General features: G+C 44.1%; 4 protein-coding genes, 1 non-coding gene and 1 pseudogene across 9 annotated transcripts; 4 read left to right on the plus strand and 2 right to left on the minus strand.

The window, feature by feature from the left end:
- Positions 1–11,379: 11,379 nt before the first annotated feature.
- On the plus strand, positions 11,380–11,537 carry LOC136650616 (U1 spliceosomal RNA). Its single transcript, XR_010794446.1, has one exon. It is a non-coding gene; the product is annotated as a U1 spliceosomal RNA (small nuclear RNA).
- A 924-nt stretch (positions 11,538–12,461) lies between these two features.
- HSD17B7 (hydroxysteroid 17-beta dehydrogenase 7) lies at positions 12,462–53,857 on the plus strand. 4 transcript variants are annotated; one of them, XM_066625971.1, is made up of 11 exons: positions 12,462–12,542; positions 14,568–14,771; positions 16,578–16,670; positions 21,513–21,644; positions 23,164–23,278; positions 28,065–28,259; positions 29,350–29,454; positions 29,762–29,818; positions 30,775–30,873; positions 43,373–43,448; positions 53,781–53,857. In XM_066625971.1, exons 1-10 carry the CDS (start codon positions 12,508–12,510, stop codon positions 43,445–43,447), a joined length of 1,110 nt encoding a protein of 369 aa, XP_066482068.1. In that variant the 5' UTR covers positions 12,462–12,507; the 3' UTR covers position 43,448; positions 53,781–53,857. The 4 variants fall into 4 exon arrangements, with proteins under 4 accessions (XP_066482068.1, XP_066482066.1, XP_066482065.1 ...); XM_066625969.1 differs by lacking the exon at positions 53,781–53,857 and adding an exon at positions 43,550–43,851; XM_066625968.1 differs by lacking the exons at positions 43,373–43,448; positions 53,781–53,857 and adding an exon at positions 35,146–37,447.
- LOC136650330 (5S ribosomal RNA) lies at positions 31,132–31,251 on the plus strand (annotated as a pseudogene).
- A 17,123-nt stretch (positions 53,858–70,980) lies between the features above and the next one.
- On the plus strand, positions 70,981–101,958 carry OLFML2B (olfactomedin like 2B). Its single transcript, XM_066622906.1, has 8 exons — positions 70,981–71,163; positions 77,575–77,838; positions 88,265–88,372; positions 90,748–90,921; positions 92,617–92,842; positions 96,428–97,051; positions 99,968–100,144; positions 101,006–101,958. The coding sequence occupies exons 1-8, from the start codon at positions 71,023–71,025 to the stop codon at positions 101,605–101,607; spliced, it is 2,316 nt and encodes a 771-aa protein (XP_066479003.1). The 5' UTR covers positions 70,981–71,022; the 3' UTR covers positions 101,608–101,958.
- A 4,717-nt stretch (positions 101,959–106,675) lies between these two features.
- On the minus strand, positions 106,676–216,546 carry ATF6 (activating transcription factor 6). Its single transcript, XM_066622907.1, has 16 exons — positions 216,462–216,546; positions 213,848–213,924; positions 210,100–210,187; positions 207,624–207,718; positions 206,758–206,887; positions 202,406–202,603; positions 201,045–201,265; positions 199,577–199,762; positions 197,175–197,266; positions 188,483–188,602; positions 184,197–184,310; positions 181,263–181,365; positions 179,901–179,965; positions 174,508–174,622; positions 143,778–143,862; positions 106,676–107,926 (listed from the first exon to the last, which is right to left on the minus strand). The coding sequence occupies exons 1-16, from the start codon at positions 216,517–216,519 to the stop codon at positions 107,718–107,720; spliced, it is 1,956 nt and encodes a 651-aa protein (XP_066479004.1). The 5' UTR covers positions 216,520–216,546; the 3' UTR covers positions 106,676–107,717.
- A 6,001-nt stretch (positions 216,547–222,547) lies between these two features.
- SELP (selectin P) lies at positions 222,548–260,850 on the minus strand. 2 transcript variants are annotated; one of them, XR_010794316.1, is made up of 21 exons: positions 260,782–260,850; positions 255,027–255,099; positions 251,027–251,410; positions 246,848–246,955; positions 243,812–244,000; positions 241,794–241,979; positions 241,071–241,256; positions 240,687–240,872; positions 239,971–240,156; positions 239,587–239,772; positions 238,332–238,517; positions 237,948–238,133; positions 237,089–237,274; positions 236,431–236,616; positions 235,626–235,811; positions 232,032–232,217; positions 230,670–230,792; positions 229,026–229,056; positions 226,815–226,870; positions 226,049–226,126; positions 222,548–223,857 (listed from the first exon to the last, which is right to left on the minus strand). XR_010794316.1 is itself a non-coding variant. In XM_066624148.1 (20 exons), coding segments are annotated over exons 1-20 (3,015 nt in total). In that variant the 5' UTR covers positions 260,785–260,850; the 3' UTR covers positions 222,548–223,855. The 2 variants fall into 2 exon arrangements, 1 of the variants encoding a protein (XP_066480245.1); XM_066624148.1 differs by lacking the exon at positions 226,049–226,126.
- Between the last annotated feature and the right edge of the window lie 14,807 nt (positions 260,851–275,657).

A 275,657-nucleotide genomic window follows, 5' to 3' on the forward strand; every position in this document is an offset into this window, starting at 1 on the left:
GTGTTCAAAGCATAGAACTGAGATGAGTTTCCACATGCACAACAGGAATGGAGGTACCTAGCAGGTATTTTGTGCACAAGACTGTGTGTATGCTGTGATTCTTTGGATGTGTGGAATGAGTGCAGAATGTGGGACTGGATGCAGAATGTAGCTTCTTGAGAATTTTAATTTTTGTTTCGTTTTTTGGTAAAAAGAACAAGTTTCCAGTCCTTACTGTTGCACTGCTGATACACATAATAGACAAGCACTTGATAGACAATTTACAGACAAGCAGTGTATATATAGACAATGCTTGCTGAAAACTCACGTCAGAAGAGTGGCTAAAATAGGTCTGTAATGGTTGGGGTAGGTCTTCAGTTCCCTGCAGAACTCCACATGACTAGCAAGCCCAGAATAAACTATATAAAATAAGAAAAGTACAAATTTGTTCAATCTGAAATTCTCTACAGGTCACAGAATTTACTTAGTATAAAATTTGGATTGCTTCTGTGCAGCATAAGAGTGGTGTGTGTGTGTGTGTGTGTGTGTGTGTGTGTGTGTGTGTGTTAGTGTAGAGTACATCCATCCCTGTTTGTGACTTTTAGGCCGCAATCCTAACCAATTTTCCAGCACTGACGTAAAGGAACAAACATTACCTTACCTTGAGGAAGCCTCCATGACTGCCCCCCAACTGCAGGATGCAGCACATGCCCCACTGGCACAGCTATGCCAGTGCTGGAAAGTTGGTTAGGATTGCGCCCATGGAGCCCAAACATATCCAACTTTCCAGTACCTGTGTAGCCACAATGCAGCCCACAATGCAGGGTACGGGAACAAATGTTCCCATACTTTGAGGAAGCTTCTGTGACTGACTTCCCACCACAGGATGCAGCGCATGCTCCATTGGCACAGCTGCACTGACACTGGAAAATTGGATAGGATTGGGCCCTTAGTCCCCTACATGAAATATCAAGATGTTCTCCCTGTCTAATAATGCACAATCTGGACCTCCTGGTCCTTGATCTGGAGCTCCTGAGCATGATGCTTTCTCCAGTCCATTCCACCTACAGCCCATGCTTGTCTACTCTAGTCAATAGGGCTTACTTCTAGGTAAGTGTGGATAGGATTGCAGCCTGTGTCACCTCCCAGTATGCCTGGAAATTTGGAATGCTGTATATAGTTCTGGTCACCCATCTTTAAAAGGATGTTATAGGAGATGGGAAGAGTGCAAAAAAGAGAAATTAAAATGATCAAGAGATTGAATCATCTTCCCTGTGAGGAAGAGCTAATGCATTTGAGGCTTTTTAGTGTGGAAAGAAAGGTTACTGGGGGATATGATAGAAGTTTAAAAATGATGCTTGGCGTGGAGAGTGAGAAATTTTTTATCCTTGTTTCATAATTCTACAACCTGGAGCGGGGGGGGGGTGACATCAGAGTTTGTGGTCACTGGCCACAAAGTGGGGCACTGGCCAAGGATCCACACCAATCAGAGAGCAGAACTGGCCAGCCCAGCTCCTGAACCCTCAGTACCAGTAGTTGTGGTAATGCCAGTGAAGAGATTTGCCCCAGTGCTTTCAGCAATATGCACTGCCATCCCAGCACTGACTGAGGAGTTACCCAATAAAACTGCAGTAGTTACCTCAGGCAGTTGGTTGTGGGCACCATTAAAGGAAACCAAATGAGAGGCAGATTTTTACTGCTAATGCTCTTGTATAGCTCTTGATTGTTTTGGTGAGGCCTCTAGAGAAGAAGTGATCAGAACTAGCATGCTGGAGGCAGTCCCTTGCCAACCAGGCAGTTAGACAGGCAGGTCGCCAAGCTAGAAAACCGAAACGCAGTCTAAAGTGAGGGCCAAAGTAGATGTGACAGGACAGCCATGCTAATTTCTTCACATGTTATGCCTAAATCTGTCCCACTCACCTAACAGGTGGAAAATGGAGAGAGTGGATTTTGCAGGTGTGCCAATGAGGGAAGTGGAACTCACCTATGCCTTACCTTTGCATGTTCTATCATCCCAAGCACTTTAGTTACTCCAAGCACTTTTTTCCCCAGTCTAACTCAATTGAGAAAAAAGAGCCTGGAATGAAACCTCCTCACGTGCATGCAGCTTTCATTGTAAAAATTAGGTGACCCCCACATATTTTACATGTTAAAAAGGGAGACATGAATCCATCTTGTCTCATTTTGCTCTCATGTCTACTGAGTTATTCAGACTGGAATCAGACCATATGTTGAAGCTGTATTGGATAAGGTTGAACTGTGTTGGTGCTCTGTGTCACTTGTTACCAGTTCAACAAGGATCAGCAGTACCTCCCTTTGACCACCTATTGTGGTGGTGCTGAAGAGAGCAGGGCAAAAACATCCTTCTTTGGCAAGCTGCAAAAATGGCTCAGACAGCAAGGAGCCTGGATTCTGCTACTGTAGTTCTAGGCTTGAGACCCCCCAAGTATAGTCTGTGTTACCTTGCAGGATGGGGACTGCCATTTTGAATTTTTCCTCAGGCACCCAAATATCTTGTGCTGGTCCTGTGTGAATGGTGAGCACGCTTTTTTTTTTTTTCAAATCTAGTTGAGCACGTATGTGGGACCCTGTAGTTTTATACTTAGAAGTCATTGACGAAGTTCTGGTTGTGAAGAGTGGCATGGAATTGTGACTGCCATCCCAATTCCCTAATGGGGCAATTCACAGGGATGGCTTTGAGCCATCAAAGCATTGCAAAGAAAAAAAAAGTAGAGACAAATGAAGGAGCAGCTTCTACAGCAGAGCTTAGGATGAACAGATGGGTCTTGAACAAAGACCCAACTATTTTGAAACCACATCTCTGAAAGCATAGTTTTGAGAGTGTAGGATGTGCTCTTTTGGAAAGTGCAGGCAGTAGATAAGAGAGAAAGACAGATTGTTCTCAGACACACCAAGGCCAAATGCATGCATGTTTTGACGGGACTGAGAGATGGAATGCCATTCCTCTACTTCCTAATCATGGGTCATGGGGCTCAGTGCCCAGCTAATTTTTCAACTGACTGATTTTGGATTACAAAGCTACTCCACTGACAGATTTTTTTTAAAAACTGTTGAAGCAACTCTTTGCTATTTGGCACATCTTTAGATTCCCTTCCACAGAGAACTTTAAATCATGCTTTGTGGGTCTTCATGGCCTGCCTGTCTGTCTGTCTCCCCTTCCCGTTGATTTCTGGCCAAGGTCAAGAACACTATCAGCTATTTTGTTCTAAAACTTTAGGGAGAGGGGAGTTGTCTTAGGCATTTTTTTATAGCTGCTTACTTACTCAGATTTAGGTGTCTTTCTTAGATTTATATAGCTTACTTACTCAGATTTAGGTGTCTTTCTTAGATTTAAATAGCTAAAATTTTAAATGTAGTTTTGAATGGATGGCTTGCTGCATTTGGTTCAACAGCATTCAGTTCATTTGTGACTTATCAGCTGTTTCTTTAAGGAACATCTGTATGTTGTAGGTATTTTTCAGCAGTCGAATGTCCTCGGTCTGTGTCCACCAACCACATGGGCCTGGTTCACTGCTTATATGAGAGGGGGAAAAAACTGGATGATGGAGTGGGGGGAAGGGGCTCAGATCCCCTTACTGGTACATTCCTTTTATGATAAAAACAGACACAACCTGCTCATATTTCATATAGTACTATACACATGAACAACAAATATGGCTTGTACTATCCTCTCTAGTCTGACTCTAAAAGGGGCTACCATGGTGATAAGTCACTGGTGAAAACAAGTCACTATGTTTAATAGTTTTCCAACTCAATGTTTCAGCAACGTTAACTAGGAGGTATCCATGACTGTATCATGTTTGCAATAGGTACCTTAGGGCGCAATCCTAACCCCTTATGTCAGTGCTTTCCAGCACTGGCATAGCAGTGTGGTGGGACATGTGCTGCATCCTGCAGTTGGGTGTCACTCACGGAGTCCTCCTCAAAGTAAGGGAATGTTTGTTCCCTGACCTCAGAGCTGCATTGCCCTTATGTCAGTGCTGGAAATGCCCTTATGTCAGTGCTGGAAAGCGCTGACATAAGGGTTAGGATTGCGCTCTTAATGTCCTGCTCATTTCAAACAACTGATGCAGTGATGGGCTGTACTGGCCATAATTTGTCATTTGAAGATGGCAGTCTCAACTGCCTCTCTCTCAGTATGCAGTTAGGAGGGGGTGACTATGCCATGCCTAAAGATGGCTCTCAGTTTCCTTCCTCTTCCTATGTTTTCCTTACCTTTTAAGTATCTGGGAGTCATTGCTAAACTTCATATTTGTGAGAAGCTATTGCACATGTTTATTTCATATATACACATGCCTCACAAAGTCTTGGCACTAAATTTATGGTATATAAAGTTGCAAACTGTAGGACAAAAAAAAAAAAAGAATGAACACACTCTGTAAACCTCATGTCATAACAAGGGCAGCATCCACTCACATTTTAATAAAGACAGATGCTGAGAGATAGGATAAGCACATATAAAATCAAACAAGAGTTTGCCAGTGGCCACACAATCCTCTCCAGCCTTCTCTGCTATTTTCAGCATGTGTCTATGTGTGTATGTGTTAAGCATTCCCAAAAGTCAGAACCTGTTTGTAACAACAGCAAGCAAAGATATCCTTGGGAAGCTCATAGGTAGGGCGTGAAGGTAATGGTCCATCTCTTGTCATTTATACCCAGTAGGGCCAGCCCATCCATGAAACCAACTGAAGCAGTTGCCTCAGACAGCAGATGTTATGGGGGTACCCATCACCTCTACTGCACCAATTCTTCTTCCCTGGATTAGAAAAGAGGAAGTTGGAACAGAAGAGATTGTGGAAGCAGAGGCATAGCTAGGTTATTTGACACCTGGGGCCCATAAATTTTTGTCACTCCATATGACTTAATAATTATTAATTATTAATTATATTGTTTAATTAATTCACTTTTTATACCACCCTTCCTCTAAGCAGCTCAGGGTGGTGTATATGGTTCCTTCCCTTATTTTGTCCTCATGACAACCCTGTGAGGTAGGTGAGACAGAGATAGTAATAGTCATGCCATGGAATGAATAATAATAATGACCAGAAAAATAAATGCAGTGAATATTTCCCCACAAGCAATGGATGAAATTCTGCATCAAATGGTATATAACATGATGGTATTATTCCTAAAAGCCACAATTTCCAGAATTTTGGTCACTAGGGTGTCACCCCCCCCCCCCGATGTCTCATTGACCTGTTTTGAGTTAAGGCAGTGGTTCTCAAACTTTTAATACTGGGACCCACTTTTTAGAATGACAGTCTGTCCAGGACCCACCAGAAGTGATGTCATGGCTAGAAGTGACACCATCAAGCAAAATAAAATAATTATAAATAATTAAATTCAAGAAAAACATATAAATAAGGGGAAGCCAGCCGTTTCACCAAGTGAATTTTCTCTGTAGCCTGCCTGCAATAACACCCCCCCCCCCGATAAATCAGTGAGATTTTCAACCCTCCTCAGTGCCCACCTTACCAGCTCAAGCCTCTGTTTTATTCTTGGGGGGAAGGCTGCCTTCTGGAGCGTTTGTTGAGCTCCACTTTGATCGGATTAGGACCATGCAGCTAGCCTTGCATTCCCCTTTGCCTGACTTGACCAGGAGCCAAGACACATTTGCTTACTTGCGAGTAAATGTGACCTTGTGCCTTACTTTTGCTTACCATAGGGCTCAATACATTCATCTGCTTGGAGGGAGGGACTTCCTTCTTGGGTGTTTTTGGGGGGCTGCTTTCATTGGATAGGAACCATTGTGGTATCATTGGATTCCTCTCATCCTGCCCTTTCCAACGAACTATGGCAAGTTCGCCTATTCACGAGTAAACGTGCAATATGGCTCAGTTCCATTTTCCATAGGGTTCAATGCATTTTTTGGTTTCCGGTTTTTTAGCCATAACTTTTGATGGAAAGGAGATATTTCAATCCAGTTTTTTGCATTGCATTCCACTGGAAATTCCACATCCAACGGTATATAGCATGATGGGGTTACCCCTAACCTTCATGATGTTAGCGATGTTGGGCCATTTGTGGTATTACATGCCCCCCAAGGGTGGTACCCGGGGTGGACCCCCCACCCCTCGCTAGCTACGCCACTGTGTGGAAGAGATTGGTGGACTGAAACATTATCCCCTCTTCCTTTTCTAGTCGGCTGTCAGACAGGGTAGGACAATGGATCTCCATTTATAGTAGCATTAAACTACTGAAAACTTATGAAAATCATGCTGGCAATGAACGAACAGGAGGCAGTGTCCCATTACCTTCAGGCTCTCCTTGTGAACTTTGCCAAGTAACTTGGCTTGCTGCTGTTAGAATGAATGCTGGACTAGATGGCCTGATCTGAGTTTTTACAGTTTTTCCTATATTGAGTTCTTACATTCTTACCTGTTTTTATTCATCCAAACATTACCCATGGAAACATTTTTATGTACATATAATAGTAACACCAACCATCCCATCCCCACTCAAGTTGGAATCTCTCACTCACAATGCAGTCCTATGCATGTTTACTCAGAAGTAAGTCCAACTGAGTTCAGTAAATAGAATTTTATTTAAGCCATTAAAAAAAAATTGGATCTCAGTTGACATAATGTGCTAGGACAGTGGTTCTTAAATTGGTGTGTTGTGACCCACCAGCTTGAGAATGAGTGCCTCTGGCACTTTAAGAAGGGGGGAAGGTAGCAACGCCACCTGCAGGATTGTGCTGCTGCTGGACTCTCAGGGGCTTTTTAAAAACTTAACCCTGCACACAGCAGCCTCCTTGGGGTGCAGGGAGCCCTACAGAGCCTTCTGCAAGACTCCCCACACCTCCAAATAATTAAAAAAAGTGATCACAAACCACTTCCAGTTCATGATTGTAAAACCAGAAGTCAGTTGCAATCACTTTTTTTAATTATTTTGAGTGTGGGGGGCCTTGTAGAAGGCTCCGCAGGGCTCCCTGCTGCAGGCAGGGGTAAGTTTTTCAAAAGCCCCTGTGAGTCTGGCAGCCACAGAATCCTGTGGATCACATCACTGCCTTCCCCCTACCCCCCCCCCCCCCGTCAAGACTTACCTGTGGTCTTGAACTCACTGTGAGTTTGAGAACTGCTGTGTTAGGACCACTCATGCATGAGGCCCACTGAAATAAATGGGAAAGATGCAACTTCTGCTCACCTGGCCTGTGCATGTAAAAGTTCTGATGGACATATTACATAACAGCAGGACTAACCACATTAAAATCAATGCATCTCCTGGTGGAAGAGGAGGAAAATTGCTGTGTGCCTGAAGACTATGCAATGCACAACCCATCTTCCTGTATTATGTTTCCATATCCAGTTGAATGTCACCCAGTCTGTTGCATAGTTTCAGGCTGGACCGGTTTTTCAGAATATTAAAGGTAGCATCATAGAGTGGCATTTGCGGGTGATGTGCACACCTATTTCTTTCATCTGATTGCACTTTTTGTATAATTACTTATGTTAATTTATTTTGCCTGGTGAACAGATTTTTGAAGCCATATAAATTACTACAACTCCTTCAAAATCGGTTTTTGCAGAGACAAGGTAGGAATGTGCATGCAGCAGACATCAATGATTTGGATAAGCTACCTTCAATACTCTGGAAAAGCAAACCATCATCGTCTTCAGCTGTAGGTCAAAATCTGTTCTTTTCCATACCAAAGCTCTCTGTAATCCAAAGATGTACAGGTGGAGCCTATTTATCCACGTTAGTTCCGTTCCGTGACTCAGCGCGATTAACCAAAAACATGTTGTGCTAAATTCCATAGAGTTATGCAAATATACTGCAGCCTGACACTTCTGGATGGAAGGAAACTAAGGTAGCTGTTATCAATCCCCTCCCCTCCACTCTGTACTCAGCCCTCCCAGCTGCCAGCTGCCCAGCTTCTTTCACATGGGATGCTGATCTTTTAAGAGTCCAGCCCTATGCGTTTCTACTCAGAAGTAAGCCCCATTGTAGTCAGTGGGGCTTCCTCCCAGGAAAGTGTGGAGAGGATTGTAGGCTAAATCTCATGCTTTGCTTGTTGCGAAGGCTTGCTTATGCCTGTGATTGCCTGCACCATGGGGGGGGGGGGGTGGTGGTGCTTGTGTCTGTGATTGCCTGCACCATCTCAATGGGGGAAGGGAATTTGGCAAACACTCCCTGGGTTTTTTTAAGCAATTCCCTCTGTTGCTACCACATCTGCCACTATGTGTCAGTGAGTGCTCCACCTTGCTGCATTGTTCTGGCTACAGAGATTTTTGCCCCCCCCCTTCCCCTCTTCAGCTCTTTGCTGACTCAGGGGCTCCAGGAGTGTTACTGTTCCTTTGCAAGGGGAACCTCTTCCAGGGCTATTTCCCTGCCTGTGCGAGGCAGAGCCTTTTTGCAGTATTTTGGGCTCCCTGGAAATGGATCGAGATGCCAGTGCAGGGCAAAGGAGGCAAAGGTGTGTGTGACTTTGGGTTTCCCCCCATCCCATTCTCATTGAGACAAATCTGCAGATAAAAATCTGTGGATAAATAGGCTGCACCTGTACATAGAATTTTTTTAAATAAAGATAAAAAAATAGACCTATATACATATCATACAGAAAGTGGAACTGTTAACATTACTCATACATAGATGCATACTATCTTCTTGCATAAAATGTATACTGTATTTTTACCAGCCATAATTTGACTTTGCATCACTGTACAACTGGCATTATATAACTGCCTGTGAATATTTATCTTAGGAGGGACTGAAAGAGAAGGGAAAAGTTGAGTGTATTCCCTGCATGAGTTGTTACTTGTGTCTACATTTTAATCAGAACTGAACCAACACTAATTTGGGGGCAAAAGAAAGTTTGTTCAGACTTTTGTAGAGATAATTCGCATATCAAAATTTATATTTTGAATATTCAATCAGTCAGAGTACAACACGATGCTGTATTCATTGTTCCTTCTCACTGTCCCCTCTGTGAGCTTACTAAACATCCTTCCTGTTCCACCAAAACAGCATTGAGGTGGACATAGTAACATATTTTATTATTCTAAAGCAGCTGGTAAACTAGGTGGGGACTGGTTTTCGTAAATGTACATAACTACACCATACAGCTGAGGTATTCAGTCTGTGCGTCCCGCCTCCAGGGGTGTCACCAGGCATCTCGGAGAGAGAGTCTGCTCTGTGTGCTGCCTGCTGACTTGTTGCTTTTCTGCAGCTGTGAACCTGGTGGGTGGGGCTGGGAGGGCATGTGAAACATGGTGGGGGGAGGCAGGAGAGAAGGCTGGCTGGGCAGGCGGGCAGGCAGAGGTGCCACATCTCATTATGGAGCTCTCTCCATGTGCAACCTCGCCCCAAGGACTACATTTCCCAGTGTGCCCCTTGCCCTGGGCATCCTGGGATTGGTCAAAGCTGGAGGAGAGAAGAGTGCAGAGGTGCTGCATCTCGTCAGCACAGTGGTGCTCCTGGCAGGCTATAAAGTAGGTACAGGCAGTGCAGCGCTTTCCTCTGCTTGGGAAGAAAGGAGCCAGGCTGCTCTTAGTGGAGGAGTGTCCAAATGCCCCAGCCTGCATCCCTCTGTCTTGCCTGGGGAGAACAGGGGTGGCATCTGCATATAGGGTGTATGTGTGTGAGCAGCCCCCATCTACTTTGGGGTGAGTTGTAATCTTGCTGGGTGTGGCTGCAATCCTTTCCACACTTTCCTGGGAGTAAGCCCCATTGACTCAAATGGGGCTTACTTCTGAGTAGACCTTCATAGGCTTGGGGTCTGTGTCAGCTTAACCCAGGATCTTCACCTTTCTCTTCCCCCCCTTCAAAAAAGAAAAAAAGCCACTCTTGATGGCTTTGTCTCCAAAAATTGATTAAATTTTTTTTAATCATTCCTTTTTAGCCATTCCCCCTTTTCCTCCTGCCTCCTTTTGGGGGGGGGGGGTTTCTGCTGGTTTTCGTAAATGTACATAACTATACCATACAGCTGAGGTATTCAGTCTGTGCGTCCCGCCTCCAGGGGTGTCACCAGGCATCTCGGAGAGAGAGTCTGCTCTGTGTGCTGCCTGCTGACTTGTTGCTTTTCTGCAGCTGTGAACCTGGTGGGTGGGGCTGGGAGGGCATGTGAAACATGGTGGGGGGAGGCAGGAGAGAAGGCTGGCTGGGCAGGCAGGCAGGCAGGCAGAGGTGCCACATCTCATTATGGAGCTTACAGCCAAAAACCAAACGGAGGCAGGGCACTGATACATCACATGCTGACCTCCCTAATCGGGTGATGCAAATCTGTGATGCCACAGATAGTTGGTATGTTCCCCAGGGAGCCCTGCATTTGTGAGACAGGCTTGGAATCTCTAATACAGAAACATTGCCACTTTTACAAAACTAAGATTCCCAGAATCTTTGGGGGGAAGCTATATGTTTGCAGTTTAGATATTCCCTCAGAAAAAAAGTCCACAATGCATTTTTTTTCATAACTATTTGCTATAAGACATGCATGTTTTTCCTTAAATCTCCAGCATAAACTTCTGGGAGCCTGTTCTGCAGAAAGCTAAAATGCAGTGCAAATTTCAAGCTCTCTAAAAGTTTAACATTGGAGCTGCCAATCTTGATGGCAAAACTTGGGAATGCAGAAATAATGCCCTGCACAAAACTAAGTTTCTTCCCCCCCCCCATTTTCTGCCTATATTGTAAATAACTAGGCTAGGACCCAAACAGTTAGCTTAAGTGTAATGCAAAGATTTTGACTTGTAAGTGGGTTATATTTAAAAAAAATTTTAATTGCAGATCCCCCCCTTTCCCTGATGCCATGTCACAAAACCCTTTTTGAAAATAACTTCGGGTTCAAAAGTGGTTTATCATGTTGGGGATGGGGCTGTGGCTATTCAAGAAACACAAGGTTGAAAGTTCTCAAGGGAACTAGTTGTTCAGTTTTTAGATCTTGCCCTAAGTTTGGAATATGCTGTATGTTGGTCTTGCTTCTTGTAATGATAGTATTTGTCTTCTGGTTGTACTCTGTTCCCCTGAATGCAAAGTGCATTTCTCTGAGATGTTCTGAGTTACTGTAGCAGCTAATTGGTCACTTTGCTACAGCAGAACCCTGGGAGTCATGTACTTTCCATCCTTAGTAAATATACATTACAGGCTGCTTGACCTTATTGTATAGCTGTAGTACTTCTTCAAAAACAGCTCTGTATGTTGAGATGGGGGGTTACATACCAATGTATAGTTTATTTATTCTCTGTATGGCCACAAAGAACTGTATTCTTGTAAAATGATCACTTTGTAAATAAGGATCTTTTAAAATAAAAACCCAAAATCCACCCTTGCTGCCTGTGCGCTGAGAGTGTTGGTGCTTCAGTTCTGTCGCTGGACAATCTATCTTGGGAAAGTGACCTGTCAGGCACCGGTTTGGTTTCTTCCACCATACAGGTATAAGAAGAGATGCTGCAGGGGAGACACCATGATCATGAAGTTGATTTTCCCAGGGTGAGGCTCATCCGTTGCACTTCGGGTGTGCTGACCCCTGTGATTTCCCCAAATGCGGGAAACTCGACTGCATAATTTGTGGTAGTGGGGGACTGCGTTCGCGCTTAATATTTTATTAATAAAAAAAAAAAAAAGGAAGAGATGCTGCTTACGTGGAGACAAGCAGGATCAGGGTGCATAGCCTGGGCAACCATGATAGGGGTTGGAATGAAGAACTCCTCCTGCCTCACCATATCAATCTTATTCAAGGAACATGGAAGCAGACCCTCCCTAATATTTGCCAAACATACTGAAGGGCCAGCAACATCTGAGTAATGGATAAACAGAGTAAACGGCTGCCGCTTCAGCGCTCTGAGAGGGGTGTTTTCTTACTCCTGCGCATCTGCGTGGCTCAGGTGGGTGGGAAGGTAGGTGAGGCAGGGGAGGGCAGAGCCTCCCCGCCGGAGTCCTTCCAGAAGCAGCGCCGCCCCCGGAGGCAGCCAGGCACCCACCACCACGCGCAGAGGAGCAGCCAGGCAGAGCGCGTGGCTGGTGGGTGCCTGGCTGCCTCCCGGGGCGGCGCTGCTTCTCGAAGGACTCCGGCGGGGAGGCTCTGCCTCACCTGCCTCGCCCCCCCCGCTCCGCTCCGCTAGGGCTGGCCTTTCAGCACTAGATCCGCATTCGGCACAGGGAACTCCCCACAGCCGCTCCCTCGAGCTCGCTGCAGCAGCTGTTACGCTGCCACTGCCGGCTCGTGCGACGAGGAACTCCCCCCCCCCGCCCGCTCCCGAACGGATGCTGCAATCTGATTGGCTGCGCGTCCCCGCCGGAGCCAGCCATCATCGGACTACTATCACGCCACATTCCCCGCTTCCGAGCCGACCTCTCCGATTGGAGGAGGTCCCGTCGATCAAAAGGGGCGTGGCTTGCGTTCTGTTGAGGGTTCTGTGAATGGGGCCGACCCTCTGCCGCCATCTGGTGAGGGAGCTGCGCCCTCGCGGACGGGGTTCCCGCCTCAGGGGCGGGGCCTCGCCGGGCTCTTATACTCCAGGCGGCGCGTGGCGTCGCTTTCAGTCACTCTTGTCACTCGCTCGGGGATGCGCCATGCGAAGGGTGGCTGTGATCACGGGCGCTAGCAGGTGAGGGTGGAGGGAGCCGTCCTCGGCTGCGGGCGATGCCTCGTGCTGCGGCGTGTGCCTGGCTGACAGGGGGCCGTCCAGCCAGGTCTGGGCGGGAGCGTGGAGTCGGTGCCCCCCTTTCAAGTCAGCGGGGCTCGGAGAAGTCCAGCGTGCAGGCGAGCTCCTGTCTGAGGCAGCTGCTGAGCAGGTCTCAGCCTCTATGGGCGTCTTCCAGGCACATGAGGTGGTAGGTGAGGCAGAGCCTCCCCACTGCCCTTCTAAAAGCACTGCAGCCGTGTGAGGCGCCCACACGCCCTGCACTCCCTCCCTCCTTGCTCTGCGCGTGGGCTGTGGGTGCCCCACACGGTGAGCACGGCGTGCTTTTCAAAGGACTCCAGCGGGGAAGCTCTGCCTCACCACCTGTCGCGCATCCCTAGAGATGCGCCAGAGAGAGCCTGGGGCTGTGATGGTGAACACCCTGAAATGGCGCTATTAAAGGGTCCTGCAGTGTGTTAGTTGTGGGGGTGGGGATGGAAGCGGAAGCAGAGCCAGTACTTGTGTTTAGGGGGGGGGAGGTGCCATGAGTGTTGTACTGCAGAGCCCAGGTCAACCAGGTGGTTAGATCTGGGCTCCAGGTTGAACTTAAATGGCCTCCTGTGGCTGAGGTTCACTGGGCAGGTAGACCTGGGCTCCCGTCTGGACTTGGAGCCCCAGGTAGACCTTAGCTCCCAGTTGAACTTCTGGCCGCTGTGACCACGGTTTGCTGGGTGGGTAGACCTGGGCTCCTGCCTGGACTAGGAGCCCAGATCTATCTGCCAGGTAGACCTGGGTTCCTGGTTGAATTTGCTTCTGTGTCCAGTTTGCTGGGTAGGTAGATCTGGGCTCCCACCCTGACTTGGAGCCCAAATCTACCTGCGTGGTAGACCTGGGCTCCCATTCTGTCTCTTCTAGGCAGGCTCTGTGCTTGAGCTGTTTCCCGTCCCAGTAGGTGCCCTTCTCCTCTGGCATCAGTTTGGGATCAGATCCCCCTTGGATCTGCCCTGGGTGGAAATAAGGACTCAGTGCAGAACAGGCAGAACCCCCCAAAAGTAGTACATGTACCATAGTTAAAGTGACTTAGCAATCCTGTGCATATTGACGCAGAAGTTGACCCTATTGAGTTCAATGGGACTTGCTCCCAGCTCAGTGTGTGTATCTTAGTTTTATTTTACACAACTTGAAATGACAAATGCTCTACTGTTGTCTTGGTGCTTTTGCAACCAAAGCACAGGATCAAGAGCAACTTTGCTTCTTGTTGAGCAACTTGAGTGTCAAACTACCTGAAGGCTTTTTCCTTGTACTTTCACAAGTATTATATACACAAGTACATAGTACAAGAAAAACCACTTCTCAGATTTTGTACTGACAAGCTTATGCTGGGCATTGATAGGGATCCTTGTAGTTGGGTGCTGGCTCAAGCTGTTTTACTGGCTTAGATACAATTTATTTTTGCTGCCTCCCAGATGTTGTTTTATGTTGGTGAGTTGGGGGGGGGGGGCAGATTGCATTTACCTTCCCTGTTTCATACAAGTAAATGGTGAGAAGGGAAGAAACTTTGACTCCATTCTCTTATATCAAGAGCAGGAAAAGCGGCTGTAATTGGGTCTCATTTCCATGACTGTTGCTTTTGTTTTAGCTACTATTTTATAAAATGTTACATGAAACCTCAACTACCATGCTAATCCTTATCTCAGAATGAGATCAGGTTACTGATTGTGTGTGGGTGTATCGCAGTTGACTTTTTTTTTTGAGGGCGAAGACCTTTGGTCTGATTAAAAGACAAAACAGTGAATGTTTTTATTTGTGTTTTTTTGATATGAGTATTCTTCTCAGGCTATATGGGTCAACTGTAGGTTAGAAATATAAATGTAAGTAGTCTGGAAGCTGTTGCTCTGTGGATTGCCAGAGTGCCTTTTTTAATGGCTTAATTGCTTAATGGCTCATCTGGTGAGCTGTGGTAATTTCATGGTGTGCCTTGATGGTGGGTCTCATCCCTTGCTGTTGCAGTGGAATTGGTGCGGCGCTGTGTGAACGTCTCCTCCACGAAGATGTTGGCCTCCACGTGTGTTTAGCCTGCAGGAATACAGAGAAAGCCAACGCCACACGAAACAGACTGTTATCCATCTTCCCTAATGCAGACATCAGTATCGTTCAGGTAGATGTTGGCAACCTGAAATCTGTCCTACATGCAGCTACAGAAATCAAGAAGAGGTATGTGGGCGGGGGGGGGGGGGAGAAATGCCTGTGGCTTTCTATGAGGTGTTGTCCACCCCATGCACACAGTTCTACGGAGTATTTTTCCAAGCCATGACTGTTTCATGGGGTTTGCTTTAGATTATAAACTTAGATAAATTACTAAAGAATAGTCATGTTGAGTATGTTTATTATGCAAACGTACCCAAAAGACCTCTAGAGGCAGTCAGTCATTGTCCAGTATTTCCTAGATTGTACTTCTTCAGAATACACACTGAATATTTGAATGTCCTACTATGAGTAGATAGATACTTTATTTACAGTCATCTGACAGCTAGTCACAAACAACAAAACAAAATACACAGGATTAAAACCAACACCCCGTTACACATATGTAAAACCATAAAATCAGAGATTTACACTCTCAATTTTCTTCCTTACCAACTTCCTTACCAACCGCATAACAGAAGCGGGCAACCCTGAGTGATATATCCGAGTATACATCAGAAAGCAGAAAAGCAAGCTGCTCCTCCACCTGCATCCCTGTTTCAATACCGAAGATCGGGGAGATAAATTTAGATCTCAAATCGTCATAGTATGGACATTGCAAAACAATGTGGGCAGTTGTCTCCACCACATTTTGAGGGCAGGGGCACAGTCTCTCTGAATAGGGACGCCTCGCATAACGTCCCAAAAGAACTGCTGATATACTATGAGTAGAAACTAGCTTACTATTGTTATTAGTAGTAGCAGTACATAAGAACAGCCCCACTGGATCAGGCCATAGGCCCATCTAGTCCAGCTTCCTGTGTCTCACAGTGGCCCACCAAATGCCCCAGGGAGCACACCAGATAACAAGAGACCTCATCCAGGTGCCCTTCCTTGCATCTGGCATTCTGACATAGCCCATTTCTAAAATCAGGAGGTTGCACATACACATCATGGCTTGTAACCCGTAATGCATTTTTCCTCCAGAAACTTGTCCAATCCCCTTTTAAAGGCATCCAGGCCAGACGCCATCACCACATCCTGTGGCAAGGAGTTCCACAGACCAACCACACGCTGAGTAAAGAAATATTTTCTTTTGTCTGTTCTAACTCTCCCAACACTCAATTTTAGTGGATGTTCTTGGTTCTGGTGTTATGTGAGAGTGTAAAGAGCATCTCTCTATCCACTCTGTCCATCCCCTGCATAACTGTTTTTGAACAAAATGTTCACAAAGTGGTTTACAGACAAAGTCAAATAACATATCTGGGACAATATCTTGGGCTAACTGCCTCCTAACGTGCCAGACTTTTATATGTGGGAGGACTTTTTTTCCTTTCTCATGGCAGCACATTCAGATCTGTAGCCTTCTGCCTGCAATCTGAAGCAGTTCAGGATGCAGTAGTGTTCCCAGAGGGTGGGGCACAGTTCTAAGTTTTGCAGGCACCTCAACATGCCATGTAAGCTGCCCCTCCCTCTCATCTTCAGAACCATTCTGGGCAGTGAGAACAACATGGAGGTATCTCCTCCACATTGCGTTCAACGCCCAGAATGGCTTCGAAAACAATGGGAAGGGCTGCTTAAGTGGCACGGTTGAGGCACCTGCCAAACTTAATGCTGTGCCCTGCCTCCAGAATGCTACTGCCTGTACAGGTAGAGTGACATAACTGCTTGATTCTGATGATAGTGGAAATCGGCTCTGAACTTGTTGCCACTGCAAAGTGTAATGGCACTAATAAAGTGTTGGACTTGAACAGATTGTATTCCCAATTCTGCTTAATAAATGATTTGAGATGGTTTTTCTCCTTACAATAACCAACTGTTACTTTGGTTGTGTAGGTTTAACCATTTGGATTATCTCTTCTTAAATGCTGGGATCATGGTAAATCCACGTGTCAGCTTGGGAGCATTTGTACGTGGCCTCTTCTCCAGGTACAGTTTATCTGAGTGGACAGTTGGTCTTGAGTCTTTGCCTGGCTTTCTGACCAATAGGGAAGGTTCATTGGATGTTCCAGTGTGTAGAAGAGTACATGGGTAGGGTCACCAAGTTAGCATTGAAGTCTTACTGTTTGTGGCCACTATTTCCTATGCTACAAACATTACCCCATGGAATTCTCATGAACCTCCCTCCTCTGAGAAAGAATACTGTTATTTGATACCTTTTCTGTTGCACTGAGAGCAAAATGTGACTAGGGGCTGCCATTCAGTTTCTCTGCTGCCTTTTCTGCATGTAGCCCAACTAGAACATACAACCAGTAGGCTCATGTGAGAATGTAAGGGTTTTCCTATGTGGGGAAGTTTATATTTGAGTTACTTTCTAGGCTTCACTGTTGCAGAGCTACACAATGGTATGTTGGTGATCAGAAACAAGCTGTTAAAATCCTGTTTCACTGTTGGTTTATCTCTTCTTTCTCCCTCTATATCTGCTCTTTTCCTTCTAATTTAGTCTATCAGGATGGCTCTTTGCCCCATTCCCTAGACTGGCTCAGATATTTCATGTTAGAGCAGAGGTCTCTAAACTTTTCGGCAAGAGGGCCGCTTCAAATATCTGGCACAGTGTTGAGGGCTGGAAAAAAAATTAAATATAAAATTTAAATAAATACACTAGAGATGTAACTTAGATGAATGAATGGGCTCAAATGTCCAGGATTTCTCCAAACACAACACAGCCCAAGAAATAAAGCACACACTTAAATGAACCCCCATTCCCTCACCCCACAAGCATAACTCCAGTTGTGTTTGGTCAACTGGGCCAGAGGCTCTCAGGGGATTAGAGGCTGGTCATGGGCCAGATAGAAGCTCTCCACGTGCCACATCTGGCCCCCGGGCCGGGGTTTGGAGACCCCTGTGTTAGAGCAAAACCAGTTTCAGCAAGAATACTGTAACATGACTTCATCTCCACCAGCTGTATCTTGGTATCTGCATTCATTTAAAAACAATGTGTTCCATGCATATGCAATTTAATTCTACAGGGCAGCTGACTTGTAAATATGGTTTGAAGAAAAAGTAAACCCTGCTAGCTACAGTGATAAAAAAAAATACAGGGACTGTATTGTGGATTGAGCAAGGAATTGAGAGCCAATTACACTGGCTCATTCCAGATAGGATGTTAGATGCAGAATAAGATGCACCCCACTTCTCGCCCCCATTCAGTGTGAACACCAAGCTTTGTAGCTTTCACTTCACCATATGCAGCTATTTATACCCATATCCTTGAATGTTGGGTGACACATAGACTTCTAAAGGTGAGAACTCTTTAGCACTGGAAGCTTCCTGTGACTTCTCCTGCGTGGGCAGGGGGCACAGCCCTTTATCAGTTTCTCAAATTCACCAAGGTGGTTGTGAAACATAATAAAGAGGTGGATATCCTTGAGAACAGAGGTCCTGCTCAATTGAACTTGTGAATGCTGGCTGCCAATTGCTTAACCTTAGAGTATGAGTTGAGTAGTATCCTACTTCTCTGTTTCCCTGGCATGGTTTCCATTATACCTCTTGGGAAACCTATTCAGAGCTGCCAGTGAATTCATCATTTCAACACTGGATCTTACCTGTATCTCTAATCAAATAAGCAGGGCTTTTTTTTCTAATGGAACGTGGGGGGACGGAGTTCCGGCACCTTTTTGCAGGGGCCCCTCCCCTTTGGAGGCATTCCAGGAGGTGGGGAGCAAAATAGAGGCATTCACTGAGTGGGTGCTGGGGGGTGCAGGGTGGGAGGGCGCCTGGCCTCTGCCTGACCACACAATGACCCCCTCCTGCCCCCATCTCCAAGCTCTCGCCTGAGCCCAACCTGCCTCCCCTCCCCCTGCGCTCTGCTTCCCAGCGCAGCTTCCAAGCCATTGGAGGATGCGGGGGACATGCACCGACGCCGAGGAGGACGAACAGACAGCCAGCCAGCCAGGGAGACGGGCTGCAGCACCCACGGAATGCCCAGGTACTGGCTTGGCAGAGGAAGAGGGGAAGGAAGCTGGCTGGTGCAGCCCCGTGCCAATCTGCAGCACGAGCCTAGGCATATCTACTCAGAAGTATGTCTCATTGTGTTCAATGGGGCTTACTCCCGGGAAAGTGTCATAGCCTTGCAGCCTGAGTAGACAGGCAGAGGAAGGGCTCTGTGGCTGCAGTCCTCTCCACACTTTCCTGGGAGGAAGCCCCCCTGCCTCTAGTGGGACTGACTTCTCAGTAGATAGGCAGAGGAGGGGCTCTGAGGCTGCAGTCCTCTCCACACTTTCCTGGGATGAAGCCCCACTGCCTCTAGTGGGACTGACTTCTGAGTAGACAGGCACAGGAGGGGCTCTGTGGCTGCAGTCCTGTCCACACTTTCCTGGGAGGAAGCCCCACTGCCTCTAATGGGACTGACTTCTGAGGAGACAGGCACAGGATTGGGCCCTGAGGCTGCCATCCTATCCATAGTAAGCCCCATTCACTAAAGTGGATTTCTGAGTAGACATGCATAGGATTGGGCTCTTAGGCTACAATCCTAGGCACTTTCCTGGGAGTAAGCTCCATTGACTAGAACGAGACTTACTTCAGAGTAGACATACCTAGGATTGGACTCTTAATCCTGGCAGAGATATATCTACACCTGTTTTCACATGCTAAGGGCAGGTGAAAAGGGATTCTACGTGTGTACAACATGCTGTCCAGCCTTGCCAGAGATCCTCCTCATCCTTCCCCCACAAGCATGCCCTCTGTCAGCCAGCATTTGCAGCTCCTCTCCAGCAATGCACAGCAGCTGTTCAGGGCAGCAGAGAACATACAATTGCATGCCAAGCACCTTCCCAAAGTCACAGAGTATTCTGATACCTGAATTAAACCATATTTAATAGCTTGTTTGCAAACGTAGCTGTTTCTTTGTGCACCTAAGGACCCCTCTCGTGTAAGAATTCCTTTTTTGTTCTTACTCCCACAGTTGCTTAGAGTAATTTTACTACATGGAACTCATGTAAGCCATTTTTCAGAATCCATTCACTGCTTCCTCTCCTCGAAGTAGTGCCACACTACATACTACATGCTACAAGTGCACCTGTACAGTATTTTTCCCCATGTGTAGAAAAAATAGCTAGGTGGAAGGGGATGTGGAGATTGACAGCCCAATCCTATGCATGTCTACTCAGAAGTAAGTTCTTCTTTAGGGGGGAAGCACATAAAAAATATTTTATTTCTCCAATAAAAAATGGCTTATAAATAAATAAAAGATTAACAAGTGAGTTCCTGCACCTTTTTATTTACAAAAAAGCACTGCAAATAAGTATACCCACCCTTCAGCAGTTTGCATGGTTCCCTGCCCTTCAACCAAGGGTCACAGCCCAAGCAGCTTAAATGAAAAGGTTCACATAGTATATTTTTAGTTCTAATCTCCTGAGTGTGCTGGAAAAGGAACATTTTGATGCTTGCCATACTTCTAGACATTTAGCTGGTCAAAGATGTAACCATTTGCCTGTTTTAGAAGCTGGGTTAGTTTTGCAATGTACCAGTTCCTGTCACTGCAGTTGGAAACAAGGGATGATCTGGAAATGCACAACTTCATTTGCTGGACAGGTGACACTCCTGTTGCAATATCTATATTAACTGAAGATAAGATTTCCTCTCTCCTTTCTCCTCTTTGCTAACTCCTGTTTCCATATCATGTTCGTTGTAAACTCTTGCTCCCTGCTTTGCAAAGACCTTCTCTCACCCCTCATTAATCTTGGTTCCCTCCTCTCAGGAAACTTTGTGTTCTTTCATGTTTGTGCCATTCTGTGGGATTTCCCCTGCTTGCCAGTCTAAGATGTCTTCTTCTGTGCTCCATCCCTTTGTTGTACATTGTTCTTTGTAATGCTGTACCGCCCAAGAAACAGATAGCTCCTGCTTTAACATAAGTTTTGTTTAGAACCTTTTCCCTTCAGATTCTTTTTTCCCCTTTGTTCTTCAATCATTTTATGCTGCATTCTTTGGTTCTTTAAATTTAATCTTTGTAGATTGCGAACCTACAAGGAGGGCCAGTCATTCCATCTTACTTAAGGTGTTTTGTGTTATTTTTCTGAAGCATTGCTTAAACTTTAATCAATGTTAATATCAAAAATCTTGAACTAGACCTTGACATATTGATATATGTAAAAATGGATGACCTTTCAATGACAGCTCAAAATGTTTTCATTTGGGTACCAATCATTACTTGTCTCCTTGTTTATGATCCCCTCCTTCTCATGTGGTCCTCTCTAATTCTGTAAACTAGAACCTTTGTTTCAGTCTTGGGATTCTAGTGTGTTCCTATGGACTATAGCAGAGAGTACCTTGGTAGGTTTCATGTGAGATGATGGAATGCAAAAGATGAAAGCAGGGATTCTGTCTCTTTTAATAGTTGTGTAGAGAGGGAATTTTGACAGGTGCAGGTTTTTTCACCCTGTAACACAGCAAGCTGCCCTTGCTAAAACACCCTCTTATGCCCAGCTGTTTGAAGTACAGGAACCCTAAGAGTTTGAATCATTCTAGTTGCATATTATGTTGTGTGTCTTCTCAGTTGTTTGAGATGAAAACTCTTAATACTTTCTTTTATGAAATCCATTCATTCATACCTGCACTGTTTTCTTTTTGTTTTCCAAGTTATTCTTTTCTTAAAATTGGGAAGACACACAAATTCTAAATTTGGGAACACTGTGATGTTATTGTTTTCTAATTTATCTTGTTCTTGTAGACCAATGCAGTGCATTGAGCTGGTGTTCCCAGGGAAGCATCTTAAAATCTGTAATTTAACAACTGGTTATTTTATTTACACTTGTATCCTGCTCTTCCTCAAAGGGGTTCAAAGAAACATACATGGGGTTCCCAGGTGGTCTCCCATCCAAATACTGACCAGGCTCAAACCTGTCTAGCTTCAGTGATGGAACATCATCAAGTGGAACAAAATGAAGCAAAGTCCTCCTTTGCCCAGTATGTGCTACTTCATGTATGACATGGGAACTACATGTTGTCTTGATTTTATAAAGCAACCTGTATATGCATAAAGTGGTTTGCAATCTTCATCTTGTATGTCCAGATGATGAGCCTGCAAGGTAGGTTCCCCGATCCCTGACCCATTTTATCCCTGAAGAACCAATGACAAGATATTGTTACTTTGCAAGATAGCTTGTAGCCACTGCATTGCTCTGACAACAATTTGGATACCTGCTCCCACACCCAACCATGCATTCTGTCTACCCAACTTAATATCAAATCAACCTTCCATTTTAGGATTTCTGGTTATTAATTGCTGCTTAATTTGTGTCTAAGAGAAGCTGGTAACTCCACTCTCCTCTGGTATCTTTTTGCCTCCTTATATGCACAGTCTAAGTTATACACCATAATATTCCTATAGTACTGGGCAGCTCACTATTTTGGTAATTCTTGGTCAAGAACAGTGGCTCAAATTTGTTTGAAACAATTCAGGTTTGTTGAATTGAATTAGCTGCAGTATAGATCAGGAGTGCTCACACTTTTTTGGCTCGAGAGCTACTTTGAAACCCAGCAAGGCCCGGAGATCTACCAGAGTTTTTTTACAATGTTCGCGCCATCATAACATATAACATTTATGTGTACAATGTATGTTGGTGTACCTTGAGCCCCACTGAGTATAACAGGACTTACTCCTGAGTAGACATGCCTAGGATTAGGCTATGAGGCTGCAATCCTAGCCACACTTACCTGGGAGTAAGCCCCATTGAGTACAATGGGCCTTACTCCCGGGGTTTCCTCGCAGAGGCACCTGAAGGGGGGGGTTGGCACTCCGCGATCTACTCATTTTGCCTCGCGATCTACCGGTAGATCGCAATCCACCTATTGAGCACCCCTGGTATAGATGATCACTTGAAAGTCTTCCAAATGTAAATACAACTGTTTAAGATTTATTGGCTGCTTTTTGTCAGCATGGTGGCTTAAAGCCTTCAATGGCTATGGTCCAGAAGAGAAGCCTGCGCGTGGTCAAGAGGTCCATAGAAGTTTTCTCTGCAGGTGCTTGTATTGCTGAAAAGAACATTAGAAAAACTCTACTGGATCAGGCTAGCCCATCTGCAGTGTCTGGCAAGAAACCTTTGGGAAGCTCTCAAGGAGAGCATGAAACCAGTTAAATCTGTAGAAAGCAGATTGCCTCTTCAGCCTGTAATGGAAATGCTGGAAGACCTTCTGTCTCTGTTATATTTTCCTTGGGGACCATTAGAAAGGCCACCAGGCCACAAATGGTGGTCCTTGGATCATAGATTAAGAACCACTGCTTTGGACTTTTCAAAATAAAAACCAGTTAAAAGCCCTGGCACATCCCACAGCCCAAAAAATCCTTTTCCATCAAATCATTCTCACCACCCACACAAATATTCAAGAGCAAGGAACAGAGCAATAATTTTTGTTGATGGTTTCTCTGAAGGGGAATAGCCCTCCCTTCTGCAGAATGAACTGCAACTTCTTGTTCTGATTTCAGGAGAGCAATCCAGATGCTGACCACAGCAGATGGACTGATGACCCAGGGGGACAGGGTCACTCCAGATGGACTGCAGGAGGTCTTTGAAACCAATCTTTTTGGACATTTTATACTGGTAGGCTGTTTTGACCTTGTATTGCCTCATTCATCTGGGTATTGATCAGGCACCAGGGTCTGCATATTCAAAGCAGCCAGACATGTCTTTTCGTACTAGTGGAACACAATATCCTAGGGGCTTGCTTTGTGCATGATTAACAGTGCATATTTTTTCTTAGAACTAAACCCCAGTCTTTTCAATGGGGCTTACTCTCAGGGTATATATCCTGTATCTAAAGGGGGGGGTGCACATCTGTCTGAGCAGCAGCATGGCAGCAACACTGAAAAACCACAAAGATGTTTTTAGACTGCAGTTCTATATACTGGGACATGTGTCCACATGCATGCGTATAAGAGTATCTTGTAGTTTCTCAGTGTTGTCACCCTGCTGCTGCTCAGAGAGATGTGCACCTCCTGTTTAGATACAGGATATATATTTAGATTTAGGATATATAAGAATATCTTGTGGTTTCTCAATGTTGTCACTATGCTGCTGTCTCCTGTCAATTATTGCAATTAAATCTTAGTTGTGGGTCAGATACCATGTTAAAAAGTAGGGCAAGGGACATGTTGAAAAGCTTGGAGCCAAAGAAGACTAGAGTGACGTGTAGCACTATGTTTACCTTTCACTCGGTTGGTGAAATTTCAGTTAAACAGTATAATGAGTCTATATTTTGGTGGCTATTGTTGGCCTCAGAGTACTGAGTGCAATGTTTTACACAAGGGTTTCAGTCAATGGGTCATTCCTCTTTTTTACTTGTTGCATTGGGCCACCACAGTATTTTTGTCTTTAATGTGTACGTTGGTGTAATACCAGTGCGAACAAGATACCTGAATTCTGTACTTGTGATCATTTGATAACATTATCCTGTTGTATAACAGCAGCGTCAGTAACAGGCTTCTGACCCCAGTTCGCTGCTTTCAGGTTTGCTGGAGCCAGCCATTTGAAATATTGTACGCTTGCAAGAATCGGTTTCATCCCTTCCATCTTCATTGTTCTGGGCCCGTGTCACTGATTTTGGTCTCTGCCATCTTCTATTTATTTCTGACATCAAAGAAGGAACAATATAACACAACTTATGGTTATGAAATTACATTCCTCATTTTGCAATGAATATGCAATATGTTTTGTACAGGCCAAAGGCTTTCATTTGTCACTAAAACATTCACCTATATCAAAATGTGAAAATACTGGAACTTGGGTATTGAAGCAGAAGTATATACTTTGTGAGTGATGTAGTTATTGGCTACATGTTCAAGAAGCCCCCCAAATGTGCAACCTTTGCCCTGGAGGCCATCTAGAACTTTTCTTGGAATGCATACAGGACAGCCCCATGCTTACTATGAAAGGCAAACCATTATAATCAAAAAAACATTCTTCTTTTGGACTGAAAGACCTGTCATGATCCCCCTTTGCCTTAGAATTTTGGCTGTTTTCTTGGAATGACATGGGAAGGCAGCACCTCATCCTTGCAGTGGGAAAACACTACAGCAATACTGCTTACTATAAATTAGACTGGATAATTTGAAGAGCTACTTGCTGTAGCTTCGTCCTTTGAGAATGCCTATAACAGCAGTAGGCAAAATGTTAGGTGAGAACAACTTTATTCAACCTTGGCCTGTCAACCCAAACACTGCTAATTTCAGTGTCAATTCTACTTGCTGTCCTTGGACAAGAAACGTTAGCCACTGTTTTGGCTTTTTCTGACAGCAGAGGTTCTTTCTGTTATGCTGGTCCAATCGATTGCTGTTCCTGTTTCTCAGAAAAACAAAAGCAAAAAAAAGATTCTATGGAATTCTGCAGTTTGACTCTGAGAAGTTGATTGAATGGAAAAGAACTGATAAATCAAGCAGATTTAAGTTGGACCAATTCTTATAGTAGCCTGGGAGCAAAGAAAGCATTTTCCATATTTTAGTTAGTATGCTATCTCCATTAAAAAAAAAATACACCTATATAAATACAGTAGAACCTCCAGAGTTGACCACCTCTCTATAATGACCACCCCCTTAAGTTGATCTAATTTTCTAGAGCCTTGGGTTTTTCTATACCTAAATTTCTAGAGCCTTTTTTCCCCGTATGTTGAACACCTCCCTATGTTGACCAATTCCTCCACTCCATTGGGTGGTCAACTTTAAGAGGTTCTACTGTATTTGAAAGTATGGGTGCTTTATTTATTTGAGTTCTGCTCTTCCTCCAAGATCACCCCCCAGGATCACCCCAGCCTCTTTATCATCACAATTCTGTGAGATAGGTTAGGCTGAGAGCATATGACTGGCCCAAAGTCACCCAATGATCTTCATGGCTAAGCATTTGCGCCAGGGTTAGTTCATTATCTTCTCATTGTGCAGGTTTCCAGTTATCTACCCAAGTCTTTTTTTTTTTTTTTACCCCCCCAAACCCTTCCTCTTAAAGAGTCAACAGACATAAAAGTTTCTGGACATAAAATTGCACACAGGAGAGTGACCAGTACTATGGATGAAAACATGGAACAAACATTTTGCAAATAGAATTTACAAGCAAAAGAGATTAGATTTAATTTGGCTTGTTCTGACCTTGGAGCAGGGATCTTCTTGCCATAAACACTGGGCACTAGATCAAGGCTCTCCAGACTCCTGCCCACAGGCCGGATCTAGTACTCTTGCTAATCCCATGTGAACAGAGCTTACCATTCCATGTGGGATGCTTCTGTTGTTGCCACCGATCACTCCCCATGTTCTCTCCATCCTGCTGTTATGCTGCCCCAGCAGGCTGTGCTCCAGGATTTCCTGGCAGATGTGGGGTAGAGTGAAGATGGGGGGGGTGATCTGCGGCAACAGTGGAAGCCTCCCCAGCAGAATGGTAAGCTCCGGTCATGCTGGGAGGCAGTTTGCAGCGCAAAGTAGTCTCCAGTTTGGAGACTGCTGTATTAGATGAATAATGTTTCTCTCATTCAGGATCTTTTCCTGTAAAATCTACCTTATTTCTTTTATGATAAATCATGTTCTTCAGGTTTAGTCCTCTGGATTTAGAAAATTTACATTGGAATTATCCTACAAAGAGAAATATTTGTCAGGGCCATAGTCAATGAGAACATTGCTATGGAACCTTGATTACATGTTTTAGATGTTATCTTGGTCAGTCTATCAGAGGAGTGCACCACCTATGACCCATCATGCTAAATGTAGGCTACTATATGGGAGCAATAGGCCAGTATTTAATAAATGTCCTGGATATTTTGACGCTTGTCTGGGACTGTTAAGAGTTACCAGGGATAGTGTCAATGCAGTTGTATGGACTGGAACAAAGTTCATACTTGAAGCATCACTGTCTGTCGTATGTATCTGCCTGTATATGTTGTTCTACATCTGAAGCCATGTGTCAGGTCCTACCTTTCAGTGAAGTTTAAGTGGTGGGAATCGGGATCAGGGCTTTTTTGGTAGGACCACCTAATTGTAATTTCCAGGGGATGAAGTTGCATAAATTGCCCTTTTTCTGGTAGCTTTTAAACAGAGGATGAAGTCCTTTTGACTTGCCTTCTGCTTTTGAGGTTTTTCAGTTGTATTTTATGTCATTTATCATAAATAAAATACCCTACCTCCACAGTATTGGGGGGGATCAAAATATTGTTGTACCTTGCAAAGGTCATGTAAGAATGTTTGAGATGATGGACACAAACTTCTCTTGCTAAGTGCATGAGCTGCCATAGAAGAGGCTGTGTTATGTAAAGAGGGACAATGGATGGTTCTAACACCATGTCAGTTTGAAATCTGGCAAGTAATGATTCTATTTTTCACATTTCTATAAGGAAAACATTAGAAATATGGCCCTCACAAGCCTTTAGCTTCATCCAAAGTATCCTTATATGTAACTTCACAAAGCAGAAAAAAATGTATTTCTAATTGCCATACAGTACAAGTGATTATTTTTTGAAAAATTTATATCCCACCTTTCTCATGAATAAGCAAATGCCCAAATTCCTCCTTATCCCCCTCCCTATATTCATGAATCCTGTCATAAACTAGAAAAGAAGGAACAGTATTTTTTTAAAGAAAAACGCCCCTCCTTTGCAGAATCAGTGACAGCATCCCCCCCATTTCTTCCATTGTAGCCCTTAGAGTTCATTCAAATTGCATTTCTTAGGGAACATGACAAGAAAATGTCCTTCAAGTGCCACCTCCATCCCAAATTAGAGGGATGGTGACTCGGAGGAGCAAGTATTCTCAGTAGTGGTACCATAACTATGGATTTTCCTTCTAGGGGAATTAAGAACTACTCCCTCCCAGCTTTTCTGTGAGGTCTCAGAACATACCTGTTTTGTCTGGCATTTGGCTGATGGGCCTCTATGCCTCGAAATAGTGCTGTGGCTTGACTGCTTCCCTAGACTAATTTGTCCGTTCTCTCTCCCCCCCCCCCCATGGCTCAACAATGTGTGTTGGATTTTGCTTTGTTCTCCTTTGTTTTAATGTTTTTGTTTTAGTGTTTAGTGTTAAAATTAATGTTTTAATTCTGTAATTTTTTTTACTAATTGTTGTGATACATTGTTCTTTAATTATGGAGCTTTGTAAGCTGCCTTGGGCATTTACTTCAGCATGGGAAAGGCAGGAGGATATAGATTTTTTCAAATAAAATAAAATAAATATGATGTATTTTGTAAGTCCTGTCTAAATATTATTTTAGACTTTAGTTGTATTGTCTGATTTGTTGTTAGCCACCTTGATGGTCTCTGTGAGGATGGAAGAATGGGATAGACATTTTTTAAAAAATACCAAGTAAGAGCCCAAGTTGTACAGGCATTTTATGATAGCTTGTCTTTTGGTCTTTGCAGATCCGGCAGCTGGAGCCTCTGCTTTGCTCTCTTGAAAAACCTTCTCAGCTCATCTGGACCTCCTCAGTCAATGCCTGCAAGTCTAATTTCAGTTTAGATGATTATCAGCACAGCCAAGGCCAGGAGGCGTACAGCTCTTCTAAGTATGCCACTGACCTTGCCAGTGTGGCTTTGAACAACCACTTCAATAAGCAGGTGAGGGCGTGAGTGGGCTGCTCAGTCTACCTCTGCATGAACGTCTTTCTATAGAAATGGGAGGCAGCTGGAGCTACTGCAGAAGAAATTGGTGAGGCATGGTGAGATGCAGGATGCACCTTTGGGGGACTTCTTGGACTCTGGCTTGATGTGGCTGCACACAAGGCTGTATGTGTCTTGCAGTTCCACCCAAGCTCAGTCTTGGATCTTGACTGTAGAATTCAGCATCCTGAGAATGTCTTGCCTATTTTTTTTGTTGTTTTAACATGAACTTTTCTTTAATGAGCTTTTTTTCTGAAAGCAAGTCAGAATACCTGGAATGTAACAACTTTTTCTACTGCATTATAATAGGAGAGGTAGCCATAACTTCTCCCATCTGTTCTTCCACCCCCTACTTGGGCCCTTTTCCCTAGCATGAATCATACTGTCAATTCACCCTGTTGATTGAGGGAGTGAAAAGCAAGTGGCAGGACCAAGGCAGGAGTTAAAGGAACAGCAACCAGGAGAAGCCTCAACTGTCTTGTCTGTTGCACCTCTGAAGAGCTGAAAGCTACAGAGATTCTCTCCATAATGACCTTGAAGCCAAAGGATAGGATGACTTCTTTTGTAGGTCAAAGACGCTGATTATTTGTAGAAGCCAAGGTATTGGGGATGACGTTTGTTTGAAAGGTTCTTATTTGATGAGCACTCTTCTCTGCCACTGCTGTTGGGGTCCAGATTGCAACTTCTAGTTGCTCATAGTAATTCATTTGAAAATGCTTGATCAAAAGATCTGCTAGTGTGGAGAGTGGCTTCAGCCCTTTTTTTCAAATACCTCTGTTTTGCAAGCCTGCTCTCTGCCTCCCTCATCCCACCCTCCTCTCTTGCCAGCAGATGCACTCTCCGAAAAGCACTGCAGTCCTTCTCTCACAAGTGGCCTTCCCCCTTGGAGCACTTCTTCAGAAGTAATGCCCATGCTGGTTTGTGTAGCTCTTGCCCTCTCTTCCAGGGTGAACTTGATTAGTTGGCACAAGCCCTCTGCACGTGATTGTTCATGGAGCGGTAACGTATTCTGTTGGGTTCACTTTCTTTCACCCCATCCTCCCCACAGGGCCTCTATTCCAGTGTTGTATGTCCAGGTGTTGTGATGACCAACATGACATTTGAAATTCTGCCAGCTTTTATGTGGAAGCTGCTGCTCCCAATCATGTTGCTGGTGAGTTTGACTGCCCTCTGAAGCTGTAACATCCCCTCTAAGTGAGGTTGGGGAAGCTGGGGTGAGATATGGATTCAAAGATAAACCTAGGAAAGAAGTTACATTTATAGGCAAAGGTCTGAGTTCATTGTGAATAGCAATGGTATGGCTGCATTTCATTGTATAGGGGCACAAACATACAGAGCAATGTATGTACATTAGCTACTTGTTTCGGGTGTGACTATTGTAGACATGTGGACAAGATGGTGGTAGTATGGAATGAGGGGAAAAAAAACACAACTATCTTCTTGTGTTCCTTCCCCACCAGCTCCGTATCTTTACCAAAACATATACGCTGACACCATACAATGGAGCAGAAGCACAGGTAAGGTCCTTTGGCATGGGCACATGGCATCTCTTTAACTCACAATTTTCTGTCCTGAAGTAGTCCTTGCATTAAATGGTTCCACTTTATTCCCGCTTTGGGGCTCTTTGCTGGCTGTTGTCCTTCTCTGGTGTAAATCAGATCTTTTGCAGATACTGTCTTGCAGCCAGGCTCATTTAGCAAGTTAGCAACACACCATTTTTCAAGAAATGTACATGAATTAGTATTATACCTGACATGTATGAGCATGTACAGAATGCCTTTGCTTCACCTCTGAGCAGCTGCAGCCTGTCCCTGCAAACTTTGAGTTAAAGAATCCAACTTCTTTCCAGGTTAGCTAGCATAGCTCCTTGTGGCACCCTCTACCCTCTCATAATCATCCCAAGGGGAGCAGGACCACATTGTAGGATGAGAGGCAGGATACACCGCACCTTAGAAATGTGCTAAGTAAAAGAACCAACTGGGACAAAATAAATGCTCCACAAGTGGTTTATTAGAGGGGTCTTCAAGAGAGTATACCCATCTCATTGGAGGGGGAAGGAAACAGTCTAGTACCCTTTATGAACCTAGAGGTCTGGCACTTCCAGAACTGTCTTGAAGTTGTTGCCCTGTAGGGTGTTTCTGCAGTCGAACCAGGACTGCAATCCTTCTCCCCCCACTTCCCATTGCCTGAGGTTACATTTCCATTCTACTGGGGGAGGGGCTCTGGGGCTCAGGAATCTCTTGCCTGGTGGTTGGCCCCAGTTCCTCCAACTGACTTGGACTAAAGGGCTTTTCCTTCAGAAGCCATTTCTTCCTCTCAGGGGCCAATTCCTTCCCCTTTTCTTTGGGAACTGTTTTTGACTGTTTAATTTGAATTAATTTAAGCCCTATGGCAGGTTCCTGGCCCAGGCAGAGTTTGTCTTGTATGAAGTGCACTTGGGGTGAGAGCTGCTTTCTGTTTGTATCCCTTCTAGTTTTGGCTATTCAAGCAAAAGCCAGAGTCACTGAACCCACTGGTGAAATTTCACAGCTGTACCACATTCTTTGGGAAGAACTACACTGAGATGCGCAAGGTAAAAATATCCTGTTCTGTGACTTGCATAGTAGCCACTGTTTTCATTTGCACTGAGCTGTATTATATAACAGGTGGTGGTGCTGTCATGAGGCAAAGCCGCCTTAAATGGCAGACTTTGATAGCCAGGCTCAAAAAATGCAATTTTCTTCACCTCTCAGTTTTTTGGTGGTGCAGGCCTTGCTGTGTGTTGTGCAGAGCTGGGTACAAATAATAATCTTGTAATAAAAAACATTCCTATGTTATATATGGTATAAGCTTCTGTAGCAACTGTTACCCTGCACATGCCCAATCTTGTCTGATCTCAGAAGCTAAGCAGGGTCAGGCCTGGTTAGTACTTGGATGGGAGACCACCTGGGAATTCCGGGTGCTGTAGGCTTATACCATAGGCTTTCGAGACTGAAGGTTGCCAACCATATGTTATACATTCTAACATGAGTTAATTTGATTTTGGACGGGGTGAACTTCATGAAAATACCATAAGACATTCATTGTATTGCAAAAGAACTTTTAATAGAAGTATTAAAAGGAATAATCTTTTTATTTATTTATTTTTAATTAACACACACAGACATACAAACACATAACATACATTTAGGAGTGCTAAATACCATATACCATTACTCATTAATCATACTATATCTCCTAATCATCTCTTCTGCCTCTTCTGCCTCTTATTAGTTCATCCATTTATTTATATAATATATACTAAATTTTCCCTAATGCCCTGCACTGTATCTTCTAAATTTTCACTTTCTATCAAACATAAGCTTACTTCAATTACTCATTAATGTTAAAACAAAATAATCTAATTACCAAAGTATAACAACATATGAAACAATTCTTCCATCTACTTCTAACTCTTCTACTCATTTATATATTTCTTATATCAAATATAATAGATTTTTCCTAATTCCCTATATCTTTTCTAAATATTCACTTTTTATCATCTCAACTAGTTCAGTTACTCATTAATATCTAATAATAATAATCTAATTTCCAAATTATAATCAAACCAACAATCTCTTATAATATGTTCTTTACCATTCTCCAATCTAATTCTCCAATCTGATTACATTTTTTTCTTTAACATAACTACCTATAAAAGAATTCATCCAGACGCTAACACTTCCAGCTATTTTTTCTAATTTATTCTAATTCATATATATCAATTTCATATAAATTTATTTTTTAAGTAAATTGAAACCATTTATTAATGAAATAAAATCCTCCAATTTTCTTTAACCCTCAGGTTTCTTTTTCTTTCTTTCCATTTTTTTCTCCTGTAATATCTTTAATAATTTATCTCCATAACAGAATCTGTTAAGCCCACATTTTCTTGTATAAGGTATGTTCATTTTTCCAATTAACTGGGATACGTTTTCCTCTTCTTGTTCCAACAAATTCTGTATTTTGTGCACCCATGTTATTCTGTCCATCTTTTCTATTTCAGTCTCCATCAGTGTCCCCTCTAGATCCTAAGAACATAAGAACAGCCCCACTGGATCAGGCCATAGGTCCATCTAGTACAGCTTCCTGTATCTCACAGCGGCCCACCAAATGCCCCAGGGAGCACACCAGATAACAAGAGACCTCATCCTGGTGCCCTCCCTTGCATCTGGCATTCTGACATAGCCCATTTCTAAAATCAGGAGGTTGCACATACACATCATGGCTTGTAACCCATAATGGATTTTTCTTCCAGAAACTTGTCCAATCCCCTTTTAAAGGCATCCAGGCCAGATGCCATCACCACATCCTGTGGCAAGGAGTTTCACAGACCAACCACATGCTGAGTAAAGAAATATTTTCTTTTGTCCTAACTCTCCCAACACTCAATTTTAGTGGATGTCCCCTGTTTCTGGTGTTATGTGAGAGTGTAAAGAGCATCTCTCTATCCACTTTATCCTTCCCATGCATAATTTTGTATGTCTCAATCATGTCCCCTCTCAGGCGTCTCTTTTCTAGGCTGAAGAGACCCAAACGTCGTAGCCTTTCCTCATAAGGAAGGTGCCCCAGCCCAGTAATCATCTTAGTCACTCTCTTTTGCACCTTTTCCATTTCCAAATCAAATCCTATTGTTGCCACTCTTCTAATTTTTGTATCCACTCTTCTGATGATGATTTCATCCCTCATCATCATCTTTTCCTTTTTCTCCTTCTGTTTATCTTCTGTTTTCTTCACATCTTCCAATTGCTCCTTGCACACATCTACCTGTTGAGAGAGAGTCTTTAAACTGGCTTGAACCTGCAAGGATCAACTCATCTTCTCACTGTGAGCAATTTTTCCAAATTTTTGAGGATCATTTGAGTCCAGGCATTTTTTGAATTTTTCTTACAGATAACCAGTGCTTTTTTTGTGAAAAAAAAGGTGCAGACGTAAAGATGAACTTACTTCTGAGAGATGCATAGGATTGGGCTGTCAATCTCCACATCACCCTAGCTACTTTTTCTACACATGAGGAAAAATACTGTACAGGTGCACTTGTAGCGTGTAGTATGTAGTGTGGCACTACTTCGAGGAGAGGAAGCAGTGAATGGATTCTGAAAAATGGCTTACATGAGTTCCATGTAGTAAAATTACTCTAAGCAACTGTGGGAGTAAGAACAAAAAAGGACTTCTTACACAAGAGGGGTCCTTAGGTGCACATAGAAACAGCTATGTTTGCAAACAAGCTATTAAATATGGTCTAATTCAGGTATCAGAATACTCTGTGTCTTTGGGAAGGTGCTTGGCATGCAATTGTATGTTCTCTGCTGCCCTGAGCAGCTGCTGTGCATTGCTGGAGAGGGGCTGCAAATGCTGGCTGGCAGAGGGCATGCTTGTGGGGGAAGGATGAGGAGGATCTCTGGCAAAGCTGGACAGCACGTTGTACACACATAGAATCCCTTTTTACCTGCCCTTAGCATGTGCAAACGGGTGCAGATATATATCTCTGCCAGGATTAAGAGCCCAATCCTAGGTATGTCTACTCTGAAGTAAGTCTCGTTCTAGTCAATGGAGCTTACTCCCAGGAAAGTGCCTAGGATTGTAGCCTAAGAGCCCAATCCTATGCATGTCTACTCAGAAGTCCACTTTAGTGAATGGGGCTTACTGTGGATAGGATGGCAGCCTTAGAGTCCAATCCTGTGCCTGTCTGTTCTGCCTCTGTTTTGCTCCCCGCCTCCTGGAATGCCTCCGAAGGGGAGGGGCCCCTGCAAAAAGGTGCCGGAACTCCGTCCCCCTGCGTTCCATTACAAAAAAAGCCCTACAGATAACAGTGTGATTAATGGAGAGAAACAAAACAGTCTCAAGGAGACAAAACTCTTTCAAGTCTAATAAAAATTATGTCCATAAGTAATTCTGGATTTTAGTCCACACACCAAATTATATTTATAATTATAATCCACAACCAATTTATTCCACTACAAAGATGAAGAGCACTTTCAACGTCCTTAAAAAGTTTCTCATTAATGCCTTCAGTGTATCCAGGGCTTTTAGCCAAATCAGTCAATCAAAGCCGGGGACAACATTAACACATACTTATCTTAAATTTCCAACTTAAACTTTACGCTTCATGCTTTTTCTTCCATGTGGTATCTTAGCACGGAGCCAGCAGCTTGATTGCAGACACTGCACCTCCCCCAATACTGTCCCTGACAATTAGGTTTCCGAGAAGAAAGCCGAGGTCCAAGGTCAGGCTTTCAAAATCTCTGGTACCTGCACTGTGGAAAGATCTTATCTCTCCTGATAAAGATCTTCAGATCCTCTTCAGACCTGCAATTTTTGGGGGGAAAACAGACTGTATCTCAGGAGCCCTTGGAAACATGTCTGTTCATCCACTGTTGGCTCCTCCTCCTCCTAAAAGGAATCATCTTGATCCATCTGGAGAAGACTCATGTGGAAGTGGACTTCTGCATCTGGATCAAGAAGGCTGCTCACAAATGGGATCTGTGCATGTGACTCTTACAATCTCACAATCTAGTGCTATGTTTAGCCCCAAGCAGAAACTCAGTGCTAGCACCAGTCTGCTTGTTGAGTACTTGTTGCTTGTTGTTAGTTTCCTGCTGCTTCTTCCTGTCAGCTTTTGCTAATTATTGGGCCTATTTGGCACATGTGTGTTGGATCAAGGCTAACAATGATGGTATACAGTTCCTAAATTCTATTAAATCATGACAGGGTGCAATCAGAACATTGTCCTGGGGGGCGGCTGAGTCTTCTGTAGGAGAGCTGAGGCCCAATTGGTCCTATTAATTTTTTTTCCAATTAGTACTGGGTTCTGTGTGTCTTTCAGATGGATCTCAATGAAAACTTGGCTGAGAAGTTTTACCAGAAGCTGTTGGAACTGGAGAAGGAGGTTCTAATGAGGATTGGCGAGCCACAACATAAAAAATAGCAAAATCTAGTCCAATTTCCTTAGCTGTCTATCTTTGTAGCAATAGAATAAAGGTGTTTTTTTTTGTTTGTTTCATTTCATGTTTGCCTTTGCAAAGCAGACAGCTCTGGAAATGTGTTATGTTTTCATGAGGCTAGACCCCTGTAAGGAATAAAAAAGGCCTTATTATTTAATCTCTCTCCCCTAACATAAAGCTTATCCCTCTGTTTGCAAACTGCCATATTTAATAAACTGCGGTCACTTGGAATCCCTGGAAAATTGCATGGAGCCTTTGATCCAGATCAGGGGTGTCCAAACATTTTGGCAGGAGGGCCACATCATCTCTCTGACACTGTGTGAAAAAGAACTAATTTACATTTAAAATTTGAATAAATTTACATTAATGAATATAATCAAGATGGAACTTATCTGAATGAATGAAGGTCTTGCAGTAGCTCAAGGCCTAAGCCTTGCACAAAGCAAGGCTGGTCTTTCCTTTGCTGCTGCATCACAGACATGAAACAGCACATAGTAGAGGGAGCCCTCGTCCCGCAGCTCAGATTGAACAGTTGTCCTTACATTGAGAGCAGTTGCATCGGGCCAGCACGGGCTCCAGCAAGTCTCTGGGGGGCCAGAGGCTCATTGGAGACTGGGGGCTCTCCATGGGCCAGATTGGGAGCCCATGAGGGCTGCAAGTGGCCCCTAGGCTGGGGTTTGGGTACCCCTGATCCAGATAATCTAAAATTGGCTTCTTGCTATAGCTCAGGAAATATCCATTGTAGGGAAAAGATAAGGTTTAAACATTCCTATACTGTGCCCAGACATTTCTATTTAACTACTATATTCCATATTCAGACATTCTGGCTGCCTTCTCCCTTGCTGTACAAAAGAGATAATGGTCCCTTTCTATCCAGCCTGAGCCAGAGGATCATAGGCCTGAAGGTAGGCTTCGCCTAGGATGAACCCTTGCCTTAAGTGGAGATTAAGAGCCAATCCTATCCTATCCAGCGCTGGTGCAGCTGCAATGCAGCCTCAAGGGAACAAAAATTCTCTTATCCTCTGTGATAAGGCCTCTATGACTGCCCCTCCCATCACCATCTCAGGATGCAGCTAACACCTTGTTGGCACAGCTGCACCAGTGCTGGAAAGTTGGATAGGATTGGGCCCTAGATCCTCTGGTGAGAGCCACTTTCTCTTATGGACAGCTTCCTCAAGGTTATGGTACTCCATCAGAGGCATTTGTGTTTCTTTCACCATCTATTTTAAGCTCAGTTTTCAGAATATTATTATTATTATTATTATTAACAGTATTTAAATACTGCTTTTCAACTAAAAGTTCACAAAGCGGTTTACAGAGAAAAATCAAATAACTAAATGGCTCCCTGTCCCAAAAGGGCTCACAATCTAAAAAGATGCAAATATGGATGCCTAGAGCCACTAAAGAGGGCATAGTCTTGTAGAAGTGACTTCCAAGTGTATAGTCTAGACTATAGTCTATAGTATAGTCTATAGTATAGACTTCCAAGTGTACAGTTAAGTACAAAGGACCACATGCCCCTGTAGATGTTGGTGCCTGCAGATTCTTCCTTGATTCAGCTGCTGGGGTTCTGTGAGAGTATCCCTTCACTGATAGCTGTATTAAGGAAGGGAGTAGGTATCTGAATTTAGTTCTTGCTCTCTCCACGCCAAGCCAATTGCTGATTTTTACAAAAAGGCTGCCATGTGTGCACAATTGAATGAAGGACCACTGATACAGTGCAAGAGTTCTACCTATAGCAATTATACTAATAGTTTGGAGCTGACATGCTGGATTGTATATATTCTGTATAGATGTTTTCTGGGCCAGTACCTGCTAGCTCACAGATTCAGTATCCTGCATATGAATAATGTGTTAACTTTCCAAGTACAGAAAGTTTAATTTTGGAGTAATCTTTCTTCCCTTTATCTTTCAAATTCCTCTATCACCATTTTTAAGAGTCTAGCCCCAGATGATCCAATAACCTGAACAACAGCTGCTGACTAAACCAGGCAAATTTTCTTGTGTAATCAGACTTGCAATTTAGAATTCTGCTGTTCATATTGCAGATCTTTTTAACCACACAGCACACACAGCCCTGGTTCTTACAATGTTTTTATTTATTCTGTTTCTCCTCCTGTTTTCTGTAGTCCATGAGCAATTATGAGAAGTACATTTATCTCAATAAACAAAATGGAGGGCAGATGTGTCCTTGCTTCAGCGAGTTGTCTTTAGGGGAAGTGGGTAAAGGAGTTGGAAAATTGACTACCCAACCCAGACAGAGAGAAGAGAAAGAGACAGAAGTTCTTGCCTTTGGTCTCTGTGCAATCCCTACCCTGATCATGTTGTAACAATCTTGTAGCAGCAACAAGAAAGCAGGTATACCTGCTCCTTAGGGCGCGATGGCGCTCTGCACATGTATTAAGGGAGAGTACCTTCCCACACCATCATTTTTCTGAATATTGTGAAAGAAGCTCCAAGAAACTTATCTGAGATAATTTGCTAAAAACTGCTAGACTTGAAAGAAAGGAAATGTGGATAATGTCCCTTTGGGGGGGGGGGGGGATATTTTAGTCTTTCAGCCAACTGAAATGCAATTAGCACAGTCTAGATTCAACCCTTACTCTCAGTAGAAGCATCAAAAGAGTGCTGCAGGAAAGATAGGTCACTTCCTTGGTAAACCGTTTGAAGCTGAGTGCTGTTCAGAACAGACTACCTCCAATATTTCTTTCCCAAACTTGCTGTATATTCTCCCCTTTGGGGTAGGGGAATCCTTTTTTTCTAACTTTTATATTCCCAGTGTTCCATATTATTTTTTTTTGCCTTCCTCATATACACACTTCCTTGTCTCACAATTAGAAGAGCTTTGAAGTGGATTTAAAGAATGGAAAGCAATTCAAACATGCAGATTACATACCTAAGCCATGTACTGCCTAGGGTCACAGAAAATTTTAGCGTCCCCCATACAATGAAATTTAATTAAGAAATAAGGGTGCAATCCTATCCTGCGCTGGAACAGGCAAGCCAGGAGGCTTGCGCTGTATCCAGCTTAGGATAGTGTCTATAAGCAGTTCAGCCAGAGGCAAGGGGAAACATTTCCCCTTACCTCCGGGCAAGGGCTGCTGGCCCCTATGGCGGTGTATATACCTATACCTATACCTCTTGCAGTGGCACAAGTCTGATGAGAGCAGAGCGACTTGAAGCTACTCCGCTCTCCCCGGGAATGGCATAAGTGCCGGATCCCAGCCACGCCTCCCACTCCTTGTTCGCCCCCAGGGTTGCCCACTATGTCCCTCCCAGGAACGCCACCCCCGCCTACCTCACAGTGCCGACACAAGGCACTTGGAGGAAGCCACCAAGGAGGCTGGATTCAGCCTCCATGCATTGGCGCATCTCCATGTGCTGACGCAGCTTCCTCCTGAGGAGGCATGTTTGCGACCCTCCTGGGTCTTGCATCAGCCCTTGGGCGCCTTTGGATTGCGCCCTAAGAGAATTTAAAAAACATAATACAGATGCATTTAAATGGATGAGACTTTGCTAATCAAGGGCACAACTGCAGCTTCTGCAATGAGTATTCTTGCCTCTGGTTCAGGAACACAACAGTCTGTGTTGCCTCACACAGCCTCACACAGGGATCCTCCTGTTGCTATCTGGGAGCATCACAATTCCCTAAGCATTGCAGAGAACCCTTATTTTCTCCTTCTGCCTATCCTGTTACATGGAGCTAGGCAATGTGTTTAAATCCAGTTGATTTAAATGGGATACCACAGCCCCTACGAATCTATAGATTTGGGTATGTTTTGCTTGACATTTGGATCAGATAGCTCCATTTGGTATTGTATAGTGTCTATTTGTTTAAAAAACAGCAAAAGGGAAAATAATAATAATACAGGTATTTATATACTGCCTTTCTCGGTTGTCAGATTTCTCCTCAGACTTTAATTCAAGGCAGTTTACATAGGCAGGCTGTTCTAAATCCCCGTAGGGATTTTTACAATTGAAGAAAGATTCGATCTTTCAAGAACCGCACAACATTTCAGGTGGATCTTTTCTGGTCTGGTATCACATTCTGGACTCGGTTTCCTCCCACTCAGGCTGACAAGCAGCTCCTTCATCTCTCACTTGAAGGGCACAAACCTGTTGAGTGGCACAAACTATTTAGCAGTCATGTTTGAAGCACAGAGATGGGTGCTCTGATTTGTGATAGGAAAGCTGTCCATATTGATTTTAAGCAGAGCAGAGTACAGTCCTATTCAGAAGTTATTCTCCCCCTCTCTACCTGTTGTAGCTCAGGGTTCCAAATCCCACAAAAGAACCCTTTCCACATTCAGGGCTGCCCTTTGAATGGAGAGAGGGGAGGGAAGCTAGCTAGTACTCTCCTATTTTCCCTTCACTCATTTGTTGTATAAATATGGGAAGGAATAACTAGCGTTATTGGTCTAGCAGTCTTGCTACTCATGACTGCTGTATAAATGCTTATGGTCTTCAAGAGCATGCATTTGTGGGCTTTATAGGCACATAAATGTGCACATTGTCATGCCTAGAAATGTTTTTGTAAGTTAATGGGATTTGTCTCTTGGGTTTCCAAATTTCAGTGTCCAAGCCTGTGGCATGCAGAGCAAATTGACAGTGTGCTGGGTAAACATAAGTAGGGCTCAGACACACCATTGCTTCAACTTGCAGAAGGATTGGGACATTTATAGAAGGCCAAGGCTTCATCGCCATTTCCTTGCTGCTCCCTTCCCAACCCTGAACAGAATCCTTCCTTTCTTTTATCTGACCCCACAGGCAGTACTCTGGTTTGCATTAGCATTGTGTGGATCTAGCGCCTGTTCCTTCATACCCTTTCCTTCTGAGGAGCCAGTCCAATTTGGTTGGAAAGTCTGCAATACTGGCAGCTCCCCTGGCTTCTCTCCCCTTCCTGGTGCCTCATTCTCTAGCCATGGCTCAGCTTCACCAGACCCTCCCTGCTGCTGAAGGAGATCAAGGAGGCTTTGAAAGGCACTGGGAAAAGCATCCTTGCCCCCTGCTCTGGCCATATCTTGGCTCCCACAGACCCTGCCTGTTGCTGAAGGAGGACAAGGAGGCTTGTCAAAGAGAAGCAGGAGAAGCATCCTTACCCCTACTGGGCTGCCCGGGTCTTGCAGCAGAGAGAGGGTGGGAGAGCATGTTATGGGCAAGGAAGGTCACTGCAGAGGCAGTGGATGGTGGTACCATCCCACATTGTGTGTCATCTGGGGGCACTGGCCTCCTGACCCCCTCAGTTACACTAGTGTGCACGTAGACAGTTGTTTACCCATTGAGAGACATTTAATTATATCTTGCAAAAATCTTAGAGGGGGAAAATTTAATATCTATATGTGTTACCTCACATAAAGATTGTGGAGTAGGTAGGAAGTGGATGAAAATTAAAAATAAGCTGTATGTACTTGTGATGGTGGACATGTATGCAGCTAGATGGAGGGGGAAGAGACCTCTTGCCCTTAGAACTTGTATCATTTATTCTGAGCTACTTCACAAGAAGAGTTCCTTTCTCAAAGTATATCAGCATGGTAGGATTCAATAACATTCACTTGTTACATTTCCAAATTCAGTGCACACTAACAAAACTTGCCAAATGGAGTTAAGAAACAAGGTACAGTACTGGGATAATAACATGAAATGGGTTGTATGTTAGTGGTATGCACCCAAAATGTTCCCACCTAGCTTGCTGCTCTGCCATTGAGTGTGATCCTGCCTCCTCCCATGATCATCTACCCCAGTGAGGGCATTATCCTATCCAGTCCTGATGAAGGCATGCCAGCAGGGTGAGTGCTGCATCCTGCACTGGGGAGAGTCATTGAGGCCCCCTCAAGGTAAGGAAACATTTGTTCCCTTATCTCAGAGCTGCGTTGTGGTTGCATTGGTGCTGGAAAGTTGGATAGGATTAGTCCTCATGCCCTGCTTCCTGGTGGCCATTTCTCCCCCCCCCCCCCCAACACACACACTGTTCAGTGAAGTGTCAGCTGGACACCCCTAATGAAAGAGGAGTTTCCAGGGGTGAGGGGGGAAAAGCCTGTTTAACCATTTTTAAAGATGTAAAGTTGATGTTAGCCTTTGTCCTGGAGAACTAAACATGAACCAGCACATGAATACAAACAGAGCAGTTAAAAATCCTGATAAATATTTTAAATGGCAAGGTAGTACTAAGTACAGGGAACCAGGCTGACTTTTATTATTTCTCTTAAAATACGGGTGCAGCCATCCTTCACTACAAAATAATTGAAACACACTTTTAAAACCTGTTGAAAAAATTTGGTGGAGGCAAAGCATGTTTTTGGCACCAGCAATGCCATTGGGACAACTATCAGATAAGGAACATGCAGCAGTTGGGCATACAATTTTTTTTCCCTGTTCGGTTTTGCCACTAAATGTTATAAGAGGCAGGGCTGTTCCCCACTCTGTGCTTCTTTGCTGTTTTTCATGTAGCGGTGAATGCAGTACATGCTGCAGCATCATTGTGCTGGGCATCTATGTCTCCATGCCAGCTGAGCCTGTTATTCGTGGGTATTGGGGTGAGAGCAGAAAGATACACAATTTTATAATGTCAGGGACCGTGTTGTATTAGACATAACAAGGAAAGTGATTAAAGCTGCTCAGCTAATTCAGGCTGATGGTGATCTTAGGTCCTACAGAAAAGTTCCATGTTTTTCTCTCAACATTTTGTAACCTTTGTCTAGTCCAAAAGTCCTTCCACTTAGTATTTTGGCATAGGAGACTGCTGTATGACCTTTTTGTGTCCAAATATCTCCTGGATACTGAGTTCCTTTTCCCAGGTGGGAATATTCTTATGCCGAATGTAACGGGCTTTCTTAGCCTCCGCATAGGACTTAAGGAAATCTGGTCTGTTGTACATGGTTCTGAGGCGACCATCCACACCATAGGCCTCTGGATCCATGATCAGCCTATCAGGACCAAGGGAAGGTTTTCGCTTCCCTGGGAGATTCATGAGCTTGCTGTTGGTGCCTTTGGCTTCGACAACTCTAGCTTCTTCCTGTGCAGGCCTTTTCCCTTGGTCCTCCCTGTCATCTGCTTCCTCTTGTTCCACAGACTCTGCTGAGATGCTCAGCTGTTTGGTAATTGAGTTTTCAAGGGTGGTCACATCACTGTCAGCAATAGTATTTTGATCTGTGACCTTCAAAGATGGCAGGTGCCCTTTTCTTTCCTCTTCATATCCTGAGACATCACTGGTGAGTAGATACAGGGGAGACTGCTGTGTGCCTGAAGACTCACCAGGTTTGGGCAGTGGTTTCCTCATGGATCTAGAAGAGAATTAGGAAAGCAGAATTCTTTTGCTTCATGTCCTCATACCAAAGAGCTTAGGGCCCAAACCTATCTAACTTTCCAGCACTGATGCAGTTGTGCAAATGGGGCATGCATTGCATCATGCAGTGGGGGGGGGGCATTCACAGAGGCCTCCTCAAGGCAGGGGAAAGTTTGTTCCCTTACTTCAGGAATGCATTGTGACTGCATTGGTCCTAGAAAGTTGGATAAGATTGGGCCCTTAATGAGCTGAGTTCCTCCACAGATGAGGAACATTACCATTAGAACTTAACATGTCACTGACTGCAGAACGCTGCATCAGTTGGAACCTCTTCATTCATTTCTTTTTAAGCAAAAAGAGTGAGTATGACATTTTTACAAGCACTGCATTGAATAGGTATGCTAAGTAGAGGGCCAAATGTGATTGCAGTTCTTTGTAACATACACTCAGAGGGCTCTGAAAAGGTAAGATTCTTGCATTGACTTTTTTAAAGAGTAAGGAAAAAATGTGCAGGGAATGTTCTTCAGTTGCATAGTAAGAAGATTGCTCCTGCCTTCTGCCCAATCAGTGCAAGAGCACTCCCAACTTCCCAATATCTGACCACAGGCTCATAGCTAACATGAAAGCAAGTGAGACTTGACAGGATAATCTTGCAGTCAAATCTAGCACTGAAAATGGTTGACGCAAAACCTCCTGGCACCTGAGGCAGTGTGCCAAATGCTGCCCCCTTTAGCCTGGTGATGTGCTAGTCTCTGCTCCTCCTACTCCCTGCCAGCCCATCACAATTCTTCACATTTCTGCTCCATTCCCCTCTTTTTCCAATCCAGGGAGCAGGAGAAGGGGGAGCTGCAGAGGAGACTGGGTGGACAGAGGTAGACTCCACCTGCCGATTTGCTGCCTAATGTAAGTGCTTCAGTTGGCCTCATGAATGGACCTGCCCTGAATGGAGAAAGCATCTCCCATTCCTAGTAGCCCTCGGAGCCTGTGTCATTTTTTTTTTTTAGGAGTGCGTATAACAAGTCCATCTGATGGTCATCCTTGCCACAGTTTTGCACTACAGGAATCACTAGAAGTTTGCCTTGCTTGCGAAGAAAGTAGAGGGAGTGTCAACTTCATGCTAATAGGTCCTGGGCCCACTGAGAGCTTCTGCTTGGAGTGACCTGGAAAAAAACAACACTTTATCAGGATGCTGCTGAATTAGATGTTCAATGATAGGTGCTTCAAGGGTCAACAAGGCAATACACTGGAGACAAACAATTTGTTGACTGTTTTGTTTTTACTTAAAAGGCTGTGGGGGAAAGCTGAAACACTTGCAGGAATTATTCTTGTTTGAATTTGTTTTGAGGTTCCGCAACCTACAGTTTCAGATTTAGGAAGAAGTCACCTGTATAAATTTCCCTTAGTAAAGGTTCCCACTAATTGTGTTGGGAAACTCAGTCCTTGAAGCTGTCTTTGTTATGTGTGCCAAGGCACCTCTTGCTAGCCTTCTTTTGTCTGCATGACTTTCTTCCACAGGGCTGTGCTTGAATGGAAGAAATGCAAAGAGAGTCTCTTAACCTTTGAATAATTTTTCAACTCAAATTTGCCCTTGTGAGCAGCTTTTTCACTTGTGATAAGAAAGTGGATTGAGAGGTGATTTTGAGCAGAAACATTGCAAGAAGGGAAAGCATTCGTGGGCTACTTCCCCCCCCTTCCACTTGCGGTCTGTAAGATTAAGAACATAAGAACAGCCCCACTGGATCAGGCCATAGGCCCATCTAGTCCAGCTTCCTGTATCTCACAGCGGCCCACCAAATGCCCCAGGGAGCACACCAGATAACAAGAGACCTCATCCTGGTGCCCTCCCTTGCATCTGGCCTTCTGACATAGCCCATTTCTAAAATCAGGAAGTTGCACATACACATCATGGCTTGTACCGCGTAATGGATTTTTCCTCCAGAAACTTGTCCAATCCCCCTTTAAAGGCGTCCAGGCCAGATGCCGTCACCACATCCTGTGGCAAGGAGTTTCACAGACCAACCACATGCTGAGTAAAGAAATATTTTCTCTTGTCTGTTCTAACTCTCCCAACACTCAATTTTAGTGAATGTCCCCTGGTTCTGGTGTTGTGTGAGAGGGAAAAAAGAATCTCTCTATCTACTCCATCCAGGTGTGGCCTTACCATCAATTTGTACAATGTACAAATCTCACAATTTTCAAAGAAGATGAAAATTATTATATATAACGAAATAATGTTTTCACAAAATAATGAGGCGGTGAGATAGCCTTGCTGTGTCAATTTTTTTAAAAGAGGGAGGGTTACTCTGTCCTGGAATGGTACAAGGGCGTGCTTAGGCTCATAAAAAGTTTTAAGAAGTGGTCAGACAGAAAAAGGTGGAGCTATATCAGCAGTAATACTACAGGCTTAGTTTTCACAACTGAGGTAGTTAACCTTTGTCTGGGCTGTGCTTCAGCCTGCAGTTGTTTGCATGATAGAATGCTCTTCTATATCTTGGCAACTAAATTCTGCAAATGAAATTCATTCTAACTGTCAAACCTTCACTAAGGAGTCTTTCTCATTGCACTGGGTAAAAGCAGAGGCAAATGAACCCTCACTTTTCTGTAACATCAGGAGTTCCTGCTGGAGTCGTCTCTGTTCCTTAGTCATTGAGCTCAAATAGGTGAGCCGGGCTTCTTCTAAATTCTGTAGTCCATGGCGGAGCCTTGCCTCTGCCCTCTTGACATCCCGTCTTTCTGCCTCCCAGCGCCTTGAGGCCTCTCCCTCTGCCATGTGTTCCTTTAGTTATCAGATGTGATCTCTGAATGTTTTTCCAAGAAAGAAAGAAAAGGTGGCTATCAGGCAAAGTCTACAGCTTCCTTCCTCCCAGTCAGGTTTTGAGAGTTGATGGTACTCCTGCAGGAATCTGAAAGATTTGGCTCCCATTCTCTTCGCTTTGTGAGATAATCTCCCAGGCTGTGCAAGGAGCACCTCAGCCAGCATTTAACACTTTGCATCACTTGCAACACTTGCATCACTTAAGGTAACACTTGCAACACTTAAGCTATTAATCACTTGCTTCACCTGACTGAGAGGCTGTAGCACATGGATGTATCAGAGTGAGCACCAGTAGTGTAGCTACAGAGGGGCACAGCACTAGGTTTTGCAGAGTGCCTCAGGCCCATTTGCAACTGTGAGAGCAAAGCAGAGGAGATTCCTCCACTTTGCTCTTGCTGCCAGGAGCGTGCTGTGCCCCCGTCTCCAGAGTTACATGCCTGGGAGCACTGCATGGGCCAACCTTTGGGCTGGCATACGACACACAGCACCTACTGCAGCAGTCCCCAGCTAGCTACACCCACACATATCCTATGCCCTTTGCCTTTTTGCTGGCACTTGACAGCATGTCTGTCAGTATGCTGACATACTGACACCCCCCCTGACTTCCATATGATGAGAGCCAGAATGGTATAATAGCTTGGGAGTTAAGACTGCGATCCAAGTTCAAATCCCCTGCTCAGCCAGAAAGCTTCCTGGGTGACCTTGGGTCAGTCACTAGCTCTCAAACTGACCAGGTTGTTGTGAGGACAAAAGGGGGGGGCCATGTACGCCACCCTGAACTCCTTTGAGTTCCTAAATAAATCCTAAATGAGAAAGTAAACAGCTCAAGGCCAGAACATTACACAAAGACACAGCCTGGAGTGGGATATTAATGCATTAACATAGTAACTTGCTACTCTAGAAGGGTAATTTCCAAGGCACTCCTGTCACTGGGGACTGTGATAATCTCTTGATAATCCAGCCTAGGTACAGTAGGTTGGGATTCGCTGATCAGTATGAAATCCTCATACCACTTGTTGCCTTTCTCAGTGTGTGCTCCCCCCTCTGATCCCTTTATTAACAGCTCTATCCTGTATACAGTCACTCATGCACGTCTAGCCTTGATTGCAATATGATGTACACCTCTTGGAAATAAACCCCTCTGAACAGAATAGGACTTACTTCTGAAGAAATATGCATAGGATCAAGGCGAAAACCTGCTAGAAGGCAACTGAAAGAGAATGAAAGGGCACAATCCCAGGCTAGCTGAGTTGTGATTAGGGGATGTATCCCTGTTGTGTTCTCTGGATGAGGTTGCCATGAGAAGGCTGTTACCTAACCCACAGTTAACACACTATGTTAACAGTGTTGTGTAATATGAAAAAGTAAATCTGTTTGTTGACATATCCCTTTGAACATGCAGCTAAGCAGTGCTGAATCTGCCATGCCTACGCTTACTTCCTTACATCATTGGCTGCAGTGTGAACTGTAAGAAGCAGCATAGGTTTTGGTAATCTTCACAGGATTGCTGCTACAGGAGGAGTCCTCAGTGAATGTTACAACAGGACACTGCCCTTGACAGTTTCTTCAGATGTGTAAATAGGTACACTGTTGTTATGCAGAACCCAGACAGGTTTCATCCCAGAAAAGGTGTACTCAGTATTAGGTAGGCAAAAGCAAGATGGTGTAGGTCTGTAGGATAAGAGGAAGAACTCTGGAATTGGCAGCAAGGAGTGGGATAAAGTAGGAAAGACTCAAGTGGCACCACAAAGTGGAGCAAGTCAGATTTGATCCAGAAAAGTTTTGTTAAATAAAGCAAATGGTACAGATTGGTCCATGATAGAATTAAAGGTGCATTTCTTAAAGACAGTGCAGGTTTATAGATATTATAGAGGTAGGTAGAAAAGTTTTCAGACATATTACATTCAAGGAAGCCTTTCCTTCTCAACATGTCTGAAGAGAAACCCAACCCATCGTAGATCTCCTGCGCATCAGCTTCTAGATCAGGGACCCCAGTCTTGTGGGGTCCGTGGGTGCCACAGGAATTCTGAGGTGACAAGTGGCTGCTGAGGGGCCAGGACCAGGCACACAATTTTTCCCATCCATCCATATGCATGCACTTCCTCCTGCCTATGAGATACACAGATACATCCACCTATGTACACAAAGCAACAGCAGCAAATAGGCAGGTGGCCTCCACCAAGCACATCTGCAGGCACTGCAGTGACCCCTGTTCTAGGTTATAGTGACCCCTGTTCTAGGTTATAGTGGCTGTTCATCCAGGATGGTGACCAAACCTTTTGGATTTTGTCAGGAGAACCTGAAGGCGCCTTAAACTTCCTTGCAGCTACTCAATGCAAAGGAAAATCAGTAGTGTTGAGCAAAGTAGGTTCATACTGATCTCACTGAGGGGCCTCTATAAGTTTCTGAGAACAAGGTTTCTCAGAACAGTGTCAGCACCAGGTTGCTGGAGGCAAAGCTCTCCCTCCCCCCTGACACATTGGTACTGAGGGTTCAAGATATGACCTGGCTGGAAGAACCCTCTTATGAGCATGCACCCTAGGGCCAGTGCCCCACCTGACCAACCTCTGGTGCCTGGCTAGGTGGAACCCCTGAAGGGTGTGGGCCCTTGGCAACTGCTCGACTGTGCCAACCCCTGATGTCGCCTCTGGCTTTAACTCTCCTCCTGCCGCAGCCACAGTCTATCGCCTGTCTCAATCCACTAGCTATTTATTCAACAACAGAAATCCCAAAGTCCTCCTTTGCATCTGGTCATGCTAGGCACCTTTGTGCTTACACACCACATAAGGGCAGTGCACATAAGAAAGATACCTTAGCAGCACTTACTGTTGCAGGATTCTTGTTGTGGTGGAGAGGGATGTTTCTCACAGAAAAATGAACCTGAAGCTGGCAAAGCGTTCATGCTCCAAAGAGCAAATAAAGGCTGATTATGTCAAGGGAGCCCAAATGATGGAGGGCAAATCCAGAAAGTGCCAGAAATTATGCAGACATGTGCCAAATTGCTAGTGTTCAGACTGCCTGCAGCAGGACAAGTGAAATCAGTGCATGCCCAGCACAATCTACTGTGGCAGTTGCTGGATCTGTTATGTAGATTTTTGGCTTGTTGTCTGGAAGGTAGAGTCTAAGGGAGAGTAGCTAATTGGCTCAAGGGAACAGTCCCACAACAAATTGCTCAGCAAATAGGAAACAAAGGTATAAGTGTGAGGTGTGAGGTAGAATCAACAAGAAGGACCCTTGCAGACGACAAAGGGCTGAATCCTATCCAACTTTCCAGCACTGGCGCAGCTACAATGCAGCCCCGAGGTAAGGAAACAAATGTTCCCATACTTTGAGGAAGCCTCTGTGACTGCCACCCCAGCACAGCATGCAGTGCAAGCCTCATTGGCACAGCTGCACCGGCAATGGAAAATTGGATAGGACTGGGCCCAAAAATGTTAGACCATCCAGAACTACCCTGATGGATTCTTTTCTTTGTATTTATGCATGCCAAAGCCCTAGACAAGAATTAAACTTTTAAAAGCAGGGAAGATTCACAAAATAGCAGAGCAAATGCTTGCTACTGTTTTGTCAATTTTTCAACACAGTAAAGCAATGCTTCCCAAACTCTTTTGTACCAGGACCCACTTTTAAAAATGACACTCTGTCAGGACCCACCTAGCTTCAGCCTGATTTTTGAATGGCAGGGGGCTTGGCTAGAATGGTGATCAGGCAGCAGTGCTCCCCCCAAGTAGTAGCTTGTTTAACCTTTGTGCACATAGACTAATCTGCCCTGTCAGTTTCTTGGGCCATGACCCACTGGTGGGTCCTGACCCACAGTTTGGGAACCGCTGCTATAAAGAGTTATAGGAGCTTTCTCATTTGAGTGATACAGCAGTGAGCTCTTTGTTTTTTGTTCACAAACTCCCTCCTATATGCCATTATTAGAGCTTAAGACTTAAAATGTCTATTTAAGTCCTAATAATGGCATATAGGAGGGGGTATGTGTGTCACCAATATCCAGTGAAATCACAGTACCATACACTACTGAAAGTAAGGTACAGACAGGACTTTAAGCAGCAAAGTAATCTTTTGCTGAGGGTAAGGGTTGATTGCAACAACTGGATAGCTATTCCTCTGCAACAATTCCTTCCCATCTATTGCGTGGAAATAGAACATTATGCCCCTGGCACGTGTTTGGGAAGAAATCTTCCATAAACATTCAAATAAATGTTCAGTAAGTGAATTTTTTCACCCTGATTTTTCACTAGACTTGAAAAATTAAGCCCATGTCTGCAAAAATAATCACATTTTCCAAAAACATATCTAGGGAATCCAAAAGGGAGGGTTCAAAGGGATCCTTGGGAACAATTTTCTCGGTGGGCTTCATCTGCAGCATAAGTAGCCCTTCAGTCTAAGCACACAATCAAGCCAAAAGTTATCATGAATCTTGGCCCAGAGACTGCAACTGTGTTAGAAAAATCCTAGCAACTAGGAACTAGGAAACTTGTTGGCTCCCAAGTTGTTTTTCCCTCGCTTCCTCCTGAGATTTAGACAAACCTCAGAGTGCTACTGGAAGAAGGTCCAAGTCAGTATGCGATAGAAAAGGTAGCAGCCTCTGGTTCATTATTGCTGGTTTACTGTTAACATGCCAGATGTCTTGTCAGTTCAGCAAAAACCATGCAATGAAATGATAGGGAGAGCAGAAAGGGAGACACAGTTCTCCACAGTGTTACAGGAGTGTTATACAGTGTTATCCAACCAAAATGAAGTCTCTGACACCCCAAGAGCAGTGACCCAACCTGGAGCAGACCAGAAATACAACAACCAGAACAGAGCACATGCACTATTGCCCAAGGCAAGGGCAATGGTCTTCTATTTATATTATACCTGGTCAGTCCAGAGACTTCATATCAGTGATGGTGCCAGGTTACTGGGGTTATGGGGACAAAGTCTTGCACTGGGCTCCCCATGGCCTGCTTCCTCATGGCCTCGCCCACCTGCCTCCTGGTGGAATATGGCACTGCAGACTGGCTGCAGAGAACCCAGCCAGTAGGTTCTCTGATGTGCATAGGCCTCCAGCCAGAGCCTGACCTGTGATGCCAACCCTGTTGATGTTGTAACTCCTGTTCTTTTCTGGACATGAACTTGACTCTAAGGACACGCAGTCCACACAGTGCTGATCTGAAACTGTGTGGAGCCTTTGAGCTTTGCAACTGGAGTGGTTAGGAGTGGAGTGGAATGTTAGGGAGGCTGAAACTGGGAGGCAATTTGGGGAAATTCTGGGGGAAAAAATGGGGGCTTACATCTTACTGGAAGCAGCAGTCGCTGTCCTTTCCATTTACGTTGTTCTTCCCCACTGCTTCTTTAGCAGTAGCAGCAGTGGTGGAGCTCTTATCAGTGCCCAGTTTCACCAGGACTTCTTCCCCACCTGAGAATTGACCAATGTCAAGTTGCCATTGCAAGATAAGGCCACCCCAAAAAGATGTCCTGAAAATTGCTGAAATACTCTCCCCTCCCCCCACCTATCATCTTGCAAATGGAGCAGCAAAAATGTTTGGGGAGGTGTTATGGTTTATCTCTTAAGTCCAGAGTGACTTGTGATACTAATCTCTATATCAGACCCTGAGGCTCCAGCATTAGCTTTCTGTCTATGTAGTTAGTTAGTTAACCTTTATTGGCATTATAAATATTACAGCAAACTACTGACAACAAAGTGGAACAATACAACCGTTATCCACTAGACTAGTTCAGGAAAACTAAATAGAGAAAAAAGAAATAGGATCTAGAAAGAAAAGGAGCCAGAAGGGACAACCTTATCCTTTCAGTAAAACAGGTGTTAGATGGAAAGAGGTGACTACAAAAATTTTAAAGAAGATTTTATAGAACTAAAGTCCGGCGTTTTTTGTAATGTATAGGCCAGGAAACTAGCCACTGAATACGTCAAGGGAGCAATAGAGTCTTCCAACAACTGGGGAAGGGGTGATACCTGAGGGGAAAAATTAGAAATCCAGGATTCTAGATAAATCCTACGATGAAAATCATGAGAGGGACAAAAAAGCAAAATGTGTAAAAGAGTATCCGGGGTCTCCCCACAGAATAAACATAATCGTTTCTCGCGAGGAACTCGCATGAAACGACCATAATGAACAGCTGAGGGAAATATGTTGAGTCTAGCGAGCATGAAGGCTCTCTTCAGTCTAGGATTAGTGAGGTGAAAAAAATAGTTTGAAGTGGCAACAACATGTTGCGGAAAAAGACCATTCTGTCTATGTATTTGCAAATAATCCTCCATGGATAGGAGAGCAAAAACTTTAATAAGAGAAAAAGTTGAGATGCTTATGAAGTTTGTACTGGAGATGCCATGTGTTGTGCAGATAGACAAACACTGACTTGACTAGCTTTCCATGTCATTTCTTCTCTAATTTTAACTATTTTTGACGGTCTTAGTAAATACATTTGTGAGCAAAGTGTAAGCAACACCAGCAGAACAAAAGAACACCACTGAATACTGCTACCAGGACAATTCCTGAGGAGCAGAGAAACAGACTCCTGCTCACACAACCAGGGCCCATGGGAGGGTGTGTGTGCAGGGGTAATTTGTATCCCAGGGTCAAAAAGGGGGCCCAGGAGCCAAAGGAGGGGGCCCAGAAATTTCCTGGGATCTTATATTTTCCTATCTCACTCAGAGTCTCTGCCTATATGAGATACTGGAGGTGCTACCACGGGCATATGCCTGCGGCTGCTGCTGCAAGCCGTATGCGCTGAACTGAGGAATGCATACATGACTTCCTTGACACAATGTCATATCTGGGAGGAAATTGACCTGCTACAGTAGCTCTTTGGCTATTTACCATGAAGAAGTGTATAGAAGCTCAGGGTCACAGTTGCTGGACTACAGCTGCTAAAGAAGTAAGTTTTGGTGCACGAGACACTTTTCATTCTAGCCTAAATACAATGATGCTAATTTTCTGCAATGATTTTCTATATTCAAAAGATTTTAGAGAGACTGAGGGCACAATCCTATGCATGTCTACTCAGAAGTAAGTTCTATTGTGTTCAATGGGGCTTACACTCAGGAAAGTGTGGATAGGATTGCAGCCTTAGGAGTGCGTTTGGTTTTCCGTATTACAGGGGGACTGCATTATCCGAGGGTTTGCATCTGCAAATCTCTGGTATCTGTGGGTGCCAAACGCCCGCCCCCCACCTCCAGGTCCACCAGAGCACAGAATACCTGAAAATACAAAAAGAAAAAAAAAGTGACTTCCAGTTTTACAATAAAACTGGAACTGATTTTTTCATGCTCAGCTAGAATTAAAAGTGTCCCATGTGTAACGAAGTTTCTATGCAGTCCTTCATGATCCTCAAGCCCAGCTCCAGTCAAGTTCAGAGGTGGGGGGGAGTGAAAACCATAGGTTTTCCATATTTGCAGGGGTTCTGGGGACAGAACCCGCATGGATAATTAGGGCGCCCTATACTGTATCTAGCTGCTGACACTGCACGGGCGGGGGGGGGGGTAGACCTGGGCTCCACATTGGGAAGCCCAGTAGACCTGGGCTGCAAAGACTGTTCTGGTTGATGCCACCCTCCTCCACCCTGTTTCACCTCTCCACACCCCTTTCTGCCCAACCCTATTGCCACTCTCCCCTGCTTTGTTTCACCCGCTCCCTCTTAGGGAAGGGGCCCAAAAGAAACATTGTATCCCATAATAAAATTCTCTCAGAGTCCCTGCACACAACATAGTACAAGTTTTGAGAGGCTGAAATGGGGAGGCAATTAGAGGAGAGGACTGGAAATTCTGAAAAAAATGGGGGAGGGGTTGCCTCTTACTAGAAGCAGTAACACATGAGTTACAAACTGTATAGACAGAAAAGAACTGGAAAAGCAGACTGCCTGAACTTCTGGGAAAGACTGAAAGGTGATGCTTGGCCATGATTCTCAGAGACAGAGTGGTGTCACATTGCCCTCTTGACAGATTTATGACTGGTCTGCCATCAAGACTGCCAGTTTCATTTTAGACCAGTAGGGGGAATAAAGACTGTCATTTGTCCTTTTCTCTTTCTATGGGGCGTGATTTGTCTTTTTCTGTGGGGCAAGCATGATACAAGAGTAGAAGTAAAACAGTGCTATATATCTACCACAAGGTGTCACTGTAATCTCACCAGATCTTTAAAGAGCAAAGGATGCTAATGTGCAAAGGGGCCATGTGGAGGTGCCCTGACTTTATAGATAATGCACAGTGGAAGTCCCTGCTTGGAACTTCTATCCCTGTTCATGTCTTCTGTTCCTGCTTGGGTCATCTGTCGCATGTGCATGTGCATGTGCATGTGTGTTTAATCTAGTTCATGTTTCCTTAATAGTTGAACATAGCTAGAAAATATCAGTATGGAAAATAAAAGTTCTTTAATAATTTTGTTCTGGATCATTTTCTATCTTTATACTAGTGTTCTAAATACTCTGCCAAAGATCTCCAGCAGCTCATGGATCGTTTTAGCAAGGCCTGCCAAGATTTTGGACTGACGATCAGCCTGAAGAAAACACAGGTCATGGTTCAGGATGTGGACTCACCTCCTTGCATTACAATCTCTGCGCATGAACTGGAGGTTGTCCATGACTTTGTGTACCTTGGCTCAACGATCTCTGGCACTCTTTCTCTCGATACCGAACTAAACAAACGTATCGGTAAAGCAGCTACCACGTTTTCCAGGCTCACAAAGAGAGTCTGGTCCAACAAGAAGCTGACGGAACATACCAAGATCCAGGTCTACAGAGCTTGCGTCCTGAGTACACTTCTGTACTGCAGCGAGTCATGGACTCTTTGCTCACAACAGGAGAGGAAACTGAACGCTTTCCACATGCGCTGCCTCTGACGCATTCTCGGCATCACCTGGCAGGACAAAGTTCCAAACAACACAGTCCTGGAACGTGCTGGAATCCCTAGCATGTATGCACTGCTGAAACAGAGACACCTGCGTTGGCTCGGTCATGTCGTGAGAATGGATGATGGCCGGATCCCAAAGGATCTCCTCTATGGAGAACTCGTGCAAGGAAAGCGCCCTACAGGTAGACCACAGCTGCGATACAAGGACATCTGCAAGAGGGATCTGAAGGCCTTAGGAGTGGACCTCAACAAGTGGGAAACCTTGGCCTCTGAGCATCCCGCTTGGAGGCAGGCTGTGCAGCGTGGCCTTTCCCAGTTTGAAGAGACACTTGGCCAACAGTCTGAGGCTAAGAGGCAAAGAAGGAAGGCCCATAGCCAGGGAGACAGGCCAGGGACAGACTGCACTTGCTCCCAGTGTGGAAGGGATTGTCACTCCTGAATAGGCCTTTTCAGCCACACTAGACGATGTTCCAAAACCACCTTTCAGAGCGTGATACCATAGTCTCTTGAGGCTGAAGGTTGCCAACAACAATGATATATACAATGCTTTCTGGATTCAGCAGGCTTCATTAGTGGCAAGTGTGCAAGAGAATGTGTTTTACAATGGCGAAAGACAGACTCCTGAAATTTACATTTTTGTTGTAAATTTGTGGATTTGTGTAAACAGTCAGACTCATGGACTTCCATTAGTTCTGAGTTGGAATTCTCTCACACCTCTCTTTTTTCTTTCTCTCTCTGCTCGTATTTACTTGTCCTTTTTTTCTTAGATATTTATCATGAGCTCTTGGAGAAAGTTGTGTTCATATGTTGCCCACTTGTAGAAAAATTAAAAATAATTCACCAATTACAAAAAAATAAATAAGTAAAAGAATTCTTTACTGGACTTTCTATTGTGGAATGTGAAGCTTTTAGGTAATGCGGATGGAAACAATATCAAATTGAAAAATGGCTAAATCTCAGATTGAGAAATCCAGGATCAGGATATCCTACATTGTTTTTTTGTTTTTTTTAAATTAATGTCAGCCAGGAAAGGTCCTTGAATTAAACCAGGACTGTGCTACTGGAGGAGAGGGTAGCTACCATTTTCCCCTTACAGTATCCTCTATTTAATGTATCTCCTTCAGCTGCTGTTTGCCCTAACAGAGTGGAATATCCAAATACCTGTATGGTAACCTGCTACATTCCACCCCATAGGTAAAAAAACATATAAATTGAAAACCTTGCTACCCCCTGAGATTGCCACTCTTTTGTACTGTCCTTACTCTTTCTATACTTTCTACACTACTAGTAAAAGTAGAAGTCTCTTGTCTTCTTTGCCTTCAATCACCCTAATGACAGATGGCGAAAATAAAAATAATTGCTTTCTACTTTTTTCCCTGTGAAAACTATTCTTTACTCCTGTGCCAGCAACAGCAATAAACATGTGGCAGGTGAGGCTCATCCTCACATTTTTATTTCCATGACAGGAAATCTCTATGGCAGGGGTGCTCACACTTTTTTGGCTCGAGAGCTACTTTGAAACCCAGCAAGGCCCGGAGATCTACCAGAGTTTTTTTTACAATGTTCGCGCCATCATAACATATAACATTTATGTGTACAATGTATGTTGGTGTACCTTGAGCCCCACTGAGTATAACAGGACTTACTCCTGAGTAGACATGCCTAGGATTAGGCTGTGAGGCTGCAATCCTAGCCACACTTACCTGGGAGTAAGCCCCATTGAGTACAATGGGCCTTACTCCCGGCGTTTCCTCCCAGAGGCACCTGCAGGGGGGGTCGGCACTCCGCAATCTACTCATTTTGCCTCGCGATCTACCGGTAGATCACGATCCACCTATTGAGCACCCCTGCTCTATGGCATGCTATTAAAGGCATAGAGCCAGGAAGAAAGGTTGGAATGTTCAAAATGTAGGAAATATGGGGGGAGGGGGGTTAAAAGCCACTGCAGGTATTTATCAAGTCTGAAGGGGGACTTCCCCCCCCCCCCGAAATCCTTTCTTTTGTGGACATCACTGAACGGACTGTGCAGGCTGATTAGCATATGTATGTGGAGCAGTGACATCACTAGGGTTTGCCCACACCACCTGGTGCGGGAAGGTAGCTTGTTACCCCTATGATGAACCTCCTCTCCTGCAGTGGGCAGAGTAATGCGTCATCACCCTGCCCCCACATCACTGCCTGGAGGCTCCTAGCAGTGTTGCATGCTTGCGCGAACAGAAAAACACTTGCACAACCACACAACGCTGCCAGGAACCTCTGGCCCTAATTTGGAGGGGCCTGCCTTTCCAAACAAAGGGATGGAGGTAACCGACAGTGTTGCACACATGCATGAGCCCTTGTCTGTTCACGCAACCCGCTGGGAGCATCCATTCCTTTGTTTGAAGAGGCAGGCCCAGCTGAACTGGAGGCTCCTGGTGGTGTCGCACACTTGTGCGGTGGAAGGCTTGTGCAAACATGTGATGCCACTGGGAACTTCCGACCCAAGTTTGAAGGGGCCTTCCTTTCCAAACAGAGGGGCAGAGGAACTTTCCTCAGTTTGTGCAAGTGCATGGCACCACTGAGAACCTCCGACCCTTTGGTGTGGCCCTCAGTGCCAAAGAGGCACCAGGCAGTGTGTGGGTGGAGCACCACCCCCTCCCAGTGCACCACATGAAGTGCCCCCCCCCACACTTCCGTAGTAACACCACTGGTTTGGAGATCTTATTTTTAGAACTGGTTTGACTCTAAATAAACTAGAAGTGGAATATCCAACAAAACAAGGGCACTATATGAGGTATGGATTGTGCAAAGTACCTGAATAGATGACACAAAGCCAGCTGATGCAGGCATATACAGACTTAGAAGTAAATGCAGGCATTATTATTATTAAATGCATCATATTTGTATCAGGGAATTCAAGGTGGCATCCATGGGGATTATTTTATTTTATCCTGGCAGTAGTCTTGTTAGGGAGGTTGTGCTAAAAGAGAGGAGCTTGCTCAAGGCTAACCAGTGAACATCAGGGTTGGCCTTAGGAGCTGTGGGGCTCAATTGGAAATATTTTTGCAGGCCTCCCTTCTAATTTTGCAGGGCTTCCTCTGCTAATTTTTTTTAGTTGTTAGCTTGAATGGAGCCAGACCAAGAAAAAAATTATGCCTTGTCTTCAGTGATTTTTGAACATTGACTAGTTTCCCATCACTCAAAATTTCAAGTTCATGTGTCACATTGAGAATTTAAAATTGAAAGTTACATAAGAACATAAGAACAGCCTCGCTGGATCAGGCCATAGGCCCATCTAGTCCAGCTTCCTGTAACTCACAGTGGCCCACCAAATGCCCCAGGGAGCACACAAGGCAACAAGAGTCCTGCATCCTAGTGCCCTCTCCTTCATCTGGCATTCTGACATAGCCCATTTCTAAAATCAGGAAGTTGCACATACACATCATGGCTTGTAACCCATGATGGATTTTTCCTCCAGAAATTTGTCCAATCCCCTTTTAAAAGCATCTAGGCCAGATGCCATCACCATATCCTGTGGCAAGGAGTTCCACAGACCAACTACACGCTGAGCAAAGAAATATTTTCTTTTGCCTGTTCTAACTCTCCCAACACTCAATTTTAGTGAATGTCCCCCGGTTCTGGTGTGTGAGAGGGAAAAAAGCATCTCTCTATCTACTCCATCCAGGTGTGGCCTTACCATCAATTTGTACAATGGCAATATAATATTAGCTGTTCCACCGCTGCACACTGGGTCAACACTTTCATTGAGCTGTCCACCACCACCGCAAGATCTCTCTCCTGTCACAGACAGCTCAGAACCCATTAGCTTATATGTGAAATTTTTATTTTTTGTCCCAATGTGCATTACTTTACACTTACCTATACTGAAACACATCTGCCTTTTTGATGCCCATTCTTCCAGTTTGGAAAGATCCTTCTGGAGCTCCTCACAATCACTTCTGGTCTTCACCACTCGTGTGAAGACCAGTTTGGTGTTGTCTGCAAACTTAGCCACTTTGCTGCTCAACCCTGTCTCCAGGTCATTGATGGGTTGGGTTTTAATATGCTGGGTTTTTAAAAGTTGGGTTTTAATATGTGGGTACTTTCCACAGATTAAGAAGCAGATTAAAAAAATCATCTCTGATTTGTAAAGGGTTAGAGCGCTCTCCTCAGTCTTGGAATTGGGCTCAGAAAATTGAACTGTTTTCCTCCAAAGGCCAAACTAGACTTTAGCCTAAACCTGGGAGCAACAGATGTCATGTGGAAGTATTTTCATGCTGTTTTCATGCAAAAAGTGAAGCAGTGGTTTGTCACCAGTGTGGCTTTCTGAAAAGGATAGGATAAAAGAGTTAAAATCCAAGCCAGAGAAGAGCTTACAGTGCTTGCGTTCACTGTTCCATCTAAGGTGCAGGGCTGTTCACCTCCAAACTGAGTTTCAAGCATCATGGAGTTTGGCAATGCAGAAATTCAGCAATGATGTCATCACAATGCAACACAGTTGTAATGCCGTGCAACTAGGGAACATTGGCTGTGATATTTGCTTTGTATTTGAGGTGAGTATTACAAGTCACCAAAACTTTTATTTCTAAGCTGGAAATATAAATTTTGGTGGCATCATTAAAACTAATGAAAATGAACAGATTAAAAACAAATCTCATCTAGTTTAGAAAATAATTTAGGGCCCAATCCTATCCAATTTTCCAGTACCAGTGCTGCTGTGCCAATGGGGTGCGCACTGCAATCTGTGGTGGGGAGGCAGTCAGAGGCCTCTTCAAGGTATGGGAACATTTGTTCCCTTACCTCGGGGCTGCACTGCTGCTACACTGGTGCTGAAAAGTTGGATAGGATTGGGCCCTGAATCTCTTTTCTTCTCTCAGTTTCTTCATGAAATGTTTTGTATCTATTTCCACTCCAAACCACTGAGCGGAAAAAAGTTTCCTTCAGAAAAGTTGTTAAATATCTGTTTGCATCACATTTGAGCAAATGTAGTTTAATTTTAACTTTTAAATGTAGATTGGTTTTGAAACCAGTTTTCATTAAAAGGACAGGTATGTCAAGATGCACTCAAATTTGGTAGGAAGCACTCATTTTAATTGGCCAAGTAAGAAATGCTTATTTTTTACATGTTCAGTAGTTTATATACAGGTTGAGTATCCCTGGACTGCTTGGAACAGGAAGGTGTCTGGATTTCAGATTTGTCTGGGTTTTGGAATAATTGCATAAATTTAATAAGAAATGCTTCCTCTTTCACTTACCCATATGGTGTCTGCTAGCCTCTTTGACATTTCCTGACAATATCTGTACAGGTAAAAACCACAGAGCAGAGAAGAGAACTTACAGCCTGTACCTGCACCTTGCATGGGAATGAGCACAAGAGCTTCCAGTGTTCACACTATAGAAAATACTGCACAAGTGCTCCTTGTTGTCACACTAAGTTCACGCTTCCTGTGTAGACACTTCACAAGTGCTCCTTCTGCAGTTCTCAATGTGATGCCTGCTTGGCTCTGCACTTTGTCACTTTCTGCATGCTTTCTGCACTTAAAAAAAAAAATCTTGGATGAAAATGTCTGGATTTCAGAATAGTTCAGATTTCAGATGTCTGGATAAGGGATAACAGTGGGACTTATTTTTCATGTTCATCTCCAGTAGGGGGTCATCCTAATCAGATTTAAGCATACCAGGAAATCCATTAATGATCTGAGTAGCCACACGTGGCTTTTGTGGTTGGATGAATGATCAGAGAAGCAAGCTACATCTTGAGACTTGCCAATGCAACAGCCCTCTGTCAGCAACAGTTTGTTGTTGCAGCTCCGAACTCTGTTGGAGATTCTGGCTGAGAGCCTCTTTCTTTCTGGTACACAGCCAAAGAACAGGGTATTTTAAGGTCACAGACTTAGCACCTCTAACACCAGATGTGCCCAAGAAAAGATCTAGAGTTTTGAGTGATCTCTAGGTTGATGGTTCTAGCTGACTGGGCCTCTGCCAGCACCATAAGGCATTTTTCTACCCCCCCCCCCCAATATCCAGCAATACATGTTCTTGTTTTGCTTGTATGTATTTCAGCTATTTTCTGATCTCCTGGTGTTATCTAGGGCTGTACATTTTCTCCTGCAGTTCCACATGAAATCTGGTGTCTGGCTCAGAATCCTGACGGTTTCATCTTCCAGTCTTCTTGAACATCTTACACACTGGGAATCATTTCCACAACATTTTGAATAATCTTTTCCCCAGAGCCACTGAGAGAAATTTTATCAGAGAGTACAGCTTCTTTTCCCTTCCCTTCTCTCTTCAACTGTGTTTTTGGTTTCCTGGCTCTCTTTTTTGGTTCTCTTTGGCTCCTGGGCCCCCCTTTTGACCCCAGGCCCAGGTACAATGTGCCTCCTGTACCTCCCTCTCAGAGGCCCTTCTTTTCCCCAACAGATGCTATTTCATGTCTTCTCCTGCATTAAGATGGTCAATATCTCTGTATTGTTTCAACCTGCTTTGGGTTTTGGTTTTTCTCTGGAGAGTTCACTGAATGGACATGGGGGAGAATTAAATACTGCTGTCATGGGCACAGCACTGGATCCTGTGTTATCTGCTACAGTGTTTTATTGTGTTTCCTTGCCTCTTGTATTAACCATGTTTTTATGTGCTACTGTAAGCTACTTTGAGTTTCCCTAAGGGAGAAAAGTGAGGTAGAAATGTTTTAAATAAAAATGGTTTTGGGGTCTAAATGCCCCCCAAGTTGGTGACTACTCTCATTTGCCTGCACCAGTGGTTCTCAAACTGGTGGGTCATGACCCACCAGCTCGTGTAACACTTCCCCCATCCCTTTAAGGGGCAGGAGAAGGGGCAGGAGGTCGCGTCACTAAGGATGTCGAGGGGAGTGCTTGTGACTTACTTTGTACAATGTAGGGCTGCAGCATTCTGCAGGAGGTGTGGGGAGCCCTGCGCAGCCCTGCGCAGTGCTCCCCGAGGCTTGGAACCTGCAATAGAAGCAGGCGCAAAGCACCTCCTGCAAGGCAGGCAGCAACAGCAGCATCTTTAGCCCTGTGCAGGTGGAACCTTCAAACATGTGAATAGTGGTCAGCGAGAGTGTGCCAGCAAGTCACACCCTTCCACCAGTGTGCTCCAAAGCCATGCCCTACATATAGCATTTACCTGCAGTGACAAAGATCCTCCCCGCGATCCCCAATGTAGGATAAATAATAATAATAATAACAACTTTATTTTTACCCCGCCTTTCTCCCCGAAGGGACTCAAGGCAGCTTACAACAGATTAAAAACATAATTTAAAAACAAATAAAAACATATTAACACATCATAAAAAAAACAACAGCAGTCAGAATAAAAAATAGGTAAAAAGAGCATAGAGCAGCAGCAAGTCATAAAAGAATCAGGCCTGTAAAAAATATTAAAAGATGATAAAAAGATGTTAAAAAGGCCGAGAACTCAGAAGTCTTGTTTAAACAGAAGGGTCTTCAGGCCTCGCCGAAAGGTCTCAAGAGAGGGAGCCATTCTTAAGTCAAGAGGAAGGGAGTTCCATAGCGTTGGTGCCACTACTGAGAAGGCCCAGCATGCTCTTGCTGCCCCTCAGCATGCTTTTCTCCCCATGTGGGTGGTCACATTTGTCTCCTAACCCGCTCCCCCCATTAAATGTCTTACTTCTGGTGTAACTGAACCTGAGCAGGCCCTAGAAGGAGGAACTGTTGGTGCCACCACCCCTGGAAATTGGCTGCTTGCACCTTCCATGAACAATGCTGCACTTCCCCCTCCCTAAAAAAGTGCACACTGTAGCCAGTGGTGGGGGCAGAGCAGAAGACTTTGGAAGGCAAAGGGGATTTGCCTTCCTTACCCCTCCATAAGCCTCCAGCACTGCAATGGGTGTCCTTGGACCTATGTCAGCCATTTCTCTGAGGAAAGGGGGTGTGGAAGCTGCTGCGAGAGGGGATAGGATCTTGCACATACTATCACTGCCATATCCACCCCCTTTCACAGCCTTCCCACCCCCGTTTCTCCCTCCCCCGCCCCACTTTTGCCCTCTGCCCATCTCCATTCCACCCCCCACCACCCTCCTGCCACTCCCTCTGGCTTACTTTCACCAGTGGGTGGCCAATGGTCCAGTGATGCGCATAGGAAGGCTCTGGCCTTCCTGCCAGTGCTGGGCATGCTTTATTGCTACTTTTCAGCAGCCAGCACTGGCAGAACACGCATTCTGCCAGCAGGACAACCCAATAGGATTGGCCCTGCATGGATTGGCATGACACCAGCCATACCCCTGCTCTCTTGGCTCTGCACTTCTGGTGGAGTGAGCAGATCTGTGCAGACCAGATGGGTGGAGTTTCGAGCACTACTGTACTTGTAGGGGAAGTGCCATCTTCCCCAGGCTGGGTGTGTGGGGGCGGGGGGGGGGCGCGCACACATACTGCAGTTGTTTCAATCATGAAAACTTGTTCTTTTAAATCAAGGCTTTAGAGACAGTTCAAAATGGGTCAGTGGTGCTCCTCTCTTCTGAAGAGAGTGGTGCTCACACAGTACCCCCAAATGGTTATATAGTATTTTCAGGCCACTCTTAATGCTGCACTTGCTCCCTGTGTGGAAGGGATTGTCACTCCCGGATTGGCCTTTTCAGCCACACTAGACGCTGTGCCAGAACCACCTTTCAGAGCGCGATACCATAGTCTTTCGAGACTGAAGGTTGCCAATACAATACTTAATGCTGGAATTTGCTATATGCAAAACTAACCAAATGATTACAAATGTCTGGGGGGAGAAGTATTTTGTACCTATCCACCTTTCTAGAAACTGAGGGGCTCAATATGTATCTCCACCAATGGAAAATAAACTACTACCACTAAAGCTTGCCACATACTCCAAGCCTACCACACAATTCTAAAAGGGAGACTTGAACATTTCTCTGTAGACATGTACCTAAGAATGGTTGAAATATTTCTAGGCCACCCAGAAAACTGAAATTTGGTACACATGTTACCCAGTGTTACACATGTTACACTGATTCTTAGGTAAGCCTGAAAATGGAACATCTTTACATTTAGCCATTCAAACATGGAGCATTAAGTGTATCTCATAATAAAGGCCACAATTCCACAGAGAGCAAGCCAAGCCACTCACCAGATGAACTGTTGATCTGTGGGAGGGCCACTGCCTCCTGACATGCTTAAACCAGACAGATTTATAGGAAGCGGCACTTCCAGTAGCAACCAGGGACTTATTTGCATACTTTAGGTCATCTTAGTGAAGGCATAGCTTTCTGGAACTTAAAGGCTTTGTACATCTTAACATTGTGTTAAACTATAAAGAATCTGTTTAAATCCAAAATGCTTCCACTTAACTGGGCTGTAGAGTAAGTTGCCTCAAAAGACATTTGAAGATAATCTGAGCTACAGACAAATGCAGATTCTGAACGGATGGCTCTTGTGACTGGATGGCAGCATTTAGTATCCAGCCAAGACCGTATAGAAGTTCTGGCTCCTGGACTGCAGCCTTGCACACAGTGCCAAACAGTTGACCACCACTGTGGCGTTCAAGTGTTTGGGATAGTGATGGTGGAGGGCCTGAATTCAGACCTTGGTGGTGTTGAAGCTAGGGAGAGCTCAACTTATGTTCTGCCCTACATTTAAAAAAAAAAATGCAGGATCTTTTTTGCAGCATCTTCCCCTCAAGGTTTCTTCTTCTTCTTTGTAGTCATTTTTTCTTCATGCCATACAAGTGCATGGAGCAAAGTGTCTATTGACTCGTGTGAAAAGTGGTTGCAATGAACTCTTTGTTCAATTCATTTTTGTGGAAGGAGGGAAAACAGGCAGTAATTGGGAAACCCTGGAGAGATGCACAACCAATCCCTTTTGTCCTAAGGGTCTAGGATGGAGAGAGTGTGTTTCCCATTGAGCAAGACAAGGCCAAATTTAGCTCAGACGCAGATCTGGGCTACACTAAAGCTCCTGTTCAAGCCCACCCCTCCCTCCAAAACTGAACATGAACACCCTGGAACTGTGCAGGTCCCAGGTTTGGATATTATTATTATTATTATTATTATTATTATTATTATTATTATTATTATTATTATTATTATTATTATTATTATTAACAGTATTTATATACCGCTTTTCAACTAAAAGTTCACAAAGCGGTTTACAGAGAAAAATCAAATAACTAAATGGCTCCCTGTCCCAAGGGCTCACAATCTAAAAAAATGCAAATGAATACCAGCAGACAGCCACTAGAACAGACAGGGTATTAGTCTTTTCCAATCAGAATTCTGGTACAAATTCTGGATAGGATGGAATTTGGATATTTTGTGGGGCTTTGCAAGAGACACTACATTTTCACTTAGACTTTCACCATCTGGTCTTATTTAATTCAAAGCTCATAAAACACAACCTTGTTTTTTAACCCTTTTATCTATTCTCCCTCTCTTTATTTAGTTTTTCACATTACTACTTTTTTTTTGGTTGTTTTTTCCCATCCTTGCTGATATTTTTATTGGCTCAATGGTACTTTTCTTTGGAATATTTTGCAAAGGATAGTGAATGCCTAAGGAACAAACCCCTGGGGCTTTGTTCAGACTGATCCTGTTGAGTGAAAAATTAATTTAAAATGTCTGCCTGCTTGGGTGAAAAGGTTTATCTAAAAGTTAAATTAAGACAGTGGTCTGTGGTGAGGGAGTGGAATGATTAATAATATTTAAAGCTGCTAAGAAGGAATTTGCTGTTTTACAGCTGATGGGAAGTAAAACTTGCAGTTTTGAAATACATTGAAAAGGCTGTATTTACCCAGCAGGCAAAATATCTGATGGAATTTCCACAATCTCAGCAAATTTCCACCTACCTCAAATCTATCAGTGATCTCAAAATTTAGTAACTGCAATCAAAATTGAATGTAAAAGGAAATTTATTTTCACATTTTTGTACCACTCTTCCTCCAAAGAGTTCAGGGTGGCGTACACAGCTACTGCCCTCCTTTTGTCCTTACAAGAACCCTGTGAGGTACGTGAGGCTGAGAGAAAGTGATTGGCCCAAGGTCACCCAGAAAGCTTCATGGCTGAGGGGGAATTTGAACTTGGATCTTTCAGGTCTACCTCCCAAACCACTACGCCACTAACAAATGAAGTTACAAAGGGACTGCCAGTTTGGAGTTTAGACAAGCCATCAAAGAAACACTAAGAAAATTTAGCTGCAAAATAGAGTATTCAGCTGTTGCTGGCCTACACACTGGAAATCTGTCTATTGAGAGAAATGTTTGTGAGCTGCAATGAATTTGAGATCACCATCTGCTTTTTAAAAATTCTTTCTGCACAAGTGTTACTGTCTCCTGGCTATATGAGCAACTGCGGGGTCACTTCTTCAACAGAGCAAAGATTTTCCTCCACATCAGGATAAGAAATTTGCTGACACCTGGCCTCAGGAATCTGGCTAGGCTGTCCCCCCAGACCCCCAGCACCAATGGCAAACTGGCCAGTGCACAACTGGAGGATGGACAAGACCCCAGGACCCGCCAAACCTAGATTCTGCCATAAGATACAAAACAAGTACAGTACATGTTTTGCAAGGACAAATCAAATTATGCAAATTGGACAGTTTGTCAAAATTTACACTGAGGAAACAATTTCACTCTTATATTTTTGCAGACATCATTTCATAGTCACTTGATTAGTCCATGGCTTTTTTTGGAATACAGGTTGCAAGAAGTGCTCAAGGAAGGAAATTGATATGTGCAGTGGCTCCCAAACTTTTTCAATTGGTGGTTCCCTTGACCAACTGGGTCATTGGACATGGCTCCCCATTAGGGCTACAATGGGTTTTTTGCTAGGATTCTGCATTTCCCCTGGCTGGTTTCCATGGCTCCATGGGGAGCCAATGGCTCACAGTTTGAAAACCATTGGGTTAGTGAGACGGATGGACTTACAGTAGATATCACAGATAGTAGGTGGTAAATGTGTGTATGGAGTCCAGACACTATCACTTCAGACTGCAGTGTGACTCACTTAACCAGTTTTCACCTGCATAACCTCCACACCTGCTGACATTCCAGGCTTTTTCTCATTGCCTTCATGCATCTGATAACATGGGCTGTCACTTACAAAATCTCATGCTGAAATAAATATTTTAGGCAATTTGCAGACAGTGGCCATTTCCAGGCCCAGTAAATGAGCAATTGTTACTCCTTTGTTTTGGGGCTTTAGGGGTCAGCATAGCATTTTTCAGTAGGGGATATCGCATTTCCCCAACACTCAACAGCTAGCACTCCAAAGTAAATTCAGATCCCATCAGCGTATAGGTGAGGCTGAGCTGTTTTGTCCCTTTGTTTTATTTAATCCCATTTGCCATTTTGTTAACCACCTACCCAGTTGGAAAAAATCCTTTTCAAGTTCTTCATAGTCTGCTTCCCATCCAAAGACATGGCTTACCACTCATACCTTGACTCCAGATCATTTCTGAACAAGTTAAACTGCATTATTTTTTAACATAGATCTTTGAGAAATTCAGTCCTTGCTTCTCTCCAATGTGGAAACCATTTACAGTGGTGCCTCGTAAGACAAATGCCTCGCACACCGAAAAACTCCCAAGACGAAAGCATTTTTGCGATTTTTTCTGGTGACTCGCAAGACAAATTTTTCTATGCCGTGCTTCGCAAGACGAATTTTTTCTATGGCCATGCTTCGCAAGATGAATTTTTAAAATTAAAAAGTTGAAGTTTTGTGCTTGGAATTTTTGAAATCCTCTGTACAGTATGTATGCCTTTAAAGAGCACTTAATAAACACTTTGTAAACCAAATTTGACTTTGTTCTGACTTTTTTTGCCCATAGGAACACATTAATTAAATTTCAATGCATTCCTATGGGAAACCGCGCTTCGCAAGACGAAATTTTCGCAAGACGAAATGACTTGCGGAACGAATTAATTTCGTCTTGTGAGGCACCACTGTATTCTTATTTAGGGCCCCATCATAAAGGTGGCACTGCTGCCAGGTGCAGCAGTGCTAAAGTGGCTACCACTGCATCCTGCGGCACCACAGCAGCCACAGAGGTCTCCTTGGAGGAAGGGAACTTTTGTCCCTTTCCCCCAGAGACTCAAGGCCTGCAATGGGGCTTCTCAAGTCTGCGCTGGCTATTTTGCTGGTGCAGACTTGAGAGACTCCATATCAGGCCTTCTGGCTCGACATGGAATTATGGATCCAGTGGAGCAGAGCTCTGCTGGTCCCGCCCCCTCCTGCACCACTTCCTTCCCCTGCCTCGCTCTCCCCCCAACCTGGAATGCCTCCCACAAACCTGACTGCTGCCTGGAGCTCTTCCCTTGCTCTAGGCAGCATGTGGCCAGTGCAGAGCTCAGCACCAACTGATGCTAGGCCAGCACCAGCACTGACAGGGTATCATGGGTGTGCCTTACGGCACATTTGCAACACCCAGTGCCTACAGTATGCTCGAACTACTGGTGCTGATGAGCTTGGGATTGGCTCTTAATCCCTTGTAACTCTCCTCAGACTGCAATCCTATACTGTACACAGTTACCTGGGAGTAAGTCCCACTGAACTCAAAGCAACTTATTTCTGGGTAGGTATGCCTAGAATTGCATTGCTAATCTTCTTCCACTGTAGTAGATATGTGACAAAGCTTGGAAATTTTGTAAGCTACCTTGATCCTTTAAGGAAAGGATGAAATAAAAAAAAAAACCAAACACACACCACCTTCTTTTGCTTTTAAGGAATATCCAATGTATAAGTCATGCTTCTGTAATGGAAATGTGCAAGATAGGGTGTGGTGTCAGCAGTGGCCCCTTGCTCTGGCAGGCAAGCATGGGGTTAACACCAGGTCCTTAGATGGCAATAAGTGTGCAACCACTTGGAGGCAAAAAGGCACTCAGGAATAAAAGCAGCACCTACAGGAAGGAAAGGAGTATGGGTAGTAGAAGGAGGGAGGGAGGGAGGGTGGCTGGCTGGCTGGCTGGCTGGCTGGCTGGCTGGCTGGCTGGCAGGCAGGTTTGAGGCTGATGGACTGACTAAAGGACAGATGGATGAATAGATGGACTTTGGAGACACTGGAGATTGGTGTGTGGCTGCCATGCCCAAGACCTACTGAGCACCAAGGTGCTGCTGTAGGAGGACCTGCTGGCAGGAGAGGGGAGGAAGGAGGACCTCAGCAGGTTGGACAGGTGAGCTACCCTGGTGGTGGAGTCCAGCAGTGCAGAACTAGGGTCATTGTTGGGGAACACAGGGGAACTAATTAGCTCAAAGTGGGCATAGGTTCTCTAGGCTGAGTCAGGAATCTGGCAAAATGGCCTCTTAGCCCACAATTGCTAAGCTTGTGCGTAGTCCAATGTTTGCATGACATAAGCAAGTTCCCCAGTGTTCAGTGTGGCTTCCTTCTCAGAAAGTGCATGAAGGACTGCAGCCCTAGTGAAAAGTTCTTTAAAAGTTCAAGAATATTAAAATCTTCCAGATTCCTTGTCCTAGGTTTGCTCTCAAAAGTTGATGGGCACAGCTTTCTAGCAGAAACCCTGCAGATTCTTCCTCAGCAAGGCTTGTCCTTCTAAATGTTTGATAACTATAACTTGAATAATGCTTTCTGTCAATTTACCTGGGAAAAGTTAGACTGACATGTCTGTAATTTCCTGGATTCTCCACGAATCCTTCTTGGAAATTGATATTGGCTACAGTTCAGTTCTCCAGCAAGAAGAATAATTTGAGCAATAACTTACATTTTTTAGTTAGAAGATCAACACATTTCCCATTTAAGTTCTTAAGATCTCAGGTGAATGCCCTCTGGCCCTGATGACTTGCCAGCTGGTTCTATAATGTCATCATTTCCCACCTCTAGTTCACACAGTTTTTTATGAACTTGCTTTAAAGAAAATGGTTCAGCTTTGAGTATGTCTCCAACATCTGCAGATGCAATTAATTTACTTGGCTTCCTAAGAACATATGAAGAACCTTGCTGGATCAAACAACTGCAGTATCCTGTTTCCAGCAGTGGCCAGCCCAGTGATTAAATTATGAAGGGGAGAAGGGGCCCTGTGATGGCCCCTCAGCTACTGTTTTAGAAGTATAAAGGAGAGGCACAACTTGGCTAAGATTGGGGCAACAAGGGATTGGGGTTTACATAGACTTGGCTGCAGCTTGGATGCTGCATGAGGCCCCCCACAACACATCACTTGTGTGCACTTGGTGCTACCACTGGATGGACAAAGAAAGGAAGAGGATGGCAGCCGAGACCCCACCCCCTTGCTTCTGTTCTGGATTGCCACTTCCTTCCTCTGTATGGTTCTGTCTAAAATAAACAGAATTCAGAGCACTCAGGGAGTGCTTGTAAGGCAAGGGGCTGGAGGGCAGCCTCCAGTTTGCCTTGCCACTTTTCCTTGCCACTTGGCTGCTTTCCCAAGCAGCCAGGTGGGGGGGGAGAGGAAGGAGGAGGCAGTGGCAGCAGCAAAGAAGGTGCTCTTGGCAGCAGCACTAGAGTAAGAGGTGGGCTGCTGCTGGCCTGATCTTCTTGTCAGTTTGCCACTGGAGAAATGGAGGAAAATCATGAAGGCAGGCCACAGACTGACAAACAATTTAAAAATGCATTAAGCAAAGCCACGTTTCCGTTAGGGCCAGGGTGACCAGGTGCAATGGAGGACAGAGTGCCTATATCTTTAACCATTGTATAGCAGAGGGAATTTGGGCAGGCTTTCAGGTTGAGCTGCACCTGCCCAAATTTCCTCTGCTATACAATGGTTAAAGGTATAGGCACTCTGTCCTCCGTTGTATCTAGTCACCCTGGTTAGGACTGGTGGTAACTGCTTTGCAATATGGGTCCCCAACTGGAGCTAGAGCACTTAAAAATGACAGTGACTACATCAAGCAGGCTGGCAACATCACAGGGCCTAGTCGTGGTGTTCCTGTCTCCTTCCTCAGTCCCAGTGGCTCTAGGTGGCCAGCAAGCAGCTCAGACATGTGCAGCACAGCCGGGGAGGAGCTGCTGGACAGCTCTGGGCACACCAGTGTACAGTACTCCCAAGCATGCCCAGCACTTTATGGCAGTGCCAGGTCCTGGCTGAGCAGGTGACAGGCAACCCACTTCAAGGGATGTGGGGGGGGGGTGCAGTTGTACTGCCTCCCTGGCCTGTCCCCAACTTCTGTACGTCTGACAGCTTCTTGGTGCTGGTGTGTGCGCGCTTGTTGCTTCTTTGATCAAGGCCTGATGTCCCCAGAGCTTCAGCCCGACCCTCCCCCCCCCCGCTTCTGTGCTGGGAGCAAACTCAGCTTGGACCCCCCCTTCCAGCAAGGGTGTTTTGGACCTGTGGCGTAGCTGGAGGGGGTGCAAAGCAGGCAGGCAGGGAGCCTGCAAAACCGCGGCGAGGCTCCCTGCCAAACTTGGTGCTTTCCACCCCCTCTAGCTACGCCACCGTCCGGGGCTGCACTGCAGCTCTCCGCTTGGTCTCAAGCGCAGCGCTGAAATCCCCCTGAGCTCCGCAGGGCGACAGAGCGGGAAGGCTGCAGCCCCGCTCACGGCTGGGGCTCGGGCACCGGAGCCCTCCGGGGTGCAGACCCTCCCTCCAGTCCCGAGCAGGTGGCACCGGCTTCCCTTCCTTGCCCCCCAACAGGGGCCCGCGGATCGGAGGACACAATGGCCGAGGCGCGGAGGAGGAGACGGAGGGCGGGGACTCCGCCTCCAGGCGGCAGCAGAGCAGGCTCCGGCGCAGCCCCCCCCCCCGTGGCGGTCCCGCTTCGCTTGCCAGACGCGGGCAGAAGAGAAGACCGGTCGCTGCTGCCGCCGCCGCCGCCGCCCCCCCGCCGTGCCCGCCCCATGCCCGGCTCGCCCGCCGACGCCCGCTAGCCGCTGCGCTCGTCCATGGCGCGCCCCGTGGTGCTGCTCTGGGGCTGCTCCGCGGCGCTGCTGGCGGCGTGGTGGGGCTCCGCCAGCGCCAGCCCTCCCCCCGCCAGCCCTCAGCTGCAGGACGAGGCGGACAACCAGGAGAACATCCTCTCGCAGGTACGGCCCGCTGGCTGGGCACACGTGAAGGCACAGGCAAGGGGGACCATCCCTCTGCCCATGTGCAGAGTGCCTCTCCTTGTCCGCCAGTGACCAGCCTCCTGCACATCTGCGCTGTTAAGGCTGTAGTCTCTGTTAAGGCATTCCACTGGGGTGTAAGCCTCGTTGATTTAAGGGACAGTCCAATCCTACGCATGTCTACTCAGAAGTAAGTTCCATTATAGTCAATGGGACTTACTCCCAGGTAAGTGTGGATTCAGGCTACAATCCTAACCACGCTTTCCTGGAAGTCAGCCCCATTTGCTATAATGGGACTTACTTTTGGGTAGACATGCAGAGGATTGGGCTCTTACTTCTGAATAAAGATGCTTAGGATCGAATTGTCAAGGTTGTCGGGGCAGATGGCACAGGGTACAGACGGGCATGAGACCACCTCTCATTTTGGACATTCAGGCTGCAGTCCTGTGCACACTTGCTCCCGTAGGGCTTTCTTCTCAATAAATATGGTTATGGATATGATTGTGCTGCTTGACTGACTGAGTGCCAGCTGCAAACGGGGCTAAAGCCACAAGTGGGTGGCTTGTTAAAGGCATTGGGGACTCCCCAGGATTTGTTTAGAACTCCACAAAGTTTATTTTGGCTAAGGATTCCAACGTTGAAACTCATGGGGTTTACTTCCAGATAAATTGGTGCAGAATTCAGGTGCCTGTTCCATGGGAGTGGGGGCATGTGTGTGGAGCAGTTTAGCAACTCCTATAGCTTTAGCAAGCTTTTTTAACTTGGCCAACAGTCTGAGGCTAAGAGGCAAAGAAGGAAGGCCCATAGCCAGGGAGACAGACCAGGGACAGACTGCACTTGCTCCCGGTGTGGAAGGGATTGTCACTCCCGAATTGGCCTTTTCAGCCACACTAGACGCTGTTCCAGAACCACCTTTCAGAGCTGATACCAGAGTCTTTCGAGACTGAAGTTGCCAATATAGCTTTATCTGCAGTCCCATTAAATCATATTGTTCAAGTTAGAGCTGATTAGCATGTGTCCATCAGTCCTTTTGACATCACAGCAGATTATTTCCAGAGGATGCTGTGTGTTGATTTATGAGTTAGTTGTCCTTGAAGACTGAAGTGAAACCTGGTTATGCAAAAGTCCTTGGATTTGCAGCTTGATCAAATGCATGTTCAACTCAGAAGTAAGTCTCAATAGGACTTATTTCAAAGTAAATGTGCCTGGTTGACTTACTCTCTGACCTGAAACAAATTAAGCAAAAGAAGCTCTCATTAAGTTTCATTCCTTATATTTCTCTGCAATGAATACTGAGAATGTGGCTGGACTTTCTCTTTGTCAGCTAAGGAAAACTTTATGATTATGAATTCTAGCACTTCATAGCTAATGGGCTCTGACTGCACAAGTAGGTCAGTGTGTTTAATGTTGCAATGCTTGGCTTTGACTGCATCCTTTGAACATTTACTTGAGAAAAAGCTCCTTTGGGACTTATTTCTGAATGCATGTAAAGGCATGTGCTGTAAGTGGGGAGATCTCATCTTGTATCTATTGTACCAGCATCTTGGTTAAAAGTTTGCTTTTAAACAGATCCCCTTTCGCTTGCAAGAAAGTATGGTAGATCTTATTCCGTTCATCTTGGTTGCTTCCTAGTAAGGTACCCGTAGGTGTAGGATTGTTGCTGTAGACTGAAAGGACTCTACACAGGGAGTGTGTCACGCATCTGTGCTTTGTCACTTCACACACTTTTGGACCTTAGTAACTGCTCTTCATAGCATGATTTCTAACTGTGTTAAACTCAAGCAGTTGGGTTGAAGTTGATCATATGTGAGATGGTGGGTGTTTTAGTACTCTTGTATCTCAAAATGCTGCATCTACAAGCTGATACACTTGGATTTAAATTGATCTAATCCCCAAGGTCTATGTGTCCAGTCATATGATAGGAGCAGTTTTCAGCTGTGACTAAAGAAAAAAGCCAACAGCTGCCATGGGCTCTATGAATGAACCATGCATTGGTTTATATGCTGAATCTGAGCCTGTTTTTAAGTGAGTAATTCCTTGGCTTGATGGTAACGTCAGCTCTTCATTGTTAATATACCAGTTATTGTTATTGAGATGGAACTTCTAAAATGATTTACTCTGTGGCTGAATAAATTCAGACTGTGGATATTGCTTCATTTCCTTTTGCCAAAAAAAGTTGTTGCATTTAATAATCTCTGCTGCAAATCCCATCAAATGTAATACGAAGATACATGTTCTGAGATACAGAGTGGGTATATCACTTTCTGTTGCGAAAGGAGCAAGCAAATTGTAGGGGAAGGTAGAAATTACTCAACTGCAGAGAGAGTATATTTGGGTTAAAGTAATACAATTGGGTTGCTTCAGAAAGGTGGAGTTCGAATTGCAAGTAGAGCTACAGGTTTGCATTTTAATGTACAGCTCTAGCAGCTCCATACAGGCACATTACTGTATGGAGATACATACAGATACATTACTGAGGAAGAAAAATTAAAGTGTGCTGGGCTGCTATAGACATGCACTTTTCAGATAAGCTGTTCCACATCATCTTTTAGAAGTCCTCTACCTTGCATTGCTTCCCTTTTTAAAAACGGAGTAGTGAGAGTAGCAACCCTCCCTTTTGCCCACAACATACTGGGAATATAGGTTGTGAATAGGATTGTGCTGTAAGTAGCGTTTTGGGGTCAATTCTGAACTGACAGACCCAGTGCCGTCACTAGGATTCATGTCACCAGGTGCGGGAGGCCTGCGCATCACCCCTTGCGGTGGGCGGGGCAACACCGCAGGTGGTAGGTGTGGTGATGTACCATTGCTCCGCCCCCACTGGTTTTTTGGGTGTACCTTTTGTTAGAACACAGATATTTCAATGTGGTTTGTTTCACTGCATTCTGCAAGAAATTACACATTGATTGATATGTACATGATGGTATTATTCCTCCAAATTTTGATTTTAGTGATTTTGAAAACTTGTAGAGTCTCACACACACACCCTGTGTCAACTTACTAACACCTTATTGCAGCAGTTCTCAAACTTTTAGCACTGGGACCCACTTTTTAGAATGACAATCTGTCCAGGACCCATTGGAAGTGATGTCATGGCCAGAAGTGACATCAGCAAGGAAATTAAAATATTTAATTATAAATAATTAAATTAGAATAAAAGAAGTAATTAAATATGGGGGGAGCCAGTCCTGTTCCACCAAGTGAATCTACTCTGAAGTAAGTCCTATTGTGGTCAATGGGGCTTACTCTCAGGAAAGTATGGACAGGGTTGCAGCCTGTGAGCCCAGTCCTATGCATGTCTACTCTGAAGTAAGTTCCATAGTGGTCAATGGGGTTTACTCTCAGGAAAGTGTGGGTAGAATTGCAGCCTGTGAGCTCAAGCCTATGCATGTCTACTCAGAAGTAAGTCCTATAGTGGTCAATGGAACTTACTCTGTAGTCTGCCTGCAATAACAACCCTCCAAAAAGAATCAGTGAGATTTCCAGCCCTCCCCAGTGTCCAGTTTAATGTTCTTCTATTTCAGGCATATCAATACAAAGACCCACCTGGCTTTACAAGTGCAAAATAGAAAACATTCCCCTTACTAGTTCAAGCCTCTTTTTTTGGTCCTTTTTAGTAGGGGGGGGGGGGGAGGATGCCTTCTGGAGCATTTGTGCTCCAGTTCCATTGGATCGGGACCATTCTGGTGTCCTCACATTCCCCTTTGCCTGGCCTGACCACCAGCCAAGGCACGTCTGCCTACTTGCAAGTAAACGTGACGTGAGGCTGCTTAGCTTTCCATAGGGCTCAATAGACCCGCCGCTGGGAGGGGGGACCTCCTTCTTGGGTGTTTTTGGGGGCTGCATTCGTTGGATCAGGACCATTCTCACCTTGTTGGAGTCCTCTCAGCCTGCCCTTTGTGAAGGACTAAGGCAAGTTCGCCTACTTGTGAGTAAATGCGGCCATGTGGCTTAGTTTTGGGCTCAATAGACTCGTAGCTGGGAGGAAGGGACCTTCTCGGGTGTTTTTGGGGTTCATTGGATTGGGACCATTCTGGTGTTGCTGGATTCCACTCAGCCTGCCCTTTCCAACACACTAAGGCAAGTACGCCTGCTCGCGAGTAAGCGCGTGATACGGCTCACTTTCACTTTCCATAGGGATCCATTCATTTTTCTTTCCGTTTTGGCTGTATGTTTTGAAGGAAAGGAGCAATTTCACTCTGGTTTTTTGCATTGCATTCCACTGGGAATTCCACATCCAACAGTGTATGGCATGACGTGGTAGCTCCTAAAGCTCGTCACCCCCCAGGGCACATCCCCCCAGCGTGTCACCCAGTGCAGCCCACACACCCCCGCACCCCCCTAGCGATGCCACTGGACAGACCATAGCCAACACTGGTGCTATGTGTTTGGAGAGTGCACTTAGAGAGTATTGAGCAGGCAGAAAAGAAAAGCAGACAAACTTTTCTTTTCAGGGCTTGCCTATAAGTTTGGAAGCTCAAAACCTAGCTTGAGTTTTCAGTTATGGTTAGCAAAAATCTTGAAGGTGAAATGATGACCCTGAACTTGTGCCACCTGAATATACACCTGAGGGGTGCACCACCTATGGGCCTCTCTGTAGGTTGTTATACATTAATCTACACCAGGGATGTCAAAGTGGTTTCATACAGAGGGCTGAAGTTAGCATTTATGGTGCTGCTGAGGCCTGGAAGTGACATCATTGAGTAGAAAGTGACATTGTTAAGCAGATGATGGCTTGAAATAAGAACTTTATTTTCGCCTAGAAACTTATTACCTGCAAATGACAGGAGAGAAAATGTGCAAATCTTGTCATATTTTCAAGATACGAGAGAGCTCAATTATTGAGCTAGGAGAGCCCCATTGTAAATGGGGGTGGGGGTGGATAAATCGCTTCTGGGGGCAGCATTCAGCCCGTGGCCTTATGTCTGTCACCCCGGTTTACACCTTAAAATGTAAAGTGTGAATGCTGCAGACGCATGTGTCATACAGTTATGGTTACCAGGGAGCTGTGTCTCCTCATCAGGGTAAGTGGTAAAGTCTGGTTTGTTGCTGAGTAGTGTGTGAAACAGCTGTGAGACCCTCCTCTCAGCAGGGGTTTTCTGTCTGGGATTATCCATCCCAGGAAAAACTCAGCACCGACTGCACAATAAGAAAAACATGCATGCTGATTATTTTTAGCCTTCAGTTTTGTGCTGGATCCCTGCACATCCTTCTAAAGGAAGTTGGTTGGCTGCATTTACAGTTGTTGGAACTTTGCTTTGGCCAACTGGGATGCCCTGAACCCAAATGAGGCTCTTGGTGTTACAGAGCTACACGTACATGCCTTGAATCCTGCCAGGGGGAATTGCTTTGCTCTTCTGAATATGAGACAAGCAGAGGAATCTGACAGGATGCCTTTCTTTTAAAACAAACCTTCTCTGGAGTGGGATCATGAGGCATAATCCATAGGCAAGCTCCTCTGAAAAGTAGCCCAATCCTATGTTTTCCCCTCCCCTGCAAATACAGCCACACCAAAAGGTGCTGCATCCTGGGGGGCAGTCCTGGTGGTCCCCAAGGGGAGTAAAACTCTGAGGCCTGTAGGGGTCTACTCAGATGTGTGCTAGTGAAATCGTTTATGCAGGTCTGTGTGGATCCAGGAAGTGGAATCTGCTCTGGAAAGGGGGTTAAGATTTAGTGGCCACTGAATCCACCCCTTTCCTGGACTCAATCTGCCTTGCACCATCACTTCCTTATACCACCCTCTCCCTGCCCCTGTTCTGCCCTATGTCCTGCCTCCCCCACCAACTTACCTTCATCGGATCTCCTGCACCCTGCCACCATGCATACACTCCTGCCTCATCACCGGTGTTCCAGAAGCGCTTCCAGAAGGCTATTTGTGACAGCCAGAATGTGTGCCCTGCCGCCAGAACACTAGTTCCAGTGGTGGTGGTGGGGGGGCAGATAGGATTGGGCCTTAGGAGTCACAAGAGCACACAGTGTTCCTGCATACTTCTCATTCATTTCAATGAGTCAGTCAGTCATTTCAGTGAGGTTTGCTCAGGAGAGCTTTATGGTGGGTTTTGCTGATGGCATTTAAATAAGAGTATTCTGGAGTCTGAGAACAATCTTTAAACATCCTAAAACACTTCAAAGAGAGACTAATGTTGTTTGGGGGCAGTTTATGGTTTTTTGTTTGTTTTTCTTGGTGGTGAAAGAAAATTATTTTCCAAAATAACTAGAGAAATGTTAGGAGTCGGCAGTTTTTTTAAAAAAAGACCGGTGACCAATTTCTTCAGGGTTTCGGGATGTCTGAGCCTTTCCCAAATACTCCACAAAAGCAAGCACTAAGGGCAAAAACTGTCCTACTTCCAGAACAAACTGACCAGCTTGTTTTTTTCTTCCTCCTCCGGCTAGTTACTAGGTGACTATGACAAGGTGAAGGCCGTGTCCGAAGGTGCAGACTGTCAGTGCAAGTGTGTGGTGAGGCCCCTCGGCAGAGACGCTTGTCAAAGGATTAATGAGGGGACTTCCAAGCCAGAGGATTTTTACACGGTGGAAACCATTACTTCTGGACCAAAGTGCAAATGTTCGTGTGTGGCTCCCCCGTCTGCCTTGAACCCCTGTGAGGGAGACTTCAGGCTAAAGAAACTGCAAGAAGCAGACAGCAAGGACTTCAAGGTATTTGCCTGTGACTGATTTTTAGGGTAACTGGTTTCATGCTCCCCACTTCCTACCTCTTCATAATCATTTGAGAGAGTCTCCCTACCAATCTCTTTTCTTTTTCAAGATATTATGTAAAGCTTGGAACCTTCATATTTAGAGGCCCTCATGATGTGAGGCCCTAGCTGCAGCTTATTTAGTTTGTGCCATGTTTTGAAACTGATTTAGAGCACAATTCTGAAGACATGCTTGGCCGATGCAGGCTGAAAAGCATGTTTGCAACTACTTTTGAGCTGGCTATTGTGAGGACATGCACCGGCCTGCTGGCACTGTACCCAGATCCAGAGGGGGTAAGTTTGCATCTGCCCAGGCAGGCCAGTGCAGTGGGAAAGAGTGGTGGGAGGGCAGAACTGGATTGGGGAGGGGGCACTTTTGGGCCGGGGGTGGGCAGACCAGTTGGCGGATCAGGCCCAGGAGGAAGGGCAGTAGCAGCACAGGCCGAATCCTAACCTCCACTCCATCAGCCTTACATGGGCTGCTCAGATCTGTGTTGACGAATTAACTGGTGCAGATCTGAGTAGCTCCAAAGGGGTGGCTGGTGGGCGACACTGGGTAAGGAGAAAAGTATCTCCTCACCCTGAGTTGCGCTCAGCCTGTTTGTTGCAGTGCAAGTTAGGATTGGGCTGCCTGGTGTTTACTGAATGTGTATAGTGGAAGGATGGTAGTTAGCCCCCTTCCTTGTATGTGTATTCATTGTATGCATGATCTGAATGCCTGAAAGATTCTACTACCATTTCCAGAATATCATATTGGTTTTACAAAGGATTATATTTGGGAAGAACAAGATTACAACCCTGTCCCTCTACCCATCAGGTAGACCAGCCAAAGAGAGGGGGCGGGACAACATCAGTTGCTGATACTCCCTTTTTGTATCTCCCCAACAAGTAGGAAGTAAACTTGGGGAGCTTCTTTCTGTGCATTCCCCTTAAGAGGACTGTGTCCCCTAAATCAAGTCCCAAGCTCACATTCTCACTGACAATTCACCACTGTGCTTACATGCTGTAGTTGTGTTCTGGCCTTCCGAGGCAAAGGAATATGAAGATGCTTCATATGGAATTGGGCCATTGATCTGTCTAGTCCAGCATTGTCAGCTTTTCCCAAACTTGCTGCCTGAGAGACTTTCCAAATGGAGAAGCTGGGAGTTGACCTCAGAACCTTCAATGCTGAGCTGTGGGCATGCTGGGAGGTTCTTAAACATATTCTGTAGAGATGTGGGAGAGTGGAGGCAGGATGCTCTAGTCTCCATTTCTGCCCTGGCTGCCTGAATGCTGATGCAATCTGGCCATTCTGGCCTGAGGCAAGTCATTCTCTCTCAACTTCAGCCCTTTATCTGCAAAGTGGAGATAACACTGAGGGGGTGGGGGGGTTTTGTAAGGATTGCAAGATAATGAATGTGGAGCATTTTCATTACTCAGAAAGCACAAAGGAAATGTTTAGTGTGATTATTATTATTAAATTCTGCCCTGATTAGTTCTTCATAAAGCCAGAGAAGTTCTACTTCTCTGCTTTTCCAACATTTTCCTTTCACCAGATGGGAAAAGGTTCATCTTTTGGCATTTCTGTTTTTTTTTTTTTTCACAGCAGAGCTCTACTGCACTTTTTACACTTATTCCCTGTGGAAAGTGATACTGCCGAGGGAAGTTGTGTACGTGGCAGCATGTGGTAGCTGTGGTAGATCTGTGAGAAACTGCAGGGGATGGGGGAAGAGAAGAATGTTCATGAGAAAATAAGTTTCATAGTATACATTGCCTTTCCCAGCTGGAAATAAAATCTGCTGGGGGAAAAAGGAAACAATCTGGCTTTGGATGTAGCCAATTTGCATTGCACTGAGGAGTGTCACAAAACTCTTGTTTCTAATCTTGCCTTGCAAATTAGTCTCCAGTTTAGCTCTTATACAATCATTCCAACATCTGTAATTTTGGGGATACTGTGGGTTAAAAAGCACTTACTGGATCAGACCACAGGCGTCCATCTTTTCCAGTGTCTTTTCAACAGTAACTAACCAGATGCCTCTGGGAAAACTTTCTCGCCCAGAATGAGAGTAATACTTATCCCATGGGGTTTATCCCCAGTATCTAATCATTTGAGGTAGACAGCCATTCAATAAGAAAGGGTCTTTTGAATTTCTTGCTGTCTTTCCCTTCAGTCTAGTTGCAGCCACCAGGTTGGCTGGTCCTTAGGGTGACTTCCCAGGCTTACTTTAAGGTTGTCCTGGGGGAAAGGGAGCCCAGTGGGGAGCCAGGCATGTAGGAAGCTGCCAACTTTATGAAGCTTACATTGGTAATTGTTGTCGTGCCTTATTTTCTGCTTTACAAGGCTTTTGGCAGACCCAAATGTAACTGGAGACATTTGTTATATATTTCTTTGTAACATTGCTCCTGAAAGATTTGAAACTCGAGCCTTCAACTATCCCACTGCCTGGGCAAGCTCAAATAAACTGTAAATTGCTTAACAGTTTAACCAGAACACATCCTTTGTTCTCAGAACACCCAGGTGTCAAAGTTTCCTCCTGGAGTTGAAGGAAGAATCACCTTTGTTCTGTGGATAATATATTGTTGAAACTGTACTACTGCTTTTTTTGTTTGTCAAGAGAGAGTGAGGTTTGTGAATGACACTATCCATTTTTCTATCTACATATTATGCCCAAAGATACAAGTTAGCTGTACTTGTCAGGAGGCTGCTTTACTGCTTGGATGCACCAGTGTCTCACTGATATTTGCCATGGTAAAATAACAAAGGCCAGAGCCAGGCACACGGTAGAAGTGTGCTAGGGAGCCCAGGTTCATTTAGCTCATGTCCTCAAGCATTTTTCTCTTTCACACCTGACACATTTACCACAAGAAACACCAGGATGGCATCTAAAGCATGAAACAGACCCAGAAGAGAAGTTGCATGGTCTTAGCTCCTAATAGTGACGTTTTGCCCTTGGCAAAATGTTGCTCCCCATACTACTGTGTGGATTGCACTGTGTAGATTGTTACTACTGTCTGGGATGCAGTTGTGCAAGCATCATGGCACTGATAAGCAGTGATCCCCTTGAGGTGTGCAGCTTGGTTGATTCAGAAGTTAGTGAGGGTGTGATGACCTCATCACCAACCACCAGAAGATGCTGCTGTGCTGCACAGAAGAGCTCTGTGCAGCAGTGCTGAATCTTAGAGGGAATAAGAAAGAGCCCTTAACAAATAGTGTCATGAGAGAGCAGCAGTTACGACTCTTTTTGGAAACAGGAGTCATTTCTGTAGGACTGGATGTCACACTGTACAGTTTTTGCAGTGGTGGGTCTGGTCAAGTTATCTTAAACCAAGTTAGCTTTGTAGCCTGACAATATATCATTTAGTCCTGACTCGCATTGCATTGCATTTGCTACTATTGTTCCTATAGGCAGCCTTCCTGTAAGCTGTGCAGCCACATGGCTGGAATTTAAGTCCCGCGCAGCTTCTCTCTCTGTACTCCAGAGCTTGATGAGAACAGCATCCCCTCTGCAGCCACTTAAGGCTCTGCAAGCTCCCCTTAAAAATTAGAGGGACTCATTGCATTTGGGCTTTTGGGTGTTCAAAGTGCTTCACATACAATTGCATTGCTCCTTGCTGTAAACCTGAAACCAGCCCTGTAAGGTATTCTTGCTACAATGTGCAATACTGAACCAGAAATTGGTTTGGATCCAGTAATGTGGAAAGTTAGTATTATTGCTTCAATTTGTGGAAGAATTTCCAATCGTGTAAATGGGAGTGGCAATCACCCATTTCCCTGTTCCCCTGAATTTGTTCCTGCATGTGGCATATTTTAATGCTCGTATAGCCTTGGGTTCCTTGATAGACAAAATGCAGAAGATAATGTTATAAATTTAGCTATGTATGCATAATATGTTTGATGTTAAAAGTTTCTCTTAGACCAGTGTTCCGCAAACCATGGGCCAGGACCCACCAGTGGGTCATGACCAGGTTATTGATGTGTCATGTAATTGATAAGCTGATATCTGACAAGGAAAACTGAGCCCTGTGGAAAGCGAAACTGAGCTACATGTGTGTGTTTATTCATGACTCGACAAACCTTGCCTTGGCTCCTATAGGCAAGGGGAACACAAAGCCACCAGAATGGTCCCAATCCAGTGAACATGGAGTTCAACAAGTGATCCAGAAGGCAGCCCCCCAACCTTAGTAAAAAGCATAAAAAAACAGAGGCTGATAAGGGGAACTTTTTTCTAGTGTTGTGGAGTTAGGTGGGTCCCATTTTAAAGAGTAGGTCCCAGTGCTAAAAAGTTTAGGAACCACTGCCCTAGACCATTGGGCTTTATGGGGAGCTACAGTGTGGCTGGAGAGCTGCAACTGATTTACCTAATTTTTAGAATTCTCACTCATGAATAGTTCACTTCCACGGGCAGAGCAAGGTCATGAAAGATCACATAAAGCTGCCTTGGTCCACCTGGGTAAAGACTATGTTGACTGGCAGTGCTTCAGCAGGGTTCCAGATGAGTATCTTTCCCACCTCACCTGGAGCCAGAAAACCTGGGTTCAAATTCATCTTCATTTATGAAGCTAAGTAGGTCAGTCATGACCTCTTGGCCTAACCTGCTTCACATTTATTAGTAGGGCCATTGGGGGATGTGAGCCCTTTGGGCCATTGGGGGAATCCCCTCTGAATTGTGGTTGTGAGAATAAGAGGAAGGGGAATACTCCATGCTGAGCTCCTTGGAGGAAGGAAAGGATGTAAATGTGATAGGTAAATAAATTAATGCTGGGGATTGAAACTAGGGCCTTCAGTAAACATAAGCAACATTGCTATACCTAAATGTTTGTCATATGAAAATAGGAAAAATGAGCTGACAAATTTTTACTGCAGATTTTGTGAAAAATGCCAACAAGAAAAAAAATTCTCCATCACTTGGTGGGGCAAAGCAACAGCTAGTCACGCTGATGTGTTGTGCCTGGTGAATGCTCAGGAAGAAGTAAATGCAAAGATAATATTGCACACAGTTTACCTGGTTGATTGAAGAACTAAGAAAAGATATACACGTACTCACTGGACACTGATATGGGCCTTGCATGACTATCTGTCACCCAGTTCAGGACTTGTCATTGGGCTTGGAATAAGCAGGTACCTTTATCCCATGTACTGCACATTTGGCCCACTCAAGAACTCTGTGTTGCCAGAGAGAGTCATCTGACAGTCATCTGACAGTGGGGAGGGTGGAAACTACAATCCATCGAAAAGGCATGTGTTGCAATTTGGTATCCAATTTGGTATCCTTTATACATAGCATAAAATAGAAACTTTGACATCTCAAACAAATCAATAGTACTATCACGTTTATTTCATTAAGGATCCAATGAACTTATATTCTTGAGCTGGAGATGCCAGTGGCTGGGCTGGATCAAACAAAAATGCATTGAGTTCAGCATCCTGGTTTCAAAAGGGGCTGCCAGCTGCCTCCAGACACCTACCAGTAGGAAATGAAGGCAATGACTTTCCAGAATTGAGTTTTCAGGGTTTTCCTGCCTTTGAACATGGAGATTCCATGTATGTATAATGACTAAATGGATGACAGACCTTTCCTCTCATGGATGTGTCCAGTCCTATTTTTTTTAAATCCAAATGTGTTTGTGGAATGACTTCATAAGTTAGTGATGTGTTGTGTGAAGTGCTTTCTTTGGTCTGGTCTGAATCAAATGTAAATCATCTTCCTTCACTGACCCTGAGTTCTGGTGTTATGAGAGAGGGGGGGAAAATGCTGTCCATCCCTTCTTTTCATACTAGTCATAATTTTATAAGCTTTGACCATTTCTTCCCAGTCTTAATTGTGCAATTAAGTACAATATGCTACTAGGAAAGAATTCAGGCCGATGGAACTGAGCATTGAGCTCCCCTTCTCTTCTTAGGAGGGCATATTTAAGCAGAATGTCACTCTCATGTTTATATTTTTGGGTGGGATTAGCTGAGAGGCAGAAAAAGAGCTCTGTATGCAAAAGATCCTGGGTTCTAAATTAGCTAGCGAAAACCATCCTCACTAGCAGTTTTAGGAAAGACTTATCTCCCCTGAGACCCTGCAGGAGTCTCTGGGAGCCTGTGCCAGTTAAAGAAGACTGTACTGGGCCAGGTGGATTAACGGTCTGATTCAAGCAACTTCTCATGCTCCAATGTATCTTAGTCTTTTGCCAGTTGTGGTGTTTGCAATTGTTGTGTGCTGGAGATGCATTCCTCTCTCCTACGGCCGTGTGTCTCAAGCTTGCCCCTAGAGGGTGTTGCATCTCCATTGTTCCCTGGGCCCTTGTAGGAGGCTTCCCGCAAAGGAGCCGATTGCTGCCAGTTTCAGCAGATATCCTTGTAGTCTAGGAATGGCCTTGTGTTCCAGAGGGCTAATTCACAAGGTTCCCTGAAGAGGGTTATGCAAACATGTTTGGCTCTAGAACTCAAGCTGGGAAAGCTCTGAACTAGGCCATCCAGGACCTTCTCATGCCAAGCATAATTCCAAGCAATTTATCATCAACAGTTTTGAGATTCATTTAGCACTTTTTTTGATCGGAAATTCAAGATTGTTTTTAAGGAAAGCAAAGTATATGAAAAGTGTAACTAACCAGGTCAATTCTAGTATAAATTTTTCCAGCTGCAGAGTAGATTTCCCCTCACTGCAAAAGAGAGAAAGAGGAATGGGGGAGCCATCCCTGCATACCAATATTGATTTAAAAAAATAGTGTGATAAATTGGGAAGACTTGTTGCCATTTGTTGACGGAAACACTTTCAATAGCCTATGCTGCTGATAGAAAAACATTACTAGGTTGTGAAAGTTGAGTTCTTTTTGCACCTCAGTGGATAAGCTGAAGCAGTAGAAAAGATCATAGACTCCAAATTGTAATCAAAATAATAAGTGTAAATCAAGCTACATGGTACCGTAGAACCAAGTAATACTATTTTGCAAAAGCCCACCCAAACTCCTCCTGCCCTGTACTTAAGCCAAAAGTCTGCTAGATTAGTTTCAGGCTGCAATCCCAAATGTATCCTCCAGAAATGTCATTGAATACAATGAGATTTGTGTGTCAGCAATCCTGTTCAGGATTGCATTGGAAGTTACCAATTTTGACAGAAAAGATATAGGAAAATAATCATATTCATAGCTACCAAACATGATTGAATTGGTGAAGATAAAGATTCTTTAGAAAAATGATGATTAGTCCACAAAAATAACCCCAAAATGAAAGTCCACAAACTAGATGAAAAAAATGGTTCTTATAGGAAAAGAAATATCAGTTGGGGCAAAAGTGAGAAAAAGAAAAATCTACCCTCAAATAAATGCACACGTGTGGCTCAGTTTCACTTTCCATAGGGCTCAATACATTTCCCTTGTTAAATTTCTACCCAATGTTGCATATATACAACAGGGATCAAATGTGTACACCTGTGGGCTGGGCAGAAATGTGTTAAGCTATCAGTTTGTCAGTTTAAGAACCCACCAACTGTCCCAACCTACAGTTTGGGAAACACTGCTATGAGAGATTTATTTTGAGATCAAATGAAAAGGTGTCCATGGTCTTAGAGCACTGGTTCCTAACCCATGGTTCACAGATCACAAGTGGTCTGTGCAACCCTGAGAAGTGGTCTGTGGGTGCCAGGAAAACATCCCCTTCTATCACTTCCTGTGTCTTGCTGAGTGAACTCTCCACCACAGACCCTCAGAGAGAGCAGAGAACAGACCAGCCGCAGCCGGCAACAAAAGCAGCAATCCATGAATCCTCTCTATAAATAGTAAATCTAATAAATCTCAAATAAAGCTTCTATTATTGCAAGTTTAATTGTACTTTTTGTGCGCAAGGGTGGGGGCGATGGTTGGATGTGGTCCATGATGATTCCAGTTTTTGCCTCAGTGGTCCATGGGCTTTTAAAGGTTGGGAACCACTGTCTTAGAGTTTAAAAGCAAGAATTAGCGAAGAATGGAGGAGGAAAAAGCACCCCTTTTCCTTCTGCAGCTTTGCCATTCTTGTACTCCTTTTCACTCAACTTCATGCTCTATTTTATGTGTGTCTTTTAGTCTATACATTCTATATTGTGTGTTTGTTGACCAGTGACAGCATATGGCCTATTATGGACACCATTTGCCCTTAATGCAGTCTCTTTGTTTTCAGTATCATTTCAAAATTATCAATTATGTCCATTTTTCTCCATGTGCCTAATCTGCAATGCCCAGCAATTCTTCACTGCCTGGTCTCATGATACAAAAAGGTTACTCTCTTATAGCCCGGCTCTAATGAAAGTCCTGATCCAGTGGGGCTGGTGTAGCCTCAGTTGCAACAGGCATGGGAATAGAGCAATACAAAAGTTCCCATACTTTTCAGAGGCCCTAGAGGCTGCTGTCTGATTTATAAATGCCAAGGGGTGTGGCTATAATGGTGATTGGGCAGCAGTGCTCCCACCCCAAGTAGCTTGTTTAATCCTTGATGCACATAGCCTTATCTGCCCTGTCAGTTTCGTGAATCACCAAAAATTGGAACATGACGCACTGATGGGTCCCAGAACCACTGGAATAAGGGTTGCTGAAGGTCTCCTTGGGGGAAGGGAAGAGGTCAAGGAGCCTCTGTGATGTACTTGGATTTGTGCCAGCAAAATCGCTGACTCAAATCCAGACCGCCCTGCATTGGCTTTTCAGACCCAGAAGGAGGAATAGGATGTAGTGGTAGTTAAGGAAGCCATATTTGCCCCCTCCCAGGCCTGAATTGCCCCCTCCCCACTCTCTCCCAACCCCACAACATCTCCCCTGCCCCCATTCTGGCATCCCCTGCTACCCAGTGGTGAGCCTACTTGCTTTGGTAGGCACAGGCATTTGAGTGGGTGTGGCAGGCCAGCGCAGGCCTTGCAGCTGGTGGTGCAGACCTCCATGCTGCCACAATATGCCTTATGGCATGTTTGTGACAGGGCACATTCCCGTTTCTCCGGCACGAGCTGGCATAGGATTGGGCCATTAGTGACCTTGTTGAAGAAGAAACCATTATCTTTGTTTTTCCATTCAGGCAGTCTCATTTGTAATTTCAGATTACTTAGGGCCCAATCCTATCCAACTTTTCAGCACTGGTGCAGCCATAATGCAACCCCGAGATAAGAGAACAAATGTTCCCATACCTTGAGGATGCTTCTGTGACTGCCTTCCCACCACAGGATACAGTGCATGCCCCACTAGCACGGCTGCACCGGCACTGGAAAATTGGATAGGATTGGGCCCTTAGCTCAGAAAATTCTAAACCATCCAGTCTGAGTAGGTTTTTGGTTCATACATCTGCTCAGGAAACGAGCTTGCTTTTAAGGCATCAAGTGACACACCCAGGGTCTTTCCAGAACCAGACTAACACACTGCAGAGAAGAGGAATAGATTCTGAGGTCAGAAGAATTAAGTGTAAGTTATTCAAAACTCAGGGAGATTTGCTCGGAGTAGCTTCACAATTACTTTTGCCAGTCCACAGTGGCTTGTCCTGAATTTGCATTCAAAGGCAAACAAATTGCCACAAATGAGGCCTTTAAAAAGATGGGAGGACAATGTAGAAAACCCTGGAATGCAGTGGTTTGGCAGGAACAGTCTTGGATTCTTTGTAAAGACTGAATGAACAAAGCAGGACTAGTGCAAGGTTTTGCCTTGACTAGGGCTCATTGTTTGTGCAGACCCACTGCTTGGTGCAATATCACACGCTCCTATCCCCAGTTTCTTGGGGGGTAGGAACACTGGCAGGCAGGGCAGCTCTGGAAAGTGGAAGAGGAGGATCTGCTGCAGCTAGTGCTGAAGCGTTTGTACAGCTTTGGCAACAACCCCCCTGCCCCCCATCCACTAGCCAGTTGGCAAGGTGAGAGGAGGAGGCAGTGCTATGCAAGACTCATATTCCTCCTCATCTTGCCCTCTGCTCACCAGCAGGTGGGCTTTCATGAGTGATAACAGAGAGGCTAGGAGAAAGCCCATTTCCTGCCATGCATGTCTCAGTAGCAGATATATTTTCCTAGAATAGACAAGATCTAGAGTTGCAAGGCATTGTACATAAAGATAAGTATAGTGTCAGCACATGACGATATTCTCTTAGATCAGACTAGGTCTTTATCACCAGGCCAGATCCTGCTCTAGAACAAATGATGTCAATTCCAGAGAAGACAGCTAGTGTAGACACAACCATGTTGGCAGAAGAATTTGCATGAAGTGTCTCTTTCCGCTGTGCAAGAAACTGTATTTCTCAAAGAAGGCAATAAACAGTATTATTTTTTTTAGTATTTTAATCTTGTCCTGTGTTGGAGCTTTAAGTTGACTGATGGAAATTTGCCCAGGTCTGTCCAGATCATCAAAAAGATATGCAAATTGTGCTAAGTACAGGCAAGCAAATGTGCTGATTGAAATCCCTGTCCCATCATCATCTGTTGCAGCTGGCAGCTGTCATTGAGATGCTGGAAGGTGCTTTCTACGGCTTAGACTTGCTAAAGCTGCACTCCGTCACAACGAAGCTGCTGGGTCGAGTGGAGAAGTTGGAAGGGGTAAGACAGATTGGGGTTCTGCTGGGGGTGGTTCTATTCGGGGCAGCAGTGATTTGTGTGACATTCACAACAGTGGACCAACTCTGTGGCAGAAGCTGCTGGTTGCATTATACTGTCCTGCTGCGAGCAACCAGATACACAACCAGGAATATTAATGTTCAAGTCTGGAGGCGCTTTAGGAAAAGCAAACACTTCTGTTATAACATGGTAGCAAGAACCTTCCTGTAGCACAATGTCTCAAAGTGTGCTCCTAGGAGTCCCGGTGAAGACTCTGTCAGAGGCTTCACCATCAATGTCTGCCACCTACTCTGTGCTGCACCACTCTGTGAATGCACCATTGGAGCTCCTGAAGACTCCGTTTAGGAGCTTTTTTTCCTTGTGAAACAGGAGCTTCAGAGCATGTGTGTGATTCAAATTGGGACTGTGGAGGGTAGATCCACATTAGTCCTGATTTACAAGGACCCAATTCAGCAACTGTTTTTGAAAAAAGAAAAGGTACTAATGACTGCTTAATAACATCCAGTTTGGCCCTTTGTTATTTGGGCAGGCTGTAGCTCAGTGCAGAGCAGATATCTCTGCACATAGAAGATGGGTGCAGCAAGCAGTGGCATGTGAATCATAAGATCAATTCATCTATTTTGTTTCTAATAAAACACGGCTCTGTGAAACTGATGTTCAGAAAAACTTTTTTCAAAATTGAAGGTGGTTTTATATGCATTTGGAGTGCTGATTTTGAAGAATAGCAAACCACTCATTTAAAAATGAGTGGAGGCTATTGCAGAGGAAATGAATACAAGATGGAGAAGTCCCTTCAGCAGCGGGTAAGGGAGGGGCACAGGCAGTTATTCTTGATGTGCAAGGAGAGGTGTAAATAATATGTAGGAGTGCTTCTGTTCTCATCTGTGACGTGCTGGAGGAGGCAGAGCAAGTAGGTGGCGAGCTGCTGGAAAGAGGAGGTGAGTTTCCCCCCCCCCCCCCCGATTTCCACTTTTCTAAAAGCCCGGGTGTTGTATTGCTTTCAGTTGTGACATCACTTTGTGGGCATCATTTTGAGCTCATACCGCTCCACATGATCATTAGCTACACCACTACCTAGAGCCCTCCTGGAAATTGGATGTAGCTGCTTGATTGAGGCTTTGGGGCTCAATCAAGGTATAAGTTTCACAGGTCCTCTGGGGTAAGTTGGGTTACCAGTTCTTGACCTTCCTCCTTGAAAGGTGCCAAACATATTTTGCTGTTCACCTAAAGCAGGGGTGCCCAAACCCCAGCCCGGGGGCCACTTGCGGCCCTCTGGGACTGCCAGTCAGGCCCACGGGGAGCCTCCAGTCTCCAATGAGCCTCTGGCCCTCTGGAGACTTGCTGAAGCCCATGCTGGCCCGATGCAACTGCTCTCAGTGTGAGGGAGACAGTTGGACTCTTGCGTAAGCTGTGGGATGAAGGCTCCCTCCACTGCATGCTGTTTCATGTCTGTGATGCAGCAGTGGCAGCGAAGAAAAGGTTAGCCTAGCTTTGTGCAAGGCCTTTTATGGGCCTTGAGCTATTGCAAGACCTTAATTCATTCATATAAGTTCCACCTCTAATATATTTATTTATGTAAATTTATTCAGATTTGAAATGTAAATTACTTTTTTTTGCCACGCAGTGTCAGAGAGATGATGTGGCCCTCCTGCCAAAAAGTTTGGACACCTGTGACCTAAAGCAATTATAATTTAAGCACAAGATGATGATGATGATGATGATGATGATTAACAGTATTTATATACCGCTTTTCAACTAAAAGTTCACAAAGCGGTTTACAGAGAAAAATCAAATAACTAAATGGCTCCCTGTCCCAAAAGGGCTCACAATCTAAAAAGATGCAAAGGAATACCAGCAGGCAGCCACTAGAACAGACACAGCGGTGGGCCAGTTACTCTCCCCCTGCTAAAAAAAAAGAGCACCCACTTGAAAAAGTCCCTCTTACCCAATTAGCAGGGGTTACCAGCCATTCTATTTATTCATTTATTTGATTTCTATGCCACAGGCTCTGAGCAGCTGACTAGCCCATTTTATGTCTACATTAAAAGAAAGGGGAAAAAGGGGTGAAAAAGTTTCTTGCTGGTGGGTATGTGTGGTCATGTAATCTCTTCTTCCTCTGGCTGGTGACTGGGGCCTGGCTGTCCTTCCTATTGCCTCTGCACTTCTTTGCACCTGATGGTTGTAGTATCAAGTGCCTCTGTTCTTTTTGGAACAGAGGGCAAAGCAGTTTCCCAGCAGCCACTGGTCCTTTGTCTTTTCTCCAATAACCTGAAGACTTTAGATAAACAGTTATCAAATCCTTAGTGTTTTCTGTGCATAAACTCTGCCATCTCTCTCTTTTCCTTTGCGTAACCTAGGAAATATCTAGAAACCACACCAAGAACAACGAACGGAAGCCACCGAATGCAGATAACATTTTGCAGGAGTTGGATATCACAGGCGAGAAGAATTCTTCGGGTATTTCCAACAACCTTGCTGACATTCAGAGTTCATTACAGAGGGATGCTGCTGCAGCCTACACACTCCCAGAGGTGACACTTGCACTGAATGAAATGTGACCATTTTTTTTGCAAATGAAGCCTGGAATTCTGGGGATAATAAAGCAGGTGGGATGAGATAATAAAGCAGGTGGGATAGGTTATTGAACCCCTCCAAGGCTTGTTAGTCCTCCCAGCAAATACCCGCCCCCATCTCCTGGGGTCAGTTTTCTGTCTGCTCAACTTACTTCTAGTTTTTGAATCTTTCCAAAGAAATAAACATCAAAGGAAGGCAGGGGTGGCGACAGCCTTTGCAGCCAGAGGACAATTAGAGGGTAGGAGAGGGAATGAGCACTCCTCTCTCCCACCCCAGATCCCCCCTGGCAACTTCCCCTTTAGCCCACATGCTGGCGTTGAGGGCAATGCAGACGTCCAAGCCTCATGTTTCCCTCTTAGCTTCTAATTTCACCCAGAGTGGCTAAAGGAAGGAGCCCAGAGGTCATGGTGGCAACCCAAATTGGTCTTGAGGGCTTTTCCTTCTTGCTTAACAATTCCAGACATCTCTTTCCTCAACCTTATGTGAGTTTTCTCGCTGCAGTCAGCATAATTCATACAGGAGGAGAGGACATAGAGGGAGGGCTCAAGACTCCGCAAAATTGAGGTTTGTTGTCGGAGAAATCATGTCATTTTGAAACAGTGAGCTTCAATTAGGGGCTCATTTAAGGATTCCCTGGGGATGGATGTTTGGACTGGGAGAGGAAAATGCAGCTTTCATCCAGGATTGAAGCAGAACATCAATCCACAGAGTACTTCTGCCACCCCTGCAAATAGCACCGTCTGCAACTCTAGTTGTGCTGAGAGCCTCCTGTCCCTGGAGTCTGGCAGTCACATAACTGAGAGACTGTTGAAATGAGCAGGTTCAGTCAGGTACAGAATGTAGGCATAAGGGTGGTAGTAGATTTTATTTACAGAATTTGCAATGTGTTTCACTAAAAATCTTAGCCTTTTAGAAAGAACTAGCAAGGCAGATGGCTTCCAAGCTGGAAAGAAGCTGCAGTACAGTACTTCAGTGAAGAAGGCACTAGATTCTCTGGGACTCTGTACAGTGTGCCCTCGGTATCCACAGGGGATCAATTCAATTCTATGACTGGAAGATCAATTCAGTTCTATGACTGGAAGTCATATTCTCAGAATTCTCAGCATCCATGGATGCTCAAATCTACAGATAAGGAGGGCCCACTGTACATCCTTTCCTTTCATGGGGGAAGCATCATCTACATTAACTCCATGAGTCCCTTATGATTTGTGTGTTGTACATGGGGCATGCCCTGTGGTGTGTAGTGATCTGCAATGTCATTGTGCCTGAGCTTACCTTTTCTCACTAAATATGTGCAGACCAAAAAAAGTGCTTCTTCAAGCAACCCATAATTAACATCTGGGAATGTGCTGTCACAGGGAATGGCCACTGGCTTAGATGACTTTAAAAGGGGATTGGAAAAATCATCTATGAAAGCTAAGAGGAGCCTTTAAGTTCAAAGACCGTTTACCTCTAAATGACAGTTTCTGGGGAACAACAGTTGTTGGGGAGGGTTGCTGCCTTCATGCCTTGCTTGTGGGCTTCCCACAGGCATTTGGTTACTGGAGAGAGGGTGTTGAGGATGTTGGAAAGAGGATCCAGTGCAGCTCTTCTTCCAGCCATAAACTGCAGCCAGGGGACATGCTTGCAAGCCTGCACTTTTGTTTCTTAAGGTGCAATATGAAGAAGACTTCCTGCATGATGAAATGGCTTCCCAGCAGCTTACCTCCAAGGAGTCCTTGCATCATGAGCCTCCAGCTTCAGAAGCAATGAAGCCACAGTCCACAATGACAAGAAAACTCCATGTGAGAAGCCGGCCTCCATCCCAGCCCACCATCATCCGAGGAGTCACTTATTATAAGGCCAAAGATGCTGAAACTGAAAATGACCTTGATGAGCGTGAGTTGAGGCCTTGGGACTTCCAAAACTGGGGTGACAAAGTAGCGCTTTCAGAATTTTAGGTTCTGTCCTCTCAATTTTGAACTAGCATTTTTCCAGTTAGGCATCTTACAAAATTTCATTGTGTTGATATCAATTTGGATTTTTAAAAATGCTGTAATACTTGAAGTTTTACTGTTTTGCTAAGGTAGGAGTTTTTAGGACTTATGGGCAAACGGGGGCTGAAAGACATACAAAGGGAGCGAAATGGATGAGGCTGGAAGTTGGCCAGCAATGACAGAACATTCCAAATGGCTTTAAAACTGGGAAGCAGAAGCAGTTAGACATGACATAACATGTGGAAATAGACAGATGGGGTTCAGCTGCGGCCCTTTGAGGTCAAGAAGGAGGCCTGTTCCCTATACCAGCATAAGGTCTTGGTTTTCTTTTCTCATTTCTGCTATGACAGGAACAACGTAATATAATATGATGAAGATGCTCCCAAGTTTCTGGAAATGAGCTGTGGGATTATTATTTTTTATCACAGTTGGAGTCTGGGATTTGGGAGCAAGCAAAAAATTTCCTCCCAGTTGACTAGTGACCAAGGCTATGAGAGTGTGTGCCTGTGTGTATTCCTCTACAGCAGGGGTGTCAAACATAAGAACCGTGTGCTGAACATGGCTCCCAGAAGCAATTTATCCAGTCCCCATGATAATTGGGGTCTGTCATATCTTGAAAATATGAACAAGATTTGCACATTTTCTCTTCTGATTTGAGAAAATGAGCTAATGAGTTTCTATTCTGGCCATCAACTGTTTAATGATGCCACTTTCTGCTTAATAATGTCAGTTCTGGCCCTCAGCAGGCACCATGAATGCTAACTTCAGCCCTCTGTATGAAATGAGTTTGATGCTCCTGCTCTAAAGGGTGTGGTTCAGTTTGCTATCAAGAGTCCATTGGAGCTCTTTGCTCTGTGAACTACTTACTGCAGGGTACCCAGTCCCTGCCACTGACACTTTAGACACTGGCTTGCACGGGGGCACAATGATGTGTCACATCAGGGGGTTGGACTAGAAATGAGATGTGATTCAAGTTTCATCTTAAATCATATTTTTTAATTTATGTGATCAATTCACTGATTTGAATGTCCTTGCAGAAAATTTGTATTTTTTTAAGCACACACACACACACATGGACAGAGATGCCCTAATCCAGTTACCTGGATGCATATCATTAACTGGATCGAAGACCATGAATGGAAATGAGTGACTTGCTACAATTCCTTATGCAGCGGTTCCCAAACTTACTGGTGTCACGCATCCCTTCTTCCACGGTGACCTCTTTCCACTTGCTGCCAACTTGGACTGAGTGCTGTTCTTGCAAGAATAGCGCATGATCTCATGCAATCCAAGATGGCTGCATCTGGGAAGAGGACACTGGGGATTTCCCGCGAAGCCCTTATGAGAACTGCACGGCTCTCGTTGGCCACTCGTAACAGTTTGGGAACCACTGCCTTACGGCTGAATTCAGCAGCTGTGGTCACAGTTTGGGAACCACTGCCTTACGGCTGAATTAGCAGCTAACTAATTCAGTTTGTTAGTTCAACAAACAAAGCTGGCATTCTGCCAATTGTCTGTGCAGGAAGCCTTCTGCAGTCTGGCTCCCTTGCTGTCCCTGCCCTTCCCCTCCAAACAGCTAATACAGTCGTGTCCTGCTAAGCATGAACTTGCTACCCTCAGATTCACTAATCTGCAGGGAGCAGAACTGCCACCCACCTCTCATGATTTGTGGACTGTTCTAGGCTATCCGCAGTCTCCCCGGCACTTGCTAGCATTTTGAAGCTTCCTATGGCCATTTTAAAGGGCTCCGTGGTAGTTGCAGGTGCCCTTTGAATATGTCCATTGCACTCAGCAAATTAGCAGAGACCTTCAAAATGGTTCCCGCCTTTTAAAATGGCTGCTGTGAAGCTCCCTGTGGCCATTTTAAAGGGCTCCACATGTGTCGTGGGTGCCATTTTGAAGGTCTCTGCTGAGGATCTTATCTCCCATAGGATTAATGGTTACCCATCCACAGACTCAGCATCTGCCGGGGTTTCCAGAAACCTAACCTCCGTGGATACTGAGAACTGACTGTAAGTGGGATTCTAGCTTCTTATTCATGGACCAGGGCAAAAATCTGCTCAATTTTAAACACTGTATATACACACTCTCAACTCAGGGAAACTTTACGCCCTTCAGAACTGTTTCACTGATTACTTTCTTGAAACTTAGGTTGTTCAAGTCTACAGCTAGGATGGGAATGGCCTGTGGATGCTTCTGAGAACAGGAATCAAGAATGAGCATTACATTTTGACTTGCTGTCTAGATGGGTCCTACTGAGAGAAGTGGGAATGACCCCCTCCCCCATCATTGGTCTGAAGATTTTATTTAATTTAAAACCTTAAAAAGGCATAAGATACAGAAGCACACATAAAGCATACAAAAAAATATAGGAGACTGTGAGACTGGGTGGATCAGGAACTGCAGTCCTATGCAATAAAACAGCACTGCCATGTCTAGGGTCCCATTAGATAGCTTCCCATAAACACTGTTAGTGATATCCTAATCAGTTATTATTGGCTCCACTAGAGGCAGCAAATTTAACTTTACGTCTATGAATGTTAGCATGGAAATAATCATGCTTGTATAATATTAGACTTGTCAGTAGAGGAAAAAAGGAAACGCAAACTTCCATCATCATAAGTTCCTAGATGGTAAGTCAGTAATGGATACAGAAAAACAATATGCAAATCCTCATAGCATGGGCAATGTAATACAATGATTCAGTATCCCCCTGGTTGCAATCCCAACATCTATCAGCCTCTGAACATTGACTGAATCTAGCATTCAGTTCCTTTGACAGAAATAGGTTGCATCTGGCTAGTGCAGCCATTTTCAACCACTGTGCCATGGCACATTGGTGTGCCATGAATGGTCCACAGGTGTGCCACAGGAATTTGGGGGAAGGTCATTTATTAGTAGGGCCAATGGGAGATGTGAGCCTCCCACTGGTAGCAGGGTGTGCCTTGTCATTTGTCAAAAACCTGATGGTGTGCCTTGTCAGTGTGCCATGAGATGAAAAAGGTTTGACAATCACTGGGCTAGTGTGTAGGCACAGCGGACCTGGGGATCTTCAATCAAATAAAGATGTCTGGAGCTGCGTCCAAAATTAATAGATAACTGTAAATGAAGAGGTGAACATGTCTTAGCTGCAGCTGTGAGTGTTTCCTGTCTCTCTTTACTGTCTAAGTAGGAGAACCACAAGAATAGTGTTTCAGTTGCCAGGTGATCAACTGAAAGTCCGATTGAGCGGAGTTTTGCCATGAAAAGGGTTAGACCTGTCAATACAGGTAGGGTCAGAAATAAATGCTTTAAAGAAAGGAACCTGCTCAGCTTTGTAACAAACATTGAGCCAGAACATAAGACATCTGGTCCATGCTAAATATTAAAGTTGGACTTGATTGACCTAAAGATGCCTATTTAGACCAGTTTACCACATGTTCCTGGTATTGTTTGCATCCATACTGTTCAGGTGGGAAAGGTGAAACTTTCTCTGTGTCTTTGGCAGAGGATGAACTTTTCAGTGGTGAGAATGCCATCGATTTGCTGATCGAAGACCAACTTTTGCAGCACAACTATCTGCCGAATATCCCCACAAGGAAGCCATCATCCATGGAAGGATCACTTATTCTCCAGAGTATATTACAGAAAATTGCTCACAAGGCGGGACAAGTTGCACGCAGCACCCCTACTAGAGCTATCCCCACAACTGCTACCATTGCAGCCTTGAACCCATTGCCATTTACCCTCATGTCTCCTACTGTTGAGCCGACACCAGTGTCTACCTCATCAGTTCTCCCGACGGCCAGTGACAATAGTTCATCTACTGTGGAGCCCACTGCAGCTGATGTCTCTTCAGTAACGGTGTTGGTAAATGGGCAAACCATGCAGCCAATGCAAACAGTGCCTCAGGCTGCCACAGAAATTCCTGCAACCACAGCAACCCAGAACGTAGCTCCCACATGGCTGCCCACAGCCAGGGTGGCCACAACCAATTTCCAAATACAGACGACAGCAGAGGCTAGTTCAGCAGTCACAACCAAAACAGTGACCTCTCCAGCCCCCGCCAGACCCAGCCTCACGGTTACTCCAAAAGAGGGTCTTGACGAGGAAGATATCAGAAACAGCATTGGTGAGCTGCCTTCCTTCCTGTTTGATAGTTTTGAACTGTAACTTGTGTGGGAAAACTTGTGACAGAAGTGCAACTAGAATGGGGCAAGAGGGGCAATTGCCTCAGGCCTAGCCTAGATGGGGAATGCAAAATATTTTGGCAGTTACTGAAATAGAATTAACGTTTTCTTTTCAGTGTGGAAAATGTTAACAGGTGTGCATGCAATGTCTCTGAACCCAGAAGTAACTGGTAACAACATCATCACTAATCACCTCTGGAAGCCATGTGATGCTGTTAGAGCACCAGGGTCATCACAAAGCCAGTAAGTTCAGGAAGTGCTGCCCTAACGTGTTGAAAAATAGCCTAAGTGTCCTAGACTCACTCAGGGCCCAATCCTATCCAACTTTGCAGCACCAGTGCAAGCATGCCAATGGGGCATGCACTGCATTCTGTGGTGGGGAGGCAGACACAGAGGCCTCTTCAAGATTAGGAAACATTTGATCCCTTACCTCGGGGCTGCATTGTTGCTGGAAAGTTGGATAGGGTTGGGCCCTTGCTCACTCACACATACATGTACCAAAGGAGGAAAAGATGGAATACTAAATGTGCCATCAATTTGGCAGCACACAAGCTAAGTTAGAGGGGCTGGTTTGTGGGGAAGACTATCCATATCTTAGCTTTGCAGGGACCTGGGCTGGCTGAGAGTGCCAAGACATAGCAATCTCCTGGTTCAGAGGTGGGGAGAAAAGGAGAAAAGTGCTTGAAAAGCAAACCCAGGTAAGCTAGTAAGAGGCTAGTAGCCTTTTCGGGTTCCAGGGAGGGAAGCAAGGCAATTGAGCCAAGATGGCTTTTGGGAGGAGGGATAGTTGCAAATTAGTGAAGCAGGCACTGGTGTGACCAATTGTGTTAGAGGAGGAGAAAAGGCTATAAATACAGTAAATAAACCAAAAACCCAGCAGCCCTTGATTAAATCGTACAATGAGATTGGTGAGGGAAGCTGAGGCTAAAGGTACCTCTTTTCTGTCTCTAGCAACTTTGAAATAAATAAATTTAAGAAGCTCCCAGTATATGGTTACGTTTAGGGCAGCAGCTGCCAAACTTGTGACCATTGTGTTGTGCTAAATTGGTCCCCATTTAGACCAGTGCTTAGTGGTCTGCTATGTGGCTCAGAAGAAGTCACTCCATCTTTGTCACACAGCGCTCTGGACAGTCGCAGCTGTAGCCCACTTTCCCAGCAGGCATTGCACCTGGATTGCTGGGCAGATGCGACTGCCCAGATGGTTGCACGACAAAGATGGAGTGACTTCTTGTGTGTGGCCGAACAATAAGCACTCTGTTCACGGTGGGGAGGGATTCGGTATCATGCCAGATCCGGCCTGCAGGCCATGGTTTTGCATAAAGGCTTAGAGCCAGAGAAGGCTTACCTAAGCCAGGAGAACTTGGAATTTCACACCAAGTTACAAACACTTCTTAGCTTAACTAGATGCTGGTTCAGATGCTAGTTGTTGGGAACTTGTGCTAAAGGGAGAAATGAACAGCATTAGATAGACTGATAGGCATTAGCCAAGCCTACAATGTTTCATTTCTCTTCCTCACTGTGGTATTGCACGGGTGGTGGTTGGTGTGTCTGGAGAGATAAAGTAGGTTTGCCAGCTATCATTTTAAAGAATACTGTCCCATCCTTTCCTGGGTGAGAAAAGAGGCCAAGACCAAAGCAGAATGTGGTGGGTCAGGACTGGAACCACAATACATCATAAAATGCAATACATAAAAATGCATCAGAATGACAGTGGCACCCATCAAGTTGCGTGATAATTGCTTCGGGGGTCCTGAGCAGCCTGGCATACTTGGGGGTTGCCTGGCATGTGAGACCGCAGTGCTGCTCATCTGATAGAATGTGTTGAACCAGTGACGCATTAGTTGGGATGGTCTTCCAGTTCTTCGCCTTATGCTGCAATCTGTTGTTATTTGGGGAACTAGCCTGTGTAGGCCACAGATAGCTCCCCCCTGCCATTGTTCCCTAAATCTACTCTGGGAGGAATCAGCTGGCAGTTGTGAATTAACCTTTATGAATTGTCAGGTGCTATTAAGGGGTGCTACGTTTGCTCCACGGGTCAAACCCTAAATTGCATGAGGAAAGATTCTGTGAGCTGACCCAAAGCAGAACAAGTAGTGGAAAAGATTCTTGCCAATCTGTACACGAACTATTTGAAGGTTTTCCCCAGCATTTGACATGATTTGGAGGTGAGAGATGCGATATCACTTACTCCTGGGATTTCAAAGAACTCAAAGCAGGGTTCATGAGGCACTATAAGGTTGAATGGACCACAGGGACAGAGTTCCTTCTCTCATTGGTTTTGTGAGCTTCAATGATGATAACATCTCATCCCACCTGCTGCTCTCCTTTATTGTTGGCTGACTTGTTCACATCTGGGGCACCTTTGCCCTGTGCTTGCCCATGGCAGTCCACCCCACATCTGTAGCAACAGATGCTATGCTCCTCCATCCACCTCCTGCATGTGCAATATTAAAAAGAGTGTTTCTCATTCATGAGGGCTATTCTCCTGGCAAGGCTCCTAATTTCTAATTCAGAACTCTAGTGGTAACTTATAGTACAGGCTTTTCTGGTGTAGTACTAAAGGCTCTGGTTTGGTTCTCACCTTCGCTCTGAACTCGGCCTTGGGTTCAGTGGCACCCAGGGTTCGGTTCAGTGGTACCCAGGGTTCGGTTCAGTGGCAAGTGCAAGCCTGGGTACCATCTGATAATTGCAAAATGGCAGAGAGGAGAGTGTAATTTTGCAATGAAACAGCAGCAGAGGGTGAGGAGGGTGTTCAACCCTTTTCCTGTTTACTGACTTTCCCATGCAACTGTCCCCCCCCCCCCACAGACGATTCCCATATTGCTGTATTGTTATCATTCTGATTCTCTCTTTATCAGGTCAGTGCAAGGACACCCTGTCTACCATCTCCGGGCCCATCATCCAGAACACTTACGGACGGAATGAAGGTGCTTGGATGAAGGATCCACTTGCCAAGGATGAACGAATTTATGTCACCAACTATTATTATGGCAATACGCTGGTGGAGTTCCGGAATCTGGACAGCTTCAAACAAGGTGTGCTTTGTGCTCTGGAACAGAACACTATAGGGTCTGCCACCAGTTGGTAGCCCAGTAGGAGAAAGGACAGAGTGGGTAGGTTCAGGTCCCCAGTGACTACAAAGCACATTTGGAGTTTAATGGAGCCAAGAATGAGATGGAAAGGGGGGGGACATGAGCAGCCTCACACCAAGATGGGTTTCTAGGTGCCTTGGCCTATGGCATCTGCCTCCTGCTGGCAGATTAGGTGCTGCTGTGCCCAGCCAGGCAAATCTCTGACTACCCCTGCTCGGGAGCAGAGGTCTTAGAAGTTGGTAAAGGGGAGCTCAGAGGCCCAGAATGGTTCATATGGGGCACACAGTTCAGATTGTCTACATGTGCCCTGAAAAGCAACCTTTCCCCCATCCCAGTGTTGTTCACAGAAAATAGGTCAAGCAGCATCATTAAATGGCCTTCCTAGGGCTGCCAGAATTTCAAGTTTAAAATGAAAACTCTGAACGTGAAATTTTATTTAAATGTTGAACACTTTGAATGTATTGGCAGCACCTGATTTTTTGTTTTATCTTAACAGGGATCAATAAGAAATTTGTCTCATAATTTGTCAAATGTCAGATATTAAGTTCGATTGCATGGCACCTGGCAGATACTCCAAATGTCAATAAAAACCACTGTAAAATCAAATATAGACACCAAGTACTATATAGCTGGCAAATATCTGACTATTCAGAGAGTATTAGATACTTAACATTAAGGTTTACAGCGTTTGCCGGAGTAAATTAGTTTCAGATCCGTTTAGAACATTCAGATTTGAGCCTCCATAACAAACAGGTTTAGAATCAAGTGTGCTTGTCAGTTGATTGTATCATTTCTGTTGTTCAGGCCGATGGAGTAATTCATACAAACTGCCCTACAGTTGGATGGGGACAGGCCATGCAGTTTACAATGGTTCCCTCTACTACAATCGGGCCTTCACTCGCAATCTCATCAAGTATGATCTGAAGAATCGCTACGTAGCTGCCTGGGCCATGTTGCATGATGTCGCCTATGATGAGGAGACGCCATGGCGGTGGCGTGGCCACTCAGATGTGGATTTTGCAGTTGATGAGAATGGCCTATGGATCATTTACCCAGCCATTAATTATGAAGGCTTCAGCCAGGAGGTGATTGTCCTCAGTAAGCTCAATGCCATCGACCTGAGCACACGGAAGGAGACCACTTGGCGGACAGGCCTACGCAAGAACTACTATGGCAATTCCTTTGTCATCTGTGGCGTCCTCTATGCTGTTGACAGCTATAATAAGAAGAATGCCAATATCTCGTATGCGTTTGACACGCACACCAACACCCAGATCATCCCACGCCTACTCTTTGAGACTGAGTACTCCTACACCACGCAGATAGACTATAACCCCAAGGACCGACTCCTTTATGCTTGGGACAATGGGCACCAGGTTACTTACAACGTCATCTTTGCTTACTGAAGACACAACAGGGATAATTTTAATAGGCCACTTGCACCTTTTTATAAATATTTTTTTATTGTACAAATCAGAGTAAATGTGGGTTTTTCCATTTTAAAAATAAAGTGGATTGTAGATCAGTCCACATGCCAAAGCCAACTCTTAATTTTGGGTATAACTTTGCTTCTGTTTTTATACTGAATATGCTGCCGCCTGTGAGACAATGGAAAATATTTCTTCACTAGCACTTGCCAAGTGCAGACTCCCAATGGAAGTAAACCATCTCTACCTTTTTATTGTAACACAAGACTTACACGCTGGCTGATAAAAAAGTTAACTTTTATAATAAAATATCAGTGTTAAAATAGAATCAAAAGTTCTTTTACTATTTCCATCCTTCCCCTCAAGTGCTCACATCTCCTTCTGTCATTACGTCACTATTATATCTGCCTAACAGGGGCAACAGACTGTGGCATCTCTAAACTGTAAAAGGCCTAACTCAGACTGCTCTCACTTTACATACTGCTAAGAAAACAATCTAGTTCCTCCAGATTACAGACGAAATCTAAGAGTAGAAGAGTGCCAACCATCTCGTGTCTGTCTGCAATATGTTTAGAGATGTACTTTGCATCTTAGTAATTCTCAGTACAAAAGATATATGTTTACGCAGATGTAAACCCAAACGTGGGCTGCAATCCTTACCGGAGACTGTCCTATTGAACCCAATGGGACTTGCTTCTGGATATGCATAGGATTGCACTGTTAGGGACTTCATTCAGCTGCTATATCCATAAAAAGTGTTCTCTTAGTCCATGGAACTTCTTAGTTGGGGACTTTGCCAAACTTTTTTGAAAGTCCAGGTATTTAATGTCTACTAGATTCCTCCTGTATGTGCATTTTTTATACTGTAAGAATTTTTCAAAAAATGGTGAAGCAGGACTGGTCTTTGCACAAACCATGCTGATTTTGCCCCAAACCTTCCTTATCTGAAAGTCTAATAATTCCAGCTTTCCACCAGTTTACCTGGGCAGAAGTTAGGCTGACAGGTCTAGCATTCAACTTTACATTGGTTACTTTCCACTCCTCTTGTTTTAATGATACATTTTTAGTTTAGAAATCACTGTTTTCACATTGAGTTCTTTTAAGAATTCTTGCGTTAATGTTCTCCAGTCTGAATGATTTCTTAATTTGTCAATCAGTTCTACAGCATCATCCTTGATCACCTTTAATTGATACAATTCTTCAGATGCAATTCCTGAGAATAGTGGTACTAGTGTGCATCTGTTTGCAGCATCTTCTGCAGGGAAGTCTAATAAAAGTAGTTTCTTAACAAAACAGTTCTATTGTGTCTGTGGTTAGTTAGGAAACTATATGTTTCAAATGCATTTTTTGAAACATTTGTTACATCTTGTTGGATTTGCACCTCCAAATCCTTCTTAGGTTGCCTTGGAGGGAGAATAGCTCAGTGATTGAAACTGGGACCTTCTGGATGCTGTATTTCTGATCTCTCCCAATAGCACTGGAAAAGACTCATCTTGTGATGTGATCTACCTCTAAAGGAAATCTTTTTGCCTTGACTTTCTATTTAACCATGCTGGCAACCTTTTCCCTTTTCCCAATTTTTGGCAACATTTTATCTGAATGTTTTATAGTGGTTTAAAAAGACTCTAATGGGATTTGGTCCTAGAAAGTGTATCTTACTAGCTTCCTCTTTTTTTTTTCTTTTTTTTTAAACTTCCCCATTCTGAAATTAAACATGGATGCTGGACTTCCTGGGCAAACTTTGATTCGTATGTATTGAATTGGCTAACGTTTCCAAGGGGTTTAGCCACACTCACCTTTTTGCACCATTCCTAGACACATTTAGAATTAAATTGTTCGTTCATTCATTCAACACCACAATGGATTACAGTTCCATAAGCAAAAATTTAACAGGCCCCATCTAATTTGCATACGATCTAGATTCTAAATTAGGGCACACTACTCACATTGCTTCTAAAACAACAACTCCACACATAGTGATTGCTACAGAACCAATCGTGTGACACTGGTGCTGAGAGTTGATTTCGGTCAGAAAGACTGAAAGACCTTATGATTTCAAACAAAGACCAATATTTCTCCCAACAAACATGCAGAGTGTGGGTGCCAATACATATGCCTGGGAACCCCAATAGATATATCCTGCAGAAATTATAATAGGTAGAAGTGTTAAGGGGTCTACTGAATCCATCCTATATACAGTATACATGCACTAAGGACAAAAAAAAAAAAAAGCAGGCTGACTAATATCTCTGACTATAAAAATGATTGGGCCAGTGAACCAGTTTCAGCACTACCCAGCCAAGGTTAAGCACTTTAAAATCCCAGTATGTTACATCCAGTATGCAGCCTTTGCAGAAGCAACAATGCTGGAAGACCACCTTCCTTACCCCCTCTTCCCTACAGAAGCCCTCATAACCCCTGAAAACTCACTGCTTTGGACTGAGAAATCCTCAACATTGACAGAGTATGCTGCAGAGAAAGGGGGAATACCCTGACACCAGGAGGCACATCCCTTGCAGTTCCAAGAGTGGAGGAACATTTGAAGAAGGAAGTCTTACTGATGAAACACAAGATTTGAACCAGATGCGGAAATATTTAAAAAGCCACTCATCTATGTTAAAATAGTTTTTAATTTATTCTTTAGGAGAACAGACACAGAAGCTATCCCTGATTCTGACTTCATGGTTGTAGGATGCCTTTAGTCCCAGACGAAATCTAAGCAAACAGCTGCAGGTACAAAACATGTTCCCACCTCCGCAAAAAAACAGTGCAACAAAAGACAGCAGAAATCATTGTCTTGTTCAGACTTTGCAAAGAAACCAAAACACAACTTCAGAACAAGGAAATGAATAAACTTGCAAGATGCTACTTTAATCTGGTATGGAAAATATTAACATGCTCTCCTGCCTGAAAAATAAATGGCCAGAAAAGCAAAAAACAAATGTAATAGTACTCTACGGACTTGGCTAGATCAGCTTCTCAGAAGATATCCACTTAGTTCCCTCCAAAAGAGAAGGGGTTTCTGTTTTTTTAATAAAGTGTGAAAGTTGTTTCTGTGAGAGTTGTGTGTTACCAGCACAGCAAAGGGAAAGTCACTTTGATAATGTCTGCTATGTGTAAAGGGCAACTGGCCAATTCTAGATGAGGCTGAGGAGGATTGCTGAAATCAGAACTTTCACTAATGGCTAATTGATGGGCTTGATTGGGGCAAAACATTCAACAGAGCTGCCACTATGCCAGAAAATGCACAGTAAGACCTCATAAATGCTTGCTAACTCAGCTCACTGCACCCTTGGATCATACAGAACTGAGAAAAGCACCCTAAACAAGCTCATTTCCAAACTATGCAAGGGAACTTGTGTGATGAACTTCCCTTGGATTTTTAAACTTTTTAAAAACGGTTTGCTTATTTTTCCAAAAACACCCTTCCAAAAAATGTTTCTGTGTTTATTTCCACCAATATTGAATTGCGCATAACATGGCTGTCTACTGGGAACAGCTAATGATGGGATAACACTCTCTCCCCCCATCATGGCACAAAAGAGTTTCAACATCCAAATGAACAACGCCTTCCCTAATAAAAGAATGTTTATGAAACATGACTCAACTCCCACCAGGAGACAAAGCCAATTTCCTCTATCAGAAAAAACAACAATAGGATTGTGGTAGGATGTCAAGGCAGACTGACCTCTTTTCCCAGTATTATAGCCAATGAAGAGCTGGTTCAGACAGTGTCATAAGTGCATGGTCCATCTATGACCATACTGGATGCACATACTGGATGACAAAGACCCAACCCAACACTTAATACAGAAGAGGGTAACAAAGAAAGAATATGCATCCAAGCTCAGCGCCATGCATAGTTTTACAGTCCAATCCTGTGCGTGTCTACCAAGAAGGAAGTCCATGGAATATAATGAAACTGAGTCCCAGCTAAATAATATAGGATTGCTACTTCAGTGATATTTATTCACTAACTCATTTGAGCAAATTTCACACACGAGTGGTGTAATCTTCTGAGCTCTGTAGTACCAGATAAGCCTAGAGCTGGTTTGCCCATGAACACAGATAAAAACCAGGTGAAGTGTTAAATGGGCCATCAAATGTCACACCACCACTGCCAGAACTTTCACATATCCTCAAACACAGTGGAATCAGTTCACACAATCTCCTGCTAGTTGTCGAGGGGGCAGGAATTGCATGGTATACATGCAACTATGAAACAACCCCTACAGCACAGAACCCCTATAGCTTCCTTAAGCAGGGATTTCTCATTCTCAAAAGATGGCAGGTCCTTGGCAGGTTCTACAGCTACTTCTCAAATACACTTATGTGAAATTGCACTACTCAAGTGAGCAGATCACTCACAGGAGTAACACTGGAACCAGTGCTTTGCTTCCAAGTGGGAAGCTGTCTCTTTTGAATTCCAAAACTGCACATTCTGGAGACTATTTATTAACACAATCAGCAGAAAGAGATGAAGAAGAGCAATTGCTGGTTGTAAAGAGGATCCACCAAGTGCATGGCCACAGGGCTTCAGTGCAGAGCAAACAAAAGCAGTGCTGCTTGTGGCTTATTCTTTCTCCTCCCAACTAGAAGCTGCTCTTCTCCATGAAGGTAGAACTTCCATTCATAGTCATGTCCTATCCAACCTCTTCCTTGCATATGCACAGCAAGCCACGCTTGCCTCTTTGCAAGGCTTTACTTTGGCCTGTGATTTATTGAGTCGTTTGCCTTTGTTTCTGAGGATGGATAGACCTTTGGAGGGCCTTCGGAGTTTCTCTTCTCCTCCAGCCAACAGTCAAAAGTGTTTGCCCCCTCCTCTAGGCACTGCACCAACCAAGTACTCACAGTAGAAAGGGGCGTGAAAAGAGAGGACCTGGTATCTGACTCTGAACATAGCTTTCATAGCCCTTTATTGATCACTCTCAGTTGCACAACCATCCTCCAGAAAGGCAAACGTGATTATTTTCACAAGGGTAGCGGGCAAATCACAAGACCAGACATACACAACAGGGGAATCTTTTTGCTTGAATTCCCCTTTGCAGACGCCTGAACAATTACACACACAGTTCTATGTGCTTATGCAGACAGTCAATTCAAAGAGTGCGGCTACCACAGTCAACTCTTTGCAAAATATTCCTCTACCTCCAGCTCAAACACCATAGCACAATGCTATCACATCTTATTAAAAAACTGGTGGACGACATTGGGAGTGTCTAGCATGCACAGAAGGAACTCATGAAAGACATGAAACTACTCAGGCTCAAGTAAGCTCTAGAGAAGCCCCATATCCATTCAGGCCAGGTATGTGTGCAGCTAAAGTTGAAGATTAGCTGCTGGGTCTATTTGCATGCAGTTACAAGGAGCGTTTCCAAAGCAGTCAGTTCAGCTTCCTCTTTGCAGTCAAAACTTAGCTCCTCATCTGTGATGTCCCAAGCCCTATTGAACAGGTACCCAAGATGCATGTCTAATCATATTCTAAATAGTACTCCAAACTCCTACAATTCTTCCAGCTGGTGAAACAATAGCATTTCCTGAGCAACAAGGCATCACGAATTTGAGTGATGGACAAAGATGGCATCTCCTATGCAACAAATGTGCAACAACTGGGCACTCACTATACAATAGACTGATTGCCTGGAAAGGCATACGATGACACAACAGTTGTTCCAGGGTTTGATAAAATAATGAAGCAGGCAACATAAGCAGGTGTTCCAGCAGAGAGTGCTTTGGGAGACGCCTAGCCTTTAATCCACTATGAATTTAAGAGACCAAACTAGAGCTGCACTTATCTCTGTCTTCTTTTCAGGCTTATTTTTGGATCAAGTTTTAAAGCAAAATGGGACACAAATAATTAAAATAAATAAACAACAATAATGGTGCAAGGCAGCTTGAAGGATCAGAGTCAGGAGTAGTTTTAAAGCTGGGACTGTAGGCTGACAGAATTCTCTTCCATCACTGAGATGAATTCAGTATCATAAGGTTGACTGTGGCCAGCTCTTGTCTCAGGCTGAAGGCAATCCAGGAAGCTGCCACAGTAAAACCATGAAGGCTGGCAGGGGCAGTGTCACTCTGGGGTAGTAAGTCTACTGTGGTGACTCTCTGATTGCTCTCATAGCAGGGGCTGCTTCTGGAACAGTTGGAGGAGAGCTATAGAAGGATGTTGTCCTGTTCCTCTGCTGCTCTCGAAGGTTAGGAGGGATGGAGGAGCTTTTGATGTGCAAAATCCTGGTGTCCACCACTTCGCAGTCTATCTGCATCATGACTTCATAGTTTTGACCATTGATTATTTTCTCTGCACAAGGGGAGAAAAAGGCAAGAGTTAGAACATTTTCTTCTAGACCCTGGGTTGCATGCAATAAACTAGTTGGTTATTTATTGAAATATACACAGAACTTTCATAAGTACAAAGCAGTTAACAACAAGAAATAAAACAATTCTAAAACCCCTTGATGCAATAAATAAAAACTAAGCAATATCCACCAAACACACCAAATCATCCAAGTGCCCACTGAAATACAGTTTTACAGTCTTTTCAGAATCCCAATGAAGATGCCTTTAGGCAGAATGTTAGGACTGTTTGCTTGTAAACGCCTGGCTTCTTATATTCCCAGAGATGGAACCATCTCACAAGCTCAACTGGCTTGTCAACTCAGAAAGACAAGAGAGGGTCCTTAAGTGTGTTCCAGAATGTGCTGCATAGGGTCCCTAGAATCCTATGACTCTCCCAGGTGAACATTGAACCAAAAATCCATCATCAGGATAAGCAATGGCTCTATAACCTTTGAAAGGAGATCATATCCTTTCTGTGACAGGGGAAATTAGTGAGAGAGGGAAGCAAAGGACTTCACTGGTTTCTAAAAAGATACACTGCAATTTTTACTCCAATCTTCTGCTGTGATTAGCTGGGGTCTAAATAGTTCATTTAATCCTCTCCTGTTTTGGACTCCATCCACCATGGCATTCATTCCTCTGCACGTGTCTCACTTACATAAATGGGAGCTGTGCAAAAAAGCTGCTTCTTAGAAGACTGTCTTGTATCCCCCACCCCTTCCTCTGGGACTGCTTGATGTAATGCACAACAGAATGATTTGTGCAGGAGGAACAAGAAAACATTTTGCAGGGACTTTCGGAATCTAACTACCGCAGACACTCGACCATAAGTCGATCCCACAGATAAGTCGAGGGCAGGTTTTGAGTCAACAATCATGGAATTTTCTATGACCCTCGGATAAGTTGAGGGTTAAACTTAGGCGGGTGTCTGACTATAGTTCTGTATTATTTTACTCGAGGCCAGATCCTGAAAAATAACCCACCACTAATTGTTACCTAAGAACTGTAGTCTCTAATTTATTAAAAACATAGTAAAAGATCATAAGATACATTTTTATTCTTTTAAAATTATGGTCTTCACCTTTTTGTAAGCACTATCAGAGTAAGTGCCCTGTAAACAACATACAAGTAAAACAGTGGTTCCCAACCTGGTATTCATGTACTCCCAGGGACACTCAACAGGACCTTTAGGGGTACTTGAAAAAGAATGGAATAATGGTAGAAAAAGGCAGGTCATGCTCCAGAATGCCTTGCAAGACAGAAATGCCATGCAAGAACCAGCAAGGCAGGAAGGGAGGTAGCTAGCTGGCTGTGAAAGCCCCACCAATAGCTAGTTTTTGGTCATCAATTCATGTATGAACAAGTGATTGAAAACCAGAGCAGTAAAAAAAGCTGAAACATAATATGGAAAGTGACCAATCACCCAGAATTTCTCAGCACACTTCTGGTGCAAAACAGTGCAAAGGCAGAGTCTTCTGTTCTTCAAACAGATAAAAAGAGAAAACACTGTGATAAATACATGAAGTCTGGGCTTTCATATGGAGGAGACGAGGGCTTGTATTACTAATTACAAACATTTTGCTAATATGAAGGGTACAATTTATGGAAATGGGCTGCCAAGTGAAAAAGGTTGGGGACCACTGCAGGAGAACCATGAATCAAATCCACCTTTAAGGTGTCTGGTACGTTAAGCCAGAAGCTCTACATACAGCATATAACACATAACTGGGAGTGTGCAATTCAATTCACAGCAGAGAGATGCAGCAGTATATATTTGCAACCCTTTTTACTCAGAAGTAGACCCAGTGCTTTTCATGGGTGTTATTCTTAAGTAAGGGTGCATTGAATTGTAGCTTCAGATGGAAAGGAGGATTCCCATCCTGGTGTTTCAAAAAACAGACCTGCTTTGCAAGCATTTGCAAAAGGGAAAGAAGGAAGGAGAATAAAACGTTAATAAATTGCTTCTAAGGAGCTGTGCAGGCCTGCTGCTTGAGAAACAAAACTTTTCAGACTTGAAAGGCTCTGCCCTCTGATTGACCCGGAGATAAGGCAAAGTGATAATTTGAGCTTGATTACTTGGCAAAAATTTCACATACTATAGGCGAGTAACTATGGTATGCCAGTAATCTCTAGAAAGCAAGAACAGTGGTGAAGCAAGGAGTGACCCTGAGGTAGCTGTATTTGGGAGACTAGAAGGTAAGCCAAGGCTGGATTGGCTTTTAGCCTTCCTTGGTCGCATGTGACTTGGCTCATTTGAGCCATCTGAATTGGTTTCCTGAGCAGAAGAGGCACCTCTGATACAAGGAATTTCTTTTTGCTTGTGGCACATCAGAATCCAGGCACAGAGAGTTAAAAACAGATTTGCAGGAGTGCCACGTGATGTATTTATTCTTTGTTGGACTGCCACATGATGTATTATTTTATATTTCAAGTGGGGGGATCCAATGTTTGAATGATGCCCACATGAAGTGCTCCCAAGGCATAAGCAAATGGCATGTCAAACAAAGTTCTAGGTTATCCTTTGCTGCACTTTCTGTAAATACAAGACCTTTATTAGTTCTGTTAATCTGCAAGGGAGACAAATTAGTTTCTATTCAGGCCCTACCCTGAGTTATGATTTTGAATTGGTCTAAGGGCCAGGCTTAATTCAGGCAATGAAAATCAAAAGAAATATCATTTAGGTAAACAGCGCCGCAAGTAAAGGAAATCTTCAATACCAGTGAAATCACTATCTGCATTTACAGATATTTACATCCATTTGTAAAATCCACGGAACCAATAAGGGGGAAAAAGAATACAGAGGGGGGAAATTATCTGGTTAACTAGGACATCAAAGCCTTCCAGGGATATCCAGAACAAGTCACTTACTTAAATTGAGACCACCGCAGGCACTCGCCCATAAGCAGGTGTCACAGATGGCAGGTTTTGAGCCGAAAATCATGGAATTTTATATGATCCTCAGATAGGTCAGGGGTTAAACTTAAGTTGGGTGCCTGATTATAATTTTGTCTGATTTTACCAAGGCCAGATCCTGAAAAATAACCTTCCAGTAATTGCTACCTAAGAACTGTACAGTCTCTAATTTATTTTGTAAAAGATCATAAGATACATTTTTATTCATTAACGTCTTAAAGTCTGATCTAAACAACTCTTTTGTAAACATTATCAGAGTAAGTGCACTGAAAAAAGTAGAACCATTAATCAAATCCTTCCTTAAGGTACCTGGTGTGTTAAGCCAGAGGCTCCACATATTATAACTGATAACACCACAACTTATAACACATAACTAGGAGTGTGCAATTCAATTCACAGCACAAAGGAAAGCAACAAGGACTGAGCATGAACAAGCACAGCTACATATAATTGCAACCCGATTGACTCAGAAGTAGACCCATTGCTTTCCATGGGTGTTCTTCTTAAGTAATAGTGTACTCAATTGTAGCCTTGGACTGTTTCAGTTGGAAATGAGAATTACATCCTGCTGTTTAAAAAACCAGATCTCTGCCAGACATTTGCAAAGTGGCGCAAAATGCTTGCAAAATGGTGCAGAAGGATTGTGTGATCCTGACAAAGAAAACGAGGCTTGCTTGATTTAAATGGAAGCCTTAAACCCTGGCTTACATTTTTCTCAGGAGGAAGGAGTGAAAGGGTTAACTTTGGCTGCAGCTTGCAGAGACTAATACTCTGGCTGCCCTGGAAACTAATAGCCCTTAATTATCTCTGCCTTGTTATCTTGCTCTCCTCCTTCTAGGTAGGCTACTCCTACCTGCCTGAATAGCCCTGACCTTTAGGGACCCACAGATAAGGTGAGGAGATGATTTACACTTCATTTATTGGCAGAAATTTCTTGTTTTATAGGCAAGCATCTATGGTATTTTCAGTGCCATCTATCAGCCTGAAACACATGAAGAGACCATACAAAAGAGTGTGTCTCTGAGAGTATGCAAAATACTTATCCTTTTCTACTTCGTGACTGCATCCTGCAGAGTTCGCACAGTATGTACTTGGGTGGATTTCACAAGATGAAAAACAAATCCTAGTTCAGGTACAGGCATGCCCCCCTTATCTGCGGCGGTCCCGTTGTGGAACCCCTCATGGATAGCTGAAACCATGGATACGGGCAAATTCCTGTCTCTGCCGTCTGTCTCCCCACGCCGGAGGCAAGGGGAGCTCTGCTTCCCTTGCCTCCAGAGGGTCTTCTGAGCTCATCAGAAGTGAGCTGCCGGGCTCAGACTGAGCTATAGCGCTGAAAACATATGACTTTTGGTTTCGCAGAGAAACTGGAAGTGACATGTTTTCAGCTCTATAGCTCAGTCTGAGCCCAACAGAGGCTGAGGACAGATATCCACAGCCTCTGCTGAGCTCAGAAGCCCCTCCAGAGGTGAGGGAATGCGTGCAGGTGGCCTTGGATCTGATCTGCAGGTATGGTGGCCCCTTGCTTATTGCCACTTTTTATTTTAACTGTGTTATGGGTTCAGATCACATTGTTCTGGGGAACAGTGTGGGCTGGGAGGACCACAGCACAGTGGCAGAGCAAACTCTGGCAGCCTGACCGTAGCACCTGGGCTTGGGAGATGAGGGAAGGCACCTATTTAGCCTAAAGTTTATATGCAGATTGTTAGTCCAATATTGGGCTCTCTAAGCAGCTCACTTACAAGTCTATAAAACAACCAGTAAAATCACAAAACTGTAAGAGCTTGAGCTCCTGTTCTTCTTCTGTTTAGAACCTATACAATGAGAAGGAATCAGAGGAGAAGACAAGGGATCAGCTTTTGCAGCATAGAATAATCTGGCCCCTTTTAAAGCTGCTTTGACAACATTGTACACAATCTACCAAGCTTTTGTTTTATCACACACAGGCTCTATCTCAGTAACAGTCTTTTTACATCCATGCCAAACTGCCCTGACGCTTGCCCTATCCCCACACCTCTCAGTGGGTGGTCAGTTTCCCACACTGAGCATCACACTTATCCAATAGGTCAGGGATGAAAGCTGCTTGCTCCAGAGGCTTCCACACAGCCAGGGTGTGAGTGGATATTAACAGGACTCTGCTGGCCTTGCTTCCTACCCCCTGCCCTGCAAGTCCAGGTGGCTGAGCTGGCTAAATGCCTGTTGTACAACTGCCTTGGAGCTCCCTCATCCTAAATGGTGCTCTTCATCATCAGACCCATTCAAAAACCAGGCACTGGGTGGCACATTTTCCGTTCTTTTCTTGGCATTTTGGTAACATCACAAACAGGGTTGGGGAAAGGTCCTCTGAGGTCTTTCCCGGTTATGCTACCTGAAAGCCTTTTTAACTGTAGATGGCAGGAACAGAACCTGGGACCCCTTCTGCAAGCAGAGTATGTGCTCTACCACAGAGGATACAGAAATAGAAAGACGTAGCTTTTCCTCACATGGACCACTTGGCAAACAAGTGATCATTTAATGCCTCTTGACATGCAAGAAACACATGATTCCTCCTTGGCAGACATACTGAAAGACTGAGCCCTGGGGGTGAGAAAAACAACTCTTTGCAATGAGTCAGCCCTGGGTACAACCAACACAGATCTTGTTCTTTTCACAAACATCTGGAATAAACAGGCTTGCACCAGAACTTTGCATTGCCCCTTACAATGCAAAAACCTATAACTGGTTAGGAAATTTAAGGACTGACGAGTATGCAGAGCATCAAAAACGTTGACCCAACAAGAGACAAAAAGGACAGATTCACAAATAAATGCTCATCACTCCTTCAGTGGCCTCTGCTTAATCACTCACATAGTACTGGAGCAAAATCAGTGATTTTAAAAATGAAAAGCAGGGTATAAATACGGGAAATAAAAACCACGTTGTCTCCATTGTTATCGCTTTCTCTTCTTCCCCAAGAACACAGGGAGGGTTGCTTGTACTTCTCAGATCTCTCATCCACGCAGCCTACGGAGGCAGTTGCTAAAGTCAGCTTCAGCAGCTGCTTTTATCTTCAGACCATTCCTTCTTTGTTTCAGATCACAAACACCTTGGGACAGGGACGTGTCTTCCTCATTCTGTGTAAAGAGCTATTCACTTGAATGGTGTTACAGAAAGAAAGATCTCCTAAGAAGTATAAGCAACCCTCCCTGAGCTCTTGGGGAAGAAAAATGCAGTATTAACAAGTGAGCCACAGATTTGAATGCCCAGAGCTGTCTTGGACCACTGGCCCAGCATTTTCTACTCTACTTCAGATGGTAGAAAGCAGCAGTCTGGCACAGCCCTGCTGTCTGAGATCTTGCTGCAACTAAAGATACCAGAAAATGAAACAGGGACTTTCTACGTGCCAGGCATATTTGTTCTCCTAATGTACTAGACTAGAGTCTTTCCCCTAAAACATATACATTACGACTGCGCTGTGACCCTTCACTTCAGTTCAGGTACCAAGCTCAAAAAGAGAGGTAGTTTATATATTCAGGAGAGAGTTATGAAATCCACGTATGAAGCAGTCCACAATTTCATCCATTCTGTGTCTGCTCTTTTTAGAATCTCTTATCCAAAACAATGACATTTCATATTTATAAATATTCCAGTGCCCTGGGCATTAGAACTAAATGTACTGGCCAGCAGTTATCTGCACAACATGACTGTCTTCCCCCCCTTAGTTTCCCTGTACCAGGACACTTTTTCCTGCCTGATGCTTGCAGAGACAAGGACTGAATACTATACTTAACTTGGCTGCTGAATGCAAATGCATTCAGTATCTCTTTCGCCTCCTACCTACTACACGGTAGTACTATAAGGTGTCAGAAACCTCACTCTGTGGCATCCATGATGCCCATCAGGGTCCTTGTGGACATCTGGCCTGGAAAAAGAACCAGGCTTGGATTCCAAGTAGCAGCCAGCCAATGATATTTCAGCCAGAACTCTCATCAGCCAGTGTCTGTACAATATGTTTTCTAAGCCTAAGGTTGTCTAATGGAAACATATGACTCATAAGGTATGGGATATACATTATACTGAGTTTACTGCTTCCCTGGATTAACTTGGACTTCAACTGACAACCCACAATTAAAGACTTTGCTGTCCCAAAGCCCAAGCCACCTGCACAAACTATCAGAGGCCATGCGTACATCTGAGGCAGGAGCAAAAACAAAACAGCCCAGTCTCAGGCACCAGAAGTCTGAGAGGAAACCAGGGCCTTCATCATATACAGAAACAAAGCTAATAGAGCATAGAGTCTCTCATGATCTGAAATGCACTTAAGACAAAGCAGGGCAAGCAAGTAGTTATTGCTCCCTGGCAGGATTAGGACGGTAGAGCCGCATGGACCTGCCTGCTTACTGAGGTCTTTGCTGGAGGCCCTTCTCCAGAGTCTCCACTATCAGAGACTAAATGGATAGTAGAAACAGGGACTTCTCACTGGTAGATCCTAAGCAGTGGAATTCCCTTCCTATAGGTACAGAATAATCATGCCTTGGCATTCGTTGGGTTTCTATTCCCAGAACCCCTGTGGATGCCGAAACCCGTAGATAATAAAAATCCATGGGTTTTGGCACTTCAGACCCCCCAGACACGACTGTAGCTGTGCTCCAGTTGCATCCCGAAAGCCTTCTGAGGCCTCCAGAAGGCTGAAAATTGTTTTACTGTGGGTTCTGAACAATTTTCTCCAACATCACAATTCTAAAGTGTCATTTCTTCTTTCATCAGCCATTCTTATTGTCCAACTCTCACACCATCATGGGTATGGTTAAGAGAGGTTAAGAGACTACATGATAATCTATAAGTATTGGAGGGGTGTCATGTGAAGGTGGAGCAGATTTGCTCTCAGTTGCTCCAGACCGTAGGACCAGGACAAAGGGTTAAAGTTATGAGCGAGATTGCAAGTGAATGTTAGGAAGAACTTTCTGTTGGAACAAGCTGTCCAGCAGTGGATCAGAAATCCTTGGTGGTAGGAACAGAAAGATGGTAGACTTGCCATTGTTGGCAGTCTTTAAGCAGAAGTTGGATAGTCACCTTCCAGGGATGTTGTAGCTTTGAACTGCCTGCATTGGCAGGGAGCTGGACCCATTGTGGACCTTTCCAACCCTATAATTCTATGAAAAGGAGGTAATGCAAATCACGAGCAGCTATGTAAGTGCTACTTCCTGAAGGAATACCGGGATACGAGGAGTGCACTGATACAGGGAGCTGCTTCTTTGGGTTTCTTTCAGACAACCTGAGTAACCTGTTCCTAATTCTTCTGACACAAGGAACATGCACTGGGGTGTAATTGTGTTGCCTCCCTTACCCTTCCAATGATGCTTTCATCAAGTAGCAGAAAGGACAAGGCCAAGACTGCAGAGCAACTTCCTGCAGGGGCTCTGTTGAGACTCTTTTCCCTGCCACTCCTTGAAGCAGTCAAGCAAGAGTGACAGGGTAAAAGTGGGTGTTTACTGCAGGGGCAGAAATGGCTTCTTATTATTATTATCAGTATTTATATACCGCTTTTCAACAACGCTTGAACAACGCTTTTCTTAGTGCCTCCCACCACAGCAGCCACAGATGGAAAAAGTAATATAGGGGATTTGAGAAGAAATTGGGTATCCCTCAACTAAGCAGGACTCCATGGGTCTGCCACCTCAAGAGGGCTACATTCTTTAAAATGCTGGGAGAAAGAAGGAGTCAATGCAAGGATTAAAAAAACTGTTTGTCTCATTAGAGAGATGGGGGAGGGAGCCCACTGTTAAGGATGCAGGGCCGTGCTTCTCAGCTACAAGGCAGGGCCAGCCTGGAAAACTCTGGGGAACTGCTCCCAAAGGGGAGCTAATTCCAATTCCATCATTATCCAGTTTTTCAATATGATGGGAGGGAATATTTGAATACCCTCACTCCTACCCTGGAGAGAAGTGCGTGAGGTAGCAAGAGAATGGGGGGAGGGGGGGAGCAAGAGGTCTCTTCCCCTCATCCAGACCATTTTGATGTTAATTTTAGCACACACACTGTAACCAGACTTGATTGATCCCGTTGCATTTAGTTCAGCTCACTGACTCCCTTCTATGTTTCCTACCCATCACTGGTTTTATAGAATTAGCCCCAACCTTCCTCTGCTTCTGTCCTGGTTCTCCTGAAACCTCAGGCCTGAAGCAGAAGTGTGCGAAGTTGCCCGGCTACACTGAACTTGGCTGCTGCTTTGTTATGTAAAAGTTCAGCAAAAGCCCCGCCACAGTGACATGAAGAAGATTCTGATGTTTTACTGCTGTGAGTTACCTATAAACAAGTGAAGACAAGGAAATGAGTTCCCATCCCTGGCCCAGATGTCTGAATTTATAAGCAGTTCAACAGTAAAAGATCTGAAGCAGGCAGCAAATCTTCAATTAAAAAAAACAACATAAATATAAACCTTATGAACCATAGTATCACCCTGAGGATTACAGAGCAGGGTATGAGCTGCACTTTCCTGCATGGAAATGTCAATTTAGAAGCTATATTAATGGGATTTAATGCATGTAACTCAACACAGAACTAAAGTCTTATTCGGTACAATATTCTGCTTTGGAAATCACCCCAAATTACTGGGAAACGTGGCATTTTCAAACAGATGTATAGATACAAAAACATGTACATACAACCTCACCCCAGTCAACTTTTTTCTTTGCCTCCCAAGAGTTAAATAAAAAAATCTTACATTGTGGTTGAAAAATAATAATACTTATGCAACCATGTAAGGCAGCCATTTTCAACCACTGCCGTGGCACACTGGTGTGCCACAGATGGTCTGCAGGTGTGCTGCGAGAGTTTGCTGGAGGGTCATTTGTTAGTAGGGCCACAGGGGGATGCAAACCCCTGCTGTCAATGGGTGTGCCCTGTCAATTGTCAAAAAACCGACTGTGTGTCTTGACAATTTTAGTGCCTTGACAGTGTGCCGTGAGATGAAAAAGGTTGAACATCGCTGATCTAGGGCTTTCACAAAAACTATCTTATTACAATCCTTACAATAACTATGCAAGTTAGGTCTAGTAAACTTATCCTCATATTGCAGATAGGTAGCTAAGGCTTCCCACGGAACTGGAAAAGCAGTATGCAACATTCAGACTGAGTGATGTACCACACTCTTTTATGTTGGTGTCCCTTGCCCCAACAAATGAAGTCAAAATCCTTCCGATTCCTGGTCAACAGGAAACCAAACCATGTGGAAACTATTCCCATGGTGGTAGTCCCTGGGAATATTGCGTCTGCTGAGGTATTCCACACACACACAAAAAGCCCAAGCACAATGTTTTGTGAACTTCTGCCTACAGCATCTGATGAGGGGCTCCCTATTCCACCCAAGTTTTTGTTACAATAATTCTGTTAGTGATTAAGGTGACACAAGATACTGTGTTGTTTTTGCCTAAAGTGGGACAATCTCATAATACAAGTACTGGTTACAGGGATCATTATCCTGGGTTCAAGGCTTGAACACTCTGTATTTCTGTTACTTCTCCATGATAGAAGAGAAGGATATATTATGAAAAACAAGCACAGCCTTATAGAAACTGGAGTCTGTGCGTAAGCCCAGTTCTCATTCCTGTTTCACTTGGTGGCTTGAAGAAGTTCATTGCATAATAGGACAACTTCCCTTCTTACAAACCATATTGTACTGATCAGACTGACCAGGCACTACCCATACCAAACTTTTACATAAAATCTGATCCAATGCAGTGTGCATTTGGTTCATGTAGAAAACACTCACTCAAGCAGAGCAATGTGAGCTCTCTTGCCAAATTCAGCAGCTCAAACATGGCAGGAGCAGCCACTGTAGGAGGCAGGCATGAAACCAAACCCAGAGAATGACATCCTGGCATGATATTATCATACTCTGAAGCTGGCTAAGAGTTAAAAAGTTGTCCTGGTAGTCTTTCCAGAGCATGGGAGCATCTCTTTGTACAGGAAAAACTTGTTTTCTCTAGTGTACCAAGTATGAGATACACTGCCTGGAGTTTTGGGAGCCCGTGGCCCAGTTGATCAACAGAGCCATGAGCCTGGAGGCAGGGTCAGAGTTGCATACATCCTCTCCTGGTTGTGGGAGAAAATCAGGAAGTTGTTCAAAGAAAGGGACATGCTTATCCTTGAAAGGTGCAGATGAGCCACCAGGGTAACAAGAATTTTCATGAAATCTCTGAAGGTGGAGGACAGATAGAACTACAGTGCCCAATACTAGAAGCAATTGTCTGTGTACTCAAAGCACAAGAACCTCCTTTTCTGCGGCATCACCTGATGGGGATATGCAGACAGACCTCCAAAAAGTTTACTGAGGTCTGAAAGTCATTGGGTCTCAGAGCTACCAGTGGTTTCAACTTGAAATAGAGCTTCCACATCTGGTAGATTCAGCCACCTGAGATCCAAGATTATCAGGACATCACTATTCTTTTCTGAAAGAGGAAAAATATTGACTAGACACAAGAGCCAGTCTGATCCTGGTGAAACGGGCTCTGTGGCTCCTATCTTCACCAGGTGGTCTAAGATGAAGATAGTTATCTAAGACGATTCTTCCTTGTGGCTCTTCTTTTCCTCCTCCTCACACGTCTGTTGGAATTTCTCTGTGAGGGGCACGTTCAGCACAGCACCATAAACATCAGTTTTAAGATGTTTATCACTCATATTGGAAGCAGCAAAAGTCCCCTTGGACAGCCAGTATACCTCAGATGAGAGTCTTGCACTTCCTTGGAAACTTGCTTTGGACTCAACACAATAATTCTGTGTTGATTTTGTTGCACAACAGTGATAACAGATTTGGAAAGGCATTAATGTTTAACTGGAACTGCCTGTGCCCAGGGATTTGGGGGGGGGGGGGGAGAAGAATGGAGAAAGAACTCTATGGGAAAGGGAAAATAGCCCTGATGCACTCTTCAGCATCACTGGCCTCAGAAAGAGAAATGATAGTTCCTCTTGACTGGAGCTTTTGGGGGGGAGGACTTACCACTCAGTGTTGTCCTGGATAGAGGCTGAGAAGTCACTTGCCCTTGCCTACCAAACAGGAAGAGAAGAGGTAAACATCTCTCCCGAACAAGGGAAAAGGGAAAGGCTGATACAGTAGCTGGTGCTGCTGAAGGAAGGAGAAGACACACAAAGTATCCTAATCATTCACAAGCCTGCAGCGGTTTGATTTCCACCACAAGTGGCATCCCAAGCACCCCTTCTGCTGCTGCTAGTGGAGTGATGTGCTCCAAATCTTCCCAACTGTAGGAAGGGGGGGGGCGCTGGTATGAAGCAGGCCAATGCCCATGTGTGGCCTGCTCTCTTTGCCTCTTCTAGGGGTAGGTGTCTAAGGAAGGATATGTGAGTTGCACAAAAAGCAAATCCATGAAAGCTCCCTTTTCACCATTCATATCTAAAATGAAGGAAGGGAGGGAAAGAGAAAAAGATGTTCTTATGACTACGTTGTAAGCTCAGGGAAGAGCCAAGTAGAGACCCTCTTACTAGCAGCCAGGCAAGGTCAGTCGAAGAATCAGAGGGGGGCAACTCCTCCTAGATGCTATTCTGCACATGACCCTGCCTCAGCAGATGAAATCAGCTCATCCTGGAACCAGAGGAGAAAATAAAGCATCATCTCACAGTCTGATGTGTTCACCTGAAGACTGATATCCCACAACAACACTCAGTTTGTATGTTTATGACGTAATTCTTCATTTGAACATCAGCTTGACTCCCCACTCCTGCTTTCATGGCTGGGAGGAAAGATGAGCAACAAAACTGAAATGCAATATCTGATTTGGAGTCTCTCAAACTTTGTGATTTACTCTGATCACAGAACTGAATTTTCTTGACACAGAATTTGAAAGGAGAGCAAAGTAAACACGGCTTTGAGTTTACCTATCAAGACTGGACTGTTTGCAGGAAAGTGTGGCAGCTGTAACTCATCCCACAGCTCAGTTCCTGCAAATGCCGTGACTCAGACTAAACGGAGCTGTTCTATCTCTACCAGCCTGTCTGGACAACATTTCCATCAAGAGAGTTGCTAAGCGTTACCAAATATGACTATAAACACCAATGGGACTGTTATAGCAGAGGAGGCTAAAAATACACCCCGCTCCAAGCACACACCAGCATATTCTTTCAGATCTCCCTTCAGCGCTGTATTCATTGACCTAATGCAAAAAGTATCTTCTCTCTTATGAATCCAAGAACTTCATTTCAATGCAAGAATTCACTTTGAAGCCTTTCCCATCTAACAAGCCAAGATTTTTTTTTAAAAGGTTTGGCTTTTCCTGCAATTCGATTTGATTATCCTCATTAAGAGATGCATGGACCCCGCCTATTGCTCTCCTTATATTCCAACCTCCCTAGAGGGCAAAATGCACCACAATGTTCTAGTGTTCTGAAAGTGCAGTACCACCACCTTCGCTGTGAAAGAGCCAGTCCAGAGCATTCAGTCAGCACAATGGGCCCGTATCCAAACGCACTCAGGATACTCCTCGGCGGCAGGGGCGTCGGGGGCTTCTTGTAGTGGGGGATTCGATTATTAGAAAGATAGAGAGGGGGGTTTGAGACGGATGTGAGGACTGCATACCAAATACTAGAGAAAATTGAAAAATGTGACATTTAATTTGGGGGGTATGAAAATTACCTCATACCAGCTAACTGTTTTCTTCTGCAAACTGGTCAAGGGTAGTTGTAAGGTTTTTTTTAAATTCAAAAAATTTCTCCTTTCCAGAAACCACATACACTTTTCTCTCCATCTTGTGAATTTCTTTAATTGTCATGTAATGATCTAAATCGGTGTTTCTCAAACTGTGGGTTGGGACCCACTAGGTGGGTCGCAAACCATTTCAGGTGGGTCCCCATTCATTTCAATATTTTATTTTTAATATATGAGATTTTCTCCAAATGCAATCACATACCATGCAGTCATGGTATGTGACTGCATTTGGGGAAATGTTACAGACCTGTACTTTTAACCAGCTACAAAGTATATGCTTCTAAAAATGATAGTAAATACTCCTGGGTAAGCATGGATAAGATTGCAGCCTAAGATTGTGAAAATTTTTCTGCTTGATGATGTCACTTCTGGTCATGACATCACTTCCGGTGGGTCCCAACAGATTCTCATTCTAAAAAGTGGGTCCTGGTGCTAAATGTGTGAGAACCACTAATCTAAATTGTATTAGTTATGCCAATTAAAAATTACCGCACTCGCCTATAAGTCAATCTCACAAATAAGTTGAGGGCAGGTTTTGAGCCACAAATCATGGCATTTTCGATGACCCTTGGATAAGTCGGGGGTTAAACTTAGGGGGGTCTGACTATAATTTTGTCTGATTTTACCTGAAGCTAGATCCTGAAAAATAACCTTCCAGTAATTGTTACCTAAAAACGGTACAGTTTCTAATTTATTAAAAATACAATAAAAGATCATAAGATGCATTTTTGACATTAACTTTTAAAATTCTGGTCTTCACAACCTTTGTGTAAACACTGTCAGAGTAAGTGCCTGTAAACCACATACCAGTAGAACCATTAATCAAATCCTTCTTGAAGGTGCCTGGTGTGTGAAACCAGAGGCTCTGCATATTACATGCAACATAAAATGTAATTGGGAGTGTGCAGTTCAGTTCACAGCAGGGAGACGAGCAACAAGAACTGAGCTGCACACAGTTGCAACCCTCTTTACTCAGAAGCAGACCTAGTGCTTTCCATGGGTGCTACTCTCAAGTAACAGTGCATTGTAGCCTGGGACTTTGTTTCAGATGGAAATGGGGATCACATCCTGGGGTTTTAAAAACCAGAACCATAAACTTGGGGTGTGTGTGTGAAATTCTTTGCAAATGACTTGCCAGGAATGTTCAGAGGCAGCAGCAAAAGAAGAAAAGGAATTTCCCTTCTCCAAACTGGAAGGGAGAGAAAGGGGCTTCTGGGAATTGTGGGGAGGCTTTGTGGGAATATGTGCTGCATTCCATAGCAGCAGCCCCTTAGAGACTACAATTCCCAGAAGTGCCTTCACTTTTCTTCCTGTCTGGAGAAGAGGTTAAAACGGCTGCCTCTGAATCCCATAATTACTGGTAAAAATTCTTTTCTCCACGTGCTTCCTGCTTCTCAGCCCATTTCCACGCGCCCCCCTTCACCAGACAGCTACTGAGCCTCCATAAGCTTCCCAGAAGCTCCCAGAGGATTCTGCCCCACCCACTGCATCGACCTGGGTATAAGTTGACCCAGGATCTCAGGCTCTATTTTTAAGCATATTTTTTTGACCTATAGGCAAGTATATGTGGTGATTGTGGCATGATTTAATGTAATTAAAAACTAGTACTGTGCCTTGACAACTTTAGTGCCTTTTCAGTGTGCCATGAGCTGAAAAAGGTTGAAAATGTCTGCGCTAGAGACATGGCAGAAAATACATGCTACAGTGACCTCCTTGACCAGTAGCACCAACCTGAGGCATTGGGAAGATGTGGTCCTTATCCTTCTGTATGTGTTCTTAACTGTTGATTTTCAGTCACTCTGAATCTACAGAATGGAGATTTGAGATCATACTCCCGAAAGGTGGACTTGTACAGATGGGGGAATACTATAGGAAAGCAGAAGTGACAAGCACAGCATTTGAATTATCTCTAGAAAGATCTCGGAAGGGTAAGAACATAAGAACAGCCCCACTGGATCAGGCCATAGGCCCATCTAGTCCAGCTTCCTGTATCTCACAGCGGCCCACCAAATGCCCCAGGGAGCACACCAGATAACAAGAGACCTCATCCTGGTGCCCTCCCTTGCATCTGGCATTCTGACATAACCCATTTCTAAAATCAGGAGGTTGCGCATACACATCATGGCTTGTACCCCATAATGGATTTTTCCTCCAGAAACTTGTCCAATCCCCTTTTAAAGGCATCTAGGCTAGATGCCAGCACCACATCCTGTGGCAAGGAGTTCCACAGACCGACCACACGCTGAGTAAAGAAATATTTTCTTTTGTCTGTCCTAACCCGCCCAACACTCAATTTTAGTGGATGTCCCCTGGTTCTGGTGTTATGTGAGAGTGTAAAGAGTATCATCCTATCCACTCTGTCCATCCCCTGCATAATTTTGTATGTCTCAATCATGTCCCCCCTCAGGCGTCTCTTTTCTAGGCTGAAGAGGCCCAAACGCCGTAGCCTTTCCTCATAAGGAAGGTGCCCCAGCCCCGTAATCATCTTAGTCGCTCTCTTTTGCACCTTTTCCATTTCCACTATGTCTTTTTTGAGATGCGGCGACCAGATTTCTAGCACCCCTCATTACATCATGTTATCAGCTGCAGAAGTGTTCTTGCTAGCAAAAGTGTCTTTATACTCAGAGTGACCTGAGGCAGATAGTGCAGTTTTGTTGCCAACTCTAAAAGAGTTGAGTCTTTGAATGAGCCAAGTCTGGCTTCTGCTGAAGAGGCTTCCCCAAAGATTGCTCCAGAAGGCCAAGAGAGAGGGAGAAGCAAATGCAGGAGTTACTTCTGCCCAATTCTCAGCTCCCAAAATTATAACACATCCTTTGGAAACCTGAGAGAAGGAGTTCCAGATACATTCAATGCCCTGATTGGTCTGCTGGCCAATCAGTTCCTTCTATCCAATACATACTGAAAGCATGTTTTCTTTTGACAAATTAATTTCCCAGATTTCTCACAACTTTACTTATTACTCAATTGTTCCCCAATTCTTTATCCCTCCAATACATTTTCTCCCCAATCCCTCCAAATAATTTCCTAATCAATTTTTCCCCAAAATATTGATTCTCTACTACAGTGGTTCTCAAATGTTTAGCACCAGGACCCACTTTTTAGAATGAGAATCTGTCAGATATACAATCACTCACCAAAAGTAATGTCAGCCTACACTGCAATCCTACCCACACTTACCCAGGAGTAAGCCCCATTGACTGTCATTGTTAAAAGCATATACATAGTAGCCTGTTAAAAGTACAGATCTGTAACATTTCCCCAAATGCAGTCACATGCCATGGGAGCATCATGTCTAATATATTAAAAATAAAATATTGAAATGAATGGGGACTCAACTGAAACTAGCTCGCGACCCACCTAGTGGGACCCGACCCACAGTTTGAGAAACACTGCTCTGCCATATTCCTTTTTTCAAAAATTAATTCTTCCAAAATGATTTTCCTTTTCAAAATCCATTTCCTTCTTTTCCTGTACAAATTAATTTTTCCTGTACAAACCCCAAAACCTTTTTCAAAATCCATTCCCCCTTCCATCTCTAATGTAATTATTATTGAAATGTATTAATTTTCTGGCTCTCAGCACCGTATCAGATAAACAATGTGACCCTTGTGCTGAAAAGTTTGGAGACTCCTGGCTCGAACCACCCACAATTCCATAATCAAGAGCACATTGTCAAGTGACTAGCTTATGTACGGGGGCAAGTGGGAGTATAATGGTTAGTGTGTCAGACTGGACCTAGGTGACCTGACCTGGTTCAGTTCCTCCCTCATGAAGTGGATTTCCAAGTTACTGCTTACAGGGTTTCTGAGGAGGGGAGCATTGTGTGCCGCCTTGAGCTCCTTAGAGGGAGGGTGGAATATAAATGCAAAAAACTAAGAAAAATGTTCATGGGCTAGTAGTCTTTTCTGGATTTGTAGGCTAGATGGGCTTAAGATGTCAACACTGGTGTATGTCATTAAAGAGGAACAAACTGAATCTTTTTGTAACTAGGAAAACAGATTTAGCATCTCACATGAACCATACAATAGCTCAAACTTCAAAAGAAGCATGTAGCTAGGATCATTTAAAAATATATATAGCATTTGTCTTGGTTGTCCATCCTTGCTATAATATATATACCGTTTGCAAGAACTCTGCTCCAAACCACATGCTCCCTTAAGCTTTGTTTTATCCTTAACTCATGCTTTACAGTGAAATTATACAAATACTTCTTCAGCCAGCCCAGCTACAGATGGTATCTTCTTTTCACAGCCATTCCAGTGCTGTTACAGAGTGAGAGTTGACAGCCCATATATTTAGGAGCATGGGAAGAGGGCATGTTTGGTGCCTCTAGTTCACAAGGGACAGATTGTGGTTAAAATAGTCTTTTTACAAGAAAATACCAATCCTAGCATGTAAATAAATTACGTCACTTTTATGTAACTGAGTTAAACAGGTGGAAAATGTGTGTAATTCTTGGGTGCTGCTCAGGGCTGTAAAGGCATCTTGGCTGCATATGATCAGACAGCAGTCCTGGCAGTGGGAACTGTCTTGTTTGCAGACCCTTCAATCTAGCTATAGTCTTAAACCAGTCAAAATATATATAGTTGCATTTAACGGGCTGGGGTCTGGCAGAAGTTTTTTTTTTTCTTATCATTTCTTGATATTTGGGCTGAAGTCATTGTGCAAAAGACAAAATGAAGAGTGATCTGAAGGAATCCATTGTAGTTCCATCTCCAAAGCAAATTATATACATCTGGACTTAGCCTCTCTGTGGCTGAAACATTTGACACTGCTCAGACCTCCTTTGGAGAAGTGCAAAGAGCGGTTACAAATGTTCCTTGGGATTTATGGCATACTTGGTTCTCCAGGCAGGCAGCATTCGTTCCTTTTCTCACAATGTACAAATGAGCTAGAGCAGTGTTTCTCAAATTGAGGGTCGGAACCCACTAGGTGGATCTCAAGCCAAATTTCAGGTGGGTCCCCAATCATTTTAATATTTTATTTTTAATATGTTAGTCTTGATGTTACCATGCTACGTGACTGAAAACTGAGACTGAATGAGAGTGGCCTGCAGCCTGGTGCCTCCTAGCTTACACTCTTCATAGGTACACTACACCAAGTCTATGTCCAGTACTGCATACAGTGGATCTTCAGTGGTCCTGCCATTTGCGAAAGGCAAAATGCAGGTTGAGCAGGCAAATCCTCAGGGCGATTTGAGAAATTCATACTGTGTCACTGTAATCCATCACTTGGAGCAGACTGCATGTAGCAGATCTTCACCAGTAATGGCAGAAAACCTAACGTGCCGCCAAGCCCACTAACAGTCAGATTCCTAAAGTCTTAGGTAGGTAGGACAGAATGACTTTATGCAGTGAAATAGCTTGTAAATAGACCAGCTTCCAAATTGTGTACCCTGCCTCCGGAGATTGAGGCAAGGCCGATACCTTCTTTAGCGGACTCTGCAATTAATGCTCTTAGCAGTGCATCTATAATTTTGTCACATAGTTACAGTCTTCCCAGAGATTTATGTAATAAAAACTTAAAGGGGCTCCCAGGAAGGTGCTTCGATTTTGAAGCTTTTTCAGAAATACTGTAGACCCTGATAGCAAATGTCCTCTTTGCCATAGGTTATCAAACTTGTAGCACTGGGGCCCACTTTTTAGAATGAGAATCTGCCAGGACCCACCAGAAGTGATGTCATGACCAGAAGTGACACCATCAAGCCGGAAAATTTTTAACAATCCTAGTTTGCAATCCTATCAACACTTACCCAGGAGCAAGCCCAATTGACTATCATTTTTCAAAGCATATACATAGTAGCTTGTTAAAAGTTTAGATCTGTAACATTTCCCCAAATGCAACCACACATCATGGTAGCATCAAGTCTAATATATTAAAAATATTGAAATAAATGGGGACCCACCTGAAATTGGCTTGTGACCCACCTAGTGGTTCCTGCCCTGCAGTTTGAGAAACACTGTTCTACAGTATTTGAATTCCATATCAGTCTCAAAGAAATGAGGTAACACACTGATAATGCATTGCTGTTCTCTTCTCTGTTGTCACCTGTGATACTATTCTGTTTCAGGGACATCTTCCTCTGTTTTTCCAGGGAGGAAAGTATTCTTGAGAGCAAAGATTTTAATCCTTCCTAGGGTTGTGTTGAGGACCTTTCTCCCTGAAAAATACCACCCTTCTAGCATTAATCTACCCATGATGTCCATGGAATTGAGGTACTAGAGAGGAGGAGAACTTTGGCAGGTACTACTAAATAGCAATTCTTAATCATTAAATTCTGTAACCTTTGGAACAAAAATGTTTTCCACAGGGGCAACTGTAAAAAAATCCATGTGATTCAATAGTCCCACAAAAATGCTGTATTATACAAATATTAAATATTTGTACAATATTTGTGTGGATAACCTTTCAAATATTATCGATTGAACCATTCAGACTACTACAATGAACTACTGCTCGTAAAATTTAAAATTGTTCGTACATTTATTACAATAGAGGTCTGACATATTGACTAAGAAGGTGATATGGGAGGCCAAGCGAGACTATGAGGAACGCATGGCCAGCAACATTAAGGGGAATAATAAAAGCTTCTTCAAATATGCTAGAAGCAGGAAACCCGCCAGAGAAGCTGTTGGCCCTCTGGATGGTGAGGGAGGGAAAGGAGAGATAAAAGGAGACTTAGAGATGGCAGAGAAATTAAATGAGTTCTTTGCATCTGTCTTCACGGCAGAAGACCTCGGGCAGATACCACTGCCCGAACGGCCCGTCCTGACCAAGGAGTTAAGTCAGATAGAGGTTAAAAGACCTCATTGATAAATTAAAGATCAATAAGTCACCGGGCCCTGATGGCATCCACCCAAGAGTTATTAAGGAATTGAAGAATGAAGTTGCTGATCTCTTGACTAAAATATGCAACTTGTCCTTCAAAACGGCCACGGTGCCAGAGGATTGGAGGATAGCAAATGTCACGCCGATCTTTAAAAAGGGAAAGAGGGGGGACCCGGGAAACTATAGGCCGGTCAGCCTAACATCCATACCGGGTAAGATGGTGGAATGCCTCATCAAAGATAGGATCTCAAAACACATAGATGAACAGGCCTTGCTGAGGGACAGTCAGCATGGCTTCTGTAAGGGTAAGTCTTGCCTCAGGAACCTTATAGAATTCTTTGAAAAGGTCAACAGGCATGTGGATGTGGGAGAACCCGTGGACATTATATATCTGGACTTTCAGAAGGTGTTTGACATGGTCCCTCACCAAAGGCTACTGAAAAAACTCCACAGACAGGGAATTAGAGGACAGGTCCTCTCATGAATTGAGAACTGGTTGGAGGCCAGGAAACAGAGAGTGGGTGTCAATGGGCAATTTTCACAATGGAGAGAGGTGAAAAGCGGTGTGCCCCAAGGATCTGTCCTGGGACCGGTGCTTTTCAACCTCTTCATAAATGACCTGGAGACAGGGTTGAGCAGTGAAGTGGCAAAGTTTGCAGACGACACCAAACTTTTCCGAGTGGTGAAGACCAGAAGTGATTGTGAGGAGCTCCAGAAGGATCTCTCCAGACTGGCAGAATGGGCAGCAAAATGGCAGATGCGCTTCAATGTCAGTAAGTGTAAAGTCATGCACATTGGGGCAAAAAATCAAAACTTTAGATCTAGGCTGATGGGTTCTGAGCTGTCTGTGACAGATCAGGAGAGAGATCTTGGGGTGGTGGTGGACAGGTCGATGAAAGTGTCGACCCAATGTGCGGTGGCAGTGAAGAAGGCCAATTCTATGCTTGGGATCATTAGGAAGGGTATTGAGAACAAAACGGCTAGTATTATAACGCCGTTGTACAAATCTATGGTAAGGCCACACCTGGAGTATTGTGTCTAGTTCTGGTTGCCGCATCTCAAAAAAGACATAGTGGAAATGGAAAAGGTGCAAAAGAGAGCGACTAAGATGATTGCGGGGCTGGGGCACCTTCCTTATGAGGAAAGGCTACGGCGTTTGGGCCTCTTCAGCCTAGAAAAGAGACGCCTGAGAGGGGACATGATTGAGACATACAAAATTATGCAGGGGATGGACAGAGTGGATAGAGAGATGCTCTTTACACATAATACCAGAACCAGGGGACATCCACTAAAATTGAGTGTTGGGCGGGTTAGGACAGACAAAAGAAAATATTTCTTTACTCAGTGTGTGGTCGGTCTGTGGAACTCCTTGCCACAGGATGTGGTGCTGGCGTCTAGCCTAGATGCCTTTAAAAGGGGATTGGACAAGTTTCTGGAGGAAAAATTCATTATGGGGTACAAGCCATGATGTGTATGCGCAACCTCCTGATTTTAGAAATGGGTTATGTCAGAATGCCAGATGCAAGGGAGGGCACCAGGATGAGGTCTCTTGTTATCTGGTGTGCTCCCTGGGGCATTTGGTGGGCCGCTGTGAGATACAGGAAGCTGGACTAGATGGGCCTATGGCCTGATCCAGTGGGGCTGTTCTTATGACTACATAGTTTGTCTGTTTCCATATTTCTTAAATTAGGCAAATCTAAAACCTCCTGAATCTAAACAGCCAGGATCAGTATCTCATTTGCACCTGTTGAAGTAATGTGTTCCTACCTGTTGGTGCAACTTTACATTTTTCTTCATTTCCAAGAATCCCAGTTTGTTTAATCCAAAAGGATGATGACATCCTTCTTCTCCTCTGTGTCCTTTTTTCAGTTGTCTTGTTCCTCCTGACTAGCATCCTCAAGGAGCTGAGCTTTCTGCCCTTCTCCTACCGCATTCCATTTTATGGGAGCGTGGGACTAAAGCAAGTTATTGGGAATATGGGTTTGGACCATGAAAGCAGCACGTCTGTTTGGAGCTATCTATTCTCCACTCATAAAAAGACTTTACCTTCATTGCCATCTGTAATTCCACTTTTCTTTGCTAATTGATTTTCGGTTTGGCAAGGAAGAGGAGGTCAGCTTGTTGAAAGGATGGGACCTGAAAGAGTTCTTCTGTGTCTTAAAGGCTCAGTACATCACAGGTGAAGATGACAGAGTTGCCCTGGGCAAAGAGATCATGCCCCAAGCAGAGCTGAATTCTGCAATCTGTGTAAAGCATACAAATTGAGCAGTTTTGTATAGTTCTTTGTTTTGGCATAATTCTGGTTTTCTGGTCATGGGGAGGGGACAAGGAGCTTTGCCAAGCCCTGAAGTCCCTCACCCCACAGGAAACCTAATTCAGCCAGCACAGGATAACCTAATTCTTATCTAATGTTGCTAGTTTTCCTCATTAAAATGTCTCTAACCTGTGTATAACCTTTGGTTTTATCGCCTCTGGTGTCAAGAGATAAAGTTTTATTATTGCAAGTGCATCCTGGCTACTCCCTATTTGTTATCCAAATCTGTCTCTCTTTGAGTTATAACTCCCTAGTTCAAATTAAGCAGGACCTTGAGTCTACAGAGGAGTTAGGAATGCCTTTTGCCTAAGCTAAGAGTTTTATCTGAGAAGTAACTTTGTACCACATTTCAGTGTCCCCTGTCAATTAACTTTTGCCAGACACCTGTCTTCTCAAGGTTACATTTTCAGACTTGTGGCTTCAAGCTTCATTAATAGTTTTCACCTTTCTGTGTATTTTTATGCTTTGATTAAACTATTCTAACAGCCAAAAATTCACTTTAAACTATTATATATTGCTACTAACATTAATTTACATTTTTAAGCAATAACTATTAAGTAAACAAATATTGTGATCTCTTTGACATGAAACTCTGGTTAGTACTCTTTAAATACCTCTCTTAGTGCTCAACATATGTATATCCAGACTGTATTTTTGATTTAAAAGGGAACTAATAGAATAATAGGTTTAAAAATCCAAAGATGTTCTTTTTACATGTGTTTTCATCTGTCCACTTGTTTTCAAGCAGGTTTGAGGCTGGAATTTCCCTCCCTCATGCTGCCTATTCAGAGACATTGCTTTATCTGATGCTTTGGTATGTTGACTAGCAATTAAGCTTCAGATGTAAATTTCAGCTTCATACTCCCTTTTTTCATGAAGTGTTTTCCTTATCTGATGTCCCTGACAGTTTGCCAAGAGACATACCTTTTCTAATTTACAGACAGAGACCAGAAAAAAATGCTTTTTGGTACTGAACATATATGCATGCTAAACATATAAACATTTTTCCCTATTTCCTAAACATATAAACTAATAATTTGTTTTAAACTAATTTAGCTATAAACACCCATAAACATAGCATAAGCACTATTAACATAAGTAAACATTTGATTTGTTCTAAGCATACATTTTCCCTATTAAGCTGCTAAGCATTTGCTCTGTTTAAATGATTTGTTTTAACATAAATGGCTGGCTTTCATGGCCTTGCCTCACAATTACAAATAAATATTATTTAAAAAGTAAATTCTGTTTGTAATTATTGTTTGGATACACTATATTTTAATATGCTAATTGTGATAATTTTATGCCAAGTCAAATTGTCCATAGTCATATTTTATGTTCCTAAAGTAACAGAATGACTTTCAATCTGGAAAAGAAAATAAGTGCTAATGTAGCATTTTTTTCAATTTTTCCAAAAATTTCTGTTTCTTTCTGGAAAAAAAACTGGGTTTTTTCCAAGCTTTAAAATTTCCGGAAATTTTACATCTCTACTCAAGACTCAGGAGAAATGATATGGTATCTCATCAGAATTTTAAAAAGGGCAGGACATCAGTATTTCGGATCTTGCAGGCAAGCTTAGTTTTGATAATGCATAACATAACGAAAATGACCCATAACAGCTCATCCTGGCTGGCAGTTTGCAACAAACGGTGTCATTTCATTTAATGCACAAGAGGACTTGTAGATAACGAGGTCAAAGGCAGTGAAGGAGCCATATTCTAAGCCTCAGTGATGAATAAAGTTATGAAAAAGTAGTATTTTGTTATGTGAAAGTCAGCAGCTAGTCAGAGCCATCAGGGCCTAGGAGAGGGGGTAAAGGAGGTAATTTGTACCAGGGTCGGAAAGGGGGCTCAGGAGCCAAAGGACGGGGCCCAGAAAGTTCTTGGGATCTTATGTTTTCCAATCTCACCGCCTGCATATGGTGCTGGGGGCACAATCACACGCATGAAGTGGCAGCTGCTGCAGCAAGCCATATACACCAAGCCCAGGAGTGCATCCATGACTCTCCCTAACACAATGTTAAATCTGGGAAGAAACTGGTCTGCTACAGTAGCTTTTTGGCATGAGGATCCCATAACCAAGAAGGAGTGTATAGGTTCAGGGATACAATTGTGGGGCTACAGCTGTGGCAGAAGTTCATTTTGGTGCACACAGCGAATTGTCTATTCTAGTGCGAGCCTAACTATGATGATGCTAATTTTCTGCAATGGATTTTCTATATTTTAAAGATTTTAGAGAGGAGTGTGTTTGGGTTTCCATATTGCTTTATCTAGCTGCCAAAGCCGCATGGTTGGGTAGACCTGGGCTTCACATCAAGTAGCCTGATAGACCTGGGCTCTAAAGACTATTCTGGCTGTCAGCACCCGCCACCTGCCCTATTTTGCCCCCTGTTCTGTCTGCTCCCGTTGCCCCCTCCCCTTTGGGAAGGGGCCGAAAAGAAACTTCATACCCCAATAAAATTCCTCTCAGAGGCTCCAAGAGCCATAAAAAAATTTAACTCTAAAAACCGCTGAACATTTTATGACACCAGTCTGACTCATGTGAGCAACCTTCAGTGAATCAGACAAGCAACTTTCCAATTAGTGTTTCTTAACATCCATGAACAATCTAAGAAAAGAGCACTTCTCAGACTATTTGCGCACAATTCTTGGTAATGCAAGTACAGGTTGCTCCTCAGGTACACTGATTACTTAAACACACAGCAATCAATGTATCTGGGTTAATGTAAAAACTGCTCATATACGTTCAAATAAATTCCAAGCACAACTCTTGACCCTGCCCTGGACTCAGCTCTGGTTAAAGCCCAAGGTGCAAGCTGTTGGCTTAAATGGGGCACATGGTAGCAACAGTAGTGACTAAGCAGCCAGGCCTGGACTCAGATACATCAAAACACTCCTCCTGTACCTAGTAAGGAATAGCAGAACATACAGTCTTCAACAGCATAAAAAAAATTTAAAACCTGATTAACTATCTCTCACCAAAAGTACACCTCGTGTCTCTTAGACAGGTCTCTCAGCCAATGCCTCCGAGGTCAGCTTAGCAAACCTCCATGTTGAAAAGAAGTTGCAAAGACAAACTCTTAGCAAAATTATGGTTCTTTATACCCGACTTTTGCTCACCAACCAAGCAGACGTTGGAACCTGCTGAACCTTCTAATAGGCTACGTGAGTGGCAGCCTCCATGGCCCCTGCCATGCCTGAATTCACAACTGCCGCACAGCGTGTAATCAGGATGCCCAATTAGACAGCTATGTGAGAAGGAATCTAGAGACTGGTACAACCACTACCACATTCCCCACTTAATGAGGCACTGTATCCAGGCTGAACTCTGTAAAAGGTAAAATGGCTACAGGAAGAAGCCTACTTTACTTTTATTCAACTTAGCTATTTCTATCACAGGATACAATTAGAGATTCCAGCTCTCAAAAACTGGAAAACGCAGAAACAAGTCAAGGGCCTGTTCCCTGCATTGCTCATTTCCAAGTGTTCCTTGGCCTCCTAGGCCCTCTGCATGCTTTCTATTTACATGTGCTGTTAACACTTGACTGTTCATATTCGCTGATGTTCTATGACTCAGTAGCTTATTCTCCTAACTTATTCCACATGCTAACCAGTGGACCGATCTGCAAAAATCTGATCCAATACAAACATCTGATGTTATATAACTTCCTACATTTTGCAGAGGCCCTGCCTTCCCTTTTAGTGTGGGGTGTGGTCCCTGCTTGTGTTGAGACCACTAGAGACATCTCACTAAAACTAAGGATGACTCACTGCAGCAGCTTTACCATTAGCCTTCTTTCCGACTAAAACATATTTGAAAATATTGCTCTCACCCCACTATTACTTTTATAAAACCTTCATGTGCGCATTTTAGAAAGTACACCCTTGGCTTCTTTTGAGATGGTACTCAAAAAACAACTTCAGCTCTCACTTGATCTTTCCAAATGGATGAGATGCTGCATCAGCAGAGAAATCCAGGAAACATCTACTAAAGTCTATTTTTGTTGCCCTGTAAAAGTTCTTTAATTCAACCATTGGATCTTGAGTGCACATAACGATAATGTAATGATAAGTAATGACATCACAGCTGTTGTTTTCCATGAACTCCAAACCACATACTGTAGCCAGGAAATGGCCATATACTTTAGGAGCTGGCATGGCAGATCTCACTCTCTACAAATTGTAACATTTGTCAGGTTTAGATAAAGAAGGTCTGGGAAAATGTCTGGGTAGGTACAAAAAAGCCTGTGACCCTGACAGTGGCACAATCATTCCCATTGTGTTGTCACCACTCCCCACCCCATCAATACATACCTCTCTTCCTTATGAAATGAGCAAGAGAAACCTCTAATCTGGCTTGGGAGAGTTGAGAGATGGTATTGGGAACTGTATTACCCTGTCTGTTCCGCAATGGTAGCCTTCTATCATGATCTTGTTGCAGATCTTGTTCCCCCAATTCCAGTGGCATAGCCCTTTGCATCCCCTTTTTACCAGATTCTGCATCAACATGAGAAACTGAAAATGGCCCCTATTCCCACTGAGTTCTGGGGAAGAGAGAAGAGGGGAAACTACAGAGTTCCCACTCTGTCTTGATCCATACAACTGAATACCAGCTAAACATCCTGTGGCATCTGGCTGCCTGAACTGTTCCCCAAAAGATGGTTCTGTTCACTGTGTACCCAGTCACCCCAAAGCCAAATCCACCCTAAAGCCTAGGGAGAGCAGACTCAGTAGGTATCACAACTCCTGCCTGCCTCAGTGGGTTGTGTGGGATAGCAACTAGAGGTATAAAACAGTGTGCACAGGAATCAAAGTCCAAAATGCACAAATTTACCAAGTTGTGCCATGGATTTGTGGGGGGGGGGGGGTTATACTAACTACAATGGGAACCATCTTTCTCCGAATTGCTCTTACTCCAGACTACAGCATGTAGTGGGGATGGGGGGGGGGGAGAGAAAAATTAGTGCAAAGCGGAGCTACAGTAGGACATCTAGCCCTCCCTCCTGATTCAAGAGGAAGGGGTTATCTCAAGGAATCTATAATCTCTGGGAGTCCTGGGGGGGGAATTTTTTTAACTGAATCTGAAACAGGAATGCAGCTCTGGAGCCTGTTGGACCACTAGATGGCAAAGGAGCAAAAGAATTACTGGAGTAGGATTGACAGATTGCAGAGAAACAACAAATTCTTTGCATCTGTCTTCAGATGCACGGCAGAAGACAATGGACAGATATCGATGTGTGAACACTCTTTTCTGGGTGGGCATCAAATAGAAGTGACATGAGAGATACTTTGACAAATTAACAAGTCACCAGGTCTAGACAGTATACACATGATAATATTTGAAGAAGAACTCACATATGCAATTGCTGATTTTCTGTGACTAAAATTGGCATCTTTTCCAGAAGACTGGAAAGAATTCAACATAATGCTACTTTTTTTTTTAAGCTCAAATGGAGCCAGCAGGTTAGAAGCCTAAAATCTAAACCTAAAATCTATTCTGTACATTGGTGGAAACCATCATTAAAGTCATTCCTGCTCAATGTTGCAAATAAGCAACAGGGATCAAATTTGTATACCTGTGAGCTGGACAGAAACGGGTTAAATTGAGGGTGAAAGTGTTAAACAAGGAAGCATAAGCCTAGCTCAGGAAGAGTTAACATGATTTCTTGCAAAGAGATTTGGAGTCCCATCTCAGCAGCTTTGCAGAGTCCTTAGACTCTACAAACATACATAACGTGGCAATATGGTGAAGGTTATACACTTGGAATTTCAAAAAGCTTTAAGCAACATTGCCTGCAGAAATTTCTAACTAAATTTAGTCAGAAATTGGTCATATAATAAAAACATAGGCCCTCTTAGGAACGGGTAACTGTATAAACAATAGGAAACAGTGATTAATAATAAATTGACTGTTTTAGCTATGGAAGGAGGTAAGCAGTGGGCTCCTCCAAAGATCTCTATTGGGACAGGTAGTTTTTAACTTGTTCACAAATAATCTAAATTTAGGGATGAGGTGACCAACATTTGCAAACAATTCCAGATTCAGGACAGTGAACACCCAAGCAGGAGAACTCTAAAACGAACATCCATCTCTAAAACGATCTCTCCAAACTGGGTGAAAGGGCAACAAAAAGGAAAATAAGGCTCAGTATCAGTAAATATAATGCAATGCACCTTGGGGGAAAGAATTCCAACCTCAACTGTACATCAATATTTATTCAAATAGGATTTGAGCTGGCAGTGACAAAGAAAAGAGATTTTAGGGTCCTCCTGGTGGATGGCAAAGTGAAAACATTAACTTGGTATGCTGAAGAGGTGGAAAAGGTAAGTGCCATGCAGAGAATTATTAGGAAAGCGCTGGCAATAAGAAAGCAGGTATTACAATACCCTTATATAAATCCATGGTACGTCCATATGGAATGCTGAGTATGCTTCTGGTCATCTCATTTCAAAAAAAGATACCAGAGGAACAGAAAAGGGCAACCAAAATGATCAAAGGACTGTTGACACATTTTCCCTACATGGAAACAGGGAGATTTGGTGAATCCTAGTGGAACTGGGATCCCCCTTCTCAGTGGTCTCCATGGCAGGGTCAGTCCTTGGCATCTGGGTAGCTACTCCCTCTCAGGTAGGCAGGTCAGGTCGAAAGTCTTCATGAAGGGAGGGGCTGCCTGGATTCCTCAGAGTGTCCAAGCCTCAAGGCACCACCCCAGTCTGGCCTGTTCAGGATCACCTGCTGGATGGAAGAAGTCTGCTGGTCCACATTGGCCCTGCTCTGAGTGTGTGTAAGATAGAACCCAGTTGGAACAATAGATGCTCCACCTGATGGACAGGCTGTGAGGGCTGGGTAAAGTGTGCTACAGAGGGCCCCACGACCTGGGGGGGGGGTCTGAGCCCTGGATACCTCACTACACTGATTGGAGACTGCTGTCTAAGCACTGGTTGCCCCCTTCCTTTGCCACGTCTTTCTCCTCTCTCTCTCTCTCTTTCTTTTCATACGCTTCAGGCTGCAAGGGTAGGCGGACTGACCCTGCCATGGAGACCACCAAGAAGGGGGATTCACCGGTGTCCAAATCTCCCCATTCTCCAGTGGGATCTCCATAGCAGGGTCAGTCCTTGGCATCTGGGAAGTGCCCAAGCCATGGCTCCTCAAGGGCAGGAGCTGTCAGAAGCATGTGAGACCATGCTTTGAAGGACACCCTGGTGAAGGCTGCATCCCCCAAAATGAAAGAATCAATTTTGTAGTGCTTGATGAATGTGTGGGCAAGCTCCAGGTGAAGGCCTTTATACAGCTTCCGGGGAGGGACAGACCCTGAACACTGTGGAGGTGAGCCTCAATGCCCCTGAAGGCTCTTTGCCCAAAGCCTTGTAGGCCTCGGCTATGGCCTCTCTCACTCACCGGGATATAGTGGGGGAAGAGACCTTCTTCCCCTAGCTACCTGGTGTACATGACACAAACATGGCCTTGGACTGCATGAAAGAGGTCCTGGAAAAGTAGAAACTCACTGCCTGGCAAATGTTGCAGATGTGCCAGTCCTGTTCCCTGGGATGGAAGGGGTTTGGGTAGGACTGGAGGACCACCTCCTGGAACCTATAGTATATGGTGTTGATATTGGGGAGGAAAGTGATGTCCGTGCAGAGCATGATCTTCTCCTTCTTGAAGATGCAAAGGTCCCTGGCGATGGAGAGGGCTGCCAGTTTAGAGACCCTCCTGGTTGAGGTCAGCCCCACTAGGAAGGCAGTCTTTAGTGAAAGGGTCTTAATGGAACATGTTGCGATGGGTTCAAAGGGTGGTCTCATAAGGGCCTGTAGGATGGTTGGGAGGCCCCATGTAGAGGCCCTCCTCACCAGGGGGTTAACGAGGTTCACCCCACGCAGGAACTTACAGATGCGGGGATGAGACACCAGGGCTCTGCCCTTAAGGTAGCCCAGGACGGAAGAGATGGTGGACACCTATCTCTTGAGGGTTGCTGTGCTTAGTCCCTTATCTAGGTCAGTCTGGAGGAAATCCAGGAGCTCCTTGACCTTAATCTTCTCAGGGTTCAGCTTGCACAGGGAGAACTACTCCACCAGTGCTCACTACATCCGGCTGTTGGTCAAGCCCCTTCTGTCTATGTGGCTGAATCCACCAGCGAAGTTCTGTGACGGGGGGGGGGCAACTTGACACACCTGCTCCTTTGCTGGGATATGGTCCTGAAGAGGGAGCAGGAGATGTTGCAGGGACTGAGCTCAGAAATTGGCCCCGGGATGATGTCCTGCCAAGAGGTCAGCAGGCCCAGAAGGTGGGTAAGAGTCAGGATGCCCAGTCTGGGGGATCGAAGTGTGGAGGAGATCAATGAAGCAGTCTTGGCCCACCATTTCTGTGACAGAAAAACTCTGTACTGGCAGGGTGTCAATCGCTTCCAGATGCTCTGTGGTGTGGGAGGGTGTCGGGTGGCTCTTGTCCAGGAGGTCATGATGAAGGTATGTGAGACACTGGATGATTTATTGTAGATATAGGAATCCAAGCTCTGGGGATCTCGCTCTCAGGAGGATATCGTCGAGGTATGGGAAGGCTGTGATGCCCCTTGACTAGAGATGGGCAATCAGGATAATTAGGACCTTCATGAATACTCTCGGGGTCAAGTAGAGTCTGAACAGAAGGGTCCTGGTAGTGGTTGTCCTGGTAACAGAATCTGAGGAGCCGGTGATGAGCAGGAAGGATCAGCACGGGTATATATGCTTCCTGGAGGTTCAGAGAGGTCAGGTAGTCATGCCTTCTGATGGCAAGGAGGATGGAATGCAGGGTTTCTATTTTGAACCTCTGGTGCTATATCCACTGGTTGAGCCACTTGAGTTCTAGGACAGTTCTGGTGTTCCCATATTTCTTAGGAATCATGTACAGGTGAGAGTACACCTTGAGCCCCCCTGGTCCTTTGGGACAGGTTCTACGGCCTCAACCTGAAGCAGATGCTAGATGGCCTTGAAGGTTTTGGAGTGTTTCAGGGTGCAGGAGGGCTTGCACACCTATAAGAATCTGTCTACAGTGGTGCCTCGCAAGACGAATGCCTCGCACAACGAAAAACTCGCAAGACGAAAGCGTTTTGCAATTTTTTGGTGACTCGCAAAACGAATTTTAATGACCGTGCTTCGCAAGACTAATTTTTTTTTTAATGCCTCATGCCAGTTTATGCTCACATTCACCCTAAGGAAGGGGGAGGATCTTCATGCCAGTTTATGCTCACATTCACCCTATGGAGTGGGGGATCTTCATGCCAGTTTATGCTCACATTCACCCTAAGAAGGGGGGGATCTTCATGCCAGTTTATCCTCACATTCACCCTAGGGAGCGGGAGATCTTCATGCCAGTTTATGATCACATTCACCCTAAGGAAGGGGGGGAACTTCATGCCAGTTTATGCTCACATTCACCCTAAGGAAGGGGGAGGATCTTCATGCCAGTGTATGCTCACATTCACCCTAAGGAAGGGGGAGGAAGACAGCGAAGAAAGTGATGTCAGTGATTGTGAGCAAATGAGCTTCATAAATTCTGACTCTAGCGATGATGAGTTCTTGGGGTTTCCCGAAAACTAGAGTACTCAAACCTTTAAGTCTCTCCATTTGTTAATGACAGTGATAATGGTTCTTAATGCCTGCCTCACTTTACATGGAGCGAAAAATACGGTATGCCTTTAAAGAGCACTTAATAAACACTTTGTAAACCAAATTTGACTTTGTTCTGACTTTTTTTGCCCATAGGAACGCATTAATTAAATTTCAATGCATTCCTATGGGAAACCGCGCTTCGCAAGACGAAATATTCGCAATACGAAACGACTCATGGAACGAATTAATTTCGTCTTGCAAGGCACCACTGTATTTGAATATTAGCTACAACAGATCAGTGGAACCTCCAAGAACAGAGAAGGTATTTTTATGAACTTGGTTAAACATAACAGGGAGGCTGCTGCCTTCATGCTCTGTTTGCGAACTTCCCAGAATCCGTGAGTCATGTAGAGATCCAACAAGCAAGCCTCTTTTGTGGGTGGGTTCTCAAAACTCATAGCAATCTAATGGTTTAATTTTTTTCTTATGGTACACAGCTCAGGAATTACCACACTAGAATATGCTACACTAAGCCCAATAATAAGTTAAAAGGAAAACTTCAGAGTGGCTTTGAAAGCGTTTCAAGAAGCAGCGACATCCTTCCTATGGTATAGAAAGCCTCTAAACACACACACACCCTTACAAAACCACCACCAATGTATTTGACAGATGAATCCAAGCTATTTTTACAATAGAAAGTTGCTGTAGCCCAAATCTGGCTGTTGGATAAAAACAAACAGATTCTGGATAAAAGAAGCAGATGTTAGGTTTCTATTGCAACTGTGCAAACAGCTGCCGAGCAGACTTGGGACAGCTTTGTCTGTCCTTCCTAAATGTCCCACTTTAAGTCACCTACACTTGCTGCAACACACATGCACACACAACTTGGGATTAATGCATACGATTGCCTCAGTGCAATGTCCCTCTCTACCATCCTCAATGTAGCTCCCCTTTAAGAAACCCACGAGTTTCTGGATCTGCAATGGAGTAGAAAAAAAGAGACAGTGCCTCCAAGAGGCAAAAAGAGTGCCAGGAACTCCATCCCTGCTCTAAAAGACATCTGGATTCATAAACAGAATGAAATAGAGATACAAGTAGAATGCTTACTGTATCACCCTTATGTGTTTTGCTGCCTCAGGTCATGAACCCTGGAACTTCACCTGCTTCTTAATGAATGCAGTTTCAGACTTTAAAAATCAGCCCAACTGAAAATAAGTTCACATAGTCTACCATAAAAATCCTGCTGGCACTATCCTCAGGCCCCTGCCTCCTGTGCTTCTTGTGTGGAACGAGACATCATTCTTGTTCACTTTCTTTGGAAAATTGCCTTCAAATGCAAGGGGAAGCAAATACCATTTTCCAAAGGAAATGTAAGAGTTTCCATAACATTATCAGAAACAGAACTCAATCTAGTGACAACCACGTGACTGTGAGGATGATAGCCCAGTTCTGCTAAGAAACTGCTTGTCATATAGACATTAAAAACATTTTTCAGGCAGGCAAATACCAAAACCAATTATGATCCATTTTATAGCGATTTCCCCTTCTACTATGTGGCTAGATTTTCACCTTCACTTTGTCATACTACTTGGGAAAATAGAATTGTTACAAAGGCTGGAAACTGCAACTTCATCCTTTTAACTTGGGAGAAATTCATCCTGGTTAAAAAAAAAATGTTGGTCTGCTTAACAGAAATATTTTTGCTTTTATTATTTTTAAAACGGCTTTCTCCAAATGCCCAGAATAAAAGTACAAAAAACAATTAAACAATAAAACAGAACACATACAGAGGAATTTTCTTCCTGTAAATTTCTGATCTGTGGACATTCCTGATCTTTTGAGAAGCCCCTACTATGCAGTCTGAAGCAGGTTTAGCAAACTGAAATGACGCCAAAAGGCTGAAGTTGTTGCTGCACCCATGAATGTGCTATAATTTCCAAAGGAGCAACTTCCTCCAAGGGTCTGTATGCCAATTTGATGCAACTGTGGAGCCACCTGGCCAACATGTCCATGGACAATTTATACTCCAAGGACAACTCCTGAAATGAAACAAACAGACTTCTGATCTTTCAAGAAGCACTTGGTGTGCAGGTGAGAGAACAAAAAGCTCCCCCATTATACCTCAAGATTATACATATATTATACCTCAAGATACATTATATATTATACCTCAAGATACATTATACCTCAAGATTCAGAGTCACTACCTGATGCTTCAGAGTGAGAATACTTAACCTTATACAATCTCTCCCCACTTAAATTATAGGAGTAACATTCTTAGTACACCACTGCAGATTTTCCAGGCATTGCCACTGATATTCTGGGTGGAAAGAGGACTAGATGCTAATAGCATGCCCAGCAACTTCTCAGAAAAGCTGCAAATTCTCAGTCAGCCTAGCCCAGCTTCCAGGTTGTCAGTTAGAATGTGTATGGCTGGGGATGCAGAATCAGCCCTTGAGACAACTAGTCCTTCTGACTAGAGCCCATGGAGCTTCCCTAAAAAGCTCCAAAAGTTCAAAGAACAATGGATCACTGTGGTCACTGTGGAGCAATGAGAACAAATCTTCGCAGATTCTGGGAATCAGGTCTACAGATAGGGAAAGGAAACAGAACTCCTTGAGACCAGTTCTCCTTGAGTGCTATTGCACACCTTCCTGCCCTTAGCTTTGATTCTCAAGTTACTAAAATGGATCAGAGAACAGGCAGTGGAGGTCATCTTCATAGCTTCATTATTCCACTTTTCAAAGCTTCTGGAACTGTTGAGAGGCAGCATGGGTTTCACCAACAAGGACAGATCTGCTCTCTCAAGGTTTGATTCCACACCAGCAACCATAATTTATTCCATCTAACAGCAAAAAGGCTTCCTGGTCACAGGGTAGGACTGGTCTGAGAAAGAAACATTTCAGTGAGATGGTCTTGCCTCCAAATGCATGGGAACAGCTCCCCAATGTTTCAAGATGCACCCCTTTTCTGTACCAGACAACCACAGCAACCACCCAACCAGACTAGCAGCCACACACTGTAAAAATCACTGAGAAAGAGAAAGTTGTGTACCTGAGTACAGGGCATCATAGACATTCAGCAAAATAAACTGGTAAAGATCTAACCCAGACTATACCACTTCACCATTCCATGTGGGGGAGAGCACTGAACATCTCAATACCACCAATCTCACATATAAAAGTCTCTCTGAACAAAGAACACCATGCCAGAGAGGAAAGGACTACCTTCATGTGCAAGGAATTTGCTGGGGATGATTCCAACCAGTGATTGCTCACAACCACCACCTGAAGTGGAACAATCTAAGAAAAACTTTACCTTTAAATCTGACCCTCATTCAAGTATGTAATACTGATAATTAGGCCAGCGTTAACAAGAAATGCAACATAAACTAATCGATCCAAATTTTAGTTCCATAAGCAATTTAACCTTCAGAAAACAGCATCTGCTTCTCCAGCATGCTCAACTTAATACTCACCACTGATATTTACTGCTGGCAACACTATCGACATCTTCGGTCGTTGGGTCTTATTATGAGTAGTGGCTGGTAACAACAGATGATCCTGAAAAACATTGACGTATGCATTAAATTCTGTTGAGAGCTTGTGGCAAGTGTGGATATAAGAGAGAGAAAGAATTGTTCGCTCACATCTTCTAACACCTCCATAACAATCCAAAGGATAACATCAAAACACATCAGAATTAAAAAGAAAAAAGAAAAAACAGTGGGTACCCCTGCACAGTGCTATGGGCATTCTAGTAAATTTTGAACCAAGCATTTTCAGAAACACTTCTACTGTCCTAAATAAACAGAGATTTGATTTGGCAAACTCATTTGACTTGAAGTTTGAAAACAAAACCAATAAGAAATACCATGCTAATTTTATACACCAAACGTTTATCTAAAAATAATGATTCCAGTAGCCCAAGCAGTGAAACGGAAATATTTGATTAGAAAAAAAATTCCATAAAGCACATTTAGTGTGGTTTAAAATGTGACACCTAATCACATTCAGATGTCTACTCAAGTATTTTTGCAGGAATATGTCCAGATATTTTAAGACATGACAATTCAACAGCATGCACGTCCTATTTATGTTTTAAGAATAAAATGAAGCCCCTGAAAATGGTTAAATGGTTAAAAATGGTCTTAATTCTCACTTTCTCTGGAATGCACAAAAGAAGGGGCAGGATCAACAGATACGTGGAGGGGGAGGGCCAATTAATCTGCCACTTCCATGCAGCTGGCTGAATATGTACTATGAACATAAGAAGAACACTATAGTTATTCTGTCCCAGTTGGGCACTAAATTTTCCTCTATGAATCTATTAGGGTTCCTTGCTTATTAACAGATTATTATTTAATGCCCCTAGAACAAATAGCTATCCTTCCTTAGGTTAAGTCTCAGTAGATGCAAGAAACCCTTCCTTTGGGTCTGGACACCTCCATCCAGAATTACAGCTTGTAGGCTTGGTCTTGCATTGCTTTTTCTCCTGAGTCTTGCATTGCCTTTTTTTTTTTTTAAACTTTTTTAAACTTCACAGTCATTTCAACTCATCCAATTTTGCTGAGCCTTGAATTTGTATCTAGAAATTTAATCCCCTACATTTCCAAATTGTTTGCTGTTCCACTTACGCTTTCAACAAAATTAAAGATTTGGTTAACTGAGCTTGGGTCAGAGCTTAGCTGAATGGACAGGCATTCAGACTAGCATAGGCTAAGGTTAGAATAACAGTCATCTAAAAAAAGTTTAAGTACAACTTTGAAACAAATTTTGACTGGCACTATACCTATTCATTATGTCACAATTAATCTTACGTAAGAAGTTACAACTTCTTTCTGTGGAAAAATTTAGCAGCGCAATGTTTTCTATCACACATTACCAATCCATCCTAAGGAACTTCAGAAAGAGTATCAATTGCCATCACAACTTATACATAGAAAGATGTACATTCAAGCGTTTGCATAAGTAACAAATCAAAGTGCAACTCAGTCTTTGAATACTATTCAGAAGAAAGAATTCAAATTCTAGCACCAAAAGACTATGGGCACAATCCTAATCCACTTTCCAGCACCGATTTAAGGGCAATGCAGCTCCAAAGTAAGGGAACAAACATTCCCTTACTTGGAGGAGGCCTCCACGAGTGCCATCCAATTGCAGAATGCAGCACATCTCCCATCGGCACAGCTATGTCAGCGCAGGAAAGTTGGTTAGGATTTGGACCAAAATTAGCTGTATGCATAAGAATAGTGAATCCCACTGTATCTTTAAGGATAAACTGAACCAATTTCTTTGTGCTAACAGCAGTACAGTTCTGTCTTCTAAACTGTAACTGATTTTTTTAAAAATTACTGTTAAGTGAGATGTTCACAAAGTTTTATTTTTTCTTTTAATCAAGTCTGCTTTAGTATTTCAAGTTTCCCATAAGTTGTCACAACAGTTGTCTGTCGTGAAAACAGGCCATTGTCACAAGGAGCATACAATCTAACATCTATAAGGTAAGCAAAAAGAAGGGACAGCCAGGGACCATTCATCCTTAAAGGTGCATATTAGAGGCTAGAATCTGTTGATAACAGATGTCAATCATAATGAAATTTTTTTTAATATAGCTATCCATTTATATATTGTCAAAAAGGAAGAAAAGACATAAAGAAATGTCCTTGCTGCAAGGAGTTTACAATCTAGATGTCAACAAAGGGAGAAACAGTCACTTTCAGCTGTCTATCCATAGGTCTTTCAACAAAACCTTCAGGCTATGGACATGATCCCAAAGTCTGCTCATTTCTGAATGCAAACAGGAGCTAGATGATCCAAACTTAATAGCTAACATCTGGCTTTTCTTCTACTGCGTTGGCAGAAACAGTTAACAAGCTTCCTTGGAACATATGCAAAATCAATTTGCAGCTGCACAAAGAAAAAAGTGCCATCTGGAGCAGTGTATGTCAAATGCGTTCAGCAGATACAACCACACTATAAACCAAGGATCATTAAGCCTTAAAAAGCCATATTAAGAGGTAGAGTTTAAAATAAAGGCAAATCTTTATTATGATTCATTTTCAGATAGAGCAGATTTCAAAATAACAAAAATGAAGTGGGCATGTACTTGCCACAGGTGGTGGTGGTAATAATAATAATAATAATAATAATAATAATAATAATACAGGTATTTCTATACCGCCTTTCTTGGTCCTCAGATTTCTCCTCGGACTTTTAATGGACAATTAAAATATAAGCAGGTGAGAAGGGAGAAGCAGGGATAACTACAGATAAACATGAATGAATGGAACATGTGTGCAGGCTCCACTTTGGGGCAAAGCATCACAGAACAGGTGGGCTTTGAGGAGAGAGGTAGGGAGCTGTTTTCTTACCTGGTGAAGAGCCAGCCTCTGCTCTTCTTGCTCCAACCCACCCCTCTCCTCCACACTTCCTCTTCTACACCATTCCCCTCTTTCTTTTTCAATCTAGGGAGCAACAAGTGGAGGCGAATGGGTGAGTGGAAGTGTCCCCCTACTAACCTACTTCCTGAAGCAACCACTTCAATCAGCCTCATTCAATCACGCTGGCCTTGGGTGTGGACACAGCTGTTTAAGAGAAAAATCTCATCACATAGGAATAGTGTAAGAGGATGTGAGGGAGAATGTGAGTTTATTTTTCACATTTTTACACCACCTTTCATTCAAGGAAGTCAGGGTGGTATGCATAGTTCCTCCCCTCTTTTTGTCCTCACAACAACACTGAGAAGTAGGTAAGGCACAGAGATTGTTCTCTGGGTCTAGCCCAGAGCACCCAAGAAGTTTCATGGCTGAGCATCAATGTGAACCTGAATCTTCCAAGCTCAACTCCTGAACCACTACAGCATCCTGACAGAGTTGTTTGATATCTCAGGGTGAGAGTTTGAGGGGGTGAGAGTTTGAGTTTTATAGGCCATTTTTTTTTTTTTTGAATTTATGTCTCAGGTGATTGGGCAACCCTATTTACAGGGAGTGCAGAAATGAGAGGGAAGACACTCTAGCCCAGACATTTTCAACCACTGTGGCGTGGATGGTCTGTAGGTGTGCCGTGGGAGTTTGGGAAGAGTCATTTATTAGTAGGGAAATTGGGGATTTGAGTCCCCTACCAGCAGCACGATGTGCCTTGACAATGGAAAAAAAACTGATGGTGCGCCGTGACCATTTTAGTGCCTTGTCAGAGTGCCATGAGATGAAAAAGGTTAAAATCGCTGCTCTAGCCACTGGCCGGAGGAACAAGGGCTATAGAAAGGCTTCATCCCATGTTCTCCCATGAAGAACTTCCAGCCACAGGGAACTTCTCTCCCCCCTCCCCCATTCTGCTCTAACTGGCCATTACTGTGAGATGGCAGAAGTCAGGGGAAGGATATGCTGGTCTCAGCTAGCACCCATAGAAACAAGAGCTATCGGTGTTTTTTCTTTTTTTAAAACAGCATTATATAATCTATTGTAAGCCACCTTGAAGATCAAATGATAAAAAGGTGGGGTAGCAGACTTCAAACAAAATATTGCCATACGGACTTCCTTCAAACTCAGCATGGCCTCAACTAGTAATGCTTTTTCACCTGAGAGCACTCATTGCTATTCCTTGCTTACTGGCGGCAGCAGTCGCACAACTAGGTCATCCGGAAGGACCCTGATAAGTGTTCCACCACCATCAAAAGTAAAGGAGATGGCTATGAGAAATAGGGCCTTTTCTGATGTGGCACCACACTTCTGGAAAATGCTTGCAGAGGATCTTTGATCAGCCCCCTCTGTGCAGCAGTTCTAGAAGGAGAAGCTTAAAAACACTTCTGTGTCAACCTAGATGGGGGCGGGTGGGGAGGTTGGGGTTTTGTTATGCTATTTATGTACTTTTTAAAAATGTGTTTTATAATTTATATGTATTTTGATGTTGTTGTGAACAGCCCTGGATGTCTGTCAGGGAGAAAGATGGGATATAAATTGATAAACTAGGGAGCTCAGTCTTTGCATGAGCTTTTGCACAGCCAGAAAATCTTTTTTTATTTCAGTTTGATTAAAAAAGCTTATTGACCTGGTTTGGATTTCAGAATATATAGGACATCTGGTTTAGGGGGCCACTGAGTTAGTTGTCTTGATGAAAATGAGTCTGCTGGAACCATAGGCTACTTTGGCAAACTCATCTTTCCAAACTGATAGTTTTCCAGCCATTAGGCCAGGCACTTAAGACTGAAACTTCTCCTCAGACTGTCATCCCATCAAAGTGAAAACTTTGGCCCAATGATATAGTTATCTGTTCTGGGATCTAAAGTGTTGTGATTTATTCTGTCTTGAGTTGACACTTCACATGAAAGGAACAGATGGTGGGCTTTGAATTCCAATTTTGATTTGCATGTGTTAGTAATATCAACACCACACTTTAGATATTTATCTCTCTAGTGTTACATTCCCCTGGGGGCTGGGGATAAGAATAGGCCCTCAGTTTGGCTGTACTTGTCGTAAGAGGTGACTAAACAGCCACCGGGTAGATGGGACTCGTCAGCCTGGGAAGGCAGCTCATCTGAGAGAAGAAAAACTCTGATCCCAAACCTCCACTGCCTTGTGGCTACATCCAGTTATGGAAAAGGCTTCAGGAGTCAACCTCGAGGCAAAATCCGGAGCCGGAGTCCCTGAGGCAGCTCATGGCTGAACACAGTCACATTCTGGCAACTCCTGCGACTTAGGCCGCTGGAACCAACCGTATTGGCCTCTGCCTTTCCATTGGACCATTTCAGCGACGTGGAGAGGGGGGATTTGTTGCATGGGTAACAGCCTATCCTACATACCTACTCTACAGGCTTCGCGCACTGGAGAGGACACTCTGTTCCAGAACCACCATTCAGAGTGTGACACCATAGTCTTCCGAGACTGAAGGATGCCAACAATAGTGTTAAAATACCCAATGAATGATGACTGCAGGACCCGTTTGGGTAGTAACTTAACACACTTCAAGGGTTTAAATCAAGTACTAAATGTTTTTTGCATCATAGTAGGGATGCATTTAAAATAATGTCTTCCAAATTTCTCATCTCAAATGTAATTGATAGTTATTTCATAAGGACCAAAATTTTAATAATAATAATAACAACAATAATAACAACAACAACAACGACAACAACAAGTATTTATATACCACCTTTCTTGGTCTTTATTCAAGACTTTATTCAAGGCGGTTTACATAGGCAGGCTTTATCTAAATCCCTATTTAAATAGGGATTTTTACAATTTCAAAGAAGGTTCTTTCTTTCAAGAACTACTACATTCAGGTGTTTCATTCCGATCTGGCTTCACATTCTGGCCTCCATCCTCCCACGCTCCGAGCAGATGGAATTGCTCGGCTTCAGCTTGTCAGCTGCTCCAAGGTTGCACGGTGCCGGTGGCCTCGAACTGGCGACCTTGTGGATGTTATCTTCAGGCAGACGGAGGCTCTACCCTCTAGACCAGACCTCCTGCCCTCTTTTACATCTGACATTACTAAATAATATAGTTACATGAGGAGAAAGTAATTTGATTCCTGTTGCCTAGTGGCAAGTGCACACTTTGAAGCAAGAAAATGGGAGAAGGAAAAAGGTTAACATGGAGAGCATGCAGTAGAGGTGAGATGAGGAAAACTAATCCTCATCAGTTATGGGGCTATTAGCTATTATACCCTACCTTCCTGAACAGAAGTGAAATCAAGACAACTTGTCTTCAAATGAAATGACAAAACATTAATTCAAACAAACATCATAACAAAAGAATAGGAGACCAAAGACATATTCCAGTGAAGTCATGTTAATAGGGGAGAAGACTTGCAAGTGTAGGAATTTAACAGATAAAACACTGGCTATAAACTTCTGGCATGTGATATGGCGTTACTGTAGACCAGGTATCCCCAAACTACAGCCTGAAGATCACATCTGGCCATCACTACATTTTGACCAGCTCACTGACCCCAACAGTATAGTTACGTGAAGACGTCTCCTCCTTCCTGTTCTACCCCATTCCAGCCAGCCACCACACACCTTCCTAAAAAAAGCAAATGCTGGGTTTTCTCACTCTTGCTGAGAACCAGTTAAAAGAGAGTGAATCTTCACCTATTTTTCTTCCATTGTGAAAAGACTTAAGAGCTGTATACACAACGTATGTGTTATTTTCTATAATTGACATGCTCCAGACCACCATAAGGATAACACTGAATGATGTAGCCCTGGCAACTGAACGCCTGGAGTAGGTCAACCTTAAATTGCCCCACAATATACTCCTGTTTGTGGTTGTCATGCATATGGTGTCTCGGCATCAGAGATAAATGAAATCAATAAAGAATTTAAAACCACGTCATTTACATGACAAAAACCCCTTTCTTACCATTGTAGCATGTCAGAATGGAAATCAGAAAGTCTACAGGGTTTCAAAGAGCTCCATTTGAGTTGCGCCAAGGCAAGGACTTCCTCCTTCCTTTGCCCTGGAGCCAAAAGAATGCAAAGCAGAAGTTTCCCTCCCAGCAGTGCCTTATTAGCCATACTTGCAGGTGATAGAGGAAGGCCACCTCTCAGCAACTGCAAATCATACTATGGCACTGAAACTCTTGCTCAACTCCTGTTTGTGCCAAGGTTGGTGACATAAAAAGCCTGCAAGGGAGTGTGAACAGAGCTTCTGGCCAATTTAAGGCACCACCGCACTGACAAAACAGGCACTGGATGTATCTTAATGTAGAACAGGATAAAGCCATCTTGTGTCTGTTTGGCTTTAGGCCTACTCATTGTCAAGAGTAACTGCAGGAGACATGTAGATGTTTATGAGTTTGTTCCAGAAGCAGTTACAGAAATCTGTGTTGATGCATTTGTGTGATGGAAGCCATATGAGGGAAAAATTCCAGAAAAAAGTCATTTCAAAAAGGAAGTTGGTTCCATGTGTCAAACAGATACATCCACAGATGCTGAAGACACCATTACAACCATCTCACCTTAAGTTTCTTAACAGTTAGGTTCATAACTAGGTTCATAGCATCTAACTCCTTTGCTGAGCACATAAAAGGATATTTTGAACACACCACTACAGACTTTTTCTTGGACCACACATGGGTGGTGGTGTTCAGAAAGACTCATTCAACACACACTGTAACATACAGAGTGAGTCTTGGTATTCACAAGGGTTCAGTTCCCAAAACCCACTTGGATGCCAAAAATCATGTTAAAGGAAATCCATTTAAAAAACAATGTCCCTTTGCTCAGTAATTAAAAACAGCCTTGCTGACCTTTGTAATGCAAGACAAAGGCACCAGGTAGGCAATCATTCTCTCTTCAGGCACTTAGAAAGACTTTACTCTGAGTCAGTGATGAGGTGATAATCATTTGCATGATTATCACTTGCATTCTTTCACTTGCTCAGGGGAAAGGGAAGGGTTGATACCCTCAGAATGAAGCTATTCTAAGCACCTGGAGAGAGAATGATTGATGGATTGTCTGCCAGCTGCCCTTCCTGCATTGTTATTGTTAAATGACTTTTTCCCCTTTAATTTAATTTAATTTATAGGTCCCTTTTTATCCACTGAGATAAAACCAGAGGTGAAAAATCTGTGGATGATTAGGTTATACCTGTAATCACATAGTGTGGTGGGGAATAGCACAATCCTATGCATGTCTACTCAGAAGTAAGTCCCACTGTGTTCAACGGGGCTTACTCTCAAGAAAGTATGTATAAGATCATAGCCCTAACTCTCTAAGCAGCAGCACTAACCTCAGAATCTTAACAGGCCCAGCTTTAATTTTTAAAGCAAACTGCTAGCACTTACATTGGCAACAATGAATTTAAAAATACATGGCAAAAATGGTTGTGGGGAAAATTTTTTACATGCAGTTGGATAGGATTTCTATGCTATTTCTTAGCATCTAACATGCTAAGTGAATAACATTCATTCACTGTTGCCGCTGGGAGATGAAGGAGACCAAACAGGAGGAGGATGAAAGTCAAGTCAGATGACAACCTCCTCATCACACTCTTTGGGCAACTGTTGACACCTGTCCATCTGATCAGTTTTTGCTCAGGGCTGGGGGGGGGGAATCAGACTGCATTTTTCTGGACAGGGACAACCTTAAAGGTAGGCTCATCCTTTTGTGTGCTGCTCATTCTAACATTAGACAGACCTTCCTTCTGACCTACTAGTATAGACAGACCTTCTGATGCTTTGGGGGGGGGGCCTTTCTGTGGCCTGTGGAGGCTGCACACAGGTTCCATGGGCCTCAGAAGAGCTGTTTGAGATGAATGGAGCACAGCTCCAGTCACCTCCAGAGGCTTTAGTTTGGGCTGAATGTGGCTCAACAGGCATCCAGAAGACCCACGTTGAGCTAAATCTGCAGATCAAAAATCTGTGGATATATAGGCTCAACCTGTATTTGATTACCCTTTGCTGCCCTTATGTGTGTGTCTGTGCACACACACGGGGGGGGGCCCTGTAATCACAGATCCCATATTCGTGAATTCACTTAGCTGTTGTTGTTCCCCCAGCGCCCCCTTGCCTCTGGAGGGTCTTCTGAGCCAGACAGTAAAAAAACTCTACTTCTGGTCTAGGGAAGCCCTCCAGAGCTTCCCTGGACCTCCCAATACCTTACAAGGCATTTAAAATGTCACTTCCAGTTTCAAAGAGAAACCGGAAGTATCTGGTTTTTTTTAAAACAGAAAGACTCAGTCTGTTCAGGGGGCTCAGAGGACCTTGCAGAGGCAAGCAGAGCTTCCCTTGCCTCTGGGGGTGGGGGGTGAACACCTGCAGATAACATATAAATAAATTGATAGCATATATATAAATATATGTTCACACATGCCATGTTCCCCCTTGGCAATCTAACAACCAATTCTATTTGTACTTCGATTACACATCTTGAGTGTCCTTTCAGTGAAAAGAAAGAATAAAAATTCCCCAATAAAAATAAAATTCATACAGGTGGAGCCTGTTTATCTGTGGATTTTTCATCCATAGATCTGGCTCAATGAGGCTTCCCTGGGTCTCAGAATGCCTTATACAGCGAAAAACATCATGACTAGAAGGAGGGAGATGTCCCCTTCGGAGGGAAAAAGGGGCTGAAAACCGTGGATTTGATTATCCACGATTTTCTGTATCAGTGAGGGGTTCGAAAACAGATCACCCCAGATACCGAAGCCCCACCTGTATTTGCCACAGCAAGTAGCATAAAACAAATTGTCAGGCACAACATGGGTCCTGCACTCTCACTGGACAACTGGGACAACAATTTTAATGTAGAAAAAAAGATCCTGGCAAAAACTTTCCTTATATTCTTACGAAATATATCCTAGCAAACTTCACAAGTTCATTCATCCTTCTATATTGGCGGTCTCTAAACTTTTTGGCCAAAGGGCCGCATCAGATATTTGGTACAATGCAAAGGGCCAGAAAAAAAATTAAATATAAAATTTAGATGAATGAATAAATGAACGAATGGGCTCAAATGTTCAGGATTTCCTCAAGCACCAGCACAGCCCAAGAAATAAAGCACACACTGAAATGGACCCCCATTCCCTCACCCCACAAACACAACTCTGGTTGTGTTTGGTCAGCTGGGCCAGAGGCTCTCAGGGAATCAGAGACTGGCCACGGGGCCAGATGGAGGCTTGTCGCGGGCCACATCTGGCCCCTGGGCCGGGGTTTGGAGACCCCTATTCTATTTATTCAAGCATCTATTCCCAGACAAAGAAACAAGGGAAAAAATTTGGGGGAGATGGGCCACTGGGAAAGGCATTTGAGCTTTGTGGCTGTGCAGCTTAGAAAATACTGGTGTTAACACAACAGGTTAAACAGAACTTTAGCATGTACATTGCCAAAAAGAGTTCTTTTAAAAAATCCAATTCTGTAAAAACTGAACTATCACATTTAACACACCACATACAAACTGAGTTTCTATTTAAAAGTGTCACATTTCTCCAAAACAAAACTGAAATCAATGTGCTTAATTTATTTTTCAGACAATTTTCTGCAGTGTTGATGATGTCCCAATTCTACAGCTAATCTCTCCAAACTGTTTTTTTAGCCTTTGCTTCTACAAGAATGAAGAAACAGCAAGATGGGCTTCTTCTTTAAGCACTCTACCAGAAACCATCCAAGTCCACAGTTAATAAAATGGTCTAATGTTTCAGATTACTCTTTTCTTTGACGGTTCCAGGCAGGATTTTATAAGAAAGAGCTAAGCACTAGTGCCTTGTGACTTCAGAGTGACCATTCTGGCCCTGATCTGGAACTAACTAGGGTTGCCAGATCTGACACTCAAATCTCAAGATGCAAGGGGCATAGCCTGGGAGCAAAAGGGTGGTAACTGGCTGATCAGGGAGATGAGACAGCTGTAAGAATGGAGGCCAGAGGCACCCAGTAGGAGAGAAGATGGCACCAGTGAAAAGGTTTCAGGCCAGTGAAAAGGTTTCAGTGCTGGCAGCTTCAGGGGAGGGCATTAAGTACATTACAACACAGCCAAAGGAAAAAGAGCTTCTTGCTCTCCACCCCTTTGTTCTGGCCTCTCGTGCTGAGCTATTACTTCTTCCCCTGGAGAACGTGAGAAAGTGGCAAAAATGATAAAACTTCAGGTCAAATCCTGAGGCCCAGCAATCCTATTTGGAGCAGAATTTCCAAAGATGAACAGGCAAGGGAAATTTTCCAAAATATGACAAAAAGTTAATTCAGAAAACCCATTTCTAATCCTCATAAAAAGAATATCTGAATTCAGATTACTGAAACTGAGGGAATGTTATGCATAGAAAAGCCTAACAGAAGATTTTTATTTATCTATATATTTATATTTATTTTTATAACGGGTTGGCTTTCACTTCTTCCTATATAACAGGGGTCTCCAAACTATTCAGCACAAGGGCCGCATTGTATATCTAACACGGTTCTGAGGGCCGGAAAAATCAATAAATTTAAATAATAAATACATTAGAGATGGAAGAGGGAGGAATGGATTTTGAAAAAGGATTTGGGGGAGCAGAAGGCAAAACTGGTTTATACAAGAAGAGAGAGAATGGATTCTGAAAAGGAAAATTAACTTTGGGTGAATTAATTTTGAAAGAATTAATATTTTGAGGAAAAAAATGATGGAGAAATTTGGAGGCACTGGGGAGAAAATTAACCCACTACTGCCCAGCCCACACGTGTACAAATTTGATTCTTGTTGCGTATATGCTTAGAAACTGACCTTTTCTGACCCTGGGCCCAGGTACAAATTACCCCCTAACCCCCCTCTCCTAGGCCCTGCTCTGGAGGCCATTCAAAGGCCCATGGAGGCACAAAGGATGTTTTCTAACCCTATTGATATGCCCACCAGCTGGGTATAAAACCTCTATTAATAAGATAATTAACTGCTTCCTTATTGAACTGAAACAAATGATCTTATATTCAAACAATTATCCATATATATTATTCAAAATATTATAGTATTAAACATTTATACTCCCAAAATGTGCTTTCCTGTAGAGATTTACTCACTCAAAAATATTTTTAAAAAATAGTAAATAGAATTCATCAGAAGATGCACAAATTAGATACAGGGTTATGTACTGCAATCTAGTACCTACTGTACCAGGATCAGGCTGTCAGCTGTAGTGGACTGAAAGACTGATGTGCCGGAGGAGGCCCAAAATACTTGAAAGCCTATGGGCTTGGCCATGGGTTACTATGGCCCTGCTTGAACCAATGTAATATTTTGTTCAATGAAGTGAGACATCATTCAAATCCAGAAAACAAGAAATCAGATTCCTCCCCCCCCCCAGAAATTCCAGTACCACCCTCCCCAGTATGTCCTGTACTATAGCTAAACCAATGGCTCAAAATATTTCACTTTAGTTCATCCTGCTGAAGCAAGTTGCGAAGAAGGGGTATTCTTATTTTCTACTCATCTGGAGAATTTTTACAGAACTCAGTAAAGATACTTGCTTTCTAGGATATTTCAAGGAAGAGAGCTAAAACCCACACTGCTGCCCCAACAATCCTCAATGACAAAAGTGGGAGGAAAACACAGAGGCTCACAGCAATGGCTGCTCCTACTAGTCTGTCTTCACTGCATCTGTCTTCACGGCAGAAGACCTCGGGCAGATACCGCTGCCCGAACGGCCCCTCCTAACCGAGGAGTTAAGTCAGATAGAGGTTAAAAGAGAAGATGTTTCAGACCTCATTGATAAATTAAAGATCAATAAGTCACCGGGCCCTGATGGCATACACCCAAGGTTTTTTAAGGAATTGAAGAATGAAGTTGCAGATCTCTTGACTAAGGTATGCAACTTGTCCCTCAAAACGGCCACGGTACCAGAAGATTGGAGGATAGCAAATGTCACGCCTATTTTTAAAAAGGGAAAGAGGGGGGACCCGGGAAACTATAGGCCGGTCAGCCTAACATCCATACCGGGTAAGATGGTGGAATGCCTCATCAAAGATAGGATCTCAAGACACATAGACGAACAGGCCTTGCTGAGGGAGAGTCAGCATGGCTTCTGTAAGGGTAAGTCTTGCCTCACAAACCTTATAGAATTCTTTGAAAAGGTCAACAGGCATGTGGATGCGGGAGAACCCGTGGACATTATATATCTGGACTTTCAGAAGGCGTTTGACACGGTCCCTCACCAAAGGCTACTGAAAAAACTCCACAGTCAGGGAATTAGAGGACAGGTCCTCTCGTGGATTGAGAACTGGTTGGAGGCCAGGAAGCAGAGAGTGGGTGTCAATGGGCAATTTTCACAATGGAGAGAGGTGAAAAGCGGTGTGCCCCAAGGATCTGTCCTGGGACCGGTGCTTTTCAACCTCTTCATAAATGACCTGGAGACAGGGTTGAGCAGTGAAGTGGCTAAGTTTGCAGACGACACCAAACTTTTCCGAGTGGTAAAGACCAGAAGTGATTGTGAGGAGCTCCAGAAGGATCTCTCCAGACTGGCAGAATGGGCAGCAAAATGGCAGATGCGCTTCAATGTCAGTAAGTGTAAAGTCATGCACATTGGGGCAAAAAATCAAAACTTTAGATATAGGCTGATGGGTTCTGAGCTGTCTGTGACAGATCAGGAGAGAGATCTTGGGGTGGTGGTGGACAGGTCGATGAAAGTGTCGACCCAATGTGCGGCGGCAGTGAAGAAGGCCAATTCTATGCTTGGGATCATTAGGAAGGGTATTGAGAACAAAACGGTTAGTATTATAATGCCGTTGTACAAATCGATGGTAAGGCCACACCTGGAGTATTGTGTCCAGTTCTGGTCGCCGCATCTCAAAAAAGACATAGTGGAAATGGAAAAGGTGCAAAAGAGAGCGACTAAGATGATTACGGGGCTGGGGCACCTTCCTTATGAGGAAAGGCTACGGCGTTTGGGCCTCTTCAGCCTAGAAAAGAGACGCTTGAGGGGGGACATGATTGAGACATACAAAATTATGCAGGGGATGGACAGAGTGGATAGGGAGATGCTCTTTACACTCTCACATAATACCAGAACCAGGGGACATCCACTAAAATTGAGTGTTGGGCGGGTTAGGACAGACAAAAGAAAATATTTCTTTACCCAGCTTGTAGTTAGTCAGTGGAACTTCTTGCCACAGTAAATAGTGATGGCAACTTGCCTAGATGCCTTTAAGAGGGGATTGGACAAATTTCTGGAGGAAAAATCCATTATGGGGTACAAGCCATGATGTGTATGCGCAACCTCCTGATTTTAGGAATGGGTTAAGTCAGAATGCCAGAATGCCAGATGTAGGGGAGAGCACCAGGATGAGGTTAGGACAGACAAAAGAAAATATTTCTTTACTCAGCACGTGGTCGGTCTGTGGAACTCCTTGCCACAGGATGTGGTGCTGGCGTCTAGCCTAGACGCCTTTAAAAGGGGATTGGACGAGTTTCTGGAGGAAAAATCCATTATGGGGTACAAGCCATGATGTGTATGCGCAACCTCCTGATTTTAGGAATGGGTTAAGTCAGAATGCCAGATGTAGGGGAGAGCACCAGGATGAGGTCTCTTGTTATCTGGTGTGCTCCCTGGGGCATTTGGTGGGCCGCTGTGAGATACAGGAAGCTGGACTAGATGGGCCTATGGCCTGATCCAGTGGGGCTGTTCTTATGTTCTTATGTTAGTCAGCCAAGCAGGATCAAGCCAACACAGCTATTTCAGACTAGAGCTGGGTGGGTCACTCTGCATATATATCTTGGCAGAGAGTATAGGCAAAATTCCTAGGAACCTAATGTCTGCGCAGCGGTCTGGCAGGGCAGAGCTACAACCCACACTCAAAATCCCACTGGCCTTTCTCTAAAAAGTCATTTTTTCCATTAAATTGCTGTTTGTGTAAGCAAGATTTTGGCATCAAAGCAAAGCAAAATTCAGTACAATGCAAATGCTTGTTTGACACTAGTGAACGTGGAAGGGACAGAGAGTTGAGATTTACACAGTAATTACATACACACCATGCACATTTAATGCTAATCACTTTGGGCACACACTACACTGAAAGTGAAGCAGAGCTCAATTCCTGCTCTGGGGGAGCAGGTAATAATAAAGATAGTGGTGAAGGACTCAGATTTCTCTTTCACATAACTAAAAGCTGCTGGTTCTTAGCGTTATGGCTTTCCATCCTTTACTGATTAAGATCAAGTCATAAGACAGACTAAATGATAGCAGACAGCATGGAACACAAGACTTACAAGCAACCCAGGAAAGTAATTTGGGTGGAAGAGGCGGAATATGTGGCTTGAAAGACAGCAAAGGGAAGCTTTTCCAAATATTGTGGGGTGGGAGAGGAAAGCAATAAACAGGGGGCCCCTATATCCACAGATCCCGTATCCACGGATTCATTTATCTGTGGATCGGGTCTGCGGGGTCCCCTGAACGCACCCCATCCAGTGGCAAGGGGAGCTCTGCTCTCCTCAACTCTGGAGGGTCCTCTGAGCCCAGCAGAGGCCGCAGACATCAGTCCATGGCCTCTGACAGGTTCAGACAGGCTCAAAAAAGTACTTCTGGTTTCACAGATGTCCATGGCCTCTGCTGGGCTCAGTGGACTCTCCACAGGTGAGAGAAGCAGTGGGGTGGGGGTCTGGAACAGATACCCCACAGATACGGAAGCACGCCTGTAATAAAAGGCATGAAAAGGTATACAATACTGACCCCAAAGAATTAAGTTTGCCCTGAACAGAGGGAGCAACAAAACAGTGGGAAATGACATAAAACCCCAGTTCACAATAAAAGTATGCAAGCAAATATCAGTGCACAGTATTCTGACGCATAAAATTGTTTCGATTATAAAGGGTATTTGGGAGCATCAACAAGCAGCCTCTTATACATTCAACTCAATTATTCTACCTCTGAATCTCTGACACCAGCATCCTCCCTCTCCTGGTGTATCAGGAAAGCATTATCAAGGCTTTCAGCATTTAACAGCCCAAGCATTCACACCTTTCTCACACAGACACATACACCCTGTGTCTGCCATTCCTGGAATAGGCCTGTGGCAACATAAACAAGTACCTCACCAGGAAGGTGATGTTGGAGGAGGCACTGCAACTGCAGCATCAGGAGATAAAGGGTCTCCTATGGCCAGCGTTACAAGATGCCAGGGTGCCCAGATGCTGGTGGCACCACAATTTCTGTCTACGTGCCATTCACCAAAGTCAAAGTTTCAACTAACTTCCTGTTGTCAAGACCACGAACACCTCCAGGGTATATTTTCTGTCATCTGCCAAATCCCAGATTGAATGCAGGGGGAGGGTTGGAAACAGAGGAAATGCAACAAATTGGTTTCATCTTTCTGTACCATTTTCCAGATTACCAAAAGAGACAGAGAAAGACATGAAATACAACAGAAGCCCTTGCTGCTCTAATCTAAAGCAGAAACAGCTGTTCAAGATCTCATACTGGGATCTCTTATCATGTACCCCAGTAGTGGATCAGTCTCGCTATTCTAGCTCTGTTGCCAGAAATGATATAGTACAGCATCTGCAGGAGCACTTTTGCTCCATCCTTCATCCCCTTTTCACCCAACATGCAAGTAATCAGAAAGCAGCACTGCTTTTAGAAATGGCCTTTGAAACTGGTTATGACACAATCAGCTTACTACTAATTCCAAGATAGTACACAAATGTCAAGTCTGTACAAGGAACAGGGCAAAATAAGCCAGGCACCCACAGCACCCATCAGGTTCCTACAGGAACCCCCCAAACAGGTACAGAACTCCCAAACTAGAGAAAAACAAGTTGAGTTCTTTGACCCATTCACACATTGCTAACTCTTGCTATAAGCACAAGATGCATTATACTTGGGTTTAGAGAAGTACCTCACAATTACGACCATAGGCTCCATTGACCAAATTACATTGGTGGCATACACCATCTATGTATGTGACTCCACCCCCACAGTGACTGAGTTCAGCTGGCTACTGGGAGAACAGCATGTAGCAAAGCTTCATGGCCCCACAGAAAAGGACAATGTAGGGAAGGGAGAATAGAATGGACAGGTGGAGCTGGGAAAGAAGAGCTGGGATTTCTTGCCTCTAATTTTGTATACAGGACACCTACATGGACCTACAAATAGAGGGCTCTCAAAGGAGAGCTGAAGGTGGAAGAGGCTTGGTTGCCAGCAAGAGCCCCTTCCCCAAGGCCCTTTTGAGAGCCCAGAGTTAGGTGGTCCATAAGGGAACTGCACCCCTCAAGAATTCCTGGAGGCGATAGCAGGAGTTAAAGGTTTAGTGGGATCACCTCTCCCTGCCCAAAATACACAATTCTCCACTTCCCCTACTGCCAGCATATTCTGAACTGAATAAACATCAATATGTATATAAGGTCTTATGTGATCCTCATTCTCATTTCACAGGTAAAGAATTGAGGATGAGATATAATGGTCTCCAGTAAAAACCGACAATTCCCTCCAGACTAAAGAATCCAATTCTCTGTCCTGCCTGGATTACACAGGATCTTACAATACCAAAAATACTATTGGGCCTCTGCATCTTAAACATGCCATTTTAAAGTACAACACAAAGCTTCCAAGTCACTTATAGCAAAGAGACTTAAAGCATTTGAAAAGTTATAATAATTAGCAGAGGTGTTCTTTCCTGGCCAGCAGGAAGTGGCACTATTTGCTAGTATCTGCACACTCACAAATTCGTGGTTTCTTGTAACACTGATTTTGTCTTGGATAAGACAGACTTGGCAGTATGTATGGGTTCAAATGGGGAAAAAATGGCTTTGTCTGTTTGGAATGGGCTCTGACAAAACAAAAATCATCTCACTGCAAGAGAAAACTAGCACCAGGCAAGGGATAGCACAACATTAAGGGTGTCTAGCTCCCATACAATGATCCTCTTAGTGAGATCAGTGCTAAAATTGTGCACAAGGGAGCCAGGCAAAATGCAGCTGGAAATGTTCTAACACAAAACTATGGCTTCATGTAGTCAAAAAAGAAAGTCATCTAAGGATACTGATGTGCTCCCGCCAAATGATTTGGGTGGGAGAGAAAAATATTACATTGTCGGAAGCACAGTCTCTCACTTTCTATGCAGGTGCACCATTCCTGAAGATGTTGTACTAGTTCTATTTTGCTGTAAATAGATTAAGAAGCACTAAAGGGCTTGGAAAAACAAAAAAAAGGAACCACCTTTTAATTTATTACTTTCCCCATACTCCAACTGCCAATTCTGCTCAGAACCAAAACTGGTTGAGAGACACTAGATGGAGATATAAGGGCTGAGAAGAGGGGGGATACCAGGATACCAACCTCTTCCTTTTGTTCACAGACACACATAGGAAGGCTCATTTTGGATAAAGAAACTTACCCATGCTAGAACACTAGATCTGGACATTTGTTTGGAAGAGCCATTCTGAGCCTCAAACTGGAATCCAGAATGGCTGCTGGGTTTCAAAGAGCTCTCCAGAGCTTTGTAGGGTTAATTTTGTCAGTGACCCTGCAGTGTGCTGCAAGTCTCCATGTCTATACGAAGTCTGACTAAGGTTGCAAGGCTCATCATATGCTGACCTAACAACAGGTTCTGAGAAAACCAGGTCTGTTCCAAAACTGTCCATCCTCACTAGGACACGTTCACCTAGTACAGTGCTTCCCAAACCGTTAACCGTTTAAATAATGGGATCCATTGTTTAAAATGACAATTATGACCCATACAGCTTTACTAGACAAAAAACTGATCTATTGATTTTTATTTACTACAACAACAACAACAACAACAACAACAACAGGGGTCCTGAGCTCCAGAGACTACTAGAGACCTTACATATAAGCTGTGGGTTTTCTTAGCTTCTAGCGCTAGAGGGTTTTGTTTTTTTAAAACATTTTTAGTTTCCAGCACACGTGGGTCATGATCTTTTTTAGGTTCTAGTGTGCTAGCCACACTAGAATTTTTCCTAGCAAGCTCAGAGCTCGAAAAGATGACCACTATCATTCATACCTCACTTTTGCCTCTTTTCTATCAAAACAAATGCAGGAACCTGTCAAAAACATGGTGGCCTCCATAGTGTATGCAGTATATGGTGACAACATGGTGACCTCCATACAACTGATTTCAATTAGGGGACAATATTTACTTGTTTTAAAATAAATGTTCTGGAAGCATGCTAGCAGCATGCTGAAAATGTCACTTCCGTATTTTTTAAATCTAAAAAATATCTATTAATAGATATTAATATTTCAGAAACTTTTTGTGACCTACCAAAAATGGTTAGCAACCCACTGGTGGGTCCCAACCAACAGCTTGGGAAACACTGACAAATTCAACTCAAAGAACAAATTTCAATTCAGACAGAATCGCAATTTTACCTTTCACATCCAAATTTACATGACAGCTGTCTCTGCCAAAACCCATAACTGCTGTAGACTTCTGCCAAAACCCTTAGCTGTTGTAGACTTCTAAAATAACTGGGGGCAGAATAGACAACCTCTTACCAATACTCTCTGTACTCATTTTTAGGCATGGACCACCACCCAAAGCTCCACTACAGAGATCCTTCCAGCTTCCTCAGTACCTCTGGGCTTAAAAATAGTAAGACTAGTGGGTCCTACGTATCCAAGGGCTCAGAACCCATGGATCTGACCCACTGCAGATTCTGAATATTCCTCCAGGATTCTGAGTTCCTCCAGATGCGACTGGGAATGTCATCTGGTCGTGTCCAGAGGGGATGCCACTGAGAGGCACTTCTAGTTTTCCAAGATACTGGAAGTGCCTCTCAGAGGCCTTCTGAGGCACATAGATGCCGCGTGTAGCCTCCCTGTGCCTCATAACCTTTCTGGTCATGCCCGGAGGTCCCCTGCAGCTCACCTGCAGATTTCAGTATCTGCAGGTTCAGTAATCTGCGAGGGATCCGGGAACAGATTCCCCAAGGATATCATGGTCCAACCTGTACTTCCATTTTATATTTCTGTACATGGAAGCTGAATTAGCTTGACTGGTTCAGCAAGTGCCTGTGAGAGCTCAATTATATATAGACAAAGAATATGGAATATGGGGATAGAAAATTTGTGGTGCCTGCAGAATAGATGGGCTATATGTTAAGACTAAACAGTGTCTGAGAAAACGTTTTCCTTTCTTATGGAAATGAACTTCTGCTTTTATCATTTCAAAAACAGTCACATCTCACAGACACGTCTCACTGATCACCTGGAAACCATATTTCTAGAACAAACGCTCAACCATCCAAGAACAGCTGCTTCTTCTCTTTAGCATTATTGGTAGAAGTTATATTCAAATGGAACGTCACATTATGCATCGCTGCTCACACAAACCGGAGTTCTTTTTAAACATACAAGCAGCAAGAAAATAATATCTTCTGCTTGGGTCTCCAAAATGCCATGTTCAAAGTCTTATACATCTACCACTTAAGGCAGAGGTTCCCAACCCAGGGTCATGGGAAGGGCCATGGGGGGCATGTGCCTATATTTATTACCTACAAAAATGTTCCCAACTGTAACACACAGTGAACTGCTCCATAGCCAGCGGTTCACTGGATAATACAGGAAGAAATACTAAGTATGACCCACCCGCATGGGGTTATGCCTAGAGTAACCCATACATGGAAACCATCATGTCTAGAGTAGCACACAAGGCAGAACTGCAGCCAAAAAGTTTTGTAGTAGAGACTGAAAGACTGGGGAGCGGGTATCAAAGTGGCAAAAATCTAAATACAGATCTTCAAATCTGTTTAATTTTGGTGTTTTAATTTATTCAACTGTTTTAAGAAAGCAAACTTGTATCGAGCACTCAAGCGCTATTCATCCCAGTGCCTTTGCATTCACTGGTCAAAACACAAAGGAAAGAACAGTTTTACTTCTCACTGAGCAATTGGGCAGAAAATTGTGCATTTTTCTTCACATTTCCATTAAACTGAGCTAAAGATCTGCTGTTTGAAAAATTGCTTAGGATGCATAACCAGTGACTGTAACCCTACTTGTCTCACCTGTAGAACAGCCTAAGAAAGTGGGTAGCAACCAATTACCTCAGGAAATGATTTCACAGGTTTATGCTGGAAAGTGAATAATGTACAAAAACAGCAGCGAAGACGGCTGCTTTTCAATTGCAAGCCAACTGTAGGAAGACAACAACTGGAGCTTGTTTGCCTCCAGTCAGTGAGACTTTTAGTAATATGTACAACAGTGGAACATACAAGACAAGTGTTGCTTTACCCAATGTATGCCAACAGAACAATGCCTCACACTGCTTGCCAAAGCATCCAAATTTGCCAGCGTCCATGGATGGTAAAAGCAATATACACAAACACACACACCAAAAATTCTAAAAGGTTTGTGAGGCAAGACTTACCCTTACAGAAGCCATGCTGATTCTCCCTCAGCAAAGCTTGTTCATCTATGTGTTTTGAGATCCTATCTTTGATGAGAGCCATTGTTCATCCTCGGCGATTTCAATGCTAGAGTTGGTGCTGATAACAGTTCATGGCCCACTTGCTTAGGTCAGTTTGGCACTGGGAGGATGAACGAAAATGGCCAACGCCTGCTAGAGTTTTGCTGTCATCACGGTCTCTGTGTCAGCAACACATTCTTCAACACAAAGCCCCAACATAGAGTCTCTTGGAGACATCCAAGATCAAAGCACTGGCACCAGCTCGACCTGATCCTCACCAGACGCTCCAGCCTTCCCAGCATCAAGATCACACGCAGTTATCATGGTGCTGTCTGCGACACTGACCACTCCCTGGTGTGCAGCAGAGTGAAACTGCAAACAAAGCGACTGTATCACACGAAAAAGGAAGGAAGACCTCGCATTGATACCAGCAAGACCCGGGATCAGAGAAAAGTGGAGGAATTTGCACAAGCGCTTGAGGAATCTCTTCCAGGCCCGGCCGACGCAAACGCATCCAACAGATGGGAACATTTCAAGAATACCGTTTACAACACCGCCTTGTCCATATTCGGCAAGAAGACCAACAAGGCGGCAGACTGGTTTGAAGCCCACTCTGAGGAGTTGACACCAGTCATTGAGGAAAAGAGGAGAGCTCAAGCAGCATACAAGGCCTGTCCCAGTGAGCGCAACCTGCAGGTCCTCCGAACTGCTCGCAGCAAAGTCCAACAGACTGCCAGGAGATGTGCTAACGACTACTGGCTCCAGCTCTGTTCCGAGATACAGATAGCAGCTGACACGGGCAACATCAAGGGGATGTATGATGGTATCAAGCAGGCCCTAGGTCCAACACAGAAGAAAATTGCCCCTCTGAAGTCTGCCACAGGCGAGGTCATCCAGGATCGGGCGCAGCAGATGGAACGCTGGGTGCAGCACTACTCTGAGCTATATTCCAGAGAAAATGTAGTCACCGAAGAAGCGCTGAACAACATTGAGTGCCTGCCTGTGCTGGAAGAGCTTGACAGTGAACCAACCCTAGAAGAACTTCACGTGGCCCTGGACTCCCTTGCCTTTGGCAAGGCACCTGGAAAAGACAGCATCCCTGCTGAAGTCCTAAAATGCTGCAAAGAGATCATAGTCACTGAGCTGCATGAAATCCTCTGTCTCTGCTGGAGAGAAGGTGGAGTACCTCAAGACATGAGGGATGCAAACATCATCACGCTGTACAAGAACAAAGGTGACAGGGGTGACTGCAACAACTACCGCGGCATCTCTCTCCTTAGCGTTGTAGGAAAGCTGTTTGCCCGAGTTGTACTAAAGAGGCTCCAGGTACTTGCAGAGAGCGTCTATCCAGAATCGCAGTGTGGATTCCGAGCCAACAGGTCCACCACTGATATGGTATTCTCCCTTAGACAACTGCAGGAGAAATGCAGGGAACAACGACAGCCACTCTTTATAGCCTTCATAGATCTCACAAAGGCTTTCGACCTGGTCAGCAGAGACGGCCTCTTCAAGATTCTCCCCAAGATTGGATGTCCACCCAGGCTCCTCAGCATCATCAGATCTTTCCACAAGGACATGAAGGGCACTGTTGTCTTCGATGGCTCCACATCAGACCCTTTTGACATCCAAAGCGGAGTGAAGCAGGGCTGTGTTCTTGCACCAACCTTGTTTGGGATTTTCTTCGCTGTCCTGCTGAAGCAGGCCTTTGGAACTGCAACAGAAGGCATCTATCTCCGGACCAGATCAGACGGAAAGCTCTTCAACCTCTCCAGACTGAGAGCAAAATCCAAAGTCCAGCTGAAATGTCTGCGTGACTTCCTCTTTGCCGACGATGCAGCTGTCACTACCCACTCTGCCAAAGATCTCCAGCAGCTCATGGATCGTTTTAGCAAGGCCTGCCAAGATTTTGGACTGACAATCAGCCTGAAGAAAACACAGGTCATGGTTCAGGATGTGGCCTCACCTCCCTGCATTACAATCTCTGAACATGAACTGGAGGTTGTCCATGACTTTGTGTACCTTGGCTCAACGATCTCCGACACACATTCTCTCGATACCGAGCTAAACAAGCGCATCGGTAAAGCAGCTACCACGTTTTCCAGACTCACAAAGAGAGTCTGGTCCAACAAGAAGCTGACGGAACATACCAAGATCCAGGTCTACAGAGCTTGCGTCCTGAGTACACTTCTGTACTGCAGCGAGTCATGGACTCTTCGCTCACAACAGGAGAGGAAACTGAGCGCTTTCCACATGCGCTGTCTCCGACGCATCCTCGGCATCACCTGGCAGGACAAAGTTCCAAACAACACAGTCCTGGAACGTGCTGGAATCCCTAGCATGTATTCACTGCTGAAACAGAGACGCCTGCGTTGGCTTGGTCATGTCGTGAGAATGGATGATGGCCGGATCCCAAAGGATCTCCTCTATGGAGAACTCGTGCAAGGAAAGCGCCCTACAGGTAGACCACAGCTGCGATACAAGGACATCTGCAAGAGGGATCTGAAGGCCTTAGGGATGGACCTCAACAAGTGGGAAACCCTGGCCTCTGAGCGGCCCGCTTGGAGGCAGGCTGTGCAGCATGGCCTTTCCCAGTTTGAAGAGACACTTTGCCAACAGTCTGAGGCTAAGAGGCAAAGAAGGAAGGCCCATAGCCAGGGAGACAGACCAGGGACAGACTGCACTTGCTCCCGGTGTGGAAGGGATTGTCACTCCCGGATTGGCCTTTTCAGCCACACTAGACGCTGTGCCAGAACCACCTTTCAGAGCGCGATACCATAGTCTTTCGAGACTGAAGGTTGCCAATACTTTGATGAGGCATTCGACCATCTTACCCGGTATGGATGTTAGGCTGACCGGCCTATAGTTTCCCGGGTCCCCCCTCTTTCCCTTTTTAAAGATCGGCATGACATTTGCTATCCTCCAATCCTCTGGCACCGTGGCCGTTTTGAAGAACAAGTTGCATATTTTAGTCAAGAGATCAGCAACTTCATTCTTCAATTCCTTAATAACTCTTGGGTGGATGCCATCAGGACCCGGTGACTTACTGATCTTTAATTTATCAATGAGGTCTGAAACATCTTCTCTTTTAACCTCTATCTGACTTAATTCCTTGGTCAGGAGGGGCCGTTCGGGCAGTGGTATCTGCCCCAGGTCTTCTGCCGTGAAGACAGATACAAAGAACTCATTCAATTTCTCTGCCATCTCCAAGTCTCCTTTTATTTCCCCTTTCCCTCCCTCACCATCCAGAGGGCCAACCGCTTCTCTGGTGGGTTTCCTGCTTCTAGCATATTTGAAGAAGCTTTTATTATTCCCCTAAATGCTGCTGGCCATGTATTCCTCATAGTCTCTCTTGGTCTCCCGTATCACCTTCTTACACTTCTTTTGCCACAGTTTATGTTCCTTTTTATTCTCCTCATTAGGGCAAGACTTCCATTTATGGAAGGAAGCTTCCTTGCCCTTTACGGCCTCTCTAACTTGGCTGGTTAGCCATGCGGGCACCCTCCTGGACTTAGTGGAGCCCTTCTTCCTTTGTGGTATACACTTCCGCTGGGCCTCTATTACTGTTGATTTGAGCAACCTCCATGCACTCTGTAGAGATTGGACTCTTTTTACCTTCCCTTTTAGCCTCCTTCTAACCAGCCTCCTCATTTGAGGGAAGTCTGCTCGTCGCGTCAAGGGTTTTTGTGAGAGTTTTGCCTGGTATTCTTCCCCTGACATGCATGTCGAAACAGATCGCAGCATGATCACTGTTGCCCAATGTCTCAGTAACATTGACATCTCTAACCAGGTCCTGGTAATTTAACCCACAGAGATTCTATGGTGGAGTCGGACCTGCCTTCAATCTCTACTTTGCTGGATTCTATCCCTTCCTTAACCTAAACGACCACCCCACCTCCAACACGCCCTCCCTGTCCCTCCTGTAGAGTTTATAGCCTGGGATTGTGGTATCCCACTGATTCTCCGCATTCCACCAGGTTTCCGTTATGCCCACTATGTCAATGTTTTCCCTAGTCACCAGACATTCCAGTTCTCCCATCTTTGCTTGGAGACTTCAGGCATTTGCATAAAAGCATTTGTACATGGAATGCCCCAGGACAGGCTGCTTATTAGCTCCTTTATCCCGGAATCCTCTCATTGTACCAAACCATCTATCACGTCCCATCACGCTACCATTCCCAAATTCTTCTCCTACTCTGTCTTTGCCTTGCTGTTCTCTAACCTCCCCATCCTCGTCCCATAGGGATGAGGAGTCCTGAACCGGATGCCCCTCGGCTCCTGTCAGCCTTCTCCCAGGGATCAGTTTAAAAGCTACTCTGCCACCTTTATTCACCACAACCACTACCTCCTCCCCAGCACTATCTACCAGCCTGTCTAGACGAGATGTCCGCAACCTTCGTACTAGGCAGGCAAGTCCTTTGCTGTTAGGTTTCAGGAGATTCTCAGAAAAGTTTCTTATTAAAGATACAAGCTTTTTCTAAGCAACACCAAGTTGTAGGAAGTGTCAAAACACAAAGCAAAGCATTTAATGAAATGTTCTGCCTTGCAAATCCACAGCCTGCAATCCCAATCCCTTCTCTCTTCAACCTAACATCTAATGCAAACACCACATTTCATAGGCCAATTCTATGTTTACTTAGGAATAAGACCCACCAAGCTCAGGGGTGGGGTAGGTTAGACATGCTTACAAAGTAGGCAATAGAGAACTGCAGCCCTGGATAGGGATGCTGGGAGGTGCAGGTATGCCAAGACAAACAACATATATCAAAAGGTAAAGACCTAGTGAGCAGCTCTTGCTTCACACACTCAAAATCTACCTGATCATTCAAATCTTTAGTATTTAAGTACCACCTTTCTACATTTTTCACTTTTCGAAGAACTGTAGACACTCACCAATAAGGCAAGAAATTTCTGCCAATAAATCATCTCCTGACCTTATCTGCAAGGTCACTCAGGAGTCAGGGCTGTTCAAGCAAGTTGCTGCCCAGAGGAGAGCAAGAGGACAATGCAGAGAGAATTAGGGCAATTAGACTACAAGGCAAGCCCTCCAGGGCAAGCTGCAGCCTAAGTTAACCCTTTCATTCCTTTTGAGAAAAAAGTAAGATCAAGGCTTCCATTTAAATCAAGCAAGCCTTGTTGTCTTTAGCAGAATCACATCAGACCCTTCTGCACCCTCCTTCCATTTTGCAAATGTCTGGCAGAGGTCTGGTTTTTAAACAGCAGGATGTAATCCTCATTTCCATCTGAAACAATCCAAGGCTACAATTCAGTACACCATTACTTAAGAATAACACCCATGGAAAGCAATGGGGTCTACTTCTGAGTAAAACAGATTACAACTATGTGTAGCTGCTCATGTGCATTCCTTATTGGTTGTCTCTCTGCTGTGAACTGAACTGCACACTCCCAATTATGTATTAAAAGTTGTATATTATATGTAGAGCCTTTGGCTTAACACACCAGGTACCTTAAAGAAGGATATGATTTATGGTTCTACCGGTATGTTGTTTACAGTGCACTTACTCTGACAGTGTTTACAAAAAGGTTGTGAAGACCAGCATTTAAAAAGTTAATGAATAAAAATGAACCTTATGATATTTTACTAAATTTTGAAGCCTATCCCCATTCAAACTCAGAAATGACTACGTGAGCCTGATTAAGTTGCTATCATGACTGCGGATACTGTCCATGATTACAAGGGACCAATATCGGGCTGGCAAGCCCTATCTCCTGGCACTGCCCATTGCTTCACCTGGCAAAAGCCGGGGACAGCTTTTCTCTACACTAGTAAAATGTTATCTTTGGAGAGAGTTTTTCCCCATGGAAACCCCATGAGTTTTTCCCCATGTCCTTAAGGAAGGGGGGGGCAGAGCTAAGAAGCATGCTAGCACTAAGTGGTAGGGCATGCTGATACAACAGATACATTTTAGAATACTACCTGAATAGGGCTTCAGAGGAGAGGCAAACTGTGGCTTGGTGACATGCAAGTACCTTTTCTTTGCCTCTCCAAGCACACATAGATTGAGTCTCAGGGCACAATTCACCCTTTTGTTCACCTGTCCAGAAGCAGGAACCATACAGCTAAGTACAGTGTTGATGGCAATTAAAAGGTGCAAATGGTTAACCAATGATTAGCAGCCAGATCAGACCTCTGGCCATCATATGGGACTTTTAAATTAAGATAGAGTAAAACTGTGGGAAACATTTTAGCACAAATTTTTAAAAGTTCTGAAGAACACAGATATCTCACATCTTACTATTGCATTCTTTGAGTTTTGTATGAAATGTCCCAGTTATGCCCAAGTATATGAGCTCCAATACTGTGAGACACTTACTGCCAGAAGACTCTAATGAAGTGGACTATGACCACAAAAGCTTATGCCAGCGGTTCCCAAACTCTCCAGGAGTTTGGGAGCTGCTGTAAGTCTTTGTGGGGGAGGGTGGAATGCAGAGACCCAATGGTTTATGCTTAAGCAAACTGGTAGTCTTTAAGGGATGACAAGATTCTTTGTGGTTTAGGCTGGCCTCATGACAGAGCCTGGCCTCATGACAAAAGTCACCTTTTGGCCTCCAGATGACTGACTGGAACAGTCATCCAAACTGCCCCTTTCCAGCATTCTGAATGGATGCTGGTGACTCACTTCCTCAGACCTGTTTGACCCTGAGCATGCCATGCATACATTTCGGGCACTGCTTTGGCACAAGGAGCTTTACAGTTATGAAGAAGCTCTAAGGAAGAACCTCTAAGCCATTGCTCAGTTGTCGGCTTGCAGTTATTTTAAGAATAAAACGCAGCAGCCACTTGGCACAACATCCAAGGAAAGAAAGCCTAGTTCTCCTGGAAGCAGGAATTGTATCTGGGTAGCACTACTTTAGACTGCAGGTGCAGGCTCTCATGACTGAATGCTCTTCTGAATAAAAAATATTCCCTGCACATATGAAACTGACATGTTATGGAAAAGGAATCTAGTCTTGCCCTTTCTCTGATCCGACAGTTTTCTACGCAGAAGATTTCTACTGGGCTAGTTTTTCCCCGTCTTGTTTTTAATACAGAGACACATTCAATCACGTGAGTCTCCACCTGCAGGTCACAGTGGGTGACCATGTCAATGAGGACTAAACCAAGGTAACCAAGTTACCAAGGTACAGTACTGCCCACTAAAACTTTAAGCACCATCTATTCGATCTATGCCCTAAAATGAACTGGCTCCTGAGAAAAACAAGATGGCATTTTAAGTCATGACAATCCTCACAACCTGTTGAGTGTCTGAGGAACCCCAACTTCTGCCTTCAAATAGGGTTGTGCAACACTGGAAAGTCCAGACTAGTACAGTATATGTAAATCTGGGAAAAATACTGTTCTGCTTCACTGAACTATAAACAGAACATTTCAACAATTGGTTACGGTTTTTGTTGTTTTATAAGAAAAACTTAAGGGTGGGGGGGGGAGAATTCCCTGAAGTTCTTGGAAGCAGACAACATGGGAAGTTTACTTCACATGGTCCCTTGCACATCCATCCTCCCCAACTAACCCTTCAAATCCAATGTTCTCTATGTTCTGCTTCATATACCCTATGGTACCTTGGAATCTTCCATGCTGTTTCCTGACTTAGCACAATGGCATGCTCTGGTTCTAGCCACATGTCACACTGCTGATCTAATACTGTTGGCAGACATAGGCAGAATTTGATTGGGCAAACCCCAGCTGATGATATGCATTCACCAAAATACAAATGTACCTCTGCCCAGCAAACTATGCTACAATGCACTCCAGAAGCAGGATTGATGTTCCCTTAACCAATTAGTTCCTTTAAGTCAAGATTTTCAAACTGTGTTCTGGGAAACAGTAGGTCTCCTTGAAAAGCTTATCAGGGTAAGCAGGGATGTCGGGGCCCCTCCCAGATGCCCTGACCCCCGACTTACCCTGGAGCAGGCACCCCATGCCCAGGGTGGGGAGGCTTCCCTGCCCTTGAAGAGGGCAAAGAAGGTTGGCTCACCCCAACCAGCCAGAGGGGGCTGGCAGGGCAAACAAGGAACACTGCAGGAAACAAGCCAGGAACAGGAAAGGCCTTTTCTGCCCCACCTGGAGGAAGGGGAGGGGCCAAAGGGGGTGGGCTTGCTCCATAAAACACGGAGTCCAGGGATGAGAGGCAGTCAGTGTGAAGCAGGGAGCTGTGAGGTAAACAGCTCCTACTCCTAGGCCAGCTTTGACAGCTCTGCTAGGGAGGAGGACAAGGGTGCTGGAACCTCCTCCAGCCAATCTTGAGGCCTCCCTGGGGGTGGAACAAGCCTGCTCCAGGCCCCTCCAGGGCAGGGACCCTACAAGGGAAATTAAAGATTTATGGCAGCAACCAGGTCACATCATGCCAAACAGCCAACTAAGTTTCCATTCAGTTAATGAATACAAATTCTTTCCATCAGCAACCAGGTCAGATTAGTTCCCCAGGTCTTATAAAGACAACAGTCTGGCAAGTGTTTGTTTCTAAAACATGAAACACACAAAAACTCCTCAACAGCACAGAAACTAACAGGCCCAAAGTAAAGATCAAACGCCTGAGTTCACAGAAAAATCCAACAATGACTTTAAAAGTGACAACTCTTGTTAATACTATAAGGCACCCACACTTATAACAAATCTGTTCATCATTAACAAACTCTCTCTGCAACATGCAATTTTTGATAAGGTTTAGGGCCCACTTTCCATTTATATGGGGCAGGGGTGCCCAAACCCCAGCCCAGGGGCCATTTGCAGCCCTCAGGGACTCCCAAGCCGGCCCGCGGGGAGCCCCCAGTCTCCAATGAACCTCTGCCCCTATGGAGAGGAGCTGGCCCAAGGCAACTGCTCTCAGTGTGAGGGCAACCGTTCAACCTCTTGCATGAGCTGTGGGACAAGGGCTCCCTCCGTTGCTTGCTGTTTTATATCTGTGATGCTGCAGCAGCAGTGAAGGAAAGGCCGCCTTTGCTTTGTGCAAGGTCTTTTATAGGCCTTGAACTATTGCAAGATCTTCATTCACTCATATAAGTTCCATCTCTAATAAATTTATTTATGTGAATTTATTTAAATTTGAAATGTTAAATTAATTCTTTTTTTTTCCGGTCCCACACAGTGGGACTCACACTCTGACACAGTGTCAGAGAGATGATGTGGCCCTCCTGCCAAAAAGTTTGGACGCCCCCGATATGGGGCAACAGTGATACTCAACAGCCCAGGCTTGACACGCTAGAACATTCCATGCAAGGGTTCCACAGCAACCATCCATCCTCAAATGTGTTTGCTTTAAGGCAGTGATTTTCAATTGTTGTGCCTTCAAGAAAGTTAAACCTGTCACTCCATCTGCAGACAGGCAATGGGATAACCACACAGACTCCTTTATGGTATAATTCTAAATGTTTAGCACTTACTCTACGGAATGATACTACATAGAATGTATCTCCCCTTCTGTGAATTGCATCAAAGAAGTCTTGGTAATTCCGTGGCGAAGCATAATAAACTTGCAACTCACTTCCCACATTCTTGCTGAAATATAAGAAAATGTCAGAATTAGAACTGAAGACAGTTTTTTCTAACTGCATCTACAATGTCACTACACAAGTTCAAATTCTGATATCTAGTATCTTAAGACTTCAGGGAAGGCAGCAGAAGGCAGGCTTACTGAGGAGAGTGATTGGTACTTATATGCCCCTTCTTTCTCTGTTTTTCCCATAATATTGGCGCAGCAGCTGACTGGGAGGAGGAATTAGTAATTCTACGCTCTATTATCATTCCAAACTAAAGGGAGGTCAGTTGGGAGCAGTACCCACAAGCAATCAGACATGACAACCCAATGAATTATCCATGAATATGGACTAGGCAGGCGAGTACTCAAAACGTAACTGGTTTATTAAAAACTCTAAAACAAAACGGAATTAAAACAAAAAGGGGGAAGGTAGAAAAAAGTACAAACTGTATGTCAAGTTGTATGTACATCAGCTGTAGGCACAAAGAAAAAGTTTGATCAAATGAACCCAAGAAACAGTAATGCCCAGCAGAGGAAGCTCGGAAGCTACACAAGGGCAGGCATAAAAAAATTTCCAGTGTATCACTAAAACAACAAAGTATGCAAGCTACCCAGGAGTGAATTAGGCAAACACAATAAAATTAATTCCCTCAATAAGTCTGTCTGGGTTGAGAGAGCGACTGTCAGTGGATGCACGCTGAACCAAGGCAGTACTGCCTACTAGCTGGCACACTCACTGCCTTTCTGCTCCATTCTCTCCTCTGTTTGGACACATGGCTGAAAGGGGAAACGTATTGGCAGATTCAATCTACCAATACGTTTCCCCAGGAAACTAGACTAGACGAGCCAGAGGGCTCCCTGGGCAGAACCCCACTCCCAGAAAAATAGTGAACCTCAGAGGTCTCTCTCACTCTCACAGTAGCTCCTGCAGAGCAAGGAGATATGACAATCCACTGTACATCCCATACCAGGAACCAGGCAGATTCAAGGTTAAACTTAAAAGGTTTATTTAAAAAGTGTAAGAGAGAGAGAAAGAGAGAGGGGATAACAAAACCAAATAAACAAGAAAAAAAGAGCAAGAAGAATTGAATTTGGAAGGAAAAGAGTTAACGAAACTGTTGACTTGTATCCAATCAGACAGCTTTTGAAGAATGTGTTCTGTGTTCTGTGTTCTGCATCGAGTGCCACATGTATGATTATATGCCTCTGGGGCATAAGTCATGGGTGTGTCCTCGGTGCAAGGAGCTCCAGGCTCTCAGGGAACGCGTCCGCTCCCTTGAAGCCTTGGTGGCCGACCTGGAGAAGCGCAGGCAGCCAGAGGAGGACCGTGGGGAGACTTCCGGGGACGATCAGGCTTCGTCCCAACCTCAGGCGTGCAGCTCCTCGGCTGCCCGGGTGGGAAGTCTCGGGACTGGAGGACGTCATCCTGGAGAGGAGGGAAACAATCCCCTAGGGGGGATCCCTTCTCCAGGGGATGGGCCCGTATCCGAGCGCACTCGGGATACTCCTCGGTGGGAGGGGGGTCGGGGGCTTCTTGTAGTGGGGGATTCGATTATTAGAAACATAGAGAGGGGGGTTTGCGACGGATGTGAGGACCGCATGGTGACTTGCCTGCCTGGTGCGAAGGTTGCGGACATCACTTCTCGTCTAGACAGGCTAGTAGACAGTGCTGGGGGAGAGGTAGCGGCTGTGGTGCATGTCGGCACCAACGACGTGGGCAAGTGTAGCTGGGAGGTCCTGGAGGCCAAATTTAGGCTTTTAGGCAGGAGGCTGAAAGCCAGGACCTCAAAGGTAGCGTTCTCTGAAGTGCTACCTGTTCCACGCGCAGGGCCAGCTAGGCAGGCGGAGATCAGGGGTCTCAATGCGTGGATGAGACGGTGGTGTAGGGAGGAGGGGTTTAGATTCGTTAGGCACTGGGGAACGTTTTGGGACAAGCGGGGCCTGTACAAGAGGGACGGGCTCCATTTGAACCAGAATGGAACCAGACTGCTGGCGCATAACATTAAAAAGGTGGCAGAGCAGCTTTTAAACTGATCCCTGGGGGAAGGCCGACAGGAGCCGAGGGGCATCCGGTTTGGGACTCCTCATCCCTATGGGATGAGGATGGGGAGGTTAGAGAACAACAAGACAAAGGCAGGGTAGGAGAAGAAATTGGGAAAGGTAGGGTGATGGGATGTGATAGACGGTTTGGCACAATGAGAGGATGCGGGGACAAAGGAGCGAATAAGCAGCCCATCCTGGGGCATTCCGTGTATAAATGCTTTTATGCGAATGCCCGAAGTCTACGAGCAAAGGTGGGAGAACTGGAATGTCTGGTGACAAGGGAAAATATTGACATAGTGGGCATAACGGAAACCTGGTGGAATGTGGAGAATCAGTGGGATACCGCAATCCCGGGCTATAAACTCTACAGGAGGGACAGGCAGGGGCGTGTTGGAGGTGGGGTGGCCCTTTATGTTAAGGAAGGGATAGAATCCAGCAAAGTAGAGATTGAAGGTGGGTCCGACTCCACCGTAGAATCTCTGTGGGTTAAATTACCAGGCTTGTGCAGCGATGTAATACTGGGGGTGTGCTATCGTCCTCCAGACCAGAAATCTGATGGGGACCTTGAAATGAGGAAACAGATCAGGGAGGTGACAAGGAGGGACAGGGTTGTAATCATGGGGGACTTCAATTATCCTCATATTGACTGGGTCAATTTGTGTTCTGGTCACGATAAGGAAACCGGATTTCTTGACGTGCTAAATGACTGTGGCTTAGATCAGCTAGTCAAGGAGCCCACCAGAGGACAGGTGACTCTGGATTTAATTTTGTGCGGTACGCAGGACCTGGTTAGAGATGTAAACGTTACTGAGCCATTGGGGAACAGTGATCATGCTGCGATCCGTTTTGACGTGCACGTTGGGGGAAGAATACCAGGCAAATCTCTAACAAAAACCCTTGACTTCCGACAGGCGGACTTCCCTCAAATGAGGAGGCTGGTTAGAAGGAGGTTGAAAGGGAGGGTAAAAAGAGTCCAGTCTCTCCAGAGTGCATGGAGGCTGCTTAAAACAACAGTAATAGAGGCCCAGCAGAGGTGTATACCGCAAAGAAAGAAGGGTTCCACTAAATCCAGGAGAGTGCCCGCATGGCTAACCAGCCAAGTTAGAGAGGCTGTGAAGGGCAAGGAAGCTTCCTTCCGTAAATGGAAGTCTTGCCCTAATGAAGAGAATAAAAAGGAACATAAACTGTGGCAAAAGAAATGTAAGAAGGTGATAGGGGAGGCCAAGCGAGACTATGAGGAACGCATGGCCAGCAACATTAAGGGGAATAATAAAAGCTTCTTCAAATATGTTAGAAGCAGGAAACCCGCCAGAGAAGCGGTTGGCCCTCTGGATGGTGAGGGAGGGAAAGGGGAGATAAAAGGAGACTTAGAGATGGCAGAGAAATTAAATGAGTTCTTTGCATCTGTCTTCACGGCAGAAGACCTCGGGCAGATACTGCTGCCCGAACGGCCCCTCCTAACCGAGGAGTTAAGTCAGATAGAGGTTAAAAGAGAAGATGTTTCAGACCTCATTGATAAATTAAAGATCAATAAGTCACCGGGCCCTGATGGCATACACCCAAGGGTTATTAAGGAATTGAAGAATGAAGTTGCAGATCTCTTGACTAAGGTATGCAACTTGTCCCTCAAAACAGCCACAGTACCAGAAGATTGGAGGATAGCAAATGTCACGCCTATTTTTAAAAAGGGAAAGAGGGGGGACCCGGGAAACTATAGGCCGGTCAGCCTAACATCCATACCGGGTAAGATGGTGGAATGCCTCATCAAAGATAGGATCTCAAAACACATAGACGAACAGGCCTTGCTGAGGGAGAGTCAGCATGGCTTCTGTAAGGGTAAGTCTTGCCTCACGAACCTTATAGAATTCTTTGAAAAGGTCAACAGGCATGTGGATGCGGGAGAACCCGTGGACATTATATATCTGGACTTTCAGAAGGCATTTGACACGGTCCCTCACCAAAGGCTACTGAAAAAACTCCACAGTCAGGGAATTAGAGGACAGGTCCTCTCGTGGATTGAGAACTGGTTGGAGGCCAGGAAGCAGAGAGTGGGTGTCAATGGGCAATTTTCACAATGGAGAGAGGTGAAAAGCGGTGTGCCCCAAGGATCTGTCCTGGGACCGGTGCTTTTCAACCTCTTCATAAATGACCTGGAGACAGGGTTGAGCAGTGAAGTGGCAAAGTTTGCAGACGACACCAAACTTTTCCGAGTGGTAAAGACCAGAAGTGATTGTGAGGAGCTCCAGAAGGATCTCCCTAGACTGGCAGAATGGGCAGCAAAATGGCAGATGCGCTTCAATGTCAGTAAGTGTAAAGTCATGCACATTGGGGCAAAAAATCAAAACTTTAGATATAGGCTGATGGGTTCTGAGCTGTCTGTGACAGATCAGGAGAGAGATCTTGGGGTGGTGGTGGACAGGTCGATGAAAGTGTCGACCCAATGTGCGGCGGCAGTGAAGAAGGCCAATTCTATGCTTGGGATCATTAGGAAGGGTATTGAGAACAAAACGGTTAGTATTATAATGCCGTTGTACAAATCGATGGTAAGGCCACACCTGGAGTATTGTGTCCAGTTCTGGTCGCCGCATCTCAAAAAAGACATAGTGGAAATGGAAAAGGTGCAAAAGAGAGCGACTAAGCTGATTACGGGGCTGGGGCACCTTCCTTATGAGGAAAGGCTACGGCGTTTGGGCCTCTTCAGCCTAGAAAAGAGACGCTTGAGGGGGGACATGATTGAGACATACAAAATTATGCAGGGGATGGACAGAGTGGATAGGGAGATGCTCTTTACACTCTCACATAATACCAGAACCAGGGGACATCCACTAAAATTGAGTGTTGGGCGGGTTAGGACAGACAAAAGAAAATATTTCTTTACTCAGCGCGTGGTCGGTCTGTGGAACTCCTTGCCACAGGATGTGGTGCTGGCGTCTAGCCTAGACGCCTTTAAAAGGGGATTGGACGAGTTTCTGGAGGAAAAATCCATTATGGGGTACAAGCCATGATGTGTATGCGCAACCTCCTGATTTTAGGAATGGGTTAAGTCAGAATGCCAGATGTAGGGGAGAGCACCAGGACGAGGTCTCTTGTTATCTGGTGTGCTCCCTGGGGCATTTGGTGGGCCGCTGTGAGATACAGGAAGCTGGACTAGATGGGCCTATGGCCTGATCCAGTGGGGCTGTTCTTATGTTCTTAATGCTTCAGTGATTTCACCTAAATAGTGTATGTTATTTGGAAAATCCCATTATTACTCACCGAATGCTGGTGTCAGTGTAGGGAATGGCCATCAGCTCAGAATTTGCATTTTCTCTTGAAGAGTTCTTGAGAGATGAAAAAAATAAGATCACACAAAGGGAAATGACTAAACACTGAATGTAAATAATTCTAGTATCTTGTTTAAATTGTTGAGTGTTATGCAAATTGTCTGTCAATTGTAAAGTACAATTGTTAATCATTTGATATGCCAATAAAGGTTTCAGAAAGAGAACACTGAATGTAACATTTGGAAAAGATCCATAGTTCAATGATGGAGCTAAAATCTCTTGAATACAGATCTTTATGTGAAAGGGGAACATAGGGACTTTTGTGGATGATACTTAAGTCATCCCACCATGTTCATGCAATTAATGAAGTGTGTGCATGTGATGCAGGCATCAGTTCAACTCCTTCCCTCATTTTCCAGTGAGTTTTCTTAATTGTGTGAATTGTCTTAATCTCAACACATCTTTAAAGGAGGTTTAGCAGGGCATGCAGAGGGGCCAGTTCAGACCAACCAGTCCCATACACAATTAAGAAAACTGATTTGGCTACAAGGGGAGAAGCCAGGATGCACACATGCTTAGGGTGTCCACATCCTTAATCACATGCGACTGGTGGGATGAATAAAGTTTCCTCCAAACCAGTCCTATCTGTAGACATCCACCAAAGCAATCACCCTTGAGTAAAGATGGACAAAAACAAGTTTCAGGGGTCCAAACTAGTCTCTAGGAAATTCTACTCCTATAGGAGAAAGGGCATCAGATACTAAGGATTTGACATTGTCTCATCATTTCCCCACTGCTACAAAAACCACCTGAGTAATTTTCTTGCACAAGGTTGTTGGCACAACTCCATCTGCTGTCCAGAGGGACAGGTTACTGTTCAAAGAGGGCAAGTACTGCCCAGAGACCCAAACTGTTCTACCTGTTCTCTCTGTGATCCTCGCAGGGTGTGGTCTTAATTCTAATTCCTTCCCTTCCTCTCTGAGCAGGCTCTCTCTCTCTGACCACCAACCTGATAAGATGTGCATAACAAGGCCCTGATGCCCATGCCATCGTAAGCACAAGGCCTGTAGGGTGAGGCAGCCCCAGAGCCTTGCCATCTCTAAGTCTTAGTTGAACCTCTGATCCTAATTAGACACTGTAAATACGAGTATGCATTTGATGGAACCATGAGTAAACTTCTCCTTTCTGCAACTTCACTGGTTTGTGTGTATCTTTTATTAGTAGCAGTCAGCCTGGGTGAGGGAGATTCCCTGAGGTGATACCCGATGGTGCAGTCTGCTGCCTCTCTGCTTCCCCCCAACAATCACAAATAAGAAAATATTCCCAAGGAAGGAAACATACAGCATGAACCTACTTGGACAAACTGAGCTTTCTGCTGCTGATTATTTGACATCCTCCTGGATCTTGTCCTTTCTGCTTCATGTCTGTGAACCCAGCCTCGCAACTCATGACTCAACCTATAAATTCAACAATAGAATTAGTTGTTTCTTTTATTAAAAAATCCACCTAGAATTGTTCTTGAGAAAACACACTCACACAGCTCCCCCTATTACTACCAAAGTAAATAATCAATTCTGATATTTCACATTCAGACCTCTGGTTCACACTCTTATTGTTACTAGTGGTGTTTTCTATATTATTTTGTACTGTTTCCTCATATTCATGTAATTTATTACCACACTGCACTCCTGGACTATTTCCTGAAGTCTCTACGTACATCAGTGGACCTTGACAGGGACTATAGATACTGCTTCTCCAGAACTCAGGCCAAGACTCCATTTTTTAATCTCTGTTTGCTACCAAGATGCCAGATTTGGGAAAAAGGGGCCAAAGTTGCAAATGTTTATTTGACTGCTGCCTGTATTTGTATTTCAGCTGTAAGTCCACTGCTTGTCAGGAAAACTATCCATGCTCGCTTGAATTCTACTCACACATAGAGCCCAATCCTATTTAACTTTCCAGAGCCAATGCAGTCATGCCAATGGGGCATACACTGCATCCTGTGATGGGAGAGCAGTTACAGGAGCCTCTTCAAGGTAAGGGAATGTTTGTTCCTTTACTTTGGGACTGCACTGTGACTACATCAGCACTAAAAAGTTGGACAGGATTGGGCCCTACCTAAGTTACGCATTAACACAAGAAAGAGCAGCTTTTCTCTTCAAAGCTTTTCTCTTCAAATCTCTTCTTGCACATCCTTCACATTCTCCCTCAAGCCCTTCCTCTTCTAAAGCTTAGGGACTGGGATCAAAAGAGTAAGGCTCTCTCTAATTCCTTCCCTAAACATTATCTCTTTCTTACCTCTCCCAGTGCACAAAATACAGGTGGGTCCTCTTTATCCACAGGTTTGTGATAGTTGGGACCTTGTTCCGGTCATGACTGGGAACCTTTCTGAGGCCCACAGAAGCTGTGCACTGCTTCCCCAAGGCTCAGAATGCCCCCCCCCCAATGGATGTGACTGGAGCATAGCTCCAATCACGTTCAGAGGTCTGGGTGTCCATAGAACACCCAGAACACCTGTGGATGCTGAAGTATGACTTGTATACACTACAAACAGCATTCAGTCACAAGCCAAGCACACACACACATTTATTAGAGTTGTTTGAGATTTCTTACTGCTTTTTTATTGAACTATTATTGAACTACTGGAGAAAAGGTAACTTTGGTATACATTATTTTGATGTCTGCTCTCTTACAATGAACCGTTTTGACTGGAAGCTCTCCTTGGCACCTAGTCTATTCTTTAAAAGGGAGCATTTCTGCTCTCTGCATTGTATTAACCTGCAACCGGTTAAAAATTCCTTATTAGGGACACATTTCATTTTGCCTTAACTACTTTTCCCTTGGATAGGGCAGGACTGATCACCTTGTAACCTTCTCCATGGAAACATTTATTACTTGATTCCCTACACAGTACCCTTGGTGACTGTCACAAGAAAGGGCTAAATTTCCTTGAATTTTGTAAGCAGGGTGAGAGGAACCTTGCTTGGAGAAACTGTACTGGCGGCATCAGCCTTCCTTTGCTCACATAGTTATTTAACTGGTTCAAGGATACCTTGTTTGATGAATGAGCTGCAGCACTGGGTTTAATAAGGGTGGGAGATTTGCACTATGAGCAAGTAGTGAGCAATCACATAACCTTCTAGAGCAGTGTTTCTCAAACTCTGGGTCAGAATACACTAGGTGGGTCACAAGCCAATTTTAGGTGGGTCCCCATTCATTTCAATTTGTATTTTATTTTTAATGTACTGTACTTGATGCTACCATGGTGTGTAACTGCATTTAGGGAAATGTTACAGATGAAAATGTTTTCATAGGCTTCTTTGTATATGCTTTTAACAATGTTAGTAAATGGAGCTTACTGATGAGTACGTGTGTATAGCAGTGGTTCTCAAACTGGTGGGTCATGACCCACCAGTTCGTGTAATGCTCCCCTGTCCCTTTAAGGGGGGAAGGGGAGGAAGGCAGCGACACGATCCCCAGGATCACTGGGGGGCTAAGGGGGGTGTTTTGCACTTACTTTCAGAAGGCAGGGCTGCAGGAGGTGCGGGGAGCCCTGCACAGTGCTCCCCGAGGCTTGGAACCTTTGCTAAAAGCGGGCGCAAAGGAAGTGCTTTGCGCCCACTTTTAGTGAATGTTCCAAGCCTCAGGGAGCACTGTGCAGGGCTGCACAGGGCTCCCCACACCTCCTATAGCCTACTGCAGCCCTGCCTTCTGAAAGTGCAAAACACCCCCTCTCGTCCACCTTAGTGACGCAATCCTGGGGATCGCGTCGCTGTCCTAGCCCCTCCCCTGCAAGAATTTACTGAAGGAGTAAAGCTCCCTCAAAGTTTGAGAACTGCTGGTGTATAGAATTGCAGCCTTTGGGATGGTTGGGGAATTATTTTTAAACAGCAATTGCTTGGAAAAGTTAGGGTTCTTTATTCTGAATACATTTTTAAACATATACTTATTGTAAACTTTTTACTTGCGTACTTGATTGATTGATTTGATCATATGGGGGTGTCAAAAATTCGACACCCTCATATACTCAGTATTCAGTAAATACTTGAGAAGTATTTACTAAAGACAGTTCAAGAAACAATATTTAGGACTAGCATGCTGGTCCAAATACTAGCTAACCATCATATTTGATGGAGGGGCTCAGCCACCCAAGGCGAGGAGGAAACAGGCAACTGACCAGGTGGAGGCCAGAGACAAGCAGCTAATCCGAGGCAGACAGAAGTGCAAAGTCCTTGAACCAATCAGGCAGTAAATTCCACCACCAACCCCAACCAAGGAGACTGCTTACCGGAGTGATTCTGTGCGGTTGATCAATGGCTGGCAAGGTGGGGGAGAAATGTATATTATTGGTTCCTCAGTAACCACCATAAGTGCTTTATTATCCGAAACGGAATTCTTATATCTAGAAGTAAAAAACAAGCGCTTTTAGTAATAATAATTTTTTAAAAGCTTTTGAGAGAAGTAAGAGGCCACAAACACGTCTGTGGAGCTCAACACAGAGCAAGGGTAGAACCAGAACAACTCATGAGGCAGGAGAATTAGGAAATTATAATGTCACCTTAGCTCAGGGGTGCCCAAACCACAGCCCAGGGGCCACTTGCGGCCCTCAGAGACTCCCAATCCGGCCCGCGGGGAGCCCCCAGTCTCCAATGAGTCCCTGGCCCTTTGGAGACTTGCTGGAGCTAGTGCTGGCCCAATGCAACTGCTCTCAGTGTGAGGACGACTGTTTGCCCTCTCACATGAGCTGTGGGATGAGGGCTCCCTCCACTGCTTGTTGTTTCACATCTGTAATGCAGCAGTGGCAGCAAAGGAAAGGCCAGCCTTGCTTTGTGCAAGGCCTTTTATAGGCCTTGAGCTTCATCCATTCATATAAGTTCCATCTCTAATATATTTATTTATGTAAATTTATTTAAATTTGAAATGTAAATTAATTCTATTTTTCCTGGCCCCGACAGTGTCAGAGAGATGATGTGGCCCTCCTGCCAAAATGTCCTGCCCTAGCTCATGGAAGACATCATCAAGAAATATAAGATATTTGAAAGCAAATTAAAACTGAGGTCATCAAATGTGGCCAGAAAAATTCTTGGAAGTTCTTGGAACCTCATGACCAGCAGCAGACTCAATAAAATGGAATGTGAAAAAGCCAGACCAAAGAACTGTCAAGAAAAGAACTGGGGGCAGCAGGTGTAAACCAAACAAATCATGCCAAATCAACATAATCATTGTTTTCTCTTATACATGATTCTAAGAAGGTTCTGGAGACAAAATAAACTGGAGGAGGGAGTGGGAAGAGGAAAGTAAGGCAGGAGCAGAGACTGGAAGAGGTACAGAGCTGAAATTCTCATCTCCTCCATCAGGTTCCCCTACACTGGCAATCTAGGACACAAGTCAACACATCCCAGACACAATCAGATTGGCAAAGCCAGGGCACTGAGAGTCCAGATGCAGGAATGTGGCAAAAGCATGTGTTCAATAGAGTTCCACTGTTAGCATTTCTTCAGTCCTTTCCTTTACTCAAAGTATTGCAAAGACATTACAAACACTCTTGTCTTGCTGCCTGCTTTCCAAAACATTCTCAACTATTCATGCTTTCAGCACATCTGTGGCTGGCTATTTAAAAGAAGAAAAAAGCTACTGGAAGGAAAGACTCTGATAGGATGGAACAACCCATTAGTTAAAAAGCCAAAGCTTCAATCTGGAGATGATTAAGCACACATTTACCCACTGTAAATGTCTGCAACTAGCCAACAAGAACATTAGCAATAGAACAGGAATGCTATCCAGGGAGGCCATGGACCAGACGGCAGCCACAAGCTTACTTGGACCATCAGGACCAAATGCCCATAAATGGAGCCAGTCAAGGAAAAGATGCTACCCTGTCATTCTGATCTCCATTGATACCATAAGCATTACTGAAATTTATTCTGAGTTATCGGGGGGAGGTAACATTCTATGGGCATATTTTTATGAAGGACTCTGTTATCTGACAAGCATCATATTTTAATATCTAATTAAGGAGCAGATTTGTTCTCCATAGGTTCAACTGGAAAAATGCACAAACTTAATTTACCTCCTCCTCTGATGGAATGACCACTAGATCATGGGAATGCAATAGACACAGCATATCTAGATTTTAAAAAAGCATTTTACAAAGTCTCCCATTGGATATAATGTGGGCTATAGCTGGTACTGCTGTTTCGTTGGTATAAAGCTCATTGAACAGCCATTCCCAGCGAGTGCCAACAGAAGACTCCATGTCAACCTAGAGAGAAGTTCTGAGTGGGGTGCCACAGGGTTGTGACTTGGACCCTGGGTTGTTCAACATTTTTATAAATGACCTGAATGAGGGGAAGAGGGAATACTTTTCAAATCTGCAGATGATACAGTGGGGGCAATGGCTAATACCCTGGAAGACAGAATCAGGATATAAAACTATCACAACCACTAAATCATTAGGTTCATGCCAAAAATATGTTATTTAATTAAAACAAATGTGAAGTCCTGCATGCAGGTAGGTACAAACAAATGTGAGGCACTAAATACAGGGTGGAGAAGACCTTGGCAGTAGCACTTATGAAAAAGATCTAGGTATCTTATGATTGTGCTATATTTACTTGGAAGTAAGTTTGGAGTGTCCAATGGGACACTCTCAGCTAAGCATACATAGGATTGCAACCCTACTGGACCATGAACCAGCAGTATGATGTGGCTGCAAACAAAGCAAATACAATGTTGGACTGTATTAGAGGTACAGTGTTTGCATTATAAGTAGTAATAGTTCCATTCTATTCTGCAAGAATCAGACTTCACTTATAATGAGATGGCCAGGACTGGACGCAATATTCCAAAGAGGACACGGATAACGTGGAACAAGTTCAGAAGAGAGGGCAACAAAGATGAGGAGGTGTCTAGAAACAAAGTTCTACAAGGAATGGTTAAGAGTTTGGCATGTTTGAACTGGTGAAGAGAAGACTAAAGCAGAAATGATTGTCATCTTCAAGCATCCGAAGAGCTGTCACATAGAAGAAGGGAGGGCGTACTTTCTGAACCAAGCACTTGAAAACGCAGAGAAGTACACAACAGGAAGAATTTCTTTAACAGCTGTCCAGCATTGAAACAGTCTGCTTCATGCAGTAATGGGCTCCCCTTCCTTGGAGATTTACAAATAGAGACTGAATGGCCACCTGTCACAGATGCTGTAGTAGTTGCTGGCACTGAGTAAGAATGTGAAGCAATGAGCTCCTAGGTCCCTTCCAGCTCTAATATTTCATGATCCAACCTATACATTATACAGAGTGAGACAGTAAGCTGAGGTTCTGATTTGCTCCATTTCAAACTGGAAGTATAGAGTCATAATTTAGAATGCTTCCCCACACAAACACAAAATAAAGACCCTTCCTTGCATGAAGTAAATTAGCACAGTGGAAGAAAGGTTGGGTGCAGACCTCTCCCTGATTTTCTGGGAGGAGGTTTTCAGCAAACAGGAGTATTCCAAAATATGACCCCATATCTCCAGTCTGTTGTGGAGCAATCCAGAATTCTACTGCCTCACACTGCATAATGTGCAGAGCAGGTCTTATACAGGTCTCCTCCTGCAAGTCAAGGGTCCTCCTCAGCTTCCACTTCCTCCTCCAGTAGCAGCTTGCTCTCTTTCCATTGCACTGGACAGTGGAGTACAAAAGGACAGTTCAGGTACAGAAGGAAAAACATTGTATGTCAGTGACACACAGGCAACATGAAATCTCTGGATCAGCTATGCCTAATAAAAAGGCTACAAGCTTGGCATCCCATCCTGCTGCTTAACAGACTAACACTTTCTGTCTGCTGCTCCTCTGGCTTCAGCTCAAGTCACAAGCAACAGAGAGCAAGAACTACTAGGTTTCAAAAAGCAACCACTATCATCCAAGGCCAGACTTGTAACTGCTTACAGCTTCAATAGGATCCTGACAAGATCTTCTGCAAGCTGGACAAAGAGACACCTTTTAAAAGTGGTGCTTCTCTTATATTTAGCAGGGGGTAGCAATTGTCTCAATTTTAAGAGACAATGTTGCTGGTGCCTCCCTTCCATTTTTTAGATTGTGAGTCCCTCTAGGACAGGGAACCCTATGTTTTGTTTTTTTTAACTTGTTTTGCTCTTTTTGCTATGTAAGCTGCTTCTGTTGCTAAAAAATGGTATAATACCACAGGTTTAAACAACACTGCAAACTTCTTTTTATGGTCAGGTATCCAAGCCAGAGCTCCAAAGAACAACAGTTTGGCCCTAGTAACCGTAACCTATTCACCAATTCATTTCCAACTGCACTTTTGGCAGTAGTTGTGACATCTGGAGCAGAAATCAATTTATTTTACAGACACAGGTTACAGTGAGGGAACAGCTGAATGAATGTTTTGGAACAGAATTTGGATCAGATGCTCTTAGGCTGTTCAGATTGGTCAAGTCTGGGCAACCCACAGAGCAGTAGGAATGGTTCAGGAGCACATGCTATCACCATTATTACAATCAGCACTGCAGTGTCAAAGCTGCAAGTCACATGCAGACCAAGACTTCAGTCATACCACAGAAATTATGCTCACCCATTATTATTCCTGCCATCTGTTTCCTGCGGTATGTTTTCAGAGAATTCAAGAAGGTGCCTGCTCTGGTGAGCAGGGCTGACACGAAGTTCAGTAGACTTGAGGCCCCATTCCAACGTGCTAAAAGCAAAAGACAAACCTGTCAGTTGAATTCTAGCACATCTTACTGCTGCAAGCCATGTGACAAGGATAGCAGTTGAGATAGAACCCAGCTTTGCTGCTACTCATCTATAGTGGAATCTCTGCCTGGGATATTCAGATTTGATTCACTGGAGACTCCTAATTAACCATGGTTCACCAAAACCATCTAAGAGTGCAGGTGTAGCAAAGCAGCCAGGACTGTGAGCCACAAAATCCTTCTCCAGATCTTGGAATAATATTCCTCATTCTATGTATATTGAACAAACGTACATAGAAGGAATATATAGAAAGGCATACCTTTCTATATTAAAAACGCACTCAAGATGGCTTATAGCATTTGCAACTAACAGAGATTATAATCTTAAAAAAAGAATCTCCAGAAAAACCAACTTTAAAAGCAACAGTTGAAAACGAACCAAGTAGTAAAAATCAGGAATAATGTAAAAGAACCAGATCCTTTGAAAGCTCTGTAGAACTGGATTATTTTCAGAGACCACCAAAAAGCAGGCAGCAAAGCAGCTAGGTGTACTTCTCTAGGGAGGCCACTCTACTTTCAAGGTACCACAATTAAAGGGTTCTGCCTTTCATACCTAACTGCCACCATGGGTCTTGTCTCACACTCAAATGGTGAGGGAACACATAGGAGGGCTTCTGATGTAGAGCAAAGTCCTCAGGCAAACTCATATGGGATGAGGCAAAGCCTAACATACCCTGCTCCAAGAATGCTTAGGCTTATAAATGTCAAAACCAACACCTTGGACCCAGAAACAATTTGGTAGCCAGGAAAGCTGGTAAAGAATTGTTATGATACATGATTGACGGTTCCTGACAAAACCCTAGCGATTGCATTCTGGCCCAATGGAAATTTCCAGACTTTCTTCAAGGGCAATTCCATGCAAAATATGTTTTAGTAATCCAATCTATACTAGCGTATAGTACAATGCTGTAAAAGGATTATAAACTGAACTAAAATGGCAGGAGGGCAGGAGGTCTTGTCTAGAGGGTAGAGCCTCTGTTAGCCCAAAGATAACATCAGAAGGTGCCAGTTCAAGGACACCGGCAGCTCCCTGAACGGCTGAAAATGAGACCTTGAAGCAGTTGACAAGCCGAGCTGAGTGATTCCACCTGCTTTTGGTGTGAGCAAGAAGCATCTCAGCTGCCCTCCATGTGAGAGATGGAGCTGCTTGTCAGTTTGCGTGGGATAACTGGAGACCAGAAGTGAGACCAAACCAGGAAGATCCATTCTGAAATGTTGTTGGTTCTTGAAAGAGAGGACCTCTATGACTGTAAAAATCTCCTTGAGGGATTTAGGAACGCCTGCCTATGTAAACCGCCTTGAATAAAGTCAGAGGAGTAATCCAATGACCAGAAAGGTGGCATATAAATACTGTAATTTAAATACGATAAATACCATAATTACTATTATTATGGAAGTGCTTATTCTCAGTGATGACACCATTCCAATTCCTCCAGAATTCCTTAATGAGATGAAGTTATCTAGCATTATGTACTTTAGCATTTTTCCCCATGTGAAAATATTTGGAGCAGGTGCTGCAATTCATGATTTTAGTGCAGTTTTAATATTTACTGTATATACTTGCCTATAAATCTGTCTCACAGATAAGCTGAGGAAAAGTCTTGAGCAAAAATCATGGAATGTTCTATGACCCTCGGATAAGTCAGGGGTTACATAGGGGAGTGTCTGACTATAGTTTTGTCTGATTTTATCAGAGGCCATATCCTGAAAAATAACTACCATTAATTGTTACCTAAGAACTGTACAGTCTCTCATTTATTAAAAATACAATAGAAGATCATATGATACGTTTTTATTCTTAACCTTTTTGTAAACACCATACCAGTAGAATAGTGGTTCCCAACCTGGGGTAAATGTACCCCAGAGGCATTCGACAGGACCTTTAGGAGTACTTGAAAAAGAACTGAATAATTGCAGAAAAGGGCTCCAGAATGACTTGCAGGGCCAGCAAAGGTAGGAAGGGAGGTAAATAGTTGGCTGTGAAAGCCCCACCAATACGTAGTTTTTGGCCATCAATTCATGTATGAACCTGTGACTGAAAACCAGCACAGTAAAAACACTGAAACATAATATGGAAAGTGATCTATGGAAGAATTTCTCAGGACACTCCTGGTGCAAAACAGTGAAAAGGATTTGATTACTGATTCTTCTGCAGTGGTTCCCAACCTTTTTTCACTTTCATACCCCTTGGCAGCCCATTTCCACAAATTGTATCCCTCATATTAGATAAATGTTTGTAATTAATATGAATAATATAAGCCCTAATCGCCTCTATATGAAAACCTCTATATGAATACTCTATAATCGCCTCTATATGAATACTGTGTATTCATCACAGTATTTTCTCTTTTTATCTCTGAAGAACTGAAGACTATGCCTTCTTTAAGGTGCCTGATGTGTTAAACCAGAGGCTCTACACATAACATATAATACATAACTGGGCATGTGCAATTCAATACACAGCAGAGAGACAAGCAACAAGTGTGAACAAGTGCAGCTGGACATAGCTGCAACCCTATTTACTCAGAAGTAGGCCCATTGCTTTCCATGGGTGTTATTCTTAAGTAATGGTGCACTGAATTGTAGCCTGGGACTTTGTTTCAAAGTGGAAACAAGGATTACATCCTGGCATTAAAAAAACAGACCACTGCAAAGCATTTGCAAAATGGAACAAGGCTGCAGCAGGGTCTGCTAAAGAGTACCAGGTTTGCTTGATTTCAATGGAAGCCTTGAGCCCTTTTCTCAGGTGGAGAATAAAAGGTTAGCTTCGGCTGCAGTTTGGCAGGGAGGTTACCATGGAGATTAACAGCCCTCTAATTATCTCTGCATTGCTTTGCCAGGTGCCACAACTTGCTTGAATAGCCTTGACCCCCAGAGACAAGACAAGGTGATGATCTAAGCCTGATTTATTGGCAGAAATTTCTCACCCTATAGGCAAGTATCTACAGTATACACTGCTTTTCAACAAAGAGGTTCAGAAAGTGGGTTACAGGGAAAATAACTAAACAGACAAAAATAACTAAATTTTTAAAATTTTAAGAGTTATATATTTGAATTTGTGTATGTGTGTTGCTTAATAGGCACTAATGAGAGGCAGAGTAGAAAAAACCAAAAAACTTGCCAAACGTAGATAGGTAATTAAACTTAGTTTCTAGGACCAGCTGACAGGCCTCTCCCTGTTTGGTTAGTATTGTCTGGTGCCCTTTGCATGAGGCAACACCATAAAAGAACTGAAAACTTTATGACTCAACATTATTCTTTATTGCAGTGTTTCTCAAACTGTAGGTCCCAAGTAAGTTGTGAGCCAATTTCAGGTGGGTCCCCATTAATTTAAATTTAAAAAAAAAAATACATTAGAACTTGATGCTACCATGGTATGTGACTGCATTTCGGGAACTATTATTATTATTATTATTATTATTAACAGTATTTATATACCGCTTTTCAACTAAATGTTCACAAAGCGGTTTACAGAGAAAAATCAAATAACTAAATGGCTCCCTGTCCCAAAAGGGCTCACAATCTAAAAAGATGCAAAAAGAATACCAGCAGACAGCCACTAAAACAGACAGTGCTGGGGTGAGGTGGGCCAGTTACTCTCCACCTGCTAAAAAAAGGAGCACCCACTTGAAAAAATGCCTCTTACCCAATTAGCAGGGGTTGTTACAGACTTGTGCTTTTAACAAGTTACTATGTATATTTTAACTATGATAGTAAATGGGACTTACTCCTAGGTAAGTCTGGGTAGGATTGCAGCCTAGGATTGTTAAAAATTTTCCTGCTTGATGATGTCATTTCCAGTCATGACATCACTTCTGGTGGGTCCTAACAGATTCTCATTCTAAAAAGTGCTACATGTGTGAGAACCACTGCTTTATTGGGTTTTTAACGAAGTAGCAGAATTTACTTAAGCCAGTTTCTCCCAATCTGCCCAACCACATACATGCCCATACCCTACACACCACCACTTTTTGGATGCCAGATTTCCTCCACTGCAGCAGAGAAAACACAGGATATGAAGAAGGGCATCATGAGAGTAGCCTTGCTTTCATGTTTTCCCCAGGAGTAATTTCCAAGTGGACAGGGACACATGATTCATTTCACAACTGCAGTCTCATCAGCAAGACATGCTTTTTTCTATCAGTAAATTATACAAAGCATGGCACTTAGGTTACACACATCCATTACCCTTAAGTCAAGCTCTCAGGAAGAATATACACTTAGGGTTTACAAAGATACAGCAAGGAATTTAAGACAGACTGCTTAGTTAGGCTGTTCTATACAGCAACAACATGCATCAGATGTAACACAAGCTTTCTGAAAATTGGGAGCCACCTTCTCACCCTTTCCTATTTTTTTCCCCAAATAAAATTTGGAGTCAGCTGTAGGAGAACAATCAACCTAAATGTCCTGGTAAATAGGAAGCAAACAGGTAAGTTAAGCATCTGAGCTGAGAAGATATTGACTTCTAATTAAATGAATTAGCTACCTTAGAGTTAAATGAGGGCACAGCAAAGTTAATTAACTGTCAGCACCTGAATCCTAGGGAGAAACTTATCTTTAGAAACTTATAGGGACAGCAGAGAAGCCTGCCCTCTCTTGGCTGTGACTGGATTTGTGGTGTAGGATTAAAAGAAGCCTGCCCTCTATGGGTACAACTGGAACTGCAGTGTGGAATTCAGAAATGCCTGCCCTGCAGACTAACATCCTCTCCCACCTGTTTCAAAACCAAGTTCCATAAAATAAAACTAAGAAATCAAACACAGAGCAAGACTTAACTTGCCAAGTAAACAAGCTATAAAGCTCTGGCAAAAACAACCTAAAGTTTAGGTCCTAAACAATCAATAACTAGTTATGAAAAGTAGAAAACCAGCAGCGGTGTGCTCTCCAATGTATTACACTCTGGACTGAAACTGATGCTTTTTTTTTAACTTGTTCATAAAATGAAAAGGGGGGGAGTAGTGAGGTGGCTGAGTTTGCAGATGATGCCAGACAATTCAGGGTGTTAACTAAAGCAGATTCCGAATTCTGCAGCAGGTTTGAAGGAGGCAAATTTCAAGCTAGGAATTACTAGAAAAGGGATTGTTAACAAGGCTGTGAATATTATAATGCCCCTATACAAAACTCCCTACCCCTAAACAAAACTCCCCCCCTATACAAAACTCCCTGCCCCCTGGGGGCTGGGGGATAAGAATAGGCCCTCAGTTTGGCTGTACTTGTCGTAAGAGGCGACTAAACAGCCACCGGGTAGATGGGACTCGTCAGCCTGGGAAGGCAGCTCATCTGAGAGAAGGAAAACTCTGATCCCAAACCTCCACTGCCTTGTGGCTACATCCAGTTATGGAAAAGGCTTCAGGAGTCAACCTCGAGGCAAAATCCGGAGCTGGAGTCCCTGAGGCAGTTCATGACTGAACACAGTCACGTTCTGGCAACTCCTGCAACGCCGCTGGAACCAACCGTATTGGCCTCTGCCTTTCCATTGGACCATTTCAGCGATGTGGAGAGGGGGGATTTGCTGCATGGGTAACAGCCTATCCTCCATACCTACTTTATCCAGGCTTCACGCACTGGAGAGGACACTCTGTTCCAGAACCACCATTCAGAGTATGACACCATGGTCTTCCGAGACTGAAGGATGCCAACAACAAAACTCCCTGATTTGGGTCTAAGGCTATCTGAAAGACCCATCCCATACATTCCAGCCCACCATCTTAGGTTATCTGATGGGGCTCTTCTACAAGTGCCGCCTCTGTCCCAAGTGAGATGGGTGGCAGCTTGGGGGTAAACCTTCTCTGCAGCAGTGACACAGCTAGGAATTCCCTTCCAGGGAATTAATAACTACTCCCTCCGTCATAATGAGGGCTCAAAAGGTACTTACTTTGTCTGGCATTTGGTTGCCAATATTGGCATTCTGTGCCTCTCAAACACTACTGTGACTTGACTGCTTCCCTGGACTTATTTGTTTCCCCCAATGTTAGGTCTTGCTTTATTTTAATTTTAAGTTTCTCTGTTTAATTTTAAAATTAATGTTTTTAATGCTTTGTTTAATGTTTTGTCATCTTCTTACATTTTATGATACTTTGTACTTTATTATGGAGCTTTATAATCGCCTTGGGCATTTGCTAAGGCATGGGAAAGGTGGGATATAAATTATTCAAATAGATTTAAAAAATGAACCACTCTGAGCTCTTTAGAAGGAGGCAAAGATAAAAGTACTCTTAATTCTTAGCCCACCATGCTTAAATTGGTCAGATTCAAAAAAATACACAGCCACCTTATGACAAATTCAGATAGCATTTGTGGGGGGCAGGGAATGAAGAATAGTAATCTGTCCTCACCTTCATCTTTGCACCTCACTCTATCGGTATAGCAGATTTGCACAATGACAACTGGTACTTTAGCTGTACTTCATGTTCCTGGGCTGCATGTCAGATTGATAATTTGGAAAGCCATCTCTACCAGCAAGTTTAACTGGATTTAATTTGTTAATCTGGCTAAAAAACACACCTTGCACAATTAAAATGTCAGGATTTTTGAAAAAATCTAAACTGTACAGTAACTGCTCTGACCCAGCCAACAGTGATATCATACGAACCACTTGCCTGGTTATAAAAGTTTTCTAAGGACAGAATAATCCTTGAGTTAGAGCTGGGAAGCTTCCAAGCAGCAAAAATGAAAAACTAAAAAGGTCTATGAATGCCAGAAGCAGAGAGCTTCCCACTCCAGGCAGCCAGTCCTTGCCAGCTGACTTGCTTAAGGCGCCATCTGCCGAGATGCTTAGGCAACAACAGCAGAATCCAATCCTAATAGTTACAAACTATTCCTCTGGTGTTATGCACTATACCTAGAGCTGACCCTGAAATTTTCCACAAAGTAAAATTCAAAGCAAGTTAAAGGAGTTCTTAAAGGGTGAAACATCTAAGAATTTTCAAGGAGAGTCATGTGACACATATCCAAGGGGTTTGGTACATCCCTAATATACTTAGTGCATTATTTGAACTAGTCTCTTGCTAATATAAGCACTGCCTCTCCTGCTTTCAGCCTTACAAGGGGCCTGTGTGCTTCACAGACAAATCCAAATAACTGCTAGTTCTACAAGAGCAAGGGGAGAGTAGCCATAGGTTCTTTGTGTGCTTTGGTGCACCCAGAAATCTTCTGCATTTTGTATAAACTTATTTAATCTGCAAAGGGTTTCTAGAATCACTATCTTCAGACAGTCACATATTGGCAAATAGGATTTCTGCTCTCTAAAAAGCAATGTCCTTCCCCCCCCCCCCCCGGTGATGGAAATCAGTCACACTAGCTAGATCTTTAAAGTTTGGTCAGGTTCAACCAGAGAAGCCCTGCATCTTCAAGGCCTAAAAGCCTCCTGCACAATTGAGTGCATTTAAAAATATCCTTGGTAGAGCACGGTCAGTCAACAGAAAGCAGAAGCTTCAAATCCAGCCTCCCGCTTCATCTTCTTTAGGTAATATAAACTCAGTTTTCAGTGCTGCAGGTCAATCCTCTTCACCACCTTCAGCTCACATACCCTTACTTGGAAAGCAGCGGCCTCACCACCAGTATCTTTTAGTAAACACCCAGGCTAGATGAGCTTGGACAGCTTTAGAAAGGAAATGGGACAAATTCATGGAGGCCCAGTATATCAATAGCTACTAGTTGGGATGGCTATGCACTATCTCCAGTGGCTATATGCAATTCTGTCTTTTCAGCAGTACAATCCAAACCGCAGAGCTCTCCTTCTAACCATGTCCACCTTGCACCTTTGGTATCACCTTGTAAGCTCTCTTTTGGTCTTTTAACTATTTTATAATAGGATAATCCAATTAAAATGGAGACCAGATTTTGAGTTTAGTCACTGACACAACATCATCATTTGTAGTTAGATTGACTAAATAAAGTTTAGTTATTTAGCTCAAGGTGGAACTCATCATTATCTTAGTTTATATCTGCTGCTCTTATTTTATTGCTAGTATGTTTTACTAGCTGCCTTGAGAGATTCCCAAAAAAGGCAGGATACAACTATTTTAGCTCTTTAGGAATTTAGTTTGTAAGAAGCATCATCAGAGAGTACTGTCAGCTTTTTATCATTGTGGAGCTGGTTTCTGAGCCTGAAAGACTTTCTCTGGTTACTTGCCCTTGCTGTGACTATCTGAACAAAAGAATTGCTGAAACTTAAAATGCTGGTGGATGGGATATCCTGAACAGGTTTGGACCCACCTTTGGACATTGCTAACACGGTAACTGAGTAGAGACACCTTAGTTGTGTTTCTCTTACCATCAGCTGTGGCGAGGGAAAACAATGTGTTTCCCCAACAATTTTTTCCCCAGCATTAGTGACTTTTCCAGTGGTTGTTTACTAGTATGTCTTTTTGCTTAAGACTGTGAATCCCTTTTTAGGAGTGGAAAACATTTTTCCCCATGAATTCTACTTTGATAAACTACAACTTTTTTAAGAATAATATTCATGACTAGTGACCCAAGCTCTCCAATGATGCTGAAAGGGAACTTTACCTGAGTCGGTCATAATTCAGCATTACTAAGGCTAGCAGCACCATCACGCAGAGAGCTCTTCTCTTTGGAGGGGAGACTTTGAGATTCTGGTTCTGAGCAAAACGGGAAAAATCAGAGAAGATTATGAATGAGCAACATTCTTCCATGCTTTTCAGAATTATGAGTGCTATTATTAATATCACAAGAGAGAAGTAACATCGCCCATATTTTATAACTGCTTAACAATGTTCATTTTCCTCATGTGCATTCAGCCAAATACTGCATTCAACATCCACTGTGATGCTTACTGTCACTTGAGAGGAGGAACACCACCTATCAAACCTATCAGTTCTTTCAATGATATCTGATCTTAAGAGTGCTGGCAACATGACTGCAAATTCCAATGAGTGTTTTAACGAACATGCAACGAATAATTATAGTCTGTGACCCTTAAAAGTGAACTAGCTTAAACAACTTCAGGTTAGATCGCAAATAAGGATGCTTGGTCAGACCTTGCAAAGCCACAGAAGAAGATACTGTGAGTGTACTACTATTATCCAATTCTTCCTTCCTCCTTCCCCTGACTTAGGCGCTGCTTTCCCTCCTTTCTCAGCTCTTCTAGATCAAAGAGCCTTGGTTCTTTTGCAGTGGCTAGCCACAGTGGGCCACAGGATTCAGGACAGCCAAAACTGAATTCATCCAAAGCAGAGAAAATCCTTCAAAGCTCACAGGTCCTGCAATCTAGAGATATTTAGTACACCAGATTCTTTTGCAGTTTCCAGAATCCCAAACATGGCACTACAAAAGGCAAACTATATGCTGTATATATAGGGTTGCCTTTGAAGCCTTTTCAAAAATTTCAGTTAGTACAGAATAAAGCTGCTAGGTTATCAACTGGGACTGGCTACAGAGAGCACATTACATTAGCTGTTGGCCAGTTTCTAGGCACAATTTGAAGTAATTTTAAAAACTCTATAGCAGCCATTTTCAACCTTTTTCAGCTCACAGCACACTGACAAGGCACTAAAGTTGTCAAGGCACTCTACTAGTTTTTAATTACATTATTATGTCACAATTAATATAATACATTTAGATCATTACATGATAAAGAAATTCACAAGAAGCTTGGAGAGGGAAGTATATGTGGTTTCTGGAAAGGAGGAACAATGTTTTGAAGTAGGTGATCAAATTGATATCAATTGATATGCTTTGAAATGCAAGGAAATGTTGGCAAAGAGGTGAGACTGAGCACATACTGGAGAAATGGGGGTGAGGGGCAGTGAGGAAATGTGACTGAAACAAGTGCAGGATTCACTGGGGCGGGGGGAGGAGAGAGAGAGAGAGAGAAAGAATCTGAGGCAACTGATTCTGGACTCTGGAAGGTGGGGAAGAGGGAGGGGAGAGGCAGTAAGAGAGAGGTTAACTGCAATTATGATGGGGGAACGTATATGTGGAAGGGGAGGTGGTGGAGTGGGGGAAAAGAGAAAAGCATCAATTGCCTACTCATGTATTCAAGAAAAAGAGTGCGACCAAGAGCCCAAGCCTCTGTACATCTATTCAGAAATAAGACCCATTATAGTCAATGGGGTTTACTCCTAGGTAAACATAGATAGGATTGTGGCCTAACGCTCTTACTGTCAAAGCCAAAGCCTTGCCAGTGGAGGCAACACAAGGAGGGTCACTTTGGGGCATTGCAGGTAGGGAAAAGGGTCTCTCAAGGATCCTTTTCAGTCAGCTGCTTTGCTGGCTTTGTACCTGCTTTCCACCTTCTGGCTCACTGCTCGCTCTCACTCACACCACGCTCCTGCCTGCTGGGAGCTCCTCCAGGCTTCTCTGGCTGCCCAATCAGCGTGCGGGGCAGGTACCAGCAACAGCAGGAGCTTCGAAGCCCCTTCACAGGCTGCTCCTTCTCCTGATGCCACATGAGACTCCAAGCGGCTGCTTCTCCCATGCGCACAGCTGCTGCCTGTCTCCTTGGCCCCATGGCACTCCTGAGGCAGTCTCGCGGCACACCAGTGTACCACAGCACAGCGGTTGAAAACCACTGCTATATAGTTTGAAACCTGGCTAGCTCAAAGATCATTCTTCCTGCCTGAAACCTCAGTCATTCAGAGGCCTTTAGGTTCCTCTGTCTGAAGTTAGACTAGCAGTGACTGGAGAGAGGGTTTTCACCCATTGTGATGCCCTACATTTGGAATAGCCTCCCAACACCAAACCTGATGTTTTTCTGGTGCTGGACAAAGATCTTCCAGCATGTCAGCAACTCTACCAGATTTTGTTTTTGTTTCTCCTGAGAATCTAAAGTAAAAATGTCAAATTATATTGCATTTAATCAAGCCTGTTAGCCGCCTTGGGAATTGTTAATTATGTGTTCCAGATAAAGAAACTACTCCAAAATGCATTTTTCTACAATCATCTCCTACCTCGATTGCCAGTTCATCCAGCTGCCTCTTTAGTGAGCCATTCTCTTTCTTAAGGTGATCATTCTCCAACAAGGCTTGCTTCAGCCTAGCTTCCAAGCCCAGCAGATAATCCTTTTTCTTTCTGCGCGACTGACAAGCCGATTCCCGGTTTTTTATCATACGTTGCTGCCGTTTCAGAACATTTATCTGTAGATGACAAGGAAATTGGTTAAAACTAGGAATGCTGCCATGCTTGCAAGTGAGGACAGCAGAAGGTGTCAATATACACAAATAATCAGCAGCAACATTTTATTATAGAAAGCAAATCTTTTTACCAATTCCAGAATATCATAATTTCTTTGGTTGCTTCAATCCAGAGTTCCAACATTACCCTTCTCTCAATTTGATAAAGGTACAGTATCTACCCAAGCAAAACCCCATTAAAGAGCATGACACTCTGTTGTCTGTCTGAGTTTGATTTAGTATTCCTATTGATTCTTAATTCATTATCCAATGTCTCCTACACTTAAGTCACTATTGATAATTTTTGTGTTTTCAAAGGCCCCACCTCTTCCAGAGTTCGGTTAAGGGTGCTGCAGTTAAGGGCAGCCATGGAAGATCACCCTTCCTCCACCTTCTCCACCTGCCCTGACAACACAGTGCACAATTAGCTGTTCACTACTTGGGGCTGAGCAGAAATTTTTTGGCCTTGATTCATGGAGTAGCCAAGGGAAAGGAATTCAGTCACAACTGGCAGAGAAAGAGAGAAATGCAGCATATATTGGTGAACACCTGAAACAGACGGGCAAAGGGAGGCTTACTCAACTCAACTTTCCAGGGCTTTAGGGGACCTGGGACTACAAAAGCACTCTTGCCCACCACCACCAAGGCCCACCAGGTACAGGGCTAATGATACTGCCAGGATCTCCTTGGCACAGCAAAGCAGGGCAGTAGTTATCTGAACAAAGGAGTCGGCAGGAGACAATGGTCTAGTGCTCACTAAATACTCAATATGAGTATGACCATCACAGTTTACTGCAGTGGGATAAGAGTCCAAAGTGCACACAGCTTTCCATCTACATAAAGCAGTGTCAAAAACATGATTTCAAAGATTTCACCAATATCAATGTGAATATAGCCAACAGGTTGTTGACAAACACAAAGGAAGGGAAAAATGGTATAAATATCAGTCAGAAAACTAGGTGAGGCAAATTAGCATAGCACCCTGATGGTAACGAGAGGAAACGGATCAAGTTTTCATAGAGTTTGCAAGTCTTCAGGAGATACTGCCTATCTTGCCATTTGTGATCTGCTCCTTAATAAGGAATGGAGGTTTATTTTAAAATGGAAAGATGAATCAAGATTGCAGGAGCCCATGTCATACACCAGGTAGACTGCAAAGCTTGCCGACAGATTTCTCAAAATCCCAAGATCTACTGCAATGAAATACTCCAACTGCAAGCCCCATCACAAACCAAAGAGAACTTACATCCATGCTAGTATTTGGGGCAGTGGCATGAACAACAGGCTTCACTTCTGCTAAGTTTCCAGTTGCCAAATTCTTTCCTGGAGTTCGTGGCAAAACACTAACAGTGTGACCAGGCAGTGGTGTGACCCCACCAGTGACAGCAATTACTGGGCTTGTGGAAGGAAGGATCCCAGAGGTCTGAAGCTGTACTACGGCAGACTGAGAAAGCATCACTGGCTGACCTAAAGAGGAAACAAAAAGGCAAAACTGTACCCCTTATTTTGGGTTCGAAAAAAGTTTCCATGCATGATACTTTTTTCACTTCACTGTTGTACCAAGAGGGGAAAGCAGTGTTCACCTCTCACAGATGAAAGCTTACACATGTCAGGCTTAGACACACATTTCAAATCTTAAGCATCCTATCCCCTAAAGTGGGCTCCAAAAAGGAGCTCTTAACTCACTGAAGGGGTTGCACTAGTCTACTGAAACTTTTCTCTTTAAATAGGAAGCCCCATACCATATCAAGTGCTACTTTGAGACTTCCTTGAGTTTCAGTAATGGTTTGCTATATGGCACACAAACCGCCAACTTAGAAAAGCTTATGCTTTATCAGAACAAAGGCCCATTTAGCCTAGCACAATCTTTCTGATACATCAACCAAACATCCCCAGAAATCTCATAAGAAAGATGGAGAAAGCCCTTCCCTGTTGCTTGCTGACCAACATCCATTAATCAGAACCTCTTTGCTTCTGAACATGGATATTCCATTCAGTTATCACAGCTAGCTGTCAACAGATCTACACATACACAGCAGGAGGATCCTGAAGTTCTATCATCTTCCAGAGGAGCCAGGAGACAGTGGCCTCCCAGTCTGACAGACATCTGAAAAGTAGGTATTAATGTTAATTTAAACCAATAGCTGCATTTTCATCTTTGAGAGTTGCTTTAAGAGCTTTTTTTAAAAGACAAAAAAATAAACAATGTATAAAATAAATATTCTCCATCAACTGGACTAATAATTTTTAAAATCATCTAAGCAAGAGACCAAGGATCAAATTCCAAACCCATTATGGGTGCACTTTCCTTTGTACCCTAAGCTCTGATTGAACAAAGCAGATATGAAAAGCAGCATTAGATCTGTTCACCACTAGAGGGCAAAATGAACCACGAGTGCACTGGTAACAGCTAATGACAACATTTAAGCTGCAAACATCATACGTTCCACGTCAGTGACCAAAAAACCCTTAGAACAACCAACTTTGGGAAAGCATAAATTTTACGAAAGCAAGCAGAAGCTGATCCCACTTGCTCCTCTAGCATTAAAGTCAGGTTTTATACCATGCACCAGGCCATCCCTCCCACCTCATCAACTGCTCACATACCTTTGTGATGTGCAGGATGAATAGTGACAATAGGTTGCTGCTTTGGCAATGTTAAGAGTGTCGGAATGACAATAGCTTTTGCTTGTACTCCAACACTGGCTTGACTCTCCCGGAAGGCAGGCAAGAGAGGCTTGGGTTGAATTGAAGGTTTGGAGGCTATTGGATTACAGCGATTGGGTGTCACCGAAGATCCATTTGCTGAAGAACAAAGTGAAACTGAACTGAGATGGAAGCAATCTTCTAAAAGGATTAAGATCACTGGCCTAGAACATTACATAGGCCTATATGTATGAGGAGAAGCACCGCAGACACCCACCTATAAGTCGATCTCACAGATAAGACGAGGGCAGGTTTTGAGCCCCAAATCATGGAATTTGCTGTGAACCTTGGATAAGTCGGGGGTTTAACTTAGGGAGGTTATAATTTTGTCTGATTTTACCCAAGGCCAGATCCTGAAAAATGTCCAGTAATTGTTATCTAAGAACTATCTAAGAAAGAATAAACATCTAATTTATTAAAAATAAAGTGAAAGATCATAAAATACATTTGTATTCAGTAGCTTTTTTAATTCTGGTCTCCACAACCTTTTTGTAAACACTGTCAGAGTATTAAGTGCACTGTAAACAACATACTAAATAGAACAGTGGTTCCCAACCTGGGGTTCATGTACCCCCAGGGACACTCAACAGGACCTTTAGGGGTACTTGAAAGAGAATGGAATAATGGCAGTGCTCCAGAATGCCTTGCAGGGCCAGCAAGGCAGGAAGGGAGGTAACTAGTTGACTGTGAAAGCCCCACCAATAGCTAATTTTGGGTGATCAATTCATGTTTGAACCAGTGATTGAAGACCAGCACAGGAAAAAAACTGAAACATTAAAAAAGTGATCACTCAGAATTTCTCAGGACATATCTTGTGCAAAACAGTGCAAAGGCAGAGTCTTCTGCTCTTAAGCCAGAAGCTCTACATATAACATACAACTTAGAACACAACTGGGAGTGTACAATTCAATTCACAGCAGAGACAAGCAACAGCAAATGGCTGTGACCAAGTGCAGCTGCACATAACTGAAACCCTGTTTACTCAGAAGCAAACCCATTGCTTTCCCTGGGTGTTATTCCTAAGTAATGGTACTCTGAATTGTAGTTTGTGAGACATTTGATGGGAGTGTTTCCACTTTCAGGGAAGGTGCATCCTGCAGCTGCAACAAGCCCACCCTCACTTGGTCTGAGGGCTGTTTCCTCCTCTTGATTTACAACAGGATCAAGGCTGTCAGGGGAGTTTCAAAGAAGTGGGGTGATTCTGCCCTTTTCCTCTCACCCCCACCCCCCACTGCTGGCTTAGTTTCACTTCCATCTTTTCCTGGGAGTAAGCCCCACTGCCAATGGAATTTACTTCTGAGTAGGCATGCACAGGCTTGGGCTCAAAGGCTGCCATCCTACTTGCACTTTCCTGGGAGTAAGCCCCACTGACGACACGCATGGGACGTGCTCCAGGCTCCTGCTCCCCTTTCCTGTCCTTTTGAAGACTAGCAGGGGCTGAGGAGGAGGAGGAATGCCCGATTGCCTGGAGATACTGTTGCAGCTGTTGCAAGTGCTTTCTAGCTCCTGCCAGCATGCAGCTAAGATCTCTGGCTAAAATACCTGTTGCTGCAGAATAATACTACTTTAAATTCTACTCTCTGCTTTTCCTGTGTTTTGCATCTTTGCAAGGTCTCCAGGACTCTTCCAGTGAAAAGGACACACGCACAGGGAGATTGCTTCTCTCTCACACACACATAGATGCTCCCCCCCCCCCATACACAAATGCAGGGACTTTTCCCCTCCAGTCCAACTTCATTGGTGAGGATAGGGGGAAATGAGGTTAGCAAGGTTTGCAAAAAGTTTTGCAAAGGGGAGACTGAAGTGTGACTGTATACAGTAAGGAGAGAGGTGGAGAGGAAAGCAAGAGGAGGGAATAGACTGGGAGCCCAATCCTAGGCATGCCTACTCAGAAGCAAGTCTCTTAATAGTCAGTGGGGCTTACTCCCATGAAAGTGTGGCTAGGATTGTAACCTTAACTGTTTTAAGTGCTCTCTCTCTCTCTCTCACACACACACACACACACACACACAAACTTTTTCTTTTATAAAAGTTAACTCTTCCTCTCCCCCCAGTACAACTTCATCAGTGATGAATGATTATGGGGAGAGGGGCTAGCAAGCCTCAGCTTAGCAAAAGAGAGTTTAAAATTTGGATTCAATAAGGGGGAGGGGGCAAAAACAAGGAAAGAGGAGATGGACTTTCAAAGGCTTAAGAAACAAAGGTACAGCCTTCTGCAGGCTGCCTGCCTCTCTCTCTCTTTCAAAATATCACTTTCCCCCCTTCCCCACCCTCTCCAACTTCATCTGTGGGGAGATGGGAAGGGGGTTAGCAAGTTGAGCTTTCCAATGGAGTGCTTGAAGTTTAAATACAGTAGGAAGGGGGAACAAGAAGGAAAGAGGAGATGGACTGCTTCTCCCTTGCTCAGATGCTCCCTCCCACACACAGCTCATTGTCTCCTGCTGTCTTGGGTGCTGCTCCAGAGATGCCTCCATGAGCGCTGGTGCTGAGCGAGGGGGGCTGCTGATGGCTGAGGTGGCAATTGCCCTGCCCTGCCCTTGGAGCTTCTGCAGCTGGGCAACAGACTGAAGGAACAGGAACACACCCCACACCACTCCACGCCCAAAGGCAGCCAAGAAGATCACTTGCTCCCTCCCTCCCTCCCTCCCTCCCACAATAGTGATTGGCTGGCTCACTTGCCTCCCCCCACCCTCGATGCTTGCCTGCCCAGGAGATAAGGCAGGGCAATGATTCAGGCTGCTTTTCTGGGAAGAAATTTATTGCCCTATAGGCCAGTATCTATGGTAATTGTGTGACTCAAATAAGGAGACAGCATTGTTCTCTGAAGTATTGGTTAGTGACAGAGGTTGGGGCAAAGCCCCAATTACATCAAATCAAAGAAACCAAAACACAGCTAGAATACAAGCTTTAACTTCAAAACTTAACAAAAGCCTCTGATTTTGCTTGTGATTAAAACTATCACAAACAGAACTCCTCCATCCATTGTTTTATATTAAGGCAACCATCTCTTGCTTCTCAGGGTCTGAGTGTACATCGCACTTTAATTCTGGATGACATTAAAACATCGGTTCTCAAACTTCTTGGGAGTGTGTCTCCCAGGGTCAGTCTTGGCAGGGGAGGGGCAAAGGCAGCAATGCAATCCCCAGAATTGCGCCACTGCTGGGGGCTAAGGGGGGGTTACTTTCAGGATGATGCAGCAGCCCCCAGGAGGTGTGAGGAGCTGCATGAAGTCTTAGAGTAGTAAAAATAAGTGATTGGAAACCACTTCCAGATTGCAATTGCAAAACCAGAAGTGGTTTCTGATTACTTATTTATACTATTCTAAGACGTGGGGAGTCCTGTGGAGAGTTCCGTGGGGCTCCCCACATCTCCTGGAGGCTGCTGCACTGCCTTGTAAGTAAGAAACCCCCCTTCCCCCCCCCCCCCGGAGCAGCGTGATCCTGGGGATTGCATTGCTGCCTTCCCCCTTCCCTTAAGGGGCCAGAGGCTGAGGCTCTCAGGCTGGGGCAGCATGATGCCCCAGTTTAAGAACCTCAGCACTAAAAGATCACTGTAATCCTTTCTCTAAGCAAAAGCTAAACCAAAGGTAGAATCTACAGAATGGAAAATGCAGTAGAAAATGGGGATAGGGTAATGATAAGATTTACATAGTGTGCTTCCAGTGCATTCTTAGATGAATTGCAAGGTTAAGTTGATTTTAATTAAAAGGTCCATACAATTGACTAAGCCAGTGGTTCTCAAACTCAAACACCAGTGTCCACTTTTTAGAATGAAAATCTGTCAGGACCACTGGAAGTGATGTCATGACCAGAAGTGACATAATCAAGCAGGAAAATTGTTAGCAAGCCTAGGCTGCAGTCCTACCCACACTTACCCAGGAGTAAGTCCCATTTACTATCATTGTTCAAAGCATGTACATAGTAGCCTTTTAAAAGTACAGATCTGTCACATTTCCCCAAATGCAGTCAGCAGTCACATACCATGGGAGCATTAAGTCTCATATTCAAAATAAAATATTGAAATGAATGGGGACTCACCTGAAATTAGCTCACAACCCACCTGGTGGGTCCTGACCCACAGTTTGAGAAACTCTGGCCTAAGCCAAAGCATCTTAACTGGATGACAGGCCTAGTTATCAGTTATCCTTAAAATAACCCAGAATTATTATCCCCATGTTGTAGCAGGGGAGAGGGGACCAGCAGTAAAAACTAGCCATTTGCAATCAAAACTACAAAACTAGCAATCAGTCATACCTGGATTATGGGTGGTTTTGGGTGGGGGTTTCTTCTCCTTTTGTTCCACAGGTGAAGAGGGACTTTGGGAGCCTTTTTCATACAAAGAAACAGGAGATGGGTGGGAACTAGAGCCCAAATCACTGTCTTCCTGAAAAAGTAAAAAATGCACACAAAATCAGGTCTTTCCTGTGGCGACAAGAGAGCACAAGACAAACACATACTGGTAAAAAAAATTTGTTCTAAAATCTGCAGTTCTGTCCACATTTCATCTGGAACACTTTTTCTATATTATACTAGGTCTTCAACATCTCAATCTAGTTTAGGAGATCCTTTCATGAGCATACCCAACTCTGCTCCACAAGCAAAAAATTCAGCACACCTAACAGCTGAAAGTGATAGACAATGCCTGGAAAGGAAAAAAAAACACAAAACCAGAGAGATGTGGGAGTTGCTTGAGATCAAAGGTCAACAGCCCAAAAACAAAATGTTACTGAAAAAGTTATGTTAGACTAGATTAAGTTCTGCAAGGACAGTGTCAATTGGCTTGGAAGAACTTGCAGTAGGTCACCAGAACAGCCAAATACTCAATGGCCTGGGGCAAAGTTGTTCACCCTTAGCCTCAGTTCATCTATTCTTCATCTATTTCCTTTAAGGGAGAACTGTCACTTACTTCCAGCATCACTATTAATACAGAAAAGGTGCAATCCCTTGATATTTCCTACAAAATTACTACCAGAAGAATACATGAGCTACACAGCAGTAAGGAAACACAATTGCCTCTTTGCATCTTAAAGACTGACCATAAGTGGGGAGTTGTTTTTGAATTCCAATTTGATTCATGCTATTACAACGCATTGCCTAGTCCATTGTGTTTAATAACTTACAGATACATGTTGTGTTGAAGAATCCACAGATAAAGGAGAAGGAACAGAATATGTTGAAGTGGCTGGTGAGAGGGGCTCCACTTTCCAGTCTACATCTGCAAAATGAAGCAGTAAAGAGAACATAAGATTCAACATACAGGTTTTGTCCTGGAAAACACAGAGGTTCCATTCTCTGAACCCGCATGGATGCCAAAGATAGTGTCAAATGAAATCAATTTTTTTAAAAACCTCCCATTGCACAGCAGTTTAAAAGTAGCCTGGCTTATCATTGTAATGCGGGAGAGCAGCAGCAGGTGGGCAATCAACAGCTTGGTTTCTGTTCACTCAGAGACAAACGACCCCCCACTTCCCTCTGGAGTGCATGACAGAATGCTAAGAGAATGCAAAATGGAGGGGAGCTTTGCATTCCCCTTAAGACACAAAACACAAGCACAAATATATGACATGGACTCTCAAGTGACAATCGCTGAGTGTAGAAGGCACACTTTTTTTCCTGCACATGGTGAGCTTTCTTGATTGCCTTGGTAATTGAGAAACATGCAAGCTACCCCCCTAATCTGGTCTGGTTTGTTTTCAGATGCATCCTGAACAGGTGACAAGATGAGAACATGAGAACATAAGAACAGCCCCACTGGATCAGGCCATAGGCCCATCTAGTCCAGCTTCCTGTATCTCACACTACCAAATGCCCCAGGGAGCACACCAGATAACAAGAGACCTCATCCTGGTGCCCTCCCTTGCATCTGGCATTCTGACATAACCCATTTCTAAAATCAGGAGGTCACACATACACATCATGGCTTGTAACCCATAATGGATTTTTCCTCCAGAAACTTGTCCAATCCCCTTTTAAAGGCATCCAGGTCAGATGCTGTCATGCGGCAAGGAGTTCCACAGACCGACCAAACACTGAGTAAAGAAACATTTTCTTTTGTCTGTCCTAACTCTCCCAACACTCAATTTTAGTGGATGTCCTTTGGTTCTGGTATTATGTGAGAGTATAAAGAGCATCGCTCTTCATAATCTTCTTTTCAACCTCTTTTCATAATCTTTTCATAATCATTTTTTTCATTTCATGAAACCTGGTAAGGCCACACCTGGAGTATTGTGTCCAGTTCTGGTCGCCGCATCTCAAAAAAGACATAGTGGAAATGGAAAAGGTGCAAAAGAGAGCGACTAAGATGATTATGGGGCTGGGGCACCTTCCTTATGAGGAAAGGCTACGGCGTTTGGGCCTCTTCAGCCTAGAAAAGAGACGCCTGAGGGGGGGACATGATTGAGACATATAAAATTATGCAGGGGATGGACAGAGTGGATAGGGAGATGCTCTTTACACTCTCACATAATACCAGAACCAGGGGACATCCACTAAAATTGAGTGTTGGGCGGGTTAGGACAGATAAAAGAAAATATTTCTTTACTCAGCGTGTGGTCGGTCTGTGGAACTCCTTGCCACAGGATCTAGCCTAGATGCCTTTAAAAGGGGATTGGACAAGTTTCTGGAGGAAAAATCCATTATGGGGTACAAGCCATGATGTGTATGCGCAACCTCCTGATTTTAGAAATGGGTTATGTCAGAATGCCAGATGCAAGGGAGGGCACCAGGATGAGGTCTCTTGTTATCTGGTGTGCTCCCTGGGGCATTTGGTGGGCCGCTGTGAGATACAGGAAGCTGGACTAGATGGGCCTATGGCCTGATCCAGTGGGGCTGTTCTTATGCTCTATCCACTTTATCCTTCCTGTGCATAATTTTGTATGTCTCAATCATGTAACCCCTCAGGCACCTCTTTTCTAGGCTGAAGAGGCCCAAACACCATAGCCTTTCCTCATAAGGAAGGTACCCCAGCCCAGTAATCATCTTAGTCGCTCTTTTGCACCTTTTCCATTTCCACTATGTCCTTTTTGAGATGTGGCAACCACAACTGGACACAATACTGCAGGTGTATGAGAGTAGGCACTTATGAGAAGGCACTTATCCTTACAATTACAATAAGGACATGATGAATGTCACATTTGTTTCCTTCATTTCTGTCAACAATGCTAAGTTGTTTACACTGTATTTTTAATAGGGCCACCTTGGTATCCAAACATGCAGAATAGTTAGGTATGAGTTTTAAAATAAAAGCAAGACTAGTTATCTATTTATATGGGCTTTGGGGTTCTCTGGTGTCCCTCCCTCAGATAGCTTAGCATAATCCTTTATTATCCTGACACAGTCCTTTATTATTATCATTCTCCTTTCATCCATATGGCTTCTCTGCAAGTACAAGCCTCTTTCATCTTAGCTACATCTGGAGAAGCTCAGTTATTTTCTTGAATTAAAACACAGTTTGATCATGCTTCACCCAATGTAGCCTCTTGTACAAAACAAATCCCATTACTTCTGCACCAAACTTTTAAGCTGTGCTGCCAAAGGAATTTTTCAAAAGTAGACCTAGAACTGCCTATTACAATGAGCAATTCAACCTGAAATTACCTGCTAGGGTCTGCTTTGTACCATCCCAAGGACCTGGGTCCCAAGACATCAGATCCAAATCAAAGCCAAAGTCACAAAGGTTGTTTTCCTACAAATCGCAATGAGAAATGTTATAGAGAAAAGCACCCAGAAGTACTGTATAGAACTCAAGCAATAAGTTTAACGCACGTATTTGTTTGCATTACCTATCATATACTGGAGAAGTCATGCAGAGTAGACAAGTTATCAAACTGGCTGAAATAAAAGGAAATCCAAACCTTTGTTTGAAAATGCTCAGGCACTGGTGGGGAATCTCAGTTTTTAATATAATCTCACTCTTGGTAACTTCACTTTGCAGCCCTCAAGCCTAGATTCCCAAAATCTAAAAAGGATCCACTATGCATCAAGTTAAATGCATTAGACCACATTGCCAGATCTCATTTTTATGTCCATCTAAAAATACTCATTTGAACCTGCAAATTTTTAGAAATACTCTCCACTCTATTTTCACTAGTACTCATTGACTTACTAGAAATTGAAATCTTTGGCTGTTGCATTTATTAATCTAAGCATTTACACCAAGCCAAAGAGGCCCCCAAGGCAGAAAACACCACTTTAAAAACTACAATACCATGCAATAATAAAACATAAAAAATGCACAAATAAAAACAGATTCCAAACGATCCAATGAAAGGGACATGGTTTGTCTGTTTGCTTTCAACAGTAGTTGAGGATGGCTTTCCCACAAAATACAGTAGGGGAGGTAGAGGGGGGTTAGAGGGGGGGCTTTAGGACTTTGCCCTCACTGTAGTTCTGTTCCCAACTGGTCCTGATTCCACACATCATCATCATCATAGTAGTAGTAGTAGTAGTAGAGGGATTTATATACCGCCTTTCTTGGTCTTTATTCAAGATTTTATTCAAGGCGGTTTACATAGGCAGGCTTATTTAAATCCCCGTAGGGATTTTTACAAATGAAAGAAGGTTCTTTCTTTCAAGAACCACAACAGTCCAGATGTTTCACTCTGATCTGGTTTCACATTCTGGCCTCCATCCTCCCACACTCAGAGCAGATGGAATAGCTCGGCTTCAGCTTGTCAGCTGCTTCAAGGTCGCATGGTGCCAGTGGCCTCGAACTGGTGACCTTGTGGATGTTATGTAACCTTGTAACATAACAAGGTTATGTTATGTTAACATAACCTATGTTATGTGGACCTTGTCCAATGTAAGCTTCTCCTCCCCCCTTTTTAAAAAGCACATGGAAAAGCACATTTGGAAGCTGAGTCATGGTGGAGGCAAAGTCCTTAAGCCTCCCTAATGCCACCACTATGGTTTTACTCACTGTTTTTTGCCCCATGGATGCTATATAAACACACACATTTATAGGATAACATACAATTTGGCCCTAATTCCATATTAAGATTACAGTATTGTGTGTTTAACTGGTTGTTCTGAGATAGCTTAAGCTGTCTAGAAATGGTTGATGTTCAGACTAAATTGTTACAATTTTTTAAGCAACAAAAATTACTATATCTGTAAAGCCTCCTAAGTCTAAGAGAAAGCTCACACAAGCATATTTTCCATGGTAGCCTGGTTTCATGAAACATTCATGACACGCCTGCTAGCACAGGCAGAGTATTTTCATTACATGCAAATAAACAGGAAAGGTAGAATTCACACAAAAACATTTCACATATATTCACAGGATATCATCTAGTCTGCAATATTTTTTTTTGTTTTAAACTGACTTCTCTTCTGTACTCCACTGGGAAAAAAAAATTCCTTTTACTATTTGAGGTCAAACATTATCAGCTGAGTAGATAATGTTTCAGCCACTTTCAGCCTTCACAATAGCAGAGTTAATGTTTCTCCAAATCTCAGTAATCAGGTGTTTTAGAACTGCTCCAAACTTTAGGTATCAAAGTCAAATTCAAAACTGATGGAAATATTTACGGAATTCATTCTCTAAACAGGCACAAACTCTTTTAAAAGCGTATAGAGCTTTTATTTACAAGCTATTTACAGATTAGAAATAGATTTGAGATTTCAGGTGGATACAAGTTGGATCCAGAAGTGTTACAAGTGGATACAAAAGTTAGCAACTTAAAAAAAGCATTTCAATGTTTCATGGATTGTGTTTCCAGGAGACTCCTAAAAGCTCACGTAAACTCCTCAAAGCACCATAAAGGGAAAGAACAATATGTGGTTCATGTACACACGATTTGAATAAAAGCTGGAAAACACTGAGACACAAAGGAATCAATGCGGAAGCCTATATATAAAATATTTTACTTTTCTTTAAGATTTTGAATATTTATATACCAATTTCCAGCAAAAAAATTCACAAAGCAAAATAAATCAATTATAGAAGAAAAGAAAGCAGATACAGGTTGAGACTAATTATTCCAAGCACTCAAGAGGATAAAAAAACCACACTATAGCAAATCAATTTAAAAAACAAAGTTTCTTTGCTCCAGTGATTGAAAAACAGCCTTGCTGACCTTTTGACTCTAAGATAAGAGTTATTAAGAAAACAATCCATCAGCACTTCACTCAGCCCCTCCCTTCACCAATGCAAAATGATCAGCAAAATGATGCTGATCAGCAAAATGGTCCAGAGGAGAGAGAAGGATTGATGGATTGTTAGCCTGCTGCCCTCTCTGTCTCTCATTAAGGAGGCTGTTGTTAAAGGACTGTTCAGTTTTTAAAACCGATTTGAAAGGGATGCATTTTCCCCCTTCTCCAGGGATCAGCACATTCTTTCTCATTTGCAGGGGCCATTTGTGTTGAGTCAAATCCGCGTATAAAAATCTGTGAATAAATAGACTGGACCTGTATTGGCTGTTGAATTCTGTGCTAGAGAATTAAGAAGTTAAAGATAATAAAGTTAGTTATTTTAAAGAATGGGAAATTAATCAACTGGGAGATTATTATGGTTCCCCAGCGCTGGGGAAATGTGAAGAGATTTTCTGGGGTATAGATTAAGAAAGACAAATGGTAAGAGGAGTTTTAATACAACTACCCCAGTTCTCAAACTCTTTAGAGGCCCCAGAGGCTACTGCCAAGGGGTATGGCTATAGTGGTGATTGGGCAGCTGTACTCCCCATCAAGTAGCAGTTCCTCTACCCTTGATGCACATAGCCTAATCTGCCCTGTCAGTACCACAAAGCACCAAAAATTGGGTCATGACCCATGATGAGTCCCAGACCCATAGTTTGAGAATCACTGTGCTAGCCTATGCAGATTATACAGGTTAAATTCCAATGACCTGCTGAACTAGTTCTACATGCCCAAAGGGTGGAGGTTGTGCTTATTTTATTCACCCCATCATGCCACATTGCAAGCTATTTTTGAAACAGGGATGGACTTGCAATAGCAGTTTGTAATATAGGTCATGGATTTACAATTGAATGGAAATTGTCAAAAATCTTACTGGGCAAACCCAAACTCTATGAATCCCAGACATTGACAAGTCTGAGAAAACTCACAGCACATCGATCCACACATACAAAACTAGTACCATCTGCACAACAAGCTCCTCTCCCACCAAATGCAATCAAGAATCGGCAAAAGCAGCTACCATTGTAAACGCTGAAGTCAGAGGTAGGTAAAGAATTCATAAGACACACAGGAGATGTGCAGAACACCATTTTCCTTGTACACTGGACTTAAGACAGCACTGACAAAGCCACAAGTCTCAATACAGTTGTACCCTTGCTGACTTAATGCAATGTTGAGTCATTCCATAATCCCTACAGTCACTACTCACATAAGTATCATTCTCCGCATCTAGCTGAAGCTCATCTTTTCCTATCAAGTCACCAAGTTCACTGAAGAGAAGAGATTCTATGGAATATAAACAAACAAAAAAGGGTCATTAGTGGAAAAAGCTTAATAGCTTAGCAGGTACCAATTGTCTTTTTTCCATTATACTGAGCTGAAAGACCCCCAATTCCCAATCTACAAGTTATACAACAGACAACCTAGCAGGCAAACCTGTCTGTATTTGCTTATTCTACATACGGTACACTGATTTCAAGAGTCAAGTGTTGTTATTTTTAATATGTATCAGACTAAGATGTGGGATCATAAAATCATTTTAATAGGTATCAGTCTGGGAAGTGGAGATTTTAAAGCAGAGCACCATAAAGAGGTTGATATTTCAAGCAGTAGTCTCTCTGGATCAAACTAGATGAGACAGTGGGTAAAAAGCAGGAGTGTGCTTTTTCAGGTTTTTTTTGCAGATTTCTTTTTTGACAAAAATCAGAAGTGCAGAAAGTGGCGTTATGTAGTTTTATTCCAAGGGTGCATTTTAAAAAAATAATTATATGTAATTGCTTTAAAAGTGTACTAGGTAAGTGATATAGGTGGTAAAGTGTTAACAGATGCAGATACATGCATATATAAGTGTTAGAGAATATCAAGAGGTATTATGTATGTTGGCATCCTTCAGTCTCGGAAGACTATGGTATGGTGGTTAGTGTCCTCTCCAGTGCACGAAGCCTGGGTAAAGTAGATATGGCGGATAGACTGTTACCCATGCAGCAAATCTCCCCCCTCTCCACATCACTGAAATGGTCCAAGGGAAAGGCAGAAGCCAATACAGTTGGGTCCTGGTGTTAGAAGAGGTGTTAGAGTAGTGATTTTCAACCTTTTCCATCTCACAGCCCACTAAGAGCCCAATCCTGTGCTTGGTGGCATGGCTCCATGCCGCCAAGCACTGTTGCAAATGTACCATAAGGCATGTTTGCGAGCCTCACCGCCAGGCTCCCACCCATGCTAGCCCAGCGCCGGCTGGTGCTGCACTAGCATGGGGCAGTCGCCCAGCTTCAGTGCCTCGGTAGTCTCCTGGTCTCCTCCTCCTGGCAGGGAGGAGGCGTTCCGGGGAGGGGGGAGGCCAGCGGGGGTGGAAAGAGGGCAGGGGCGAGGTGTGATGCGGAGGAGTGAAGCGGGGAGGGGGGCGGGCTGGAGGTGTGCCTGGGGGAGGGAGGCGGGTCTCCAGAGCTCTGCTCCGCAGGATCCAAGGCGCGGCGCTCGTGGAGGGCTCTGTGCCCTACACAAGATCCTTTACCTTACCACCGACCTTTTGGTTGGCGGTAAGGTGAGTAGCCCCATTGCAGGGCTACTTACCTTACCCTGGGGAAGGGGATGAAAATCCCCTTCTATTGAGGTGCCTCCCGCAGTAGCCCCCGCATGGAGGATCTGGCGGCAGCTGTTCTCGGTGCTGCCGAGCTTGGGCACCCTGGGCAGCTCAGGATTGGGCTGTGACAAGACACTAAAATTATCAAGGCACACCAATGGTTTTTGGACAAATGACAAGGCACACTGCGCTGCTGGCCATTCACATCCTCCAACACATGAGGGATATCAATATATGACCATTCCCCCAAACTCCCACAGTACAACTGCAGACAAATTATGGCACATCAATATGCCACAGCACAGTGGTTGAAAATCACTATATTAAAGAATGGGATTTTTTGCAGCTTTCTATTTTTTTAAAAAACAAAAATGAGAAAGCAGCGTTATGCGTTTTTATCAGCAAAAAGCCCACCTCTAGTAAGAAGCCACACATCACTTGTGTGTGGCCTTTTGATGCTTGACCCATTTCTGCCTGGCACACAGATGTACACATTTGGTCCCTGTTGCGTATACGCAGCATCGGTCAGAAACAGCTTAACAGACGCTAGTGCTGAGCTGCTGCACTGAGGAAGATTTTCCTTGATTTCAGTGCCCCCGAGAGCTGCTGCTTGCCCTGCGAGAAGGCGGAGAACATACAGCTGCCATAAAGAGGTGCCTGCGTTCAAGGACAGCGCCCAAGATGGCACTGCTATTTGCTTGACCAGATCCAACAAGACAATTCCTACATGCCAAGTCGATGGCAAGTTAAGTCCCACAACTTTCAGCAGCACTTTCAAGGTAACATGCGTGGGATCAGTCCCTGAAGCCCGTGCAGGTGTGTGCCACTTCGTTCTGCTATCCCTGTTGTAAGGCCACTAGGTATATGCGGTCCGTCGTTAAGCGAGTTGTCGTTAAGCGGTACACTCAGCATACTGCTTGTTCAAGAGCTGCCTTGGACAAGAAGGCCTCTCGCTGGCTCTCCCTCCTCCCCCAGTCCTCTAGCACGTGGAGGGCAGAGGCCTCCCTCCCTCAAGACAGACGAAGGGTCTGGACCTCAGGAAGCGCCACACCAGGGTGAGGCGTCTCAGGCCACTCGCGAGGTCTCGGCCCCACTCAGAAGAAGGGGGAGGCCGCTAAGGGGGGAGGCCGAAGCGGTGCTCCAGAGGGCGCCCCCGCCCCCTTCCTCAGCGGGCCGCTCTGCCTTGAAGCGCCTCCGCCCCCCCTCCGGCTCCAGGGGACTCGATAGCCCTTCCCCCTCCTACCCCACTCGAGGCCGGGCTCCTCTGCGGACCACGCGCGGCCCACCACCGTCGCGGACATCGCCGCTGCCCCCGAGCTCCTTCTCCTCTTCCGGGATTACATAAACACACGTGTACTTCCTGGCAACGCCCCGCCCCCCCACGAGTGCCGAGAAGGATCAGGAGCCGCCGGGAAAGCGCCCGTTTAACCGAAATCATTGAGGCAGGGCGCATGCGCAGAGCAGGCGCGCGCGAGCCGGGAAGTTCTCAGTGCAAAGAGTGAGACTCTCAGTGCAAAGCAGTCTGAGCCCCAGCCTCTGCCTGTGTACTCAGAGGTAAGCCCCATTACAGTCAATGGGGCTTACTCTCAGGAAAGTGTGGAGTGGATTGGGCTGTCAGGCTACAGTCCTGTGAGCACTTTCCTGGGAGTAAGCCTCGTTGAACTCAATGAAACTTACTTCTGAGTAGACATACCTAGGCTTGCACTGCCAGCCACCTATTACCAGACGGGTTTGAAAACGGTGTTATTTCCTTTACTCAGATGTAAACCCATTGTGTTCAGTAAGACTTTGGGGTGGTCATTCTGTCTTGCTCACTGGAAGCAAACACCTCTAGCTATCACTTTCAATGGGGAATCTCTCCCCTAATGAAAGGAATTTGATGGGGGTACAAAGTTTCTTGGGGGGAGGGGAGGGAATGAAACAGAGTGGGGGAGGGTGGTGACAAGGGTGGGCAGGGCAGGGGAGGGGAGGGTGGCAACATCAAAGATAGATGCCGACATCAAAGATAGATGTTGCCACCTAGAAAGATGCCTCATCAAAGATAGAATCTCAAAACACATAGAGGAACAGGCCTTGCTGAGGGAGAATCAGCATGGCTTCTGTAGGGATAAGTCTTGCCTCACAAACCTTTTAGAATTCTTTGTAAAGATCAACAGGCATGTCGATGCGGGAGAACTCGTAGACATTATATATCTGGACTTTCAGAAGGCGTTCAACATGGTCCCTCACCAAAGGCTACTGAAAAAAAACTCCACAGGGAATTAAAGGACAGGTCCTCTCCTGGATTGAGACCTGGTTGAAGACCAGGAGAGTTGGTGTCAATGGGCAATTTTCACAATGGAGAGAGGTGAAAAGCGGTGTGTCCCAAGGATCTATCCTGGGACCGGTGCTCTTCAACCTCTTCATAAATGACCTGGAGACAGGGTTGAGCAGTGAGGTGGCTAAGTTTGCAGACGACTCCAAACATTTCCGAGTGGTGAAGACCAGAAGTGATTGTGAGGAGCTCCGGAAGGATCTCTCCAAACTGGCAGCAAAATGGCAGACGCGTTTCAATGTCAGTAAGTGTAAAGTCATGCACATTGGGGCAAAAAATCAAAACTTCACATATAGGCTAATGGGTTCTGAGCTGTCTGTGACAGATCAGGAGAGAGATCTTGGGATGGTGGTGGACAAGTCGATGAAAGTGTCGACCCAATGTGTGGCGGCAGTGAAGAAGGCCAATTCTATGCTTGGGATCATTAGAAAAGGTATTGAGAACAAAACAGCGAATATTATAATGCTGTTGTACAAATCGATGGTAAGGCCACACCTGAAGTATTGTGTCCAGTACTGGTCCCCACATCTCAAAAAGGACATAGTGGAAATGGAAAAGGTGCAAAAGAAGGCAACTAAGATGATTGCTGGGCTGGGGCACCTTCCTTATGAGGAAAGGTTTGGGCGTTTGGGCCTCTTCAGCCTAGAAAAGAGACGCCTGATAGGGGACATGATTGAGACACACAAAATTATGCATGGGAAGGATAAAGTGGATAGAGAGATGCTCTTTACACTCTCACATAACACTAGCACCAAGGGACATCCACTAAAATTGAGTGTTGGGAGAGTTAGGACAGACAAAAGAAAATATTTACTGGCTGGGGGTGGAGACGGCAGGCCAGCTTGCCTAATTGCTCTCCTCCTCCTCCTTTTCTTCCAGGTATTTCCATCTTGCTGGGCTTGCCAGAGTCGCAAGCCTTTGGCGCGAGCCGAAGGGCAAGAGCCAAAGGGCTCTTGGCCTGAGGCTCGTGCCCGGAAGATCTGGTGCCTTCTCGGACAGTGGACCAAGTAACAGCGGTCAGATATCCTCCCCTTCTGTTGAGGCAGGGGAGAGAGGAGCAACAGTCGTGTTACAGCAGAGGATCCGCCTGCAGGCCAGTCTCAGAAGGTGGGCCTCACCACATGTGTGTTTTCTCAGGAGGGAGCTTAGGGGAAGGGAAGGGTGCCACTATCAAGAGAGTGATGGGCCAGGGGAGATATGGGCGGTGGGGGTCAGACAGGCCGTTACAGGAGAAGAAGAATTCATCGTAGGCAGATCATCTCCCCTTCTGGTCCCTCCCCCAATTCTCGGATGCCTGGTGGTCTTGGCGGTAAGTCCCTGGATCTGAAGCTGCTGCTTTTGAATGCCAGGTCGGTGACTAACAAGACCTGTATCATCCGGGATTTGATCCTGGATGAGAAAGCCGACCTGGTATGCATTACAGAGACCTGGTTAGACATAGAGGGAGGCGTTAGTCTCTCTGAACTTTGTCCACCAGGCTTCCAGGTGTTGCAGCAGCCAAGATTGCAGGGACAGGGAGGGGGAGTTGCAACGGTCTATCGTGAGTCCATCTCCCTTACCAGGTGCCCTGTCCAGCAGTCTGCTGGGTTCGAGTGCCTGCATGTTGTGTTGAGAGGACCGGACCGGATTGGGATTCTGTTGGTGTACCGCCCGCCCTGCTGCCCAATGGTCTCCCTGCCTGAGCTGACTGGGGTGATCTCGGGGGTGGCATTGAAGGCCCCCCGCCTGTTAGTGCTGGGGGACTTCAATGTTCATGCCAAGGCCCCTGCGGCAGGTGCAGCTCAGGATTTCATGGCTGCCATGACAACCATGGGCCTGTCCTAGAAGATCTTGGCCCCGACACATACTGCAGGACATGTGTTGGACCTGGTGTTTACCGCTGGGCACGGGGGCGGTGATCTGGATGTAGAGGAGATCAAGATCACTCCGTTGTCATGGACAGATCACTTCCTGGTAAGGTTTAGGCTAGTTGCGACTTCCTACCTCCGCAGAGGCGGGGGACCGTTTTCTATGGTCCGCCCCCAGAGGCTAATGGATCCTGAAGGTTTCCTGAGGGCTCTGGGGGATTTTCCCACTGCCAAGACTGGCGTCTCATCTGAGGCCCTGGTTGACCTCTGGAACGGGGAAATGTCCAGGGCAGTGGATGAGATTGTGCCGGAGCGACCTCTGCCACATCGCAGACTCGGAGCGGCTCCTTGGTTCACTGAGGAGCTGCGAATGATGAAGTGGCAGGGCAGGCGTCTAGAGCGACAGTGGCAGAAAACTCGCAATGAATCCGATCGGACATGGAGTAGAGCTCATTATAGAGCCTACTCCGTGGCGGTGGTAGCAGCGAAGAAATCGTTCTTCTCTGCTACCATTGCGTCTGCTGATAGCCGTCCAGCAGAGCTGTTCCGTGTGGTGCGGGGCCTCCTCCATCAGGCCCCTCCAGTGGACTGGGAGGAATACACGGTCAGCCGCTGTGACGTATTTGCACAACATTTTGCAGATAAAATCGATCGTATTCATTGCGACTTGGATGCCACATTGACAATGTCTGACTATGTCCCCTTGGCAACTGCTTGTCCAGTGTTGTGGGATTCTTTTCAGCTTGTACAGCCTGAGGATGTGGACAGACGCCTTTGGAGTGTGAGGCTGTCTGCTTGCCTGTTTGACTCTTGCCCAGTTTGGCTGATAAGAGCTGCCCGGGGTGGACTGGCTGAGTGGACGGGGAGGGTGGTCAACTCTTCCTTGGTGGAGAGGACGTTGCCGCTTGCTTTGAAGCAGGCGGTGGTTCACCCCCTCCTGAAGAAGCCCTCTCTGGATTCCACTGTGTTGGCTGACTACCGGCCAGTCTCCAACATTCCGTTTCTGGGCAAGGTAATTGAGCGGGTGGTGGCGGCCCAACTCCAGAGGGTCTTGGATGAAGCGGATTGTCTGGATCCTTTTCAATCTGGTTTCAGGCCAGGCTTTGGGATGGAAACAGCCTTGGTCGCCTTGGTGGATGACCTACGCCGGGGACTGGACAGGGGGAGTGCTTCCCTGGTGGTCCTGCTGGACCTCTCGGCGGCTTTCGATACCATCGACCATGGTATCCTTCTGGGCCGATTGGCCGAGTTGGGAGTTGGAGGCACTGTTTTGCGGTGGTTCCGCTCCTACTTGGAGGGTCGGTCCCAGATGGTGCTGGGAAATTGTTATATGCAAATAAATGAGACTGATCTATATAATTTTATTTTATTCAAATATTATTCATTTATTACATTTTTATCCAATCCTAAGGATCTCAAGCTGGTTCATGCTTCTCTCTCCCCCCATTTTATCCTGAGAAGTAGTAATTGACTGTGTGAGAATTTGAACCCTTCTCTCCAATTTTAGTCTGCTGCTCCATCCACTACACCACACTGAGTCAGTCTGGATGATACTTCAAACATCTGACCAGATCCATACAGCTAGGAAGCATGTATTCCACCAGCCTCACTGAGTGCACACATCCTAGCTGATTCCCTCTCATCTGGGGGAATTTAGGGTAGTTCACTTAGCCACAGAGAAAGGATGTTCAGATGAACTGTCCCCACACACAATTAAGCAAAATTACCCTGGAAATTACCCCAAATTACCCCAGAAATTCAAGGAGGGGCCAGGACATATACCCTAAGGGAGCATGCACCTCTTTAATGAATGGGGTCAGTCAGACATTTGAAGTATCTGAATGAGCCCACTAGTGTTTGTTAATGATGTTGATAGTTTTACCCATCTTCTGCTTGGACTGTAGCAATTTGCTCAAAATGCACTGTGCATTTAATCCTGTTGGTTTTTCAATCAGCTTTGTTCTCTACATATGCAAAGCAAAGGTCCTCTGCATATGCCTTTAATTTCTGAATAACAGCTTTCACTATGGGTGATAACCAGCATTTCCTGTAAAGCGGCATGGCTGGAATTGAAGCTTCTCCCTTAGTGCTCCTGAGCTAGGAGACAAAGTGCTGAGCACTCCACAGCCCTTGCATAGCCACCATAAGTAATTACAGTGAACTGGCATGTGTTTCTACTGTGGGATGGGCATCCCTTTTCCAAAGCATTTGGGACCTCAACTGTTTTGGACTAGATTTTTCCATATTTTGGAATACTTGCATATACATAATGAGAGATCTTGGGGATCTGGCCCAAGTCAAAATGTAAAATTCATTTATGTTTCACGTACCCCTTATACACATAGCCTGAAGGTAATTTTATACAATATTTTTAATAATTTTGTGCATGAAACAAGGTTTGTGCTGAAACACAGTTTGTGATTATATTTCTTTAGGCAAAAAAGTAAAAAAAAATGTTTTTTGAAATATTTTGGAATTCTGGTTAAGGGATGCCCAACCTGTATTTTTCAGCAAGGATAGAGGACCCATTTGCTACCTACACACCCACCACTCCTGCCTTGCCTCTCTCTCCCTTCCACACGCACATACACATACAAAGTATGCCCCCCTCCTACACACACACCCTCCTTAGCCTGCAATAAGAAAACTAATAGATACAGGCAGTGGCGTAGCAGGAGGTACGTCCTGGGTGCCAGCCCAGAAGGGGGCGCCATATGACCACAACGTGGCCACATGGGCGCTCTAGAGTTTAAGTCTTGTACAAGCAAGCAAGACTCTTTAGAATTCTGGTGCATGCGTGGTTGCATCGCTCACCAGCAGACACTTGCTAGAGACTCTTTACTAAAGTGCCTGCTGGCAATCGCCCTGGAGTTCTAAAGGGAGAACCCAAAAGTGATGCAACAAAGGCGTCTTCGCCCTGGGTGCTGTCGCCCCTTCCAACACTGCTGGATATAGGACAGATGGAGACTGATTGTGGCTCCAAATCTATCCACACTTTCCTGGGAGTAAGCCCCATTGGCTATAATGGGACTTACTTCTGAGTAGACATGCACAGGATTGGGCTCCTGTGCCCAAAAGAGTTGCCAAAAAATTGACTTACTTGAAAGTCAGATAAGGAAAGGACCCATTTTTGTCACAAAAGTTCTTTATTTGTAAATTATTGGCACGATCATTTTTAGAAAGACAATAATCTGATATTGTGATTGAATGGACACTGTCTATCATAAGAATTTTTTCTTTTTTCGTTTGGGTCAAGGCTGAATGTTCAGTTCTTAATGTAAAAAAAAATCTGTGGAAACAGAGTCATGGAAATGCTTCTTCACTCAGATAATTTCCAACAATTTTTACACTAAATTGGAGTAAACCAGGAAGCTGCCACACAACTTCAGTCTACAACTAAATCTTCATCGACAGCATATATAATCCATAGCATATTTTGTTCAGTTCAATTGGTCCACAGCTCAGGCTGTTGGAGTGGTACAGATTTTTCTCTCATCCTTTCTTATTTGCCCTACTTACATGGTAAAGAGATCAACTGATCAACACATAAGTACATATATTTGACTGGCTGATAATCCCACCTTTGGCTTTTGTCCCCTCTGTGTAAGGAATATTCAGAGTTGTGTGTATTCTTGTTTTCCATGCAAGTGCAGGACAGCATACCAATGGCAGAAGTCAGCTTTCAGAGAATTTAATCTTTTTTTTCTTTGTTTAAAGCAAGTTTCTAACCTTTGTCATTGCACAGGTATACTTGAAAGTATGTGGGCAGTGCCTGGTGAGGGCTCAGAAAACAAAGGTAATTGAATAAGATTTTCAGGAGTCAGGAAGCACTTGGTGAATCCTTTGAAGAGCAGCTAGCATTCTCTCTAGTCTCTGCCCCATGTGATTATATTTTCTGAGGTCCATATCAGTTTGTTCTCTAGTCTGGAGAGCAGGGCATGGTGTAGTAACCTGGTATAGGTGCATGATCTGGTCATCTCTCTACAGTATATAGGAGCAGCAATCCTCAAATTTGATTTTTAAACTCAGGATTTGATTTTTTTAAAAGCAGATTGAGGATGACGGGTGATACCCAGATGAACCAAGAGATATCAGTATTTCCAGAAAAGCACAGTCTCCTACAACAGCTACTGGCAATGTGTAGCAATAGCATTTCTGCAAGGCATTATGGTTGTAAAGGTTTATAATGTTGTGAGGTCCTTGGAATCTGACAGCACAGCATCAGATGAGAGCATCTCAACCAGCAGGCATATGAAATAAATGATGAGAAAGTTTGGGATGCTTTACATGTTACATCTGCATGGTGAATGGTAGCTTAGTGCACGATGCCAGAACACAGTCAGATGATTCAGGTGGTATTTATTCCATCTCTAACTATCAGCCAACTTGAACTCTTCACTGACTACGGTGGCAGAGTTGCATTAAGGTACAGGAAACTTCAATCCTATTGGCGCTTTTCTCCAGCAGTTTGGTGAATTCTGTGTGGGTACAAACAATAAACATCCCAAGGAAAATAAATATTTAGTTTGGTCATTTAGGACAAAATTGCACAGAGTTTTAGACTCCGCAGATAGTGCTATAGCTTAAAAAACAATTTTGCACTGTGAGAAATACAGAATTGCTACAAGAAACACTGAGTTGATTTAATGTTATAATTACATTTTAAAGGCAACAAGTTTTAGTTTTACTATCAAGAGCAGAAAAGTTTGAAAGGGAAGCTATGAAAGTGCGTAATTACAGATAAGTGTATCTATAGACATAATTCTCTTATTAAGTGTGCCAAATTTGCTCACACTGATTTTCAGTCACAACAGGAAATGATTCAGTTATTTCCTGCAAATCAATCTTCCCTTTCAACTCCAGTCCTTGATTACCAACCAGTAATGAATACGTTTATACACAATGACTATAGTGTTTATGTTTCAAACTTTAGTTTCCTATGATAGAAAGGCAACTATATTTAATGATGTGGGAATTTTTCCATGAATAAAAATATATTTGCAAAGTAAATTACAGAACAGTATTTCTAATCAGAAAACAGAGGAATCGGATACCCCACATATTTTTAACTTATTAATCATAGATACCGTAGATGATGTTTCACACTACTGTTCTGAAAGTGCTTCAAAAGGTTGCATTCTGGAGTTCCCAAACCCCACCCTCAGGAGTCATGACATACAGGTTCCATATGAATTTGCTGCAGGTTGTACTTGGGGGTACTGGGTTTTCTTATGAGTGAACATGCTATCTTTTCTATCTGGAAAACAGAGATTCTGCTCCGAACTATGTATTCATGAGATTATATTGGTTTTTTCTGTGATGTTGCCACTAAATGTAAACATGGACAGCAATAATTTAATATTTCTTAAATCAATAAATACTGAGTGGCAAGTCCCTTTCCTATATAGGTACTTGTCCTGTTTTGTGAATTTTGAGTTTATCAACATGTTGTGCTGGGCCAGAACCAGAACTGGGAACCCACAGTTTCATGCACAGTGGTTCTGTGCTGTGAACCTCTTGGGCTGCAGTTTGGAGCATCTGCCTGAGTCTTAAGATGCTGGCTTGGCTCTACCCATCTAACCTAACCACTTGCTCTCTTTGGCAGGAAGGGCTATACAAGGCTTTTTGCGTAGCCTAGGCAACAGTTTCTTCCTGGCTCTGGCATATTCTGAATTTGCAGCTTAACCTTCAGCTCCAAGTTATCTCTTGCCTACAGTTCACCCTTAACAGATTAGAAAAGCATCAAATCTTCCCCATCATGACAGATGCTACAAGTCTTGAACCAAGAACTCTAGCAGTTGAACCCAGCTGTTTGAGCAGCTTGCCCAAGAAGGAAATTTCTGGCATGTCAGTTGCAGTGCTTCATTGCTGCAGCTACAACAGAGGACCAGAGGAACTGCAGCCACTACTTTAGCAGAAATCAGGTGATTTCATCAGAAATCCTCAGAATTCCACATCAGGGCTGATAAATCTGCTGACTCTGGCAAGCCTCCCCAGTTTGAGCTCTGGAACTCCCATCTTCACTTCCAGTGGCTGTTGCTGGTGGCTCCTCTGTATTATTATTATTATTTTTAAAGATTGTGAGCCCTTTGGGGACAGGGAACCATTTATTGATTTATTTTACTATGTAAATTGCTTTGTTAAACCATTTCTGCCCAGCATTACATATTTGCAACAGGGACCAAATGTGTACACCTGTGGGCTGAGCAAAAATGGGTTAACGACTTCTGTTGAAAAGCGATATATTCTTAATCACACTCTCTAGTTCCTGTCTGGCTTGCCCTTATGTCAGATATACCATTACTTTATTTTTAAAAAATGATCCTTATTGGCTACACACTCCTGCGCAGAATGATCATACAATCTTGTTTATACAACAAAAATTGCATTCAATGGCATGGCACTATCCTTTCATTGCAAGACTTTTTCACCTATTATTGGGGGATATACTACAGTATACCGACAAAGGGGCTGGACTGGAGCTAGTGTAAGAGTCAAACTACAAATTTGACAGACCCATTTGTTTAACTACAGACCCATTTGTGACAGACCCATTTGTTTAACTACAACTCTGCCACAATCACATCTAGGGTAGGTGATGTTCAACTTTAGAGCAAAAGAGGCAAGCAGGTGATGGAGCGTGAACCCTCCCCCATGCCTTCTACTTACCTCCTTCTCCCACAGATGCTCTTCTCCCAGCTTAGCTCACTTTTGAAATCAGAGCTTGGCTGGGGAAGGTGGTTATTTCTATAGAGAAATAAGATATGGTCAGGTGTGGGGTGGTTAGCACCGCCCACCCAAGTGTCTCTTCTGCCCTAAATATATGGGCACCTATGTTGTCTATGACTGGGACCAACTCAAGTTTAAACAAGCAGGTTCACAACCCGTTGTGCATAATTTGAACTTCTATAAAGAGCCAAGGATAAAATCCATCCATGGAAACTAGGTCTGTAGACACAAGAATCTCTCACACAAGCTCCCATATAAACATATGGAGTTTCCACAACTGCAGTTCTTGGTGGATTAATTTGCAACATCTTGTGCAACATATTGAGTAGATGAGGTCTAAGTTCATCAGAGCAGATCTGTATGTAGTTGTTTCTCAAGGGTTTCTTTTATTGGAGAGTAACTTCTGTTAATTAATGCATGCCATATACAATAATAAACACTGTAACTGGCGGAGAACATGCATCCTTGTATAATAGAACTGCAACTATTTATTAAATAAGTACTGTATCCTAGCATTGGAGACTTCTTTTCTGCTAGAGCAGAGACACATATAAGCCCATCGCTAGAGGGCGCAAGGGTATCGTCCTCAGGTTAACTCAAATTCAGTTTGTAATCAAAAAGGAGAACTGGAATAAAGACCTCTGAAAGGAGCATACCACAGCAACAACAACAACAACAACAACAATGATAATAATCTGCTGCTTACATTGGGAAATAGAGTCAAATGCTGCATTGGAGAACACGCCAGGCACACCCAAGTCACTAAAAGAAAAACAAAAAAAGGAAATATAAAAAAAAATGGTTCTTTAAAAGTTGGTGTTGCCTAAGAAACAAGGCCTGTGGTGTTATGCTCACCCTCAGTACCTTAGTTTGATGAGAATCTACAGCATTCCAGGGTCCATTTAATAAAAACAATATGCTTCTAGTCCTTCTGACTGCTGAGTTACATTTGAAAGCATATACAGCAAAAGTCAGTCAATATTTTGCCCAGGCTGCCAGGCAAGATATTGATCTGACTTTCCAAAAACCTAACTTCAAACAGACATTGTTTAAAAATTGAGTATTTCTGAATGGCAAGAGCTAGTGAAAAAGAAATCATCCCAAGTACGGCTTTTTCAAAATGTGATTGCCAAGAAGAGAATAAATGATAAATACAGTGTCAGCAACAGGAAATGAACCCTACACTCAAGGAAAATAAAAGAAGTCTGATGGGTGAGCAGAGCACAAGGTTGCTGGAGACCACTGAGAAATATGATACCACTTGCTTTGAACTGAACTGGAAACTTGGTTGGCTAAACACTACAAATAGTAATTATCTCTCCGTTGTGGGGGCTGGCAAAAATGGAAGGTGCCCGGATGCACATATATCTATCAGCTGGTTAATCACTAGTGACAGACAGCCCAATCCTGAGCTGCCTGGCACGCAAGGTGGCAGCGGTGCCGAAATGGCTGCCACTGCATCCTATGGCTGTTCAGACAGCAGCAGGTGGCTCCCGATGCCTCTTCGGGGAAAAGGAACATTTGTCCCATCCCCCAAGTAAGGGAAGCAGCCCCGCAATGGGACTACTCGATTCTGCTAAATAGCCGGTGCAGAGTAAAGAAGTTCTGTGTCTGGCCAGAAGATCCAATGTGGGGTTTTGGATCTGGCAGAGCTGAGCTCTGCCAGTTCCACCCCCCGTTCTCTCTGCTCCCTCCCCCTACCACACCTTTCCCTGCCTTCCCCCAATGCTGGAATGCCTCCCCCACACCCCCTCACCTCTCTGTCACCTGGCACTTTGCACAGAGCACCAGGTTGCTGCTGGCCGACCTCCAACCAGTGCCATCCCAGTGGGGCTTGTGTCAAGCCTGCTCCAGCACTGAGCCAGCGCTGATTGCTGCAGGCGTGCTTTATGGCATGTTTGCAACAGTGCATGTCGGTGGTAGGCCGGCGTATGTTGAATAGGATCAGAATAAATATATTTAGGAACATGCTGCACATTAATTTTGATGGACTGACACAAATGACCTCACTGCTGTTCATCTTTTCATCTCACTTGCTTTCTCAAACATCCCAAATGTTGCACACACAAACAAACTCACACCCACCATTTTTGTTAGTGACTTCTTGTGTCTGGAAAAGTGGACTCTAACCCACAAAACCTTCTGCCCCAAGGACCACTCAATTCTATCCAGTGCTGGCACAGCAGGGCCAAACAGCCCACACTATATCCAGCACTGGAATTGAGCAGGCGGGAGGTCTCCTTGGGGTAAGGGAACATTTGTCCCTTTACCACATGTTGAGCTCCAGCCTGCCCATGGGACTACTTGCATCTGCACCAGCAAAACTGCTGGTTCAAGTCTGAGAAGCCCCACATGTAGGGCTTTCCAGCCTAGGAAAGGGCTTAGGATATGGCGGAGGCATCCTCTGCTAACCCTGACCCCTCTCAAACCAGATCCACCCTCCATTTCACCTTCCCCCCACCCTATTACACCCCCTCCCTGCCTCCATTCTGCCCTCTCCCCACCCCAGCACCATTCAGCACTATACTTACCAGAGCTAGTGACCATGACTCTGAACTCCGCACCAGGCCTTCCACCCCCTGTCCCAGGCCCAACCCTTCCATGGGCCTGCCTGCCACTCTTTCTCCCCCTGCCCCAGAACACCCCAGTTCCACCCTCTCCCCATACTCCCCAAACTTCTGTAGGAAGGCCAGCATGAACTTCCCTCTTATGTAGGCACAGAGGCTGAATGTGGCCACTGCAGGCTGGTGTATGGATGCGCACCAGCCCAGCAGACTCACAATTTGTCACAAATAGCTCTGTAGACACAAGATTTGTACCAACAAGGGACCTGAGCCGGCTCAACGCAATCCTAGGATTAACTGACCTTTGGGAGGTCAGTTAAAAAGCATTTTGGTCACAGTTCCCAAGGTCTTACCTGCTAGGGTTTAGGAGCCTCTTTTTTTCTTCTGATGGATTCAGAATGCCCAATGGATGATACAGAGAGAGAGAGAGAGAGAGAGAGAGAGAGAGAGAGAGAGAGAGAGAGAGAGAGAGATCTAGTTAAATAGAAATACAGCAGTGATTCTGACTAGAATGCAAAGTTAGTGATATTGCTATAGTACTATATTACACTTGTATCCCATCCTTCCACTGAAGGAGCTAGGGGTTTTTCTCCATTTTATCTTCACAACAATTTTTATGAGGTAGATTAGAGTATTTGACAGGATATAGCTGGTTAGCCTTTTGCCTCTTGTAACTGAGAAGAATCATTCCTGAACAAAGCAAGCTCAGGTGAGCTAAGTTATCCTGACAAACGTTAAACTTATGGATACCAAGAGAAATGAAAACAGACTGGAGCAAACAAGGTATAGACATTACAAGATAATGTAATTTGTGCTGTAGGAAGTAAGAACAGAGAGTATCAGAAGTAAGGTCAGTGCAATGTGCTGTGTACCGACTCCCTTAGGGTGAACTACACATTACTTCAAGCATGTGTTTTGCAGAATCTGCTTGGTTTTTTGAATACTGAGTTAGGTTTTGATAACCTCAGATAGAAAATACTTAGAATGGAATGTCTCTTTTCTCCTCCCATGCCCATAATTGTTGGTAATACAGTGATATGTTTTTTAGCAAGCTGTATGAATCAGCATGAATTCCATATGAGCTTGCTTTGGTCAACTGAGCTTGTTTTGGTTGAGTATTCTTGTCTGACCCAATCTCTTTCTAAAACACCTTTGATACATACAGAAATATTCTGAAGTGATTTTCTCACTTACAAGAGGCAGCAAGCTATCAACTATCAGCCCAATTCTGAGCTGCCTGGTGCCCAGGGCAGCAACAGCATCGAAAATGGCTGTCGCTGCATCATGAATGCAACCTGGGCAGCGCTGGTTGCTCCTCAGGAGAAGGGGACTTTCATTCCCTTCCCCTAGGTGAGGCAAAGAGCCCCGCAATGGGACTACTCAATTTTATGGCGACCCAAGGGTCGGCGTAGAATCAAGAGCCTATGTGTTGGACCAGCAGCCCAACACAGAGACTCAGGGTCCAGCGGAGCAGAGCTCCACTGGTCCCGCCTCCCTCCTAACCCACTCTCGCCCCCTGGCATACCTCCTCCCTGCCTCCCCCCACACCTCCACCTACCTCTCTGCTGCCCAACAGTCCACACAGCCGCAGAGCAGCGGTGGTCCACCAGCGCTGAGCTAACACAAATCACAGATGTGCCTTACAGCATATTTGCGACAGTGAGGCCGGCGGTAAGCCAGCGTGCACTGCTTAGAATTGGGCCCTATATCCTGTCAAATACCTCTCACTCTAATCAACCTCATAGAATTGTGAGGAAAAATGGAGAAAAACCTCTAGCTCTTTTGATGGAAGGGTAGGGTACAAGTGTAATATAGTATTATAGCCCTCTAGGCCTTGCCCTAGGATGCTTGCTTCAACAATACAAAATTTGTAGATTGGCGTTTAGAGGGCATTTAATCAAAATGAAAATGAAAAGATAGTGCATCCAAAGTTATATCTGAGTATTTCCAACTGGGGAAAGAAGAGGGTGGAGCGAAGGATGTTTTGAGTTAATTACCTCTTCTAGTGAGACGCTTGATTGCTAGAGCTATCAGAACTCCGGAGAGCACGAGGGCAACAACTGATGCTGTGATTCCACCAATATAAAGCAGAGCTTGTGCCAAAGGACGTGCAACATTTTCTGAAATAAATCGGAAACCCATATGTTAAAGATAAAGCAAAACAACTCTTCTCTTTCAATGATCCAGTCTTCTAGCATCACTCCTAAGCAAGTCCGAAGGACATCCTCAGACATGTGCAGCATTAAAGCAGCACTTGCCCAGAACCACCTCGCAATGCAAGCATAAAACCTACACTGACAAATGCTTCCCTTTTGCTTTCTCTTCTGCCCTACCATCTATCAGATCTGTGACTGAGGGAGAGGACAGCCTTGCCCACCTGGATCTAGCACATGCTCTTTAAGCCATTCTGCCCAACGTTGCATATACGCAACAGGGACCAAATGTGTACAGCTGTGGGCTGGGCAGATATGGGTTAAAGAACCATGGAATCAACTAACAGGCACATACTTTTCTATTCAAGCACCACATCAACAAATCTCCTGCTGTTTCCTTCATGGGACATCCAAAGCTAGATGAATCAAGGATGCCACAATTCCTGCTTCTTCAAGTGAAGGGAGTTCTGCCACTGCTGTAGAGAAGTCATCAGTGCAAGCACTGGAGCAGAGACAGTAGATCCCAGAGATCACCATCTATTCCAGATTTCTTTATGGAGCTTCTTCCCCCAGCTGCTCTTCTCCTCAGCACCTATCCAGCTGACTGGCTGACCCTGGCCACTCACTTTGCTCACCAACGTTAACCTTGCACTTCTGAGTTGGCCTGCAACTGAACAGGTGTTCTTCATGGAGGTATAAAGTCCAGTGCACACCTGTACAACACACTGCTACAGAAATAGCCTGAAAAGACACTGAATATTGATTGAAGTTTCCTTTCAGGGCAGAGCTTTTGGGGAAATTTCTCAGGCAGTTTTCACTCATTCAAACTAGCTCCGATTTTTGAATTTTTCTCAACATTCCCAGTTATTGGTATTGTTGATGGACTAAGATCAACTGTCCAATTCAACTTTCCAGTGCTGATGCAGCTGCAGTGTAGCTCGAAGGCAAGAGAACAAATGTTCCATTACCTTTAAGAAACCTCCTTGACTGCCCCCCCCATAAGATTAATGCCACCTAAGTGGGTTCGTAACATGGATGCCCTTAAGTCAGGAAGCTTGTGTAAAGCAAATATTACAAAGACACCTTAAGGCTCCAGTGATATTGCAACTCCTGAAACATTTCACTCTCAGAGAAGTGGGGCACAAATGTGTAGCAATGCATCGTATGTCACTCAAAGTGTCTCCCTTGAGAAGGGACCATGAGTACCTTGACAACCGGGCATCTCAGTAGACCAGTGGCCACCAGGTTGGCACTGCATCCTGCTTGTTCCATTGAGGATGTAGCCTTCTGCACAGTGGAAGTTACATATTGACCCATAACTGAAGGGGCCCCATGGATGAGAGCAGTTCATATCCAAATGTTCCACACTTCTCAGCTGGGGACAATTTATAGCTATGAGGGGGGAAAAAAGAAAATCTAAAATCCAAACTTCCCTTAAATGATGAATTAAAGAAGTGTGATGTTATAAGAAATGAATAAATGAATTACAGGCATGCCCCCTTATTATTTGTGGGGGTTCAAATCTGTAACTCCCTGCAGATAGTGGAAATAGCAGATACGGGCAAATGCCTGTCCCCGCAGTTGCAGGGGGCCGTCCCCCCCGGAGGCAAGGGGCCTCTGAGGGGCCCCTCAGAGGGGCCTCTGAGCTCAGCAGAGTCCAGGGACACCTGTCCTGGCCTCTGCCAAGCTCAGACTGAGCTCTGAAGCTAAAAACACATGACTTCTGGTTTCACGGAGAAACCGAAAGTGACGTTTTTAATGCCTTATAAGGCATTAGGAGGCCCTGGGAAGCCCTGGAGGGGCTAGAGGGCTTCCTCAGGTGTCCTAATGCCTTTTAAGGCATTAACAACATCACCTCTGGTTTCTCCATGAAACTGGAAGTCATGTGTTTTTAACTTCAGAGCTCAATCTGAGCTTGGCAGAGGCTGGGGACAGACATTCCTGGCCTCTGCTGAGCTCAGAGGCCACTCCAGAGGCAATGGGAGTGGAGCACCCCTTGCCTCTGGAGGGGATGCACATGAGGGTGTGTGCATTTGGGGGGCCTGGACTGACCTGCAGATAAGTGCATTCACAGATATGGGATCCGCTGATATGGGAGTCCCCTGTATTATCACGAATTAGTTATCCAAAAAATGTCATATCTGCTGTGGAAGAAGTTGCATCATTCACAGATCATTTTGTTTTCTGTGAGGAGTAGCAAACCAGTGTACGGTTTTTAAGTACCCCTAACCCAACAAACAAACAAAAAACTATGTAAGGCAGCCAGCAGCAGGGTGGGGGCTATCCAGTGCTTTGCATTGAGTGCAGCATGAATGATTATATGCCTCTGGGGCATAAGTCATGGGTGTGTCCTCAGTGCAAGGAGCTCCAGGGACTTAGGGAATGCATCTGCTCCCTGGTCCTCTCCAGGATTGGGAGAGTTCCCTGGATTGGGAACTGGTTGAAGACCAGGAAACAGAGAGTGGGTATCAATGGACAATTTTCACAATGGAGAGAAGTGAAAAGCAGTGTGCCCCAAGGATCTGTCCTGGGACCAGTGCTTTTCAACCTGTTCATAAATGACCTGGAGAAAGGGCTGAGTAGTGAGGTGGCTATGTTTGCAGATCACACCAAACTTTTCTGAGTGGTGAAGACCAGAAGCAATTGTGAGGAGCTCTAGAAGGATCTCTCCAAACTGGCAGAATGGGCAGCAAAATGGCAGATGTGTTTCAATGTAAGTAAGTGTAAAGTCATGCACATTGGGGCAAAGAATCAAAACTTCACATATAGGCTAATGGGTTCTGAACTGTGTGTGACAGATCAGGAGAGAGATCTTGGGATTGTGGTGAACAGCTTGATGAAAGTGTCAACCCAATGTTCAGCAGCAATGAAGAAGACCAATTCTATGCTTGGGATCATTAGAAAAGGTATTGATAACAAAATGGCTACTATTATAATACCATTGTACAAATCGATGGTTAGGCCACACCTGGAGTATTGCATCCGGTTCCGATCATCACATCTCAAAAAGGACATAGTGGAAATGGAAAAGGTGCAAAAGAGAGTGACTAAGGTGATTACTGGGCTGGGGCACCTTCCTTATGAGGAAAGGTTTGGGCCTCTTCAGCCTAGAAAAGAGGCACCTGCGGGGGAACATGATTGAGACATATAAAATTATGCACGGGAAGGATAGAGTGGATACTCTTTACACTCTCACATAACACTAGAACCAGGGGACATCCACTAAAATTGAGTGTTGGGAGTGTTAGGACAGACAAAAGAAAATATTTTTTTACTCAGCGTGTGGTTGGTCTGTGGAACTCCTTGCCACAGGATGTGATGATGGCATCTGGCCTGGATGCCTTTAAAAGGGGATTGGACAAATTTCTGGAGGAAAAATCCATTATGGGTTACAAGCCATGCATGTGTATGTGCAACCTTCTGACTTTAGAAATGTGTTATGTCAGAATGCCAGATGCAAGGGAGAGCACCAAGAAGCAGGTCTCTTGTTATCTGGTGTGCTCCCTGGGGCATTTGGTGGGCAGCTGTGAAATTCAGGAAGCTGAACTAGATGGGCCTATGGCCTGATCCAGCAGGGCATAAAGTTACAGGGGAGCTAGTTATTCAGGATTCTATCCCATATGGTTGCAGCAGGCATGCGTGAATTCCATAACCACATGGACATGGATGATTGCACAGATCTTTTCCTATTCAAACAGGACTCCACCAGACTCTAGCAAAAGGGGTTGGGTGGCAATGAAGTGGGAAAAACTCATGTAATCAGCCCTATCCCTGTGGTTGCAGTTCACTGACATATACTGCAGTCATGTGGGATGGAACCATGAAAAAGCAACTTCTGGAACTTTTCGTACATGTAGGTTTTTTTTATCCATTAAAAAAAATTCTTTTCTGTTCATCCACCAAGACTAACTTTCAAGGTAGTTATAGCTCTAACCTTTACAGAATGGCACAGAGTCTGTCCACTCTCCCAGGGCCATACAATTAAGCACCTCAGAAGCAACTCTAATGAAACCCACATTACAGGAGAAGTTGCAGTTGGAGTTGAAGTTTCCATGAGGATAAGAACAACTTAACCAGCTATGCACTGGAGTGCCCAGCACTGGACACCTGACAGCTGAAAAAAATAAACATTAGCGGAAAGGCCTGGGAAAATGTGCAGACAGAGGAAAAATATCTTGAGAGAACATAGTCAAGAATGTTGCTGGAGTATGGGATGTAGTAGCTGAGCTACTGACTATAAAATGCAGGAACAGAAATGGGAAATATGTGGACATGAATGCTAGAAGCTAGAAGTCTAGAAATGCTTCAAACCTGTTCATTTCCAGTTTTCTGCTTTTCTACCTCATCATCTTGAATATTCACAGAAATTGTATGGAGTACCTCAGACATTCATGCCTTTAGATGTCCTTGCTTGAACCCTAGTTGTTCCTCTTGAGTTCATGTATTTTGGGGAGGGGAGCTCTCTTTAGGTTTTATAGCTTCTATTGCTGCTGTGTTTGTTTTTTGTTGAGTAATATTTGCTTTTTATTTTACAGTTTTGTAAGCCACCGGATGCCTCCCTTTTGGGAGAAGAAAGGTGAGATAATAAAAATGTTTTAAAATAAAAATAAAACAAAAAAATAAAATTTATATGTGCCACATTTGAAAAGAATATAACCATTATCACTGCTACCAACAGAACCAAAAGGGTCAATTATGATTTTCAAACTAACAAAGATATTTGTCTGTTGCTATGGAAAACTACTATCCACACAGTAGTAGTTTTCCCAGCTGATTTTCGCAAACACACTCAGCACACACCTTCACAAATAGGTGTTTTCTCTGACCACATTCCCAGGGCTGTGCAGTGGATCTGCTCCTCTCCAACTCGCACAAATCCAGTATTGCAGGTGAGCATGCAGCTGGAGCTATATGCAAAGTCTCCATGAGGATGAGAGCAGTTTAATCTTCCATTCTCAGAAGCATCCAACACTGGGCATTCAATGGCTGTAATAAGAGAGAATAGTGAAAGGTAGAAACAGTTCTGTCTTGTCCAGAATTCTCTATCAACTGTAAGAGGCAAGTCTAAACATAGAATGAAGCCTGTTCTGAAGAAAAGATAGAAGCAAAACGTTCCAATGTAACAGCCAGGATGGGAAATTACATAAGAACATAAGAACAGCCTTACTGGATCAGGCCATAGGCCCATCTAGTCCAGCTTCCTGTATCTCACAGTGGCCCACCAAATGCCCCAGGGAGCACACCAGATAAAAAGAGACCTGCATCCTGGTGCCCTCCCTTGCACTGACATTCTGACATAGCCCATTTCTAACATCAGGAGGCTGCGCATGCACATCATGGCTTGTAACTCATAATGGATTTTTCCTCCAGAAACTTGTCCAATCCCCTTTTAAAGGCATCTAGGCCAGATGCCATCACCAGATCCTGTGACAAGGAGTTCCATAGATTAACTACATGCAGAGTAAAAAAAATAAATTCTGTGTAATAAATTCTGAGAAAAGAAATTTTCATCTGCCTTACAAGGATTGGCAGACTCTGACCAGTGCTAAGACACAGCTGAGTTTCATCATGAAAACACACAACTGAAAACAGTCTGACAGCTTACCCTGACAGGTTGGCAAGGGAGCACTCCAGTTCCCAGACGCTAAGCAACTTGTTGCGTTTGTTCCAACCAGGGCAAATCCAGGCTCACAAGCAAAGTCACAGGTGGATCGGTAAGCAAACTCTCCAATTGGATGGGAGCAGGCCGTCCTCCCTTGATTTAGGCTCTGCAGGCGATGGCACCGCATGGCTGCAAGTTGAGAAAATTGGCACACTAATTCCCAGTCCAAGCTTAGCCCTCTTGAGCTTTCAGCTCACCAAAATGCCAGCTGATTGAGGGCCCAATCCTATCCAATTTTCCACTGCTAGTGTTGCTGTGCCAATGGGGTATGCACTGCTTTCTGTGGTGGGGAGACAGTCACAGAGGCCTCCTCAAGGTATGGGAACATTTGTTCTGTTACCTCAGAGCTACGTTGTGGCTGCACTGGTGATAGAAAGTTGGATAGAATTGGACCCTGAGAAAGTTGAGAAAATGGGCACACTAATTCCCAGTCCATGCTTAGCTCTCTTGAGCTTTCAGCTCGCACAAATACCAGAAAATGCATTCAGATTCCAGTCACTCCATTAGTGCATGATTTTGCTGCAGTCTTAGATATTCCCCAGCTGCCCCCATCTACCAGAAGGGATACTTCTCTTTTTTATTATCTGCAGTCAGCACTGACCTTCACAAACGGGTGTTTTCTCTGACCACATGCCCTGGGCCGTGCACTGAAGCTGCTCCTTTCCAACTCGCACAAATCCTGTCTTGCAGCTGAATGTGCAGCTGGAGCTATACGCAAAGTCTCCATGAGGATGAGAGCAGTTTAATCCTCCATTGTCAGGGATAGCCAACGCTGGACATTCAACAGCTAGAATGAGAACAAATTTTAATGAGCAGTGTAGGCTGGCCCAAGACCTCCTGACAACTGAGGCGGCATTCCAAATGCTGCCCCCTTACCCAGTGATGTACCAGCTTCTGCTCCTCCCACTCTCCAGTGTTCTAGGTCTGCACTTTCCACTCCTCTTCTTTTCCAGAGAATGAGGAACAGTGGAGACAAGAAGGAGGCCAGAGGAGAGCATCTCCCCCACCACCACCATGCTGCTGCCTGATTTAACAGCTTCTCTGAGCCTCATGAATAGGCTGGCCCTGTGTACAGTCACACTATTTGCATCCAGACCAAATTCCCCTAAACGCCGGATGGGGGAGAAAGGAGTTGGTGGGGGGGGGGGGCGCCTGCTCTTCTTAAGAGCAAAGCAGAAGTAGTTTACAGTAGTTTACCCCAGTTTACAGTAGGACAGTCAGGCTGCAGTTAGTTTTTGACCATTCTTTTAAAGCTCCAACCAGTGCTATATGGAAGCTGAATGTCATCACAAAATGGTGATGAATTTGTTTCAGTAGTTTAGGTTCTAGGACAGGGAACAACGTCGTCATTTATTTTGCTATGTAAACCACGTCATGAACAATTTTTTAAAAGCATATATACTTATTATTATTGTTACAAGAACCATGGAAAACAGGTTGAGGAAAGGAAAGCCTCTTACCCTGACATGTTGGTAAGGGAGCACTCCAGTTCCCAGACGCTAAGCAGCTTGATGCATTTGTTCCAACCAGGGCAAATCCAGGTTCACAAGCAAACTCACAGGTGGATCGATAAGCAAACTCTCCAGTTGGATGGGAGCAGGTCATCCTCCCTTGATTTAGACTCTGCAGGCGATGACACCGCATGGCTGCAAGTTGAGAAAATGGCCACACTAATTCCCAGTCCAGGCTTAGCCCTCTTGAGCTTTCAGCTCACACAAATGCCAGAAAATGAATTCAGATTCCAGTCACTCCATTAGTGCAAGTTTTTGCTGTATTCCTACATATTCCCCAATTGCCCCCATCTACCAAGGGGGACATTTCTGTTACCTGCACTCGGCACTGACCTTCACAAATGGGTGTTTTCTCTGACCACATGCCCTGGGCCGTGCACTGAAGCTGCTCCTTTCCAACTCGCACAAATCCTGTCTTGCAGCTGAATGTGCAGTTGGAGCTATATGCAAAGTCTCCATGAGGATGAGAGCAGTTTAATCCTCCATTGTCAGGGATAGCCAACGCTGGACATTCAACAGCTACAATGAGAGCAAAGTTTTAGTGAATGGAGAGGGCTCTCCCAACACCTCCTGACGCCTGAGGTGGCATTCCAAATGCTGCCCCCTTACCCAGTGATGTACCAGCCTCTTCTCCTCGCACTCTCCAACGTTCTAGGTTAGCACTTTCCACTCTCTACAGTTCCTCCTCCTTTTCCAATCCATGGAGTGGAAGGAGAACAAGAAACAGCAGAGACAAGGACAGAGAAGAGCATTCCCCCCCCCCCCATTCTGCTGCCTGATTGAACAGCTTCTGCGGGCCTCATGAATAGGCTGGTCCTGTGTAAAATGGACTGGACTGTGCCAATCCAGATTCCTCTAGGCCCTGGATGGGGCAGTAAAGAAGGGGCCTGCTCTTCTTAAGAACAAAGCAGAAGTAGCCACCCCAGTTTACAGTAGGACAGTCAGGTTGCAGTTAGTTTTTGACCATTCTTGTAAAGCTCTAACCCAAGGGTGCTCAATAGGTGGATCACGATCTACCGGTAGATCGTGAGGCAAAATGAGTAGATCGCGGAGTGCTGACCCCCCCTCAGGTGCCTTTGGGAGGAAACGCCGGGAGTAAGGCCCATTGTACTCAATGGGGCTTACTCCCAGGTAAGTGTGGCTAAGATTGCAGCCTCACAGCCTAATCCTAGGCATGTCTACTCAGGAGTAAGTCCTGTTATACTCAGTGGGCTCAAGGTACACCAACATACATTGTACACATAAATGTTATATGTTATGATGGCGTGAACATTGTAAAAAAAACTCTGGTAGATCTCCGGGCCTTGCTGGGTTTCAAAGTAGCTCTCGAGCCAAAAAAGTGTGAGCACCCCTGCTCTAACCAGTGCTATACGGAAGCTGAATGTCATCACAAAATGGTGATGAATTTGTTTCAGTAATTTAGGTTCTGGGACAGGGAACAACGTCGTCATTTATTTTGCTATGTAAACCACTTCATGAACAATTTTTTTTAAGCATGCATACTTATTATTATTATTATTATTATTATTATTATTATTATTATTGCAAGAACCATGGAAAACAGGCTGAGGAAAGGAAACCCACTTACCCTGACATGTTGGTAAGGGAGCACTCCAGTTCCCAGACGCTAAGCAGCTTGATGCGTTTGTTCCAACCAGGGCAAATCCAGGCTCACAAGCAAACTCACAGGTGGATCGATAAGCAAACTCTCCAATTGGATGGGAGCAGGTCATCCTCCCTTGATTTAGACTCTGCAGGCGATGGCACCGCATGGCTGCAAGTTGAGAAAATGGCCACACTAATTCCCAGTCCAGGCTTAGCTCTCTTGAGCTTTCAGCTCACACAAAGGCCAGAAAATGAATTCAGATTCCAGTCACTCCATTAGTGCAAGTTTTTGCTGTATTCCTACATATTCCCCAATTGCCCCTATCTACCAAGGGGGACATTTCTGTTACCTGCACTCGGCACTGACCTTCACAAATGGGTGTTTTCTCTGACCACATGCCCTGGGCCGTGCACTGAAGCTGCTCCTTTCCAACTCGCACAAATCCTGTCTTGCAGCTGAATGTGCAGTTGGAGCTATATGCAAAGTCTCCATGAGGATGAGAGCAGTTTAATCCTCCATTGTCAGGGATAGCCAACGCTGGACATTCAACAGCTACAATGAGAGCAAAATTTTAGTGAACGGAGAGGGCTCTCCCAACACCTCCTGACGCCTGAGGTGGCATTCCAAATGCTGCCCCCTTACCCAGTGATGTACCAGCCTCTTCTCCTCGCACTCTCCAATGTTCTAGGTTAGCACTTTCCACTCTCTACAGTTCCTCCTCCTTTTCCAATCCATGGAGTGGAAGGAGAACAAGAAACAGCAGAGACAAGGACAGAGAAGAGCATTCCCCCCTAATTTAATTCCCCCCTAATTTAATTAATAATTAATTCCCCCAATTTAATTAATAATTAAATTAATTAATTTAATTATTTAATTAATTAAATAAGTAATTAAATAATTTAATTTAATTTAAATAATTTAATTTAATTAATTTAATAATTAATTAAATAATTAATTTATTATTATTAATTTATTATTAATAAATAATTTTTTATTATTATTATTATTATTATTATTATTATTATTATTATTATTATTATTAACAAGAACAAAAACAGACTGAGGAAAGGAAAGCCACTTACCCTGACATGTTGGTAAGGGAGCACTCCAGTTCCCAGACGCTAAGCAGCTTGATGCATTTGTTCCAACCAGGGCAAATCCAGGCTCACAAGCAAACTCACAGGTGGATCGATAAGCAAACTCTCCAATTGGATGGGAGCAGGCCGTCCTCCCTTGATTTAGACTCTGCAGGCGATGGCACCGCATGGCTGCAAGTTGAGAAAATGGCCACACTAATTCCCAGTCCAGGCTTAGCCCTCTTGAGCTTTCAGCTCACACAAATGCCAGAAAATGAATTCAGATTCCAGTCACTCCATTAGTGCAAGTTTTTGCTGTATTCCTACATATTCCCCAATTGCCCCCATCTACCAAGGGGGACATTTCTGTTACCTGCACTCGGCACTGACCTTCACAAATGGGTGTTTTCTCTGACCACATGCCCTGGGCCGTGCACTGAAGCTGCTCCTTTCCAACTCGCACAAATCCTGTCTTGCAGCTGAACGTGCAGTTGGAGCTATACGCAAAGTCTCCGTGAGGATGAGAGCAGTTTAATCCTCCGTTGTCAGGGATACCCAATGCTGGGCATTCAACAGCTGTAATCAAAGAGCATTTTGGTGAACAAAGTAGACCCTGCCCAGCTTCCACTATGACCTTGATGGGGCTGGTCCAAGCACTGAGGACTTGTGTTTCTTCTCTTCCAAAGAAGAAAACAGGGCTAACCATCCCAGTTTACTATATGGCAGTCAGGTTGGGCTCTGCAGATGGTAGCATCGCATGGCTGTGAGCGTAGTGTAGTAGAGAGGGTGCAAAGCCCTAAGTTTTGCAGGCACCTCACCATGCTTTGCAGGTGCCCCTTGTGGAGCCATTCCAGGCCAGTATAGCAAAATGGAGGTGTTTGCATCTGTAAGTAAGCATCTGTGCCCATGACAAGTGTATGTGCGCAAGAGACTGCTGCCCCCCTCTGATCCATTCCTTCCACTGAACATGAATATTAGAAATAAAGAGATTTCACCTCAGTGTTCTAAATCCAGAGAAGTGGGTTTGAACTCTTATAAATTTCTGCCGCTTGCAAACAACTTGTAAGAAAGCAAAGAATGCCTGTTGTGGTGGGAGAAAAGAGAAGAACCAACCTTGACAAGCTGGCTGTGGGGCTGTCCATTCTCCTGATGCTGAACACTGAGTCACCTCTTCTCCAACTAACCGAAAGCCCTCAGTACAGTGGAAGGTGCAACTGGATTGGTATTGAAATTCCCCATGGAGGTGTGAGCAGGTAAAATTTCCATGAGCAAGAGCCCCCTGGGGATGGCACTGAACAGCTAAGGAGGAAAGCAGATTATGGTAGGTCAGCAAGGCTGGAGACTTACTGGAACAGCTATCACAACAATATTCATTCATTTCAACTATTGACACTACTACGAGACAGAATTGGCCAACACAATGGATGTTTAGCCTTTCTGTTCATGCTCTTGTTATGATTGTTCTGATACTAATTTATGGAAATTGAAAATTTGTTTCTTACTTTATTGTATCTGAAGAAAAATTAAGACAGAAAAATGTCAATAGGCAGGAGACAAACAAAAACTTTTTTAGGAAGCTGAAAGGGGTTTGGGAGAAGTATTCCTTCCCACAGGTCACACACATCTTTTATGTGTCTGTGTACTGGCACCTCTGGTCAGATAGTTTTTAAATAATACCAAGACTGATTCAGCAGAGGTAAAAGCATTGCCGGCGCAGCCGTGAAGCAACCTAATGAGGGTTGTGTAAGATGACAAGGGGAACAAAAGGGTAGTGGATTCAAGGTGCTGTTCATCAAGTCTGCTGCTGCCTCTAGCCTGCAATGGGCATAAGCCACATCAATCCACTTCCCAGTTCCTAGAAGCTAGTGGAAGAACTGGGAACATCCATTCCCTTATCATGCTCCATTGCATGGTTTTTGCAAATCGGGAAGTGCAGAATGTCTGGTTTTATTTACAGGGACCATGAAAACAAAGGAGCCCCTTCATTCGCACAGTCCCTCTAAATAAAACCGGAAGACTCGTGCTTCCAACTTTGTGAAAACCACATGATGAAGCATACTAAGGCGGTGGAGACACAGAGCCGAAAGTCATTTTTACAAGCAAAATTGCAAGTGGAGTTGTAAACATAGTCGCCAGTTGACATTCACTCACCAACTGTCAGACAGACCAATGGTCAAACTCAGTGTAAAACAACTTCCTTTGTTTACATAAGAACAATGCCTTGGAAGCTCTAAAAAGACCTAGAGTGGCAACCTCCTCAGAGTCTACACTTGTACACTCACATTCCATGTGGAATTACCAAAACAATTAGTGGATTTTTAAAAAAAAAATTATTTTTAGTTTGGGAATTGTTAGAACTTTGTTGTGCAAGATGCTATCTAAGACATCCTGGAAATCTTCTCAATAACATATTTTACTGGGAAACTGAAACACTGAGGAAGTTTGATGTGTATGAAAAGTCAATGAAGATACCATGACCTGGATGATCAAAGAAGTTGGATCAGTAATTTATCAGAAGATGGTCAGTTAATGCTTCTGGGAATATTGAAAATCCCTCCAATTCAGATATTAATGTGATAGAAGAAGGGGTGGCCATGCATCTCCACCATCTGAATCCCACCCTCAAATTTGCCATCCTTGCATGCATACACAAAGCTGTGCATCCACCCTGGGGTTTAAGGAGAGAAGAGTAAGCAACTGTAGGGGGAAAGACAAGTGAGTGAGTGCCTCCCACATAGCAGGCACCACTCCTGTTCATTCAAAACAGAAGTAATGCAGGGGAGGGGGGGGGCTACATGCTGAACTCCAGGTAAGTGAAAGAAATGGAAGAAGGGAAGGGGGAGCAGGCTTCAGATTGTCTCACTCTACACATTTTGTGCTTTGTAAGCACTGTCCGGATGGGAAGAAGTGATATGAAAGCCATGAAAGAGGAAGCAGTCAGCACAGAAGCAGGATGCTGTCTCCAAATGCAGTTTACCCAAGCTCACCCTGCTCCTTCTGCTTTCTTCCCCAAAGTGAAGCAATGTGGACTTCAGTGAATGTGGGCAAATGTGGGCAAAGTGAAGCATCTGGGCCTTGAAGAGTGCCTTGCCATGCAAACACCTGGCATCAGCAGTCATGACAGCACATACCTACACACTGTGGCATCTCTGCCGTCCAGATCCCAGAGGACAAACACTGCAATGTGGCTGGGTAACTTATTTTAAACCCTTCATTGCAACTGAAACTACAGCTGGAGCTGTAACTGAAGGTCCCAAATGGATGACTGCAGTTCATATGCAGTGGTCTGTGGACAGTATCAAAGTCGCTGCATTTTACAACTAGATGGAGACATAGAAGAAACAGGTTATGCCATAATCACTGCAAACAAAAGTAATTATAAGAGCAAAACCCTGATAAATGGATTCTTAACTGAAGAAGACTTCTGTGGACCTCAGAAGGTTACTGCCTGAACCCTAGTTGACAACAATACATAATTTGAACCATTTCAGATCCTGTGTATCTCTGAGACCCAAATGGCAACCATTTCAGTAACAAAGGTTTGCATTCTCTCCAGAGCATAACGTAGTTGACTGGGAGCGCAATCCTAACCCCTTATGTCAGTGTTTTCTATCACTGACTTAAGGGCAATGGAGCTCTGAGGTAAGAGAACAAACATTCCCTTACTTTGAGGAGGCCTCCGTGAGTGACACCCAACTGCAGGATGCAGCACATGTCCCATTGGCACTGCTATGCTAGTACTGGAAAGCACTGACATAAGGGGTTAGGATTGCACCCCATAACAGTTATAGTACCACTTACAATGAGGTAATCAGAATTACTTAGTCGGAATGGTAGCAATTTCACTATTGGAATTTGGAATTTTTCCAGTTGATCTGTTTTGTGCACTGCAGAAAACATCAGTGCTTCTACGCGTAATGCACTGAACCCAAGGCTGAGATCCAAAGGAAGATAGTCACATTTATTGGAGTAGGCAGAAATGTAATATTATTTCACCTGTACTAGCAAGGGCCAGTAAGACTGTGATACGGGACAATGTGTTCTCTCTCTCTAGTTACCCAGACTGCAGTTCTCAGGTCTTTCTTCCTTCCTGTACTCTCTTACTCTCCCTTCTTCCTAAGGAGAAGATTTGTAGCTAGAGATACTAGCTGCAGCTTCCATAGCCATCTTTTTCTACAAAGATGTATTTCCCTTAAATAAAGCTACCTCTGACATTTGAACTTGAGCCTCACGCAAAGCTTCCTATCTGGACCTTTTGGTCCTTTGTCAATAACACTTGGGCCCCAATCCTATTGGGGCTTTATGCTGTTGGGACTAGCATTCCAGCAGCACAAGGCCCTTTATAGTGGCGTGAAAGCTGGGCCACTGTCCTACTCGGCCAAGCTGCTGCTACAAACAGAAAGTGGCACAGCACATGTGGCAGTGGGGACTTAACAGTTTGTTCATGGCAGAGGCAGGGAGAGGGAGGTTTTGGGGGCATTCTGAGGCAGACTGGGCGAGGGTAGACTAGGTCTGGTTGAAACACTTGAGATTGCAGGTGGAGCTCACATGATTGAATGTGCCTCCATATACAGTATAAAATAAAAATAAAAATGCTTGACTTCTGATTAGTTTTCTATGCAGAGGAAATTATTATGCATGGAGATGCTTACAAGGATGTGAGCTGCCCCCTCCTGCAGTCTGATGTGATATAGTCCCACAGTTTTACTTCCTCAAAAGGTCAACTAAGATACAGATGAGTATGCCCCAAACACTACTCCTAACTCCGCCTTTCCTGTTTTTCTAAGTAAGTGTGAAGGTGACCTGCACCTTCTCCTTACATACATGCACACACAATCCAAATACTAGATTTGCCACTTCCGAGGAAAATTGCTGCTTCAGGGTGGGCTGGGCAATCATCCCTGCAACATTTTGCCTGTGAAAAAGAGTGAAACCTCCAATGCCCGCATGGCCCAGTCCCAACCAGAGTTATCCCCAGCCATGTCCTGGGTCTAATGGCAGCCAGGGTGGGGCAGGGTGACACGGTGACACAGGAACGTGACCCTCCATGCACCATCACGTTGCCCCGGCACCAGCGCACTACACCTCACTCCTGGAATGGCTCCATTTTGGAGTCAAACAGAAGCTTGAGATGGCGGGTGGGCCTAACTACATGGAACCAGGGCGGGAACCACCCAGAGTGCCATGGACGGAGGATGTGCTGCCATTACTACTCGCTACCCAGTAAGTCCATTCCTGGCACCCTCATTCAGTGGTACCTCGGGCAAATGCCCTATCTCATCACACCCTCGATATGCCCCGGTTGTCCCCAACAATCAGCTGGTTTGGAAACAAAAGAAAAGCTTCCCTTTAGTACATGTTAAATGTGGTTCCAAAGTATCAATTAGGAAATCCCTGGTTCTTACCTCAGCCAGTAACTCAGTGATTTACATTTTTTTTTCATCTCATGGCACACTGACAAGGTACTAAAATTGTCAAGGCACACCATCAGTTATTGGACAATTGACAAGGCACACCTTGCTGTTGGTGGGGGGGGCTCATATCCCCAATGGTTCTATTAATAAATGACCCTCCACCAAACTCCCGCAGCACACCTGGGGACCATTTGTGGCACACCAGTGTGCCACGGCACAGTGATTGAAAATGGCTGCAGTAACTCATCATGGGGCCTTATGAAAGTTCATCTCTGTCAGCCCCACCCCAGCCATATGCAATATAGGGCAATAATACAGTCACATCTCATAAAGGTTAGGTTCTGAAGTCCATATGGAAGGTGAAAATCACATATAGTAAAAATTACCCTTCAATCTGAAAAATGTATGTCTTTCAAAACTAAAATCACACTATGAGGAGGAACTGAGGATACAGTAGATTCATTCTCCCATTTCATGTTCATGCTCCCAGGGGCATATACACAAGTGGAATGGTTAGCAGACCCACCTGTACTACTTAAACTGTTGCTCTCTTGCTCTCGCTCTCGCTCTCTCTCTGCCAGGCTCATATACTTGAGTTCACACAAGTTAAATGTGAATATGATGCAACCTGACTGTACTAATCGATTTTTCAGAGTATCGGAAGCATTTTGAAATGCCAAGTCTTACTAGATGTTCTGTCAGCACTACATCTGACAGCAGTGATTCTAGCTATCATCCTATGATAAGACTCACCATTTTCACATTCGGGTCCAAAGAAGCCGGGATAACACTGGCAGGTGTAGTTCCCGATGGTTTCCACACACTCGCCATGCTGGCTGCAGGAGAAAGGCTGACAAGAAGCTGTGTGGAAGATACAACTGGATGAGAGCCCTGCCATTTCTCTCTATACATCACACCTTTAAAGCCCCCTCAGTACTTTACAAACAGTACAATTACCAGGATTTCTTTGAAGGTGCCAGGGCAGTAAAACCGATTAAAAGCCCATTTCAGTTTGCAATTTAGATGTATCCTCATCTAGTGGGGTCACTAGGAGGTGTGAACCACACCAGGTGATGCAGATAGGGGGTTGACACCACTACTGGTCAAAATTGTGACAATCGAAAAATACTTTTTTGAATAATACCATCATGTAATTTATCATTACATGATATCATTCAATGTGTAATTTAATGCAGAATACAATGAAACAAATGGCATTGAAATATATGTATTTTACCAAACATTATGGCCAAATAATCAGAAAAGGAAAACACAACTGCGTTGTGTAACAAAAAATGGTTTTCTTTAACTCAAAACGGACCAATGAGACTGATTGTTCTGAGAGTCAGTGAGGTGTTGTTATGACACAGCAGGGAACCATTAAGATGTAAGTATGGGTTAGCTCTCATTTCCCTTTATCAGAGCAATACTAGAACTCTTATTCAGTTGTGTGAGTGCCATCAAGTTGGCAACTGGTTTTTTGTTGGTAATTGATTTGTTGGGTGACCTGTACTGTTATACATTTAAATAAAGTTAATGGGGGTTACACTAACCCTAGTGATGCCACAGCATTTAGGTTGTGTGTATAATATTGCAATTTATTCTGTATGGTTTGGTATGGGAGGAGGTCCATCATAGGGGTGATGCAATCAGGTCTTGCACTGGGTGATGCAAACCCTAGTGACGCCACTGCCCCCCATCCTCAATACAGTGAGAATCCCACAGCCAATTTTCTTTGCTCTGTTCATTCAATCCAACTTGTGATCATTTTCTCTAGGAAAATCCCTAATGTTGCCATATCAACTTAATACAAGTCAAATTAAAGGGAAGGTAGCCAGATGCTAAGAAGGACAGGTCTTCTGTGCTTTGGGAATTTGGGCAGGTAGAAACCTCTTATAACCCTCAAGGGTTATTAAGGAATTGAAGAATGAAGTTGCAGATCTCTTGTCTAAGGTATGCAACTTGTTCCTCAAAACGGCCATGGTGCCAGAAGATTGGAGGATAGCAAATGTCACGCCTATTTTTAAAAAGGGAAAGAGGGGGGACCCGGGAAACTATAGGCCGGTCAGCCTAACATCCATACCAGGTAAGATGGTGGAATGCCTCATCAAAGATAGGATCTCAAAACACATAGACGAACAGGCCTTGCTGAGGGAGAGTCAGCATGGCTTCTGTAAGGGTAAGTCTTGCCTCACAAACCTTATAGAATTCTTTGAAAAGGTCAACAGGCATGTGGATGCGGGAGAACCCGTGGACATTATATATCTGGACTTTCAGAAGGCGTTTGACACGGTCCCTCACCAAAGGCTACTGAAAAAACTCCACAGTCAGGGAATTAGAGGACAGGTCCTCTCGTGGATTGAGAACTGGTTGGAGGCCAGGAAGCAGAGAGTGGGTGTCAATGGGCAATTTTCACAATGGAGAGAGGTGAAAAGTGGTGTGCCCCAAGGATCTGTCCTGGGACCGGTGCTTTTCAACCTCTTCATAAATGACCTGGAGACAGGGTTGAGCAGTGAAGTGGCTAAGTTTGCAGACGACACCAAACTTTTCCAAGTGGTGAAGACCAGAAGTGATTGTGAGGAGCTCCAGAAGAATCTCTCCAGACTGGGCAGAATGGGCAGCAAAATGGCAGATGCGCTTCAATGTCAGTAAGTGTAAAGTCATGCACATTGGGGCAAAAAATCAAAACTTTAGATCTAGGCTGATGGGTTCTGAGCTGTCTGTGACAGATCAGGAGAGAGATCTTGGGGTGGTGGTGGACAGGTCGATGAAAGTGTCGACCCAATGTGCGGCGGCAGTGAAGAAGGCCAATTCTATGCTTGGGATCATTAGGAAGGGTATTGAGAACAAAACGGCTAGTATTATAATGCCGTTGTACAAATCTATGGTAAGGCCACCCCTGGAGTATTGTGTCCAGTTCTGGTCACCATATCTCAAAAAAGACATAGTGGAAATGGAAAAGGTGCAAAAGAGAGCGACTAAGATGATTACGGGGCTGGGGCACCTTCCTTATGAGGAAAGGCTACGGCGTTTGGGCCTCTTCAGCCTAGAAAAGAGACGCTTGAGGGGGGACATGATTGAGACATACAAAATTATGCAGGGAATGGACAGAGTGGATAGGGAGATGCTCTTTACACTCTCACATAATACCAGAACCAGGGGACATCCACTAAAATTGAGTGTTGGGCGGGTTAGGACAGACAAAAGAAAATATTTCTTTACTCAGCGTGTGGTCGGTCTGTGGAACTCCTTGCCACAGGATGTGGTGCTGGTGTCTAGCCTAGATGCCTTTAAAAGGGAATTGGACAAGTTTCTGGAGGAAAAATCCATTACGGGGTACAAGCCATGATGTGTATGCGCAACCTCCTGATTTTAGAAATGGGTTATGTCAGAATGCCAGATGCAAGGGAGGGCACCAGGATGCAGGTCTCTTGTTATCTGGTGTGCTCCCTGGGGCATTTGGTGGGCCACTGTGAGATACAGGAAGCTGGACTAGATGGGCCTATGGCCTGATCCAGTGGGGCTGTTCTTATGTTCTTATGTTATGTTCTCTTATGCAGAGGTAAGAAAAACTGCCTCTTTCTGAGAGCACAGGTCTAACTGTGGCTGCTGCACTGGCTGAAGGTGTCACAAATGTGCCATAAGTCAAGTTGCAACACCACATGAGTAAGCAGAGCTGGCAGAGTGGCCTGCGCCATGCCACCAGCACCACATTCGGAGCCCTCAGTCACCTGTGCAAGCAGGTAAGGTGCCAATTGGCATCGGGACCTGATGGGGAGGTGTGAGGGGCATTTGGGTGCAAGGGGAGGGAGAAACAGGAGGTGGATCTAGTTTGGAAAGGGCAGGATGGGCAGAGGCCTTCTCCTCCGTACCCCTTTCCAGGCTAGGCAGCCCTACGCAGGATCACTCAGAATTCCATAGCTGGTAGAGATCTGAGTAGCCCAATAGGGTTGGCTGGGGCTTTATTCAGTGTAAGGGGAAAAACTGCACTGGTGCTAGTTGGGATTGGGCTGCACATTTCTTTTCTATGTAGGAAAAGAACATCTATGTAGGATGTTTTCTATGTAGGATGTCCTTTTCTATGTAGGAAAAGGACATCTAGTCCTCCTTCGTATCTAGCCATCCTAACAGAACAGTAGCCGGTGCCCATTCTAAGGTGCTGCATACAGCTGTAGAGTTAGGACTATTTCTTTATTAGCATTTTAATCAGTCCTATAAAGTCCTATAAAGTCCTATAGCTTTTTCAGTCCTATAAAGCAGTGGTTCTCAAACGTTTAGTACAGAGACCCACTATTTAGAATGAGAATTTGTTAGGAGCCACTGGAAGTGATGTGATGACCGGAAATAACATCATCAAGCAGGAAATTTTTTAACAGTCCTAGGCTGCAATCCTACTCATGCTTATCCAGGAGTAAGCCCTCTGGGCTATCATTTTTAAAAGCATATACAGAGTAGCCTGTTAAAAGTACAGACCTGTGACATTTCCCCAAATGCAATCACATACCATGATAGCATCAAGTCCAATTTATTAAAAATAAAATATTGAAATGAATGGGGACCCACCTGAAATTGGCTCATGACCCACCTAGTGGGTCCCAACCCAGTTTGAGAAACACTGCTTTAGAGATAAGTTACCTTTTACGATCATGTCCTATTTTGTCTCCACCCCCTTCTCTTGTTTTGTGACTTTCTTTTATGGAATATGTGCCCTGCTTTTATGTTGAACTTATTCCTGTGTTTTGAGGAGAAGAAATAATTTCATTACCACTATCAACTACATCTACTTGACTTCTGGGTTTCAGGGTGTTAAAGGCACAGAAGGATTGTCAGTAAAGCAAGAGGCAAGGGCTCCCAGCCATTATAGCAGCACTGGTAAGCAGAATTGAGTATTAGAGCTGACCAAAAAAGACACAACAAGTAACATTTCGTTACCTTTGTAGCACAGCGCCCGCTTTCGCTTATTACAGCGTTCATCATTCCACTTCCCAGAGTCAACTTTTCTCTGAATGTAAATCTCCACGCAGTCCTCTCCAGTACGCTTGTTGTTGGGCTCCCCTTTTGCCCAGTTCTCTGCCTCCTTTGTCAGGCGTTTGTTGGTTCCCACCCAAGTCCAGGTGTTGTTAATCTTCCGGATCCCGATCCAATAGTAGGAATGATAGAAGGGCAAACTTCTATTTAGGTGGTAAATTTCATCTTGGTTTTGGATTGCCACCAGGTCAGTATAGTACTGCTGGCAAAAGCGTCTTGCATCTGGCCATGACAGCGCTGAAGTAGTCCCGTAGTGATAAGTCCAGGTACCCCCCTGAGGAAAGAGCCCTGCACGAGCCGCAAGACACCGGGTAGCATAAGAAAAGGCATCTGAACAACATCTTTATTATACAAGTAATGATAAGTCTTTATAATACTTGTTGGATTCACAAATGTACAAGCCAAGCGTACTGCAACACACTTCTGCATCTAGCAGCAAATCCACCAGCCACCTCCAGATTCAGACACTTGCCCTAAGTATCTTAGGGACAGACACAGGCACTTGTCTGTGCATTAAGACGCTTCATCTTCAGCAAGTTCATAACTCTCTCTTTCTCTGTTTCTGTATCCTTCTGCCCAAAATAAAACTGCAAAACAGACTTCAAACTGTTTGTCTGCTCCCTCCCACTTGTTGGAAGGTGTTGTTTTCCCAAACACCAGAAAGGTATGACATCCCAAGGCTGGAGGAGGATTCCCAGCTATTGAAGTATTAGCATAGTTGTATTGGACAGCAGGGTGGGAGACGTCTCTGAAGATTACTTCAAGGTATGTGGTTATAAAGAAGGGAAATATGGAATTTATAGGAACTCCATAGTTGGGGAAGGAGGAGAGATGCTTGCTGCTTAGCTGTGAAGAAGAATCTGGGAAGGAGGAGGAGGAAAGAAGGATAGCCTGAGAGTGCACACCAAAAAAGAGCTTACAGAAAAGTTAGTATAGTTCTATGCTTGCCCACTCAGAAGTAAGTTTCATTTAGTTTAATGGGACTTACTCCCAGATATAGGATTGTGTATAGGATTGCAGCCTAAGAGGGGAAGCCCTCACACTGTATCTGACTAGTTTACGAGCTATGTTGCCCTCCTCAGATGCAAAGTTGTGCTGCACCATTCTCACTTCCAATGCAAGGAATATGAACATTCATTCATTGAATCCCTGACCCTTATCAGACAATTTTTTTTTTACAAAAAACCAGAGGGATAGACAAGATGGCTACACTTGCAACACCAAACAGCTCTTGAGTCAGACTAGTGGTCTACTTTAGCTGATATCCTTTAACTAGAGATGCTGGAGATCAAACCTGGGACCTTCCACAGGCAAAGCACTGCCACATGAAAAGCTCCTGACACTGCCTACAAAAGAGTTGAGCACACTTCCCAATTATATGGAAAGCATCATGCAGCCCAATTCTATTCATGTTTGATCAGAAATAAGTCCCATTTTGTTTAAAAGAACTTAATTCCAGATAGCTGGGCATAGGACTGCATACAGTCTACATACATTTGTGGCTTACTGAAAATAAACACATTCATCATTATGCAACATGACATATCAAAAGTCACAAAAATCCAACATGTGGAATTAATTGTGCAACCTAATTCCAATCTAGCAAAAAAAAAAAAAAATTTAAGCTAGTGTGCACACATTGCATTTGCCATCAAGCAAATGTTTTGAAAGAAAGGCATTCCTATCACAACAGTGGGAACCCAGCATTATACAGGGATGGAAACTTGAGTCTGAGACTCGGACTCAAGTCACAAAAAGTGGGGTTTCCGCAACTCATGGGAAACTCGAGTCATGCGCCCCCGTGACTCGGGGCTGACTCACGACTTGAGGCAGTGACTTAGAAAAGATGAGAGAAGATTAATAGACTTGAGTCAAAACACACTTTTGTGCGTGCCTGTGACTGCTATGTATGTGTGTGTGTGTGCATGCTTGTTTTTTCTTCTTTTGCTGCTTCTACAACTTCACTTGTTTTTCAAAATGATTCTGACTCGAGTCAAAATGACTTGGTAAGCGGCTAAGGGCTTAGCTGTTGTTGTGACAGGCACTATGACTCTTAGATGAATCGAGATGAGGTTGCTGACTCAAGACTCAACACAAGACTTGGGCTAAGTGACTCTGGCACATCTCTAGTGTTATATAACATTATATATTCAGCATTAGCAGGAGTCCTCTTATTTTTGGTGGGGGAGAGCAACTGTCTCTCTTCACACCAGCGTGATGTATTTTCCAGTCTCTTCTGCCTCTCTTTTTACACTCTGGGGACAGAGAATCATTTACAGGTGGGAACTCCATGTATTATCTATCCATGGATCTGGCTCAATGCAGGTCACCTGGACACAAATTGAGCCAGAGTTGGCCCAACCTAGCCCTCCAAAGGCTTCAGTAACTTCCAGGGAGCTTTCTGAAGCCAGTAGAGGCCATGTACATCTGTGGGCTTCAGAATGGCTGTTATGCCCCCCCCCCAAATGCTACTGGAACTGGCATTTTTATGCCTTTTAAGGCATTCTGAGGCCTGGGGAAGCCTTAAATGCCTTAAAAGGCATAAAAACATCACTTCATGAGGTAGCAGATTTGTTGCCATTATAGCTATTCTGAAGTCCACAGAGGCCACGGGGAGATGCGTGCAACCTCTGCAGGCTTCAGAAAGCCTCCTGGAGATGACTGGAACACAGCTCCGGTCACCTTCAGCGAGTTTAAAGGGTCATAACAGCATATTTGCTTAGCCACGGTTTTTGGTTATCTGTGGCGTGTCCAAGAATGGATCCCCCACAGATACGATGGGGATACCTTTATTTTCCTATGTAAACCACTTTGTGAACCAGAGCCTTAATGTACTACCCCAGTGATGGGCAGTGATGGGCAGTGATTGGGCAGTGATGTCACGACCTGGCTGCCCGATGCCTGGGGCAGTGATGTCACTACATCACATGATGCCGTGACATGACTTCTGAGTTATCCTAGGGAGTGGGATGCTTGCTGCTGCGGTTTCACACACCCACCTCATTCCCTTTGAAGGATCTGAGCCTTCAGAGGGACAGGGATGGGGTGCACATGAAGCTGCAGCAGCACTCTGCTCTCCAGCACTCCGCCCTCCTTGTGCTCAAGGCAGTCACTTCCTGATTCTCCTTGAAAGGCGGAGCACTGCTGCAGCTTTCCTGTCAGGGATGTGGCACACACAAAGTTGCAGCAGTGCTCCACCCTCCAAGGGGAACCCAAGCAGAGGGCAGAGCTTGGGGGCAGTCATGTGCCCCCCCGGCATAAAGCCCTTAGCATGTGCCTCTCAGGCTCTGCCCATCTTATGCCTCTGTTGTGAACAGCTTGTTGTTGAAAATGGTAAATAAATAAATATTGATATTAATATTAATATTAATAATTAATATCAATTAATTAATTAATATCAATATTAATATTATTAATATTAATTAATATTAATTAATTAATTAATATCAATATTAATATTGATGATGATGATGATAGTAAAGAAGGAAGGCTGAGTTTTAAGAAACTGAGTTTAGGAAAAATAGTATACAGTGAATGCACAGTAGGCATGTATGCAAAGTTTTTCACAACTGTCATGGAGGTGCAGGGAAATAAACTTGTTTTTTAGAAGATGAGGTGATATGAGCAAGATTCCACAGTTTTGAGCATGTCAGGAAATAGGTCCTCAACAACAAGCACAAAGATGTGCTAATCAAACCTGACTTTAACAGGGTTGCCAACAATACAGTACATCCTAGTTTGTCTCTAGAGTGTTGTAAATACTAGAATCAGAGCAGCCTTAAACTCACTTCTGCTTGCACAACTTCCCCCATGAAGGAGTTGCTTCACATCCTCTCCATGGAAACTGCAATGTGTAAAACCACAATAGTTTTTATTTATTTATTAGTAAGTTTCACATACTTACCCCAGCAAATGATAACAAAGAACAGCATGTGGTCGTCTGTCCATCTATACAATGACCTTCCACTGGACACACTCTGTGGGTAAAAAAATAAGTATTGTTGTTGTTGTATACAGTCTAACCAAAGGTGCACCTTTAGTCCTATTGATGAATTCAGCAGAACTCTCTCACATTGCAATGCAAAGTACTCAAAAGTTCTTTACATTGGCAGTTTGTGTGAGAATCAAATGAGACCAAATGAGTACCAAAAACAAAATTCTCTCCCACTGACAATTAGATTGATTGGAGCATTTACTTAACTCACTCATTCATATCAGTAGTACTTAAGACTGATAACCTGAGTTAGATTGTGCTTACAGGTAAATAAAATTAAAAGCTTACATTTATAAATATCTAAAAATCAACTAAATAGTTTCAATTGTCAATTTCAAAAACCTTTATTAGGCATTGGTTGCCAAACAGAAAACAGACATACAACTGAAGCAAAATATACACAGATTACTGCCTAAAAAATAGAATTGTTAGGGTGGATGGGGAATATGGTTCTATGTTTAGTTAGAATGTCATGCAAAAACTTAGCCAGTTGGTTTATGACCAGCTTGACAGTGGAGGCTAGAAGCAGGTGTAGGGTTTCATCATCCTGTTCCCAAAAAGGGCCATCTGAAAGTAAATTTAGGAACTTGTTTCTGATGTCCATATAACAAGGGCAATGCAGTACTATGTGAGCTAGGGATTCAATAGCCCCCAGATTACATGCACATTTGGTTGAAATCTGAGAGTGCTTACAAAATCTAGAGTCTAGCTCATGAAACGGAAACACATTACATCGAGCAAGTGTAAAAGCTCAACGGATCTGTGGATCAGAATACAGATATCTGGGATGACAACTAAGGACCAATGGTAACTGCAACTGAAGGGGGAAACAGGTCTTAGCAGCAGCTGCATTAATTTCCTGGCTTTCAATGTCCCAATCTGCTCAAGATGCTCATACTGTTCCTATGCAAAGTATCATTGCCCAAAGTATCCAGTGAGTGGCCAATAGAGTGGATTTTAAGTAAGAAACAACGAAAACCCGTAGATTGCCAGAAAGCAGAAAGTAAGGCTTGGAAAAGAGGAGCTTGTCCTGCATTGAAGCAAAGTGGAAATTCAAACTCAAATACCTGAGGGCGCAATCTTAATCTCTTATGTCAGTGCTTTCCAGCACTGGCGTAGCGGTGCCAATGAGCCGTGTGCTGCATCCTGCAGTTGGATGTCACTCATGGAGAACTCCTCAAAGTAAAGGAATGTTTGTTCCCTTACCTCAGAGCTGCATTGCCCTTATGTCAGTGCTGATATAAGGGGTTAGGATTGCGCCCTAAATATCTTGTTGGATAGCCTTGCCATGGAAAACCCAGGTACGATACTTCCAAGATTTCTCAAACACAAGAATTTTGGATTTAGTGTAATTAAGTTGAAGATCATTAGTAGAAAGATACTGAATACATCCTGCTATCAGGCGTTTCAGCCTGACATGTGTCCGAGAGATCAGGACATATCATCTGCATATAATAATAAAGGTGATGACTGGTCACTAAGTTTGGCTGGTGAAGACTGGTGACTAAGTTTGGGGCAGTGCAAATCAATGGAGGCCAAGTGTGAGGATAAATCATTAATAAAAAGATTGAATAAAATAGGAGCAATGACACAACCTTGATTCACTCCTTTACTGGTACGTAAGAGTCAGAGAGATTACCTTGTAGGTTTAATCTGACTCGACATGAAGTATTGGAATGTAGCTTCTTGATCAAAACAATAATCTGGGATTGATGCCTAATTTAGATAGTTTGGACCATAACAAATTTCTGTTAACTGAATCAAAATCCTCCTTCAGTTCTCAAAAAGCAGAGAATAATTTAGAATGTGGCTTAGATAACTGCTTCTCAGTAAGATGCGTTAAAACGAAACAATGGTCCAAAGCAGATTTGCCGGCTCTAAAACCTGCTTGCTCAGCTCCCAGAATGTCGTGCTTCTCTATCCATGCTGTTAATTTGTTTAAAGCAGGGGTCTCCAAACCCCGACCCAGGGGCCAGATACGGCCCACAGCAAACCTCTATCTGGCCTGTGGCCAGCCTCTTGTCCCCTGAAAGCCTCTGGCCCACTTGGCCAAACATGACTGGAACTATGCTCTGGTTGCATCTGGAGGGTGTTCAAGGGCCAGAGAGGTTGAATGAATGAGCCCATTCATTCATTTATTCACTCATCTAAGTTCCATCTCTAATTTATTTAAATAAATTTTATATTTAAATTTTTTTCCTGGCCCTCAACACCGTGCCAGATATTTGATGCGGCCCTCTGGCCAAAAAGTTTGGAGACCCCTGGTTTAAAATATGGCTTGCAAACAGTTTACCAGGGACTGAAAGAAGACTAATATGCCTATAATCTGAGGGCAGATCCCTATCTCCTTTTTTGAGGATAAGTACTATCGTTGATTGTAGCCAAGATCTGGGCAAAATCCTGGTTTTGTCTACCCAAGTAAATAGGTCAGCAAGAATGGAAGCCCACCATAGGGGAGCAGCCTAAGGGTGCAATCCTAACCCCTTCTGTCAGTATTTTCCAGCACTGGCATAGCGGTGCCAATGGGACATGTGCTGCATCCTGCAGTTGGGTGTCACTCACAGAGGCCTCCTCAAAGTAAGGGAATGTTTGTTCCCTTACCTTGGAGCTTCATTGCCCTTATGTCAGTGCTTATGTCAGGGGTTAGGATTGCACCCTTAATCTTATCAGAAGGAATTTTATCTGGACCGGTTGCTTTGCCATTCTTGATCTGTCCAATCAGTGCCACCACTTCATCAGTTGATACTGAACATAGTGGGGCGTATTCCTGAGTAGGCATGCATAGAATTGCTCTGTAAGGGCAGAAGTGCAGGTAAGCTCAAACAATGAGTGGATCAGGAAGTGGAGCCTGTGATGCCTGGTTGTGGCAGGTGATGGTTCCTTCTGATCTGGAGAACAGTATGGCTGTTCCTCATTGTTCAGGTGCCTGATGAATATGAGGTCAGAACAAACATCAAAACCAAGCAACAGCAATATCAAGCCAATCCGAAAATAGTGCCCTCCTTGATTCCATCTCATCCTGAGATTAACTGCTTCTCCTTGGGACTCTGAGATCAAAGCCCAGACATGTAGGATGAACCTTGAGATCTGGCAAACACGGGTGCAGGAGAGGCAGGCTGGAGAAGGGAGCCAACTTGAGGTTTACCAGAATGCTTCTTTCCATGTGGCAGCCATCACATGGATGCCTCTGCAGTTCTTTCATCAAGCCAATGGGCAGAGAATCAGCATGGCTTCTGTAAGGGTAAATCTTGCCTTACAAACTTTTAGAATTCTTTGAAAAGGTCAACAAACGTGTGGATGCAGGCGAACCCATAGCTATTATACATCTGGATTTTCAGAAGGTGTTTGACATGGTCCCTCATGAAAGGCTGCTGAGAAAACTCCACAGCCAGGGAATTAGAGGACAGGTCCTCTCATGGATTAGGAACTGGTTGAGGACCAGAGAGTAGGTGTCAATGGGCAATTTTCACAATGGAGAGTGGTGTGCCCCAAGGATCTGTTCAGGAACTGGTTTTTTCTACTTCTTCATAAATGACCTGGAGACAAGGATAAGCAGTGACATGGCTAAGTATGCAGATGACACTAAACTTTTTTGGGTGGTGAAGAGCAGAAGGGATTCTGAAAAACTCCAGAAGGATCTGTCCAAACTGGGAGAAAGGGCAGCAAAATGGCAGATGTATTTCAGTGTAAGTAAGTGTTAAGTTATGCACATTGGGGCAAAAAATCAAAACTTTAGATATAGGCTGATGGGTTCTGAGCTGTCTGTGACAGATCACGAACTTGGGGTGCTGGTGGACAGCTTGATGAAAATATCAACCCAATGTCAGTGGCTGTGAATAAGGCTAATTCCATGCTGGAGATAATTAAAAAAGGGATTGAGAATAAAGCAGCCAATATTATTATGCCATTGTACAAATCAATGATAAGATCACACCTGGAGTATTGTGTAAAGTTCTGGTTGCCGCATCTCAAAAGGGATATAGTGGAAATGGAAAAGAAGCTGAAGAGAGTGACCAAAATGATTACTGGGCTGGGGCATGTCCTGTATGAGGAAATGCTACAGCATTTGGGGCTCTAGAGAAAAGGTGCCTGAGGGGGGAATAGGATTGAGACATACAAAATTATGCAGGGAATGGATAGAGTGGATCAAGAGATGTTCTTTTCCCTCTTACATGACACAAGAACCAGGGGACATCCACTAAAATTGAGTGTCAGGAGAGTTAGAACAGACTCAAAAATGTTTTTTACAAGCATGTAAATAGTCTGTGGATTGCCTTGCCACAGGACATGGGATCTGGTTTAGATGCCTTTAAAAGGGGATTGGACAGATTTTTAGAAGAATTTTCTAAAATTTTCTGTAAGCCTAGTCATTGTTTACTTTGTAAATTAACATGGTCTATACAGCTTAGTTTAGATGCCTTTAAAAGGGGATTGGACAAATTTTTAGAAGAATTTTCTAAAATTTTCTGTAAGCCTAGTCATTGTTTACTTTGTAAATTAACATGGTCTATACAGCTTGTCTACCACACACAAGGGGCACATTCCAGTAGTCAGCGTTCTTGCATTGCTGCTATTCACTTCAACTGGGCTTGTGCAAGATAACATTTCAATGGTCTTGTGCAAGTACTTTTCAGTACGTACATGACATAAATATGTATGTTATTTATTCATACCAATTACGACACATTTCTAGGTGCAGACTGGAGTCACATACTAAAATAAAATAAAAATTACCCATTGCCTATATTGCACCAACACAATTTTAAAAGTTATTAATGATATTTTAATATGTCTTTTCTAACCACAGTAGATTGTCATATAGCATTTTACAGTTTGGTGGGATCATTTTTTGTGGTCACGCATTTAAACATGACTGCATCATACACCCACAACTCTGTTTCCCATCCGTTTCCCATCTGTACCCCCGGTACAGACCAGGGAAACAGTCCTGCAAAAGTCTGTTGTATCTTCTGCAATCAATGACATTCATGTTTAGTTATAACTATAGTAATTGCTTTCAGTTTGATTTAGTGGTGACTTCTGCTGGATTACAAATAAAATTCTAGAGGACACAATTATTTGAGTAACTAGTTATGTGATTCACCTATTGTGGCCCTCTAGGAATCCAGGGATCACTTGTGAAAGTGTCCCTTGCATTGTAAAACATGAACTAAAACTAAACTAAGCCTCCTGCCATAAAGTCCCACAAATTCTAACTAGAAGGGGCTGGAGGGCAAAAGTAACTGTTCTTGGGAATAATATCCTTCCATTTCCCATTCTGAAAGAAATATGTTCTTTTCATTTTCCCAAACATTTTCCATGTTTGGATATTGAGACATTATGAATTTTCTCCTCCCCCGCTGCCCAGGTTTCTAAACTTTTCTAAACTATTCTTATATTAACTACTCCACTCTGCCACATTCAGCCACTTAGTATGAGGGTATCTCCAGTCAGTGCTGTAATGTTGGTGAGGGCTCCCTTTCTCCACTTCCTAAGGCGATGATTACATGTGAAGAAATCATTCCCTCTGTGCTTCTGTATCCCATTGCTATGCCAAAGGTGCTGATAAACTGCAGAATAAGTTTACAGCAAAGCCAAGGTTTGCTTATTCTTCCATGCCAGCCCTTTAGATTCTGCCACAAATGGAGGAAGAAACAGTACTTACCATGTCTGCAGTCCTCAGTGATTTCTCCTTTGCCCAACTTTCTAGTGTGGCCAGGTACAAATCTGAATACCTTCCCTTTCTATGCAGGCTTCTTATGCCAGTACTTCCTCTTAAATGCGCACAAGCTAGCTGCATCCTTTTCCTATTGCCTTCTTTGCTGTGCCGCCCCCAGCCACAACACAACACAGTTAACTCCTTGACAGCTATTAGTCTGGACTTCTAATAATGACTTTCTCAGATAGTGGGCTTAGTTCATATACTTTATGGGCATGATGACATTGCAATAATAGCAGCAGCAGCAGCAAGGGATAGGAAGCAATAAAGGGTACCCCCGTCATGTTCCTGGTGCTGTATCAGAATTCACACATTTTTCTTAGAATACATAATACATATTACAGTTTCTTTATCTATGCCTAATAAAGGTTTGTCCATTCATTCATTCATTCATTCATAATACATAGAGGTGGGAGAAAAATGTTTTTATTTTTGCGGATATTGGTGTTTTCCAAAAGTTCAGAGAACAGTGTTATGCATTTTTATTCAAAATGTGTATTATAATTATAAATTATATAAATATAAATTATAAATTATTATAAATTATAATCACTTTAACATTATACTAGTTAGGTGATATAGGTGAAATAGTGTCAGCAGATGAAGCCACAGTCATTACCCATGCACAAACACCCATTCAACAATAAATAAAAACCAAATAAAACATATGGGCTTTTTTGCAGAGTTTGTTTTTTTATTTTTTACAAAAACGAGAAACGCCGAAAGCAATGTTATGTGTTTTTATTTCATCATCCCAGTTTTTCCCCACCTCAAATAATACAAAATGCTGGAAGGCACCCAAAGGTAATCAAACCCAGCCATGTGCCCTGCCAAACATATGTGGGCAAAGAGGCACCTTTCAAAGTGATGGCTCTCTTATATTCCACAGGGGGACTAGCAACTGTCCTTATTCAACCCAACATAGCATCTTATCCAGTGGCTTTTGCTGGTGTCTCCTGCCGTTTCTTTTAGATTGAGACACTTTGGGACAGGGAGCAGTTTTTTTTTAATTCCTTTGGTACTATAAATCACACTGAGAACTTTTTTTTCCTTTTTTTATTATTTTCCAAAATAAAAACAAACAACAAATATGAACAAACACATAACAAACACAAACTCAATACACAACACACACAAAAAACACAAAAACACAGCGTTGGAGACTGCAGGCAATCATATATCAATGTTGTTGGCATCCTTCAGTCTCAGAAGACTATGGTATTGCGCTCTGAATGGTGGTTCTGGAACAGAGTGTCCTCTTCATTGCGCAAAGCCTGGGTAAAGAAGGTATGGAGGATAGGCTGTTACCCATGCAGCAAATCCCCCCCCTCCACGTCGCTGAAATGGTCCAATGGAAAAGCAGAGGCCAATACGGTTGGTTCCAGTGGCCTCACAGGAGTTGCCAGAACGTGACTGTGTTCAGCCATGAACTGCCTCAGGGACTCCGGCTCTGGATTTTGCCTCAAGGTTGACTCCTGAAGCCTTTTCCATAACTGGATGTAGCCACAAGGCAGTGGCATATATCAATATATCTAATCAATCAATATATATCTTCTAATCTTGTTCCTCTTCTAGTTTAGCCTCTTAATATCATTTATCTATCATAGCACATCCTGTATAATATATCATGTATGCAATATATTCATCTAAATGCGGTATCTCATACATCTACAACTTCATTTTCAACCAAGCATAAAATGATCTCCATTGCCCTATCTGTGTCAGTTTATGCTGTTAATCCAAAATCTCTGTAAGCCTATCCATTTCCGCCACTTTCATTATTTTCTCTGTTAATTCATCTTTCGTTGGAATTTTAATATCTTTCCAGTATCTAGCATATAAAATCCTTACAGCAGTTAATATCATAACTAAATATACATCATTTTCTTTATCTATAATATCTAAGATAATATCAAGCAAATAACTTTTGCAATTGAAGGAAGACTTTCTTTTGTTTTTGAGGTGAATTAAAGCCATTTATGTTGACAGAGTAAATACTCCATCCTGTCTTAACCATCATGTTTCTTTTTACTATTCACCTTCTCTTTTTGTCTTCTTGTTGCTATCAGTGAGTGCCTCCTTGTCCCTCTAGTTTCTTCCTTCTCTGGATTCCTCAGTTGTCTCTGAATCATCTGATTTCTTTTCTTCCAGCTCCATTTCTACACTTTCTAGTTCTTTTCTTCTCAGTTCCTCTTCCTCATTTTCTTCATTTCTCGTCTCACCTTTCATCACTGTACTCAAAAAATTTTCTGCTTTCATAGTTGAACTTATATTATATCTCTGTGACTGGAATTGAAAAAACATACCTTTCGGAAGAAGCCATCTATATGGTATTTGCTTTCCTCTTAAAAATTTTGCTAGCTCTTTGTATTCTTTTCTCTTCTTTCTCACTCTCCATGGGACATGTCTCCGAATTTTCACTTTGCTACCCTCCACCATCCATTCCTTTCCCTGTGAGATCTTCAATATTTTATCTCTGTAGAAAGTTCTGATGAATTTCACATGGATTTCTCTTGGTAATTCATGTGTTCTTAGATAAAAAGTGCTCACTCTTCTCGCTGAATCCAGATCCATGCGTATCTCCTCTGTTGGCGTGTCGATCCACTCTGATATTAAATCACCAATCAGACATCGCATATCTCCCCCTTTCTGTTCTGGTACATTTTGTATTCTCACCACTCAAGCTGCTTTTTGAACTTTTTGTTTGAAAACCAGTTTATAAATATTCTAAATAATTAATAAGTAAGCATCATACATCAGCATAAGAACATAAGAAGAGCTCTGTTAGATCAGGCCAAAGGCCCATCTAGTCCAGCTTCCTGTATCTCACAGTGGCCCACTAAATGCCTCTGGGTGCACACAAGACAACATGATACCTGTACCCTATTCAGTGGTGGTCCTGGTGGTTTTTCCTGCCAGGAGCCACTCACCCATTCACGGCCCCCAACCTGGAAATAGTGGTCACGTCCTCATCAACATCATTAGATCCACACCACTGCGACAGCCACTCTAGGCACAGTGACTGCAGCCACTCTAGGCACAGTTCCCCGCTGAGGGTGCGGAACCGTACCAACAGCAGCTGCGACAACCTAAATTCCTGGCACCTGGGGCATTTGCACCTTTTGTTGCCCTGGGTGCACCACAGACCCTGTTGCCACTCCCTTGCATCTGGCATTCAGAGATAGGCTACCTCTAAAACCTAGAGGTTGCATACAGTCATCATGACAAATCATATTTAAATATAAGAAAATATGTACAGTAGTCATGCGGTGACTCTGTGTTTTCTTATCTCTGTCTGCAACGCACAAATAGACATAAGAAAACATAGTCACTGCAGGAGTCTGTATTTTCTTATATTTAGATTTAGGATTCATGCAGCCGCTTCTTGATTTTCCCTCCTCATCAGGCAATGGCTTTCTCCCATGATCATACGATAATACAGGCATCTTGGACGGAATCTATTGGGGGAAGGGAGCTAACTGATGCTGCTATGCTTGTCACTACACTGAGCCATGGGGGGGGGAGTGACTTCATTATAAGAGGTCTGAATTCCAACTATTTTCAGGTTCAGAAGAACCTGGCCAATATTCTTTCATATGAAAAAAATTGCTCCCCATAGAAAACTAGATGTTCTAATCAGTGGCATAGCTAATGATTGTGTAGCCTGGGACAGAGCTCAAAATTATGCCCTGGAAGTGACGTCATGCCCAGGCTTTTAAAAAAGTAAAAATGGGGGGAAATCAGCATCTTCCCCCCCAGTAGCTCACTGCCTGCTCGCTCTGCCACCTCCCCCCAGGCTCCCCCCATACTATCAGCTTATTGATTCCCTGCTGCATCATAATAGCACCTAATTGGCTCTCAGAGCAATCATTGGTCAGTTTTGAGTTAAGAAAATCCAATTTTTATTACATAATGCAGTTGTGTTTTTATTTTCTGGTTATTTAGTTATAACTTTTGATAGAATATAGATATTTTGATGTGGTTTGTTTCATTGCATTCTGCATTAAATTCAGCTTCAAATCATGCATAACATGGTGGTATTATTTGAAAATACCAAGGTTTTCATAATTTTGGCCACTAGTGTCAAGCTCAGGTTGTTGCCTCCCTAAAGCTTGTTGCCCAGTGCAATTGCTACCCCTGCACCCCCTTAGCTACACCACTGGTTCTAGTCCGTGACATGCTAGTTTGCTATGGGAAGGGAATTATTTGTTAGAAGAAACCTCCTCCCATGTGAGCCCACATCTACAATTTGGAAGATGGCCTAGACATAGGTGTAATCATGTCAGTGAGAACTCGGCCTGAGTCTTCTGTGTGTGATGTATTTTTTCCCCTTCTTGAATTCATTTTCCTCCAGAGGAAACTTTGATTCCATCCAGCTGCCCATAAATTACCCAGCAAGAGGGGTGTGAGTCCCTATCACCCCTGCAAATTTACACTACCCATGTTCAGAGACAATAAAAGAAACACAGGGCGCCTGTTTGTCATACATTCATCCAGTATACAAAAGGAGGAAGCCGCTTTTCTGTCCAATGGGTCAAAATGTTACCAGGCCCTTTGCCAGTATAACTCTAGATAAGGGAAATATGTAATTAAGGTAGAAAGCCTTTGCTTCTCCAGAATTTCTTGCTAGCGCACTAGACATAAGGCCAAAAGAAAAACAAGATTTGATGGGGAAGGGACAAAGAAAACATGCAACTACTAAACATAGAACAGTAAGGATTTCTGAAAAATCTGTAGCTAAAGAAAGACTTGTTCTTTTGTATTTATTTTTCACATTTTTATATCGCTCTTCCTCCAAGAAGCTCAGGATAGTGTACATCAGTGGTTTCCAAACTGTAGGTCATGACCTAATTTTCAGTGGGTCGTGAAACTGACAAGCTGATAGCTGACAAGGAAAATGAATTGAGTGAAACTCAGCCACAAGTACGTATTTACTTGCAAGTAAGTGAATGTGCCCCGATCTACTGCAAAGTGGCATGCCAGGCCACCAGAACAGCCCCAATCCAATCAACATGGAGTTCAACAAATGCTTCAAAAGGCGGTCCCGTCCCCCCCACTATGGTAAAAAAGATTTTTAAAAGGCTTGAGTAAATGGTAAAATGAAACGTTTTTGTAGTCTCCTAAAGCTAGGTGGGTCCTGATAAAGTGTCATTTTAAAAAGTGGCTCTGGGTGCTAAAAAGTTTGGGAACCACTGGTGTACATAGTTCCTCACAGTGGCATCACTAGGGAGATGAGGAGGGTGTGGGCCGCACCAGGTGACATGCGCAGGGGAGTGACACCACTAAGAACATAAGAACAGCCCCGCTGAATCAGGCCATAGGCCAGGGCTTTTCAGACTGGGGCATCACGAAAACCCAGCCAGTGGGTCAACACTTTCATCTAACTGTCCACCACCACCCCAAGATCCCTCTCCTGATCTGTCACAGATAGCTCAGAACCCATTAACCTATATGTGAAGTTTTGGTTTTTTGCCCCAATGTGCATGACTTTACACTTACTTACATTGAAACACATCTGCAATTTTGCTGCCCATTCTGCCAGTTTGGAGAAATCCTGCTGGAGCTCCTCACAATCACTTCCAGTCTTCACCACTTGGAACAGTTTGGTGTCATCTGCAAACTTGGCCACCTCACTGCTCAATCCTTTCTCCAGGTCATTTATGAAGAGGTTGAAGAGCACCAGTCCCAGGACAGATCCTTGGGGCACACCAATTTTCACTTCTCTCCATTGTGAAAATTGTCCATTGATACCCACTCTCCTGGTCTTCAACCAGTTCCCAATTCAGGAGAAGATCTGCCCTGATTCCATCTTTGATGAGCCATTCCACCAACTTGCCTGGAATAGACATTAGGCTGACTGGCCTATAGCTTCGCCGGGCCCCTCTCTGTCCCTTTTTAAAGAACAGTGTGACATTTGCTATCCTCCAATCCTCTAGCACTGTGGCTGTTTTAAGGGACAAGTTGCCTATTTTAGTCAAGAGATCAGCAACTTCATTCTTCTATTCCTTAATAACTCTTGGTTGGATGCCATCAGGGCCCAGCGACTTATTGATCTTTAATTTGTCAATTAGGACTGAAACATCTTCTTTTAACCTCTATGCAACTTAATTCCTTGGTCAGGAGGGGCCATTCGGGCAACGGTTGTCTGCCCGAGGTCTTCTGCCATGCAAAGAACTCATTTAATTTCTCTGCCATCTCTAAGTCTCCTTTTATCTCCCTCACCATCGAGAGGGTCAACCACTAGTGGCCAACATTTTAAAAATCTTAATATTTTCAAATAATACCATCATGTTATATATCATTCAATGCATAATTTCATGCAGAATGCAATGAAACAAACTGTGTTTAAATATCTCTATTCTACAAAAAGTTATAGCCAAAAACAGTGGAGCGATGGTGCATCACCATGCACACTGCTCTGGGGTTGATGTGCTGGCCTCCCACACTGGGTGACACAAACCCTAGTTACGCCATGGATTCCTCTCATCCCTTTGTCCTCACAACAACCCTGTAAGGCAGTGGTTCTCAAACTTTGAGGGAGCTTTACTCTCGCAGTAAGTTTTTGTGGGGGAGGGGCTAGGGCAGCGATGTGATCGCCAGGGGGGTGCTTTGCACTTACTTTCAGAAGGCAGGGCTGCAGCAGGCTGCAGGAGGTGAAGGGAGCCCTGCGCAACCCTTCAGCACTCCCCGAGGCTTGGAACGTTTGCTAAAAGCAGGAGCAAAGCACCTCCTGTAAAAAGGGCAGCCCCACAAAGAGCCCCATACAATAATCTAACCTCGATGTCACCGTGGCATGGATCACCGTGGCCAGGTCTGCACGATCCAAGTACGGCTGCAGCTGGTGCACCATTTGGTACTGCAAATGGTCTACAGATGTGCCACAGGAGTTTGGGCGAAGGTCATTTAGGGCCATTGGGGAATGTGAGCCCCGTACCAGCAAAGCAGTGTGCCCTGTCAATTGACAAAAAAACTGATGGTGTGCATTGACTATTTTAGCACCTTCCCAGTGTGCTGTGAGATGAAAAATGTTGAAAATCACTGCCCTAGAGCAGGGGTGTCCAAAGTTTTTGGTAGGAGGGCCACATAGTCTCTCTGACACTGTGTCAGGGGCCGGGGAAAAAAGAATTAATTTACATTTAAAATTTGAATAAATTTACAAAAGTTTACATAGACGAATGTATTAAAGATGAACTTATATGAATGAATGAAGGTCTTGCAATAGCTCAAGGCCTATAAAAGGCCTTGCACAAAGCAAGGCTGGCCTTTCCTTTGCTGCCACTACTGCAACACAGATGTGAAACAGCAAGCAGTGGAGGAAGCCCTCATTCCACAGCTCACGCGAGAGGTCAAACAGTCGCCCTCATGCTGAGAGCAGTTGCATCGGGCCAGTGTGAGCTCCAACAAATCTCCAGAGGGTTAGAAGCTCATTAGAGACTGGGGGCTCCCTGAGGGCTGCATTGAGAGGCCTTGAGGGCTGCAAGTAGCCCCAGAGCCGGGGTTTGGGCACCCCTGCCCTAGCGGCTGCTTCCTTATTTACAAATGCCAAGGTGCCTGGCTATACTTGGGGGGGGCAATGGGCAATAGTGACCCCCCAAGTTACAGCTTGTTTAACACTTGATGCGTATAGCCTAATCTATCCTGTGTATTTCACAAACCACCAAAAATTGGGTCATGATCCACTGATGGGTTCCATTCCCACAGATTGAGGGGAAGGAGGGGACATAAGGAACATAAGGAAGGGTAAGAAGGAGATTTATTTCTCCTCACCTTCATGATATCTGCCCATTCTTTATACATGAATAGGGCAGACATGAGTAGAACAAATGGGGCTGTCAGAAGTGGTTTGAGAGAGGCATTGCTTCCCAGAGGCGGTCCTGGTTTTTTTTCTACCCGGGGCTGCCTCTCACTATGCTGCCCCCTTGCCCCTGAACCCGGAGGTGTTCCAAGGAGAGGAAAGATGCAGACCAGAGTGGCACATAATCACGCAGTGAGTCTCCTGGCACAGTGCCACTCTTGGCCACATCTTTCAACTCCTTGGAGGAGATGAAAGACACCACCCAGGTCCCAGAGCAGCATGGAATCGTGCCACAAGTGGCTGCCATTTCCAGTGCACGGCTGCATTTTTCATCTCCTCTGTGTGGATGAAAGACACAGCCACGAGCAGTGCAGAATCATGCCCAGAGTGGCTGTGAGTTGCAGCCGTGACTCCATTGCTGGGAGTGGCCACAACTCACAGCCACTCTTGACGCCATTCTTGGCTGCCCTTTTCTTCAGCAGGAGGAGGGTTGTTGTTTTTTTGAAGGAAAAGAAGCATGAGCAGCTGCTAGCTTCTTTCTCTTTTAAAAAGAAGATTTAAAAACTGGCTGCAGGGGGGCGAAGCTGGTGGTGGCTGTGCCCCCCGCAGGCATGGTGTCTGGAGCATTTGCCCCCTTGCTCCCCTAGGTACACCACTGCTGCTTCCTATGGTATATGTACATGTTTCTTTGATCCTATTCTCCTTTAGGTTTCGGTAGTGTTGTAACACTGTCATAACATGCTCCACCAGAAGTGAGACAGTGGAATGGATGGATCTGCCAGAAGTAGCGCTCAAAGCATTTTCAGCTCGTCTAAATAAGGCTGCATTCAAGAAAACCTCTACTGAAGCCCAAGGTGGGAGGCAACATGAAGAAAAGACATGGAGCTTTTTATGGCAGAGAGAAGATGACCAATTTCCCAGTAACCTCAGTCTGACCAATTGAAGGAGTGGCATGGGAAGTAAGGGAGATGGGTCATCACTGTTAGGCTCTGCACCCATTTTGCCTTCTGCTCTTCTCTTCAACTACAATTGGTAAAAAAAAACACAAATGTTACAAAGACACAGCAAATTTCCACTGCTCTCTCCTCTAAAGGAAATTAAGTTTGCTGTCCAAGAACACCTACCGAGAACAAGTCTAATCGGCATTTAGTTATGAGTAAGTGTACATCCAGTGCTGCTTCCCTGGAACTTCCCACAACTCATGGAAGTATGTGCCATATGGAAAGTGTGCCATTACAAAGAAGGCATGGGATGATATGCGAGAATCTGCCACTAGCAGACATCACACCCCACAGTGGCACAGAAAATGCAACTGTGCTAACCAAAAACAAAAATCCACATCAGTAGGAAGGCACAAACATGTCAAAGCCGTGCTCAAGAGATGTTGAGTAGAGCTCTTGCTCAGTCAGACCCTTTTGACAGTGGGGTACACCGTATCCTAAACTCAAGGAGAAAAATTTGAAGAAGAGAATAGCCATAGGAAGTCAGACCCCCCCCCCCCCACACACACACACACTATGTATAGTCATTTTTAAGAAGTGATACCGGGAAATAGGAAAATCATTTCATTAGTAGACAGGAAATGCAAGAGTACAAAACTCTTTCCAGTTAAACAAAATTGCATAAACCTGGATTGCACAATGTGATGGGGGCAGGGTGAGGGCCAAAGTGACTATAGGATTGATCTCATAACATGGAGAAGTGGCTTAGATGGTCTGTTGCTCCCTTCTGTGATTTTAACTTAGAGACAAACTTAGAGGAAGATACGGTCAAGAAGTTATTTGAATTTCTAACTCATCCCATCCTAAAGGTTCAGACAGGGCTGGACATGCCATGAAGTGACTGTGTGGTCCTGTGGAGTATTTCAGCCTGCCTGTTTGTTGCCCTCTCCAGGCTGCTACTACACTGGGGACTCCAATCTTCTTCCATTGCACTTTGAGGATTGCAGCAGTGGCAGCTCTCATTTGTCTTCAGCACTGCTGGATGAAGAAGAACAGAATACTAAGAAATGATGTGAAGATGAAGATGGTAATTGTGAACTCTCTGGCTTGAATCTTGCCTTTGCCATGAATGCACTTGGTGACCATAGGCCAGCCATTCCTTGACCAAAGAACGGTGCACTCCTTCTATCTGGGATGGTCATCCTCTTCCACCAAGTACACAGGTTCAAGATGGACATACATGGAGAGGTGAGGGAGGAAGGGGACACCCGCCTAGCCACCCAGATCAGCCAGATCAACCCTGGTACAGATGTAACAGCCAGATCGCCCTCACATCTGGCCAGCTATTCTCTCTCAGTCTCAGCCAGGCTGGGGATATCTGCTTACTTTACAGGGTTGTTAGGATAACAATGCGATAATATACATAAAATGCATTGGATGCTTGAAAGGACTATACAAATGCATAATATTATTCAAAAATAGGCAGTAATTTTTTTTGCAGGCTAGTAAATTTTGTGGACTTAATCACAGCATTGGGCAAAACTCTCATTAGCTAACACTGCAGCTGGGCTAACCATGATAGGTTGCTCAGTAAAACAAGTAGGGATTTTGAAAGAATTTGCACAGTGAGGCTCAATTCAGAATAAATTATGACAGAGCACTTTCATTTGCTACAAAAATGTTCGTCCAGGGGATCGTGTGTCTGGAATGGGAGGAGGCACCATCCTGTCCTTTGCCTCAGACAGCAAAGTGTCTTGTATTCCAGGATTCCAGGGCCAGGCAATACAAATGCTATAAATAAAACGAGTGAAATGCCCGTATTCCCATTCAGTCCATGCCAGTAATTATGCCTGTTCATCGTTAAACAATGTTGCCAGTGTTCACCGCTTACTCATATGATCAACTTTAAAAGGAAACCATAAAGAACATTCTTACAGGTCCAGATCAGATGGTTGGCAGACACACGTAATAGAAGGTTAGCAACCCTCCAAGCCTGGCCTGGAGGCCTTTAGAATCAGTATCAGGCTCCAAGTGACTACTGAAAGCCAGCCTGGACATTTTAACAGGGCCTCCAGATATTTCATTCTAATATTACATCATGTTTGGAAAAAAAATCTCCCTTTATACCATTTTCAATTATAGAAATTATAGAATTTCAATTATAGAATCATAGAGTTGGAAGGGACCTAATAGGTAATCTAGTCCAACCCCATTCCTGTAGCAGAAAATCCTCCTAGAGCATCTCCAACAGACGCTTGTCAAGCCTCTGTTTGAAGATCTCCATTGAGAGAGAGTCCACCACCTCCCTTGGCAATCTGTTCCACTGCCAAACTGCCCTTACCATCAGGAATTTTTTCTTGATGTTCAATCAGAATATCTTCTGTTGCAGTTTGTGCCTGTTCTAGTTCTACTTTCAGAGGAAGTTGAGAACAAATTTGTCTCTTCTTCCATATGACAGCCCTTTAGGTATTTGAAGAGCGCTATCATATCCTCTCTCAGCCTTCTTTTCTCCAGGCTAAACATACCAAGGTCTCTCAACCTTTCTTGGTAGGGCTTGTCCTCCAGCCCTCTGATAATCCTTGTCACTCTCCTCTGAACCCACTCCAGTTTGGTTGCATCTTTCTTAAAGTGTGGTGCCCAGAATTGGACACAGTACTCCAGAGGAGGTCTAACCACTGCAGAGTAAAGTGGAACCACAACTTCTTGCAACTTGGAAGCTATGTTTCTACTACTGCAGGCTAAAATTGCATTTGCCTTCTTTGCAGCCACATCACACTGCTGACTCATGTTCATCCGGTGATCCACTGCAACTTCAAGATCCCACTCACATGTTGTGCTGCCAAGCCAGGTATCACCCATTTTATACCTGTGTCTGGTTATTTTTGCCTAAGTGCAGAACTTTGTATTTGTTCCCATTGAACTTCATCTTGTTCATTTTGGCCCAGTATTCCATTTTGTCTAGGTCTTCCTGAAGGCTTCTACTGTCTTCTGTTGTATTTACTACTCTTCCCAGTTTGATGTCATCTGCAAATTTGATGAGGGCCCCTTGTATCCCCTCATCCAAGTCATTGATGAAGATATTAAAGAGTCGGGCCCAAGACAGAGCCCTGGGGCACCCCACTCGAAACTGTCCTCCAGGTTGATGTGAAGCCATTGACAAACAATTTCTGTGTATGGCCATCCAACCAATTGTGAACTCATCTAACAATTGTATCATCTAACCCAGGGGTGTCAAACTTGTTTCATACTGAGGGCTGAATAGCATTCATGATGCCCACTGAGGGCCGGAAGTGATGTCATTAGGCAGGAATTGATGTCATTAAACAGGTCATAATAAAAAATAAGCACTTTTTTCTTACTTAGGAATTCATTATCTGCAAACAACAGAAGAGAAAATACACAAATCTTGATCATATTTCAAGATATGAGAGAGCCCAATTTTTACATGGGCTGCCCTTTCAGCAGTAACACCACAGCACTGCTCAGCAGATGAGAGCCTGAGGGCCAGATAAAAAGCTTCCACGGGCCGCATCCGGCTCCCAGGCCTTATGTTTGACACTCCTGATCTAACCTGTATTTTACCAACTTGCTGATTAGGATGTCATGTGGGACCTTGTCAAATGCTTTAGTGGTCAAGATAAATTACATTCACAGGATTCCCACCGTCCAGTAAACTAGTTACCTGATCAAAAAAGGAGATGAGGTTTGTCTGGCAAGATTTAATTTTGACAATTGATGATCTATTGATCACCGAGTTGTTGTATAGAGGTGTGCAGACTGTGTGTTTTATAATTTGTTCTAACATCTTCCCCGGTATTGAAGTCAGACTGGTGGTGGTTGGCAACCTTCAGTCTCAAAAGACTATGGTATAAGCCTACAGCACCCGGTATTCCCAGGCGGTCTCCCATCCAAGTACTAACCAGGTCTGACTCTGCTTAGCTTCCCAGATTAGACAAGATCAGGCATGTGCAGGTAATTTCCCAAGTCTTCTTTTCCCCCTTTTCGAAGTCTGGGATCACATTAGCCCTCTTCCAGTCTAGCGACACCTCCCCCATCCTCTAGGATTTCTCAAAGATAATTGACAGAGTAATTGATAATTAATAATTAATGTTTATGTGGCGGAGCTCAGCTGAAAAGAAATTCCAGGACCCTGACAAATTAAACTCAGCTCTTCAACCAGCCCACTTATTCCTATGGCACTGATTTGGGTAGTGGAAGTGAATGGATCTGATTGACTACTAGGTCGGGATATGCCACATTTTTCCTGCCTCTCCTACTTCAGTTGTTTCATATTTGTTCTAAGCAGGGTTGGGTACTCGAGTCAGTGACACTGACTCGTCACAAAAATGCATGATTTGGGGTGACTGGCAACTTGCAAGTCACATGGAAGACTGAAAAAGACTCATGTCAGGGCCCCCCTGACTCGGCACTTGTCACCACACATGCTGACTCAAGCCTGGCTGTGTCTGGGTATGTTTGCTTACAGTTTTTGCAGCGTGAAAATCCTAGTGGAGCCAACATTCTGATGGGGTGAGCAGCAGGGAGGTTCTAGCTGGGAGCAGGAAAGGGATAATGTTGCAGTGAATGGGGGGAGGTGGGACTGGGCTCTCTTTTCCCATGTCTGATAGGAAGGAAGGAACGGATGATAATTGGACAAAGGATGGGTATTCTGATATTTTCATTGGCTGAGGGAGAGCAGGAGGAGAAGCTAAGGGGGGGTTCTTGCCTTTCGATTGGCTTGAGAAGCCCAGGAAGGGGGAGGAGGCAGGGATGGGGGAGGGAGTGCGATCACGCTTTGCACTGCATGTAAAGGGAGAAGAAATTCTCACTGAATGACCAGCTACAGTGGGACTACTTCTTAGTAGGACTGCAAAGGATTGGGTTGTCCTGGTAAACCTCGCAGCTGCTGCATGTGACCCTCCTCATTCTTGCTGCTTCTCTCCCAGCTCTCTCACACATCCTCCCACCTCCTCCTGCCCTGTTTACAGGCGGGTGGGGACATCAGGGGTGTGTTCAAAGAGAGCTCTCGCGCGCACACACGTGCACGCACACACACGCGCGCGCACACACACCCTGGTAGTTGCCAGGGTCCCGTTTTTTCCATGGTGGGTTTTTTAAAGGGGGGGCAACTTGATTTGAGTCCTTTAGAGTCACTAAAGAGTGACTTGAAGACTCAGAAAGTGCTCCCGTTATGACTCTTTTTCGGGTCACAGGGGTGGTGACTTGGCAATTTGACTCAAGTCAAGCCATGCTGGGTTTTCCCATCTCTGGTTCTAAGTAATCATGGTGTCTACAGGAACCATAATGCTGCTGCACCTTATGAAAGTATAGAAAGACATTTGTCTGACATATGAATTTCAGATGTTTGTCAACTTAAAATATAAAAATGAAACAGCAAATCATGGTGGGCTGTAAAAAGTTGCACTTTTCTTAACATGGGTTTCCCAACATGACTGCCCGCAGAGGAAGTTGAGAGTTCATGACTGGGACAAGTTTAATCTGTGACTGGCTTTTTCACTAAGAGGCTCCTGGGCCCCAGAAACAGATCACTCAATGGCACCTGGACTGTAACAGGGGTCTCTCCCTCAGCTTCTCCTCTTAGCCATTCATTCATGGTGAGCAACATGGGTTGTGAGGAGTTTCATGCACATTTCTGGGGATAGGGATTTACCTCTTGCAAAAGACAACTGTGGACGTAGAGGGAAATTTGTAGCCACTGGAGTGTAAGCTAAAAGTTCTACAATGTATTGCCTCATAGTATTCATGCCCTTCACTTCAGTGGTAATAGGACCTCAATTGCCTGTGAACCCAGGGAGTAGGTTGGAACAAAGCTGCTGGGGGTCAGAGCTGCTTCAGAGGCAAGCTGCCACATGGGGGCAGGTTGAGAAGCTGCCTGGGAGTGAGAATGGGGTGAATAGGAATGAAATGGGGGAGGAATGCCACTGAGGGCAGGATAGAAGGAAGCTGGGGGGGGGAATTGGTAGTGTACAGCGCAATCCTATCTTGTGCTGGAACAGGCAGGCCAGGAGGCCTGCACTGTATCCAGCACAAGATAGGTGACCAAAGTGGCTCAGCCGAAGGTAACC

The sequence above is a fragment of the Tiliqua scincoides genome, chromosome 4 (genome assembly GCF_035046505.1).
Source record: "Tiliqua scincoides isolate rTilSci1 chromosome 4, rTilSci1.hap2, whole genome shotgun sequence".
NCBI lineage: Eukaryota > Metazoa > Chordata > Lepidosauria > Squamata > Scincidae > Tiliqua > Tiliqua scincoides.

Coding starts and splice junctions, on each gene's coding strand:
- ATF6 (XM_066622907.1), bottom strand. CDS start 216,519: ATGTCCGCGACGGTGGTGGGCCGCGCGTGGTCCGCAGAGGAGCCCGGC. Junction 202,604..206,757: donor CAAAACCACCCATAATCCAG/GTATGACTGATT, acceptor TTTGTTCTTCAG/CAAATGGATCTTCGGTGACA. Junction 107,927..143,777: donor GCCAGCAGTAAATATCAGTG/GTGAGTATTAAG, acceptor CCCCTTGTGCAG/AGAAAATAATCAATGGTCAA.
- SELP (XM_066624148.1), bottom strand. Junction 244,001..246,847: donor TGGACCCGAATGTGAAAATG/GTGAGTCTTATC, acceptor GTCTCCATCTAG/TTGTAAAATGCAGCGACTTT. Junction 235,812..236,430: donor TCCCTTGCCAACCTGTCAGG/GTAAGCTGTCAG, acceptor CTCTTATTACAG/CCATTGAATGCCCAGTGTTG.
- OLFML2B (XM_066622906.1), top strand. CDS start 71,023: ATGGCGCGCCCCGTGGTGCTGCTCTGGGGCTGCTCCGCGGCGCTGCTG. Junction 90,922..92,616: donor CAGCCTACACACTCCCAGAG/GTGACACTTGCA, acceptor TTGTTTCTTAAG/GTGCAATATGAAGAAGACTT. Junction 97,052..99,967: donor AGATATCAGAAACAGCATTG/GTGAGCTGCCTT, acceptor TCTCTTTATCAG/GTCAGTGCAAGGACACCCTG.
- HSD17B7 (XM_066625968.1), top strand. CDS start 12,508: ATGCGAAGGGTGGCTGTGATCACGGGCGCTAGCAG. Junction 16,671..21,512: donor GTACGTGGCCTCTTCTCCAG/GTACAGTTTATC, acceptor TCTTCCTCAAAG/GGGTTCAAAGAAACATACAT. Junction 29,819..30,774: donor ACAATGGAGCAGAAGCACAG/GTAAGGTCCTTT, acceptor TATCCCTTCTAG/TTTTGGCTATTCAAGCAAAA.